Consider the following 267,088-nt stretch of genomic DNA (forward strand, 5'->3'; position numbering starts at 1 on the left):
AGACCAGGATGGTCTAAAGTCATAAGAAGGCTAAAGGAAGTGAGGATGAAGAGGGATCCCAGCCTGGTCCAGCAAATGCCAGGTACCATTGCCTGCGTGCAGAAGGAGGCGGGAGGACCTCGAGGTGGCACCAGAGAGGCAGGAAGCACCAGAGACAGGGAGAGAGAGAGAGAGAAAGGGAGGGAAGGAGGGAAGGAAGGACGGAGACGAGAGGGGGAAAGGCATTGATCTGCTTGGAAGACTTTCTCTCATCTTTGCAGAGTAGAAACAGCAGGGAAGAAAAGAAGGAGCAGTGAACCAAAGCTGGGAGCCAGCAGCCCTACGGTGCCATCCCAGCAAACAAGGTAGGTTGGATCCTTGCACAAGGCTTTGATGATGCTTGCTGTCCACAGTTCCAGGAGGGATCGTGGTCACATCAGGGACACAACCTTTGAACATCCGGAGTCTGGGCAGCAGCGCTCCAGATCCACACATTTCGCCCAAAGGCAAAAGCTCTCATGAGCTTATTATGTCTTTGGGTGAAATGTTTGGGTTGGGAATGTTGCTGCTAGACTCCTTCTGGTTGACTTCTATAACGTGACTCTTCTCCTACGATGTCTACGACTGTTGAAAAGAAGCCTCATATTCCTTAGAAGCAATTTGGTGACAATTCATTATTGACAGAGGGGAAGATTTGTGTTTGAGTGTGAGTGTGAGTGTGTGTGTGTGTGTAAGAGAGGAGAGAGAAACCACACAGGGTCAATTTAAAACCAGCAAGAACTCTAAATTGCAATAGGAACTGTCTACAACAGTGTTTCTCAACCTTGGCAACTTTAAGGCATGTGGACTTCAACTCCCAGAATTCCCCAGCCAGGCTTGCTGGCTGGGGAATTCTGGGAATTGAAGTCCACTTGCCTTAAAGTTGCCAAGGTTGAGAAACACTGGTCTAGAGGCTCAACCCCCACTGGTCCTGCCCCCAGGTTCATTCCCACAACCAGTGCCAAGGTTCTAAAAATGAGAGACACTGGAATAACATTTCAGCCTCAAGTCACTCCCTGCAACTGCATCAAGAACTTAGTAGTTAGGAGACAGGCTTTCTTTTGCCACCCACAGTTTGCACAGCCAAGTTCCAGAACTGAAAACAGGCTTAGGACTACGTGATGATGGATCTTGGGTCAAATCAAGCTTTGTGCATCATGAAATTAATATATATTGTTTGCAGGTGCTTGGTAGATCTCTGATATTTTTGGAGGAATAGATGTGTGCATTCTAAGATGTTTGGGGAAGAAATAGATGTCAGAAAATATTTTTTTTATCCTACCCTTTCTCCAAAGAGGAATCGAGTTTTGTGCATCATCAGATAAGTCTACATTTCCTGTTTTAGCCTCGCACTCGTCCAGTCTGGACTGAGTGTGACCAGTCCAAAGGCACCTGTAAAAAAACAGGAAAAAAATAAACCTTTCTGATGAAGCTCTATCCATATAAAAGAGATCAACAGCTGAGACTGCCAATGCCTCAATCTTAAACGCTGCCCATAGTTTATATTAGATGTTAAAACCGCAACCTTCTGAATTAACATCAACCTCTTTTCCAGACTGTTTTGATTTTAATTAGTGGGGAAATAGCTGACTTCCCCCATATTTTTTCTTTTGTCTCTTTTTGCTTTTAAGGGTTGAGTGTCTTTGCAGCACATCAGAAAAAGTTCAAAAGCAATTATAAAGTGAGTATAACTGGGTATAAATTGAGAAATGTGCTTCCTTCCTTCTTTGATGTGTTTCTCTTGACAGTCAATTGTGATTATAAAGCTACATATGCCCCTCTCCTGTAAAATAAAAGGCTAAAGGAATTTCTGCAGTTGAATGGTAGGATACACACAAAATAAACAGATTGAACTAATTTTGGACTGCAGTTTATCGCTGGAGTTGGACTTCTGCATTGTGATTGACATGGGGCCACCCTTGAAGCTGCCTAGCAGCTTCAGCTAATACAGAGATATAGAGACGTGAAGCCCACACCTGAAAAGGAGATATGGCATCTCGTAAATACAGAATTCTTGCACTGGATGCTTTATTCTGTCCAGCTCCAAACTGCTGGGTTGCAGCCTTTCATTGTGGTCCAACTTAGCATTTTCAAGATGCAGTGGAGTTTAGCTCCTGTAATTCTCAGCAACAGAAGACTGTTCTCCAAATCAGGAGTGGAGAACATGCAGCTCAGCAGATGAATCACAGCTCCCAGCAAACCCAGGGAGGATGGAGAGGATACTGGGAATTGTGATTTTACAAGGTCCAATGCCTGCCCCCTCCTCCCTACCCCTGCACCAGATTCTTTAATTAAAACCTTAGGCAGGGTGTTCACTTTTAAGATTTTGGTGTTAAAACTTGTTGCAGCTTTTTCATTTTAATTCTACTGTATCTACTTGTAGAAGTCTATCATGGGCATTTTAACAAGTGTGGGGGAGGAATTATTTCTTAATTAGCTGACAGCTTCTGTTATAATTCACAAAGGTCTACAGATCTTATTTCAGGTGGAAATTAAGGCCCCAAGGAAGTAGAATTGCAGTTCTTCTCCTGGGTCTAGGATGCTGCCATTTCCTTCTGAAACCCCTACCAGTGGCTCTACTTGAGAATAATGTGGGGTATTTTTTCTGCAGTGCATCTACCCACCCAGTTAGGGGGCAATACCTAGACAACCTTGTCTGATACTGAAGAAGCTAAGCAGAGCATGTTCAAAAATGTCAAGATGTTGACCATGATGGTGCAATTGAAACTCTGCCTGTTTTTCATGTGTGGCCCATAAAAACCAGGTGGAGCTTCAACTGCACCATCATGGCCACCACCTTGATGTTTTTGACCAGACCCTGGAAACAACCCTGCTAAGCAGAGTTTGACGTGGTTGGTTGTTGAGCAGGAGGCCACCAGGGAAATCCAGTTGTTTTGAGTCATCTGGGATGTAGAAAAAACACCACATATTGGAAGAAGCCAAGGCCAGACCACATCCAGAAAAGCACATGGCTAACTCACACAATCATAGCCAGTTACCGGATTCCAAGTTAGCCAGCCTGTTACATTATGCACTGCCATTCAGAGGCTGTAATGTGCTTCAAGTGATATGCTAGTCAAAACCACAGAGATAACACCATGACCTGATTCACATTTTGCACTAAGCCATGGTTTGCTTAATCACAATCTGATGAATAAATGAATTGGCTAGGTTTGTCAAACCATGGCTTTCGTTGGACCCACACAAGGGATTAAACCCAAGCCATACAAATTATATTACAAGCTTCCAATCTCTAGTTTCTAAATTGGGTCTTGTTAAAACTGTGTGCCCAGGGAAAGGTGCAGGGTTGTTGAGAGGGGGGAGAGAGGGTCAAAAAAGTCAAGATGGTAGCTATGACTGTTTCATTGAAGCCCCACCCCTTTTTATATGCCTTACAAAGCAGGTTAAAAAGAATGGGGCTTTAGTTGCACAGTCACTGCTCCCATCTTGACGTTTTGACCCCTTCCTTCCCTGCAGATACCCCTGGAAAGATGGAATTAAAACTCAACTCTGTGCAAATAGCATGACTGTTAATTTAGCAGAAGAGAATCCAAAGATACTTGTCGGAGGAAAGAGATGGGTGGGAGTTTAAGCCATATATTTCTCCAGTGCAATAAAACCAATGTTCTTGGCAAGTGTATTTATTTACCCCTTGACTCTTGAATAAAGAATGAGCGTGGCTTTGCTTCAGTGTAATCTATCATCCTTGGGGTCAACTGAGAGCAGAAAATGCCAGTATTAAAGCTACAGCAGCAGCTAAAGATGAAGTGGTAAAATAAAACTTTGGGATTCATTGTTGGGTTTTTCGCTCATGCATAAATCAGCATGGAATATTCTTTTTCCAGTGACCATATATGCAGATTAAAGACTTCTAAAAAGAGAGAGAGAGACCAGGATACTTTGATTGGCAGCAGATAATTGGACTTGGTTTTAAACCTTCAGTTCTCAAGGTGCTTGCTGGCAAAGCCAGCATTTACCAAGTCCAAATGGGGTTATTAACGCAGCCACCTTCTTGTCATGGCCTTAAGAAGCTGTAAATTTCACCCTGGATGAATTCCCAAGAGTATTTTTGAAGCTCCGTTTGTGATATGCCTTAATGAGAGAGCAGCAGAGTTTGCTCCTTTAAAGTGGAATTTAAAAACTTTTGGGATGTGCCATAGCTTTGGGGCATTAACTAGTGAAGATCAGGATCGTACCCTGAGCAGTCACTGACTGTACAGATCTACGGCAACCACAGCTTCACAATACTTAGAAACACAGAAGGTATCTTTGAAGTTGTCAAGCCTGTCCCCACAACAGATATATGTGATGTACAATGCACTACACAATCTTGAACCGAGATGCTGTCTAGGGAATGGTCGGATAAGAGATGGCACAGCCCACAGCTGCATAATGGGTGGAGAAAGAGGCTCAAAACAGACCCTCCCTAGCTTCCCAGGCTGTAAAGGAGACAGCGAGAGATTTGTACTTCCAGACTTGCAAGATGTGGCGGATTTCAGTAATGCTGCTGGTTCTCAGGAAGGAGGGAGCACATTCCAAGGAGGGGAGTGAGGTAAGAGAAAACACAGTCCAGGGTTGGAATGTGGGAAGACTAAGAGGTTCAGACTAGCCCCGCCCTAGAGCCTTCCCCAGTTATTTCCCTTTAGGTTAGGTAGAGTGGCTTCTGTCTGGCAAGATTCTGTCTATATGGTGTGAGCAAATAAAGAACTGAAGTTTGGCTGGATTGATTCTCTGAAGTTCTTGGGCTGGGCCTGACAAAGATTCTATTAATGTAGCCTTACTGTAAAGTAGAATGAGCTCATCTGGTCGTGATTCCTGTCTGGTCTGGTCCACCTGGGAAGGCTGACATCAATCTTCCAATCTGAAAGTACAATTTTCCCGCCATCTCCTTTACAGCCTGGGAAGCTAGGGCGGGTCCCTTCTGAGCCTTTTTCTCCTCCCATTATGCAGCTGTGAGCTATGCCATCTCTTATCTGACCATTCCCTAGGCAGCGTCTTTTCACCCTGTCTTTCAAGGACATACCATTACATATGGGCAGGTCCATCTGATACTCTGTGCAAGAAGCTTCTACACAGGCTTGGCTGCTCGTCAATGAGTACCAGCCATGTTCCACAGTCAGAGGCAGCAGCCACTGAAGGCTGGTTAGATAGGAGCAAACTGTAGAAGACCTGCTTGCCTTTATACACCCTGGAAGTCTCTGGCTGGTATCTAAGAAGAAGGAAGACTGTTCTGCTTGTGTATAAAGCTTAGAATCTGGGGTTTAGGGGGCTTTTAGATTATCTCATGATGGGCTCCTCAACCTCTCTTTTGTTCTTCTCCATCTGTTTGCCCACAGATTGTTTTTGTTCTTAAAACAATGTCTGAACAAGAAGAACTTGCCAGTTTGGCTGGACCCTGGAATTCTTCTGACCTTGGCCAGTTCAGCCCCACCAAGGTAGCCATTCCGGTGGTCTTCTCCCTCATTTTTCTGTTGGGTACAGTTGGGAACAGTCTGGTCTTGGCGGTGCTCCTGCAGAACAGCCAGATGGGCTGCAACAGCACCAACCTCTTCATCCTCAACCTCAGCTTGGCTGACCTGTCCTTTATCATCTTCTGCGTGCCATTCCAGGCCACCATCTACTCCACCGAGGGCTGGCTCTTTGGCTCGTTCATGTGCAAAGCTGTCCATTTCTTCATCTACCTCACTATGTATGCCAGCAGTCTCACACTGGCCGCTGTCTCCGTGGACAGGTAATCTGACCCTCTCCTCTATGACCCAGACCGGGTTCAGGCCCTACGGTGAGCACCAATGGGGCTGGGTGCTACGGAGAGCTTTGCACCCCATAATTTATGGCTTAGTCTATCTGGGAAAGTGGGTGCGGAGCCTGTAAAGTGGCTGTATTACTAGGGAAACTGAGTGCACTCTTCTGCAGATTGAGGTTTTTTTTAATGGTTTTCATTGTTTTTAAGTTTTTAAAATGATTTTCGTTATTATTGGTTATTTTGTTGTGTTTTTTGTTGTGTTTTTTAACTTTGTACGCCGCTCAGAGTCATGTACAGGTAGTCCTCGCTTAACAACCATTTGTTTAGCGACGGTTCAGACTTACAAAGGTGCTAAAACCTGACTTGCAACTGGTCCTCGTGCTTACGACCATTGCAGCATCCCTGCAATCATGTGATCACGATTCAGGTGCTTGGCAGCTGGTTCACATTTACAACCGTCACAGTGTCCCACAGTCATGTGATTGCCATTTTCGACCTTCCCAGCCGGCTTCTGGCAAGCAAAATCAGCGGGGAACCTCATGATTTGCTTAACGACCACGTGGGTCACTTAATGCCCACAGTGATTCACTTAACAACCACCTCAAAAACGGTTGTAAAATTGGGTCAGATTCACTAAATGACAACTTAATGTAGCAACCAAAATTCCAGTCCCAGTTGTGGTCGTTAAGTGAGGACTATGTGTATGTGAGATGAGCAGCTATAAAAATTTACCAAATAAATAAATAAAATCCATGAATCCAGCCATGATTTAGTCAGTAAATTGCAGTTAAATCAATTAAGGCAGGGATGTTTATTTATTTATTTATTTATTTATTATTTAAATTTTGTTGCTGCCCATCTTGCCCAAAAGAGGGACTCTGGGGGGTTGTATTGTAGTAGGGAAAAAAATGGGACATTTAGGTTTTGGTTGCTTTGTGTTACGTTCTGTTTCAAACCAAGCAAACAAAAATAACGAGCTGTCTTTCACTTAAGTAAATAAAAACATGTTGGATATCTTATTTATTAAAAATCTTTCTCTACCAATTATTGTTCCGAAGAATCTCTAATGCTCCCAGGCTACAAGCACATTTTGCTAGAAGGCTAAGAAGTTCCTAAGCAGAAGGGTATACTTCTATTTGCCTCTAAGGACCCTTACAGTGTTAAAAAAAATTAGTCACAAATTCTGCTGGAAGAATATTTTAGACAGTTCTATGCTCAGTTCTATGCTCCTAAGGGGACGCGGTGGCGCTGCGGGTTAAACCGCTGAGCTGTCGATCGGAAGGTCGGCGGTTCGAAACCGCGCGGCGGGGTGAGCTCCCGTTGCTAGTCCCAGCTCCTGCTCACCTAGCAGTTCGAAAACATGCAAATGTGAGTAGATCAATAGGTACCGCTTCGGCGGAAAGGTAACGGCGTTCCATGTCGTCATGCTGGCCACATGACCATGGAGGAAGTGTCTTTGGACAAACGCCGGCTCTTCGGCTTTGAAACGGAGATGAGCACCGCCCCCTAGAGTCGGACTCGACTGGACTTTACGTCAAGGGAAACCTTTACCTTTACTACCTATGCTCATGGCCTTTGCAGTGGGCAGAATGTTAGTAAGTGTGCTGGTGTGTGTGCATGTGTGGCAGCTTTCCAGTCTGCTTTCTAAAAATCTTAGAAAAGGTATACCACTGAAAGTAACATACCAACAGCACTGCTACCTTTCAAAAGAGGACTTACATCGGGGAAATTTGCGTTTTAAAAGTCTGCATGAAATGTACATGTAAAAGAGCAAAAGCCAAGCAATTCGTGTCTGTGTGTGTCTGTGTCTGTCTCTGTGTGTGTGTTTAAAAGGCTATTGGACAGCTAATTGATTATGTGCCATCATTAGGGAATTAGGGAAAGATGCATAGAATACATCGATGTATGCTAAGAGACTGTTGTGAACAAAGTTACCTTTCCTGTGTGTGGATTTAAAACCTATAGGAAAAGGAAAAAAAACTGGATTACTGTCCTATTAATGACAGGATTTTTAGCACCTTGCAAATTATCAGGTGAATCTCTGTCAAAAATAAATATTATTTTTCCATACAAACCAATCATTTTTCCTTGGAGTCCACGAGGCAGAAATTCTCCTTGGGAGTCTCTGAATCCCTGGAGTTTCTAGTGCAGTAGAATTCATGGCTGGAACATAAATTCATAATTTCAATCGCCCCAACAAACGCCATGCTTTCTGTTACCTTATTTTACTTCAGAATTAGAGCATCTTGCTTCATGGTATTAACATAATGCTCAAAGCACTTTATAATCAAAGATGCAGACGCCACCAACAGGCAGAGGGAATAAATTTCAATATTCACATTACCTCTTCATCTTAACACAATGGAAGGAACTGCAATGGCTAATCATGAAAAGGCCGCCAGATTTTACCAAGCTGCGTAGTCTCAAGGAAATAGAGCCCTATGCTTTTTAACAACCAGATTTATGCAAATATAAGCACCCATGCATATATATTAGAGGCTGTTTCATAATGAGAATGCCAAACCAGAAGCTCTTAATCATCGTTTGTTGAATAAGCCACAACCAGATGGCTTCACCTGTCACATTAAGCCCAAAGTAAGCAACCTTATAGCTTTGCAAGTTGTGTGAAAACAGCCTCTGCTGCTTATATTCAACAGCCTTATTCCATATCCTGAATTAATCCATGTTTTGGGTTTCCACAATACACAAGTTGAGCTTGTTCTACTTATACAGTCATTTGCTTTGTCATATTTTGCACGTCCCAACATCCAGCCTAGAAGTCCTCAGCCTATTTGCCCAACATCCCACATTGTCTGTGTTCCAACAACATGCTTAACTACATCACCCAAAAACCTAATGGCTATACTATATTAGCAAAATAGCCTAAGTTTTAAGCTTGCTTAGTTATTTTCTGGCTTAGTTAATCTATGACCCATTTTTGACTCAATACTCTAACCATATAGCGCAATGGGTGACCCCAGTCATGGTCTATGAAAACATGTTTTTTCATTCTAATTTGCTAAAGAAATCATAACCAACAAAGTTTGCGCTCTGTGTTGAGGTGTGCCCAGATCATGCTAAACTATAGTTTACTAAATGAAATCACAATGGCCTGGATTCACAGGACATACTAAACCAAAACCAAACCAAACCACATTGTGGTTTAGCATGATGGGTGAACCTAGTGACACGTAACAGTATGTGGGACAGACCTTGGGAGACAGGGCAAAGGGATTCTGCCTAGGGAATGGTCAGGTAAGAGAAGGCATAGCCCGCAGCTGCATAGTGGGTGGGGCAAGAGGCTTAGGAGGGTGCATAGTGCATAGTGAGGCAAGAGGCTCAGAAACCCTCCCTAGTTTCCTGGGCTATAAAGGAGACAGGGGGAGAATTGTACTTTCAGATTTGCAAGATTCTGTTAATATATTTTACAATAAAGTAGAATTAGCTCATCTGGTTGTGTTTCCTGTCTGGTCTACCTGGTAAGCCTGACGTCAATCTGGCAAGTCTGAAAGTACAATTCTCCCACCATCACCTTTACTGCCCGAGAAACTAGGGAGGGTCCCTTCTGAGCCGCTTTCTCCTCCCATTATGCAGCTGTGAGCCAAGCCGTCTCTTATCTGACCGTTCTCTAGGCAGCATCTCTTCACCCTGTCTCCCAAGGCCTTTCCCACATACCATTGCACACATTCAGGCAACAGGAATGTTACACTTTCACAAGAACACTCACTGTTTTCCTTTGCAAGAGATGGGAGGAACCATCATGGGGAAACATGATGTTTTGCAGTGTTTAATGTCTACTATTCTCACTGTCCCTTGCTTCTGATCATATACAACATATATATGTTTAGCGATTCCTGACGTAGCTGACTTTTCGATAGGTATTTGGCCATTCGCTATCCGTTGCACTCCCGGGAATTACGCACTCCCTACAGTGCGGTGGTGACAACGGTGATCATCTGGGGCGTCTCCATGATCTTTTCAGGGCCCTACCTGAGCTACTACGACTTGATTCAATGGGAGGACAGCTACATCTGCATGCCAGGGTGGGAGGAATGGAAGCGCAAGGTCATGGACACCAGCACCTTCATCTTTGGCTACATCATCCCAGCACTTATTGTCAGTCTCTCCTACACCAGGACAATTAAATATCTCTGGACGTCCGTGGATCCTTTGGCGGACGTGTTGGAGTCCAAGAAAGCTAAGCGGAAAGTGACTAAAATGATTATCATTGTTACCATCCTCTTCTGCTTGTGTTGGCTGCCCTACCATGTGGTTGTGCTCTATTACCTCTATGGAGACTTCCCATTCAACCAAACTACCTATGCTTTCCGCCTGCTGTCTCACTGTATGGCATATGCCAACTCTTGCCTCAACCCCATTGTCTATGCCTTGGTCTCCAAGCACTTCCGCAAGGGCTTTAAGAAGGTGTTTAAATGTCTGCTGAGGAAGAAACCATGGAACAAAGTCCATGCAGTCCATGCCACTCTCACTGTGCGTGGTACTCAGGTCGGCTCCACAAACATGTCCCGGGTGAATGAAGATAATGGACAACTGGATGTGTGTGAACTGGATCCAAGGTCCATCATGGTCCCATCATCCCCTGCATTTCATAAGCCAAATTGGAGTGGGACTTCAGAAAAGGGTGCCAAATGCTTCCATTAAGGTCATAATTCATGGTTTATTTTCTTTTTTCAGTGTACATCACAGTCATGCACAGCATGCAAGTGTATTCTCCCTTCTAGTGAGGACATAGAACTTACTGTATCTGTGGGGATTTGGGGAAAAGTCTCTATAAACTGTTCAAGGGCTAGGAGATGCACATTGCTTTCAAGAGGAGGCCTGTTCCCTACGGATCTCATCTCCTCTCTCTAGCCAAAAGCATATGACCAGTGCAGTGTTCATCCATGATGACATCAAAATGATGCCATCTGCATGTTGTACATGATGTAATTAGGACATCTGATGCAAGTATGTAAGTCATATCATTTCCATGATTGTATCATTACGTATGTGTCATCACACACAACCATAGCTAAACATTACCTAGTGGTTGCTTGAGTCACCAACAAAGACCTGGAAAATGATGGGGGTGATTTCCACTGATAGTGGCAGATAAGACAAGTTGGTTAACTAGGGCTGAGACTCAAATGCACTGTGCATTTCCCATCAGCTCTTATCAACCTGGCTAATGGAGCTGGTCAGCAACACTTAGAATGTCATGTGTTGCCCGCCGCTGTGCTTACCCCTCTGATGCAAATGTCTAAAACACAAGCAGGTGAGTATGCCAGGAAGCTTCCCTGGGCTTGGACATCTGCATTATCTATGATCCCCAACATGGACAGTTTCTAAGCCCATCCAGCTGGCTGTGCCTTCTGATCTCCATGCTAAATGTGAGTGACATGTCAAATTACCACAAAGTGGTATCCTATTCTGTTGTATTTTCTAAGGTGCTCCAGAGAACTGGGTTACAAAGAGGTCACATTAGAGGAAGGATTTCTTGTTCAATCCAAGTACTGCAAGAATACTTCCTTCCTAAATGGTTGGCATATAAATTAAGAAAAGATAAGGGAAAAAAACCCATTACCAAAATTCGAGAAAATGGGGAAGAATTAGTTGACAATGAAAAAATTAAGAAGGCATTTAATAAGTTTTTTACAAATTTATATAAGAAACAAGAAATATCAATTGACAAAATTGAAAACTATTTGCTAAAACACAATTTAAAGAAGCTAACTAAAAATCAAAAAGCAACAATTAACAACCCCATTACAACACAGGAAATTATAGATGCTATTAGAAAACTGAAAACGGGCAAAGCCCCAGGACCAGATGGTTTTTCTGCAGGATACTATAAATATTTCCAAGATCAAATACTACATGTCCTAACAGTCAGGAACCACGCTGAGACAAGGAATAGGTCTCTAGTGCTTTATTACTGCTGCATTAGACAGAAAATCCCAACAAACTGAAGAAGCGTGGGAAAAACCCAGACAGATAAACCCCAAAGGTTAAGGCGGGTCTGATCTGTGTCTCTTTGAATGGCTGCTCAACTCCTCAGTACTATGCATGCGTTTTCCCCCCTGGATAGGGGCCCCCTCCTGCTCACCATCAGTACTCATGACACTACTACCATTTAAGGATTTATTGAATATGATTGCATCAGGAAATCCAATACCTCAATCTTGGTCTGAGGCGAATATTATATTAATTCCGAAAGAGAAACAGGATCCGACACTATGTAGAAATTATAGGCCTATTTCGCTACTGAATAATGACTACAAAATATTTACATTAATTCTAACTGAAAGATTAAAAATTATATTACAAGAAATAATTGATCATGACCAAAGTGGATTCCTACCCCAAAGACACATAAAAGATAACATAAGGACTATCATAAATATAATAGAGTATGCCCAAATTCATAACGAAAAACAGATTATGCTACTCTTTTTAGACACAGAAAAAGCCTTTGACAATTTAAACTGGAATTTTATGCTTAAAACCTTGGAATTTATGGATTTGGGCAACACATTTATAAAGGCAGTCAAAGCAATCTATACATTCCAAAAAGCCAAAATTGTGATAAACGAAGATAAAACTCAAGAATGCGTAATAGAAAAAGGTACCAGGCAGGGTTGTCCACTCTCCCCCTTACTATTCATATTGGTTTTGGAAGTCTTAACAGAGAATATTAGAAAGGAAAATCAGATTGAGGGAATAAAGGTAAAACAAGAAATATATAAATTAAGAGTGTTCACAGATGATTTAGTTATTACCCTACAAAATCCACTAACATCTCTTGACTACTTATTAAAAATGCTACAAGAATATGGAGAATTAGCTGGTTTCAAAATAAATAAACAAAAACCAAAATGATAAACTTAAATACGTCACAAAATATTCAGAATATATTAGAAAATAAATCAGGATTCTCTAGTGTTAAAAAGTCAGATATTTAGGGGTAGAGATTACAGCTAAAACTAATGATCTATACCAAAACAACTATGCAAAAATATGGAAGGAAATTCAACAAGACTTAGGGAAGTGGGAAAAACTAAATTTATCACTTATGGGGCGAATCTCTGTAATCAAAATGAATATCTTGCCAAGGATGTTATTTTTATTTCAAAATATTCCATTATTAACTGACAAAACTTTTAAATTATGGCAAAAAGACCTATCAAGTTCATTTGGCAAAGGAAAAGACCAAGGATTAGACTTAAATTAATGCAGGATGCTAAAGAATGAGGAGGCTGGGGTCTTCCAGATTTTAAATTATATTATGAAGCATGTGGATTATTATGGGTAAAAGAGTGGAATACTTTACAAAATTATAGATTATTAAATCTAGAAGGCCACGACCTGAAATTTGGTTGGCATGGATTCTTATGGTATAACAAATTGAAAGTAAATGAAGTATTTAATAATCATTGTATTAGAAAGTCCCTTCTTAGAATTTGGGAAAAATATAAATCTACTCTAACACCCACTCTACCGTTATGGATTTCCCCACAAGAAGCGTATAGTAGGAGAGAAAAAACAGGGATTTGCAAATGGCTAAGATATTTGGACCTAATAAAATTTGAAGGGGCTATATATAAAATGAAAAGAAGAGATGAATTGGAAAATGAAGGACATCCATGCCAATGGCTTTTGTATTTTCAATTGAAGGAACAATTTAAAATTGATGCCCAAAGTTACAAATTCACAAAAGATTTAACCTGGTGGGATAAGTTAGTTTATGCCAACAATGACCACATGATTTCCAAAATATATAAAATGTTATTACAAATAAGAATGGCAAATGTACAAATTAAACAATGTATGATTAAATGGGAGAGAAACCTTGGACATCACATTGACTATGATGTTTGGGAAAGAATGTGGACCAAAGGGCTGAAATTTACTTTAAATTATAATTTAAAAGAAAATTTTTACAAAATGATGTTCATGTGGTACATTACTCCGGACAAAATATCCAAAATGTTTCAGAATACTTCAAATGTCTGCTGGAAGTGTAAAAAAGAAACAGGAACATTTTATCATATGTGGTGGACTTGTAAGAAGGCGAAAAAATTTTGGACATCTACACACAATATAATTTGTAAAATGTTGACTAAAGAAATTAATAGAACACCAGAACTCTATTTATTGGGCATCATGGACAAGGATTTGGAACATGAACATGGAAAACTTTTACGATATTTGATCACCGCAGCTAGAATTACGTATGCATCAAAGTGGAAGGAAGAACTGACCCCCTCAATGGAAGAACGGACATTTAAGTCCCTGGATCTGGCGCAGATGGCAAAACTTACGGACCAGCTAAATGATAAAAATGTGGAAGATTTTCAAAATGACTGGACCCCCTTCTTCAACTATGTAGAATCGACCCAAAAATTAACGTAAATGTGTAAAACCTATGAATATAATACAAGATGTAAATATTATGTATTTGACTTATATAATCTCAATAGAACTGTAGAATTATTGTAACCAAATTAGTGAATTGTGAAAAGAAATTATTTAGTTAAGGTATAAAATTGTATTACTTAGGGAGCTGGAAATCCAATTCCTTTCTTTTAAACCTCTTCTTCTCTTTCTTGTTTCTCCTTTCCTTTTTTCTTTCTCTTGTTTTTGCATTTTATGTTTATTGTTGATTTTGTCATTTTATGTTTGTATTATTTGTGTGAATAATTTAATAAAGACTATTTATTAAAAAAAAAGAATCCTTCCTTCCTTAAGAACAGAACAGGATAACAGCAAACTTTACTCTTTGGGATGGCAAATGGAGCGGGAGACATGTGGTGATGGTCAACGACATTACAGCCACCAGCCAGTAGAAGCCCATGACCGTCTTGAAGCTGCATTGGAAACAAAATTCAGAGGCCACTGAATGCACTAACTCCTTGTAGTAAGTGATTGAGCTATTGATCTATTCCAGTAATTTCTGGAAACCAATCTGAAACTGTTAACAGAGACAGTATCATTTCAATGATAGGTTTTCCCCAATGACAATAGCTCTGGACAAGATGTCATTTCTGCACTTCCTATCCCTCTGAGCATCTTGGCGGGCAGGCCTGCTTTTGATCATAATCTCTAGGGCAGTGTTTCTCAACCTTGGCCGCTTGAAGATGTGTGGACTTCAATGCCCAGAATTCCCCAGCATGGCTGGCTGGGGAATTCTGGGAGTTGAAGTCCACACTTCTTCAAGCAGCCAAGATTGAGAAACACTGCCCTAGGGCCACCATCTCTACCTAACATGAAAATGGAAAGCAAGCTTAGAGCCTGATAGATAAGAAAAGTGTGGATTGAAGACTTCAGTGGTCAGAAAAAGTTTCATAATAAAAGTTACATACATACATACATACATATTTCATTCATTCATTCATTCATTCATTCATTCATTCATTCATTCATTCAATTCATTCTTCCTCCTTCCTCCAGGTTTCTAATCCATCACTACTTAGGATGGCCATATGCTCTCCTTTATGGAGGGCAGTCCACTAGCTGAAGATGTGGTCTCTTTGATGAGTGGTCTAGTCCAAATCAGATGGAAAAATAAAGGCTTGAAGAATTTGATGGTGGCCTGGAGAAATTATAGTTGTAGGTCCCCATCGATGCTAGATGGCACACGGCACATAGAAGGACACAGATGACCTGGCTGGTCTTCTCCGTTTATACTGGGATGTATCATGCTTCTATTGCAATCATGGTTTCTAAAATAATATATATGTACATTTTTTTATCTGAAGCCACACATGAGTCCCATTTGTTCTTCTCTGCTTCTATGATATTTTGTCAACATCCTGTAACCTGACTTGAACAAGAGCTGTTTTCAATAAACCACAGCCAAGTGATAATTTACCTAACCTGCCTTGTTCATTTTCCTTATTGTCCCCTTGCACGTAGTTCTTGCCCAGGATGAGCGTTTTTTCACTGGGCCTTCTCTGTCTGACCCGACTTTCAAACTCTATCCATTGAACCTTTCTCCTACTGCAGAGCTGAAACCCAGACTGCAATTCAGTTTCAAGTAGACCTGGGAATAAAAAGGTTTTATGAAATTCTTTGTCCAATTTGGGGGCAGAGAAATGGAGTGGACAATTTCTCTGGATTTTCCCAAGGAAGGAGAAATTCTTCAGTCATTTCTAAAGGGCAGGACTTCCCTTTAGCCTTTAACAGTAGCATCCCAACTGAAAATTCCCACAGAAGGTCCCTCCTAGGGTCTTGTCTTAGACTGAATGGAAGGTGAGGAAGCCAGAAAGGCTGCAGATGCCTGGGGTGATGAGGAACCAGGGAAGCTGCTGGAGAGAGATGGCTGTCTGGTGCAAGACAGGACACCTCCATACAACCTCACCACTAGATACATGCCAGATGGCCATATTCTACCCAAGAGAATTTCTTACCATTTTTTCTTTGAAAGGATGCCTCAGGTGAATTCTCTTCCATCAAACTGTATGAGAAATGGTAGGGAGAAAAGGATCTTCAAAGATCCTGCCTGGATCAAGCAGGGTTTGTTAAGGAATAAGCTCCCTTTCTTCATCAAGGGAGATCCTTAAGTCAAACACATTTAAAGGTTCTGGTTCAGGGTATTGTGTGAACCTGGCCATTCTGGTTCACAAACCAAGCTTTAGGGCTTAGCATGCTGGGCAACTCTTGCTGACGGTGGTTTATTTATGGCGAAGCAGTCCATGGCTCAGGACAGTGTTTCTCAACCTTAGCAACTTTAAGATGGGTGGACTTCAACTCCCAGCATGCTAACTGGGGAATTCTGGGAGTTGTTGAATACATTCATTGAAAAGAAAGAGATTGCAAGAAAGTAAGCAAGTTCACCCATCTTAAAGTCACCAAGGTTGAGAAACACTGGCTTAGGGTATTGTAATGGTTGCCTAATCCCAAATACTCAGTCTCACAAGCCCGAGCTTAACGATAACTGATTCCTTGCTATGGGCGAACGTCTGTAGAGCGTTTTCCGCGCTGCCTGCCAACTGAATCCACCCATACAACGTTTTGGGATCATCCCGACACAAAGCCCACCTGAGGACTTCCGTCTCCAGTCCTTGTTTAAACATTTCCCCCAAAGTAGACTGGGACCAGTCCTCCACCTTTCCCGCTAGAGCTTTAAATTCCAAAGCGTAGTCTGCGACGGAGAGAGTTCCTTGATAAAGTTTTTTCAGGGCGCTTTTCGCTCTCTCTTGGACCAAGGGGTCTTCAAAGTGCTGTTTTAGTGCCCACAGAAACTCATCAAAGTCCTCTAACTCCGTGGCTTCTGCTTGGCATAACTGCACATACCAATCCGCTGCCCTCCCCTTCAACTTGTGGGCAAAAAAATTAATTTTGCCCTGCTCCGAACGAAAGCATCGTCCCCAATCATCCATATAATGTCTAGCATTGGTAATGAAAAAAGAGAGCGTGGTAGGGTCGCCATCAAACTTTACCCCAAACGGTGGAAAGGTTCTTATCGGCTCCGCCGGCTGCGATGGCTCCGCAAACATCAACGCACGTCGAGCCCCCAGTGGTGGCCGCTCCCTGGTTGTTCTCGACTCCCTTCCCCTCGATTGTCAGGAAGCCCGAGTCCTACTTCTTCCCCTGAGTGACGGGGACCTCTCTCTCGGGTAAGCCAGCTGGGAGGGGTCTTCTTCCCAATCTTCCTGTAGGGACCCCAACCCTCTGGGAATATCCTTCAGGAGGGCCACTATCATGTCCATTTTATCCTCTACTGCTTTCATGCGGGCTGAAGTGACAGGCTCTTCTACGGGTCTAGTTGTCACCACCACCCTCGGTGATAAGGGGATTTCATGTTCCCAGGATGGCTGTGGTGATTCCCTCCCCGTTCTTGCTTCCACCTCGGGTTGGAGTTCACCCCTTGTGGCACCCTGCACCGCCAACAATAGGTCATCCAATTGGGCATCCCGCTTCTCTCGACGTGCTGCCCTTTGGGCTCGCGAAGTCGGAGCTACCAGAGTCTTTGTCGAGTCCGGCTCCTCTTCGCTCCCATCACTCTCGCGTAGTTGAGGTTCTGTCATCGCTAGCGCTCCCCTTTACCCAAACTTTGGATGGGGCTAGCGGAAGATGATATCAATGATTCTCAGCTTTATGTAATGGTTGCCTAATCCCAAATACTCAGTCTCACAAGCCCGAGCTTAACGATAACTGATTTATTAAAGGAATAGTATGCAAATACAGAGAAAGCTGAGAATGAGCCAAAGCGCGCCAAATACAAACTTAAAAGCCTTGCTTCCAACCCAGTCCCGCCCCGAGCGCTCGTTAGCAACCACCCCCTCCCAGGTGCTAGCAACCGTTACATCTGCCTGGGAAAGCAACCTTGAACAGAGTTGCAAACCCAAACATACATTCCAAAGCAGCAAAATAAAGAGCACAGCAATAATGGAAAATACCAGCAAACGTTCAAGCATGTAAGACACGGAAGAACGGTTTGACATGTGAAACGTTACGATGTTAACAACACATTGAAATGGTGAACATGACAGGTATTATATAAGTTCTGCCCCAAAGTGGGGGTGGCAACAGGATACTGATGTCCCACCTCATCTCACAGGAATCTTCAAGGCACTCATGGCTACCGAGCACGCCTAGCCCTCACTGAATCTCTTGGGTCCTTTTTTTAACCTTCTGAGGGTTGTTCTTCAAACATTTCTGTTCAATTGTGAACTAAAGTCTCTCCTTCCCCCTCTGCTTCTTTTTTTGCTCCTTGGTTTTAGTGTCTGTTTTTCCTTCTTGATCTCCAATTCACCAAATTATCTCTTTCTCTTTCTCATTCTTCAGGTGGCCCATAACTCTTGGCTCCCACCCCATGAGTTCCCCTTAGCAGAGGTGAGGAACAGCACTTTTGTTAGGACTATTAGCAAGTCCCCTTGCTAATAAACAGAGATGAGAATTCCGCCCCGCCCCCCTTCACTGCATAAAGTCATGTTCTGCCCTGGGGTGTTAATATTCAGGTCTCTTACTGCGCCAACTGAACACAGGATAATTGGCAGGCAGCAGGGAGGGGAATCAATTGTGGGCGTTTTTGCAAAACGGAAACAGGGGATGGATTGCTCTGATTGCATTGTGAAATTGCGCCTACGCACAGGGTTTCAGCTGCCCTTCAGTAGGACTGGGAGCTACAGAAGAAGCATATCAGCTTTCCCTTGATTCCCAATATTTAGATTCTTGGTCCTGCAGCTCTTGTAGCCAAAAGAGTACCATTCATGCCCAGAGATCTCAAAAATCCCACCCTCCCGCTAAAACAGGGGAAAGCAACCTAAAAGCAGCTTAGTAGCCCTAAGCCATGATTTGTGGTTTAAGGACTAAACCATAGTTTGGTTCACAGAACAAGCTGTCAGGCTTATAAACCAAATTATGAGCTAACACACAGGGGCCCTGGAGCCCCTTCTGGCTATGATTGCTGGAAACTGCACAATTTCCAGTCATTTTCTAGTAAGGAAGAAGAAAACCACAACACAGCAAGCGGTAAAATGATGTAACAGAATCTATCTAAGTATAAAAGGTAAAAGTAAAGGTTTCCCTTGACATTAAGTCCAGTCATGTCCGACTCTAGGGGGCGGTGCTCATCTCCATTTCAAAGCCGAAGAGCCGGCGTTTGTCCGTAGACACTTCCGTGGTCATGTGGCCGGCATGACTACACGGAACGCCGTTACCTGCCCGCCGAAGCGGTACCTATTAATCTACTCACATTTACATGTATATCTATCTAACTATATACTACTAAAACTGTCTTATCTGTTTGATACTTTGTAACCTTTAACTGGGCAAAATGGTGCATCATAGGGCAACAATTTTTGAACCAAGGTACCTCAAACAGGCTAACTTACAGAATGCATCCCAAATCCAGGACCCAGGACTCCTGTGTGTTTCTGTTCATCTACGTGTCGACACTTAATTTAGAATTTGCAGGTCAGGTACCAAAGAAAGAGAACACCAAAGGAGACGCCAGGTTGGTGGTAAATCTTAAAAAAAGGTTTATTAAGAAATTGGCCCTAAATACTTACAGCATCAGGAGGATACGACCCCAAACAGCCAGGTGAGCCCAAATGGTGGGGAAGGTTCATGTTCTGGAACTTGACTCGCAAGGAAGCTGGAAAAAATGGATAGATCTTATAGCCCTTTTTCCCAATCCCCCACCCTTTGGAATCCTCACCCTGATCCTGGGATAACTAGCAAGGGGAAATTAATGTTTGTATTTACATTCATTGAAAAGGAAGAGATTACAAGAAAGTAAGCAAGTGCACAATGGGGAACACCCATTGAAAGAAATGCCTTGGCGCCAGCTGCTTGCTTAACATGCTGGTGGCTGCAAGCCAGGAGCCACTTAAGAAAGCCTTTTGTCCTATCTTGGAGTGAAGAACCATGCTGAGATGGTAGCTTATGTCTCTAGTGTTTATTGTCCTATTCTACTAGACAGAAAATCCTGCTAAACTGAAAGGCTGTGGGAAAACCCTCATGGATAAAATCCAGAAATCTAAGGCGGGTCTGCTCTGAGTTTCTTTGAAGGGAGATTCAAAGCTTCTAAACTACGCATGCATTTTTCCCCCTGGATAAGGGCCCCCTCCTGCTCACCATCAGTACTCATGACACCTTTACGGTGAAACTGATTAGGGTCTTTGTCAACTTCAGATAGCAGCACAAGCTGGCCAAGGGTGCTAATTAACCTGTGGCTGGCATCTGTTGTGGGGAAAACAGGAGGAGGAAGGCATATTAGGTATGTTCGCTGCCTTGAATTATTTATTAAAATAATAAAGGTGGGATACAAATAAATAAATAAATAGCTGCGCTGGAGAACAGCTCAGGAAGAAATAGCTTGTTTAGGCCATCTCTGCCTTCTGCAAGTGGGGAAATTCTGCAAAGGGGAAAAGTAAAAAATACAAAAAAAAAAAAATAGAACTTAGGCAGTCAGTACAGGACACCATGGAATAGAAATTTGGTAAATTTGATAAAATACTTTGTGACACTTTGTGATTACAAAACATTTGATGACATAATGCAAAATGTCACAAAGCACTTCCTGTGGTCAACTCCCGATGGGCTCTACAGTTCAGCATGGGCTACTTTCAAGGCAAGTCCATCTCTGAATGCCTCCCTGAATTTTTAAGAACTTTTCCAGTACATTAGAAGTTCTGCCATTGTTGAAGGCATTGAGGAATCTGGTAAGGAAATACCTCTGAAACGATGACCCAACAGGTCACGGGTTGTCTAGTTAAAAACAAAATAAGGTAAAGTCTTTTTTAAGTTGCGTGAAACTCCTGATGGTGGGCCATTTTATGACCATGTGCTTGAAGCCCTGCACCTTGTTTACAGGAATCCCCCATGGTTTCAGGCCCTCCTGAAAAGGTTGTAACACACAGAGTGTCTACTAATTTTCCAGGGGAAACCCCAGGTGTGTGGACCCCAGCCCAGTGGCACTCCATATCCTAACTCCCCCTCTGAAATTCTAATTAACTGCCAGACAACCATCTACTTGCAATGAATATTGCCGTCCTGTCTGTGGGGAAACTGATTAATTAACATAGGCCAATGCAAGGAAGACAAGTCTCCAAGCCAAAAATTCAATGACATTTACTTCTGCTTTGAAAAATATTTTGCAAAAAAATTCGGGTTCATCCTGCTGAATGAGAACTGACAGAAGAAAAATCAGAATTTATTTTTAATGGTGATTTTTTTTAAAAAATGGGTTGACTTTATACTTTGCATCATGTTGTTTGATCAGTTTTTGCTCCCTGTCTGGGTGGAACTCTGATAATTGGGGTTTATTAAAGAAGACATAGTCCCAGGGGCATCCAGAGGAATAAAAAAAGTCAGATGGCCACCATACCTGTGTAATGGATGCTCCACCCCTTTTTAACATACGTTGCACATGGAAAGGCCTTCCATTGCATGGTCTTGGCTGCCATCTTGATTTTTTTTGGAACTCCTTCCCGCTGGTGCCCTTGCGTGGTTAAGCCAAAAAAGTCTTAGAGAGGGGAATATGAACCCAAATATTGCATTTTTAATCCAGCGAACATCACAACCCCATCAGTTGCTCTGAGCATTCCAAGTTCCCCTCTCGGAGGTCAAAATCAGAGCTCATCAGCTGCAGCTCCTTTCAAAGAAGGGAGTCTTGCCCCCAAATGGAATAAGCCAAGCCAAAGGCACATAAGCCAGATGAAGATTTAAGAAGATGCTCTCCTCTTTCCTCTTTTGATGCATTCAAGCCATCATAACTGAAGAAGGGAGCTGCGCGTGTAGCAATTTCTTCAGTACATTGATTTCCCACTTGCAATGATCACATGGGACATGAGCCCTGTCTAGGTTACCATAACTCAATATAACTGACCATTCTTTCTCTCCTTTTTTTAAAAATAAAAATAAAAATACACCACTCCAGCTACACTATGTTTTCTGACCATCTCACTTCTAGCTGGTGGGATTCTATTTGCAAGAACCGCTATCAAACCCTACCGCAAGTATTAGTCTCATTACAAGTTAGGATAATTTTTAATTGTTATCGTGTCTTATAGAGCTTAGTATTTCGTATGCATTTGTCTATAGTTATCTAGCTTCATGACTTACAGCATTTAGGCCAGTGTTTCTCAACCTTGGTAACTTTAAGCTGTGTGGACTTCAACTCCCAGAATTCCCCAGCTGGTGGGAATTCTGGAAACTGAAGTCCACAGAGCTTAAAGTTGCCAAGGTTGAGAAACAGTGATTTAGACTATAGACCAGGGTTTCTCAACCAGGGTTCTGTGGCACCCTCAGGTTCCACGAGAGATCACTAGGGGTTCCCTGGGAGATCACGATTTATTTAAAAAAATTATTTCAAATTAGGGCAACTTCACATTAAAGAGGTAAATGTCATGCTTTATTTGTAGTTTAAGTGAATGCATATAGACAGGCCTACCCATGAAATGAATATAACAATTTTGTAAATTCTGGCCTATATTGGTGCCTGGATGTGCAGGGGTTCCCCAAGGCCTGAAAAATATTTCAAGGGTTCTTTCAGAGTCAAAAGGTTGAGAAAGGCTGCTCCAGATTGTGATTTTGTAGGTTTTTCCCTAGGTTTATATTTTGTACTTCTGTGCTAATAAATTTTTATTTCATTTTATTAATGCAATCTTTTCATCCTTCTAGTTTGGAATGATGTTCTTTGGTTTATGCTGGTCTATGACCAAAGTAAAAGCAAACTGTAAAGGATCAAATCTAAAAGAACAATGAAGAATTGCGCTCTCAAAGGTATCCCAAATATATAAAACCGTCCTACATGGCTAGTTATCAACCATCAAGGGCTCACTCAAAAAAAATCCTTCCCATCATCTTCAGCTTCTTTAAAGAAGAGAGATTCTCTCCAGCCTTCAAGATCAATGCAGAAGCAGATGCTGATTTGCATGTAGGAAATTAAAATACAGGTAGTCCTCAACCTACGACCATTCATTTAGCAACCATTCGAAGTTATGATGGTGCTGAAAAAAGTGACTTGCGACTGGTCCTCGCACTTATGACCGTCGCAGTGTCCCCCCCAGTCACATGATCAAAATTCAGGCGCTTGCCAAACAGCAAGTATTCACAACGGTTGCAGCGTCCCGGGGTCCCGTGATCACTATTTGCAACCTTCCCAGCTTCTGACAATGGGAGAAGCCAGATTTGCTTAACAACCACATTTCACTTAACGACCGTAGCAAAAATGGTCATAAAATTGGGCATATAAGTCCCCACCCCAGAATATTTGTATAGCTTTGCAAGAGAGCTGAAAACTGGCAGAAGAAAAGACCCAGAGAGATATATTTCCTCCCAAAGCTGGCTCGGCTCTTCCTGGTACCCAGATGTTGGGAGACAAAACATTTGCTCACTCTTCCAATGGGCTCATAAATTAACTTTTCATTACCGAGTAAGTTTGCAGTCAGTAGAAAGTGCTGCTTTTACTCCCTGGAGTCTCTTGTTAACTAGTTTTTCTCACAATGTTATTAGCTTTGCGGAAGACATTTCTAACATCGTTGCAGGTAGCAATTTAAGGGCATTTTTGATGATAGATGCCTTGTTAAGGCAGGAGTTACTGCATTTACACTATATTTGGGGGGTGGGATGAGAGAGGATCAAAATTGTTTCAGGGGAGGCCACAGAGGGGCAAAAAGGTCAAGATGGCAGCCGCAACCCTGTAATCAAAGCTCCCCCCCCACTTTTTTATGGGCATCATGTTTTTATGGACCTGCCTCTTTGACTTGGATCTTGGATGGACTTTCTATAGTAGGCATGAATAAAGTATGCATAAATTTAGGCTTTAGTCCAGTGAACAGCCTATCAATTTTGTGTAAAGGGGATGTTCTGCTGATCATCTAGGAGACCAAGAAGTCCAACGGTGTCCAGTTCCAGGGACCTCCCTTTTAAAGATTGCCAGAAAATGTGAACAGGTTCAAAAGAAGGTAACAACAATGGTCATGGGAGAAGATAACCAGTCTTTTGATGAGAACTTGAAAGAATTGGGATGGTTTTGGCCTGGGGGAAGAGAAGATCAAGGGCTGACACAAAAGCATTTTTCCATTCTTGGAAGACCCAGTCCTACCAGCATGATGGACTCTGTTGAAGCCACATCATCCTAATTACATGTTTGCCACATTATCCATCAAACAATTGGCATGAGCCCATGCTCATTCCAGACCTCCTTAGGCATTATTTTAATCTGCAGTGAGATCAGCACAACATCTTTCTTGGAAAATGAGTTAGAATTCTACTCAGTGAGTTAGATACTTTTGTCATTGGCCAATAAACTTGGAAGCAAGTCAATATGAAGTTCTTTCTTTCTTTCTTTCTTTCTTTCTTTCTTTCTTTCTTTCTTTCTTTCTTTCTTTCCCTTCCTTCCTTCCTTCCTTCCTTCCTTCCTTCCTTTTTCTTCCTCCCCCTCCCCTCCCCTCCCTCCCTCTAAGTAAATAGTTACTGACGCCTTTTGTAGGTATAGCATTATTAGTATAGTGTAGTATAGCCTATTGTACTGTATAGTAAGATGAAGCCTATTGAAGCCATTAAAAACACCAAACGGCCCCCCTCCCACTCCCACTGTTGGAAATCAAGCGAATATATTTCTGCCAAAGACTTCCAATGGCTGCAGGAGAGCAACGGAGGACTGGTCTGATGTCCACATCGTCAAGAACCTTCTTTAAAAGGTAATGGTTTGGGGGAATCAAGATCGATTTCTGGGGACTGAATGGACACATCCACACCGTTTCCATGACAGTGATAAGGAAATGATTTGCCAGTGCCCTCTTCCCACGTGGTTTTTAACCTCCCAGCAGCTCACGTTTCCTGGTGGTGTCCCACCCAAATATTAACTAGGCCCGACTCTGCTTTGTGTCCTGCTTTCATTTCAACTGAGGCCCCTCAGCCTGGAAAGGTTTCTCTCCCTTCTCAGCCAAAACAGGCGAGATGTGGAGAAATGTTCACATCACGGGCACAAGTGCCTTGCTTCCAATCCCCTTTAATACAGTTGGTCCATCTCCGGATTCATATTGCATGCAGTCTCTCTTCCTGACGCAAGATGGGAACCGATCTTGAACGAGATGCCTGTCTCCAGTTGCAGTCTGACAGCTGTGAAAAAGGAAAAGCCACGAAATTATAAATAGTCTGTCACATTATATTGTCTGCTGGCACAAAAGATGAGCCCAACTTGTTTGAAGGTACATTAATTTCCAAGGAGATCTAAAGCTTCAAGGTATCTCAAAGAGGCCAACATGTGACCCAGAACAGTGTGAAAAGAAAAGCTACAAGCCTTAATTATCACCAGGATTGTTATTTATGATCAAAATGCCTCTTTTAATGGCAGTTGGATACCTCTGGGTGCTTCGAGATTTGTGATGCTCAGGAACAAGAGCTCCTCAACCTTCTTGGGCAGTTGGACACAGGGATGTCTGCAGGTATGGTCAAAAAGTCAATGTGCAAAGCGCATAAAAATGGTAGGAGCTTCAACGACACTGTCCGGTCCACCATGTTGACAGCAGACATCAGTGGTTGAACACATCTGGAATATTGACAGGTAACCCATTTCACCATAGGTTCACTATGGAGAGCAAGTCTTATTTCTCCAAGTTGCCATATTTCAGAGGGGGAACTGTTGATGTTTGGAGAAAACGACCTTCACCAAGAACCTGAATACAGTTAGCAGAAGGTTGAGTTCAAACGCTAAGTCATGAATTTGCCCTGAGAAACTGCATCAAAAGTCCAGTTGACAGAAGGAAAACTAGTCATGCTCAGAGAAACAGGCTGGAAAACACACATATCACAAAACAGGGACATCTATAGGAGAGGGGGTGTCAAAAAAGTCAAGATGGTGGTCGTGGATCATGATCAAAGTCCTGTCCCCTTTTTACCTATTTGTGAAAAAGAAGCCAGGCTTTGATTGCACCACTGAGGTCACCATCTTGACTTTTTTGACCCCCTCCACCACAAACCTCCAAACAGGAAAAATGCCCACTCACCCAAAACAAACTTAGGAAACATAGTTGAACATTCTTTCTCACCTGCAACATACCAAGATATGTTGCCCTCTCTCCATACCTGGTCTTGAATCTCAATGCCTCCCTTTACAAACCAATTCTATTTCCCAGCAGAGCGTAGGCGTCAAAAGAAGAAAAAGTTTTGAAAAATTTCATGTTTGAAACTTGTGATACGGGTAACGTTGATCCATTTCTGAACTTGGACGCAGGGATTCCACCTAGATCTGGCCAAATCTGGATGCACAGCTAGACAACTGTCTGAATTGATGGGTCCCTGTCCATTCACCTCTTTTGAGCACCAAGCTGACAACTTTCAAATTATCCAGAACAGGGTTTCTCAACCAGGGTTCCGTGCAGCCCTCGGGTTCCGCAAGAACTCCCTAGGGGTTCCCTGGGAGAGCACGATTTATTTAAAAACCTATTTCAAATTCAGCAATTTCACATTAAAGAGGTAAGTTTCACTCTTTATTTTTGTTTAAGAACACTGTTAGTGCATCTATACAGGCTTACCCATGAAACGAATATAATGATTTTGCAACTTCTGGCCTCTATTTGAGCCTGAATGTGCAGGGGTTCCTTCCCCAAGGCCTGAAAAATATTTCAAGGGTTCCTCCAGGGTCAAAAGGTTGAGAAAGGCTGGTCCAGAATGATGAGGACTCACCCTGCATTTCTTTCTGTGCTCACATCAACCTATCCCTTTAGGAATCTGAGAAAGTTGCCGCAAAAAAAGGGGGGAAAAAGTCTCCCGTTATAGGGCTGTGATGTGACTGTCCAATCTTTCATTTTTTAACACCTTGTGATGAAAAAGCCCAGCATGATGTAACCGTAGATGGAAAGCAGCTTTAAGAGGAAAAACATTTCATCCTTACTCACGATCTAGCACCCTGTAATGCAAACTAAGTGGGTGGTTTTGGAGATTATTGCTTCCTGTGCAGCTGATAGCACAAATATATCCTCAATGCTTTGGAGAAGATATAAAGGATTGAGCTATAAGATGTTACATGACTTAGACCAATGCTCTTCAACTTTGGCAACTTTAAGATGTGTGGACTTCAACTCCCAGGATTCCCCAGCCAGCAAATTCCCTTGCTGGCTAGGGAATTCTGGGAGTTGAAGTCCACACATCTTAAAGTTGCCACGGTTGAAGAATATTGACTTACATCAAAGTTCTTACGGAACTGCTTATTTCTGGATGGCCTACACTGCACACTTTGGCCATCAACAGGACCTCTTTTTTTTATTAAAGTTAGGAGGGGGTTCTCCAGCTGTAAAGGAAGTAGGCAGCATTTCTGAACAGAGAAAGGATGTTTCAATTCTGGGGAGAAAATGTAAGAGAATACAAAGAACGTTTTTTTTTTTTCATATCCTTGCATTGGCTATTCTATAAAAAAACTGTTTTAACATTCATTGGTTGTTCTGTATTGCTGGAGGGCTTCATTTGGTTTTTAATTGGGATAAGAATTAGCCACTCTGAGAACAAGATATATTTTGGGTGCAAGTCAGGAATGAAGAAAAATAAATGAATGAGAGGAACTGGGGATCAGTGATTGTCAGCACCCTGTCTGTGCATGCAAGGCTCTTATAGGTAGTCCTCGACTTATGGCCATAACTCGGGCTGGAATTTCCATTGTAAGTCACTGCAGTCATAAGTTGAATCACCACATGACCAGACCCAATTTTACGACCATTTTTATGGCAGTCGTTAAGTGAATCTGGCTTCCCCAATGGGAGTTTTTTGCCAGAAAACGGCAAAAAATGTTGCAAAACGCGATCCTGTGACTGTGGGATGCTGCAACTGGTCATAAATGTGAGTGGCTGCCAAGCACCCAAAATGCCATCATGTGACCGTAGGAGGGTGGTGCGACATTTTGCAACGCTTGGAAGTGCTTTACAGGCTGTAAAGCACCCACTCCGAGGCCATTGTAACTTCAGACCGTCGTTAAACAAACGGTCATAAGATGAGGACAACCTGTATTTGCTCTTCTTCATAGCACAGTGAGAATTTCTGCTTCTGATGTGGCAAGATAATTGTATGCAAAAAGTTGGAAAAGCAATGACATGCCTGAAGTGGAAGACTGGAGTATAAAATTAATTGAACTTGCAGAAGTGGCGAAGCTGACCAGCTTGGTCAGAGAAAAAACAATAAAGACTTTTTAAAAAGACTGGAAACCTTATATGGAGTTTTTGCTGAAAGAAGAAAAAAATGATGTTTTTCAGATATGGGGATTAAAAAGGAGATGAGGAGGTTGGGGAAAAGTTTAAGATGATAACTACTTGATAGAAAGAAGGGAGGAAGGCACAACTGTATGGGTGTTTTCTTCTGTAATGTCTTGTCTCTCTCTCTCTCTCTTTTTCTATCTTCTTGTTTGCTTTGTATATTTTACTACGTGGAAATATATCAGTCGATATCATCTATCTATTTTCTGCTTCTGAGTTTTGTTGCCTTTCAATTATAGAGCCCAGGAGAACAGGAAAACGTTTGCCCGGGGTAGCAGTTCAGTGCAGAAGTAGGGAAGAAATGAATCAGGCTGAAATGAACTCAAAGAGGCCTGACTGGATACAAATTGGAATCTCATTCGTACCCATAGTGTCATTTTTTAAGACAGACTTGGGAAACTTGTCGCCTTAACTTCATTGCTAATTTTGGGGCACTTCAGGAGCTCCACCCCTACCCCCACCTCGCCTTTAATGAAAAAAATCAAATTCTGAAACTGTAATTTCAACCAGTTTCAGAGGCAGTTTGGGATAATGGTTAAAGGCACCAGACTGGAAACCGGAAGTCCTGAGTTCTAGTCCTGCCTTAGGCACAAAGCTGGCTGGGTGTCTTTGGGCTGGTCCTGCCCTGGGAAGAAGGTGGAGAGGGCAAACCCCTTCTGAAAAAGAAGTAACAGCGGGTACTTTGTAGATTTGGTTGATGTTGGATGCATCATTCCAGTGCACCAAATTGCTTTGTTCAAGGTGCAGAAGAGAGGAGGGATCACCGGGTGGCCTACTTTCCATCTCTATTCTGCTGCTGCTGTGTACAGAAAAGGGTTAAAGTCAGAATTACCAAAGGCCCCTCCCTTTGGGACGGTCCTTGCTAATTGCCCCCCCCCTTTGGTTTCCAGTGGCTTTGCTCTGTTGGTATAGAGATGATGCACATCCTTGCATGTTGTGTTTGTTTGTTTCCCTCTCTCTGCTTTTGCTGGCCTTTTATCCCATTTGGCCAGCTAACTGTTGGGGTTCGCTGAGGTTTAATAAATAAGCATCAAGCTGCACTTCTTGCTGGCTGGACTGAGTGGTGGATGTGCTCACCACCATCTGGATAGAGAGATCGACTGGGAGTGGGCTGGGTGCCCTGGGTAAACTGGAAGTGATCCCCAGGAATTTTCCAGCCATTGAGAGCGATGGCTCTGAAGTCAGTAGGGCTTCTTCACCAGTTAGAGCCTACAAAGTTCTCATCACAAAAGTAATAGTGTTGCAGCACAAACTCGACTAAGAATAGGGTGCAGAAATGAAATTTTAGGAACGGACACAACAAGGCATACGTGTTAACCCGAAGCAACTGTCCTGCCAGGATCATCTCCTCTGATCCAGAAAGAAGGGTCAGGAAGTACCGTGTCCCTACAGTGTGTGCCTACGCCTTGCAGTCTGCCCTATTAAACAAGCCATGGCTTGATGCATAAAAGAGGAGCCCTGCAGAGAATCTCTTTGCATGATAAATATTGCAACATCGCCATCTGCAGGACTCTCCAATAACCAGACCTACATTTTTCTTCCTCCTTCTCAATTATTTACTGCACTGGGAAGGCACCATAAACAAATTTCACAAGCATTTCAGTGTTTTGTTTTGTTTCAGTAGGAAAATGAGAACAAACTATTTGGAAATGCAAAACAGATGCATTTGCCAGGCAGGATTTGTTACAGCTCCAGGCTGGGATGAGCTAATGCATAACTTGTGAATGGAAGTTTAATTATTTCCTATAACAGCGTTTTTAAATGTGGCCACTTTAAGATACATGGACTTCAGCACCCAAAATTCCCCAGTCAACTTTAAGATGTGTGGATTTTAACTCCCAGAATTCCCCAGCCAGTTTAAGATGTGTGGACTTCAGTTCCCAGAATTCCCCAGCCAAGTTAGGATGTGTGGACTTCAACTCCCAGAATTCCTCAGTCAGTTTAAGATGTGTGGACTTCAACTCCCAAAATTCCTCAGCCAACTATAAGATGTGCGGACTTCAACTCTCGGAATTCCCCAGCCAGCATGGTGAGGAATTCCCCACCCTAAAGCAGAAACTAACAATCCACCTTTTAGCCTACTGTGTTGGGCATACCCAGCCTGTACAGCCGGGGGTTCAGTTTTGTTGTGCAAACCCAGAACAAGGACAATTTGAGTACATCAAGGGTACATTTTTGGAAGCTGGGGATACAGAAATACTGTTAACAAATATCTAACCAAAGTGGAGCATGGGTAAGCTAAGCCAGATCTGACCTGCTGAAATCCAGAGAATCCCTAGAGATAGGGAACATCTAAGCCAGTGTTTCTCAACCTGGGTGTCTTGAAGATGTGTGGACTTCAACTCCCAGAATTCCCCAGCCAGCATGTGCTGGCTGGGAAATTCTGGGAATTGAAATGCACACATCTTCAAGCCACCCAGGTTGAGAAACACTACTCTAAGCTCTTGGCTGCCATCTTCTGGTCATCCTTTGAAGCCCCACCCTGGTGGCCCTAAGGAAGACCATTGCCCCAGTCAAGCTGCTCTTCTTAGCTCTCACCTTGTGGCCTGCCTGTTTTTATTTCCTCTTTTCCTAGCAGCGGAGAAGAGGGTGTGTCCACCTTGGTCTGCGTTGTAAATCAACCTCTTGGTTAGGCAGAAACAGGAACAAGGAAGTGCAAAGCACCTGGCACCCTGGGCACCAGAGGAAGACAAAGAATCGAAGGAGGGGTTGCAGATGACCTTTCCCACCAAGGATTCCCAACACTTGAGGAGCGGTGGGTAGATGTGGATTCGTCCCTTTCTATCCTAGGTTGGTGAACGTCTTTGGTAAGGGATCCGACAAATTAAGCTGTGTCTTTTTAAAGTTTGCTTTCTCGACTTCCTCATTATTTTCTACGGACGCCTTCCCCTTCAGTCCTTTGGCCGCGGTTATTGCTTTTAAATCCTAGGAGACGAAGGTGAACCCAGGGCCACTGCTGGGGTCAAGGTAAAGACGGAGAGAACCTTGGAATTTAGATAGCACCCCCTTGAGAAATCCATCTGTGTTGTCCATTTTGAGGGTTTCTTTTTTAAAAAAGGAGGGATCTGCTGATTATGGGGGCTGCGAGGGGGACTGAAAACTTGGGGAAAAGCATGGGGGTGTGTGTATAAAACAAGCATGTTTTACTGGCAATTGATGCACAAATAACTGCAACTCCATTAACTTCTTCTACAAAAATGTATTTTTTGCATTTTTTTGTGCTACTTATTAACGCTGCCAGAATCACAGTCATGAGAACCAGACGCAACACGGCTGCTGTGGACACCCCAAAAATTCACTGGGGTCTAAAAAGTAATGCATTTTGCAAGGCCCTGAAGACGTAGCTTTGCCAACGGGCAGGGGGACCCAGGAACGTGGTGGAGTTGGTACAGTGGCTGTTCTGATTGTTTTGATCAGCCTTGCTCAAGCTTAGCCACCTCATGATCTGTGGACTTCAACTCCTTCAATTCCCCATGCTGACTAAGGTTGAGAAACACTGGTTTCGATGAGTGGGATTATGGGCTGTGAGTTGTATGTATTTTAGGATGGCCTTTTATATGCTTATATATGGTTCCCCCCCCTCGTTTTTACACTGTTGCATTGTTCTTTTTGTTGGTGTGTTTATAGTTAATTGTTTGTAAGCTGCCCAGACTGCTATAGATGAGATGGGCAGCTATATAAAATTGAATAATAAATAAATAAATAATAAAATCCAGCTGTTGCCCTGCTAGCCTTATCCATGCTGCACCTGTGATGGTCTGTGGGAAAGACCTTGGGAGACGGAGCGGAAGAGATGCTGCCTAGGAACAGTCAGATAAGAGACAGCACAGCCCGCAGCTCAACAGTGGGTGGAGCAAGAGGCTCAGGAGGGACCCTTCCTAGTTTCTTGGGCTGTAAAGGAGAGGACGGGAGGATTGTATTTTCAGCCTTGCAAGATTCTGTTAATGTAGCTTTCCAGTAAAGTAGAATTAGCTGATCCGGTGGTGTATCCTGTCTGGTCTACCTGGTAAGGCTGACATCAATCTTGCAATCTTGTTTTGAAATGAGCAATGAAATTCTGAAAGACTTGAGTGTGGTCCTCCAAGCTCCTCCAAAAGTTGGTGTCATGTGTTGTGGTTTAAGATAGAAGGAAAATTCAGGATATCAACTGTACCTGATACATTGGGAGTGATGAAGATACTTATTGAAACCAAATCAGGTCCAGAGTTCTGGGCCTGCTCACATTTCTCCTGAGTCTGCCCACTGTTTAGCTTCCAGCTTCTTAGACGTCAAGTGTGTTTCTTCACCCCAACAGGTTATATCAGTGTTTCTCAACCTTGGAACTTTAAGATGTGTGGACTTCAACTCCCAGAATTCCCCAGCCAGCATGGCTGGCTGGAGAATTCTGGGAGTTGAAGTCCACACATCTTAAAGTTCCAAGGTTGAGAAACACTGGATTATATACTCCTGGTTCTGTTCAAGTGGTTTTAAGAGGGGTTCCTAGAATGCAAAAGTAGAGAATCAGGTGCAGCCAACAGTTCTGCCTCTCCAATTTTTTGCATGTTGTGTAGTCCCTCCCAAAGATGACAGCCACACTTCCTTGCTGGAGGGGGGCCTTTACATAAGATCGCGGCATGCACAAACTCTTCCGCGTGAAGTTGGCTCTAGCCATTCAGACGTCACCTGACCCTGCTCTCCCCTTCCAGTTTCATAACGATCTTTCGTCACTGGAATGCTTTCCCACGTTTGGCAGAAGTGCGGCTGTGCTGATCTGTCTGTTTCCTCTCTTGGCAGCTAAACCAGAATTGCTGCAGGTGCGCTAAGGGGTGACATGGGGACTCCTGGGAAAAACGTTGCTGAAGAAATAAGCCAGCAGGTCAACGATGCTCTGAGTCGCCTGGAAAACAAGCAGCTGTTCCAGACTACCTGGGATATTGCAGCTTTTGCCATTTTCTTCACTTTCATCGGTACGTGAAGGGAGGAGAGGAAGCACTTGGGTGGCAAGCCACTCGGCTCCTGATGTTGCTATCTTGGGTGGGCCTGCACAGCTTGAAAGGGTTGAGTAACCCGAGTGCTCATAAAAATTCAGATGGCACCCTCCTAAATGGGTAAGAAGAGGATTAGGAAGAAACAAGAGCAACGTGGTCAGAAACCAGCTTGGTTGAGCTGGCACAAGGTGGGTCAACGCAGGAAGAAGACCTCATGGAAACCCAGGTCTTCTTGAAGCCCACACAAGGAAAGCTCATGAAGCAAACTGTTTGGCCTGCACCCTTCAGTAGTATCTCAGTATCTATAGCTTCTTTGTCTAGGAGTGTTTCTCAACCTTGGCAATTTTAAGATGTGTGGACTCCAACTCCCAGAATTCCCCCAGCCAGCAAGGCTTTGCAAGCCATCGTCTAGCCCACTGTTTCTCAATCTCAGCAACTTTAAGACGTGTGGCCTTCAACTCAACTCCATGGCTGGCTGGGGAATTCTGGGAGTTGTAGGCCACACATCTTAAAGTCGCCAAGGCTGAGAAAAGCCACCCTGGTTTCTGATTGGCCGTTAACTCAGGCACTGACCCAGCCATTTCTTTCCCCATACCAGGGATGGTTCTCCTGCTGGCGCTCCTTGCGCTGATCCGCTGTTGCTGCTGTGATTGCGATTCTCCTGTCTCGTACAAGAAGGTAAGCAGCTTCAACAGCCAAATGCCTGGCCTAAATGTGCACACTGGATGGTGGAGCAGATTCAGGCCTCCGGGATGTCTGTGTGGGTGTTACTCGTTCTGGTAAAGCAGGTGTGCTACACAGAGTCAGACCCCAGGTCTATCTAGCCCAGTACAGTCTGGAAAATTAGCTTTCTGGGTTTCAAGGAAGAAGCCTCTTGCATCTCTAAGTGGAGATGGCAGGAACTGAACTTGGGGCCTTCATGAAACAACACCTGTCTTCTGCAACAGTTTTGGCCCTTCCGTTCAGACCAAGAACCTTACTTCCATACAGATTCGACCACCTCTAATTTTACTGCGTGCAGAACTCTCCCCCGCTTTAAATCAAAAGGCTGATTCAGTTTACAATAAACTGAAAGGAAATGGAGTGATCGGGGTCTTTCACGTTTGCTGCAAAGAAAGTTGGTTTAAGGCTGACAACAATCTTACAAGTCTGAAAGGACAATTCTCCCCCCATCTCCTTTACAGACCGAGAAGTTAGGGAGGGTCCCTTCTGAGCCTCTTTCCCCGCCTACTCTCCAGCTGAGAGCTATGCAATCGCTTATCTGACCGTTCCCTTGGCAGCATCTCTTCGCCCCGTCTCCCAAGGTCTTTCCCACATACCATTATACTGTATCATCCCCTAAAGTGCATTACAAGTGCTATGAGTAGCCGTCTTTTCTCCACACAGAGGGGTAAACAAGTCAGAGAGAAGACTAGGGGAAGCACAGCTTCAACATCAACCCAGCAGTGACATTTAGAGGACCACAGGGAACAATATCTAGCTGTTGTTGGTCCAAACTCAGTTCCCCTTTCCTGTTCTAACCCGATTTTGCTAGATACCAATTCTGGAGTTGAATAGTGGGTCAGCCTAGGAGTGAATAAAGAGAATTCCCACTTGACGAATTTGCCATATTGTCATATAATGCTTTCTCTCCCTGAAACTCTAAACATTGCTTTCATGTCTACAGGTCAAGAAAAGAAAAGTTGGTATTGATAATATGGGCATGGAGCCTTAGGCTTGATATGACCGATCACCTGAGCAACCAGCTTTACTGATTTTTCTCTGCTGTGTTGAAGTGTATTATAAGAATCAGATCTCACCCTGGAGGAACTGCATGACAGGTGAGCCTCAAGAGGCTAGATGCTCAAATTATGTTTCTTAGTTCATGTCTGTTTGCAATAAGCTCAGGGAGAAGGATTCAGCAATTCTCACCATTACCGACTATCAGCTGCTTCTGATCACTAGTGACAAGGAGAGATCTAACTAGGTAATTAATCCGCAAGCAATGATAATTCTCCTTTGCAAAAACTTGTGAACCCTATCTTGCAATCTACCAGTTGGATCTATTAGTGTGTGCTTTAAGAATGGGGAGTGAATCTTACAAGGTGTCTGTTTTGGCCATCTCGTTCCCATCAAGAGCTGATAGCAAAAAAGAGACGTAACACGATAAATGCTGTTGAGCATGGGCTGTTTTTATTGCCCTAGATTTGATTTCAGCCCAGACCTTGTACCACCTTTGTTTGCCACTGTTGTCTGTGTAATGCTGAAAACATTTACCAATTCAGGGTGTTTTATAACCTCTTGTTTCTAGCACCCCAGGTTTGTTACTTTTCAAGATGCTGTGATCAATGTCCTAATTCCAATGTAAAACGTAACCTCAGATTGCTGTGAATCTGTTACTGTGTAGAGGCAGTTTCTAATTTATGTTGAATAAAGCTGGATGGCTGCAAAGTGGCTGAAGAAAAGGAACTTTTTTGATTTTTCAATCCATGTTTTAGTAGATCCAACGGAGGGCGGGGGGGGGGGAATCAGCTTTTTGCGCATGATAAAAACACCACGCGGCATGGATAAAGAGCCTGGATCCTTCCCCTTCTAGAAAATGAACTTCTGTGTCATTTTGGCCCAGGACTGAATTTAGCCATCCTGGAGCAAAGAGAAATTCATTCCAACTCCCCATCTCTTCCTCTCTCTCTCTCTCTCTCTGCGCATTCCACCACCACCCATTCCCCCGCCCAAAAAAGAAACCATGTCAAGGTTCTCCTCCGAAGACACAAAGCCATGAACCACAAAGAATCAGGGATTTTTATTCCACACAACACAGAGGTGCAAGGAATGATTCTTGTATGTTTAGCAGCAACCAGCCCCCTTTGTTACCAAGACCACCCTGGTATTTTCTACTGCTTGGTGGCCAGAAATGGTTATCCGGAAGGTCTAATGAATAAGCAGTGCAAACCAAGGGGTCCCTTAATGCTTCAAAGGCGATGCTGTGGAAATGAACAATCACCATGGTGCAAAAGACTAGAGGAACAACAGCCAGGAGTGATAACAAAACTCAAAATGTGTGACAAGGATTAGCCAAGGAAGGAGCAGTGAGTGTTCCACCCCTTAGCTGCTCTTTCTGGCCAGAGACAAACTCAACACAGGGTCAGCATAGCCTGCAATTCATTCCCACTCTTGTTGATGACCACCTTTTCCCCCTCCAACGGGGAGTCTGACAAGTGTTTATTGGCTCAGCCTAGCTTTGATTCCCGTGGAAAGAAATGTATGAACTTCTAAAGTGCTAATAAATAACGACATTCTGAATACCGAGATGCCGACACCAGGCACCACCTCCTGCCCATCAGCTACTGTGGCATGGTGGAATCTGGCTCGTCCTCACCGATATGGGTTAGCTCATGAGATCTTCGCAGGAAGGGAGTGGCTGGAACTGACCAGACCGCTCTTCGTGGGAGGGTCAGTAGAGTCGGTAGTTCCAGTAGCCGGAAAACACGGCGATCTGGGAAAAATAAGGACGCAAAAGGAGATCAGAAGCAGGCGGGTGGTGGGTGGCTAGCTTGAGTTCTTTAGCACAGTCGGATCTGCAGTGGGACACGTGTCTTCGGTTGACATTTCCAAAAAAGGAAGCCCTGCCTTGTTTTTAGGCAAAGGAACCAAAGGATGTTTTTTTTTGCTTATGGCCACACTCTGCCCCGGCATTTGGAGCAGAGGCAGCTCTGGGAAATGGCGCCACTTCTCCCAGCCCTCCAAGGAATCCTAACAGGGCACCCCAATGCTAGGGAGCAAGGGGGCCCCTAGCTACTTTGGACTAGACAAGGAAATGTTGGAATAAGGACCAAAAGGTTGGGGGGCTCAAAGCCTCTCCTCCAGGATCACTTCTCTTTCCCAGCACAGTTTTCATCTGTCTCTGCCCATTTTAATCAACAGTGCTGATGGAAGGTTCTGACAGCCAGAGAGCGGGATCTTGGATGGTTAAGACAAGATAACGGCCTCTTTCTTTCCGAGAGTTAATAAGTAATAAGTAAATGGCATTGCCTTACACCAGGGTGTCGGCAGGGTTTGGTTAACAGTCATGATGGTGGCTGCCATGTGCGATCAAAGCTCCGCCTCTTTTTTATGTGCACATGGGGGGGGCATCAATCACACAGTCACAGCCACCATCTGGACTTTTTTGACCATACCTTGCAGACGCCCCTTGTAATGGTATGTGGGAGAGACCTTGGGAGATAGGGCGAAGAGACCCTGCCAAGGGAATGGTCTGATAAGAGGCAGCATAGCCCTCAGCTGGATAGTGGGCAGGGCAAGAGGCTCAGAAGGGACCCTCCCTAGTTTCTCGGGATATAAAGGAGATGGGGTGGGGGGAGGATTGTAAGATCCTTGCAACATTCTGTTAATGTAGCTTTACAGTAAAGTAGAATGAGCTGATCTGGTGGTGTTTCCTGACTGGTCTACCTGGTAAGGCTGACATCAATCTTGCAAGTCTGAAAGTGCAATCCTCCCCCACTCCCCGTCTCCTTTACATCCCGAGAAACTAGGGAGGGTCCCTTCTGAGCCTCTTGCCCTGCCCACTACGCAGCTGCGGACTATGCCGTCTCTTATCTGACCGTTCCCTTGGCAGCATCTCTTTGCCCCGTCTCCCAAGGTCTTTCCCACATACCATTACACCTCTGCCTTATACCTAAGTATAACTTTCCCACTTTCTAGGGCAGCAATCAGAATCGGCATAAATGTTGATGTCTTTTTAAAATCCTGCGGATCAAATTTATGATGCTTTGCACACGTCATAGAGCGCTGACTCCCTGAGCTGTACACGTCCAACAGGTATTTAAGGGATATGTGCTAGGAAAGCAAGAAACCGCCTTCAACAATTCCTCCCCATTCACCTCACCTTATCCTTGAGCTGCTGGCAAAGCTGCAGGGAGACGGTGAAGAAAACGAGGGCATCGTTCAGCCAGGGCACCACGCACTCCACCTTGTGCACGTGGCTGACTTCGTATCTTTGGTTGCTGTACTCGCTGCAGAATGAGAAAGAGGCCACTGCTTTGGGGGAAGCGACATAGGAAAGACCAGCCTTTCTGCCATCAAGGCAAGCCCTCCAGCATGCTGCGACGGTACTTACAACATGGCTCCGGGGTTGTGCAGGATGGACCCTCCAGCTGGCCGGAAGTTCTAAAAAAAGGAGAACCATCAGTCCCAGAACCCGATTTCTATGGATTCGGTTTTGCAAGGGAACCCTGCCTAGGTTATGCTATTGTCAGCCCCACGAGGTGGACCAGACCAAGAAATCAACTCCACAGGAAGACTGAAACTTTTATTGTGACTGGCTATTAACAACAGAATCTTGCAAGTCTGACGGGGCAGCACCTTCACCTCCCCCTTATACTCCAGTGAATTAGGAAGGTGTCTCTCTGAGCCTCTTCCAAATCTTATCTGTCTGTTTTGGACTCAAAATAAGTTTCAGCCCCCATCTGCCAAGCAATGGATCTTGTGTATCTCCATCAGGGTCATCTTCTTTACTCCCTACAGCAGTGTTTCTCAACCTTGGCCACTTTAAGGTGTGTGGACTCCCAGCTCCCAGAATTCCCCAGCCAGCCATGCTCTATAACTATTGAAGTGATGCTACGAGAATAAGAGGTAACGTAAGAAGAATCAGGACATAGGTCAGGACAGGAGTTTGACTGACAGATTATGTGCCATCAAGTCCTTTTCGACTCCTGGTGACCACATGGATAGATGTTCTCCATGGTAGGACAGGAGAAGATCTATTCAAATCCGTGCCCCACACAGGACTGTAAATTCTTTCGTTCCCAGCTAGTATAGTCTCCATCAATTTCTTCTACTTCCTGTTGCTAAAATGAGAAGAGTGACTGCCTGGGAGCTGCCTCCCACCAGTTCTGCCTAATCAGCCAAACATGCTGCCTCTCAGCGAGAGCCAGAGTGATATAGCAGTGAGACGGGGTTGGTCCTGCATGAGGAGAGCCGGGTTCTAGTCCCTGCTCAACCAGAGAAAGCTCCCTGGGCCCTAACTCTCCCCCCTATTGGCTAGCCTCTCTATTCCACAAGACTGCTGTGGTTGGGAGGTGGAGAGGAATGGGAAGCCAAGAAATAGCAAAAACAATAGTGTGGGACCAAGCCCACGGTTTGCCCTGAGCAACACAGCAAAGGCAGAAACAGAAAACCAGATGTGCTATCTTAGTCAGTTTCATTCTGTAAGAGCCAGTGTGATGCAAAAGTGACCACGTTGGATTAGGAATGAGAAGACCTGGGTTCAGCCATGGAAGCTCGGCGGGTGTCTCTGAGCCAGTCACTCCCTCAGCCCAGCCTGTCTCCCAGGATTGCTGGGGGGGGGGGGGGACAGAAGGACGGAGCAGGCCGCCTTGAGTCCCTCAACCAAAAGTGGAGTGAAAAAAATGAAAAAGAGGGAGCTGTTCAGGCGTCAAGTCCCAAATCATTGTACAAAGAAGGGGAGGGTTGTCTGGCTACCCGTCACCTTCTGCTCACATCTGGGCGAGGACACACTGAAGCCCCAAGATAGCGGCCTGCGCAGGATCCTCTGAACCGTTCAGCCTTCCCCTGTGATGCAAGGCTTGACTACAGATAAGCTTCAAGAGCGTCTGACCGCAGTAAACAAGGACGGACGTGCAAGTCTGCCTAATCCAGAATTAGCCCCCGAAGACCAGCTACGGGCAGCCTCGGCTGAGATACGTTTGCAGGGACTCCAGGTTTAGTTTTGAGGAATCAGCCAACTGATGGGACACGGAATCCCAAGCCTTTGTTTTTCAGAGAGTAAGACTGTCTCCTCCAAAGCTTTGTAAAATCCCCCTCTTGTGGGCTGACTTAGCAATGAAAGTTTACCCTGACTTTACATTTTTAATTTAAAAAAACCCACCAAACTGTTTGAAATTTATTAACAACCCATTCTGGCAACACACCCATTCTATGCTAGTGAGTACGAAGAGTGTATTTACCGTCTTTTGGCAACTCAAGTCAGACCTAATCTGTGTCAGCGTTTCCTCTTTCTCAGAGGGCAAGTGACAGAGACAGCAAACTCCAGCTGGCTCAGCGGAGATCGGTTAAACGTCTTTCACAACATTCTGGAGTGCAGGGTTGACGCTGAATGCAAAACGTTCGTGCCGCTCCTTCTGGAAGTCATCCACCGCTTATGTCTGACCAAGGTTAACACCACTGAAAACCCACCAGCAATGGGCCCCTTCTGTAGAGGGCAGAGGGAATGGCCTTGAAGGACAGGAGAGAGAGCCGCTACCAAGGCAACGGTCAGATAAGAGGGGCCTGAGCCTGGGCCAAGGAAGTAACTTGAGAAAACGTCTCAGACAAGCCCCTCCCTAGTTCACACGAAGATGGAGGGAGGGAGGGGGAAGAACATTCAGACCTGCAAGATTCTGTTACTGCAGCTGTTACAATCAAAGAAGTCCTAACTTACATGGCACTGGTTTCTTAGTCTGGTCTACCTTGTAGGGCTGACCTCTTCATTAAAAACACACCACTTCCTTCAACCCAATAGGTGCTTTGGCAGCTCTCCCCAGAGTTTAGGTAGCGCAGAAGCACTGGTGGTGGGGGGGGGGGCAGTCTGTTGCTGGGCACCGGGACTGACACTGATCTCTCTGCTGGTGACAGAAGAGAGCTGCTGTGAGTTGAAAACCACAGCGAACAGTCTAGGAGTGACCTGTGGTTTTCCCCTGAGGCTTCCATACCTTTGTGGAACTGGGCTGCAAAGGGTGCAACTGATAGACAGTTAAGCAGAGCTTATTCAGGTTGATATAGAAATTGACCAGGATATCTGAAGGCAGAGCTGGAGTGAACATTTTCTGGAGAGAAAAGGAGAACAACACAGCGTATTAATATGGTCAGTCTGATTTAAGTAGAAGCTTTGTAAGCCATCTTCTAGCCCAGTGTTTCTCAATCTCAGCAACCTTAAGATGTACGGATGTGCAAGGACTGGTCGCGAGTCACTTTTTTCAGCGCCACTTTGAGTGGTCGCTAAACAAATGGGACTACCTGTAAGCTGTAGAAGAGATTTAACGTAAGCAAGTGGTGGCATCCAACTGGCCTTGGTTGCTTAAAAATACAGGTGAATAGGGTTAGGCCTGGTTAGGACTTGGATGGCAGCTAATAGCAAACACCAAGAATACAACATGGGCACCTCCATGGAGAAATCAACTTGAGTGAGATTTACCTCTACCTAATGTGAAAAGCAGAACTGAAACGAAACCAAACTTTCCATAGAAACTCAGCTACCTCTATCCCGCCCTGAAAATCCTGGTTACACGCCTCCTGTTAGCCCCTCTAGGTAGACCAGACCAGGAAATCAATTCCACAGGAAGACTAAAACTACTTTTATTGAAATTGGCTGTAACAACAGAACCTTGCATGCCTGGTTGTGCTGGACCTCCTCCCCGTTCTTATACTCCAGCGAATCGGGGAGGTGTCTGCCTGATCTGCTTCCAAATGTTATCTGGCTGTCCTGGACTTAAAAAATGCTCCGTTCCCTTTTGTTTGGGTAACAGGTCCTGCACATCTCCATCAAGGCCATCCTCCTGATCCTTTATACCTCCTTCAACTTTACTTTGACTCCCCCCCACCCCATATCAATTTTCTCACTATCCCCAATTTACCGTGAGTCCACTGGCGGCAACCTCTGGCAAGCTCAGAGTGGCGGGGGTGGTGAGTCGATTCCGGGCTCTGGTCAGCTGCAGCATCACAGCATCCATCAGCTGGGGCGGAGAAGAAACAGCACAGTCTTGTTTAGGTTGATCTGGAAATGTAGTTGCTGTCAGCCCTACAAGGTAGCCCAGACCAGAAAACGAACTCCACAAGGCAGCTAAAACTATTTTATTGAGACTGGACATAATCACAGATTCTCGCAGGTCTGAGTGTGCTGGACCTCCTCCTTATACTCCAGTGAATCAGAGAGGTGTCTGCCTGAGTCACTTCTGAATGTTATCTCATTTCTCTAGACTTAAAAAATGTTTCAGCCCCTTTTGGTTAGGCAACGGCCCCTGCATATCTCGTCAAGGTCACCCTCCTTACTCCGACAGTTGCAGAGATCCGGCCATACAAAGAGCAAAAGGGTTAAGAGCACACTGGCTCTCCAACTGCTTTGGAACTTTCAATTATTAACACATACACAATCTACTTCTTGCCTAATAGTCTAAAATATTTGATCTGAATCCTGGACAGAGGTTCTTCTTATAGTAGTTACTGCTACCTTGCTTCAGCAAAAACATCTGGACAAATTCTGTTTCTAGCTGTGGTCAGACGGATGTCTCTCAGGCCCTGTAATGGTATGTCGGAAAGACCTTGGGAGACTGGGCAAAGAGACGCTGCCAAGAGAATGGTCAGATAAGAGATTGTATAGCTCTCAGCTGGAGAGTAGGCGGGGAAAGAGGCTCAGAAGGGACCCTCCCTAGTTTCTCGGGCTGTAAAGGAGACGGGGTGTGGGGGGAGGATTGTACTTTCAGACTTGCAGGATTCTATCAATATAGCTTTATAATAAAGTAGAATTAGCTGGTCTGGTCAATATCCCTATCTGGTTTACCTGGCAAGGCCAACAGACCTTGGTGACAAAATGCAGAAAACTGTATTTGGGACATGGTATGTCATAACCTGGGTTTCAGAACAGTTAAAACATTCTCTCATCTGAAAGGTTGGGAAGATAACGGGCGCCAGTCCAATTCTGGATTGCACAGTGGGAAGCAGGACCCTTGGCTCACCTTGAGAACCTCGCATCCTGTCTTGAACTGGTAATTGGCGCTCCGGTTGGTAAGCAGGTAGACTGCTTGGTTGACGTGATTCCTGGCATCCTGAATCTGAAAAAGAAAAACCAAACGCACATACGCACGGACCTAATTAACCTAGTTCCATAACTTGTCCCCACCCAGGAAACCTACTCCTTATGTCAGTCTCCTCCTAGAAAGAGTACCGGCAGTCCTCAACTTACGACCACAGTTGGGAAAAGCTGAGAGCTGCCAAGGTTGAGAAATGCTGCTCTGGCATCTATTGTGTCCCCCAACCTTCTCCTCCGACCCCAACCCCTGCCCTTTCTTCAGAGCCTTTTTTAACAGAACTTTATTTATTTCCAAAGTATCACTGAAATACAAAATGTTGAAGATAGAAAAGATAGAAAAGAGAACTAAAGAAAAAAAGAGAACTATAAAAGTGCAGAATTAGAGAGAAGACAGAAAAAGAAAGCAAATTCTGACCTTCTCCGATACAGATATAAACACAGTTACAAATATAATCTTAGTCAAACCTTAGTCACATTATTTCTATCATGTCAAACCATTTAATCATCAAAACCCAGAATAAAAGCTTCATTTTTTTCTGACACAAGCAAATAGTCTTAAAAGTGCTTGCCAAATAGAGACAACTCCAGACACGATATTTGCTCTTACCAATGCTGTTAACCGGGCCATTTGGGCCAGTTCCATCAGTTTAATCATCCATTCCTCCACTGTAGGATCTCCAGAGTCATTTTTACGCTTCACAAGCGCTGGGTCTGCAGGCACTTAGAATCTGGAGCTGTGGCTTATTCACAAAAAGGCAGGTGTTTTCCCTTCACCACACACCGAGTCCCGAGGACTGAACAGTCATCTCTATTTCAGCTTTGAAAAAGCAAAGCTCTATTTGAAACCAAACAGGGCCCTAACCCAGTTGATGCCTTGCATTAAGTTTTACCCAATCCCCTTGTCAGTGAAATGGGCGCATGGATGATCTTAACAGCTCTGACATAGAAACACAGTGTGTCAACAATGGTAGGGCAAGCAGTTCAAGAAAAAACGCATCCCTTCTAGGCAGGAATGCCGCTGGAGCTTGCCAACAGTGGCAGAGATGAAAAATGCCTCCACCCATTGGCCAAAGGACGAAAGGGGAAGACAACTTCATCCATCAGTCAGAAAAAGAGGAACTGCCGAGATGTTTCTTTCTCCTTTGGAAAGTAAACTAAGTTCCTTTGGGAATGCCAGATGAAAGGGAACTTCAATGCCAGGGGACAATGAGGCACGGAGCATATGGGTCTGGCACGTGCTTTATTAAAATCTATTGACAAGGCATCCTGAAGCATGTCGGACTGAACAGCAAGGTTGTAAATAGAAGCTGTCTGTCTGTCTGTCCATCCTGCTACCTGGTTAAAAATGGTGCATGCATTTCCAATGAGCTGACTTGATACAATTCAAAGGGCAGTGCCACGCTTAGGATAGAGCCCGCTACAGATGTCCCCCCCGCATCCCCTCCAAAAAGACACGGGCATTTTCCTTAAAAGCACCAGATCTTTGTTCTCATCTTTCAGGATAGTGAAAAAGCAGGACTAGCAAATGTATTAAGCATGGAGGACTCCAAGCCCTTCTCTCTTGTATGGATTCTAAACTTAGCAACTCTGACATATGGCCTATCTATTCTCAAGGTCTAACACTGCATCCTTTTGACGGGGATAACTTTCTCCAAATCTTTCTCTAAAGCCTACGTGTTCCCAACTAACATAGGCAGTTTTATGAGGTTAGAGGTCACCGAAGCAGGATACAGCTGCCCTGCAGCTGATCTGGAAACAAATCAAAGTTATCTGTTATGTACAGGATAACAAACCAGGAGGTGTTGTGTCAACATTTCCCTTCGGGCTGAGGTCTCTGCAATTTGTTGACTGGACAATCTAAAACTCGGTGGTTCCTGAAACGCATAGGTCTAACTTTGATCTACTTTTCATTGATGTAGATATTTCAAACACAGAGCTCCAACTTCCCACATTTAAACAAAAAATGTATCACGGCACTCAGTTCTTGGAGTAGAGAGCTGAGAAAGCATTGGGGAGAGAGTCAGAGTAATTTGGAAAAAAAAACCCTGAAAGGTTTACATGTTCTCTTTTCTCTCATTTTTTATTCCCAAGAAATGACATCCCCCAATTCCTTCAGATGGGAAGAGGGATCCACCAAGTGCCAGGACATTAAACATACCTGCTGTAGTTTCCACTGTTTGTCATCCCGGAAGGCAAAGTGCACTAGCTGGTTATTTCTGGGCATTTTCAAGTTAATATCCTGTGAAAGGGAGAGAAGGGGAAAACATACAGATGCCTGTTAGCTCGCACAGTTTCCTTTTCAGAATTCAGATTCAGCCGAAATTCTCCCTCCCGTCTAATTTCTAATGGGGGAAATCAAATCCAAAGGCCTATGGCCCAAAAGCACCAGCTTAATTTCTAACATGGGTCAACAGAACACAGCAGAAAGATGTTTAACAGTCCAAAGCTGAAGGCAGGCCTCATGCTGGCTGGAGAATTCTGGGAGTTGAAGTCCACCCATCTTAAAGCTACCAAGGCTGAGAAACACCGATCTAGAGAAAAGGTGGGCTGTCCTTTGATGGATGTGCTCATGCCTAGGTTAGGGAGTCACCTGTCTGGGATGCCTTCACTGGAATTCCTGCACCCAGGAGGGGGCGAGACTAGATGACTTCACTGGTCCCTTCCAGCTAAACAGGCTTTTGCACACGCTAATCCTGGTCCGTTTGAACTGTTGCAACCTGTAATGGTATGCGGGAATGACCTTGGGAGACCGAGCGAAGGGATGCTGCCTAGGAAATGGTTAGAAAAGAGGGAGCATAGCCCACAGCTGCATAATGGGTGGGGCAAGAGGCTCAGGAGTGATCCTCCCTAAGTTATCGGGCTGTAAAGGAGACGGTGGGAGACTTGTACTTTCAGACTTGCAAGATTCTGTTAATGTAGCCTTACAATAAAGTAGACTTAACTTATCTGGCCATGTTTCCTGTCTGGTCTACCCAGTAAGGCTGACACACCAGATAACTAACACTCTTGAGAGAGCACAGTCCTTATAAGTCCCCTAGGATATTTAAAGTTACCCAATCCTTTAAGACTGCTTCTGTTTTGATACTGCCTGAGGCCCAAAGCAAGGAGGTTACCTATTCACCTGGGGAATGCAGACTTGAGCTCCATCGACTCTCCCCAACATCTGCAAAACCTGCTGTTCAGCACCAGGATTTTGCTGCTTGGCTGGCAGGAAAGGAAACCAAAGCCAAAAGCAACCGTGGTGCCTGGACGAATGAAAATTTGAGCCAGGCTCTTTCCTAGAAGGGCCACATGCTGGTTATCAAGCAAAGAACACCGGAAAACGTTTCCTGAGCTGCATCAGCAAGACAGGGCCTTCTGTTCCTTTGAAGAACAGGCTTAGGGTAAACAAAAGATGCCAGAGCGTTGTTTAGCTGATTGGCCTAAGCAAGCAAGGAACTGGGATCCCCAGAGAGATCTGCTGGCTGATCAAGAGGTAGGGAGGGAGACGAGAGATACAAGAGGTACCTGAAATGGTATGTGGGAATGACCCTGGGCGAAGAGATGCTGCCTGGGGAATGGTCAGATAAGAGAGGGCATAGCCTGCAACTGCATAATGGGTGGGGCAAGAGGCTCAGAAGGGGCCCTCCCTAGTTTCTTGGGCTGTAAAGACGACGGGGAGATTTGCACTTTCAGGCTTGCAAGATTCTGTTAATGTAGCCTTACAATGAAGTAGAATTAGCTCATCTGGTCACAATTCCTGTCTGGTCTACCCGGTAAGGCTGACAGGACCCCTCCCTCCCTCACTTCCCAGCACAGAAAGTTCGCACCAAACTCACCGCCTGGCACAGGGCATCGCCCTGGAGGGTTAGAACGCCCTTCACTTGGTCAGCACTGAAATAAAGACAGTGTATTAATGGGGCAGAACAATGCATCCCGTTTCTCAACCACCCCCCACCCCGCACGCAGGCCAAGGCAACAGATGGAAAATGTGCTTCAAAGCCCTCTGGAGAGATTGGGAGCTTCCGGTTTCAGCCAGCTTTGGGGGCACCACTGGCAGGTAAGACACAGACATGACTCTCGTCCCAGCAGGGCCAGTCTGTTTTCACAACAGGAAGGTGGCTCTAAAACAGGCCTGGTGAGGGACTGGACGATGATGAAATGCATGCTGGCTTAAATACATTAAAAAGAAAGAAAGGGCTGCAAGTCTTCTGTTGCAGTTTGTTGATCGCCGCCACTAGGTGGACCGGCTGAATGTTCTGCTTAACCAATCCCCAGGCCCAGGAAAGAGATGAAAGGCCTCCTCTCACCCAGGGAATTAATTTCCTTTCTTAGAGGAGAGTGCACCGAACCGGCAGCCCTGATCTTCTGCACGCACTCTCCAGCTGCCTGGGGGAGAATTGCGGCTCCCGACCCAGAGAACGCTGCCCACCCCGATTTTTGCAGAAGTGGAGGGTGGAGCAGGAAAAGGAACCGTTTGGAAGAGTCCCTGACCTTCCCTCCCTCCTGGCTGGCTGTTATTTGGCTCAGTCTGCTTCATCTCATCCTCTTGCCTGCTATGAAAAAGCCGGTCACCCACCAAGGCCCATACCTACTTGGAACTGCCCAGGATAAAGTTCTCCTGTTTGACAGGCCCCTCTGAGCTGCTTGCTGGCAAATTGAACCGATGAGAAGCCTCCTGGGTGAGAAAGGAAAGGAAGAGGATCGGTGCCAGAGGCGTCAGCAGCTCCCAATATTTCTTTTCCCCAAGTCAGAGTCTAAGAGAGCCAGTCTGGGGTAGTGGTGAAGGTGCTGGCCTAGAAACCAGGAGACCGTGAGTTCTAGTCCCGCCCTGGGCATGAAAGCCGGCTGGGTGACCTTCGGCCAGTCCCTCCCTCTCAGCCCAACCCACTTCACAGGGCTGTTGTTGTGGAGAAAATAGGAGGAGGAAGGAGTATTAAGTATGTTCCCCCCTTGAGTTATTTGTTAAAATAATAAGGGCGGGATAAAAAAAAAGCTGAAAGAGAGAGATCTTTTTGTTGTCTGCAAAAACAAAGCCAAGGATGCAGATCGGTTATTCCAGCCCCGCTTCCATTAGCAAGCAGCAGACGCTTCACAGCTTCCTGCTGCTGCAAGTTAAATTCAACGCACGAATTCAGGCATGTTCTAGGCCCACTAAAACAATATCATAAATAAACCATTAGTCCACTTAGAAATTCCACCCACGTAACTTCACCCACCCACACGGACACAACGCAGCAGGCAAAGAAAGGAGGGGAGGGGGTTCAGCTTCAAAGCAGGCAGAAGCAAAAGTACAGCCTCTGGAACTCTTTAAAGCAGCCGTGTCCTTCCCCAGGATGATGTGGCAGCTCTAAAGGGCGGTTGTGCCCTCCTAGGGAAAGATTTGTAAAGAGTAGCAGACAGGAGCCACATTTGTGAGCCCCAAAGCACCTTTTTCCTAATTTTTTTCAAGGTGCTGTACAGTCACATTTAGAGGAAAAGCTGTACAGGTAGTCCTCGACTTACGTCCATTCGTTTAGCGACAGTTTGAAGTTACAATGGCGCTGAAAAAAAGTGACTTATGACCTGTCCTTGCACTTACAACCATCGCAATGTCCCTGCAGTCACGTGATCAAAATTCAGGCACTTGGCAACCAGCATGTATTTTGAAAGTTGCAATGTCCCAAGGTCACGTGTTCGCCATCTGAGACCTTCCCAGCCAGCTTCCAACAAGCAGAGTCAATGGGGGAAACGGGATTTGCTTAACGACTGCAGCAAAAAAGGTCATAAAATCGGGCACAACTCACTTAACAACCACCTCATTTAATGACAGAATTTCCAGTCCCAATTATGATCATAAGTTGAGGACTACCTGTAGTTGCAATCTAGGGGTCCTTTTCCAGCAAGGCGGTCATGCCGGCCTAACCATGCTGGCTCTACACCAGTGAAATCTATACATAGCCCAAACCAGCAGCCATAATATTGATATCCTATTACAATGGAGGCAATTAGGGATGCAAAGCACCCTGGATCCAAGGCAGAAAACATCAAGGTCTTTTGAAGGAGGCGCAGGCATGCTCCCGACACCTGCCCTCAAAGGAGCTGTGCCTTTTCCTGGGGTTGCACAGGAGTTGCGCAGTCCCAGGAAAGAAGTGTTTTGAGCTGAGGAGCTGCTGAAGAGGCAGTCATCGGCTGTCACACCTTTCGGGCACCTCCTTTGCCCAAACACGTATTTTCCCGGGACCTTACGGCAACTGCGCAAGCCCAGGAAAAGGCACGGCTTCTTTAAAGGGACTGGCAGGCACTGCAAGCGCACCTGTGTCCCACTTCAGATCTAAATAGCTGCACACCATTTCAGCAGCGGCAACCAAAAAGCAGAGCCCTTAGCAAATCCGAAATCCTCCCAGGTGGAGGCCCTGGAAATGGCTGGAAAACCAAGAGCAACATCCCCAGAAGAACAGATTCTTCCTTTTTGTAAGCACCTTCAGGATCTCCTGCAGCTGACGAAGGACAGAATGAACTTCCTCTCGTAAAAGCCATTTAAACTCTTCTTCCTGGGTAGAGAGAGGGAAATCAAGATCAGCATTATTACTGCGCCTTCTTGCGAAGTGTATTAAAATTGGGAATCCACAGCACAATGGGCTGGAAGGTTTCGTAAGATGCCACTGAATATTTACGAGATTTTAAATTGCTCCAGAACCAAATTTAGCTGAGGGCCATGCACGTGCTGAAAATAAAAGGCATCTCATCTGGGTGAGATGTTAGATAAACTTAGCAAAAGCACATAATAACCCCCAAAGGTATTACATATATAGGGAGATATGAGACTCAGTGTAACGTGGTGGCAAAAGAGAGATCCAGGTTCAAGTCCCCACACAGTGTAATGGCATGTGGGAATGACCTCGGGAGACAGGGGGAAGCGCCTCTGCCAAGGGAATGGTCAGATAAGAGGCAGCTGAGCCCACAAAAGGAAAGGGGACGTGGCAAACATCTCAGAAGGGACCCTCCCCAGTTTCTTGGGCTGTGAAGGCGACGGGGCAGAAATGTACTTTCAGACTTGCAAGATGCTGTTAATGTAACCTTACAATAAAGATAGAGCTGGTACTTCTGGGCGTGCTTCTTGTCTGGACTACCTCGCAAGGTTGACATACAGCCACAGAAACTCCCTCTGGGCCAGTGACTCTCCCTCAGCCCAACCGACCTCACAGGGTTGTTGTTTGGGGAAAGATTAGATCTTATACTGTGCTTAGATATAATCACACACCAAACAAAAATAGTGAATATTAATACTAAATAAGAAACATACTGTAAAGGAATTTAGAGATGATCTTGGAAAAGATATGAAAGCGGGTGGGGGAAGGCAGGCAGGCAGGCTTAAGGAAGGATTTGGAGAAGAGATTACACAGCCCAGAAACAGAAGGAGGTGTGAGAAACGGACTCAAAATAACACCGCCTGGATTTGGTTCGGTGTAAGATGGGGCAGGGAGAAACTTGGACAGGCTTTTGAGGTTCTGTCGTTCTACCCCACAGCAATAAGCTAGCATTCCTAGAATCCCTGCGGTGTCTGTGCCTTGGCTTGGCCTACCTTGTAGGGCTGATACTTATGTTCCCTAAAACGTCTAGATATTTACCTAGCATCAAAAGGCAACAGTAATGATAATAATATGTGCCAAGTGGATTCCTTCTGGCAGGAGCTGTCTATTGGCAATCCATCTCATTTCATGGGACCAATCGGAGAAATGCCTCCTTCATCGGTGTGGGGTCCACGAGGATAAATGTGGCCAAAGCAGCCCTTTGAGTAAACAGACCCCAAGCCATTTAGGACTTTAAAGATAATCAGCCCTCTAAAAGGGCTGGCAGGCAGGGATGGCATCTCCCCTTGGTCCTCTACTCTTATTAAGAGAAAAAAAAGAGCTCAGGTGTGCCGCCAGGTTTTTGTGGTTTCAGATTTCATTTTTTGTTTGTATGGTGTGGTTGTGAGTTCGCCCCATGTTTTGGTTTTGAGATGGGTGGCCATACAAGGATTATAAATAAATAAATAAAAGCGGAGACATGAAATGAAAGATACTGATGTCATTGCCCCCAACAACCAGATACTTCTGTCTTTTGTTTTTTAAAATCAACATGGAGAACAGACACAAGGGCCTATGGTTTCAACATTATTGCCACGTTTTGCACCCTTTCCACCTAAACCCACAATCCTTCCATTCGCATCCTGGTGGAGGCAGAATTGATCAGACATCGGCTTTACCTGCTGGGCAACCACAGTGCCGCCTCTCCTCCAACTCCCCAGCATGGGAAAGGGGGCAAATCTCACATCGGAACACCCCCTTTATCTACAGACACCAGGTACAAAGTGGCTGTGCTTGCTGCCATCGCTTTCCTGCACCGCAACGTGACAAAAACAGAACAAAGCGCCACCGCTCCTAGTTTAGAATTTCCAACAGAGAAATCGGGCTGTTCCTATAAAAAACCTCCAGAAAGTGACCTGAAGTGACTTGAAAACAGGAGGAAAAAAACCTGCTGTCATTCAGGATTCTGGAGAGAGAATCTGTGATGTTTCCAATGATGGGGAAGGCTTCACTTTAACCCACCTCACCTCCCACTGACTCTTTTCTGTATGAACACCTCTCGTTTTACAGAATGTGCTCCAAGCTCTTCCAGGAGACACAGCTTTGCTCTAGCAAACGTAACACTGGTGGGAGGGGGGGTGGCAAAGTTCCCACCCACGGAAAAAGGTTGCATTTGGCCAAAAAGCGATGGCAGCAACTCGGAGCGGAAGTAAGAATCAAGTTATCTACCTAGGAATACAGCCACAAGCTACCAATGGCAGCTGGCTTAAGGACACTGAGAAGTCCCTAAAGGACAATGGAGTAATTTCGGCAAGGTTCCCTTCTAAGGGCACCTTGGCCATTCTTCAGCCGGTGAAGACAAACACTTTCCGGCAGAAGCCTGTGATCCCTGACAAGTTAAACATCACTTTAATCATTAACTTGTGCCTATATTCACAAGGCTGCCCTCTAATTTGAAGATGGATGACCCAGCGAAGGAACAAAATATTAACTTCAGCCATCCACTCGTCTCCCTCCATTGCTCTGGGCGTCCGTTTGGGACTACGCTGGACATTTAGTCACTTGCATCTTCCCACTTGAACGCCAGTGCCCAACTGCCTGTAATGGTTGCCTATTCTGACATAGCCTCACAAGTGGATTCTTAGTGAAAACTGATTTATTGAAAGAATAGTGTGCAGATACAAAGAAAGCTGAGAATGAGCAAAAGCGCGCCAAATACAAACTAAAACCCCTCGCTTCAAACCCGGTTCCGCCCCTCGCTGCCGCTTAGCAACCGCCCCCTCCCAGGTGTTAGCGACCGTTGCCCACATCGGCCTGAGAAAGTAACCTTGAACAGAGTCAATAACCCAAACATACATTCCACAGTTGCAGTAAGAAGATTATGGTCTGGCACGGCTGGAAAATTCCAACCCGCAAACACGGGTCAGAAAAGTGACATGCGAAACGTTACGATGTATGCAGAACATTGAAACGATGAACATGACACTGCCCGTATCTAGTCCGTTTCTGAACTAATCAGAATGTCACCAATGAGACATCTGGGATGTATTTCTCTGGGACAGAACCTGATTTTTAAAAAAAAAAAAAAATGAAGCAGGATCAGACCTGATTAACACCTGGATGGAAGACTTGCAGGAAATCCTAGGCTGTAGATCAGACGGAAAAGTAAAAAAATAAAAAAATCCCGGGATAAAAACAAAAAAGGAAGATGGGAACAACAAACCCATTTTGTACTGCCGCGGAGAAAAAATAATTTCCCCATTTTATTTTTATATATGGATGTATGTCTGTCTGTCTGTCTGTCTCCATCCATCCATCCTAACCCTTTATAGAATTCTCTCTCCATAAGAATTATTTCAGTAAGTTGCCTCTGCTGTTCCAAAGCCAATTTCAGCAACTCCTCTCCTTGCCTGTAGGAAACAAGGACTGTCTGTACAAGTAAGACAACGGCTACTGTACCTTCATTGTCTACTCTCAGACGGGAATGAGGTCAGTAATAGATAAGCGTGCACAGGACTTGCCAAGATCACCAAAAATGCACAAAGACCATCTGTTATAAGAGGCCTTGAGTGATTTCGGCAAGAACATCAAGTTATGCCACCCCAATTTAACATAATGAAAGACAGCCCCTAATTACATTTTACTGTATACTCCATAGCCTGCAAATAGAAGGCTATTTTCCATAGCCTTTGTCTTAGCTCTCCCCATGATTGTACAAGCCAGCTCAAACACCAAGGACGAGTTTGGATAAAATTATGGTCATGTCCTTTACCAAAGCTTCCTGCTGATTATAAAATACAGATAGGCCTCGCTTAACAACCATTCATTTAGTGACAGTCCGGACTTACAACAGTGCTGAAAAAAAAAGACATATGACCAGTCCTCACACTTACAACCGTCGCAGCACCCCTGCAATCACATGATCACAATTTGGGTACTTGGCAACCAGTTCACATATATGCATATATGACTGTCTCAGCATCTTGGGGTCATGTGATCACCATTTTCGACCTTCCCAGCTTCGTTCTGGCAAGCAAAATCAATGGGGAACCACATGATTCACTTAATGACCACGTGGTTTGTTTAACACCCATGGTGATTCGCTTAATGACCACTGCACAAAAGGTCATAAAATTGGGTCGGATTCACTTAATGACCATCTCAATTAGCACCCAAAATTCCAGTCCCAATTGTGGTCATTAAGCGAGGACCACCTGTAAGGAGCTTTTAAGCAACTCTGAAATGCTTAATGCAGGGTTTCTCAACCAGGGTTCCATGGCACCCTAGAGTTCCATGAGAGGTTACTAGGGGTTCCCTGTGACATCATGATTTATTTAAGAATTTATTTCAAATTCGAGCAACTTCACATTAAAGAGGTAAGTTTCACTCTTTTAGTTGAAAAACACTGTTAGTGCATACATACAGGCCTACCCATGAAACGAATGTAATAATTTTGCATCTTCTGGCCTCTATTTGAGCCTGAATGTTCAGGGGTTCCCCTAGGCCTGAAAAATATTTCAAGGGTTCCTCCAGGGTCAGAAGGTGGAGAAAGGCTGGGTTAATGGGTTGATTCCTACATGGGAGCTCCTACCTACAACCCCAGTGCACAGAGGTGAACTCCACCCGACAGTTTGGTCCAAGCGCACCAATCAGCATATTTTAACTTCCCAGCGTGAAACTATTATCACAAGAAGCAGTTCTGCTTTCTCTGGCCCCTGGGTCATAACTGACTGGAGTGTGACTGTTGTATCTTACGCACTGACCTCAACTGCTGTCACAACCCCTGAAACCACACACCAGGTCCCTTTCCCCTGCCATCCCCATCACAAGACACACACTGGATACAACAGCTTCTTATTCAAATCTTTCTGCAGAAGGAATGAGAAACAGGAAATGTTGTTTTCCTTGCTAAGCAAGGCTTAAAACATGAAGCAATGCTAAAGTATAAGCAGGAATGAAGCAGGTTCAAATCCACAGAGAACAGCCTCCCGAGGGGCATATATGGGGCCTCCACACTCAGTGGCAGTATACCTTAAATATAAGCGAGGGCGCAGGACTTTCGGCACCCTAGAGAAAAGAATTGCTTAATTCTAGCTTAATTCATTCCCACAGAGAAAGAAAGAAAAACTGTTTGAAGAGACCCATTCGGAAGCAGGAGAGAATACTGTCGAATGGACGGCATCGTTCCAGGCTAGCGCTGAGGAAGGAAAATGCTTCTGTGTGAAAAAGAAGAAAATGACTGCATAGGAGGGTCCAAGAGGCAGTGCGGTAAGAGATTCACCGGGTGCCTTGGGCCAGTCACTCTCAGTCCAACCCAATTCCCAGGGTGGTTGTTGTTGAGAGGAAAAGCAGACGGTGTTGCACATGTAGAGGTATACAGGTAGTCCTCACTTAACAACCATTTGTTTAGTTATGGTTCGGACTTACGACAGTGCTGAAAAAGCCAAGTTACGATCAGTCCTCACACTTACGACCATTGCAGCGGGCCCCCACAGTCACATGATTGCAACTTGGCAGCTAGGCAGCTGGTTTGCATTTATGACCGTCACAGCGTCACGTAGTCACATGATCGTCCTTTTCAACCTTCCCGTCTGGCTTCTGGCAAGCAAAATCTATGGGGAACCGCGTGATTTGCTTAATGCCCATGGCGATTCACTTAACAGCTGCCGCAAAAAAAAATTGTAAAATCAGGTTGGATTCACTTAGGGACCACTTCACTTAGCAACCAAAATTCCAGTCCCAACTGTTGTCATTAAGTGAGGACTACCTGTAAGGGAACCCCAAATAAAACCACAATGCATATACAGAATAGATGGCACTATAATTTACAACTTCAAGGTACTGTGGAAGCTGCAAATGATAAACTCGCGTGAATCACTGGAAGGAAAAAAAAAAGGGGAGGGAGATTAAGCTGTTGGAATTATCAGGGGTCAACTCAGCATTGTCTCATAAGCATAAGGGGGTCACTCTAGCAAATCGCATCTCTATTGTGCTTGTGGGATGTCACTGGGTCACCTGACTTCCACTCCTCTTTCTTCTTGGGCTTGGGGATCAACAGTCTCCATGACCTCATGGGCGGACGTGCAGGCAGGAGGTGCGGCAGGAATGCAGCCCTCCCGCAACCATCCCCTGCTACCAAGAACCAGTGATGATTAAGCGCTTTCTACTACGAACCTACCTGTATCCAGATCTACTGAATAAAGTTGAGCTGTCTCTATTTTTCTTCACCTAACTACGGTGTGAAGACTGAATTTATTTCTGAGCGTAACTAAGCTTAATGCGCAAGTTCCCTTTTTGGTTCACGCTGCTACTCTGCAAGACTGCTGCTCGCCGCCCGGAGTTCTTTTATTAACCTCTGAGAACTCCATCATAAACCACATTCCTTCCCACTCGCGCATCTACCGTTGGCCAGTTCAGAGGCCTCCATTCCTACCCACCCACCTCCACGGAGCCACCCCTTTCCCTTTCCAGACCCCCAGTGCATCTTCCCCGCATGTTGGGCAGCAGCAGATTCCACAGGGCGGCGCCCCCCCGCCCACGAGGAAGAACGGGGGCGCATCTACTTCCCCACCGCCCCTCCGCTTCACGCTGCTGCTGCTGCTGCTGCGGCGGGGGGCTGCGCGTGCTCGGCTCCGAAGGATGAAGAGCACCGCAGAGAGAAGGGTGGAGAAAAGGAAGCCGCCGTGCAGTATCCTTCTCCCGCTCCGCCTGCAGTGCCCTGGGGAGCGGCTGGATGCGCCTCCCGCCGCCGATGCGATGCTCCAGAGGGCTGACCGACGAGCCCGAAGGGAGCTACTTTAAGGTGGCGTTTCTCGACCCCAGAATTGAAGTTGCAAACGGGAGCGAGGTTTTCTTTCTTTCTCTCTCTCTCTCTCTCCCTTTCTTCCTTCCTTCCTTCCTTTCTTCCTTTTTTGCAAAGCCACCCCCAAAGCAACTCAGGTAAGAGCCAACCCGGGTTTCTCTCGCGCCCCAGCCGACCTCGCAGGGCTGTGCGGTGGACCCCAAGGACCGCAGGCCGTTCGTTGAAGCGCCGACGCCCCGCGGACCCCTCCCGCCCCGCAAGGCGAATCTACGCACGAAGCTTGGGGAAAGAAGCGGAAAGATCCCCAGCGGGGACACCCCCGGGCGGTGACGTCACGCGCCGGCCAATGACGTCACCCCCACGGCTGCCTCAATTGCGCGGCAGCCGCGCTCGGCCTTACCAAGACGGCCCGCTCGGCCTCGCTCGCCAGCGCAGCCATCCTCATCGCCGCCGCCGCCGCACAGCGAGAGCCGCCGCGCCGGGCAACGGAACGGGGCGGGGAGGCGTTGGCTCGCTGCCCACCCCCTCTCGCTCCTCATTGGGCGAGCGCGGCCAAGGCGGGCGCTCCCATTGGCCGGCCGTCGCGCCCGGGCCCGCCCCGCCGCCCCCGGGGCTCCTCCCACAGCCGCTCGGCGGTGCGGCGCAGGGGGAAGCCGGGCGGGGCCGGGGCTGGCGCGGGAGGCGTCTCGGGCGCCGGCGGAGCACGCGAGGCTTTTCCCAGCCCGGGAGGGAATCTCCGCCTGCGGGCCGACCGAGGGCGCCTCTGCGGCAGCCGGGGCGGAGGGGCTGGCCGGACCCTCCCCGGGTTTCTGCGGAAACGCCGCATCCGCGCCGCGCTTCGGGCCCTGCTCGCTTAAACGGCCGCCGTACAGCGAGGTCGATCCCGCTGGTTTAATTCGAGGAAAGGGTGTAAACCCGTGTCTCGACCTTGGCGGCTGGAAGCTGGGCGGACTTCAACTCCCAGAATTCCCCAGCCAGCTTTGCTGGCTGGGGAATTCTGGGAGTTGAAGTCCGCCCAGCTTCCAGCCGCCAAGGTCGAGACACACGGGTTTAAATCGCGGCTTCCCCTTTCGAAGCAGTCCCCGCTCCAACCAAGCACGGATAGAGTTTCCTGCACCAGCTTCTGCTTTACTGACACGACAGGCGAATCTTGAGCCAATGCGAATTTCTTTCAAATGCTTAGAACACGGCAGGGTAAGGATTGTGAAATACTCGATGTCTGGGAATACCTCCTATCTCCTTTCTGCGTTAATATTCAGTACGGTTTTGCTTTTCCTCCTTTGTACAGAGTATTATTCTGAAAAGAACTGAAATGTCTACAATGTCAGGCTTCCTTCTAATTTTTATTTTATTTTATATTAGTAGCACATTTATATATACATATGATTATCCTTTGGGTTCTATTTTAACAAGGTAGTCAATATTTTATCGTCTAAATGAGATTCACAAACAGAAAATATCCTCCTAGAACTATTTTTACCTTTTATCTATTTTCACCCTCTTAGTATCTTTTGTAGAGTATATGAAGTCAGTGTTTTCCTTCAGAGTTACTGAAAACATTACTCAACTTTAACAGCATACACATTTCCAAAACAAAGTCTTGATGATCATGAGCCAATCATAAACCAACTCCTGTATTCAAACCTCCACTTTTAATTCATGTTTTGAATTAAAAACAAATGACAAAATAGAGAAAAGCACTGTTATTAAACATAGCTAATTATTTAGTAAGCAAATGATTTCATTTTCTAATGCTTATAAATAAATATATAAATACTGGAGATTTTTCTCATTTTTGTTCTAATATAACCACTTAGACAAAAAACATTATCAACAGGTCAATTCTGTAACTGCGCCTTGTGAAAAAACAAACAAACAGTTCAAATCCTGTTTCCATCTCATTTCAAATGTTAAGTCCCCCCCCCCATTTTTTCCTAATATTTCAAACAATATTATTGAAATAAACCACAATTTTGTCATTGCATACCGAACTGTATGGTGTGGTAGAAACCCAGCTGTTGTGATTTGTAAACTATCGTTTATGACTGAGCATGATTTCTGTTTTACAAATCTCCTTACATGCTCGTCTCACCATCAAGAAATTTTAATTTTGAACTTTATTTTCTACCTTATTAATGGCATCCTTTCTATAGTTTCTCCATTCCCTAATCTTTGCACAAGAAATGTTAGCCCATCATGTTAAATTTATATCCTTGACTAATGCATCTACTGCCATTTTGATGTTTCAGGAGTGGGAGATTAATACAGTATTCTAATTTTCCCCCCAAAGTGTGCAGTTAGGAAAGAATACTTTAGAGCAACGAATAGCATTGTGTTACCAAGAAAGGTTTTATTTCCTTTTGCCAGTAGCTTTGTTAATTGCACAAGAAAAAAAAAATCATTTTGTCTGTGTTTGCCATTTAATCATCACCGCACATCCTATCTGAATGACAAAACATTAATTAAAAACAAGGCAAAAATAAAAAATTCACAACCTTAATTACCTATAGATGGTTCAACAAAGGAGAAGGAATTAAAAGAAACGGCTTTTTCTTACAAGCTCTCCACAAGCGTAACATCTTTTATCTTTAAAAAGAAGGGAACAAAAAAAAAAAGCAACTGCTAAAACAGAAATCCCATTAAAAAAGAAACTTTACAGTATTGTCAACAATATTAAGACAACAATGACTAAGCCAGTTCCATCATATTCTCTTGTAACAAACACTTCCCCTCCTGTGCCAGTTTGAATTTAAGGACACCCCGGCCAAGTATTTGATCAAAGCTGGCTCTCGGAGCAGAAAGGCTAAGTAGCAAAAACGCAGGAGTCCCATGGCACCTTAAAACCAGCAAATATATTGCAATATAAAACCTGTAGATCAACGGACGCTTCTGACCCATAAAATCGGATGCCACAAACCCATCTTGCACAAACTATTGTTTGGCTGCAAACAAAAGAAAACACAGGTGTCCTTCTAAAAAGGCACCTGAGAGGGGCCAGCAGTTCCACCCCCCCCCCCCTGCTCACATCTCGGGACTGTTGTCCCCCTTGGGGTATCAGCAATGATGCAGATTCCTTCAGGGGATCTTTCTTCTCCCTGACAGAGAAATCACAAGATGGAGAGACTGAATGGAAGACACTGCAGTTCTCTTATGCTGTAATCGCAGTTCCTGGTTCTGTTTGGATTTTTTGCTTGGAGACAAAATACAATATTCTGGGAACTATTTCTGTTCCTGCTTAAGTTCCCAAGATTCTCCCTCCCCCTTTCCCTGGCAATCTTTAGAACGTCTCACTGAGAGCAGCTTCCTGCTGTAAAATTTACTGCCTTAACAACCATCTCAAGTGAGATCATCTCCCCCAGATCCATCTGCGCTCTCTCTGAGAGAGACTGGTTGTCCTTAAAAGCTTCGCCTATCCAGACAAGAGTTAGTTCCCATTAACAAGATTCAGTCGGATGGCTCTGAAACATACAGGCAGGGACAAAAACTGGTGTCCTTTTTCGGGTGGATTGTCTATACCACAGAAGAAAAAAAATCTGCCTAAGGAGTATGTGCTGTAGCAAGAGCAGGGCAGGCTGGTGTACACAGATGCTCACTTTTAACACATCAACCAAAAACCTGAGCCTTCTGCCTGCGCTCAGAATGGGCCAGCGTATCCACGCTACTTGGCGATCAACCCGAGGTTCAAGAGTTGGATTTCACATTTGCGCTGCGAATGTTTACCTACCAGTTAGGCATGACTGGCAAGAGAGGTTCCTCACCCATCTGAAATGCACAATTATGCAGGCTGGGCACCTGTGTGCTGAATTCACGAGTTAGAGGCTGTTTTTGCAAATGTGAAAGCCTCTGTGTGAATAACAGAAGCGTTTCCAACCCTCTTTGATATTTGCGTTCCAAGCCTGGGCAAAGGGCTTTCTCTCAAGATTAATACTGACTTAGAGACTGAAAATGCATCCCAATTTTGAAGGGATATGGTTATGCACTACCTGCATCCTAGACTACCTTGTTACTTCAAAGAATTAGGCTATATCAGTTCACAGCTTGCTGGATCTTTCATTATACTGCTTGCAAGCAGGATTATTTCAAGTCAATGATATGCCTTGGCATATCTTCGGTTTTTCAGAAAGGAAAACGTGGAAGTCAAATTCTTTAGATCAAATTATCTTTTTCTCTGGATATTTGGCAACACTGGTCAAAACCAAATCATCCTTGCAAATATTACGAGCAAACATCCAGCAGGCAGATTCTCCAAGATGAACCTGAAGGAAGACTTCCAAGTTCTTCCTTCCTTCAAAAAAAAAAAAAAAGCCCACACAAACCCATTCTGCAAATCACAGGCAGGTAAAATGGTTTCACAGATGTGTTCAGAATGGATAAGCCATTTGGGAATTAGGAGTCTGCGCAGGCAGCCTGCATGTCAGAGGCTCATACTGAAACATCAGAGTTGGAATTAAGTAACAGAAGACAAGTTCTCTAACTCACACAGCTGTTTCCATGGGGAAGGTGTAAATCACCTTTTCTTCTATTGGGGAACTATTGCCATGTAGTATATTAATTTATCCCTAGCACCTTTTGATCTGATCGTTTTCTCCAAGGAAAAAGAATACAAGTGCCAGATTCCCATCCCAATTAAAGCACACCGGTAAAGGGATACCCATCTCTCAGCTGTCCTCACTGTGCAAGAGCCCAGAATATACATTACCCACGGCAAATAAGTGGAGCAGCAGCTGGAAACAAACAAAAATGCTCAGGGACACACACACACAAATGAGAACCAGGATTAAAGCCAAGCAGCATTACTGGGGGGCCAATGTCGCCTGCCACACGTTCCATTCTATGACTCCCGATGGGTGGTACAGTTCTGTTGTCAAGATGGCCAGGATCCAACCTCTTCTGCTGCTGCTGCAGCTGGCACAGGAAGGCATACTGTAGCAACTGTCCTTGTGGCAGATCTCAAAAGAGTTTTTGTATTAAAAAGGAAAAAGAAAAAAATGGGGGGCGGGAGTGAGGGAAGAGGAGAGGAGAGAGACAAAGATGGACTGGTCCAGAGTTAAAACCCAGTATTCATCATCATAATTAATCATAGTATTAACAATTAGAAGAGGGTAGCCTAGTGGATGTAGGCCCTGTACACAGCAGACATGTCATTGTCAGACTGGTCCAATGCTTTTGCCCGTTTGTAGACCTACGGGGGAGAACAGAGCAGAAGAGAGCAGTCAGCGCAGGAAGAGGAGGATTAGTGGCTTCCCACCGGCATATTAAACACCCCCAGCTGCACCTACTAACTTTCCTTCCAGCAACACCATGTGAACAAATTGAGAGCGCTCCAGAATCTTTTAAGGGACCCAAAGTTGGCAATTATGTAATGCCTGAACGAGAATCCATGAATTCTGTTATTTTATACCCTGCTCTGCGCAGAGGGCATTCGAGGTGGCGCTCACCGAAGTCCTTTATCTGTGACCCTTCTGAAGTTCAAATATCTACACTGAAAAAGACACCTAGATCCAGATCTTCAGATGCAGGTAATTTTCTAAAGCAGTGTTTCTCAACCTTGGCCGCTTGAAGAAGTGTGGACTTCAACTCCCAGAATTCCCCCGCCAGCCATACCTTCAGTCGGCCAAGGTTGAGAAACATTGTTCTAAAGGCTTGCAAAAAAGTATCCTTAAGACAGGACTGAACAGAAACAAGTTGGGGTGGGGGGGAGACATACCTCATTGGCTGCAGCTGCCATGGGAGTTGGATGATTAACAGAGTCGCCTAGTGCAATGGCTAATCTGAGATCCTTCTGGATGTATTTCAGGTAGAAATCAGGTTTGAAGTTTCCTTGCAGGATATCTAGAGAAGAAAAAGGCCAGGTGAATTTTCAGATTCTGCTTTCCCTGCTGCCAACCCTCTTCTTTTGTCCCTTAAGGTTTCCCCACTCCCACAGCAAACCTATTTAAACCTGCAAGGCCATGTCAGGTCAGAGTGATCTTTTCCCAGATTATCCATGCTAATGGACAGCTAACCCTCTAGCTTGCTTCAGACAACCTACAATGCAGCTTCAAGATTGGAGCTTCAGTACATAAACATGTTTACTTTCTGAGCTACAGTCCTTCTCTCATAATCTTCCTGTCATGCCATCTGTTTTTACTGCATACACACACACACACACCCCCACCACTTTCCTTGAGAACTCAAGGCGGCACCCCTGGAGAGAGATCTCCCTTATTTTATCCCAACTACAACCCTAAAGTGGGTGAACTTCACGACTGAGGGGATTTGAACCTGGGCCTCCATGGTCCTGTCCATCATTTTAACCAATCCACTGGCTTTATACCTGTCGCAGTTAGAAAGCATGCCTGGCCAGGAAGAACTAATGGGAAACATCCAGCAAGTTTGGCTATGGGAGGTATAGGAAACAGTCCTATACCATACAGGAAAGAGCTAGTTCACAATCAAAGTCAGACAACCTGCTGCCCTCTAGATGTTTAGGCCAGCAACTCCCATCAGGCCCCGCTGAGACAGCCCAAACCAAAAGACTATGAAAACTAGTCAGAACAACTCGAAGGCATTGGATTGTCTACACCTGATTTAGACCAACAGCCTTTTTACATCAAAAGAGGGGGGGGGGAATGAGAGAACTTTACTTTGGCACTTCTGATCCAGGAAGATACTGGCAAGCTGTCCCTGATTGAGGATGTCCAGAAGGGTCTGCTGGGACTGGCCAGTGACTTGAGCCAAAGTCAGTCCTTCTGCTATTGTGGCCATGAAGCTTCCTTGGACCATGTTCACGATCAGCATCATCTTGGCAGCATTGCCTACTTCTCCTATGGGAGAGAGAGATACATACATTCTCTGCAAGAAGATGGGAAAACAAAGGCCTGCTACCAGCCACCAGTATGTTAGACCTTCGTAAGACCCCTGATAACACCTACTAAGCTTGGTGGATTTCTCTACCTTTTAAACTCTTCTATCCCAACACTAAACTTCAGAGATAAGTTGAAAGCAGAGGAAATCTTTTCCAAACTTCTGTAGCTTCTCCAGTATTCTTCAGAATTCAGCTTCCTAATAATTTACCAGCCTTAAGAGCTAGTCCAAATCCTAAATTCTTTACACGGGTTGCCCTTTAGTTGATGCACCGCATGTAAAAGGATGCTATCAGGCAGCACAAGTCTTGGATGATGCTGGCATAAACAAGATATACTCCTAAAAACTTTTACTATAGATTAATTCCATTGTTTTCATGTAGAGATTTAGACATTTAGAACTAGTGGGTGTTTACACTAACAGCCATTTTTTAAAATTTTATTTATTATTCAAATTTAATTAAATACATTATTTAATTAAATACGTTTAATTATCAATGTCCACAAGGAACCCCAGTACTGGGACATACAATTCAATTAATCAATGACACCATGGATCAAAATATACCATGTGCCCAAGAGATCCACACAGTCAGACCCATATCAGTGCATGCTATGTGACCTGGGTGGGTGAGGGGGGGAGAGAACAACTGCGTTCTCTTCTAAAATGTAGGTCTGTAACATTAAGAATTGCACACATGAAAAAAAACTGGATCAGGCCTGATTTGTACTACCAACAGCCCCATGCAGTACAAATAGGTTTGAAAACAGCTGGATTTTATTTTGGGGAAAAAATGGGGAAACAATTATTATTTCTAGATACAGTTCCAGGTGGAGCTCAGGTAATTATTTGTACCTCCTCCCTCTTTATGACTTCAAAATAAAGACTGCCTCCCACCTCAACTCGTGTGAAATTATCGTAACCCAGCAGACTTTTGCTCATAGCTTTAAAACAGATTTTGGAACTGCTCCTCAGAGAACTTTCAAGATGGGAGTCAACACAGTAACTCTGTACGAGAAACTCATTAAGAACCCATGAATTATTCCTAAATGTATATTCCCACACTTCTACATTCCAGACAAGAGCCAGCATCCCGCATCAAACATGGTCTTGCGACTCCCCAGTTTTCTACGCATTTAGCCCACTGTCCCACTCAAACCTCCTGAACGGGGATACTTTCTGCCTGGCCTCATTTTGTGTTTTCAAGTGCCACAATCAACCTCTTACGATTCGTTCCAGGACTTAATTAAAGCTACTACCTAGGAAAAAAGAAGTTTTCCCCATTGCTTGAAAACAGCTACTGCAGTCCTCATATAAGCCTCTGTCTCCAGCCGCTAGTATCACCAGCATCCCATCATTGGATAGCTGTTGGTTCCCTGAGACTGGGGCTTCCAGGAAGCGACCACCTCTGGAGACAATCACCTGGAAGCAAGAGAAGGGGAGAAGACAAGTTGCACCAGCCAAAGACACTGGTGGTCCTGCTGAGCTCCCTGCCCGCCCCCTCCCAACTCAGAAAATGCAGTAACACATTACAGGTATTCCTCATTTAACAACCACTCATTCAGCAACAGTTCGAACTTATGACGGTGCTGAATGAGTGGTAGTTATGACTGGACCTCATACTTATGACATTGCAGCGTCCCAGTCACAAAATTGTGATTTGCAACCTTCCCTGCTGACTTCCCATGCGCAAAGTCAATCAGGAATCTGGCAGGAAGTCAGATATCCCAGTCACAGGAGGTCTTTGCTTACTGACCCACACGGTCCTCGTTTAACAGCAGCAACTGGAAGTGCCAAAACTGCGATCGCTAAACAACGTGGTCACATGAGTTTTCAACTTACGACCGTGTCGCTTAACAATAGATTTTCTGGTCCCAATTAGCACTGTTAAGCGAGGACTACCCAGTAGGCCTTTTTTTTGTAAGCAGCCCTCACTCTATGGAACTCTAATGCCCCGGAGCTACATATAATCTCCACCTTTTTAATAGTCTGCAAACAAACCAAGACGATATTTTCAGCAAGACTTTGGCCCTTCATGATTCTGAGCAGGGATGTTCATTCTCTGCATTTAATTTTGGTTTTTACATTGTACTGCTTATGCATTTTTATTTTGTCTATTGCTGTATGCTGTCAAGAATCTTCTGGAATTAGGGGAACTGTAAGTGTTGCAAATAAATAAATAAAATACACATACGCAAGCCTATATGCTTACATTCTGTTTGTAAGGAAGAGACTATCAGTAAAAAGAAAGAAAAAAACCCCGGAGAACTGGGAAAGGTGGCTAGGCCAGTTTTGCCTGTCATTTAAGGCAAAAAGGGTAGCATCTCCCTCAGTGAATAAGATCAGCACACCATTTTGTACGCGAGGTCAACTAGTTAAATGTTTCAGAAGCCGCTCAAACAAGCCATTACCTGAGCCAATTCTGTAACAGTGTCTGCGTCCACAGTGGACATGTCCACGTAGCACTTCCCTGGACGGATGCCCTGGAGCACTCCGCTGGGCCCAAGCACCAGCTGGGGGAAGAGAAGAGCGGTAAAGCAATAGGGTGTCTGCAAAGAAACCCCAACCCAGCCAATCCCAACGTGGCTTCTCCCAATCACCGCACAAGGGATAATTGGCTGAATCTTTCACAAGCCTCCAAACTAACTGCTGTAGAGGATGTGGCTTCTCCCCGAAGTTAACGGATAGCTCTAAAGATGCTGCGCCACACTTAGCTAAGGCAGGACTGGTGGAAACTCAGAACGCACTACCGTTTTCCAAACGGTGATAATATTGGGCTGCGCAGGAAAGCTAGCTTCTGGGAAGTCCTGTACTGGCCAACCAAGGGCTTCTAAGAACTTCCAGGTGTTCCACAGTGCTTGTGAACCCTCTCAACCATTCAGTTTGGAAGGATCCTTAGATTTATGCAGCCCATCAATAAAATCCTCCAGGTGGAACTTCCCCATCGATTCTCTTACGCTGCCTTTCCATGCGGTAAACAAACACGTCTTAGATGCATACATGCACAGAAAGAACAGGGACGGAATTCATTTGCAACGCTGTAATGGCTCTAGTTATCCCAGCAGACCAATTATATGAAGTATGAAATCCGGGTAGCTTAGAAAGATCAGTTCGCAGGAGGGAAGAGGCTTCTACCGCAGCTGTACTATAACTCACAGACTGATCTGGTGTAAAAAGAGTTTCTGCATGTCCAAAAGGAGATGAAGCCAGCGTTTCTCAACCTTGGGAACTTGAAGACGTGTGGACTTCAACTCCCACAATTCCCCAGCCAGCACGGCTGGCTGGGGAATTCTGGGAGTTGAAGTCCACACCTCTTCAAGTTCCCAAGGTCGAGAAACGCTGAGATAAGCACACCAGCTTCTGTGTTAACTTTGGTTCAAATTAACTCCACGGCTGTAGTGGAGTTACATAAAATCGGCCACTCACCTGGTTTTGTGGTAGACTTATTTTGCGTAATGTACTGTGCTTTGCTCGGGCTGGTTTTGAGCAAGGAATTCAGTGCCAGGAAGCCTAACTGCGCTGAAGAACGCGGCAAGATCACATTCAGCTCTGTCACGGCTCCTCTCCTGCTGCGGCACCCTGGGGGGCTCCTGAACCCTTGGCCACAGACTTCCAAGTCTGCTCTTGCAGCATCACGAGCTGCAAAAACCTCTAGATCCAGCATGCCCTACGTGGGATGGAGTCCCAGTGCTAGAAAACAGTGGAATTCTCAAAACTGGCCAATCAGTGCTTGCAGGTTGCTTTGCCCCAGCATTCCTGGCATGGCCCCAGATGCAACCTGGAGGCTCTCGTGACATTTAACAGAACTTACTGCTAAAGGCCGTGACTGAAAGCAGACTCAGAATTTCAGCGGAAGTCAGCTGTCAGGACTCTACCTATTACTTTGTATTTACTGTCCACGTTTCTACCCTGCCACAATCCAGACTGTCACAATGCTCCATGGAGCTTACTCGGGTGCAGAATTCTGAGGAAGTCATAAGCCTGAATCCTCCTTTGCAGTTAGCCAACAATACCATTACCATAACATACATTTCAGATTTTTTTTTAAAAAAACAGGGAACCATGGCTATCTTTGCCTTTCACGTTTTTAGAAACGTGAAATAACGCAAGGCATTTGCGGTTTGAAAACCTTCAAGTGATCTTGACCTACAAGAGTAAAATTCTGGTTCCAGTCCTTGATGGTTTCAGGCATGTTAACTGTCACAGCCTGGGTGCCCCAAATGTCAAACAGGAGTGAGCGAGCTCTCACAGGGCTGCTGTGAGAGAGAAAGACACAATATAATCCTGCAAAGCAAAACTCCACAGCAGTAGGAACTGCACCTGCATCAAGCTCTATACTTCCTCCACAGACTTGAAAACACTCCAGACCAACCACGTACTGGTGCCTTAATCCAGTCATTTGACAGTAAAGCTTTTCAAAGGCGATTAAACATTTGGCACAGTTACAAGTGGCAGAAGAGAGACCACCACACAACTGAAAACCCCACGTGGCCTTGTCCTAAATATCAAAACAGCATTTCATAAATATCTGAGAGTGTGCTTGTTTGTCTCCAGTTTAAGTAGGAGGAGAGCAGGCATCAACCATGAAACCCATTTTTCTCAATCATCCCAGAATAATGAACACATATCCTTTTACAAGGTACAAGCCGTAACTGTGAGAACGCTCGATTAACCCTGTTTTCAAGCCTCCTCCTCATCTTCTCCCTTCCTTTGTGGAGCGAATCAAGGTCTCCTGGACAATGAGGATGCTTCTGTGAGTTTCCAGCCTCTCTTAGCTGCCCTGTGATAAAAACTAGCGTGTCCTTATTATTCCAAAAAGGAGAAGTAATTATCTGCTTAAAAAAAGGGGGTTTGTGCACGCACAAGGAAATCAACAAAGTCCAGACCCTTCACTTCTGCTTAAAAAGCAAAATAGGCTTTCTGCATTTCTATTACCTACAAATTAAAGAACTTGTAAATCTAGTCATCAAGATTCATTCAAAGTAGTAGTACTTCTTCCATAAGTAGTTTGAGAAAGTTCTGGTCACAGCAAGTCAGCAATGATCACTCTGTGGCAAAGCGGGGGGCAGACAGTGGGGCTCGTGCAAGTAAAAAGAGGTAATCCTTACATCCTTGGCTGCCTTTGGATCAGATACGCAGGCAAAAGTGATATCGCAGGTCGAGACCACTTCAGCGGGGGTTCTTCCCAATCGTGCCCCCTCCTGGATGAACAAATCACACTGCAAAAGTCACAGACCCAAATGTAAGAAATAAAGTGAAGGCCAACCTGGGAACCCTGATATGCCCCAAATCAGCCACCACTGTGAATTCTGGGAGTTGAAGACCACCCAGTACATCCCCAGGAAGTATTAAGCTTAGGTCAGAATAAAGCTGAATTGATACGAACAAAAGCAGACAGAATTAGTAAGTTTGCCAGGATAACAAAGAAATCCCTTCTCCACTTTCTAGAGAAGTAATTACACCATATCATTGGCCCTGGGCCTACAGGCTGTTTTCCAAGGATACATAAAGCTTCACAGAAGCTTATCAAGGCCAGGGAAGCCTACGCTTATGGCCCCAGCTGCTGCAACAGCAAGATTACCTTTGTGTAACAGCAACTGAGAAATGGCTCTAAACTTTTGCTGATCCGAGAAGACAACTTTCCATTGTCTACTGGGAATGGAAGGGGGATCAGTTCTGACACATGGGGACTGAACCCTGGGTCCAATCCCAGCCACCAAAATTTTGGCTGCCAGATGGGGCTTGGATGTCTACTGGACTGGAACACGCCAAAGTAGTAACTGATGTGATCCACCACATCACTGATCTATCCCAAATGACACAGATTTTTCTTAAGCAGCTGCTGTTCTGCCACTACCTAGAAGACAGAGCGGGGTCTTCCTCAGTAGACCTCCTTATTATGAGTGCCTTATTATCTCATGAGAGATGCCAACTGCCTCACCCAGTCCACTACGTTCACAAAAACTGTAAGAGAATGATTTCTTAAAAATGTGGGGCTAAACTGATGAGGGCACAGCTGTTCCAGATATCCTAAGTCAGAGCCTCTGCTGTCAGCCACAAAAATAGCACAAATTGGGAGGGAAAAAAATGAAACAGAGGGAATGGAAACGTTACCATAGCTACAAGAATCTTGGTGATAATGTAAGCTGGCACTGTCAAACCAATTACTACATTCAGAAGCACATCTTAAAGCATTTCAAATGTGATGAGCCAGAAAGCATCCATTTTAGTTAAATAGCTTTTCTCTTTCTTGTGTGTGCCTTCAAGTCAGCGTTGACTCCAGGTGGCTGCCTGGACAAGTCCCTGCAGTTTTCTTGGCAAGGTTTTTCAAAAGTGGTTTGCCATTGCTTTTTCCCTAGGGCTGAGTGTGTGACTGGCCCAAGGTCACCCAGCTAGCTTCGTGCCCAAGGCGGGACTAGAACTCAGAATCTCCTGGTTTCTAGCCTGATGCCTTAACTACTACACCAAACAGCCTCTCTTCTCTTACTTCCCCGATAAAGCCAAAGCCACAGTTCAGTATGAAAAGTGTGTCACAGTACAGAAGAGAATGTTACTACGCATTTCTCACACTTGGTAAGCAGAGAAATTATCTTCATTGTTATTTTAGGTTTTGGGACAGTCGGCAATTCAAAAGCCATCACAATTCCTTGATTAGGTTTGTTGCCCTGTACCTTGATAGAAGGCTGTTCCTTTCCAGAAATGGAACTTACCTTCTCAGCAGTCCGATTCCAGACCGTAACAGTGTGACCCATTTTTATTAAGTTGGAAACAATCCCACTGCCCATCAGGCCAAGACCAAGGAATCCTATCCTGCATAGGAAAGAAGGTGGTGAGGGTTGCCCATCTGTGCAGGGAACATTTGCAGGACAGAGGTGCTTTCAAACCTCCCAAGTCAAGATACAGGGAAATAGATGAAGAGAGGCAGAGTATCAAAGCTGCATAATGCACAGGGATAAACTGTTTAGTGAGAGAAATCTAATACTCTCAGTCGCAAACTGATAATCTGGACTGCTCTATGCAACACTGATCAGTAAGCAACTGGCCATAAAGACATTTATTTCAGCCTCGGGGGGTGATCTGATGCCTCAGGTCACCCACAGCACTTCTGCAGGCCCTCAGATCAGCCTTTGGGCAAGAACTGTATGTTCTTTCTGCAGCCATTTCTTCCATAAACAAAAGAACAGGGAAAGGGATGCCGGAACAACAGACAGTGGGTGGCCTCACCTATTTTTGGCCCTAATTCTGCTCAAACGCTTGTTTCGGAAGTCAGTGTGTGGCATCCAGAAGACGACTGCTCCCAAGAGGCAGGAAGTTACCATCCCTGCCAATCCTCTCACAGGACCCCTTTCTAAAAGATCCAATGCTACAGAGGACTGCGCACACAAAGCAGCAGCATGAACAACACAGAAATGCTCTAGCATAGTGTAATGCGGGCCAGGATTATCCTGGTCTAAACCCAAATTATATATTTGCAAATCTTCATGCCACTGAACATAAAGTAATTTAGACACTTGTTTAAGCTTCAGTATCCCTATTACCAGCATTTCTGGGCTTATGATTAAGAAAGCCACTGCTAACAAGCGGAACTTCTTACCCAAGCATGGTGCGCTTGTGGTTAAGAATGTTCTGTGTGCATTTTCTAGTAAAACAGGAAGACTACCAGACTCCAGAATATCAGAATGGAACAAAGATTAAAAATACTCTAGAAAACCTGTAAAAAGCATGCAAATTTCCCGTCCTTGCTAACTGCCACCTCTCAAAGCTGATACGAGAAAAGCTCATTCCTAACCACGTTACGCCTTGCCTACGTCTGCCATCCCGTTCACCCTTGAGCGCTCTGCAAAGCTAAAGGAAAACAACATGAAAGAGTTGTGTCAAGACACACTTAAAAGGGCTTGACATCAAGGGCCCACCCACAACTGTGCTTCTGGAGAGCTGAAGAATTGCTGTGGGTTAAGGGTTTACCTGAAAACCTTCATTGTTAAAAGTTTGTTTCCCTTCAGCAAACCCAAAGAGCTGACATCCTGAGATGGCTGCAGCGACAAGCAGGCCACAGCCTGCTCTGTACAGAGCTGGAGGGAAATTGCTTCCGACAGCATGACAGGAAGTGCAACCGAGGCGCCTGTCACTCGAGGAGGAGAGGGGGAAGCGTAAGAAGGGCCTGGAGGCAGATGTGCCACAGAGGGCTGTTCCTGGAAGGTTCAAAAGTCCCGCCTCTTCCTCTCCTTCTGGTGGTTCAGGGTTAAGTCCTGTTGCCTGCAGAGCTGTTTGGAGGGGTGGACCTTCTCATGGACCTCGAAGACCATCCCCACCAGATCCTTGCAACAAAGCGTGCCATGAAAGGAGGATTCGTTGTTTACAAAGCACTTAGATCCAAAGGGAAACTCACTGGACTGTCAGGAAGCCTCTGGGCAATTTTATTTATCACTACTCTAGCAATTTTATCTATTGGCCGGGGGGAGAATTCATTCTCATTTTATGCACACAACTGCTTGGTAAGGTTCAGCCAGCTGGCATGAAAGCAATTTACCCAAAGTTGTAAGTTCAAAAAAAAAAAAAAAAAAAAGAGGCGGCCTCTTACTTCTTGTCTGTAGGAGTGATGCTGCCATTGATAGCTGTGCTATCTGCTGCCTGGATAGAAGTGGACCCAGTTTCCTGTGGGAAGAACACACCCCCGACAGAGATCAATTTCCCCATAGCAAAATGGGCAGGGTCTAATCAATAAGGGAAATCAAAAGCAAAGCCTTCTGTACCTCTTCACACACCTTCAGCTTCTTTGTGATGGCCTGATAGCAAACTGTTGGCTGTATGGAAAAGATAAAGCAGACTTTGTAGAAGACCTGCCAACCCTTTACTCAGCTGCAGGCTAAGGAGTCCTATTTACACCATCAAATTATCATGAACAAGCAAGGAACTCTCCCCACTAAGCACCTAGTTTTTTATATGAAAGAAATAATAGCTGATGAGGCCTCTTAAAAGTCACATCCTGAAATAGGGTGATGGCAGAGAGCATAGGACAGCAAATTCTGATTTAATAGGAGGGATGGAACAGAGGCCGTGGCTGCAGAATATAGATGCCCTTAGCTTCTCCTTAAAAAAATCCTTGTACTTTTTAGATTTAAATGTTCTCATTCAAGAGCTGAAGGTGACATACGCAACACTTCTACCAATTTTCCCCACAACAATCCTCTGTGACAGACTGAGCTAAAAGTATGTGCCTGGCCTCAAATCATCCACTGAATTTCTGTAGCTGAGAGGGAATGGAACCCGGGTCTCTCTGCTCCTAGCCCAACTCCATATCCTCTACACCAGTGTTTCTCAATCATGGCAACTTTAAGATGTCTGGACTTCACCTCCCAGAATTCCCCAGGCAGCATGGCTGGCTAGGGAATTCTGGGAGGTGAAGTCCAGACATCTTAAAGCTGCCATGATTGAGAAACACTGCTCTACACCATGCTGGCTTTTCCGACTTGACTGACCCATGGATATCCAAAACAGGGACAACCATTACGCTGACTGCCTGCCCTTCCCAGGCCACATGCATCAGCCTAATATGTACATTTCAGAGACTTTTTTTGGCTCACCTTTTCAGTTTGGCTAAGCAGGAAGTGATGGAAATGAGGGTCGCCATCTTTCACAGGCTGTAATGGCAAAAGAGCAAACTGAGAAACCAACACAATCAAATGTCAGGCCTCACAAAGCGTCTATACGCGGCATTAGGAATGGGTTCCAGATTCTGATGAGTCTTTGGTGATTTTTTGAAATCAAGAACAGTCGTGTTGACCTTCCTTGCTTAGTTCAAGACAAACAAATATCATGCATTTGATGGAGAGAACTACAGAAAGAGAGCCCGGTCACAGAATGTAATTAATTAAAAAAAATAGCAAGGGTTGGCTGAAAAGCATCCAGGTAGCTATACAGAAGAATGCATGAAAATGGGTCCTCTGTATAAACCTTTACTTCTCATACAGGCTAAGAAAATATTTCCTAGTTTGAAAGAGGACCAAATTTAATGTGTTGGTTTCTAAGCTGCTATCCCAAGCATTCTTAGGAAGCAGCAAGTGACAATGAACGAAGTGCAGGTACCACAAATGGACTTTAATATACATACACATACACATTTCAAAAGCCTTGCAGGACTAGGTTTTGTTCACCAAATGCACGGACTTGAATTATCTGCCCAGAATCATTCTGTTTCTGAATACGCATGGACTGTGGCTAATGAGTTTCAGGCTTCTCTGGATGTTTGCTCCTGGCACAAATCTTCCCAAAGTCTTCAGTACTGTAGGGCAGGGTTCCTCAACCTTGGCAACTCTTAAGTTGTGCGAACTTCAACTCCCAGAATTCCCCAGCCAGCTTTGCTGGCTAGGGAATTCTGGGAGTTGAAGTCCGCACAACTTAAGAGTTGCCAAGGTTGAGGAACCCTGCTGTAGGGAGTCTACCAGGAAGAGGACACGCCTGGTTCTGTTTAACTGGAACTACATGAAGTTTTTAAAGATATCTGAAGTGTGGCCGTGTTTATCAGTCACCTTCCTCTTCTCCAATCTTAACCTCTTTTCTCTAATTTCTCCAAATGTGGAGAAATGTATGGTTACAACAATCTATGGTTACCAAGTGACCAAAAAAAAAAAAAAGGCACCTCTTTTTTTGGATTGTAGTGACTCCTGGTCCATTCCCCCTCTCCCTCCAGTAATCCCAGAGGGACAGAAGCGAGCAAAGTACAGAAATAGGTACAGAAAGATATGAGCAAGAATCAGTTGCATGGAGAATACAAAGAACATGTGTTTGAAGCTGGCTCCAGAGGCAGTGATGAATGTAGTAAATCAAGCAAGGAGAAAGTGGAAAAGTAAGAAATTGGGGGGAAAGAGCTTGTCAGCCCCATTGGGTAGGCCACACCAGGAAAATCAACTCCACAGGAAGCCTAAAACTACCTTTATTGAGATCAACTATAATAACAGAAGCTTGCAAATCTGGTTCTGCTGCACCTCCTCCCCATTCTTATACTTCAGTGAATTAGAGAGGTGTCTATCTGAGCTGCTTCTGAATGCTATCTGTTATGGACTTAAGATATGTTTCACCCCTTGTCAGTTTGGTAACAGCGCTCGTGTATCTCCATCAAGGTCATTTTCCTTACATCCTACAAAAGCCCTTGCCCAGATCATCAAACAGTGTGTCAGCCAAGTCTACTGTGAACTCTAGCCCGAGCAGGATATACTATCACTGTCATCTACCCCTCACTAGACACCAAGAGCTAAGTTGTTGCTCCCTCTGAGAAATATGCAAAGAGTTAAATCACCTCGCTTACACTCTGTGGCCACTTAAAGCCAGCCACGGTGCCAGTCATCATTCTCTTCACTGTGCTTGACTCAGGAATTGTCAGGTCCTGTGGAGAAGAAAGACCAGTGGTGAGTACCATCGGTAGAACCCCAAATTCTGCACATACAAACCGTCTTGGGAAGCCTGAAGCAGTATGTTGGAAGAAAGTGATAGGTATTTCACAAAACAGACTCCTCCCCCCCTTTATAATACCCAAAGAGTCCTTAAAGAGACTGCTCTCCACATGAAATCATCTAGAGCAGCTTCCTCTTTCATGACAACTACTCAATACTCAAACATACGAGACTACAAGCCTCTTTATTTTCACCAAGAAGAAAGCCGGAGTGGTTGGCCTGCAACTATGCAGTAGAGCAAGAAGGTGGAAACAAAGAGAGAGAGAAATGAACGTCAAGAGAATAGCTGGGCTGATTAGGGCAGACAGTTTCCATCTCTCATCTAAACAAAAACAGGCACGGAGAGTAAGCATATGAGATACCAGAAAGGTATGGAGACATATCTTAAGTTGCTGCCCATGAATACACATGCAATGTTCTTCTTTCCCAAGTAATTTATTTAATGCAATTTAAATTTATTTTATGTCAATCCAAAACCAGCACTATTTAAATTGTATTTGCTGAAAACAGTGCAACATAAGCTATTATAGATTCAGGTTTTAACAGTACTAAGACATATGTAATGCTGATGATGTATTTTCTTAAACACTTTACTTTGATTTTATTTAATATCTATGTTGGACTTCACTTGAGCCCTTGGGATGGATGGCATTAACAAGAAACCCAGCTAAAACGAATCAACAAAAACTAAGCCACATTTGCTTTTGCAGCCTGAGGTAGCTTAATCAAGCAGTAAGCCATGAAGGAAGATACTTGCCATGTTTACGCAGAAGCAAGTCCCTTCTGCTTACTCCCAAATAAAGATGTTTAGGTCTGCCTTATGACCTAAACAAATGGCAACGACTTGATTACCTGTTGATCTGTCAATTTTATAAGTATGGGTGACAGCTGTTTCCATGAAGATAGCAGGAAATGGCTCCTGCATTTTATATAATTTCCCCTGCCCAGTTATCATGGATAAAAATACAATGGATATATTGGGAACACAAACAGACAAGCCTGAATATGTTCTACCCCATCTCCAGAATCACTCTTCTTCCCAACAGGACCCAATTATTATTTCTATAGTTTCCAGCTCACAAATCATCTGCTCATTGGAAGCCTTGGAACATGGGTCAAAGCTTTTGGCATCTAGGTTACTGAACATCTTCCCCCAGTAATTTTAATACCTTTTCCATTTTGCCAGGCATTTGCCTTAAATTGAATTGCCTGTTATTTTGGTTATGCTCTAATCGCTTTACTTGAAAAAATACGCTATGCCATGCAGACAGAATGATTTTAAGGACTGAAAAGCAAAATATTTTTCAATAAAATAAATTCCTTTTCAAAGTCTAGTGGGAGCTGCCTTTTATTCTCTGGCAGATTTCCCCAACCTGCCTGTCCTCCAGATTTGTGGCTTTCAACCCCTCAAATTCCCCAGCCACCCCAGCTAATGATGCGAATTCTGGGAGTTGAAGCCTGTACATTTGGCAGCATGAGTTGGGGAAGACTACTCTAGATTACTTCAGATTTTAGGAGGAATACACACAGAACATTCCTATCAGCTAGACAAAGAACTAAGCAACAACAGCAATCTAACAAATCCAGACATTTGGCCTCTGTGCTCTTAATCTAATATAGTTCTACTATATTACAAGTAAAAAGCTATTTTGTGTTGTAAGACTCTTATCCTCCATTACAGATCTCTCAATGACATATTTTCCACCAGCCTTCAAAACCCACTTCCATTATTATGCAACTCTAGAGATCCAACAATAACCAAGGCATTTCTTGTTACCAAGACAACTCAGGAACCAAAATCAGTTAACAGCCACTATCATCATCATCATCATCATCTAATTTTTTAATCCATTCCAGGCTTTTCTTCACTACAATCAGGATTCCTGTCAGGGTTCTCTTTCATACAATGAAGTTTGAAAATATCCTTCCACAAAGTCTCAAAGCAGGAAGTTATGCAGGAATGACAGCTGAATATGAGAAGAATCATCAAGAAAGCAGGTTACTAAAGCATCACAGGACAGACTAATGGAATCTAGGATATGCATGAGTGAATGCCTCATAAAAGAGGTCACAAGCTGGGCTGAAGAGAAAAGGCTGTTAGGCCAAGAGTGAAAGGGAGAAGATGCCATTTTAATAATTTCCCAGAGTGCTAAAGACTTCCAAGCTGGCCCATGTTTACCAGACAATTTCTCTGCCACCCTCTTCACCTTAGAAAGGAAACCCAGGCATAAGCCCTCAACATCATCTTGAAGGTAAGTTGGTCATCATACACGTGTAAAAAAAAAACAACACCCTTGCCACTAGTTATTCAATCTTTAGCAGGTTGCTGTTCTTCAAAATTAAAGTCTAAAATCTACATTCACAATTCCACAGCAAAGAATACCACTGATAAACCCCATGGTAATATACAAATGGGGTGTTAAAAGAAACCAGAGTGTATAACCAGAGTCCAAGTCCCGAGGAAGAAAGGTCCAGAACTCAAAACCTTATTGTAAGTAACTTAAGACAGGAAGCTGGTCTGGCACCAGCAAGATATCAGATTGCCTCTGAAAGCTGTCAGAGTTTAAACCCCAAATGAGAAGAAGTAGATTCACAACTGTGAATTGAAAAAGACAATGAAAGACAGCAGCAGTATAAAATTTGATTATGGATAAGTGGTATGAAATTCTAGTAAATCTTGGTTGTTCTGTAATCTTAATGTATTTTCATAATGACCTTCAGGTTCAGCGCCCAGTAAAGAAGGTATATTCTAGCATTATCCACTTTGTTGTTTACAACTGCAATGGGAAGATCACCAGCTAGAGAATGGAGGTTCCAAATCTTGAAGAGGAGAGAAGAGGCAATGTCCTACAAGTGAACTCTAAATGTCCAAGGATGAGTCAGACCACAACATGGGAGAGGAGAAAGCTCCGATATTGGCAAGAAAATATGAGGAACTGATGTCTTCTGGTGGAATCATCCACCTTTGGAGTATTTCTTCACCTGATCGTACTACAATTTAAGCAACTTGTCCTTATGCAGCTGGAGATGGATCAGACACACAAATGAGATGGAGATGTTAACAGAAGGTGCTTTAGGACTACTGAAGGTAGAACCGCGTTGCCATTTCCTCCGCTGGTACGCAGCAAGACGGAAGCACGATGTAACTTGTTGACTTCAACAAGTCAAAGAAAAGTTCAGGTTTAGTAATGCACAAGGGCCAGCTAATACAAACAATTATGACTCTGAACGGAATTAGACGGTAGATTCCCAAACGGTTAAGACATGCAATTTTCCAAATGGTCACAACAATGAAGTCATCTGGATGGCTGTTAGGGTTACATTCCATCTGGACAAGCTCAGGGAGCACGGGAAGGAATGCGCGGCAAAACACAAACCTTCTCGTCTTTGGGAGGGCGCCCTCGCTTCCGGGGGCTTTGCTTGTACATTCTCTTCAGAGGGGATTTCGATCCTCGCTCAGAGGAAACAGAAGATGCTCGCTTTTTCGGTTTCCCTTCTGACAACCCAGCTTTGTGTTTCTCCTCTCCCACTGACTGCTTCCCCCTCTCTTCACTGGAATTCCGCCGGTTCTTCTCTTCAGTGGAGTTATGAGAAGACGCCTGAGAGATTACAGAACAGAGGGATGAGGAAAAGAAGGGGCATAAGCTGGCAGCGATTTCATTTCCCCACACTCACCAAACCCGAGGGGTGTCCTGCCAGATGTCTGAAGTACGTCAAATACCCCAAGTTAAAGTTTTAATAGGTTCAAGCTACTGGACAAGAGAACAAGGAGAAGCTCAAAGTACAGCTACGTGCTCTACACAAGGAGCTACTTTCAAAGAAGAAAAACGTTCCAATTGCACAGTGCACAGCAGAGAGAACCTCACGCTCCAGGATCAACTGACCCTTTGGTCCTTCATCCAAATCAATCAAAGTCAGGACGGTCAACTGCGAAAATTAACAACCTTTCAAAGGCGGCAACTGTGATCCTAATTGGGGTTCCACAGCCATAATTCTAGAGACAAAGCATGCAATTCCTTTCTGAGAACGAAGCAAAACGGTAGCACAACAGTTTATCCCATCCCTTACTCCAAAGAACGGGATAAGGAGGCAAAACCCAGTGAGGGACCACCCACCTGGTCTTTGCCTTTGCCTTTCTTGAGGAATTCTTCCACAGCATCCACAGCTTGTTGGAACCTCTTGCCTTTGTTAATTTTGATCATTTCTTCTTTGTGGGCATGGTAAGGCTTCAGCTGCTCTACTTTAATCCAAGCACTAATGAGAAATAAAAATCAGAATTACATTGTTCATAGTCAAGAGAACAAAAGTATCACTTTCAGTTACAATGGCGTTTCCCTCAATCCAGCAGTCAGGGAAAAAAATCAACATGTTTCTGCCCCCTATCGAAACCACTACTCCTTTCTCCACAAGGGTCTTGAGAAGCACTAAGATACTGCCAAAGCTGACCCAAGCGTGTGGCACCCCTTACCTTAACTGACCACGCAGTGCTAGTAAGGCAATAAGCCTCATCCTCAGGAATCCTCTATCTGTCATGAGTCAGGATGGCCAGCAGGGGGCTCCCATCCCGACTGTCAAGCGCATGCGTAGCACTGAGGAATTGGGCAGCCATTCCAGGAGACACAGATCGGGACCGCCTTAACCCTTGGGGGTTATATGGCTGGGTTTTTCCCACGCTTCTTTAGGATTCCTGTTAAGTACTAGCAATAAATATTAGAGACCAGTTCATTGTCTCAGTGTGTTTCCTGGTTGTTAGGACACTATCTAGGGGCAAATAAAAATCTGATCATTGAAAAAAAACCCAACATGTTTTTATCCCTAATACTTTCTCAACTGTAGACCACTTTTTTGGCTTTCCTTTCAGGAGCAGACTTATGGATAATCCCTGTCCATTTCAGTTGAGGCTCTGCTTTCCTCCCTGTTCCTGCTTATTTTGTGGTGACCAATTTGAGCAATGGGTGGAGCTGTTCCAGATACTTCAGGTAATGGTACCTTGAAAAAAACATTAGTGAAGCAGTAAGATCGAGACTCACACAGGACTGAATATCCTCAGTCTAAGGACTATTGTATGCGTTGGACTCTCATCTTCCCTAACTAGATGTCTCTGGGTCTCCTAATAATGGTGTTGGATGCCAAGAGGAAACAGAGCCCAAATGGGCTCATCAAATAATAAAATCAAAGTATCAATCAGCTCAACAGAATTCTGAAGAACCAACAATTTTAAAATACATAACCAAGAAACAACCCCCCCCACACACAAAAATAAGCAAATGAGGACCGCATATGTACAGTAACTATGAAATGCTAGGTGTATATGGCAGAAGGTAGAAGACTGAATTATCCTTCACGAGTGCCTTGAAAAGAACATAGGTGGGAACTATGCTGAACACTCCTATCAGGAAGTGACACTCATCTAGGTTGAACATTTCATAACTGTATGCTGAATGAACTCTTCCGCTTTCACCCAACATCTTATTTTTATTTGGAAATAAAAAGCATTTATATTATTTGAAAATGACAGCAGAGATTGGGCTGTATTATATAACTCAACATTTATAATCTATACTGTACACTATATGTAGAGGGGATATATGAAACGTATGAGGGATCTATGGATGGACAGAAGACCTACATCCACACTGAGAAACAGCTAGTTACCCAACATTTCAACATAGTGAAGAGGAAGCTGCTCTCACAACTTGAGATAGACCAAATACACATTACATCCCAATATATTTATAGACAGACCAATCTGAGCACAGCCTGGATTGACTACAGAAAAGCCTACAACTCAATGCCACACATGGATCTGTGAATGCCTGGCACTATACAAAGTCAAGAGAACACAAAGGACCTTCCTCAAGAACTCAGTGGGACTGTGGAAGACAACACTGGAAGTCAACTCAAGACAGCACAAGTGGCCACCAAGTGCAGCATATACCAAAGGTGACACTGTCCCCACTGATGTTCTGCAGCCACCTCCTACACATGGATGACATCAAGCTGTATGCTAAGAATGAATGAGACATCGACTTCCTGATCCACCTGACATGGATCTACAGTGAGGACACTGGGATGTCATTTGGACTGGAGAAGTGTGGCCGGATGGTAGTAGAGAGAGGGAAAGTAGTTAAGACTGATGGGGTGGAACTGCCAGCAGCCACATAGCAGACATACAGACCAGCTACAAGTACCTCGGTATCACACAGTCACATGGGAACCTCAATACGGAGGCAAGGAAGACAGCAACAACCAAGTACCATCAAAGGGTAAGACAGGTCCTGAAAAACCAGCTCAATGGGAAGAACAAGATCCATGCCATCAACATGTATGTCCTACCAGTCATGAGATACCTGCCCAGATAGTGAGCTGGCCAAAGGAGGACATGGAAGCTCCTCACAATGTACGGAGGTTTCCACCTCAAGTCCAATACCCAGAGACTGTACACCAGCCAGAAAGAGGGAAGGTGGCATCTGGTGGGTGTCAAAGCCACTGTCCTGAACAAAATCCAGAGCATCCAGGAATACATCAGTAAGATAGCACCCAAAGATGAGCTGCTGAGAGAATGCCTGAGGTAGAAGCAGACATGGGAGGAAGATCAAGCAGAGAAAGTGCCATGGCAAGACAAGACCCTGCATGGGATGTACCATTGACAGATAGCTGAGGTGGCTGACCTTGGGAAATCCTACCAGTGGTTGGAAAGGACTGGACTAAAAGACAGCACTGAGGCACTGATCATAGCAGCACAAGAACAGGCACTCAGCACCAGATCCACAGAAGCAGCAGTCTACCACACTAGACAGGACCCGAGGTGCAGACTGTGCAGAGGCGCCTCAGAGACAGTCCAACACATCATGGCGAGTGTAAGATGCAGGCAGGAACAGCAGACACTGAACGGCACAACCAAGTAGCTGGCACTGTGTACAGGAACATCTGCACAGCGTATGGGCTAGACCCTCCCAAGTCCAGATGGGAGATTTCACAGAAGATCATGGAGAATAACAGGGCTAAGATCCTGTGGGACTTCTGGATCCAGACAGACAGGCAGGTACAGGTCAATCAACCAGACATCGTGGTAGTAGACAAAGACAGCAGTGGTGATACATGTAACAGTGCCAAGTGAGAGCAACATCAGGAAGAAGGAGTATGAGAAGCTGGAGAAGTATCGGGGCCTGAAGGAAGAACTAGAGAAGATGTGGAAAGTGAAGGCCAAAGTGGTCCCAGTGATGGTAGGAGGACTCAGGGCTGTTACTCCTAAGCTGGGAGAGTGGCTCCAGCAGACCCCAGGAACAACCTCAGAGCTCTCTGTCTGGAAGAGTGCAGTGCCAGGAACAGCTAAGAGCCTGCACAGAACCCTCACACTACCAGGCCTCTGGTAGAGGACCCGAGGTGGAGGAACACACAGACCACCCATAGGGGTGAGAAGGGAATTTATACACACACACGGGATGTTATTGTAACTGTGTTACATTAAGAACTCTCCCAAGGCTTATTGAGAAAAAAAAGAGGCAAATAATAATTGGCCCACCCTTTTTGGAAATGCAAAATCTGGTTACAAAAAGTCCAACTGTTTCCATTCTTCATGAGATGCTCAGGACTCACTGTTCATCATTATTATTCAAACTGACAAAATGTCAAATTACTAGTTAAAGTGAAAGGACTCACTTCACACAGTAGTAATTATGCAGCACTTCAAGGATCTTTGTATTTATCAGGCATGTCACCTTTATAGCCGATATAAGGCAGATGAAAAAGGAGTAATAGTTTTTGCCTAAAGTGGTGTCAGAAATAATATGTAGGGAAGATCTGAACATCCTGGCTCTCACTAATACAATACCACAGTTCTGTTCAACTGACAGAAGGCTTGATACTTTAGAATTTTAAATCACCACTTTTCCCAAGGAGCTTCAAGATTCTTCTAATATACAGGCCCCAAATATCACCACATTCTTCCCAGTCTTTTCAGAAAGACAATGCAGAATCTGATTGCCTGATCAAGATATAGTAAGAACTGATCAGAGCATTACACAAAGAAAGCTGCCTTATTCTTTTTGATGACATCCAGTACTTCCAATAGTCTTTGCACAGTCAGTGTTACTAATTTGGTAGTGAAATCAAAGGAACAGTATTCACTAACAGAATTTTTTATATCAGAAATTCATTGACAGAGAAGTTAAAAACAAACATTTCTTCTACAACTTAATGATTGCTCAGCACTCCCTGAAAACTTTTCCATCTTAACTGTCAGTTTATGTATCTAGGTAACAATTAATGTGATACCATCTGAAGCTTCAACACTGATTCAGAATATGCAGCAATGGTTGTATTACTGTAATAACACAACTCATAACATTCATTTACTCTTATTTGGGGCCACACGTGGGAACAGAGACCTCATGATGGCACTGAAGAACCATTAACAAGGATAGGATTATTTAGCAGAAGGATAAATGAAGCCTGAGCTGACATACCTCTTTTCAAACCCTACGGTATTCACAAACAAAAAAAGGAGGACGACCTTTTCAGTAATGTTTAGGTGGCCCAAAATATAGTACGTGTGGGGAGGGGATCAAAATTACTCTAGGTAGATAAGCAGATGTGATTTCCTAGAAGCCCCCTAGGAATGGTATCATATCCTTAATGGGTTGAGGGCATTTCAGGAAACTGCCCAGATGAAATGTAGCCCACGGGGCAGTTTATAGCATTAATTAAAACTAAGCTGCAGGCCATTATAAAGACTATCCTCATCCCAACCTTTCCTCTGCTTAACTTCCAACCAAAAACTACCCATAGGCTGTTTGGCACCTTCTTATGATACAAGTTTGTTTCCACACTATACATGTACCATGCACACAAGAGAGGGGAAGGCCAAGGGAAACTATCTAGCCAGCTATCTAGCCCAGTGTTTCTCAACCATGGAGAACTTTAAGATGTGTGGCTGGGGAATTCTGGGAGAAGATGTCTGCCATGCTGGCTGGGGAATTCTGGGAGTTGAAGTCCACACATCTTAAAGTTGCCAAGGTTGAGAAACATGATCTAGCAGATACAGTACATGAGAAAGACTGGAAGGGCATGTGCTGGCTCCATTAACAACGTTGCAGTGCGGAAATGGAGACTAGTGGGAATTAAAGAGGGCTGACTTCCTTAGGGAAGGAAGAGGTCTACTGTGCATCTTCCTGGCGTTATCAGATGCTGCCAACCCTCCTGCCTTCACAGTTTCAGGGAAGCAACAAAGATATCATCTGGTCTTGTTAATCTGCTAAAGGTGGCTACTGGGCCAGCATTTCTACATGCTAGTTTTCCAATAATATAAGCAGAGGAAGGCTTTTTTTCCCTTACAGGCAGACTTTTATGCCAACAGTATCTCAGATTTCACTTCCAGATTATTTGAAAATATCAGTTTTCCATTTAGAAGACAAAAACCTATGTACAAAACAGAGAGCAGCAGTTATTTTGACCATGATAACTACCCCGCCACTCTAGTGGGTGTGCAGTTGTGGAGCTCCAGAGAAGAGGACTTTCATCACAGTTGTGTAACACAGCTAAGAGGAAGATTCCTATTCCAGCTTCACAACAGAAGAGAATGGAGTCTGATACTGGCTTCCTGGCACAGCGAAGGAAGATGGAGCTAAGGGCCTCAGCAACTACTGCCAATTTTGCTCCACTTGAATAGAGACCTTCCTGGCTTCTGAAATTTCAGCAGACATCACATATATGCCATGGAAGCTAGAAATCCGTTTTTTTTTTTCTCTTCTTGAATTTTAAATCCCATTTGCCACATTTATGCCCACTAAAATAGCAGGGCACATACAGTTCCTCTTAAAGCAGGATGCAATTCATTGATTTCCCAAAACTCTGCATTTCAGTCGACCTCCTACAGCAAGGGATAGGATTTTTCCAAGTCTGAATTCTAAGCAACCCCCCGTTTACTTGGAAAGACTGACCTTTTCAGCTGCAACCTGTTCACTAACCTGTGCTGGTACTGAACAGCATTTCATACACAGCCCACATTTTGAGGCAAAAGCAAGCTAAACTTTCAATTTAAAACGTGTGCTGAACTGTCTTTCAATGGTGTGACCAATGGTGTTAAAACGAAGCCACCTTATAGCACCAGACTGACTAATCTGGCTCACTGGAAATAATATTTAACACTGCAATATTCCAAGGACTGTACCCACTTATCACGCTGTAATCCAAACCCGAATCCTTACAGTAACCTTATATGGTGGAGCAATACTAACCCACACACTGGAAATGAGTTACTAAGGCTGAAAGATGGTGGTCAAAGAGCAGATTGTAATAATCAAAATTTGAATCGCAGACTAATGCATCACCCTACTTTTCATCCACTATACCGCATTGATTTTTTTCTATTTTACAGACTTTAAAGTGACTTCAGATTTGGAAACCCACAGAAGAATTCCCCCTCATTGTTTTCACTGTCAGTTTCACTGAACAAACCTGTGTCGACAAACAGGATATCATATTTTCCCAGATTATAGCCCTTCTAAATTAAGCTTTCGTCAATTCTCTCAATACCATCTTTCAAAATCCCCAGCCCTCCAGAAGGCAAGTTCTCTAATTGCTTATTAGATCTTTGGCTGGTGCTGGGATGTCCCTTCCAAGATGGAACAGACAGACCTCAGCAAGTTATTCCAAATATACCAATGAAATCAATTTACCTCAAGGTCTTATGATACTGTTGTACTTGTTTTCAATGCGACACAGGCAAAAGATGCCCCACTCTAGCTTAAGGGACCGGATGCCCCGCCTTCTCCGTCTGATCATTCCTCCCAACTGCTTTTCGAATTCTCTTCAAGGCGCCATATCCCGTGAGAAAGGAGGGGCTGGGAATGACCACACCTCTCCTCCCTCTGTGTCAAGTAACGGATTGTCTTCCTCCATATAGAAGAGCACTCCCTGATTCTAACTTCATCAAAGGGAAGCCCAAGCCCAATCTCCTACCCCAGTGTTTCTCAACCATGGCAACTTTAAGATGAGTGGACTTCAACTCCCAGAATGCCCCATGGCTGGCTGGGGAATTCTGGGAGTTGAAGTCCACTCATCTTAAAGTTGCCATGGTTGAGAAACACTGTCCTAGCCCGTGGGGCAGGAATCCAATCAGATTCAGCTACTCATCTTTAACACAGGCTCCAAAGCATCTTTTTTCTACTGGCTGAGGAATGAAGACTACTTACGGAAAGATGTGAGATTCTAGTATGCTAGCAAGGGCTCCTCTACAAAGGCTCCAAAGCTTTAAAGCAGTTTTTTTCCCCCCTTCCAGACAAAAAGAAAAAAAAAAAGTGGCCACATACTGGTCTTCAGTTCCGAAAAACTTCACGAAGAAGCACTTCTTCCCACGTGGTTTCTTCAGGTCCTTAGGTGGGTTAACAATCTGAGGGGGTGGGGAGAAAAGCAGCAACAGTTAAGAGAGATGAACGCTGAATTTTCTCAGTGTTTACCCGGCACGCCCTCCAGAATTGTTGCGCCTTGACAGACACCGTTCTGAGATGAGGTTAGACCGCTGAGGAAGTTAAAGATGTATTTGCGTTAGTGCTGCATAGCGACAACAGTACGAAACGTGGTGGGGAAAGACTTCTTGCTCATGGTAACCTCTAGGTAAATGTAAAGGTTTCCCTTGACATTAAGTCCAGTCGTGTCCGACTCTAGAGGGCGGTGCTCATCTCCGTTTCAAAGCCGAAGAGCCGGTGTTTGTCCGAAGACACTTTCTCTGTGGTCATGTGGCCGGCTTGACTGCACGGAACGCCGTTACCTGCCCGCTGAAGCGGTACCTATTAATCTACTCACACTGGCATGTTTTTGAACTGCTAGGTTGGCAGGAGCTGGGACTAGCAACGGGAGCTCACCCCGTCACGCGGATTCGAACCACCGACCTTCCGATCAGCAAGCTCAGCGGTTTAACCCGCAGCGCCACCGCGTCCCTATTGGCAACCTCTACCCAACTGTTTTCTGGTTTATTCTTCTTGGTCTGAGCACGGGCTTGTTTTAAGACTCACGTTTAAGTTTTTTGAGAGCCAGTTTGGTGTCACGGTTAAGGCACCGGGCGACCGGGAGTTCTAGTCCCAGCTTACGCCCAAAGCTGGCTGGGTGACCCTGGGCCAGTCACTCTCTCTCAGCTCTGGGAAGGAGGCGGCAGTGGCAAACCACTTCCAAAGACCCTTGCCAAGAAAACTGCAGGGACTAGTCCAGGCAGTGCCAGAAGTAAAAAACTGACTCGAAGGCACAAGCACACCTTAAGATTTTCACAAGCCAGGTACACCTTTCTCAGACTCTTCTAATGAACCTTGTGTCCTGGAGTGCTGGTGCAGCAGATTCTAGGGCTCCAGTAGAGATGTATGTTAACAACCTTCACTATCCATGGTAACAGAAAGCAAGCCTTTAGTATTTCTGCACATAACAGGATTTATGTATCATGCAGTCATGCTCAGCAATTATGCCAGTTACTCTGGCATAGATTAAAGATGGCCGGCAATTCCACGGCTGGGCTTACAAAATACTTGGTTTAGCTGAACACAACTGTTGTATTCCCCATAACGCACTATGCCTAAGTAAATGAAGTATACTGTGGCTTCAGATCAGGTCAGAGTTCATATATCCAGCTAGGATAACTGGATTTCTCACAACACACTGTGACAATAATTACCACAGTTTAGCAAAAGTCTGGATACAGGTAGTCCTCGCTTACCATCCGCAATTGGGACCAGCAACTCATTCACTAAACAATCCAATTGTAAAATGAAACATCACATGACCATGCCCAACTTACTATGTCAGTTCCAGCTGCAGCCATGAAGCAAATCACCCATGGTCGTTAAGCATGACGTCAAGTGACTGACTCATGACTTCCTGCCAGCTTCCCCATTGACTTTGCTTGTCAGAAGCCAGCTGTGAAGCTCACAAATGGTGATCATGTGACTGTGGGATGTCGCAACTGTTGTAAATGTGCACCAGTTGCCAAGCGCCCAAATTGCGATCACAAGACTGCGAGAATGCTGCAACAGCTCAAGGACCAGTTGTAAATCTCCTTTTTCAGTGCCATCATAACTTCAAATGGTCGCTGAACAAGCAGTCAGTAAGCAAGGGCTACCTATATACCTTAGGCATGAAAACCAGCTGGGCCAGTCGCTCTTTCTCAGCCCAACCCACCTCACAGGGTTGTTGTGGGGAAAATAGGAGGAGGAAGGAGTATTAGGTATGTTCCCCACCTTGAGTTATTTATAAAAATAATAAAGGAGGGATGAAAATTAAATAAAATATTGTTTGATTAAGTACTGTCTAAGCAACATTAGGAGAGATTATGATTATTTTAAGGTAGCATCTTTATTCCAATATAAAATATGCAATGGACTAGCCTATCAAGCAGTTAATCCAACCATTGGTCATAGCTACTGCATATTGCTTTGATTTTTCTAAGAGAAGGGAAAAAACATTACTCAGAGGTCATGCTATAGCAACAAAGGAAACAATGGAAAAATGTACAAAGAGATTAAGTGCGGAGAGCACAAGTTCCCACTCAATACCTGTATGCTAGAGCCATAACCATGGTTACACTAATCATTTTTATCTCAATTTTTAAAATACCACCATGCTGGAACTGGCCAGAGATGGAAGGAAGGATTTACAGCAGCACAGTAGGAGAGCTGAAGCTAAATAATGAGTTAGGGTGCACAGCATGCCTTTTAGCACTCGAGCTAGCAATTACATGATCAGGAAGCATAACAGGAAAGCTGCACACCTTGAAACACTGTTTTGTAAGCTCCTCCTTCTAAATAACTCAGGTGAACAATTCACCGCTAACTTAGCGTCCCTGCTCTCTCCGACAGCATTCCTCGGAACTACTTTGGTTTGCAACTCCTAGCAGTTCTAAATTATCCCAAAGTAAAATTATGGCTCTTCTAGTGGACGTAACTCAGATCTAAACTTCCTGTTTGAAAAACAGACGTACAGTTATAATAAATTATATTATGCACTTATTAAGGTTCCTGTGTATTCAAGGAATTTACTTTCTTCTGTTACTTTGAAGTCAGCTCTTTATTAAACAAAGCGTTTAATAAGTGCCCTTAAAAAAAAAAAGTAGGGGAAAACTCGTTCAGCAGAAACTAAGATAAAAACTAAGTGGCTGCACCTAATCCATTTTGAAGCCTACCAAAATGCTTACACTGAAGCAAAAAGCAATTTGAGACTATTTGTACATGCAAGAGAATCAGAAGATAATAAGTAACAGATTAGAATCTAGGTTTGAAGACTTACCTTTCCTGGCCAAGGAGGATATCGGCCCAGCTTCCCCCTATAGAAAAACCAGAAGTCAGTCAAATGCTATCAAAAACAGCAGCAACCCTCCAATATCCTTCCCCTGTACAGTACTATTAGAAAAGAAATCAAAGCGCCATTTAGTGAAAGAAAGTGTGGCTGTGAGAGAATATTCCTTCATGAAAATTACAAAATGAACATTACTCTGAAGTCCAAGTAGACCCTACCTAACAACTTCTTAGGTGCAAAATGTTCTCCCAAATGACAAAAAAGGCTTATAAATATTCATACTGCCTGTCGACTCATCTTACATGGGTCTTCACTGTTAAAAACAAAGATCAGCTTCTGCAAAGAACTATCAACCTTTGCAATGCTTCCAGCTGATTCTAATAGTCAATAGAGGCAAACTAGGAACTAGTGTTACTGCTGGCATCCCAGATTTGCATAAAACAAATAATCTAGCAACCTGGAAAACTCTCAGCTTTGCAAGCCTCAACGATCCTTAATTTCTTTCACAAACCTTGTATTTAAAATTACTACAGTCTTCTTCAGAATCCCACAGATTTGAGTGCAGTAACTGTATTGCTTGTGGATTCCTAGAACTGAGAGTGGCTTGTCTTTAAGCACACTACCTCAGATTAAAATAGTATCGTCTGGGAAAACCAACAGTCCACTAGAGCTCCTACCAGTACTGGTTCAGATTTAACAGTTTTCCTTTAAAAAGCTACTCTACAAATATAGCAAGCATACATTGCCTAAACATCAGGCAATTAATTAATTAATCTATCTATCTATCCATCAAATTTGTCACCCCCCATCTCCGACCGGAGGGACTCTTGGACTCAACAATTGGAAATCACATTACAGGATAGCATCCAAATGTACAAAGACATGGAAAAGAGGACAAGCTATGATTTTTAAAAATACAGGACACAACTTCGCAACCAAGCTGTGCCTAAAAATTACAAAGGATCGCTGATGCTATAACTTTTGGCACTGCCAAGCCACCAAATCACTTCCAAACACAGGAAAGGAAAAGACGTCACAGGCATCCCAAAAAACACCCACTAGATCCTTTGCTTAAGCTATGTCGTCAGAATACATAAGAGCAGAATTTCTTCAGCCACTAGCTTTATAAAGTTCAATAGCTTGAAGCTATTTTTTTTAAACCTTTTTGAGGCCCCAAAGGATTCAAAATGACTAGGTGAGGTCCATAAGGTATTGAAATATTTACCACAGATAAAAAGCAGCACACCCTTCTCAGATTTGCACAGGAGCCCAGGCTACTTTAGTGTAGAGAGAAAGGTGCTGTGTAGAGAAAAGACACTATCTACATTTATTGGTGACTGGAAGCCTCTTATGGATTTTTTTTGCATAAACATTTAAAAAATGAAGCTGTGATTTATGGTTTTGATGATTAGACAGGACAGATTATAGAAAGAAGACTAATATGATGTATTGTTAGAGAGGTTAAAATGTACTGTACTTATAAATGCTGTGAAGAATATAAGCTACTTCCTTATATATTTCTGTTCTATTTTTCTTTAACCTTTTTTCTTTTCTTGCACTTTCTGCTTTTTCTTTGATTTCCTTTTCCTCTTTTTTTTTTCTTATTTTATATTAGTTTGTATTAGTGCCTGCACAAGAGGCAAAGCACTTCTTCCAAACCATTTCTGAAATATACAGCCCTAAGACACATCACTAAGCATAATCAAGAAGCACAATACATCAGTCCTATTTATACCAAAAAATACAATAGTTTAATATGGCCTTATATCGGGGGTTTTCAAAGTATGTGCCAAGGAATACTATGGCTCCATGAAAACTTGATGAGGTTACTTGAAAGACTAGGGGCAAAAAAACCCCAAACCACTCAATAACTGCCAATTCTTTATCACCAGAGCTCTGCCTCTTAATCAAGGGTTCTGTAGCCTCAAAAAAGTTTGAAAACCCCTGCCTGAGGTCATACATAGAAATATCACCACCATATACTAATAACAGTCACAAGGCGAACTAAGCTCCACTCATGGGAACACTGCTCTGATCTATACTGCAGCAAACACTAAAATAATAAAAAACAGCCTACAACATAATTTGTGGATGTATGCTAGCCCAATTATTGCTCAACTTCTTTGCTTAGACTTCAATTTCTCTCAATCCACTTGGAAAGCAGGAACACTGAAGTTATCAAGTCCTCCATGAAATCATCACTGCTTACAGAAACACAACGGATGGTTGTTGCTCATTTCTACATGCCTACGTTGATTCTCAGCTTTGGTTTCCAAGCTTGTTTAGTACCGAACATCTTGGCTCTTGGTATGTTACCAAGCATATAAATGGCATGAAACAATATGGAAGCATTTTTTTCCCTATGTCTTACCTACAGGATATGGGCTTTTGAGGGCTCTCTTCCAGGTAAAAGAGCTGTCTTCTCCCTTTCAGTTTTCTGATGAAACTTGTCCCATCTGCATCAGCAATAGCTTAGCAGGAGAAGGCAGATTAACCTGCGTAGGCTTGAAGCCAAGCTTTCAAAAATGCATCCGTAAGATTTTGATGGCAACTATGAATTTATTCTTATCAACCCATGCAACATCAAACTACGAAACCACTTTTCCTGCATAACAGCTTTTGGAAGTGGCTTTGCTTCAAGATGAGCAGAAATGGATCCTTGCCTTCTCTCAAGTTTTTCAGCATATACACAGAACATTTCTCACTTTGTATTAAGCTTTAGAAACCCGGATATAGCAAGAAATCTTCAAGCTGTATGTAAGCATGAAGATACAGTACTAGGAACAGTTTAAAGTGCTTTTATTTTCCCCTGCCTTTCAGTATCTTCAGATTGCTGCACAATTTTCCCTTCCCCAGAATCTTATCTACCGTATACCTTAAAAGGACCATAAGCAACAACCAGCTACCAAAAATGGCTTCATATGCAATGACATCCTTATAATATGGTGGAGACATTATGGGCCTGCAAATTCAGGCCTGCTATATGACTTAACCGGTTTAACCTAGAATCTTTGCTGGAATTTTTCACTTGCCTGCTTGATATTAATGGATGCTAGCAGGGCCGGGAGAGTTATTACAAACAGAGTTCATTACAGAGTTCAGAATTATCACATCAAAGGAAACTGAGTAAAAGGTGCCAACTCTGTTGCCTCCCCTTTTGGAACCATTAACAAGTTCAGTCAATATTGTCAATATTTAGGAGAGATATTACTCAACAATCCAGCAAGCCAGTCCTAAGATATGAGTAGTGAAGCATGCTTAGTTTTACAGTAATTTGGTGTACTTAGCTTATCTTCTAATAGTAATGATCAATTGTTACTTCTACCAAGAGTCACATGACTGAGGTACAAAAAAAATAACTATTTTTAAGCACAGAGTTTTTGTACCTTTCATGAAAATTCAAACTTACCAAGAGCTTTCACCAGATCAATTTCCAAGAGAAAAAAAAAAAACAGCAGCTGAATTTCTTCATGAATTTGATGGGGGCTGTGACATAGACACTTTCATCAAATGAAGTCTCATGAATAACATTTAAGGTTGCACTTTTGAACTCCCTAAACCTACTCCATTCAGTTAATAATTGGCTTTTTGCTCAATATCATAGATAGGTATTACCATTAAGTTGTAAAAGTCCAGCCCCTCATTACTAAAAGCATTACACAATTAAACTACTTGGTAATTTACTCAGCAACATACAGCACACCTCAATTCATTGATGCAGGATCACTGCAAACCTATTGATGGTATGCATCTAAAGATAGATTTTACAAGTTCTAAAAATTCTCAAGTGGTACATAATGATCGATCAGCTAGTAGCTGTCAAGCAATCTGACAGAAGACACCCATCCCTTACACAGCTCTTAACCAAAAATAAGATATCTTGCAATCGTGGACAATCAAGCAAAAATATAAACCATGTATCCAATTAAGGGATATTATTAATTTCAAGGGGAACTTTCAGTCTAACCTTGTAATTCGTAACAAGCCCATTTACCAGAAAAATAAAAGTGTATCTCTCAGAGTTGTTGCATTAGTGACCTACATCACAAGGCTGCTAGTAAAGAAGAACAAGCCTGTGAGGTTGATTGGCCCATGGAAACAATCCTATGCCATTTTACATGGAAGCAAGTCCCATTCAACTTGTGGGAGTCACTTGAAAATGTTTTAAAAGCATTGTACTACAATACTGAATCACAGCGCAGAACCAGTTTGGCTGTGAACTTAGTAGCGTGAAGACAGTAAGACAGCAAATGATAGCTCCGAAGCTTCTCTCAACAAGTCAGTCACAATAAATAAAAGATCCCCTGATTGAGCCACTTAGGTACCTGTCTAGAATCTTATGCAGGAAACAGCAGTATACCTTCAGACCAGCCCTTGCTGACCTTGTTGCACTTCAAATGAGAGGGATCAACTCCCAGAACCCCTCTTAGCCAAACCACAGCAAAGGAATCTGGGCACTGAAATCCACACAGCAGATATGCTGGTTGGGAAAAACTGCTACCAGGCATTAACCCATTTTGTTGGGGATTACCAATGACCCTCAGCTGTCCCCACCAAGGGTTCTGCAGGAGTCTTCTCCCAATCCTCCTTGGGAAATGGCCAGAAATTAAAGATGGAGCCTTTGCATGCACAGCATGTTCTACTGCACTGAGCCACAGCCCTCCACCTTTGGCTTCAACACCAAGTATCTGTACCACATAATTATAGGGATCGCTAGAGTACGCTGCCCGCATTCTTTCTCCACAGAGCCAATCAGTATTATTACTATTATCGTTATTTTTATCCCTGCACTTTTCCTGCATAACAGCTTTTGGAAGTGGCCCCCATCTAAGTTGAACTTGCTCGCTCGCAGCCTGCTCTTCCTTTACGTTTCCAACGCAGGGACTCAAGGCAAGCACCGCCGGATTCGGTGCGACTTAATTTTAGGTCAATTTGAAAGACTGGACTGCAAGGTCGGAAGACGCGGACCCCCTTCCACCGCGGCGGGGCCTCCCCTCAATCGGGCTCCCCCGCGAAGGGCCACGCCGCCCGGAGCAGCTGCTGCCTATGCGGCTCCCACGCTTCCCCTGGGCCGGGCGTCGCGCTTCCCCGCGGCTGACGGCACCCCGGTTCCCCGAAGGGACCCCCGTCTCTGGGGCCGCCCTGAGCGGACGCTCCCCCCAGGCGGCCTCGCCCCGACTCGGCAGGAGAAAGGCGAGCCGGGGGCCCGGGGTCCGGGCGAAGGCCTTCCTCGCGGGGCTAAAGGGGGGCGACTCGGGGGACGGGGCCGGAACCGCTCGCAACGCCCCCCTCCCCCGAGGGAGCCCCTCCCGCCGAGGCTCACCGCCCGTCTCCCGGAAGGCAGCGCAGCAGGGAGCCGCCGGCCGGTCGTCCGCCCGCCGTGCCACTCCTGGGAGTGGGAGGCCGCCGCGCAATCCGCCCTCCCGCCGCTCCGCCGGCGGCGGCCCCTTTTGAAGGGCTCTGCCCGCCCCTCCCTTCTTCCGCCCCTCATCAGGCCCGGCGGCCCCGCCCTTCCCAGCCCGCGTCCGGCTCCGGCGGCGCCCCTCCGCCGCGCACTCACCACACCAAGTCTCCCAGCCGCAGGTTCACAGGCGGCGCCGCCGTCGCCGCTGCCGCCGCCGCCGCCATCTTCCCGACCCAGCCGGCACCGTCGCTGCGCCTCGGCCGCCACACCCTCCTCGCGCCGCCCGCCCCCTGGCGACCCCCGGCCGCTCGCACTGCCGCCGCCGCCGCTTCCCTTCTCCGCTTCCCTTCTCCGCGGCAGGCTCGCGCACCGCCCGCTCCTCCTTCTCCCTCAGGCAGGACGGCTCGGAAGAGGAGCGAGGGGAGGCAGAGGGGAGCCCCGATAGGCTGGGCCCCTGCACGTGACGCGGGGCACGGCGTCCGCAGGGCGCCCCCACGTGACCCGCCGCGTCGCGCCTCCTTTCCTCTTCCCTCCCCGGCGCGTGGAAGGCGTCGTCGGCGTCACGTGACGCCCTCCCTCCCGCGCGCGTGTGGCTGTTTCTTTCCACCCCCTGCACGTGACGCGGGAGCGACAGGGAGAGCAGGCATCTTGGCGGGGAGGGGGGGGCCGACTGGGCGCCCTGGTGGGAATAGCGACGGCGGGCAGCCGCGGGACGAGGCGAGGGCGCCCGGCAGCACGGGCCGGTGAGCGCAGCTTGGGGCTCGGGAGGGGTACAGGCCGGGAGAAGGGACAAACCTCCCGGCGAGCGAGAGCGCCTCCCTCGTAACCAGGGGCAACGGGGCCTTGCTCTCCGCCTCGCCGGCTGGGGAGAAACGGCACCCGTCGCCCCTCTTGGCGCCTTCCCTTCGTCCCGGCTTCGAGCAGCCTCCGCGGGGTTGGCCTCTCCTCGCCCTCGGGGCCCGCCAGCCGCTCGCAGGGGCCGGGGGTACGACGGGTCGGCCCCAGACCGGGTGGGGACGGGCGGCGGCCTGGCTGACCTGCCCTACCTGCCCCCCGAGACGGCCCACCCTGGCGAGTCCGAAGTTCCCTCCGAGGAGCCCTTTGCTTTCCCCGGACGAGCCAACCGCCCAGCCCCGGCCTTCCAGATGGAAGGGACTCCAGGTCCCATTCCCAGCCCGGGGGGGAGGGGGGCTTCTGCCGGTCACTGCTGATAAATAACCCCTAAGCAGGAGACCCCGGTGCCGGGAGGGCGGGGCTGGCCGGATTGGGCCCTGCCTGGCCGGCAGCTGCTGGCCCGGCGGAGTTGGAGCGGCAGCCCTGGGTCGGCCCCCCCCTGAAAGCTCTTGTCGTGTTGCTGCAGGTGGAGGGGGGCCTTCGGAGCAGGACTGAGCGGCAGGACTTCTCCACCCGAAGCCGGGAAGACGAGCTTCTTGCAGACCAGCCGGAGAGGAAGAAGGCCCTCTTCCCCTTCCTTGGGAAGAATCCGAGCCACCCCGGAGGATGGACGTCTTTCAAATTCAGGAAGGTCATTATTCTCTTCTTCCTTTCTTTGTCGGGGGCAGTTGGGTCAGGCTTTCCAAGAATTGCAAGCAAGCGCCTCGTTTCGGCGGTCTATCCTTCCAGGCCAGCGTTCCTTAAACTCTTTGCTCTGAGGTCCCCTTCCCTCTTTGAAAAACTGGGCAGCCCCCCAAAAGAACTTCCGTTTGTGCGGGTTGTAAGTCGTCGATATTTGCCGTATGACAAATTAAAATGGATGCACTGGCTGCCGCTTCTCACGACCGTTTGGTGGGATTTTAATGTGCTGTTATTTTTCAACACAGGCTGGACGATAATTTGGGTTTCACGGACCCCTAGGACCACACTTGAAGAAACGCTGTTCTAGACCTATCATGTAAGTTATCGTCTTTTTGTTGTATTGTGGACTTTGAGGCCCTTGTTGCATTTGTTTTGAAAAACGTTCAGGGAGGGCAGCAAGGGATGTGGTTGGTGATATGATATCTCTAATTTGTGTGCGTGCAGGGTTTCATAATGTTAATTGTTTTTGCAAAAAACAAAGCACTGTGCTGCAGAAGATTAGCAGTTTGGGTTCCAGTATCAGCAGTGCTACATTCAGCATTTTGAAAGCTGGAATTAGGGCTCTTTGTGGTCTGCAAACTCGAGTTTATTAATGACAAGGAATTTGAAATAGGGAGAGGGCAACTCAGTATTCTGATAGTACCCCACAATACAACTTCGAAACAACAAGGAGGTGTGAAGAAAAATGGACTTGCTGTTACCATTGATAAGGGATTCGGTTACCTTTCTGCAAGCTGAAGTAATGCTGAAGAAAATAGAATAAGGTAGTTTGGTTTTGTTTGTCTTAGTATTTTGAAATATTAGTGCTGGTAAGTTTTTTATTGTTAAGGCTAGTGTTGAGCAGTTGCACCAATTTGTTTTGATTTTTGTTTTCTGGTGTAACTCTAGAGAACAGAGTCTGGTAATGGTCCATGTGCAACTCCATAAAATAGAATTGGAACTAATATAAGCTAGCAGTCAAAGCATAGGACAGATTGGACAGTTCTAAAATTAAGTCCACCCCCTGGCATAGCAGCTTTCTGGTGCCAAGGCAGCCATCCTCTCTCTCCAATCAACCTCATGGGATTGCTGTTGTAGGGAATAAGTTGGAGGAGGAAGACCTATCTGTGCCAACAGAGTGGAAACACAGATTATTGTTAGATATCTAATTAAAGAGTGTGCTTTCTGGGGCTTAAGATCTGGAAATGAAAAAAGAAAAAAGTGAAGTGAAAAAACAAGTGGAAGAGGAGATGTAAGGAAGAGGAAATATGGAAAGAATGTTCATGTTTAAAGGTTACACCTCTGCCGTTCTTCTGCAGAATTTATGAACGGACAAGCAGTACCTATGTTTTCTCTTAAGGATATAACATTACATTAGCAGAGAAATAAAAGCATTTTGGAATCCAAGAATTAAATGGAGATAAAGGACCTTAAATGAAACAATGGAAGTCCCGAAATGGGAGAGGTGATATAGACTATCAACTAACTTTTTTGCTAGACAGCAAGAGCTGTATTCTTGCAAATTTGTAAAGCGGCCTTCACCAAGATGCTGCCCTTCGGATACATTGGGATGTAAAACTCTCCAGCCAGCACTGAATCCAAAACACTTGAAGGGTGCCAAATGTTGTCAGGTGATTTACCAATGGCTTCAGTGTAGAGGGCTAAGATAAAGGAGGTCCAGGAAAGAGCCATGATATGGACAATGACCAAGGAGATTTTGAGAGGAAAGAGAAGAATTTGAGATGATGATAAAGTACTTTATTCATGACGGTTCAGATTCTTCCCAAGGAATGTAGAGAGGGCCTTCTTCCTCTCCAGCTGGTCCGCAAGAACCTCTTCTGCTGCTGCAGCCTGGCTTTGGGTGGAGAAGCGCATGTGTCAGAGATATAATTAATACATCCAGGGTTGGATGTAGGGAAATCATTCTAGTATATAATAGGCTATTGCTAACAGTTATGACAGAGTTCAGTAATCTTTTCAGGAGCCATCTCAGACATAGCACACCTCTCTCATTGGCTGTCCAGAGTTTCAGAGAGGAGTATTTGTTAGATCCGCCCTGGAGATTCCACTTGCAGGAATCAAAGAACAAGCCTGAAGTCATTCCGTGAACATAGCTGAGCTGTGTGATGTTTTGTTATATCACACTGGCTCTTTAACAAGGCTTAAGCTTTGTCCTTAGAGAGTTACTGTTTTGAAGCAAGTGCCCCCAAGGATGTGATTGGAATTAGTGTATCTTCCCCGGCTTGTTTGTGCATATGCGTCTCCTTTGGTGGGTCTTGAAAAAAGAAAACGTGGTGTTGCTCAGAGGAAATGGTTCCATTTGCAAATATTTTTTTGCACTCCATTTCTCAGCTGAGTCATCACAGTTAATCTGACTTGTCAAAGGATTGGAAGTCTTTTGACTCTGACAGTTTTCTCTTCAGCAAAAATTAGATGTTCCTTTCACTAATTATACTGGCATGAGGCACTCTTTCGGTGCTAAAATTAAAATTCTTTAAGCATCTGTCAGAGGCCAATTCAGAATTTTGTACTGTGCTCATGGTGTTGGTTCCTGTGGCTTAGGTCACCCTTCTTACCTCACTTCTGGCTTCTCAAAATTACCAACATCCACTGGCGAATTTACTGGTTTTCAGGGTATGATTTTGGGTTTCATCTAAACACGGGTGGAAAAGAAAGTGGGAGGTCTCTGGAAGGCAAAGTAGACCCATTTTTATCCCTGAATCACCCCCAGTGCTTACAAACCAACCCAAGGGTATGCCAACAAATTTGACTGGTTTGGCACCTAATTTTATCTGCACAAGTTGTGACCGTTGGTGGATAATTGCCTTCATCCATGGAAGTTCTGTAGGGGACTTTGGGTCAGTCGTGCTTTCTGAGTCCAGTCTTCTTTACAAGGTTCTTGTTTTGGGGGGGAAATGGAAGAAGGAGTGCTGTGTGCATCATCTTGAGCTCTTGGGGAAAAGGGATATCAGTTGAAGATGATGATGATGATAGTTGTTTCTCAGAAGCTTCATGTTTTTATTTAAAAATAAAGTGAAAAAGACAAAAAAGATGGTGTTGCTCCCACCTGTGATGTTACTCTCTCTCCTGTGATATCATCTGCGGCCCTGCATTTGGTCACTAGTGTTGTACCCTCAATGGTGCAGAAAGTTTCCCAATTCTGCTCTAAGATACAGGTTGTTAAATATGCTGTAAAGGCCAGGTTTATCCATTATGTTAAATCATGATGTAATGGCACACTAAGCCAAAATACAACAAGCTACATTGTGGCTTCATGCAGCATGTAAATCTGCCCTGTTATACTGATGTAGCGATTAGTCATTGGTCACTGCTGACCACATAGATACCTAGGAATCATTGTGCTAGGTCACCTGAACCTTTTTCAGCCCAAGGAGCTCCTCCATTGTGATTAGCATTCTGGTATCTCAGTAATGAGTAGATAGCAGTGGTGGCTGTAACCAGCTGTTAAATCTCCTGGAACTTTGCAAGCTGGTTGAGAGCGGAGCTGCGCTGTGCTGCGCTGCCTAGCATGCCAATCCACTGTTCTCAACTGGTGGCGCAGTGGTGGCAATGGAGCTGGTTCTTAAACATTTACCAACACACAACTAGTAGACACACATCCCAGACTGGAAGAGCTACAGATAAAATGGGCTGGTTGCCCATCTCTCCCCTCCATGCGTAGGTTTCTGTGTGTGTGTCTATGAACTAATGGATAAAGTCATTTGTTGTTTTTATGCATCCATCCATCCTGTCACATCTACTGCTATACAAAAAGGTTTCACCTGTACAGCAATTAATTTTGCAAAGTGCTGGGTTAGTATCATTGTGTTGTGAATTATTTTACTGAGCTTCCTCAGTCCTCTCCCATTGTGCAATTTCTGTTTGTTATAGCCTCACTCAAGCTGAAATGTGTTGGTCCGTGAAGGCAGGTGGATCCATTGCCCATGCAACCCAAGCTCGTGCATTGCTTGGGTAAGCAACCATGCTGGATTTTGTGCTGAAACTTGCTATTTTTTTCCCCCCGCTAGTGGAAGTAGAAAGAAACCTGCGTGGAAGGAAGTTCTCAGGAGCACTGCCTACCTGCCATTGGACTGGATTAATTTGCATCTGAAGAACAGCAGCCTGAATTTTGGTTTGGCTGCACACTGGAGCTCATGTGTTCAGTGTTCTTTGCATTATGTTAGCCCACTGTGTGGGAAATACTCTAATGCACAGTAAGATAACGCAGGCTGACTTTCGTAGCCAAAGTCACATTGTGGGAAATTCTATAAAAGTTGCTCCATTCAGAAAACTGTTTCTGTCTTTTTTCCTTCACTTTCTGCTTGAAACAGAGTTGGACTGTGTAGTGACCATAACTTTAAGGGCTACGAGTTAACCCCAAAAGGTGTGGCTATGGGATGATTCTTCATTTCTGATAAAAACAGAGACTCTTAGGTTACTTTTAAAGTTGGAATCTAAGATCAGCATTGACTTCAGTATTCAGGAATCACCTTTGAGAGAGTGCTAACCGTGAATGCTCCCATACGTACGCCTGTGCAGCCTTTGGCCTCAAGTGATGGAAGCCATGCCTTGAGAGTAGCTGCAGCGGAAGTAGAGCCATGACGGAACCCCACCGGGTCCAGCTCACCTCTTTATCAGGCCCGCTGAGTACCACTTTACTGAAAAAGCCTCGGTGGGAGGATGTCACGAATCCAGAGCATCCTCAAGAGTCTGAACCTGCAGCTGCAGCAGTGCGCATCGCCCTCTCCCTTTTTGAGCCAGATCATAAGCGCTGCCCAGAATTCTTTTACCCAGAGCTGCTGAAGATGACGCGAGGGAAGGGGAAAAGCAGTTCTGCAGGAGAAAAGGTAAGCAGGCATTTCTTTTTGTTTTGTGATGCGCACTCTTCATCTTAGCAGATAACAACAACAACAATAAACATGCATGCTGCCCAACTCTCAACAGCTCTGTGTGGCTCACAACAATTAAAGAAATTACAGTAAAAGATAAACAGTGGCAAGCACAATGAAGCGAGGGTCTCCAAAAGCCTGGGTGAAAATCCATGAGAAATTCAACAAACTGATTATATTATGTTATTTGGAACTGTGGAGGTGAGAGGGGTAGGGGGTTGGGTTACTCTCCAAAAAAGTTTCTACTTTGTCATTAATTTGTTTTACATCTCTAGACACTTGTTTTACAGAGCTTTCCACCTTCTTAACTTCTTTCATCTCCTCTTTCATCTTTACAAATCTTTCGTCCATTCTTTTTTTCCCAAAAGCTGTCAATTTAGTACCAAGTGATTCAGCTAACTTACTGGCCAGTTGCCCAGACATTTTCTGAAGCAAATCTGGTGTGATTCCTCTCTCTGCAGGATGTCCTAGTGATCTCCTCCTCCCCTCCATTCTTGCCGCTTTCCTGGTGGTTGCCATTATGATACTATAATCTAAAAATGAACGTGTCTCAAGAAAAAGAAAAGGCAAGCCCCCCCCGCTCTTTTTTTTCTCTCTTGTCTTCCTGTGCCCTTAATACTTCCATCTCAAGTGTCACTCCGTAGTTACAGTCAGCATCACAGTCTGGCTTGTGTTGCCTTTATCTTTTGTTCTGTGAAATCCACCAATTGTCTACACTCTTCAATAGTAAACGAAAAAACATTCCCAGAAAGGTCTAGTTCGTTTGTCTAATTTAATTCCAATTTGTTTAAAAGCACTTTCACCAAAAAATAATCTTTCAAAATAACTCCCCTTTATCCGTTTTAAACCTTCTTATGTCGACTTCTTGTTAAGCTTTTTGCCTAAAAGTTTTAAGTCTTTAAAACCTTTTTTTTCTTTATTCCTTTGTAATCCAAAAATAATAATAATAATAATCCACCAAATGGAATTTTTATCCTGCCAATCAGAAAATCTCTCTTTAGCTGTAAATTAGTTACATCCGAAAGTGGTTAAGAAAGTGAGGCTTATGCAAACCTTGTGTCCGTATAGGCTACGTTAGGGCTGTGAGCTTGGTTGAAATCCCTCAACTCCCAGCTGCTCAACTCATAAGCCACAAAAACCTCAGTTCCTGCAGTCTACTCACAAGGAGCAGCTGTCCAGAGCACAAGCGGGTGATCTCACTGTCTCCTTTTTCCAGAGAGACTTCACTGGCCAGAATTTGCTGCCTGGCTGCCGATCTGGCCGCAGCGCCATTCCCGCTCCTTCAGGGACTTCTAGTTCACCATGAATCCTCACCAGAAGCCCAAAAAGACAGAGCCTCGATGATGCCCAATATCATTTGAGCCAGGAAGAGAATCTGGGCCCTCTGGCCTTTGGGATCCATGCATGTTGCTCAACAGTAGTCAACATTTATTTACAGTTATAATTTATACTCTTTTTAGAGCACTTGCATCAACTCAATTTTGCACATGAAAGAAATGTACAGATGCCACTCTTGTGGTGCCGGGCTGAAATAGAAAGCAAATACCAGGATAGGGCCTTTCTCCTTGGATTGTTCAAAAATCTGTAGTCCTTTGACCAGAACCAGAATAATTTCTGCCTTTGCTTCCCAGCTATGAGACAACTGATATTTGGTGATCCTTTTTTAAGTGAGGGACAAGAATCGAATTGCTCTGCTAGTATTTTTGCCGGTATGGAAAGGTGTATGGTGAGTCCTCTGCTAATTACAAGGTGCAGTTTTCCTCTTTACATAGAATAAACGTAAGAGCCTAGTCCTGACATCCACCGAAGGAGGTATTAATGAACAAAGAGGTCAACTCAGAGGAATCCTTGCATTGTTTGGATCAGGCCAGTAGCATCAGTTAGATAACCAACATGCAGGGGCAAGAAAAATGCAAATTGCTTCTGTTGCTAGACTAATATAAAAGGCGAAAGGGCAAAATCTCTCTCTCTCTCTCTCTCGGCTCACGGCATGAGTGACTTCCCTGTGAAGCCACGTGACATACTCTCGTTCTCCTTTTTTACACTCTCCTTTTCCTACAGAAAAAAGACTTTGCTGATCCCTTCAACGATGAAGAAAAGGAGAAGCACAAAGCAGAAGCCCTTACCAGGAAGTTTGAAGAGAAATATGTACGCTTCTCTGTCCCGTCTACGTTCCAGTTAAATCTCGGTTCTAGTATTCTTCATAAAAGTTCTGTCAAAAATACAGCTACGTTTCATTCCAGGCTTCCTGTATTGGGAGTGTAAACTGAGTGGACCATGGTAGGTCCACTCTGTTTAACAATTTACTTTTGGGGACAGATTTCCAGTCCGGAATATTTTCCTGTCAATAGTTATTTAGAATCCGTAGAGAAAATTGACAGCTTGCACCAGTGGGCAACCTGAAGCTCCATTTTCTAAAATACTAAGGGGGCCTTTGCAAGCATTTCCTTAATTTTTATAAAACCCGCTGTGACTGTCAGGCTTCCAATCAGGCTCATCAATAAAACTTCATGCTCTCACATTCAGTACCTAGTTAACAGCTGAAGCTTCAGAGGGACAGAACGGTTTAAATAATGCTTTTCTGCAAACAAGTATGCTTTTGGTGCTCTCTCTCGTGCACACCTACAGACGAAGAAGGTCCACTTACTGTAGAACATGGGAATCAAGCTACAAGTCCCTTGGTTTAAATCCAGATTTTAATTCTCTTTCAAATTAGCTGACTTTTGCCTGTTCTTTTCCTGGCCTTGAGTGCCAAAGGTATCATTCCCTGTTGGTTCTGTTTGGCCTGAGAACTGTGGGTTCCTACCTTCCCAACTTCAACCCTTGCCGTGTTGTGTGGTCCATGGTAATTCCAGAACATGCCAGAAAAGATGCTGCTTCTGTGCAAGGAGCCCTGTAAGTGGGCTTGTTTTTTTAGAAGCTAAGGAGAAGTACAAGATACCCTTTAGCCACCTCATATTTTAGAAAGTAAGCACAACTCTCATCTTCCATCTCCATGGGTTTTTTCTGTGGTGGACTAATGTTAGCAAAGGTAAAGGTTTCCCTTGACATGAAGTCCAGTCGTGTCCGACTCTAGGGGGCGGTGCTCATCTCCGTCTCAAAGCCGAAGAGCTGGCGTTTGTCCAAAGACACTTCCATGGTCATGAGTAAATGGAACACTATTACCTGCCCGCCGAAGCGGTGCCTATTGATCGACTCACATTGGCATGTTTTCGAACTGCTAGGTTGGCAGGAGCTGGGACTAGCAACGGGAGCTCGCCCCGTCACGCGGATTCGAACCGCCGACTTTCCGACCTTCCGATCAGCAAGTTCAGCAGCTCAGCGGTTTAACCCGCAGCGCCACCGCGTCCCCTATCTGGACTAACGTTAGCTGATGTTTATTTTTGCTAGAGTGTAAGATTAGTAATGACGGTGTTGCTGTGGAATCAGTTCCACAGGTCTGGTCTAAGCATCAGCAAGAAACTCGGGTGCTGTGTCTGGGGAGGAATTATAATCTTCCTTTTAAGTAATTCTGGATCAACATCCGTCTTTCTCTCTTCAGGGTGGAAAGAAGCGCAGGAAAGACCGTTTTCAGGATTTGATTGACATGGGACAAGGATATGATGAATCAGATTCTTTTATTGATAATTCTGAAGCAGTAAGTAGTAAACGCAAGTCTTTTTTTCCTCAACTGTAAAGTTACAGGACAGGTAACAGAAACATCTAGCATGGAAACAGTGGGTATTCTAGATAGTGCTTATAGTTTAAAGCTGCAGTTTTCCCAATACAGAGGGTGTAGTAATGGTTCAAGGATCGCAGCTAGGTTACTTCGTTAGGTTGCACAAAAAACAGCAGAAGGCATTTGGGTTCATCCCTCATCACGTAACACTTCTTTACTTTTAGTGCTGCACTTATCCAAACAACTGCTTGTTTCCTGCCACAGATTAGAGAAGGCTTTTTATTCTGTTTCTTTATTAGAATGTCAGGAGCTGGTAATTGGAGCCATTGGAGCAGAATTGTGGCTTAGGCACAGACTAAAATTTGAAATTAAAGAACAAAATGCCTTTATTCTTTGAGCATTTGTTCAAAACGTGGGGCCGTAGCAGGATAGAATTTGCTGGTCTTTTACAACAAATCCAGATCTGGCTGTCCTCCAAGGTGTTTTCATTTCAGCAGCCTGAATAAGAAAGTTATAATTTTGCTTCAGCTGATAAACAAGTTGGGCTTAGAATCTTTTCCTGATCTACAACAGATCTCTCGGATTCATTGGTAGAGGTGATGATAAGACCCAAGGATCTACGTTAAGAGAACCTGCATGCGTGTTTACAGTGTCTTCCTTGGTTTCCTTTCCAGTATTGACTGGCAAATTAGATTATATTACTGAATAAAACACGTTGGGTACAAAAAGATATTGCAGCTGAAGCAAAACTGGGTAGGTAGAAAAAAATCTGGATTCTAAGACACCGCTGATAGGATTCCAGTGACATTCTAGTTAGGAAAACATAGAGGTGAGGAAGGAAAACCTCAGTTTTGTTGAAGATATTGATGGTCAGATGCATATACAAGACTGATGTTCCTTTATGCCTGTGTGGTCAAGTCTGTTCATGGGAAATCTGTCCATGGATCTCTGCTGGGATTGCATACACCAGTTTTGTAAGAAAAGTACAGCAAGGTTGTTGACTGATCTGTCTCTGTGTACTCTTTCCAGTATGATGAGCTTGTCCCAGCATCACTAACAACCAAGTATGGAGGCTTCTACATCAACTCTGGAACTCTGCAGTTCCGACAGGCTTCAGAGTCCGAGGATGACTTTATCAAAGAGAAGAAGAAGAAGTCTCCCAAGGTCTGTGATCAACATGCTCTGGGTTTTATGAATGACCTTTAGTGTGATGGTGTTCCTGACTCAGAGAAAGCAACGGATCACTTTTCTCATCTTGTCTTAATTGAAAAACTCAGAGGGCATTATCCTAAGTTAACTTACATTGCAGTAGTTCCAGCTGAACTTCGTGGGCCTTACTGTCCCATAAATAAGCTCTCTGCTGTTGGATCTAAGATTCCATAAAATCAGTTTCTGAAGGAGATTTGAACTTTTAGATTTGCCAAAGAAATCGAGAAATGATGTTTCAAATGTGTATCCCAGGCCACTTCTAAGACATTTTCCCATACTACTTCAACAGCTGCTGTGAATCAGGCCCAGTCTACTGTGGCTTTGCATCAGAGAAGAAATGCGAGGGCCGGAGTAAGGTAGATTAAGTTGTTGGATTAAGAGCCGGGACAACCAGGTTCTTTCCATTCTTAGCCATGGCAGCTCACTAGATGACTGGCTTAGTCCATGTCTGTCAGTCCAACCTGCCTCATGGGGTTGTTCTAGGAAAAAATAGGATGGAGCACTACATAATGCCACCTTCAGCTCCTGAATTAAAGGTGCAATTTAAACCTAATAAGATGATGATGATGATCGTGATTGTGGCTAAATATAAACTCCTAAGAATGTTACGTGTGGAAAAAGAAGCCTATCTTTCAAGGGTCATTTGTCTGGAAGGAAGTCCAGGGATGGTGAGTGAAATTCCCAAGGATGCAGAAAGATGATTGTGCCCGTAGTCCAGATTGTGAGAGGCCTGCTCAAGGTTGACCTGTAAAACTGGCAGGCACTATGCCACTATCAGTGAAAAAGGCGAAAATAAACAGAGGCAGAGTACAGCATAGAGGTCCAAAAGTTCATTCAGACTCTGAACAAACAAGAAGCCAATAGGTTGCAGCAATTTCTGCATATAGTTGCTCATAATCTAAACGCACTCTTGACTGGAAGACTATAGCGGCTGAGATCACGTCAGCTCTCAGCTGGCTGACAGGTTTTTCTTCTCCTTAAAGGACAAGGTGTATCCTGTTTCTGGCCGTTTATCCATTTGGTATATTAGATTTGGATGCTGGAAGAGATGGGATTCTTTCTTTTCTTGTCATCTGCATTTTCTGCCATGACTTTCGGGTATTGCTTGGAGGCAAGATCCTTGGGAAACTGGTTTTCACAATCCTGCTGGGGGTTGAGGTGATCCTTAGATTCATATCCCCAGTGCTCCACATCAGCCTTTCCTCCATTGGTGCTTCCTGCATATTTTGAACTCCTCCCACGCACACTGACCATTGGCCAGGTGGGTTGAAACCAATGAAGCCGTGGTCCGAGCATAGACGGAGGAAGTCTGATGTAAACGAATGGCCTTGTGTGCTGTCTTTCTTAGAGTTCCATAAGCCTCCAGTCACAGACCCATTTCTCTGCAAGAAAACAGTTTGTTTGTTTGTTTGTTTGTTTATTTAATTCACAGAAGCGGAAATTGAAAGAGGGAGGTGAGAAGGTGAAGAAGAAGAAGAAAGATGACAATTATGAGAAAGAGAAGAAATCTAAAAAATCTAAATTTCCTAAAACTGGGTAAGTACCTCTGTTCGATATTAATGTGGTTTTTGGACTTCACATGATCGTCTTGACCATCTCACTGCAAAGGACTCAACTTCTTTGGAAGAACATTCACATTTAAGAGAGATCAGTTTTTCAAGCTGAATTGTGGGATCTCCGTTCCAAGCTGCCTTCTGCTCACCCATTCCTGACAATAGAACCAATCCACTCTACAATGGTCAGTTCTTTTCCTCCTAGGAAAGTTGGGAGAGTGAGCAAAAGAAGGGCGATGTGTTGTTCTACCTGATTCCTGTCTTGTGAGTGAGAGGGCTTCAAAATGCACAGGCATGTCATGCATAGGTAGCACAGCTCTTTTCTCTCTAATCTCAGTTTCTGCCTATCTATGGGTGATGATGGGAGTTGCGTTCTAGCCCAACTAGAGAGCATCAGGCTGCTATTCGTGTTCAAATGATTGGTGCCTTTGCCTATGCTGTATACCCTTTTCTCTGTGGTGTGTGCATCACCATGCCTCTCTCAACAGTTTCACAGCCTTGAATGCCAGCAAAGAGAAGAAGAAGAAGAAATACTCAGGGGCCCTGAGTGTCAAGGAGATGCTGAAGAAATTTCAGAAGGAAAAGGATGCTAAGAAGCAGAGGGACGATGAACCCAAGCTTAGCATTCCCTCTTTGGCTGAAACCCCAGCTCAGCGGGAAGCAGAGACCGTGCCCGATCCTCTCCTCTCTCTCTTTGGCCACGCTAGTGACAATGAACTGCTTCAGGCAGCCACAGCCATGGACTCCCTGACTGATCTTGACCTGGAACAGCTTCTGAGCGAATCTCCAGAGGAAAGCCCTTTCCTTGAGATGGAGAATGGGAGTGATCCCCTAGGGGCAGGCCTGGAACCAGACCTCAAGCAGCCTCTGTCCCTTCCTGATGGACTTCCAGAACCACTGATGAAGCGCGTTGAGGAGCTCACTCAGGTATTGCATGTCCAGTTGCACATATATCAAGGCATAGGTGCCATAAGAATGTCAGGGATCCTCCTGAATAGGCAATGGGCATATATTGGTGGTATATCTAACTCAATTGGTCTGTAGAGGTTGACAACAGCTTTCTAGTTTCAGATAGGAATCTTTTCCACTGTTCCTTGGAGATGCCCATGGTAGAAACTGGGGCCCAATCATTGAATTCCTGGCCTCTCCAAGCTAGTGACAAATCAGACACACGATGGCTCTCTTTTTTGAAGTGGTTCTTGGGCGGTAAGCCATCGTGGAGGGATTGTTTGTGGAAATAGGCCATAATGATAAAATACGGCCAAGCATCACATTGTCTCAAATGGTGTTGGAGCCATCTTGAGCTCTTTGTCTGGATTTCCCTAAGATTCCAAGGTGCCTAGGAGATTGAAATGAAGAGTATATGAATAAAAATGAATATTTTAATTTTTTTAATAATATCCTTCTTTTAATAATTATTTTTGTCCTTTTATAATGATTGTTCTTCACTTCTTCACTGTTTTTATTTAAGAGTTACCTTGTGTGAGATGGGCAGCCATATAAATGTGAGCAATAAATAAATAAGGGTGTATTGAAAGATACGCTCTTTCCCCACCTGATACTTTTGGGGAGTCATACAGTTCAGTGTGGAAGTGCTCCTATGGTTTTTCAAATGGGGTGGTGTTTAAACATGGGAGTGTAAGGGGCTTCAAGTTTACCAGGTTTTAACACTGGTTATCTCAGCATTCCCCAACCTGATGTTTGCTGATTGACCATTATAAGATGGTCAGCCCAGAATGTATGGAAGCCTTGGGTTGCAGTCAGATTTATCGATTTACTTGCTGACACTGAATGAGCAACGGATGCTGGTTTTAAGAGCGCTTGATAAATACAGCCCACGGGAATCACTTTGGGGTTCTTAGCAGTTGACCTTCCTGTAAGATTGCCAGTATTGTTCATAAGGTACCACCTGCTTATAAGGATTTTAATAAGCAAGGCCAATGCTGCTTTCCTGCTCTTGAATGTTTCTGTGTTGCTTAACTAGGTTAGTAAATAAAGTAGTTGAAAATGTGTTAGCATAAGGCTAAGTCTCCTCCTGATCCCAGGGTCAGCTGTCCTGCATGAGTTCCACCTTCACTGTAGCCTTATTCCCTTGATCATATCAGAGTGGGCAGAGTGTTATCGCTTGGTTTGCATGTGGGACTGGGGAAATGGGTACCCCCACTGTTCATGTATCACAGTTCCTATAGTCCAGGCCCACGTGCTAGGAACTGTATTTTAGTAACATCTGAATGGTTATAGCTGTCCCATGTGAATAGTTCACCGATGTTTGCAGCTGTTTTTGCTCTGTTTCCTTAGCACAGACTTTACCTGTCTCACCGTTTCCCACTACAGAGGAATCAAGGCACCTTTTAACAATTGCTGTTCCGCATTTACTTAAAACGAAAGGACTCTTAACGGTGACAAAATGTCAGTGTTCATACTTGAGGACAGAAGGTCGTTAGCATCTGTAGGGAAGTTGTGCGATAAATGAATAGCAGCTGTCAAGCTGGTAGTTCTAGAGTCAGCTGAGCTGGGCGCTCAGGGGGTCTCAGGTATGTTTTCACACCCTGTGGTTGGACTTAATTATTGCAAGACAATATAGACACTGCGTTATTAATAGCATTCCTGCTGGACATGTGGCATCTAGGGTGCCATTTTGAATGAGAAGGAGCAGAATTATTTGCAGTGTGGTTCCAGAGAAGAAGACGAAAACAAGAAATTGTGTGTTACAAAGCCGCAGTAGAACCAATTGGCAGTACTTCCTGAACATATTTAAATCAGAGGAAATGTGTTACTAGTCGATTTAACTGGCACTCATGTAGAGGGCCTTCAAGTTTCCTGGATATCTGGATCATGATAATAAATAGGAATTCGGTGTGCAAAATCCAGTATTCCTCATGATAATGTGTGTGGGAGAGGGAAATCTTTTGCCTAGCTTGCTGGCTTCACTTGAATAATTCTAGTGGCTGTTCTTGGAAACGGGGCATTGGATCAGAATAGCTTTTTCCTGAGCCAGTGCTTTCCATGTATGCTGATTTAGGATTCACACCATCCTGGATTTGTGAGAATTTTGGTCTGATCCAACACAGATCTGTTTTATTGTTGCTGTGGTCTTTCTACCTTCCAATCCATGTTTTTTTTTTTTACCTTTGTCCTTTTTCCTTCTTTTTTTTTTAATAACCCAGCTCCTCTCCCCTCCTCCCCCCCGCCCCCCACTATTGCTTTTGGCTTCTAATAATTCTGTATTGTCTGTTTCTGAATCAGGCTGCAAGAGCTGCAGAGAGAGAAGGCAAACACAAGTTCTTCAACCAGGACATGAATAGCATCTTACTGGAGTAAGCCCCTTTCCTGGTTGTAGGTGCCAGGCCTTGTAAGCCTCAAGAAGAGCAAGAGAGAAGAGGCTCCCTAGGGATAGTGTCTTAGAGATGTTCTCCACAACGTGCAGATCAGTTTGGTACTGTATGTACCCACAACAAGCTGCAGTGTGGTGAATAAACACCACCCCATCACAATTGATTTTTAGGGTCTGGTGTCTGAGTGAAACAGGCCAGGAGGTCCAGGGAGGAGAGGAATGGAGACTTCATGCTGACTCGAAGTACATAGCATTCCCCAAAATGAAACCGGGCAGGAATACAGCAAATGCTTATCGCTGACCAGCGACCGGCTATTCTGACTGCCATTTCTCACATTGGGTGCCAAGGCGTACCAGTCCGTCAGCAGGCAGGCAGGAGTATGCTTGCCACATTTACGCTGCTATTTTGGATCGGCCGTTAGTCTGAGAATGATTCCTGCAATTGCCATCAAGTATGTGGCAGGGGGCATCGCCTAAAAGGAAAAAAAAAAGGAAGGATCTATGGGTCATTGCTGACAGGGTGATCCTAGAAGCAAATTTGGGGACCTTTAACAACCGCATTGGAAGATGGAATACAAGGGAGGGGACACTTCCAGTGGCACTATTTGGGCAATCTTTTAGTTGCGGGGAAGATTACATTTTATTTTGAGTGTAACGGTGAAGTGTCCTTAAATATTTATTTATTTATTTATTAGATTTAGCCACCACCCATCTCCCCCCAAAGGGGGACTCTGGGCGGTTTACAACAAAAATGTTATTTGGGAGAGGCGTAAGGGCCTTGCTCCGTGGGTTTCAGAGTTCAGCTGGCACTGTGCTAATGAGGCGGCATGTGCATGTCTGAGTTGGTAATTTGGGAGGCATGGCTGAACCAGAGCTAAGTTGTTCTTCCTGTTCTGTCCTCAGTATAGAGCTGCAAACCCGGGAGCTGAACAGCCACATGCGATCGGGGGTCTATGCGTATCTGGCCTCCTTCTTGCCTTGCAACAAAGACACGCTCGTCAAGCGGGCCCGTCGACTTTACCTCTATGAGCAGGTGAGTGATGGGCGGGGCAGAAGCCCTGGCAAATGAGCCATTGCACAGGGGATGAGCCACCTGCAGCCATTGCTTTGCAGTTGGTCACGTCGCACTTCTGGCAGGAGCAGTCTGGCCTCTCCCTTACAGTCTGCTGGGTGAGGAAGCAGAGAGGAAAGCGCCTTTAGGAAAAGAGTGAAAATGCGGTCCCGTTACGTAGATGTAGCCCCAAAGGAGCTCGAGACCAGCCCAGCCTCCTTTTCCTTGACCTTGGGGGAGGTATTTCTGGCGGAGGGAAGGAAGCTGCACTTATTTGCAGCACTTTTATGCCACTTTTTCAGCTAGGCTGAGATAATTCATCCCTCAGAAGGGAAAGAATCTTAAAAACATGCAGGCCAATGCCACCACATAAAAGCGTTCCAGATTATAAGGGATGGGGGGAGACTAAGGTGAATTTAGTAGCTGCAGGAAGAGTAACAGCCTTTTACTGCCACTCCAGAAATGCCATGAAGAGAAAGCTAGGCCTTTAGGAAGAGGGTCCCATGATATTTGAGCAACATATAGACACAGCCAGTTCCTTGACTCCTAAGAAAGATGCCTGGTTCTCATTTAACGAGGCTGTTATGTGCCTGATAGCCCTTTTGAGCGTACAAAATTGTGATTTCCCCCATCTTTAAATAAAATCACTGCCCGACTGTGGGTACAGCTGAACAGGACAAACACAAGACAGATCCTTAACTCTTTGTGCCTTCTTAGGGGGGTCGGCTGAAGGAGCCACTTCAGAAGCTGAAGGAGGCCATTGGCAGAGCAATGCCTGAGCAGATGGCCAAATACCAGGAAGAATGCCAAGCACACACCCAGGCCAAGTTTGCCAAGTATGTGTTCCGTTTGTTTTCGTTATCTCTGTAGTCACCCTTCTCTGCAGTTTTCCACCAATACTCCAGGCTTGGCAAGCCCTTGACTTGACAAGCACGACTAATGAGAACACTCTGCTCACTTGCCGCTCTTGGGATGTATTCTTGTAGGCTGATCATAGGCAGGCAGAATATTTTGAAAGAGTTGCAATTTTCCTTCTCTCAGGATGCTGGAAGAGGAAAAGGATAAGGAGCAAAGAGATCGGATTTGTTCAGAGGATGAGGAAGATGATGATAAAGGAGGGAAGAGGATTATGGGACCCCGGAAGAAGTTTCAGTGGAATGATGAAATCAGGTTTGCTGAAAAACAGACTGGATTTTAGAACCCTCTTCTGGGTTTGGGGGAACACAGTCATCCTCCCCCTGGGAATGTGTGTGCCTTTGCTTTCCTGGACATCACCATTCTCACAGTCGGAAGTCTGGTTTAAAGGTCTCTTGGTCAGGTCATTTGGTGCAGTGATCTTTAATAGGTCCAATTTCAAAGCAAGAGACTTACTAGGATATTTATTACTGAAGATGGTGTACAGTATCATTTTTAACTGGTTTCTGCTAAGCGTCAGAAAAACAAGCCTGCTAATGTATGTAATATTGTATTTAGTTAACTTGTAATCTAGTTGTGGCTTGCATAGAAGAATATATAGCATATAAGCAACTCCTGAAAAACCACATTTTGGGGAAACATTCAATAGGAAATCAAACAGGCGATGATGATGTGGCCAGGCAGAACCTGGCTAACACACTGAGAAAGGGAAAAAGCAAATACACCTCATCAACAGTCGTAGAAGTCTGGCCAAATACTTGGAACCTATTAAAGAACCAGACCTCTGTCAGGCATTACAAGCCACTGAGCAGTGAAGTCTGGGAGCTTATCCCATAGAGTTGATGTCACTGCTGCTTGGGTTGAGGTGGAATTTGAGGTCCTAGGTGAGAACATTCTAGATTTGAAAGCTGGACTGACAGGTTGAGATCCTGTTTGAAATACCATTTCAAGCTCAGTTAAATGACACTGTTCGTAGGGTGGGGAGGCGGGTTTGGAAAAGCTAGTAATGTTTTCCCTCTTTTAGGGATTTGCTCTGCCAAGGTGTGAAGATCAAACTGGATGGGTATGATCTGGAGAAGAACAAAGCTCAGTCAATGGAAGATTACGTAAAAATGTTCCTAGATGCTGAAGTCAAACCTCTTTGGCCAAAAGGCTGGATGCAGGCCAGGTAAGGGAGATGAGAAGTCTTGGAAACCTCCTTTCCCATCTAATTTGGTCTAGTGGTTAAGGCAACAGGCTAGAAACTAGGAGACTGAGAGTTCTAGTCCCTCCTGAAGCATGAGAGCCTGCTGGGTGACCCTGGGCCAGTAACTCTCTCTCAGCCCAACCCACCTCACAGGGTGGTGGTTGTGGGGAAAATAGGAGGAGGAAGGAGTAATAGGTATGTTCCCCGCCTTAAGTTATTTATAAAAATAATAAAGGCAAGATAGAAAATAAAATAATCAGTCCACAAGGACTTTAGATGTAGTGGAGATTGGTCCAACAATGAGTCATGCTGAGATTAGAGATTGGAGGAATGAAAAGCAAATAATTTTGCAAGCATTCATAATGAGTATCAAATCTATGATTTGGCTTGCAGTGAAGATTCTGGTGCTATGTTTACACTATAAAGATGCTGTAGATGGCTATCGAAGAAGGGAAGCTTCTGCGTAAACAAATGAAGCACAAATAAATGTGAATGAAAGACCCACGCAAGTCTTGTTTGCTTTGAGAGGAACGGTAGAAATGAACTTCTGAAGAAGTGGCTCTTTGCACTGTTTGTGTGAATTGGGAGGGAGTAGAAGTAAGGGCCTGCAAGTGCCAGGAAACCTTGACTTGATCAAGTAGTTTGGTTTAGCGGGGAAGTTGCCCAAAGTTGAAATAATTTTTTAGATAAATAATTATCTCCCAGAGAACCCCTAGGGACCTCTCATGGAACCCTGGTTGAGAAACCCTGAGCTAGATAAAACAGGATTGGAGGGACAAATCACTCTTCAGAATGACCCAATAACCTACAAGAGATGCTTTCTGTCCTTTCTCATGGCTTGTTTTACAACTGCAAGCTTCAGACACTTGACCAGCTTTTGAAACATAAATGTGATTCCCATGTTTTGTTACAGTGGTTCAGCTCTTGTCCTTGAAAGCCTTATTCCTCTTATTTTCAATCCCCCCATTCCTTTTTTGACAACCAGTCCTAGCTGCGTTTCTCCCTCCTTCCCTTCTTTTTAGGACGTTGTTCAAAGAGAGCCGAAGAGTGCACAGTCATCTCACTTCAGTCCCGTGAGTATTTCTTGCCACTGCCGGTATAGAAAATGGGGTCCCCTCGCTCTTGACCGAGTTTAATTGCTGCTTGAGGTAATTCAAAATGCAGCAGTCTGGCATGCAATTGCTGAAAATTCTGGGAGGCCTGTGTTTTTGTGCTGACTTTAGAAAGACTTCAGAATTAAAACTGTATTACAGGTAAGATAATGTTGCAAACATATTACAAGTGTATTGGGGGATATGCTTGCACTATTAAGCAGCCAAAGAACCTGCGTGCCACACAGTGGGGCCAAAAGGGACTTGTTGACATCATTCATGGTCATGTAGAGTCAGACTCAACCCCCTCCTGTTATCTAAGAACTCGTAGGTACAGATTTTTTCCCCGCTCTTTTACGCAATATGCTTTTACCTGGAGGTGCAAACAACTTTAATTTGGGATCTTCGGCAGGGACACGTCCCATTTTATATGTGCAACATTCTTCAAAGAAGGTTGCTTAGTGTTTGGATTTGTGTTCTGGTTTGAGCAGCTTATGGCCTGCCCTAAGCACAAGGAGGTCCTCTAGTTAGGATCCCTGGCAAGCTTTGTTACCCTGAATTTCATTCTCCTGGAAATAAAATGAACCTCTCTCTGACTGTGTCTCCCTCAGAACGAAGAAAAAAGTGATGGCACCCCCAAAGGTGAAGGGAAAGGTAAGTGGTTTGGTCCAGACTTCCAGATGGCATTCAATCCCGAGAACATCACAGAAGGATGCGACAACGACAACACCGTGACTGGGTTTGCATTAAAAGGGTCTTCAGACTAGTTTCTGTTACTTGTGACCTTCCTAGTTTTGCTTTCCAGAGTCGTATGAGGCGTGCCCCAGGGGCCTTGCAGCCTAGTGACTGCCAAGGCAGCAGTGGTGGGTGTGGAGATAACAAAGGAGAATGAAGCTGAATGATGTCAAATGTACTGAGTATTTCTAGAATGTCTTTCCAAAATCTATCAGAGCAGTAAACAGATCTCCAAAAAAGGGTAGCATAAAACGGTTTGACAGGTGGATTAACCTCTGAAAGGACGTTTCTCACAGAGCTGTTGTACTTTTTCAGGAGCCTTTGGGTAAGCCGGAGAAGAAGATTCCCCTCCCTGCCCCACTGATCCACTCGAGCGGTGCAGTTTCTCTTTCTCCAGAGCCACAGGGAGTGGTCGTCGGCCTCAGCCCTCAAACTAGGGAACTTCTGGCTATGAGTGCAGCTCCCATCCCCAGCAGTGTGGCTGCTCCTCCTTTCAGCATGGATGATTCTCTGGACGAGGACCTGATCCATCACACCACTTCATCTCTGGAGGCTGTCTCCAAGGAACTGGCTGCACTAAACAGCCGAACGGGGGGAAGCCCTGACTTCACCCTCTCTCCGGCTCTGAAGCCACCTCTGGAGAAGCCCTCAACTCAGACGACGTTGGAAGAGAAGAGGATCTTCCCCAAATCAACTCCCCCACCTGCTCATTCAGCTGCTGGAGGCTCTCTGCAGTCTCCGCTCAACTTCTTGGCTGAACAGGCTTTGGCCCTCGGCCAGTCTGCTCAAGACAAAAAAGTTGAGGGCTCCAGTTACAAAGAGCTCTCCTGCCAGACTCCCCCTTCCAAGCACCTGGATGCCCACCAGGCCAAGCCGAAGCATCCCAGCCTGCCACGTGCCCTGCAGGGTCCTCAGACCTCAACCCCAGTGCAGACTCCCCAGGTAAAAGTGTTTCCTCTGGTTGCTCAGCAGCAGAAAAGCTTCCCCCCTTCCCCTCCCTTTGTCAAGTTACAGAATCCCAAGCTCGTCTCCCCGCTGCCTCAGCGCCCTCTCCTCCAGCAGCAAGTCAAGACCCCTGCCAAGGCGCCCAGCTTCCACTCTTCCTCTTCTACCATCTCTCCCAAGACCCCCAATTCTTCTGTGTCTCTGAGTTACACTGGGAAGCATCCAAGCAGCTCTAGCTCCTCAGGGCAGTCTTTCAAGTCGCCCTTTGTGGCCCTGTCCAGGCACGTGGCTTCTACCGGAAGTGTGTCATCCAGCATTTCCTCCAATCAGAGTTCCTCTTCAAGCAACGTACTGCCAGGTGCCCCTGTTCCTTCTCCTGGGCAGGCTCCCAGTCGCTCATCACCCAGTTCCATGGTGAAGAAGACTCTTGTCCCTCAAAAGCTGACTCTGGTAGCCCCGCCAGGGGGTCCAAACGTCAGCTCGAGTGGAGGAACACAAGGAGTGGCCAAGTTGCTGACATCTTCCCTGAAGCCTGCCATGGTTAGCAGCTCCACATCCTCTACCTCTGGGCCGGTAAGTGGCTTCTAAGAACGGCCAGGAGTTGGATCAAGGACTTTCAGAGTACAAAGTGTGTGCTCTGCCATCCAGACTAGGTGCAGCCATTTCAGTTTGCAGATACCATTGTGCACTTTTGGTCTACCTACCTCTTCCTTTTTTTTTTACGCTACCTAAATCTGGCAAGATAGAGTGGGTGAGTTTTATCCAAATCTCCTTGAATTCAGAAAGCTTATGAGACCTCCTGCTGGAATGCTGAAACCGAGCGAGGCTTTGTGGCTTTGCAAATTTCTGGCCAGTTGTTTTTTTAAAACACTTCCCCCCTCCCCTATTTTATTTTTTTGGGGGGTAGTTCATGGACAATACGTTGATTCTTGTATTAAGGGATAATCCCCCCTCCCTGCCTGTCAGTGCTGTCTATAAATGGCAGATCCACATATTCATGGTGACACTGATTGCATGCATTAAAAATTGAAGATAGCCCTCCATTTGTTGAGTTACCGTATCTCTTAGTTTGGTGGCTCTTTCAAAGAGGTGGCCTCCTGCCTCTTTTATCTCCAACTCATGCCATTTTGTGCTTGTCTCCATTCCTTCTGAACTTGTGGAGCCCCAAGCTAAGTCAGCGTGAATGGATTGGATGCAGGAAATCAGCTTTGAGCAAATTCAGTGTCCTCAGTATGTTCTGAGAAGCAAATTTTTAGCCCTGACAGTTGCAGAGATACAAGATCCTTCATGGGAAACACAAATTCGTGGGGGTAGTGGTAGAATCTAGAACTTGAGGCCTTGCAAGCACTTTACTTTATTCCTGTGATGAGCAGATCCAGACTAAAGCATGCAGAATAAGGTGTATATGCACACAGGTATGTGAACAGGACGACTGACAGGAAGCTCTGGCATGGGCTGGTCCATGACGTCCCGAAGAGTCGGAAGCGGCTGAACGAGTAAACAACAACGTGCGAACAGCACTTAGTTGACACAATTTAAATAAGTTGCAAAGCTGAGGGGGGGGTTTTGCCCTTAAAAAAAAACTGTTATCACAAGCCTTCTATACAGAGATTGTTTTGAATGCCTCAAAGGATACCCATGCAGGTAATCTAGGGATTAGCAACTCTAAGCCAAGTACTTCTGTTAGTATAAGAAATCTTTTTGCAAGTGCCCAAGTTTATTTTAACTAGGGATTGCCAACTGCTCCATAATTTTTGGCAGTGGGAAAAGGCAAAGACTTCTTGGTGAGATGATAGGCCCGCTGGTCTACACGGTGGGGCTGACATTTGAGAAAGTGGGCCGTTGCTCTTCTGCTCTGACTGGTGTTCTTCCCACCCACCTGTCCCCCCACTCCCATCTATCCCATCTCCCAGAAAGGAACCGGTGGAGCAGTGCTGCTGACCAGTTCGTCTTCCTTGAACGTGCTGTCTCCGTCCTACAAGTCCAACAACCCAAAGCTGCCTGCTGCACTAAGCTCTACTCCGCTGGGGATTATATCACCGATCCATTCCTTCCCTCTTCACGTGATTTCCTACAGCTCTGAATCTTCCTCCAAGGCTGGGGTGTCAAAGGACGTGATAGTCACAGGACCAGCCCCAGGAACGTTCCATCATGGCGTTGGCCATAGTAAGTGCTGGTTGGGGAAGGGGGCTTGTATGCTGGGGGCCGGCCTGTAAGCACTGCTGCGGATAACTGTTCCCCGTGCTGTGACATGCACGTCTGTCCTTGCCCAAAGGGATCTTAAGAACTCATCTTGATGAACGAGTCCTAGAATGAGTTGTGAAGATCTCTTCCTGTCTCCCTCATATATGTCTGCCATTGCCACGCTTCTTGCTCTGCTTTTGCATTTCAGAAATTCTGGGCCTGGGTCCCATCCTCTTTAAAAGCTGCCCTTCAGTTGGGACAATCAGCTTTGGAACCCCTCTCACATCCACGATGTCCTTGGTGTCCTTTTCCCTTCCTTTCATCCATTTACACAGCATGGAAAGGGTCTGAGATCAAGGGAGAGCCTTGCATGGCACATCCCCTGACACAGGGTGCATAACAGGGTCTACCCCCATTACTCACCTTTGGGTTAGGTGACTGCAAAGTGCTTTTCCCAGATGTGCCTCAAAAACTTCCGAGGGGTAGAGTCATGATGCTTTCTAACTGACGCAAGTTAGCACCAGATCTATTTTGCCTGTGCTTGAAGAGCTCCACTGGCCACTTGGCTGGGTCTTGGCCAACTCAGAAGAGCTCTCTTTGACCAGCAACCACCACCGCCCCCCCATGTTTCTGGAAGGGTAACCTCCCCCTATGAACGTAACCGTGTCCTTGAGGTATTTGTTGGTGATCCACATTCCTAAAATTCCTAGATGCAGATCACCAGGGATAAAATAGTTCCCAAATTGGAGAGACACTGCTGAAACTCCCCCCTTCTTTTCTGCGCTGTTATTGCTGGCTTGATGGGCTTTCCGTGTGCAGTAGAAACCACTGTTTTCTCTGTTCAGGCATTACATGACCTTGAACATCATCTGTTCTGTTACTTGGTTGCTGTTACTCTCTTCTGGCTGTGCTTTTGTCCTGTTGTATTGCAATAGTTCTGTTTGCTGTACTTTATTGATGCTGGGTGCTATAGTTGAAATGTGTAGTGGTATAAGCATTTGAAGTAAAGATGTCAGACGGGAGCAGAGAATTAATGTTTTGGCTCTGGCAGGGAGACAGTTCAAGCTGCCCCTGCTAGCTCATTCCTTGAGAACTGCACTTTCAAGTGATGACGTGGCCTGTGTGAAGGGAGCCGTTGCTGGGATTTTGCCCCATCAAATGCCCTGCGCTCCTTCAGGTACGTCGCTTTTCAGGGCACCTGGTTTATGCGGCCAGCCCCGGCCAGCCTCGTTCATGGCGGGTCAGCCACACGTTTTGCAGCTTTACCAGTGAACTTGCTTCGAAGCCTGTCAGGCATGAGATGAAGGATTTTGCTGGAGAGTTTGTGGCAAAAGTTGGAGTGGGGAGGGCGGGGGTCATTTTTCATCTGAATCCATCTGTAGACCATCTTCTGCTCATTTGTCTTCAATGTACATTTGTTTCTCCTCCCTCCTCCTCCTCCTCCTCCTCCTCTGTTCCCCTCTCCTTTCTAGGTCTTCTGGCTGGATTGTCCTCCAGCCTCCATCAGGCAGCGCCTCTCCCACACCCTGCGCCGCCTGCCCATTTATCCCACAATTTGCCAGGTAACTCCTCCGTTGCTCTTGTTTGCTTTGTATGCTTCTTAGTCACTCGATGGGCACCTCCTGCCAGCGGGACAGCTGCCAGCTTTGCCATGCACTTTACGATTTATAAAGCCTTCAAACCCAGGGTAGATTTCCCCTCCAGCAGCCGGCCTGGATCCCATCAGTATCATCTATTTCTCTTTGAAGCTGAGCTGCTCCATACAAATCCCACATTATCACATCCCGATACTGGGTCTCTTTCTCTCTCTGTGACACAAGAGGGTGGATTAATTAACATAATTAAAGTCCTTACTTGATTATTGCCTCTGTGGCATATGCTCAGGGCTAGTTACCACAGGTCAGCTGTCCTGCTTTGGGTTTGAAAGAAACCAGGGTGCTCCCAGCCAGACAGGTGGTTTCTTCCAAGCAAGGATTCTGCGATCACTTTAAGCATCAATGGCAGAAATTATCTGGGCGTCCATGTATTTTGGGATTTTATATATCTTGAGAAAGTCTCATGCTACCACGGCAACTTGATCGCTTTTATTGCTCTTAGTTTATGTATTATTTTAGCTTTTATTGCTTTTTTATTATTGTGTGCTTGCTGTAACAGCTGTAACAGTTTGCTGCGGCTGCAGATTTAGTTACTGGTGTTGATTTGTTTCTGTTATTATATGTAAAGTTGTGGTTTATGCTTGTAGCTATTTGGATTACTTTCGACTGTCTTAGAAGCATAAAGAGCTATTTTATAGCAGGTCAGTCAGTTGGTTTTGTTTAGCTCAGTATTGTCTGCAAGGACTGACATCTGTCTTGCAAGATTTCAGGCAGGGATTGAATCTGGGAATGTCTCCATGTTTAGCGACTGTTGTACCACTGATCTGTAGTGGTTTCAGGTGTCTCGTTTAGGAAGACAGAGTAGACATGTCATAAATAAAAACACAGCATGTAAAATACTGTTTAAAAGGAGTCTAAAGAGGGCAATTCATGTTGCCGTTATTCGAACATAGCCTAAGATCAAAACAATCCTTGTGTTGATGAATCCCAGTAATGTCTTTAAAGACCACTTCGTTCCCTGAGTCCTGCTCTGTATTTTATGATTTTATCCAGCTGTCATTGAAATGAATGAGAAGCTGTGGGGGCTAAGGTAGGGAGGATATTCATTGCACTGCTGCCTAGTAGCAAGAGAAATACATCTTCTGATATTTGAGCTGTGCAAGTCTCCGGAATGCTTGCTTTTGTTAGATTTCCCTTGCAAAACATGAAGTGGCAATTAGGGCTGGTTGTGTTAGTTTTTTATTTGTGGTAAATTCTGTCGCTGTTGTACAGGAAAGAACCATAGGCTTTGGGTTAAGGGGTTGGTTGGGCCCCTTTGGAGTTTGATGTGCTGTGATCAGTTATATTATCCTTTGGACGTTGGTTGCTTTTATATAAAGTAGTTTCTTTTAACTTGCGAAGCCACCCAGAATTGTTCTGGAGTTGGACAGCTTAGAAATGTATTTATTCAGCCAACCAACCAATCAGCCAGTCAGCTCTTCTGCCTGAACTTCCCCATGTAGTCTGTTCTGCCACAATGTGGGAGATAGAGTTAATTCATCTCTCTCTTACTGCCCTCCTGCCTCTAGTTTGGTACTAACCACATGCTCAAATGTGCTTTTCAATCTAATAACATAGTAGGGGACATCTAGGCTAAGAAAAAACCATTCATACATCTTGATTCTGTTCATAGGCGTTATTTTTTCCCTGTTGCAGAATTTTTTGGCTTGGTATAACAACTCCTCCTTGCCCTGTGAATCTTTGACTTCAAAAGAAGTTGAAGCAGTGATTGAATATCTTTAAAAATTAAGACTTTGGAGCTTCACTGCTTTGCATATTAATGACCCTTCATTTTGTGTCTCTTTCAGATAGTTCTCAGCTACATGGCAAAGGGTCCAGTGTGCAGCCACGGAAATTGTGACAGTTCTGAAAAAGAACACAACCAACCCTGGAAAAAGCCTGCAGAATTAAGCAGTGGAGCCCTCCCATTGCTTACGTGCTATCCTTCTTCAGTGGAATTGATCTGTAGGTTTCCCCCCCCGTTTGGACCAGATTCTTTCCATGGGGCTCTGAGCCTTATGCTGAGAGAAGCAGCACTTAGCAGGCCCAACTCTAGCAGCTGCTCTCACTTCAGTTCCTCCAGGGTCCACATCAGGGGAAGGAGAGATGCTTACAGATCTCTAGAAGCCAAGTCCTTGTGTTCCTGCCAGGTGCCTCCTTAATTCTGCAGTGGATTCTGTAAAGGCACATGTTTCTGCTTATGGATGGACTGGCGAATTTTCAGCTCAGCCAAGAGTGAATCTGTGGGGTGTGTTTCTCCTCCCTGACGGCACCTTTAATAAAGCTTTGCTGATCCTTCCCCAGAAGATCTTTCTTTCTCTGTGGCAGCTCAGTGGTCCTCTCGGAAGGAAAGTCAAGACTTGAGAGGCCTCCAGATGCACTCGGGAACCTTGAATGCAATTTGGGCTTTTTGTTCTGTTTCCCTGCCTCTTTCTTTCCTCGATATGCTTTCCTTCTCTCCACTGTACCACCGAACACGTTGGACTGGACTAAGCCCTTTTTTCCACCTGTGATTGTGTATAACGAAGCTGTAATTTCAGTGCCTTTTTATGGTGGAGCAAGAATGCAAACTATTCCAAGCTCTTTTCGGTGTGAGCTCTCCGGAGCTTTTTAATGTTCTCCTTTTTAAAACATCCTTATCTGTTATTTAAGATGCATTGGGATTTATTTAATGAAACTTTGTCTGGGGATGGGGAGAGGTTGCACATCATTGTCCCTGTTTAACAGCGCTTGCTGGTGAATGCCACACTGGTACCAGTGATGGGCATTTCCCTGAAAGCTGTCGGCTCTCTGCCAGAGTTCTCGAAGTGTTTTGCAACCAGAGTCAAGGAGGGAGCTTCCTCCTTTGCTGTGTTGGCAGAAGGAGCATCACACGTTTCGTGCACCCGGTGACCTGACGTGGGGCACATTTTCTCACCTGGAGTTGCCTATTCGTGCCTGGAGCAGCTAGAAGACCCTTTCTTATGCTCTGAATGAAAGGGAGATGTCAAGCCTCCGTTTTACTTCAGGACTTAAGTAATTGTCTGACTAGGTTCTTTCCCTTCTTTCTTAAACTGCCTAGTTGCAGCCCCCTCTTGCCTGGCTGGGGACCCTTTGAAAGCCAACCCGGGCCACCAGTTGCTCTGGATTGGTTATGCTTTGGTGCTGTCCTAAAGATTTGGGGCAGATCCTCCTTATTTGGATGCAGCAACTGGTCTGGGGGTTAATTTGGAGTAAAGCTGATGACCCAAATTCTTGGCTTAGCTTGCTGCTGTTCGACACTCCAATGTGCTGCATGTTCTGGGGAAAAAAAATGCCTTGCAAGAGGAGAGGAGTAAGTTGACAGCTTGGGCATCAGTTATCCCATATTTCTGGAGCAAAAAGCTGCTTAGTGCTCAGTACAAGGCACCGCAAACCAAGAGGGCTGTTAGTTGCTATTCTTCAACCTGAGTTGCAGTCTTTTCTTGCAAACCCCAAAACTAAACTGAAAGCTTGTCAGCCCAAACTGAGGTCCTTTTGTGGCCAAAAGAAACTATTCCTCACAGCCTCTTCCATCTTTTAACCCAATTTGCTGATTCTTCCACTGAAACAGAGAAAGCACTTGACTAGTTGAACCCTTTTAAAAAGTCAGTGAGTTCTGTTTAGTTTGAGGCCCCCGCAGCTTAGAAAACCAGTTCTTTTCTTTGACCGAATTATTTTAGGATTCTAGGTTAACCTGTGCAAAATTGTTTTAAGTCTTTTGCAATTTTTTTTTTTTTGGCAAAAGATAATTTTGGCCTTGTTTGCCACAATCATTTCTTTTTTAAAAAGTTGCAGCAGAAGAGCCAAAGACTGCATTATAAGGTTGCCAGTTTTGAAGCACAGACATTTTTGAGTATATGGAATTTGGGGGCTTTTTTCTGTTTTGTCAGAGCTCAGTCCTACTATACGTTAGTTACCTCTCAAGAGCTGCTTCATCAGTCATAGGAACGAGTGTTTGGCACTTGGCATAATTTGGGCCTTGCATGAGCCATTTATTCTTCCCTCTTTGCTCTGTTCCCAAAAGCTTTAGTTGCTATGTATATTGGTGCCTGCCATAGCTGGGGCAGAACCCCTTTGTCTATTTAAAAAAAAAAAAAAAACCCTTCACAAAGCCTCTTGCCTCAGGGAAATGTTATGTGGTGGAAACTCTGCCCAATTTCTTCCCCTCCCACTTCCCCCCTCCCCTTTTCCTTTGTGTTTTAAGAAGTAGAACCTAAAAGCAAGCCATGGCAGGGCAAGGGAAAAAAGGGGGCGGGCGGGCGGTGAGAGGTTGCAACTTGAGAGCTGCTCACCGGGGGTGTGTCTACCTTGGCTTTGACTATTGGGGGAGATTTTGTTTACGGTGGGCACGGGCACCACCAGATGGCACTTAAATTTTAAAAAGCAGCCTCTTTGTGTGCAGAAAGAGCTGCAATTTATTTTTGTGTGTTTGGGAGAAGGGGGGCGGGGCTGGGGAAAAGGCAGCCTTTCTAGGAAATACGGAGGGTGGAGGTGACATTGAAAATGATTAATCTTGTATACTGCAACTGAATAAAATTGTTTTTTTTTTTTTTTCCAGAACACTGTTTTCATTTACTCCAAAGGGAGGGTTGGGGAGGGGGGTCTTCTTAGTGGTAGAGCCCCCTGAATTAGATGCAGAACTCCTTGGCATCTTCGTTGAAAGAAAGAAGGATAGTCCAAGAGCAGCTTCCAGTTGCAGTGTTTTCTCTTATCAATGCTGTCAGCTTAGCCGTTTGCGCCAATTCCATCAACTTAATCATCCAGTCCTCCACTGAGGGAATTTGTGCATCCTTCCATCTTCAAGCATATATCTGATAGCTTTTTTGCTTATCCCTGCACCGTTTTAGCCTTTCCTGTTTCTTTTTTAGACTTGTATTCTGTCGGTCTTATATTCTGCATTATGTGTCTTAATTATATCTTGAACAATTAATAACAAAAAGGAGAATTAAAAATAAGCAAGTAAGAAGGATGAGGTGTGAAGCCTAAGATCCTGGAAGCTGCTGTCTGCAGGGAACAAGTTCTAATCGCCCTCCTGGACCTAGGCCCCCTCCAGATGGAAGGAACTCAACTCCCAGAATGTCCCAGCTAGCAAGGCCTTTGCTGAGAATTCTGGGAGTTAGTGGTCTGCAGATTGGGCAGGAGCCATGGTTGGAAAAGGCAGCTCTACATCTGTGGAGTTTAGCTCCCAGCCTAGCAATTCTTAAGAATTCTGCATGCCCAAGTTTTCTGCAGAAGGATATGGAAAAGGCAGGATGACGGGTTTGAAAATTTGTGGAGAGCTGGAGAGGGTGACCGAGGAATATTCCCAAATTGCCAGCTACACCGAAGACCAGGATTAGGGATGGCGATGCCAAAACACATTTGGAATCTGCAGCCTGCACCTTTTGTGCCTATTAGTACATATTTTGTAAAATGGCACTGAGGGCCAAATTACAGGGCCCTGAAGTTTCACTCCCTGTCCTAGTGTGTCTCGAATCTGGTTTTGGAATTACAGTAGTCAATGACACCTCCAACCCCAGAAACAAATCAGCTTATAATGAAAGCTGATGTTCCCAGACGGTTATATTTCTGCATCTGCCTGGCGCTGTGTGAGCCGTTTCTTCAGAGTTTCCATGAAAATATCAAAAGAATGCCTTCTGTATCTTTTTGTACGGAACGGTGTACGAATTCAGTTCCTGAGATTTTCATTTACCCGTAGAAAGGCAAAAGATAAAGAATCATTAGCTTAGATCACTTATTTATTATAACTGAGGGGTGTAAACAACATTTCCCATTTCCCTTCTCCAACAAATACTTGAATACATATAGTCAAATATAAGTAAGCAAAACACCAGTGCATGCGTCTTACAAGTGAGACTTTGGGAAAAAAGGCACTTGGAATTGATAATGGTTCTCTGCTAATCTCCCCTTTTTAAGGATTAGAGCCAATCTATATAATATGGCCTGCAAGACAAAGCCACCTTCAAGCAGGCATATACATACATACATCTTTACTGCCTTAAAATCTGACAACTTCCATACAATGTAGTTAAAGACCTTCTGATAAACTCAAGATCCAGTGTCTGACAAAATGCTAGTTGGATCCTGGTGTGATTATATCGTTCTTGTAACCATCTCATACTGCATTTTAGTGCCAGTCCGTTACTTTAAATCACCTTTCACTTGCACATTTCAATGATGGATTATTAAGCATCTGCTGCAGACCTAACACCAACCTGATCTTCCTTGGGTAACTTCCTAACCTTTAAATACTATCCAGAAGAAAACAAACCAGTTTATGCAGTTATAATAATGTTTGGATAATGCTTTAAAGTGCTCAGGATTTTCCATACACTGCATTAACTTGAAAATAACTTTGTAAGGTAAGATAGCATTCTCCCCATGCTGCAGTAAGGAAAAAAGCATTTACTCAAGGCCATCTAATTCTGAATTTGTGGCAATGGGGTTTTCCCAGATTTCAGTTCGACTCTCAGCCATTTCACAGGATATTACAGCTGCGGGAAGGAGAATTTGAGATGCCAAACTGAAAATACGTGCATCGATAACCCAGACTGGATAATGTTGGGTATGTGCCCCGCTGCCAGGAAGGGACATCGTCATCATTTGGACAAGAGCAACTTGCAATCTTAACAAAACGCAGGTGCAGAATCTTTTGATCTTTGGCAAGATTTCTGTGTGACATAAAGCTTAAGAGTGCCCAAATGTTGAGAAAGATGCACTAGGTTTTGGCATATAGACTGAGGGAAGCATTAAATAGTAAACATCTGGATTTGTAACAATACAGCTCAAGGCCAGCTTAAAAATAGTTTTGCTATGTTGAGGGTGAAGAGGTCATTTTTGTCCAGATACCAAAACAGCCAACTCCTGAATCGACATCTCCTTGTTGAGGTAACGGTCATATTGAGCCATAGTTAATCTTCCACTCTTCAAGGCATCTTCAACAGAGAACTTCCTCCCTGATTTCCTATCCAAAATGATAGAAGATTCAGAATTGGGCCCTTTCACTGTGATCTCTTCCCAGTCACATTCTTGGCTTTTCAACTTGACAAAGAGGCCCCATTCGATAAGCCCGTATCTATGGGCTTCTTCTGGGGACATCTCTTTCCCCGTGTCAGGGTCAATGACGACAATAGAGCGCCTCAGATGATTTTCTCTCTGCTCCCGCTTGATAGCGACTGTCTGGAGACGGTTCTGAAGCTGTTCAATCTCACCGTCTTTTTCTCGGGATAATATTTTCAGATCTTCCAGTTCTTTCTCCAAAGACTGGAACCTGGAATCTAGATTTATACCTCTCTCAATCTGAGTCATGTGCTTTAAATCCTGGGCTTCCATCACCGTGAGCTGAATTTCAGACTGCAACCTCCTCATCTCCAGAAGAAGGTTCTGCTTTTCCATGTGAAGCTTGTGATTTTCCTCTCTCAAAAAGTCCAACTCCTTGGAAGATTTGGAATTGTTAAATTCCATTTCAGATAGTTTGGCCTCCAACCTATAAATATCAGCATCCAGTTCCATTTTCTGTCGGCTTTCGTCTTCTAGATTGTTCTTCAGCTTCTGAATTTCATACTCAGTATCTCCCTTCTCCACTTGGACACTCTCTGAAAATACCACTTTCTTCTTGACCTCCATCTTCTCCAGCGTCTGCAGTTTCTTCTTCAGGGCTTCCAGTTCAGCTTGCAGGACTTGTTTCTTATGTTTTTCCTCTTCCAGCTCCATCTTAAGTAGAGCGTGGTCTTTCTCCTGCTGTGGATCTTGTTGAAGGATCACCTTTTGCTTCACGGTTACTCTTTCGGCTGTGTCCTTCTCCTGCTGCTCCAGCTCACTCAGTCTCATCTTCAGCCTTTGCACCTCCAGTTCTGCCTCCCTACGGGCCTGCCTTTCTTTCTCCAGTTCCCCCAGCTGGCGCTCCAGTTCTGACCTTCTCCGTTGCAGCTTGCGCATCTCGTTCCGGAGCGAGTCTATTTGCTGCAGTTCATTTTCTATGCTCTGTGAGAAGGAGTTGACCTCAGCTTTTAAGGTAGGGTCTTGTTCCAGCTTCACCACCTCTTGCTTCACCACTTTTTCCCTCACCTGTGAGAGCTCTTCCTCCTTCTGCCTGATGATCTCCTCCTGTTTCTTCTTCTCCCTCTCCAAGTCCATCTGCTTCTTCTGCTCTTCAACCAACTGAGCTCGGAGGGACTCCACTTCTTCTCTTGTCTGGCAGTCTTCCCGGTACTGCAATTTCTCTTGCAGGACCTCCTTCATTTGGACCTGAGGCTTGGTATCCTTCAGGGTCTGGATTTCTTGCTTCAACTTATAAATCTCCAGATCGGCTCTCTCAATTGCTCTGGTCCGCTCCACAATCTCATCCCTGAGATGCTGCAGCTCCATTTCAGTTTCTGGGTCTGTCTTGTACTTAATAACTTCCTTGATGATCTCTTGCACTTCCACCTGAGGCCCTCTGTTCTTCAGGGCAGTCAGCTCTTTCCGGCAGGCCTGGAGCTGCTCTTCCCCACCCTGGTATCGCCTCTCCTGCTCCACCAGTTCTAGGCGGAGGTTGGCCACTTCGTTTTCAGCCTGGGGATCTGGGCGAACAATCTCCCGCACTTTCTCCTGGATGACCACTTTGGCATTCTCCTCCTCCAGAGCCTGAATCTTCTTAAGCAGTTCAGCCTTCTCTCTCTCATTCAAGCGGGTCTTGGCCTTCTGTTCTTCATATAGGCGCCGTAGTTCATTCACTTTCCTTTCAGTTGCCAGATCCTTCTCCACTTTCAGCACCTCCTTCACAGTGATCTTTCCCTCTGCCATTGCCCGCTCTTTCTCCAGCTGCTTCAGCTTGGCTTGGAGGAAACGCAGTTCTTCCTCTTGCTGCTGCCTCAGCATGCTCTCCCTCTGCTTACTCTCCTGCAGCTGCTTATACTCCATCTCCAGCTGGGGATCATTTTGCATCTTCAGCACCTCCTTTTCAGTCACTTTTTCCTGCTCCTTGCTCTTCTCATTGGAAAGAGCTGCAATCTGGTGACGCAGAAGGACTATCTCATTCTGCCGGCTTCCTTCCTGTCTCTTGAGCTCCTCAAGTTGTTCTTTCAGCTTCAGGAATTCCTCCGCCTGGGCTTTGTCTGGTTCAATACGCAGGACTTCCTTGACCACATACTCCTGTCCACCTTCTATTTTCTCACGCTCTAGAGCTTGAAGCTTGAGCTTCAGGACCTGCAGTTCCTCCTGAAGCCCCTGGTTCTTGCGCTGCTCTTCTGCCAGGTTCTGCTGCATCTTGTGGAAGCTCTCATCCAGCTGTGGATCAGGCTTTTTCTTGACCACATCCTTCCTGAACACAATCTCCTGCGGCTTCTGGTTCTGCAGCTGGAGGATGTTCTGCTGGATGACTTTGATCTCTTCCTCCAGATGCTGCCGACACTGGATCTCATCATCCAGTTCCTTCTTTAACTTCCAGATTTCTTCTAACGGCTTTGTAGGCTTGCTGGTCTGAATCAATTCCTCCACTAAGTGGACATCGGGTTGCTGTCATTGAGTGGAAAACAAGGAGTCAGTTCGATAATCTCAACTGAGTCACTATAACAAGAGTGTGCTTCCTCAAGCTGGTGCCCTCCAGAAAACTCCCAGAATATGCAGTCATCCTGGTTAAATGCTCTGCTGGTTGGACATCCTGGCAATTGGCTTCTCTGGAGGGCATCAGGCTTGGGCAGGCTAAACGATAGGGTAAATTCTCTTCCCCCACTTTAATGCAGATCAAATCTTGCCTGATGTCCAGTTGGTACTGTTTTATGCATAGTCACTCAGTTGAGTAGATGCTAATTAGTTAGTAAATATACTTAGGATTGCAGCATTATACTGTCACACACATACTCTTTTTAAAACTGCCTTGCTGCCATATTCTCTTTCCCATCACTTCCCCAGATCTGACTTCCTAATTGAGAAGAACTATTGAAGGCTTGGGAGACTTTGCACAAAGTGAAGTTTTTCTTAAATTGTTTAATTCCATCTGAGTATCCTGGTACTTCATTGTCAAAGTATTATCTCAGACATATTGTACCCCTAGCTTGTTGATGCTTATTCTCCCACTGAAATTGCTGGCTGGAACGCAACGTTTGGCCGTTGTACATTTTTCCTAACTGCCTAGCATTTCACCACCATCTTTTTCCGAGGAGCAGTATGAAGTCCTCAGAAACCATTTACCTGTGGCACGTTAGCATTTGCTTGTTCCTGGAAAAAAAGGAAGATTTGTTGTGTCCCTGCAGGGCTGTGCTAAACCTTTAAAAGAGGTGCTTTGGCACATACAGAAGCACCTAAATTGTGAAAAACGCCTTATCTTTTTTTTTTCCCCCACCAGCTTGCATCGCTGTTTCAGAACCTACCCAGCTACCTTGTTTCACTGGGAAAAACCTGGAGTGAATCAGTTACGACACACACACATGCAGAAACAGTTTCCGAAATAGCCATGTGAACCGCCCAGAGTCCCTCTTGTGGTAGGGAGATGGGCGGTGGCAAAATTTGAGGAAAAAAAAAAACCTGGAGAAGACGAGGCTGCTTTAATTATTTGGAAAAGAGGACACTGTAGGTCCTCTGAAGCTTTTGAAGCCCTTCCTTGAAAGGATTTGCAGAGCTGTAATCCCAGTTTTTGCCCTAGGACCGTAAATTACAAATCTCCTTAGCCTTTTGTTTTCAGTAAATGGAAGTGTAATGAAAGGGTGCTTAGGCAGGCTGTCAAAATTAATAGCCTTATAATTAGGAGCTGCAACAAAGTGCATACAGGGTAGGAAAGGCCTATTTAATGTTCTAGGCTGCTCTGCCCAAATTACTAGTATATTTCTCTTCTTCTCCAAAGGGTCGAGAGCAGGATACAAAACCAACAATCAATAGTAAAACTACCTCCCCTAATAGTAGAATTAAAACAGCATCACTTGGGGGCTGCCACTGAGAAGGCCACTCCGTTCCGGAAACCTGCACTTGTGAATTTGTGTCCATCATGTTTTTATCTCCCTAGCTTTTCTCCTTAAAGATTTTTGGCACATGACAGTTTCATTCCCCACAATTCCCCAATGATGATTACAAAAGCAAATCAATAGGGTGGGTGAATTTCCATTTTCTGGCCAACCTAAAACTTCTGCCATTGAAGAACCTGCAATGTCACTGTTTGTCAGGGTAAACAGAATTTCCTTGGATGACTCCTATAGAGCCCAGGAGTATTATTATGAATTCCCTAGTAGTCTGCAGTTTTATTACAAATTGATCTGTAGGTAGCCACCCATTAACTACCTGTAGAGGTTGGGATTTATCCATAAAGGTTGGGGCATTTTTCTCAGCAAGTGCTAGTAGACAACAGTTTCTTCGACTTACCTGTTTTAACAGGGACTGAGCAAACTCCAGGTTCTGCAGCTTTTGCCTATTGATGGCATTTATCTCGGTGAATCTGGCAGCCAGGAGAGCTTCCTGCAAATGGGACAGGGATTCATTTAGAGGGGGGTAGGATCAACTGGAAGAATACATTATGTTGTTGTTGTTGTTGTTGTTGTTGTTGTTATAAAGAAAGGTCCCTGAGTCATTTTCTGACTTTTGTGGGGAGGCTGCTCCACTCTCACAGGATAACAGCTAGAAATGAACAAACCAGCTCTGCTTTTGCAGGCCTTTATCCATATACTTGGTTTGACCATTTTTATGCCCATCTGGCTGATGTTCAAAAAATGCACAGAAATTTGCATGTGATTGTATTTTAAACACACACATTTTTTTTTAATCTGTTCAATCATGTCCGATTCTCAGAGACTGCCTGGACAAGCCCCTGCAGTTTTCTTGGCGAGGTTTTTCAGAAGAGGTTTGCCATAGCCTCCTTCCAAGGGCTGAGAGAGAGGGACTGGCCCACGGTCACCCAGCTGTCGTCGTAGCTAAGGTGGGACTAGAACTCACGGTCTCCCAGTTTCTAGCCTGGTGCCTTAACCACGACACCAAACTGGCTGAACACATATTTACCCACCAGTATTATTTCTAAATGTGCATCTAATTTTTTTTTTCACATGCTTTTCTTCTGAGACAGAATTGAGGAGGAGGAGGAGTGGTGGGGAGAGGAGGAACGTCTTGTTCAAAAACTTCCCCATCGTAGACTTCACACACTGCCTAGAGGCCCCTGGTCCTACGCCAAGAATAGCTTGCTGTGAATCTTTTGGAACGACCCCGCAAAACATACCTCTTCTTTCACTTTAGCAGCTGGAGACTGGCGTCTTGGTCTCTTGCTCATGAAACCATTGCGGCCATTTTCCAGGTCCAGGATGGATCTCAGCTTTTCTGCTTCTAGTTCGTAGTCCTGGGGAGAGGAGAGAGGGTGTAACACCTAAAAAAAATGCTGGAGGCACCTATACAGTGCAATTCTGAAACGGGGTGCAATTTTTCCGGTCCTTCCTCTACGCCACTCCTTACCTTCACTGCCTGTTGATACTGTTGAGCTTCTGCAGCGACTCTTTGAACTTCTTTCTCTTTGCTTGCAATTTCTCCCAAAAGGGACTGTAAAGCAAGTGAAGGTGACAGCCTTTAAAGAGCAGGGGACAGATGGCACGGTCGTACTTTGAACAGGGGCGGGGAAGGGATCCTCTGTATATAACTCTCCCTATAGAGGGACGTTAATGGCAGGCTGGAACAGCTAATGGTGGATGGAGCCATACCCCATAGTGGGGGGAGTTTGTAACCCTCCATCTTTCATCTTCCCAGCTGTGCGGGCACAAGATTCCTTAGCTTTAGAAAAACGCTGCTAACCCAGCCAAGTTTTAAAAACTTGCTATACAGATATATAAGAAAGAGAAGAAGAGGACAACCAACAGCAGTGATGGGTTCACCACTGAAAGACCAGGTTAGGAACAGATTCTCCTGGAGAAAATCTGTTGGTCACCAAGGGTCGACACCAACTTGACTACACATAGTCCGTCAATATATGAACACGCTTGCCCTTCCTTTCTACAGTTGTCGCTTAAGCAACCTTTAGGACCCGTATCTCGCTTGGGGCCATCATCCAACAGAAGAACATGTGGCTTGGCTGCCGAAGGGCCAGAATTCAATTCCTGGCCTCTCCAGGAAGTGTTTGGAAAACTCTGGACTGAAAAACCTGGAAATGGTGTCTAAACTTTGGTGGCAGTGCTCAGCTAGAACCCAAGATCTAGTTTTCTTTTTTTTTTAAAAAAAGCAATAGACTGCACAAGTGGTGCTGTACAGTCGTTGCAGTTCCCCCCAGCGGTCTGATTACCTGTTGCTTCTTCAACTTGGCTTCCACATTAGAGAGGTGGTCAGTTTCTTGAGGCTCATTGTTGGGGATGTTTTCAAAAAAACGGCTCAGTCCTTCATAACCAGTGCGGTAGTTGGAATAGGCAGATTTTGCTTTCTGCAGGACCTGGGATCTAGAGAGGGAGGTGGTATGCAACTGGCTTGGAAGAGCTGGTGTTGCAGCTTCACCTTCATTCTTTGAAACTCAACAGCCTCAGTGATTTCCTCCAATGAATTTTTAGTTAACGTTGTTTCATAAAGATGAGTACCCAAACATCCTCCAGCAAAGTTCTAGATCAGTGTTTCTCAACCTTGGCGACTTGAAGATAGGTGGACTTCAACTCCCAGAATTCCCCAGCCAGCATCTTCATGTTGTCAAGGTTGAGAAACACTGTTCTAGATCCTAGAAAAATGCAGGTTCAGCTTACAACTATACCAAAACTTTCTCCTGCCTTTTTTACCCCCAGCTGTTCTACAACTGCATCCCCCACACCCTGCAGAAAATTTCTGTGACATTCTTAATATGGGTGTGGAGAGCTGGTATTTGTCTGTGTTACGAAATGGGCTTAGGAATAAATGTCTTGTCTTTCACTGCATAATAATCTCTCCAGCAGCCTGCAGTCTCCCTAGCTTCCTGCAATTCCATGAAATCCTGGGGAGCTCATGGGCCATGAAATCCAGAAGGAACTCATGGGCCTTTTCAAAGCCAGGAAGCGAAGCAGCTAAGCAGGCATTAAAGGGAGAGTTGCACACAAGGAACAGGAAACATACTGTGAATGCTAATACAGGTAGTCCTCAATTTACGACCACAATTGGGACTGGAACTTCCATTGTTAAGCAAAGCAGTCAAGTGAGTCACTGTAATGATTCACGCCCAATTTTACAACATTTTTCTCCGTGGTCAAGTGAACCTCATGGTCATTAAGCAAATCCAGCTTCCCCCATTGACTTTGCTTGTTGGAAGCTGGCTGGGAAGGTTGCAAATGGTGGTCACTTGACTTTAGGATGCTGCAACCATCATAAATACATGCCAGTTGCCAAGCTCCTGAATTTTGATCACGTGACTGCAAGGATGCTGCAACGGTCGTAAATGCAAGGACTGGTCGCAAGTCACTTTTTTCAGCACCATCGTAACTTGAACAGTCGCTGAATGAACGGTTGTAAGTCGGGGACTGCCTGTAACACACTTCACTACCTTGTGACAACAGAGGACATGATATTCATGAGATTCTAAAGCACCTTAAGAATAAGGCAGAACAACAAAGAAGTTATTTTGCAGGAGAAGAAAATGTTTTGGAAACAGGAGGACAAATGTTGGGGTCTTATTAAATGGGCGCTTCTCCTCCTCCTGCCAATTTCTTAGCCCATCCTCTCATTTCCCCCAGTTCCCTCTTGATCACCCCCTGACTTCACCCCACCCTCATCCTCACCTGTAGCCGAACTGCTTGCCGAGGCTGCCAAACCGCTGGTTGAGCTTATGGAGCTCGTTTTCTTGGCGCTCAATATCCGGGCAGTGTTCTTGGAACTGGCTCGCCAAGGTGCTGGAACATCTCCTGACCTTCTCCAAGTCTCGCTGGGCCTCATTGAGCAGCGGCTGCTGGACCTGCAGCTCTGAACCCAGGGCCTGGGAGGAAGAGGAGGGTAGCCCTTAGCAAGCTCCTGGGCAGAAAATTCCTACAATCTTTTCTCCTGGGGTGCCCCAACCTGTCTCGGCCAAGGGCTTTCTCTCTTCCGTGGCGTGTTGAAAACTGCTCTCCAAATGGGGAAGACAAAAAGGGAATGCCACTGCCAAGAAAAATACCACGGTGCACCTAATTGCCATGACGGTATGGAAGCCTCAGCTGACTGGGACTTCAACTCAATTCAACGGTGAGAAACGCATGAGCGCTTGTGGATGTTTGCTCAGACATCAGCCTGTCCCAGAGAGCCTTACAAGACTTCACAAAAGTTAGACTCTGCCTTTCCAAGAAAAGGTTAGGCAGAAATGTATCCAAGAATGAATTAAGATACAGATGTAGGAGTCACACAAAGCTGGGAAAATTAAAACACCTTCTGGTACAGGGATATTCTTTTGTTCCAGATTTTCATGATGCCCAGGGGAGCATCAGAAGCTGTATACCGACTGATACAGGAGATTCATTTGTAGGGTCTTTGCAATGTATAGACTGTATACGTTCATGTACAAAGATGCACAACCGGGCAAGCCTGCTCAATCTCGCAGCCTTCCAACTGTGTTGGGCTGCAACTCCTCAAAAGGCCATGAGGTCTTTGGAGTTGGAGGACACTGGCCTGAAGAAGGCTTCGGTCCACTTTCGGCTCCTGTAGGTTTCTGAGAAAGAGAGCTAAGCCGCCCAGCATCGACGGACTTCCCCCATCAATACAGATGATGCAACCCTTCGAAACGAACCTTCCTCTCCCAGGTACAGCCACTCACCAGCAATTCTTCCCTCTTGCGCTCCAGGGCATCAACATCCTCTGGAATGGTGTCTTCAACGGCCAGCTTGTTCTCATAGCGAGAAAGCAGATCTCTCCCTTTCTGCAGGATCTTCTCAAGGTGATTGGCAACTTCAACCCTGTAAGGACAGATGGACAGAACTGGCCATTCTTCTTCTCATCCCACCTCCTTCAGCTAGAAGTCCCAGCTAAGATGGTGTGCACATGTAGAAATGTCCATCCCATCTAGAGTTTACTACAGGTAGCCGTGGCTTAACGACCGTTCGTTTAACGACAGTCCGAAGCTATGACAGTCTCAGGAAAAGGGCTTTACGACCTGTACTCACACTTACGACTGTCACAAAACATCACCCCCACAGTCACGTGATTGCAGTTCGGACACTTGGCAGCCGGCTCACATTTACACCAGTTGCAGCATCGCGTGGTCACATCGTCACAAATTGCGAACTTTTTTTGCCAGTTTCCAGCAAAAAACATCCATTGGGGAAGCCGGATTCACATAATGACTGCTGTAAAAATGGTTGTAAAATTGGGTCCGGTCCAGTGGTGACTCACTTAATGACTGCACTGCTTAACCAGTTTTCTGGTCCCTATTGGGGTCGTTAAGTGAGGATTACCTGTGTTTTATTCTAACGAGCAGGTTGAGTACCTGCAACTCTCACCAGTAATGGAAGCTTGTGTAGAGGAATGCAGAGATAATTTTGGTAAAAGTGTGCAGGAGCCATTAAGGAAAAATAAAAGGCATCTCAGCCCTGAGAAAGGGCGAGGCACGAGAAACAAACTCAACCCCATTTTGATTTTGTTTAGGGTAAGAGGGGACAGAGGAAACCTCTGGCAGACATTTAGGATTCTGTTACAATATCCCACAACAATAAAGTAACATTCCTGTAATCCAGTGTTTCCAACCTTGGCCACATATCTGAGAAAAAAGCAGCCTCTTTATGGTTACACTGTAAGACTGTGAGCAATCCCCAGCCTAACATATACAGGCATATTTGGGTCCAAAAGGGTCCACTTGCAGGAATTCCTATAACATTCCTCCATTCATTGTAGAGATGCTCATGAAAACTTGGAGAGATCCATGATCAGGAAGAAGGTTTACTTTCAGTTCAGGCAGTGGCCTCGGGCTCAATTTCCAGCAGAGGAAGAACAGGGTTTACAGGGGCAGCCCACCACCCCATATCTTCCCCTTTAAGAGCTTGTCTTTCCAGCTTGCTCATTTTCCACTCGGACCAGCTCCAGCATCACTAGCATCTAACTCAGTTCTGCTGCGTCCCAGGTCTGAGAGCTCAGCTGTTCTTCCGCAGATTAACCTAATTCAGCAGCAATTACATAAAAGGTATTAAATGTTATTAAAGGAAATCTGATTCAACCAACAAGCTTCAGGGTTATGGCTGGGCTTTTGCAAGAATAGGCAAGGCTGCTTTTGCCATTAGTTCAGGGTTGTTGATCTTGGGATCGTCCACTGCAAACTATGAGATCCTTTCCATTGGAGAGATGGGACTGATCAAGGTCCTGCATGGCTGAGGGTCAAGCAATGAAATGTGTGTCTCAACTTGCATCATTGCAGTGAAGCAGGACTGGGGAGCATCATGACCTCACTGCTTGTTTCATCGTTCAAGGGGTGTGGCTACCCAATGACCCTTTCTGCATGCGGAGCAGATGGATTACTGCTGAGCTATGGTCCTGACTCTGCATTGCCCACCTTATAGGGCCCAGTTTTTCATAATCACAGGAGCCTTCTTCTACGGAGTCTAACGACTGGTCTATCTAGTTTGGTGTTAAGTCCACTGATTAAAACTGCTCTTCCAGATTTGCAGTCAGGAGTTCCCACACATGTTCAGACCCAGGGAAAGTTGTGGATGACCTGATCACTCATGTAGCACCATCTTCTATGACCTTCTTGCCAAAGGAGAGTTAGATTCTGCCCTTCTTTTTTTTTTCTTTCTTGACAAACAAAATGGGGTTGGGGGGGACATGGTGGCCCAGGTAGGTGTCCTCATGATCCAGTGGGGTCTTGCTATTCCTTTCTGCCCCTTTCCTATCCTCCATGTTGCTCTGGGGGGATGAAATGGAAAAATAATGGAATTCCTAGACCAATCATCGTTTTGGGCCCTCTCTAGGACTTTGCCTCTGTCTTGAAAGCTGACATAGAAGGTTGATGCTCTGTTAAGCCTCTTAGCCTTGTTCACACACATCTAATGAGAGAATGTTCCAAAAGCTCACCCCCATCATGTCAGTGCTGGCTAGGTTAGAATGTTCACATGACACATTAATCTCCCACCTTGGTCCAGTTAAGCACATCGTACAAATTGGGCCACTCTGTTTGCAAATCAGGTGCGCTATGAAGCTCTCTCCCAAGCATATGAAGCCAGCTAGCACCTCATCTTGTTCATTACAGCCTCCACTAGCCTTTCTCAACCCTTCCTCTCTAGATGCATTGGAGTCCAGCTCCTGAGTAGGAATGATAATTGGCCACTACTGGAATCTGCCAGGTTGGAAAAGGTTGGTCCCTACATGCTACAGCAGAAGCAGTTCTGCTGAAGCTTTTCCCACCCCACCCCAAGATGTGGCATCTTCTCCCCAAAGCACACATGCCATCCAGAAGAGCTTGCAAAGTCCTCAGAGATAGCAGGCCAATATGCCAGGAAGACATGGAGTGGGAAAGACCTGGACTGTGAGGCACCAGGTGAATTCTTGTCTTGGAGAAACTGCAGGAAAGGACAGGCACTTACTTCTCTTGAGCAGCACTGAGAAGTTGGACAACCCTGTTGTACTTGTTGTTTGTCTCCTCCACTTTGTTCTTCAGCAGGGTGGTGCTGCTGGGATCAGATATCGACTTGATGAAGGCTTCACATTCCTCCATCTTGTGGGTTTTCTCCGGCTCAATGCGACGGATCACGTTGGTAACGTTCTGCAGAGGTGTTTTGGAGGGGGGAAAGTGAGATATTGTCAGGGTAATTGGTAAAGAAAGCACGCTGAGTTGGAATTGCAACTCTAGTGCACTTTATTGTTTCTACCATACACAGAATCTTGCCAGACTAAAGGTTCCTTAACTGAGCTAAAGGGAAAAATACGCTTGGGAATCTAGGGCGGTGCCAGTCTAACTTTCTTCCTCGGCCCCTTCACACTCTCCAAGCTGTGCAAGCTGTGAGAACACTTATCTGCCTGGAATGCGCTCTCTACTCCCTCAGCTCCGAGCTCCATCACAGATATGTGGAAGAATAGTGATCACAGCAGCATCCCTGAAATGTTCTAGCCAGCTGGGGAACGTCTCCATGGTACTGTCCTACTCAAGTTTGTAACTGAACAAACGATTAATGCTTCTGTCCTGCTAATCCCAGTTTCTGTCCTACCCAGGCTTAGACCAAGCCTAATTGCCATTTTTTGGATTCTTTCCTTTCTTTCAGCCACACAGCCCACCTCTCAGCTGTCTTCTACTACTGTCTTGGCAGCTCTGCTCCAAAAAGTATAATTCTTATCATATCCAACGTACCAAAGCATTTGCAAATGTTGGTAAGCTCTTGTCAACCCCAAGGTGGGGGTCTGTGCAGACCTTTCCCTGACCCCAGCTCCCTTTACCTTAAGGTCCTTGGCACGCTCCGCACTATCCTGAACTGCCCTGCTTTGCTCTAGAGGAGGACGAAGGTTGGCGGTGATGGCCTTCTCCTGCTTATCTAGGTCAGTGTTCACTTTCTCCAGCTCCGCCAGCAGTTGCCGTCCCTGTACGGATGCAGCATCTGGAACAGAAAGAGGAATTTTGGGTGTAAAATCATTTTGGTTAGCAATGAGTTTCTAGAAGGGGCCGAGAATGGCCCACATTCCCCTTTCCCAATCCTCAAGGCCTGTTGGCATGACACAATGTCATAGGTTTGGTTCATCATATTTTACTTCTGTGTAATCAGCTGGGGGAAGAGGAAGATGGGTTTGGCACAGGAAATGCCAACAGTTGACTCCCCCCACCCCGCCATCCAGCCTCAGTTTAGGCCCAGAAGAGGAATAGATCTGAACAAAAAAACAGGAAGAGGACATAAAAGGAGACAGGGAAGGGGGTGGAAAGATCCCTTCTGCTCAAGTTGGACCTTTTTTCTAAGTTTTCTAGCCATGAAAATGGCAAAACTTTCATTCCAAGAATGTTAGGACAGTATGGTTGGGCCACCTCACTTGGGGTGGGAGAGGGAATAGTCAATCATAGGGGGCGTTGGCACCTTGATGGGGCCAGTGATGACACCGTTATTCACCATCTTGGACTGTATATTTTATATCTTGCATTTTTATATTTATGTATTTATATTAATATTGTATTTATTTTAATGATATTTTAATCTTTGATTTTTAACTGTTTGTAAACTGCCCAGAATCATTGTAATATGAGATGGGTGGGGAAGAAATATAACTAACTAACTAACTAACTAACTAACTAACTAACTGGTCAAAGTTCTTCCTCCCCAAGCACTGCATCCCTCTGAAGGATCTGTCCCTTCCCTACTTCATTCTCTGCAATTACCAAAAAAGAAAACCTAACTACATACTTTGCATTAAGTGTAATGTGTTGTTTGGACCTGAGCATGTACTTTCACCCTTGATAACTTAGAGCTATCACAGAACTGAAGTTGGAGGTGTCAGAACTGTTGGGTTTTCCACCAAGGAACTTGACCATGTGCCAGAGGAACCCTAAGTTGTCTTTCAGTTGGTTGTGCCCAAACTCTTAGAAAGAATTACAGAAGAATTACAGAAGAACTGAGCGCACGGTTCCATTCTGAGTGGGACCCATCTCTCCCTAGATGTCTTGTGGTGTACCCACCTCCAATGCTCTCTGCCTTCAGGCTATTGTAGCGCTCCTGCAGAAGATTCTTTGTGCCAGCAGTCTTCTGCTTCACACACTGATATTGGCTAACAATGCTGTAGAATGAGAGGACATAGAACCAGTTGGGCAAAGAAAAATCATGGGCTTGCAAAGAACATGAGAATTTGACAGAAGGAAGACAGGCCTTTGCCTGAACCATCATGCAAGCCATCCACACTCTTCATCTCTGGCGTGTGTGGATGCAAACTAGGTCAAGAAATTCTTACTTGTCAGTAAAGGTGAGTGATTCAGGATCAGTGGGAGAAATCATGAAACAGACCGCAGGGGCACTGAATGCATTTCCTCCACTGTCGGTGACTTCCCAGAGCTCTCCGTTGTTCTTTTGAAGAGTGTATTGGGCACCACGTAAGATCTGGCACTGAGACAGAAAGGCTTTTGAGTAAGTCTGTTGTCTGTTCCAAACCTCTGTCCCCGATCCTTGCAGCCCCTTGGGATGCGGACAGAACTCAGCTCATGTTTGTGTAGAAAACAGCTCATATCCAGTCCTGGTTTTTTTGTAACAAGGAAGGAGAAAGGCTTGTGCTTGTTATCCTCAATCATGCAAAATTCCAGCAAAAGTGAGCTGGTATAGAGTACAGAGACAGCCTTGAAGAAGATATGGGGAAGCTGTTAGGAAAACATGAACTTGGCCCAGAAAGACAGGAAAGGGTGAGGAAGAAACTCAAGGTTGCAGCACATTGACTCTCTGTGGTAGGGTTTCTCAACCAGCGTTCCGTAGGACTCTAGGGTTCCGCGAGAGGTCACTAGGGGTTCCCTTGGAGATCACAATTTATTCAAAAAATGATTTCAAATTTGGGCAACTTTACATTAAAGAAATAAGTTTCATCCTTTATTTACAGTTTAAGAACACAGTTAATGCATATCTACAGGCCTACCCATGAAACGAATAGAATAATTTTGGAACTTCTGGCCTGTATTTGAGCATGAATGTGCAGGGGTTCCCCAAGGCCTGGAAAATATTTCAAGGTTCCTCCAGGGCCAAAAGGTTGAGAAAGGCTGCTCTGTGGTATAACAGGGAGGGAAAGAGAGATGCTCTAGGCTTTCAAGATTGATGTCAGCCCATTGAGGTAACCAGGTAGGAAACAGACACCACAAGAAACACTAGAGTTCTACTTTTTTTGATATAGGCTATAATAACTGAATCTTGAAAGCCATCAGGGCTACCTTTGTACTCCTCTACAGTCTGGGAATCTGCATCCAGCACTGTAAAAATACAGTCTATCAATCAAATAATGCACAAACAACCCATCTGCAAAGCAGATGAGTTTAGTGGGCAGGGCAGTGTTTCTATTCACATTATGCAGGGGTTTTAAGTAAACAAAAATATACATGATTTAAGGAATATATGGCAAAAATAATGAAAAGAAGAACCCTAAAGAATGTAGGGTCCATTGGTGGTCCCTCAGATGTGATAGACCACAATTCCCATCTCCCTTAATCAGCATTAGTTAGGTGCCAAGTTAATGTAGCATCCCACAACGTAACTGGTTGTGTGAGCATGCCACCCCATCTGTGGAAACTCCTCAGCTGTAGCTGTTTGGCAGTGTCTGTGATGCCACCAGCTGTCAGACCCAGCCCAAGAACGGCAAAGAATCAATCCAGCCAAACTTCAGTTCTTTATTTGCTCACGCTGTATAGATCTTGCCAGACTCAAGCTACTCTACCTAACCTAAGGGGAAATAACCCGGGAGGCTCTAGGGTGGGCTATTCTGATCATCTTAGTCTTCCCATGTTCCATCCCTGGATTGTGTTTTCTCTTATCTCGCCCCCCTCCTTGGAATGTGCTCCCACTTTCCTGAGAACCAGCAGCATTACTGAAGTCCATCATACCAGCAGCAGTCAGTCTCCAATGCCAATCGTTGATGTGGATGCATGTGCAAGGCATGTCCCACTGCAGGGGTGTGTGTGTGTGTGGGTGTGCAGGGCCAGGGGACCAAAGTCTCTTACCTGCTCATTTTCATAGTCGCAGAGAGCCTCCACAGGGATGGGCTTAAGGGGGGCTTCTCGTCGAAACCTCAGCGGAAGAACCTGCTGGCTGCGCTTTTGTAAGGAGCAAATCACATCCTCGTACTTATCCAAGGCCTTATCCTGGTCCTGAAGGAGAAGAAAGCAAAGATTCTACACACACCAGGGAAGGGGAGATTGAGATAGAACAGTCAAAGGAACGCAGAGATGCTTATACCCAAATTTGGCTTGACCCAAAGCCAACCTGTATGTGAGCCTTTGTCCCCAGGAGTGGGCAGATGTCAAGGCTGCACAATCTACTGGGCTATTCAGTCCCAAGGTCCATCAGAGAAGTTGGTGCAAATGATTTGTCTTAGAATTAAATCATTCCCAACCCAGGGACTTCAGAACTGGAACCGAAGGAGTTCCGTAGTAGAATCCATGCCTGGCTACTCCAACGTTCTTCCTATAATTTAGGACAGGAGGAGCACCAGGGCCAGACTGGTTGACCCAGCATGCTAAGCTATAATTAATTATGATATCCATTATTCTAATTTGTGGTTGGTCTGGGATAATCTGATTCCTTTCCTCTCCACTTCCCTGGTGGTGATTCCCATCCATTAGGACCAAGCATTGTGTGGGAGCTAAGTCATTGCATCTCCCTCAAGCATATTACAGCTCAGGGCATTGGGAGAGCCCCACTGTCTGATATTTTGCATAGCAGACAGATCACTCAGTAGATCCCAATTTCCCTAATTTCTGCTGCCAAACAAGGTGGGAAGAAGAGAATTATTCCCCGCACTTGTTACTGTGATTGATAGGAAGTTGGCGGGAGGCAACATGAGCTAATTAAAGCTGTATCCACTTGCCACACCTGTTGTGAACAAAGTACATGTGTTTGTATGCTAAGTATCTCCAGAATGGGTCCACGGGGGGAGGAGAGAAACAGTTTGTGTGATTAACCTCGGGAAATCTCTCTCTCTCTCATTTCTAGGCCACCCAAGTCCAGCAACTCTGGGCAGCTCAGCACATATGAACCATAAAATCAGAACTAATGAATGAATTTAATTCATTAAGAATAATTGTTAAAGAATTAAAAATCAAAATTAATACTAGATCCAAGCTAGATCTGCCCTAGAGATCCCAGGATCCTAGAATTGGAAGGGACCATGCAGCTCATCCTCCTGCTGAATGCAGGAATCTAAAGCAAAGCATCTCCAACTAATGGATTTCCACCTTCTGCTTGAATAGTCCCAGGGGAAGTTGTGTCATCTTGCTGGGAAAACAATTCCACTGTCCAACTGCTCTTCCTGTTAGGCAGATCTAACATATAGTCAGACTCTGCGCTCTTGTAACTTTCATCCACTGTTTTCTGTCCTGTGCTCTGGAGCAAAGGAAGAATCTGTTTTGACCATCTTCTGTGTGATGCATTGAGCCCATCACACCTCAGTCCAGCATGGACAATTCCCACATTGGTCAAGGATGAGAGTGTTGTAGTGCTACACTTGGAGAGGACAATAACTTGGAGACAGTGACTGTAGACTCATTTTCAGAGAAGAGGGCACATGCCATTTCTCTTAAGCAGGGTGGAGAGCAAATTCTCTTTGGCCTAGCTGCTGGAGGGACAAACTGAATGGAGTGATATCTTGACCCCTGCATTGCTTGGCATAGGAAGATTTAAACCTTCCAGGATAGAAAAAGAATGTGTTCAAAAAGGGGCTGCACAGTAGACAAATCATAGCTCAGTGTAACATGTAGATTCTTGGTGGCTTGGAGCCCATGGATCAGATCCACGTCCCCCAAACTGCCGCTATCTCACTCCACTTTTTCCAAATGGATTCTGCTCCACACATACCCAAGCCAGAAGCAGGACTCACTGGGGGAATGCATAGTTCTTTGCCTGCTACGGCAGCAGATTTCTGGTCCTCCTGCCCCAACACAAGGGTTTGGCACCCTCCGTGAGGATGGCATGTGCAATCAAGATGTTCTCCTTCCTCCCACTGACCTCCATCTCCCAAGCTTGTCCAAGTAACAGCTCTCAGTTCTCCTCCTAAATACTTGCCTCCAGCTCATGCAACAAAGATTCAATCTGGTACCGGTCTTTGAAATCTGGGCTATATTTCTGGTCCAGATCTGTATCTACTTTTCTGAGAAGGTTCTGTGCATCCTTTGCATCTTTTTGGAACTGCAGAGAGAGAGAAGAAAAAGTCAAATCCCCCCTCCCTTTTATAACAGGTCATCCTTGAGAGGGAAGAGGTGAAAGGGTGGCATCACTGAAAATCTGCGAATGGCTGATAAACATGGGGGAGAAGGGAAGGGAAGGGAAGGGAAGGGAAGGGAACATCCTATAGTTGAAGGGCTGTCCTGTCCAAACCTGCATGAAGAACAAGGTGGCCCAGCTACAGTTATCAGGATTGGAAACATCAATAAAGCAGGGATATGGCCATCTTGGACCTTGTTACAGTGCACCGTTGGGTATTGTCAGGATGTGTGCATGCACCCACCATCTTCCAACCTAGCCTATCTCACAGGGTTGTGGTGAGGCTAAAACAAGCAAAGACTGGAATGAAAAGAAAACAAGGGGATTCCAGGCCAATATGTCAAGATTCCATAGCTCTGGACTCTGGACTCCCATGGAAGCCGAGTGGTTTTTAAGCAGTCCCCTGAAGCCAAAAGGTCTCAGGTTCACCTTTCCCCAGCTTGGAGATATCCAAATACTGATTTTACTGGGAGTGGTTTTAGTACTTTACTTGGGTCATGGAAGCTGACATTACGATCCCCTTTTTGGTTTCTTTCAATGTGGATCTTTGAAGAGGGGGCATATTTTAATTCTAAAAATGCTTTGAGGACTTTTCTTTTCATGGGGAGGAAGCTGGGGCCTCCACAGGGGGTGTCAAGGAAGTCAAGATGGTGGGCACAGTGGCATAATTAAAACCTTGCCCCTTGGCAGAATTTTGCTCACTTGGTCATGACCACCATCTTTATTGACACACCCTGTGGATGCTCCTGGGACCTACATTCCTCCCTCCCTCCCTCCCCTCCCCCACCCCACCCCCTCTCTCCCATCCCTCCCTTCACCCTCCCCCTGGAGCCCTTGGCTTTGAATACAATTCAATTACATTAAATTGGTATGTGCCGCTATTCCTTTTCCCCCTCCATTGGTGCGAAAAGCTCCCCCATCTCAATTCTGTGCAAGTCTTAAACGCCTTGCCATTCCATTCATGGGGTTAACCTTGGGGCACAGCCACACCCTTGCACATTAAAACATGACTTGGAAGCGATCCCCATGGTTGCAGGCAAGCTGTTTGCATTAGGGAAAGCAAAGGAATCTTGCTCTGGCTAAGGAGAGAAACAAAGCTCAGGGCTGGCTAAACAGTGGGAACTTCAGCACTGAACGAACAGGGCAAGACAGACCGAATGAACCCTTTAGACTAGGCAGAAGGTGTCTATCGACCAGGAAGGTCTTCTGCCTAAGAAGCTTTGGTTGGCTAGCCCACCTCCAAAAAGCAGAGACTTGCTTCACCTGTTACTTCGGGCAGTACAGGAAAGGTTTTGGAGAAGAACCTGTCCAACAAGACTGTTTTCCCACCAGCTCTTTCAGCTGCTTCCTATGCCAACAGTCAAGCTGCACCACCTGACCTGCCTGTACAACCTTCACACAAAGCTGCACTAGACACACTGTTGGTCAGGTTTTTTTGCTGGCTGGATCCAAGGGTGGCCTCCTCCTGGTTCCTCCCTTGCAAATGAGACAGGGAAGATTTCCTTTTGCCAAGAACAATATCCCCAAAGCGATGGCGCACCTGGAAATTCTCTCCCACTTCCTGCCCATACCCATGGACCCAAATGCCCTTCTATGATGGAAGAGCATGACTTGAGGCCTCAGGGCCACATGGAGACCCTAAAACCTTGATCTTCCAAAAGTCGTCACCCAACTGTAACTTTAACTGATTGGAGAGGGGAACCATATGATCGATGTTACATGAAATCAAATTTAGTTTCTATCCTTGCCCCCATCCATTATTTCTTGAAGAGCAGCCCCCGATCTGCTGTTCAGGTCAAGTGCAACCCTTAGCTTGAAAAAGTTGAAACTCCTGCTTGCAATATGAGTACAGAATAAATTCACTGAAATCAAGTACAGAAAGAACAGTGGTGGACTTAATCAATGATCATGGGACATTATGGTCCCTCTCTGCCCCCTTTTTTGGTTGGATTTAGTCATGATACTGTAACACAGGATTCAGTACTATTGACACCAACAAGCAGCTTTGTAGCATTACAAGGAGGTGTTTTTCCCACCCTGCTTCGAGATGCTACAGATCAAGTGCAATATCCTTAGCATGCAAACCAAGGGTTCTCCTACTGAGCAACAGGGCCACATATCATGGAGCACGTATCTCCAGTAGCAAGATGATGCAGAACAGGAAGTGTTGGCCAAGTCTCAGGAGCCAACGTCATCTGCTATGTGCTTCCTAAAACTAACTTCCTATCCTCCGGAGACTTAGAAGATACTGTCTTGTCAAGATTCAACTCTCTGCCTGGTCAGTTTTCGTAGAACTCCCAGGAGAAAGGTACCATCTTGCTGTAGATTTCACTGACTAGTCCTTGGCTTCAAAGTAGTACCTGATGATAGTCCTCCATGAACTTCAGGTGGCTCTCCTCACAAATGAGCAGATTGAGATATTCCTTCCAGTCAGCGTGGACAGCCTCAATGTGAGCCTGCAAATGAGTGGAGAGTGGACCTCAGGACAATACTAGTTGATGCCCCAAATAAGAGATGAACTGGGAGTTGGTGAGAATGATCTCCCACATTGGGACAACTTTTCTAACGTGGCCATCTTCAAACCAAACTTACCTCAATGGGGATCTTCCCAGGATGATTTTCAGACAAGAGCTTACTACCATCTTCATGCAGTTTGTTGATGGCTGCCTCTTTCTCTTCCAATTTCCTATTTATGAAATTCTAAGGAAAGAGGAAGGAATGAGGAAACAGAGAAACAATATGGAATCACTCCAGTTGCATGTGGTTTGGTCTAGTTACAAATCGAATTCAAGCATGGGAACCCCAAATGAAAGATCATTTACACAGGTTCAAAAAGAATTTCCTATATGATAGAATAGCCACTGTTCCCTTTGTGACATCCATAATTGAAGAAAAGCCATCTAAATCAACTTGAATCCCCATATTTCTAGAAGGCTGCTTAAAGGAGGTGCTATTTCCAATAGAAGGTTCACACTGAAGATGTTGCCTAGTCGGGCAATGAAACGTCTGCAAGAAAACAACAAGGCTCAGAGAGCACTAAGTGCTATTTGCCCAGTGTTTTGAAAACTGCCCAACAGAAGCTCCTGTAAGCATGATCCAACATTGAATTCCACCTGCACAAGAGTATATTTGGAAAGGTAAAATTGATATTAAAATCGCTGGGCTAGAAACCAGGAGACCGTGAGTTCTAGTCCTGCCTTAGGCATGAAAGCTGGCTGGGTGACCTTCGACCACTCACTCTCTCTCAGCCCAAACCACCTCACAGGGTTGCTGTTGTGGGGAAAACAGGAGGAGGAAGGAGTATTTGGTATGTTCGCCGCCTTGAGTTATTTATAAAAATAATAAAGGCGGGATAGGGAATTAAATAAATAAATAAATAAATAAATAAAGCAGGCAAATGCAAAGAAAAGGGTCCAATGCAGCCTGAGAGACCTTCCCCCCAGCCCACAGGGCTTCCTAATATCATCCAGCCTAGTGGGTTTGTATGTGCTGCGGGTGGAAGAATCTGAGTTGGTTAGACTGAGTTTCTCAACTCTTGGGTTTAACAGAAGAGTATTGCAATATTTTAGTTCTTCAACAGCAATGGTGTTTACTCAATGACCGTATCCATCACAATCCTAAACTAGGGTTCAGTGATAGATGAGTGAGCCTTAGCCCTCTCTTGACCTTAGGAACACCATCTCATCCTCTCTTCCCATGCAGCTGAGAGCAGAAGTTTGAAATCTTTCACTTCGGCTTTTAGTTAATTAGAGTGTCCAATTTTATCAGAACCAGAACTGTAAGTTAAAGAAGGTAACTCTTGATACCACAGAATAAAGTTGACTTGTTTTAAGATAGCCAGAGTTCTTATTAATCTCAGAAGGTGGCGGAATCTGGTTGATCTCCTCCGGGATTGAAAGCTAAGCAAGGTTGGGCTTGGACAGTACTTGAATAGCAAAGGTTGACAACGTGAGGAAACCGTAGGAAACCAACTACAGAAATACCAGGTTACAAACTCTCCTGGTAGGTGGTGGGACTGGAATTTCAGTTGCTAAGCAAAGCAGTCATTAAGCGAATCCGACCTGATTTTGCAACCGTTTTTGTGGCAGTTGTTAAGGGAATACTGCAGACGTTAAGCAAACCATGTGATCATTAAGCAAATCATATGGTTCCCCACTGATTTTGCTTGCAGAAGCCAGCCAGGAAGATAAAAAATGGCGATCACATGACCATGGGACACTGCGACGGCCATAAATGTCAACTTGTTGCCTAGTGCCCAAATGGTGATCATGTGACCACAGGGATTCTATGATGGCCCTAAGCGTGAGAACTGGTTGTAAGTCGTTTCTTTCAGCACCGTCATAAGTCTGAACCGTCACTACACAAATGGTTGTTAAGTGTCTCAGAGTCCCTCTTTTGGGGGAGATGGGCGGTGACGAAATTTGATAAATAAATAAATAAATAAGCGAGGACTACCTGTATAACATCTGGAAGAAAAAACCCCATGTACCTCTTTTAATATTCAACTTCAGCTCCAATGCTGGACCTAGCTAAAATTTGCAGGCCAAAAGTTATTCTGTGCAGACTCTGGTGTTCAGTATCTAACTGTCTTCCTGTGCTTTTTTAGTGGAAAGAGATTGTCAAGCGAAAGACTCACTTCATACTGGCGATGGCGGCTCGGATAGTCGAGGTTCTGGTCGCTCCAGTCAAACTGCAGCCTGTCCTTAGCCTGCTGATCTAACCAGTAGAGCTTATTGGTGCAGCGCTGCATGAAGTCCTGCAGTAAGTTCAGGTTCTCCTGCCTTCTCTGGGATTCCGACTGCAGGCGGAAAGAGCGTTTGGCCAAGGGTCAGGTTTGAGAGATGCAGAAGGAGACCGCTCCAGAAGAAATAACAACAACAGTTTTCCAGCCATCCCTTTCTCCAGACGGCAAAACCCAGGAGACTTAGAGGAGATTGCCTGTTGATGGGTCCAGCTTGGGCAACCCCCCTCTGCCCCAGCTGAGGTCAAATTAGAAACTGCAAGATAAAATTTCCAGCTAGCACCACAAAATAAAACAGTTCCGTTGACCCCAATAAGTGAATGGTTCCCTTAGCTTCCTAAAATGGCTTTGGGCCAGGTTTCTTGGCTAATCCTAATTGGATATACCCTATATTCAATGAAGTCTGAATTATTTTCAGCATGCACTTGAAGCAATGTCTCTCAACCTCAGCAACTTCAAGATGTATGGACTTCAACTCCCAGAATTCCCCAGCCAGCATGGCTGGCTGGGGAATTCTGGGAGTTGAAGTCCACCCATCTTGAAGTTGCCAAGGTTGAGAAACACTGCTTTAAAGTCTTTTCTCCTTGCACTGCTACCTTTTCCTTTATGGTAGTTCCCCACACCCTGGAGTCCCACCAGATTGGATGTGATAGACTTGAAATTTCAGCATTCTGGGAACTATAATCCAACACCAGTTGCAGAAAGCTGTTTTATGGCCTCTCCTTGCCATTCTTCCCATCTACTCCATTCCCCAGGAGAACACAAGAATTTGAACTACAAATATCCCATGATCAACACTGAAAGTTTTATTTTTGATATTCCAGATGTGATATTGATCCAACTTCCAGAAAGCCTGGTCCTTCTCCCTGTCCTAAGAATTTTATTCCTGGGGAATTCTGTCTTCTTGAAACTGAACAAAGCAACTTCTTCCATGTGCCCTCTGCCCTAGGAATGTTTTCTCATTTCATCTTTGATTTGTTTAGATGTGCCATAATTACACACATCTGTTTAGGGGGGAATAAAGTCTCACCAGCAGTTTCTGATATTTCATCTGAAGTTCACTTGTGTGCTCCTGGAAAGAAAAAAGACACATCTCAAAAGAAAACCCAGCAGGACCATAGTTTTATAGTAAATGCATCACAGTTAAGGATCTGGCCACTTCTCTGAAGCCTCCATAGATGGGTGCCCAGTTGATGGAATAACTCCTAGCTAAAGTGCACAGGAATTCTGGGAATTTTAACTCTAACATACCTGGAGGGCACCAGGTAGATGAACATACTTGACTGCCAGCCCCTCTAGGTGGACCAGACCAGGAAATCAACTCCACAGAAAGAGGAGAACTACTTTAATTAAGATTTGCCAGATTTGCTAATCTGATTGTCCTATACCTCCTCTTCCCTCTTATACTCCAGTGAATTAGGGAGGTGTCTGTCTGCCTGAGCTACTTCCAGATGTTATCTTGCTGTTCAGGACTTGAAAAATGTTTCAGCCCCTTTCACCTAGGTAATGATTCCTGCCTATCTCCATCAAGGCCATGCTCCTTACTCTCGACACTGAGCATTCACCCTTCCCAGTGTGGCATATTATGGAATATCTGAGAACAACCACATGTTTAAAAAATGGAGTAATAATGAGTTACACTTTGATCCATCTATTTACATGCTCCTCTCACAACAACCCTGCAAGATTTTCCACAGCTACCTGGGTATTCAAAGCTCTATGGGCATTGCGAATCTTTGCTCTTAATATGTTTGTGCCCTCTGTTGCAGAAGACAGCAATTCAACAAGCAGCAGAGGACAAAGCAAGCTTGTGTTCCCCAGGTCTTTTGGACTACAATTCCCCCAAACCTTGGCTGAAGCTGATGGGAATAAAAGCCCAAAGGCCCAGAAAGTACCAGGTTGCCAACTCCTATATGGAGGAGGAGAGGATTTGAGGTTGAGAAGACAAAAAATAACTTCTGGAATCTTTATTCAAACTCATCATTTGTACAGCCACCCAGAGTCATTTACTGAGATGGCCAGCCATACAAACATACAAATGGGAGGGAGGGAGGGAGGAAGACACGCGCACACACACACACACACAATCACAGAAACTAGATAAGCCTGAAAAGTTTGTTTAAATCACTCTTCGGGAAAATCATTGCTTGCAGAGGTTCCTGGGCCTTCAGATGATGCACGACAGGCAAAAACTCAACAGGCACAGCTTCCCCATCATGGGAGAAAGTTGCACATGCTGGATTTCTCCTGCAGCATATAAAGACCGCTGTTGCTTCTCCTCCCCTCCTCCAACTCATCAAAGACAGAAGAAACAGGAGGGATACCTTGTCACCTGCTTTGTTGATATGTGGTCCAATAGCCATCACCTCATTGTGGAAGATGTTGTGTTCCTCCACCTGACTGTTGACTGATGGCAGGTCTGTGCCAAAGCCTCTGCTGTTCAAGATTTCCTTGGGAAAGAGGGCAAAGGAAAGGTGGTAAGGGCATCATTTCCCGTGGCCCCAGGAGCCCAGGCACACTAAGAACCCAGGCACTAAGATGGTGCCTCACAGCAAGTCAGACCAGTGGCACCTCATGCTCAGTAGAACCTTCCGAGCATGGTTGGATCTACTGATTGTGATTTCTTTAGATTTAGATTGTTTTTATTAAAGTAAATAAATAAATGGGAAGCTTTGGGGGAAAGGCATTCACGGTTTTTTAAGGGGCAAACAGAATGTGGCCCTCAGTGGTCCGCACAAAGCCTGCTGCAGTTCCAGAAGTGACAGAAGGAGTTTCCCCCTGCTCCACAACTCTTGCACCTTCCTTGTGGTGAGTACTGAAAAGTGGAAAGGAGTCAAGGCTATTTGCCACTAACTTTCAGAAGACCATTCAAGGAGCTGCACCATTAGATTTGGTGGCCCACATGTCTAAGGGCTGCAGGTTGCTCATCGCCAGCCTAAAGTGAGGCTCCTGCTTCTGATCAAATTATGATGGTGACCATACCATCTAGAGAAGAAAGTGGTTCTGTGTAGAAGAACGCCAGCACAAAAATCTAGAAGTAGGATTGTGGACTATGCCTCTGTAGGCTGCTGAGTACAGTTGTAATGTTTCCTGATTTACAAATAAGAAAAGGCCAAGTCAGCTGCAGGGCTAACCTGCGTGAATGCGATGGGCATGCATTGGGATTGCAAACAGTCGGTAGGTGTCTTTTCCAACAAGACTAACATCGTGGTGAAGGGAAATTTTCAAGGATAACATGGCAAGGAAGATGGAAGAAGGCTAAATATTCCATGTACCTCTCATCCTGATCCTACTTCTAAGCTCTCCCATGACCTCTTCTTGCATAGCCATTAAAACAAAGGGAGGGGGGCATTTGAACAATTGAACCTTGTCATTCCCAAACTGGTGTCCTCCAGATTAATTCAACTCCTGTCATTCCTGGCCAGGGACTGGGCTTCAATGCATCTGAAAGGCGCCAGGTCAGGGAAAACTGATTGAATTTTTCAAAAAAAGTCTCCCTTTAAGCAGAGTTTAGGGAACACAGTCCAGCCCAGCTCAGTTCCTCCTGGACTACATTTCTAACTGAAGGGAGTTAGGCAACAGGGGTCCATCCAGAGCCAGAAGGGCCCCCCACCAGCCCATGTCTCAGAATGAAGGAGGCCACCCAAAGAAAAGCACATCAGTGTTTCCTGATTTGGAGATGGCCTACCTGCTTCTCTTCAATTGTCGAGGACCAATTGACCTGAGGTTCAATTTCCTTTGGGGTGAAATTGTAAATCTGGTCATGCTTCCGTCTCAGGTTGTTGATTCTTTCCTTTAATTGCCGGATACTGAAGAAAAGGAAGAAAAGAAAACTGAAAGTTCTTGCCTGTTTTTTTACATGACACTTCGGCAAAAGAGTTTCAACCTTCTTACACCCACTCCATTATAAGACTTGATTTCACCCAGACTGGCGACGTCTGCCTCACTTGCCCCATTCTGAAGCTACGATTTCCATGAGCCTTGATGGAAGGGGGCCCTCAACGCAAATAGCAGCTTCAGAAGAGAACCCTGTTAGATCAGGACTGCAATCCTAATAATTGCATAGAAGGAAAAGGGGGGAAATCATCAGCTGCTATTTTCATTTTCCTTCTTAAAAATGGGCATAATATATAGAAAAGGAAAAAAAAAGTATTGAATGTAATGTGTAGCCTGGCCCTCAGAGAACCTGACAGTGGGATAAGACAACTACAGGTAGTCCTCACTTAACGACCACAATTGGGACTGGAATTTCAGTTGCTAAGTGAAGCAGTCATTAAGTGAATCTGACCCAATTTTACAACCTTTTTTGCAGTGGTTGTTAAGTGAATCGTTGTCAGTGTTAAGCAAACCACATGGTCATTAAGCAAATCATGCAGTTCCCCATTGATTTTGCTTGCCAGAAGCTAGCCGGGAAGGTCAAAAATGGCAATCACATGACCATGGGATGCTGCAATGGTCATAAATGTGAACTGGTTGCCAAGCACCCAAATCGTGATCATGTGACTGTGGGGATGCTGTGATGGTTGTAAGTGTGAGGACTGGTTGTAAGTTGGTTTCCCAGCACCATCGTAAGTCTGAACCATCACTAAACGAATGGTTGTTAAGCGAGGACTACCTGTACAGCTCTTTCCTATTGATTGTTTCCTGCATCTGAATGTGCAGAGGTAGCACGCAGGTTTCCCTTGGCCAAGGTCTCATATCTACAGATCAAAGAACTTGCCCACCTAGATGGCAGCATCTAGTTGACCTTGAATGATCTCAAAAAGCTAAGTGGGGTCAGAAGTGCTTAAACGGAAGACCAAGGCAATGGGTTAGACCACAGTACAATAAAAACAAATCCCATAAGAAAACAGTGGCAAATTATTCCATATAATTGTTGAGAAAACAATAAGGATGTTTCCATGAAGTCATCAGGAATTGGGTTCAACACAAATGAAACTCCATAAAAGAGCTCAACCAGTCTTTGGAGTCCCCCAGAGTTTCAGCACAACCCTCGTTTGAGAATAATATCAATGTGCTTTTCGAATTCAGTATTTTCTAAAAAGCTGCATTTGACTTCAATAATTTGCATGCATTGTTTTGAAACTGGAGAGGAATGCAGAAACATGTGATGAAAAGTAACCCAGGTATCAGGTCAATGTGACCCTGGTGCTAACATCCCCAGACTCACTCTTCCGTGATCATGTCGCCCTGGGGGTGTTTCATGTGGCGAGCGATGGCTGCGTCCCCATCCAGGACATAGAGGAGTTTGTCAGATTCAATCAACTTATCTGCGGTGAAGTCCTGGTATTGGGTGGGCTGCCCAGCCTTAAGTTTGTGCAGGTCCTAGAAACCACCATGTTGTTAGAGATGCAGTGAGAATAATGCTTCATCAAAACATATCTTTTTGCAATGTCCTACCATTATCAAGTGCTCGGAAGAAGGAATTGCATAATTGATTTGACTCAGAGACAAAGTTTAATAATTTCAGAAGTCATAGTCTTTTGAACTATATACCCATGACATGGACATTGACAGCTAGGCTGCAGAAATGAATCTGCATGCTGTTCTTATTGCTAAGAGACTAGTCCTTCAACACTGGAAAGGCAAATGTTTAATTTTTATGCTGCCCAGATATGCTGTTGAGTTGGGTAACCTTAGAAACGTAAAATTATAAATCAATACATGGCCCCAATTACTCCGTGGATTGAGGGTCTGATGTTACTTGTGACTCATGAAAGACTTGTTTATGGACAGTTGCAATGAAATTAAATGTGTTATGCAAGTGTGTGTGTGTGTGTGTGTGTGTGTGTGAAGTCTTTATATGTATAATTGTGTTGCTGTTGTTGCATTTCTTTCTCCCCTCCCTTTTTTTTTTTCTTGTGCAGGTCCTGTAATGCATGAGAAATGGGGGAAGAGCTTACAAAATGGCACAATAAAACTGCATAAAATTATCTCCTGCACTTTCTTCCCAGCTCCCAAACTGCCATGGTAAAAAAAACTGATGCTGGAAACTCTTTTATAAATCCGGTACACTTCTGTTCTCTTGTCCTCAGTGCGAGATTTTTTTTAAAGTCAACATAAACCAGAGCCTTTGAAGCAGAAGCTCTGCTAACAAAAGGGTTGCAATCTCCAGAAGAGACATCAGGAATTTCTGTAAGAATTGTGTCACTAAACATTTACAGGATTGTAATTGTTTATGTTTTATTTTAAATGAATATTTATGGATAGAAAGGTCAGGGGTGTGAAATCAAAATAATATAGAAAGAATAAAGGAGAAGGAGAAGGAGGAGGAGGAGGAGGAGGAGAAGGAGGAGGAGGAGGAGGAGGAGGAGGAGGAGGAGGAGGAGGAGGAGGAGAAGGAGAAGGAGAAATTGTGATGATGGTGGTGCTGGTGGTGAAATGGGGTGGTGGAGGAGGAGGAGGAGGAAGTGTCATGAGTACATATGGTGAGCAGGAGGGGGCCCCTATCCAGGGGGGAAAACACATGCGTAGTTTAGAGGCTTTGAACGTCCCTTCGAAGAAACCCAGAACAGACCCGCCTTGAGTTTTGCGGTTTATCTGTCTGGGTTTTCCCACGCTCCTTCAGTTTGGTAGGATTTTTGTCTACTAGAGCAGTTAATAAACACTAGAGACTAATTCCTTGTCTCAGCATGGTTTTTTGCTTAAGTTATGACAGAAGGAGAAGGAGGAGAACCAACATCTAGAACACAACATGCCAAATATCACAGCGGTAGCAGAAAAGCAACTTTTACTCATAGATGTGATACACCTAATGACAGTAGAATAGCTCAAAAGGAACTGGAAAAAATGGTAAAATATTGGGACATAACAACTGAAATATAAAGATTATGGAATAAAACAGCAAAGGTTTTGCCCACAGTTACTGGAGCATTAAGAGCTCTAACAACAGAATTGTCAAAACAGCTGAAAAAATTAGAATTATTCGACCTTAAGACATTCATCTTCCAAAAAACAGCTTTGCTTGAAACTACCTTCATATTACAGAGATATTTGGACAATTCTTAGGTTTTGGGGTAAAACTTGAATTGATCCTAAATCTCTGAGCATTCTTCAGAAGAGAACCCATCATCATCATCATCTCCAAACTCCAACCGTAGTACAGATTCAGAGATTGCCCTTTCTTTTTTGTAACCCTCCCATTTCCTGGTTGCTTTTTAGAATTCTTACTGGGGAAATCCTTCAAGAGGAAAAAGGCAGAATGGCTTTCCACCTCTGTATCAGTTCCGGTCCATCTAGAACCATTCTAAGCTGCTCAGCCTGTTTTTCTATCCCATGCCTATGTCAGCTTTTAAAGAATCACAATTTCTCCCACACCCTGGGAGACACCGGATGGGACATCGGTTTTGCGAACACCCTCTACAAGAGAAGTTCGGAATTGCAGAGGGATCAGAGCTAAGCCATCCTGAGTGCTAAGGCCTTGGCCGAATCCTCCCCAAACCATTTCCTTTAACAAGATTTATTGGAGAGAAGAGGAACCTGTGATAGAAATCTCAGCAATGGATAGCTTTCACTTTTAGAACCCAATTTATCCCTCTGCAAATCAAGGTGGACGCCCTGCCAGGCTTTTGATAAAAGCTTCTGTTGACCCGGAGAGGCAGTTCTCAGTTCTGTCCTCTTCAGAAAGGAAGGGCTTTCTTCATGGCCAGGAGGTGTAGTCTATGTGTGACTCTCTCTCTGGTTCTGAACATCTCATGACATTCACTGCGCCAGGCATAGACATGATGTTCCAAGTTTATCTACAGGACCTCAGTGAGAGCAAATAAAAACTTCCCCCTGGTGATAGACTAGATGCACCCCTGCTTAGCCTGAGCAAGCATCAGATGCTGCAGGATCACAAATATCAACTGTGGACAGAAGACAAACTGGCAGAGTTCACATAGCACACTAAACCGTAGCTTCTTTAACCATGGCTTGTGGATTAAATCACAGAGAGCTCACTTGATTCAGTGGACATGTCTGCATGGCATACTTATGCATGGTTATCTTAATGATGGCTTGCTCAGTTAACCCAAGGTTTTATTTTATTTATTTATTTTTATTTGTTTATTTATTTTTTATCCCACCTTTATTATTTTTATAAATAACTCAAGGCGGCGAACATACCTAATACTCCCTCCTCCTCCTATTTTCCCCACAACAACAACCCTGTGAGGTGGGTTGGGCTTAGAGAGAGGGACTGGCCCAAGGTCACCCAGCCGGCTTTCATGCCTCAGGCAGGACTAAAGCTCTCAGTCTCCTGGTTTCTAGCCCAGCACCTTAACCACTAGACCAAACTGGCTCTTATTCAAATTTTGCTACCGCCCATCTCCCCCAAAAGAGGGACTCTGGGCGGTTCCTGGGTTCACACAACACACTGAATCCCGACCTAACCACGTTGGGCTAGAGTGGCAATATGCTGAAGTCAATGGGTTTTAGCTAGTTAGGGTTCAGTGAGTCACATAGATGCAATCAATAAGCCATTAAAAATATTTACAAATCACTGCATACAGATAAACGTTAGGCTATGGGGAGAAGAGTTTTTTTTTATTTGTAGCTTTAAAAGAGGGTGAAAAGTTAGTATACTAGCTTATGCTCAGTGTGATGAAGGTTGGAAGCCATTTCTTCATTATTGTCTTTGTAGCCTTTTTCTTTCTCTTTTCTCTTCTGCCTTTTCCTTTTGTCTTTTTTCTGCATGCTTCTTTTCTTTTTTCTGCTCGTTTAGTTTATATTAGTGTTTACTATGTTTATTAAAAACTGCAATAAAATTATTAACAAAAAAGTTTACAAATCACAACAGGTGCATGTACTTATCACCCTAAGCCACAATCAAACAACCCAGGATGGCTTAGCAAGATACATGAACCCAGCCTCTCTCTTTCACTCTCCCCTCACAGGATTGTTGTGAGGATGATACGGCTGAGGGAGGGAAAAGGCCATAGACATCATCCCAAACTTGAAAGACCAGAGTTTTTTCTTTACATCCTCCATTCCCCCTAGAAATTGTAGATTGGGATCATCCCTAACATACATGAGGAAAAGAACAGAAATGCCACGGAGCCTGAATAGACACAGATCTGCACTGAGGGAAAAATAACCTTTTGTCACACTGTGAGGGTTCCCGCTGACTCAAATCTTAACGTATTTGTTTTAAGCAAGTTCAATTAACCATTCAATAACTCACAACGCAGGGCACGGCAGCAACTTACACTTTGCATTTTTGAGTCCGTTTCCACAATGTTCTTTTCCACTTTATCAGCATTTTTCTGCAACTTTTCAATCAGTTCTGACAGTTCCTTGTTGGAAATGCTGTGAAGGGAGAAGCAGGAAAGTTGTGGTTGTTGTTAGTGTGTGTCACAGGGAGGGGAGCACAGCTCCATCTAACCTGATCCAGACTTGGCTCTAGAAATTAAAGATTTTAAAAAAAATGTCCACTACCATAATCAATATATGCAAAGTGTCTTTGTTTCGCATGTTTTAGGCTTAAGAGAAAGAAGAGTTTCTAGACAGCCTTTGAATGACCCTCAGTACTTTACAGATTGAACATCAGAAAAATGTTGTGGGTAATTTTACTGTCCTCAATTCACCTGGCCTATGAAATAGCAATAATTGTGGTTGATCTGCTGAGGAAACCAAACATTTTAGAATTATTTTTTGCTGTAGGTCTGCTTTTAGTTTACAAAATGGTTTTGCAACTTGCATATTCCTCAAACCACCACACATTATTGTTTGGGAAATATAAACTGGAACACTTTGTCTTGCCCTTGGCAAAAGGCAGAACCCATGGTACAGCTGCCAAGACCTTTTATAGCTGGCCCTGCCTGCATCTTCAATCAGTTACACAAATGAAACTTGGTCTGACTTGATGCTAGCTAAATCAGAGTGTTTTTCTTCTCTATTCTTCATGTCAGGCTGCTGCTAAAGGTACAGGAACTTCCAGGAGTGGGAACGTTTGGCAAGGATGTTTCTGTATAAAGCTCTAGGCAAAGTTGGAAGCGTTGAGCAAGTTCAGGGGGCGTTCGGCAACCAAGCAGGTTGTGGCAGTTGTTCTACCTGGGATGGTTCCTAGCACTTGGGAGAGAGACTACTGTCTATCTAGAGCCTGTCTGCCTCAACGGTGCTCCATCAGGTTAGCAAACTCAATTATGCAGCTTTGACCAGTAGAATAGGGACAACCTCTCTTGGCCAGAAACCAATGGCAAGAGAGGGAGGTGAAGTTTCCAGCCAAGATGAAATTTTGCTACTAAAATGTTACTGTTGTTTTCAAGGTGGAGAAGAAGCTAATCTAGACCCTGCACCTTTGGCGGGATCCACCGTGTGTCACCATAGCTGATTCCAAAGCAGGTAAGCAGGGTCATACGTGGTTAATTCCTAGATGAGAATTCAGGAATCCCAGGACTGTAGGCTAGACTAGGAAGTCCAAAACACATCTCAAAGGAAGACAAGGGCAAACCACTTCCATATTGTTGCCAAGAAAACAACATGGATGTGTCTGTGAAGTCACCAGCAATTGAGATGGCCTCTAAGAAGTCTTTCAGAGGTGTCCACAGGCAGTGGGGTGGGGGCGCAGGAGGCAGCAGCAAAGGATTAAAGAAGCATCACTCCATCACAACACACGGTCCCCCTCTTTTGATGTGGCAGCCCACACAGAAAGAGGCAGAGCTTCCATCACAACAGTGCAATGCTGCTTTCGTCATTTTGACAAAGGCCTTTGGTCCTGCAGATGCCTCTGGAGCCTTGTTGTTGTACCTTCAGTGCAAGGAGATGGACTGTACATTTAGCTGGCTTCACCCAACCATCCAAACTAGCCAACAATACTTTAGCCTATTGCATGATACAGACTCTCTCTCTCTCCCTTTAAGTTTCATTATTATAACCTTGATGAGGACAACAAATTATGCAGCCAAATGAATTATTTGATTCTTCAAATCAATTATTTTTCAAATCAGTTCATCAAATGAATTATTTGATTCTTTTTTGGCTTTGCAGCCAAAGTGAGGTAACCTTAGTTATAAGCGATAGAATGACAACAAAGAACTTCCTTGTCGTTTTAACTGACTGGGTGTTTGTGGGTTAGCAAGTTGAGGAAAACGTTGATCTAATTTCAGTTTTATTCTGATCTGTTATCAAATGTTTGGTATTCAGAGCCTGAACATTTAAACAATGAGAATTAAAGATTGATGTTGGTGGGAAGGCTAGACTTAGAAAGAAGCATTATATTTTAGAACCACCAGCTGATACAGACTTCAGAGCAGGCTATGGCTTTGAATGGGATGAGTCCCCATTTGGGGTCATGATCCCTTTCAGCAGGGGTCCACAACCAAAGGATGTGATCTCTCACCTCTTTTGTCTTGGCCTGTGCAACCTCCTCCATCACCACTGAAAATCAGTGGCATCCTTTACCTTCCCACCACGTTCAGATTGGAAACACACAAAGATGAGTGGCTGTTTGAGGCTGGAGAAACTTTCTGATCTAATCCCATCCAACAGTACCAAGGAAAATGGAAAATCACTCCCCCCCCCCCCATCTGTTGGCAATGCTCCCCTTACTTTGCATCATCGTCTCAACCCACTTGGTCCTATCAGGTCCCCAAAACCACTGAGCGGTCCCCTGAGTCCCAAAGGACAGCCTCCTCCTCTCGTAAGGACAGCCTTTTTGGCATCTGCCTCAAATGGGAAGTGATTCTTTTCCAAGTTCAATTCTCACATAATTCTCTTTAGCCAGATTTATTGAGAAGAGAGGGATGAAGTTACAAGAATTCCAGCTGTAGCCCATCTAGAGCCAATACATCCCTAAGGACATTGAGGTAGAGATCTCTGTAGTTTTTTTTTTTTTTTTTAAACTGGTTTTCTACAAATCAGCAGGTCATTCCACTGATAACAAAGGAGCTTGTAGGTGTCTGTTGATAATGTTGTCTCCTGCATCCTCATTAGCCTGGGAACCACCATGACATTTTCCATGCCAGATAGATGTTCCTACAAGAAGGAGGCAGTCTGGGGAAACTTTATCTTCCTTCAAGCCGCATGTAAGTCAAGAGATGTATCTTTTTTCCCTTCTGGGGGTTCTTTAATCCTCCTTTCCCCCCACATTTAAACCAGCCCCTCTTTATAGCACTACGTCCCTCCATCTGCATAACTGCATTCTGGTTCCTATTCCTGAGTATTCTTAATGAACTCCATCCCCATCTTTCTAAAGCTAGGATACTTCCTTCCCCCTCCTGTACACTCTTATACCCCATAAGGTTCACAGAATGTAAAAATGCAAATTCTTCTCTGCATGAGTCCCTGATCTGAGCATGCAGAGTGGTAACAGTCAGCCTCCTCTAGAGCTGGCAAGCAATTCGGGCACACCAAGTCTCGGATTATTGGATTTTCAAGGGCAGACTAGCCATAATTCCGAGGCACGCAGTGTATTTATTTGGGATAATTATATGGGAAACCAGCATGCAGGTTGCCCATAAGATATTGAAACCTTGGGATGCAACAACTTTCTTACATAAATTGCCTCCTGCTTTTGCCTCCCAACCAGGCTGCAGAGAATAAGGCACAGCGACTGTTAGTTTCAGACAGGAGACAAAAAGATTGCTTGGCATCTGGACAGGAATCTGAACAACACAGGGTGTAATGTAATCCTTTGGCCTGACAGGGGACCAGAACAATACAAGCCCTTTCTTGTCTGTATAAACTTTTATTAAGAGTTTTAAATAGAAGATAAAAACTAACAAGAAACAATATAAAGTACAGGTAGTCCTCGACTTATGACCACAATCCCACAATCGGAACTGGAACTTTTATTGCTAAGTGAGGCTGTCATTAAGTGAGTCACACCCAATTTTACAACCTTTTTGCCATGGTCGTTAAGTGAATCACATGGTCATTAAGCAAACTCAGCTTCCCCTGTTGACTTGGCTTGTTGGAAGCTGGCTGGGAAGGTCACAAATGGCGATCACATGACCTTGGGATGCTGCAACTGTCATAAATATATGCCGGTTGCCAAGCATTTGAATTTTGATCAGTTGACAGCAGGGAATGCTGCAACAGTCATAAGTGTGAGGACTGGTTGCCAGTCACTATTTCAGTGCCATCGTAACTTCAAACGGTCATTAAACAAATGATCATAAGTCAAGGATTACCTGGAGAAAGAGAGAGAGAGAGAGAAAGAAAGAAAAAGACAAAAAGTGCAAATAGAAAAAAATGAAAAGAAATTGAAAGAAGTAGCAAATTCTACTTTTCAGCACATTTTCTTTGCAGCCAATATAAGCACAATTACGAAATTACCTTTTACACTATGGGTACAAAAAGAAAGGCTCTCTCTTTTCTATTAGCTATTTTTTTTTTAATCATCAAAGCCAGAAATCATAAGATCATTTTTTTTTCTGTTTCATGCAGAAAGTCCATCAGGGGTTTCCAGTCAAACACAAGCGCTTTCTGAGGTTTATGAAACCTGTACCTTTCACATTCCCCAAACTTTCTGGCCTCGGTTCATTTCCATAAAGCAGAGAACCATTACTCAAGACCTCAAGAGCCAAGCACGACCCCTGCAAATCGCTGCCTCTCCCAGCAATCCCAAAGCTGTTATCAAATAGGCATTTTTAAATGTAGCATTCTGCATCGAATGGGGAATTCAATTCCCAGATTCCTGGTTACCTGGCAATTACAGCAGCTGCAAAACCCATCAAAAGGTTCCAGGTTGGGGAAGGACTGTCGAATAGGCTGATGGGGGGGGGGGGGGGACTTAAAGTTTAGCCTTATTTGTATCTGCATTTTTTGTTTTATTGATTGTACTGTAATTTCTTTGATTGTTGTGAGCCACTCAGAGTTGTTGTGTTGGGTGGTGTACACGTTTAATAATAATAATAATAATAATAAATGTGGCGCTGTGGGTTAAACCACTGAGCTGTCGATCGGAAGGTCGGCGGTTCGAAACCGCGCGGCGGGGTGAGCTCCCGTTGCTAGTCCCAGCTCCTGCCAACCTAGCAGTTCGAAAACATGCAAATGTGAGTAGATCAATAGGTACCGCTTCGGCGGGAAGGTAACGGCGTTCCGAGTCGTCATGCTGGCCACATGACCCGGAAGTGTCTATGACAACGCCGGCTCCAAGGCTTAGAAACGGAGATGAGCACCGCCCCCTAGAGTCGGATTCGACTGGACTTAACGTCAAGGGAAACCTTTACCTTTACCTTAGCATTATATACAGATGGGTTATAATATTAACTATAAAATTTTGAAATCAAAGAAAAGATAGCTTTTGGTCCTGACCTTACTCTCATTGTTTTGGAGTGCAGCCCCCAGAACTTCAAAAGCCAGGTTTAAGTCCTAGATAAGAAGACATTATTCACACCTTTCCTGACAGATGCCAAATAAGTCTGTCCAGCCCATAGATGGGCAACCTGTGGCCCCTGAATCCTATTTATCCTGCAAGAATGGTATTATTATTGTTGAGCTCCATACTGCTGGGCAAGACCAAGGAAGCAAGAACTATACAGGTAGTCCTCAACTTACGACCTTTCATTTAACGACAGTCCAAAGTTACGACGGCCTTCTGAGCATTGCAAAAGTCGCGTCACCACCCCACAGTCACATTGTAGCATTTTGGGTGCTTGGCAACCAGCTCGCATTTACAACTGGTTGCAGTGTCCCATAGTCATACAAAAAACACCCATTGGGATTCACTTAACAACCAGGTGATTCATTTTAACTACTGGTGATTCGCTTAACAACCATGGTGATACACTTAACAGCCGCTGTAAAAAAAATGGTCATAAAATCAGGTCCAGTCATGTGATGACTTGACTTACGACCGCTACAACTTACAATGGAAATTCCGGTCCCAATTGTGGGCGTAAAGTCGAGGACTACCTGAACATGCTTCTATAAGGAATCTCTGTAAAGAATCTTTAATGCTAGTTTGGGGGTAAATGCCAAGATTTTGTAAGAGCAATTTCCTAGCTTCCTTTTAGGGGATTCAGTAAGGCCGAGTCTTCTTGAATGATTTGAAACACTTCTTCCCAAGTTTCTTGCTACTTGGGCTGAGTTGCCATTTATAAGATGATCCGCCAAAGGAATCATCTTCTGTGACGCAATTGTATACGATCATGGAATCTCTCTTCCATTCCTTCCTCAGCCTCCCCAAAATCTTGTGTCATGACCCACATGGATTCCTGCAGAAACACCGAACAAGTGGGGGCCTTCACATCTGAAGAGCTTCAACTCTGATGGGCCTGAGCCAGCATGGCCAGTGAAAAAGAACGATGGGAGAGTGTTTCCATCTTCAGAACTTCTGGAGAAGTGATTTTTGGATTTGGGGATTAAAAAGGCTTAAAGAGGAAGGGGAAAGAACAAGACGGCAGTTACTCGACAGAAAGAAGAACGGAAGTCATAATTCTATGCCTTCTTATTTTTCTCACTTCTTTCTTTTTTTCTATTTTCTTTTCTTTTCTTTTTTATACTTCTATGGTCTTGAATTTTTTTTAATAAAAAATGTATTATAATAATACTGATGATAAAAAAAAGGGCTTCTGGAGAACATCAGACTGATCATTTCTGCCAGAGAGCGGCAAAAGTGAATGGGACCTGAAATACGGACTACAGAAATCAACGCACACAATTCTTTTACTACTTCGTGCAGGTGCTTTCTTTTCCCCCCTCCCCAGGATTCCCCAACTGCTCTACCATCATTCTGGTTGGCTGAACTGAAAAGCCTGGCGTCACACACTGCGGGTCTGCTTCATTGATAAGAGACAGTTGCCCCACCAAAACTTTTAGATCAGCAGCAAATGAATAGCATTGTTGAAGAGACAATTCCCATTCACAGCTTGCTTTTCAGACCTTGCCAGACCAGTGAAATGCAGCTGCCAGAACCTAAGAGGCAGAAGGCTGGAAAACAAAATGTCCCAAAGCTTTGCTGAAAAGCACCACATGCCAGATGGATTTATGCAACAGAGACCAGCAACACAATATTGCTGCGTGATGGGGACAACCTTTTTGGTGCCAAATTCCATGCTTCCAAGTGCCACGCTCCAGCAAGACCCAGGCAAGCTGTGAAGTTGGTTTTGTTTGAAATGGACCATGCCTTTAATGTCATTGGTCTTAGAGTAAATCAGATGAATCTCTTGCCAGTTAAGATAAATCTGATGGTTGGGTTGATGTGAAGATAAATCCATTTGATTTATTTTGAATGAACTATAATGAGTATGATTATTCCCATGCATGTCCTCCTTCTGCCCCATGAAAATTCACAATTCAGGGATAATTTTTCAAGGCCTGTTGTGCTGCAGATAAAATTTTGGAGGGGAAGGCAGATGGCCTCTATGTAAAACGATCCCTTTAGTAGGCCAGCAAACCAGCCTCGATCCACCTCTCCCCAGTTTTCTGCTTCTTCCACTCCCCGCTGCCCCAGAACAGGGACTCCACCTTGAAAAAAATTTAACACTGGGGAAAACCAGTGGTTCCAGCCAGACCCAGGGCTTCCACCCACTGCTATTTTCAATTTTTAAAAAGTAAATGAGAGAAGTTGGGTGGTTCCAGATGGAGCATTTATTATGCAACTGCTCAGTTTCATTCCAAGGGGAAGCTTAAGACAGACAGCCACCCCACACTGCATTCACACAACTTGTTAAACAACTAGGGCTGGCTAGTTTATGGTTCAGTGCATTGCCTACAACCAGCCATTCTCTCATTTGTGACCCCCAGCCCATTATTTTCCTGTTCTTCCATCTCCCATCAGAGCAAAAGGGATCTGTGAAGCAGAGAAAGCTGAAGAGGGTCCTCTGCTCAGAACTTCCCCCTACTCATGGCAGGCATATCTTAGTTGTGCCCGTGTAACGCTAAAACATAAACTATGGCTAACAGAGCCAGGCATGTTCGTTTAATATGCTACGCCAAAACAAGTAAGACCACATAAAGGCTTAGCACAAAAGCTTAATTCATACCATACACGACCACGCCTTGAACTGGTCTGGCTTTGGCTTAGCCATTGTGTTTTCAAACCATGGGTGAGGGTGGAGGTGTTACGCGAACGCATCCCCCATGTGGAAATGGGACAGTCCTACCAAACATGCATGGTAAATAATTTTGCATTTACCAAATTGAGGAAAGAATAATTTGGGACTGAGTTTTCTTTTCTTTTCTTTTTTTTCCCTCCCTACATGATTCCCACCCAGCTACGCTGCCAGATCTCCAGAATTTACCAGTTTTGCTAGGTGTATCAAACTCCTGGACACTTCTGAGTAGATTACTGTCCCCACAAGGGTCTGTTTGCAAGCCAGAATAATAAAACCAATGTACGGCTGTAGAGGACAAACTGCAACAGGAACCCGCATGCTTTTCTTGAGGACCTCTATGATGAATGAATGAATGAATGAATGAATGAATGAATGAATGAATGAATGAATGTGTGTTTGTGGGCATGGGTGTACACACACACACAAAGACATACTGTATATACATACACACCCCACCTCCTAGCAAGTAGGTCATTTTAATTTTGGTATTTCCATTTTCTGAGCCTAAACTGTCCCTCCCAAATGCATCACTGTTTACACCCATTAAAAATATGAATTGGTGGAGCCATCTCCAAAACTGCTGTTTTCATGCTAGCAACCACCAGATAACTATTGTAACTATTTTTTTTTTTACTGCATTTCGCTGTGACCTCGTTCAGATGAACTGAGTCTATTGACAAGGCAGAGGTAATCCAACTGAAATTTGGAACAGCGGTGTGGGCACCAGCACAAAATGGCGGCCAAAGTCAGTATAACCAAGTGTAAGACGCACATTTACAATATGTCAAATATTGTCAAATATCGCTTCCAGTTACTCTTTCAAGTCCCTTATCACCTATTCTTCCTTTTGTATCTTCCCCCCCCCCCAAGTAGGCAAGCACACTCCAAAAACACTTTGCAAAGCCATCCACTGCTTTTATTTTCCAGAAATGCCTATGGGACCGATCTAGAGACATAGAGACCTTGATGATGATGCTAAAGGTGACACTTGCTTTACAGCTTGCCATCTTTCCTTTCCTTTTTTTTTTTTTTTAAAAAAAGGAAGAATATGTAAGAAAAATGAAAATGAGTTGAAGCAGGAAGCTTGGTCACAGTCACCATGACGGCTTCCGCTAAACCTAACTGCTACCAGATTCTAGCATGAATGCAAACCTTGGTTAGATCCGTTATTTATGAGTTCCCTGGTTTTATCAGGGCCTGACCAGCACTTTTGTGAGCCAGTCCAAGATTACACAAAGCCCTGGTTTGCTTATCTGTGGTTTGCTGAATAGGTTCAACGAACGGATTCAGACGCAGTGGTTCGCTGTCAATCATGGCTTACGTGCGGCCACCACTGGGTTCATGCATAAGCTAAGCCAAAACCTCACCAGAGCATGCAGCATGATGGCTCAATTCCACCACTGCTTGGGTCTTTCTTTGCTATTTCTCCCAGCCCTGTTTTCAGCTATTTGCTGTTTTTTCCTTACCACCTTCTCAGTTTTTAAAGATTTGATGCAGTCTGTTATCTTGACTCCCCTTGAGACAGGAGAAAGCAGTATCTTTTCTTCTCTTTTCTTTCTTTCTTTCTTTCTTTCTTTCTTTCTTTCTTTCTTTCTTTCTTTCTTTCTTTCTTTCTTTCTTTCTTTCTTATCAAATTTGTCACTGCCCATCTCCTCCCACTGGAGGGACTCTGGGCAGTTTACAACAGAATACTCAGTAAAACAACAAATATATAAAATGCATTATAAAATTACATATCATTAGTAATATAAGTAAAGTCCAGATTGCTGTATCTCATTCAGTCTTCACGTGGAAGGGGTACTTCAAGGCAGTAGCCAACCCCAGGCATGACTCTTCTCCTCCCCACCCCAGGCCAGGTGGCAGAGCCAGGTCTTCAAGTTTCTCTGAAAGGCCAGGAGCGATGGAGCTAGCCTCGCCTCCAGGGGCAAGATGTTCCAAAGGGCGGGCACCACTGAAGAGAAGGCCCGCCTCCTGGACCCCGCCAGACAGAATTCTCTTACCAACGGGGTCCATAGCATGCCCTCTCTGCACAATCGGGTGGGCCGGGTTGATGTAACAGGGAAGAGGCGGTCCCTCAGGTAACCTGGCCCCACACCATGTAGGGCTTTAGAGGTGATAACCTTGAATTGGACCCAGAAGCAAACTGGTACCCAGTGCAGCTCGCGTAGCAAAGGTGTTATATGCACCCTTCTGGGGGCGCCACAAATAGCCCGCGCGGCTGCATTCTGGACCAGCTGAAGCTTCCGGTAATTTATTTATTGAATAAATTATTTGATCCATTTGTATAGCAGCCCATCTGAACAAGTGACTCTGGGCGGTGAACAATATTAAATAAAAATCAAAACCATTACAGCCATAAATACAAAAATTAAAATGTACAGCAGCCAAGGAAAATATTGCAGTCAACAAGGCCAGGAGTCAGGTCCCTTAACACACTCAGGCCCGGGCATTTTCAAATAAGATACTATATATTAACATACTACAGTGGTTAAAATACTGGGCTCTGAGTGGAAAAATTCAAGTTAAAGTCCGCATTCAGCCATGAAGTTCCCCAGGGACTAAGCACACCCCTCTTTCTCGGCCAGTCTACCTCACTGGGTTGTTGTGGTGGGGATAAGGTTATTTTAGGAGCAGCTTTCCACATAGAAAGGCATCTTCCCTGAACACAACATCTGTGGGGAGTTGCCCAGTCCACAAATAAACTTAGCACTGCCCCAGGATAACAGAGCTTACGAATTGGATCTCTCTGTTGCAATATTATTATTACCAACAATTATAACAGGACAGTCAGGTTCAGCCCATTGCTTTGCTGACAGACCAGACAAGGCTGTTTCCTGTTTTCTTCCCCACTGCAAAACCTTCCAGCAAGTCCACCAGAACTGGAGAATGGGGCATGAAGATCCAGGCTCCTGCGGGGATTTAAATCTTTAGACAGCCCATCAACTAATGAGCTCACACAATTCTCTTTCCCGCAATTAGCTCTGGAAGCCACACAACTGATTGCCCTCTGGGCTTGAAACCCTCTTTCCAGCTGGACAAAAGTGCCTGCAGAACGTTGGCCAGCAATCAGATCTGAGCAAGGATGCAAACTATTAACAAAACAGAGATGTAACCTAGGACTATCCAGGACAGTGTTGCTCAACCTTGGCATCACTGGCTAGGGAATTTTGGGAGTTGAAGTCCTCACATCTTAAAGTGGCCAAGGTTGAGACACACTGATCCAGGAGAATAAACAGTGCCAGGATCTGTTTGGCTAGATAACTTTTCCTTTTGGACAAGCTGTTGCTGAAAAGAGATCCTGGACGTTTGCATTTCATGCCAGAGCAAAGGGTGGAGGCGTTTGCAGATCATCTGCCAAGAAATGCTGGCTGTAATTCAAGACAATTATTAAGCCAGGTCCACTCAAAGTGGCCTTCTTGCACACATTGCCTGCAGCCTTGGCGGGAGTATTTTATGAAGTCTTTCTCCCCATTCAAGAATCCAGAGAGGAGTGGGTGACAATCACAGCAGCAACCCATTTTACAGAGCCCAAAGGATTTCAGAAAAAGGCCACACAGATGTTTACTCAGAATTAAAATCTGGCATTACACAACACGACATGCGAGGGGAAAAGTCATGCAAGAACCACAGAGGCATCTTCTGCCAGCAGTTATTCCATGATTTGTTTTAGCGATGGTCTGTTGAACAAGTCATCATGCTCTGCCCACACACACCACTGGCATTATCCATAGGCAGGCAATCAGGGTTGGGGGTTTATTTACCCCACTTTCCATGTCTATAGGGATGTGGTTAGACATCCATCTGGAGTGATCAGGGCTGAAATGTTCAACTCTTTTACAAGTGGTTTGTGGCTCGTTAAGAAGGTGAATCTTCTGAAGGAGGAGGAGGAGGAGGAGGAGGAGGAGGAGATGGAGATGAAGATGAAGATGAAGATGAAGATGAAGATGAAGATGAAGATGAAACAACCACCTGGAATGCCCAAGGGTCTTTATCTCAGTGCCTGGCTTCATACATTATATTAAGACAGGCTTGTTCTATTGTCTGATTTACTCAGGAAACTTGACAGAACCCCTTCATTGTGGGTAAGGTGGGCTCACTGAATGTCATCACTTTAATTGTCATCTTCTTTCCATAACACTGACTTTCTTTCAGAGCTTACTCTCAACCTTTGCATAAATGGTGTCTGGCCAAATTCTTTCATACCTTAGTCAACATACCTGCCCCAGGAATTTTTATATCTGCCAAACTAGTTAATCACTGACTACTTCCCCCAATATCTCAGTCTTGGTTAAGAACAAAAATGTGAAAACAAAAGATGTGAGTGTCAAAGATTGGGCTTATCAGCATCTTCAGTGTCAGCTAATATATACCACGATTAACACTAAAGAGGTAGAAAAGAGTGAGTGGGTTCTTACCGTGCTAAGCCATGACCTGTCTGATTTCAGTTCAACGTACTGTGTTGAACCAGTCATTGTGGTTTGTGAGCCATAATCTATGGCTTAGTGTTTTGTTCAAACTCAGCTGATTATATTTATTATGGTAAGCCAAACCACGGCTGTAATATGTGAAGGCAGGTGACAGCCCAACACAATTATACAGGTAGCAACCTAGTAAATGCATTCACTTATTATTATTATTATTATTATTATTATTATTTAGATTCATACAGCAGAGTAGAAGGACATCTAGTCCAACTACTGCTCAGTGTAGGATCCATCGGAGCATCTCTGACAGATGACTGTCAAACCCCCTGAACTTACTGTAGTTATCATTAATATTGATTAAGAGGGTTTGGTTAGGGTATGAATCAAATCCATTTGGTGATTTGTGGTTCAGGGTATTGTGCTAATCAGAAAATAGATTAATTCAATAACAAGAGGAAGCACCTTGTGTGAATGCAGCTGCTGAGTGTTTTATTCCTTAGCAGCTGAACAAGGAGAGGTGAGGAAGCAAAAAGAATTGTTGCAATGCATGGCATTTCTCAGGACTTTTCTAAACAACATCCTTCTTTTGCCTTTTGGTCCTTGAGGACTCCCCACCCACGCCTTCCTGTTCACAAGTGAGCAGATTAAAAAATGCAAAGTCCTGGCAGGTATGTCTTTAGCACCTGCCATCAGGTATGAATGGCATCTAAGAGCAAAAGGCACCCAACGCTGTCAACTTGGCCACATTCCGGACCTTGCAAATTGTTGGGCCGCAGGCATCTGTCCACCAAAGCACAAACACACACAAACACAAACACACCCAGACACCTTGAACCAAAACAAATGTGCAGACATCTGGGGAAAGAGTTACTGGCCAAATTACAGAGAGGGGCCCAGCTAAAACCCATATCAGTGGCTCAAAAGCCAGACCAGTCAGGTAATAGAGCTTTGGAGAGAGAGGCTGTGCTAGTGAGCCAGTGACTGTTTTCTCACAACATGCTAAGCCTTGCTTTAATGAACAATGGTTTCTTGGGAAAACCATGATTGGCTGGGGTCCCATACCACACCACACTCCAAACAAACCATATTTTGCTTAACATCTTGTATGAACCCAGTCTTAGGATAGAGGTTCCTCTGGGATTGCTCTGGTGCAGGGGAGCAAATATTCAAGAATACATCTTAGGAGAAAGATCAGTATTTACACTTGGCTGGGCCTCTGAACCATTTTGGTCCAACTCTGGGCAGAAACCAAACTTTTCTAAGCGATCTTCATGTTTAAATGGCCTTTGGAAGAGTTGCAATTGTGATCTTTCCCAGTTTTTATTTTAATGAAAGATGTTCTGTTTCTGCTTTCTTAGTCCCATTGTTGTTTGACCATCATTCAATTGACACAAATGATGCTATGATGTGTATGTAACTGGAGCAAAGCTAGGGCTATCCAAAGTGGGGACTTCACTCAAATGAAACGTTAAGCTTGTCTAAATGTAAGGGCCAAGAAACGAAGCTCTAGAACAGTGTTTCTCAACCTTGGCAACTTTAAGGTGCGTGGACTTCCACTCCCAGAATTCCCCAGCCAGCACTTTCTAGAAATTCTGGGAATTCTGGGAGTTGAAGTCCATGCACCTTAAAGTTGCCAAGATTGAGAAACACTGCTCTAGAAAATCCTTATTAAAACATCACCTCTGCCAAGAACCTATAGGTGACCCTAGGGTAGCAATATATGGTTGATCCCAACCTCCATCTGCACTATGTGGATAACTACATTGACCTTCCTTCCAAAGCTGTGGTAAAGGTTTCTAAGGTGGTGTCTTTGAAGAACACTACCTCTACAAAGCATGGTTTCACACAAGGTGTGGGAGCCGCCTAAAAGAACAACATTGGATGATGGATCTAGTCTTAGGGCAACATGCTAATTTAGGCCAGCTTGTTTCCTTTCTCACAACGGGGTGGCGCTGCGGGTTAAACCGCTGAGCTGCCGATCGGAAGGTCGGTGGTTCGAAACCGCGCGGCGGGGTGAGCTCCCGTTGCTCGTCCCAGCTCCTGCTCACCTAGCAGTTCGAAAACATGCAAATGTGAGTAGATTAATTGGTACCGCTTCGGCGGGAAGGTAACGGCGTTCCGAGTCGTCATGCTGGCCACATGACCCGGAAGTGTCTATGACAATGCCGGCTCTAAGGCTTAGAAACGGAGATGAGCACCGCCCCCTAGAGTCGGACACGACTGGACTTTACGTCGAGGGAAACCTTTACCTTTACCTTTACCTGTTTCCTTTACAATTTAGATGGCTGTAGGTAGGAAAGAGCCAGGAAGAGGGGATGGAAGGGGGAAGCTATTAAGGGGGGATTCACAGAAAAGATTATACAGTCCCGAAACCAGGGAAGTATGCGAAGAAAACCTCAAAATAACCTTGCTTTGAATTTCTTTTAGTATAAGATGATTTTAGATGGTTTAGCCCACAATGCGAAGATTGGGCTTGCCAAGTAAATATGCATAACAGTTGTTTAGACAAGACATACTTCTACCACAGACGGCCCAAAGAAAATACAGAAGCCCAAAGTGATTGAATGGCCAACCCAGTTTAGGTACCCACCCTTTTCTATTGTCTACTTCGTTCTCAATCATTTTGAAGGCTATTACCTAGCAGGTTCAGTGATTCCTCCATTAAAATGTTCTGGCATCATCTTTTCCCCGAATGCTTTGCCTCTGGACCCAAGCCAACAGACATATGGATTTCCACCAACCACATAGTTGCATTAGGCTGAAATGTGATGTCCATCTCCACAATGGAACAGGTAAGACTCACATGACAGCACCTTGAATTTCAACTGTTATAGTTGGCAGAACACCAAATGAACCGGCGAACAGATCATCTGCTGCTTCAGATGGGAAAGTTCCAGCAAGAACCCAGCCATTCCCAGCCATGATCTTCCTTCAGATCATCAGACCTGAGTGGTCAGCTCAGCGGTCCCACCCATTCCTCTGCGTTGTTGTCTCCCTGAGCTTAGATCTCATTGCAAGAAATTTGAGGTGCGGAAGCCACTGTCAGGCAGTTGCAGCAAGAGTGACGCGACAGGTGGTTCTTCAGAGACATGCAGATTAACCACAGATGGTGCCAAAAGACATGTTGCATTTGCTAGTCAGCTAAGAAGCTCGTCCCTGATGAAAAATGCGGTAAGGTGGAAATAATGTTGTTGCCTTGAAGCTTAGAACAACACATGCACCTACCTCACAGCACTCTTGTGGGGCTTGGCAAGGGAAGGTAACTGATTGACTGGGCCTCACACCAATCCCACAGGACTCATCCAGGGAAAAGATTAAAAACATTAAGCAATATAACCAATAACCAAACAATAGCAAAAGCTTGCAAAAATGGCAAAGGCCATCAGAATCAATCTCCTCCAAGCACAATGCCAGAGAAAGCTTGAATCTGTAGGCCCTGTAGATGACTATCCTTAAGAGAAGGGACCATGAACAAGCCTAGCGTACTTGATCTTGTTGCATAGGCAGAAGCTGATGGGAACAGATTGTCCAGTAGATAGCCTATGTAGTGACAACCAGCATCTTGAATTAGACTGGGATCCACATGGTCACCAATGAAGCTCTCAAAGGAGAGGTGTTACATAGGTAAACCAACCCATGCCCAAAAGTTCTCAAGTTGCTGCAGTCTAGATAATCTGAAGCTTCTGGATGGTCTTCAAGGGCAGCCCTCTGTAGACCTCATGTGATGATATGTGGGAAAAACCTTGGAAGACAGGGCAAAGAGATGCTGCCGAGGGAATGGTCAGATAAGAGGCAGCATAGCCCACAGCTGGATTGTGGATGGGGCAAGAGACTCAGAAGGGACCCTCCCTAGTTTCTCGGGCTGTAAAAGAGATGGGGAAAGGATTGTACTTTCAGACTTGCAAGATTGATGTCAGCCTTACCAGGTAGACCAGACAGGAAACACAACCAGATAGGCTAATTCTACTCTACTGTAAAGCTACATTGACAAAATCTTGCAAGTCTGAAAGTACAATCCTCCCCCCCCGCCCCCATTTCCTTTACAGGCCGAGAAACTAGGGAGGGTCCCTTCTGAGCCTCTTGTCCCGCCTACTCTCCAGCGGTGGGCTATGCTCCCTCTTATCTGACCGTTCCCTTGGCAGCCTCTCTTTGCCCCGTCTCCAAGGTCTTCCCCACATACCATCACAGCTCAGGACCCATACGTAGCTCAGTGGAAGCAGCCTCACCCACACTTTGCTCCACCTGTCCATTTCTCTGTTTTTTAAACAGCTCCCCTGGCCCTCCTGCTAGAACATTGCTCAGGCAAATTCAGCTTTGACTCCCTGGTGGTTCATTTGCCATCTTCTATCTTTAGATTGGCCAGCTGGGGATTCGTGGATCCAAAACAGAGATGGCCTTGTTAGGAAGCTTGCCGGAAAATTTCAAACTACCAAATGACAAATGATGAGCCATCAGGTGTTCAAAGCCAAATTTCCCTGGATGTTATAAATCCTGGTGTTGCTTTTAAAGGTTGGGGAGGATTTTGAAATGAAAACAAATGTTGTGTGCTTGTGAGTCCTTTGTCATAATTCCATTAGGTACTTAGAATTCATATCAGGAGGTTTAAGACAAACACACACTAGGGCATGAGCTGTCGTGTTATCCAGCCTGTAATTAATCTTTGTGGACACAGATTACAAACACACTCAATATAAGCTCATCTGTTCCATATTTCCAGCTCATCTTTCAGCAAATCTAAGGCACTCTTAGATACAACTGAGATAGTTTCATCCCTATGAAGATGAATGAGCTAAGAATTAAGTTTATTTGCTAAGATATGAAGAGAGATTCTAACTAATTAAGACACAACTGATATCAGCCCTTCAAGGTAAAATATGGTGGGAAACAGACTCTAGAAGGCTGATACAAGTTACAGTATGCTGGTCTATGACTCTAATAAAGATTTCATAGATAGATAGATAGATAATGATAGATAGATAGATAGATAGATAGATAGATAGATAGATAGATAGATAGATAGATAGATGATAGATAGATAGATAATGATAGATGATACATAGATAGATAGATAGATAGATAGATAGATAGATAGATAGATAGATAGATAGATAGATAGATAGATAGATAGATAGAATGTCATGAACACTGATGGTGAGCAGGAGGGGGCCCCTATCCAGGGGGGAAAACGCATGCATAGTACTGAGGAGTTGAGCAGCCATTCAAAGAGACACAGATCAGACCCGCCTTAACCTTTGGGGTTTATCTGTCTGGGCTTTTCCCACGCTTCTTCAGTTTGTTAGGATTTCTGTCTAATGTAGCAGTAATAAAGTACTAGAGACCTATTCCTTGTCTCAGCGTTAGGACATAGATAGATAGATAGATAGATAGATAGATAGATAGATAGATAGATAGATAGATAGATAGATAGAGATAATGGTAGGTAGGTAGACAGACAGACAGACAGATAGATATATTACAGAATCTTGAAAATCTGTGTTTTCCCTTCCCTCCCTCTTATACCTCAGTATAAGTTTCTTTCTAATACTTTCTTTATTACTCAGGCTCAAAACATGCTTTTATAACCATCACCATATTGTTTTGCCAAGGTCATTTCATAGCTCTCCACAACTAAAAAAAACAAAGATGCTAAGAATTTAAACAACCACCTCATACATTCAGCCATCTCAAACCTCCATCAGGGATTCTCCAGGAACACATCACTCAAACCTAGAATATGACTATGGCATATCAGGGATTGATCAAATTTCTAGACCTCACGAGATTAAACACATTGCAGAGAGTTGGGACAACCACAAATAAAAACAAAGAGTTGCAGAAAACAGCTGGGCTGTTCTGCTCTATTTTCTTGCTCTTTCACTGATTTCCTAAATCTGCTTGGCCCAAAACAGAACTTTTTGTTCACTGGAAATAGGGTTGGGCAAGAAATAAACACACACACCCTAACTTTGAATACTTACATTTTAATCTAGGGAGAATCTCAAATTTTCTGGCACTGCAACCACCTGCAGGAGGCAATGATTTTGATCTCTCTCTAGCTAGGCCTACATAAGCCTGATCATTTTTAATTGGGACCCCCCACCCCAAATTTGTCATGATCCCCTTGGGAAGTTGAAGTCCACACACCTTAAAGTTGCCAAGGTTAAGAAACATTGTTCCAGAGCATCACAGAAAAAAAGAATACTTAGAGAAATTGAAGGGCCTCAAGTCAAGCTTGACTCCTGGCAGACACATGGATGCTTCATGTTTGTTTGCTTTTTTTGCTACATCTAAGGAAGTCAGTTTTCCACTGTCTCCTTCCAGGATGTTCTTCCCAGGCTTTTCCCCTACTTCTCCATCCAGTCTAAAGTTCTGGATCTTCTTAGTAGTTCCTCATCCACATACTATCCAAGTCCATCCTTGCTTACCTTTTTTCAAGATCAGCCAAGACCGGTGCTCTCACCGGCTATGACATAGGCAGAACCATGTCTCAAAGACTGACCACAACAGAACTTCTGGGAAGCCTACAGACTGCTTGTTAAGGCTCTGAAACCTGGTGAAGTTCGCATCTGCAGCAATTTCCACACGAAGACAACAGATGTCCTCATCCTAGAGTGGTGTTATGAAGTCTCTTTGGTCTTCTTTCACTGTTATTTCTATGTTATCTTATGTTTTATATTGTGTTACTGTATTTTATTCGATTTCACTCTATTCTGGTCTTTAGATCTAATTTTTTAAAGTTTTCTATGACTTATACAGTCTTGGTCATTGCTTCTGAGTTATTCTCTTTGTATGCTATTCTTTATTATTCTCTTTTGTATTCAAAAGTTATTCTCTTTTGTATTCAAAACCATGAATTGAACTGATACCCAGTATCTCCTACCTAGAGATATGCCAGCAATAAATATGGGTGCTCCGCTTCGTTGCAGCCTTCTGTCTCTTCTCAATAATTCTGCTTTGTCCTTCCAAAGCTAGATGGTTCCACTCTTAGTAAAGGTAAAGGTTTCCCTTGACGTAAAGTCCAGTCGTGTCCGACTCTAGGGGGCGGTGCTCATCTCCGTTCCAAAGCCTTGGAGCCGGCGTTGTCCATAGGACACTTCCGGGTCATGTGGCCAGCATGACTCACGGAACGCCGTTACCTTCCCGCCGAAGCGGTACCAATTAATCTACTCACATTTGCATGTTTTCGAACTGCTTGGTGTGCAGGAGCTGGGACGAGCAACGGGAGCTCACCCCGCCGCGCGGTTTCGAACCGCCGACCTTCCGATCGACAGCTCAGCGGTTTAACCCGCAGCGCCACCGCGTCCCTCTGGGTTCCACTCTTACTTGCAAGAAAGTCCTATATAAAGGAATGTAGAACCCACCTTGGGGAAGGGATGAGAGAGTCATGGGGCACCAGTGGGGAGAAGAAAGCCAAGAAGGGGTTTGGAGAAGAGATTACAGAACCCAGAAATAGAAGAAAGCGTGAGAAAGTCCATCAAAATAACTCCACTTTGATTTTGCTTAGTATAAGTTGGGACATAAGACAGGCTTTCAAGATTCTGTTATTATACCCTATAACAATAAAGTAGCATTCCTAGAATCCCTGCAACTTGTCCTGGCCTATTTCAGATGATTGACAGTCCCCCAGCCTTAGTTCACACATTGCACGAAGCAATGCTTTGTCAAACCATGATCTCTTGGCTGAACCACACCTGGCTGGGTTCACAACTGACTTTACCAACCATCTTGTGGTTGCGTCTTGAGGTAGGCAGCCTATGGTAATCCATCTGTTGTTAAACTACAACTCCCATCAGCCTAATTGGGAGTTGTAGTTCAGCAACAGCTGGATTATCCCAGGTTGAACACGACAGGCAAATCCTCATTGTGTTCAAAAAGTCTCCTTTACTGCATAGGTAGATGCACACCACGTCACACATTGCGCCCCAAAACTACATCCTGGCCCCACCCTATTCTTCCTCCACGGTGTGCTAGGCAAAATAATTATCATCTTGGAAGCTTTCCATGGATTATGCCTGCAGCCATGGTTGAGAAATTAAACTTGGCACCCCCCCCCAATTATCTTGGGCAGGTTTCCCTTCATTTTTCTACTCCGAATACCCAGCTTTGGAATAATCAGCTCCTCATGTATTCAGCAACGTAAGGCGCTGAATGCTCAGCCCAATTCAATTACACCTTTCTTGCAATAAGATTATTTACAACTTGAGTTTTGAAAATACAGGGTGGATTCCTGCACTTCCTGCCAGTGTGTCCTGGATCAGGGAGAGGCCAAAGCTTGGTAAATGACATAGGCCATTACCTCAGACATCCTCCTGCTAAGATTTTGGTCAGTTTTTTAAAAAATTGCCAGTTGCTAGAGGCAAAGCCAGCTATGAAGTTTCAGAAATGAAGTTAAGTCCCAACAGCATATTATTGGAAAGGACACACCATCTTTCGGTGATGGAGAACTCACATTTTGCTCCTGAATTCAATTCATTTTTGGTATTTCCGATGCAAAGGACAGAAAAACTCCTATTGTAAATAAGTGCAGGAAGACAGTTGCTAGCTGAGTTAAGGAAGGTGGGAAGATTGGGGCAGATAAGTGAGGAGTATAAAAAACTCCTTAAAAATCCAGCCTCTCCCACCAAGCCCCCTCCCCACCAGGAAAACCTGTTAGGTAGTCCTCGACTTACAATCACAATCAGGACCAGAATTTCGATTGTAAGTCATTGCGGTCATAAGTCAAGTCAGCACATGACCAGACCCGGTTTTACGACAATTTTCACGGTGGCCGTTAAGCAAATCATGAATTGTTAAGTCGTTAAGTGAATCCAGCTTCCCCAATGGGTGTTTTTTGCCAGAAAACAGCAAAAAAGTCGCAAAACATGATCACGTGAGTGCAGGACACTGCAACCAGTTGCAAATGCAAGCCAAGTGCCCAAAATGTGATCATGTGATCACGGGGGGGTGCGCGCGATATTTTGTGATGCCCAGAAGTGCTTTACAGGCTGTAAAACACCTATTCCAAGGCGGTTGTAACTTAAGACCATCATTAAACGAATGGTTGTTAAGTCGAGGGCTACCTGTACGTTTAAAGGGGGGGAAGCAAATTAGAAAAAAAAAAAGCAATGACATACAAGGGTACCATCAGGGCCCTGTGAATGATTCCGTCAGTTACATGAATGAATGAATGAATCAATCAATGAACTGACTGCCTATTCCTGGCCTAACACGGGAACTAGTTTTATTACCAATCCTCTATCCACACAGCAACTGCAGTGGCTCCGCAAAACTCTGTCCCTGTACACCACTTAACCAAACTTCCCAAAACATTCTGCAGAGTAGATTAGGCTGGTAGCAAAAAGATGCCTGCAACAAGGTCACCCAGCGGCTGGTCACCTATGACATGCTGAGCCACAAATGAGCCAGTCTCATCTTAGCCTGGAGTGCAGGGCAAATTCAGATCCTGTGGTTACTTTCTAGCTCAACAGATCATGCTGACCCAGAAAATCAGGTTACTTTGATAAAGGATGATTTAGTTGACTGTCGGTCACTGGGTCTTAGAAGCACAGCCAGCGTACAAGTAAGGACCCAAACTTCGTCTTCTGCTCAGGCTGGATACACACACGTTAAGCACTACCTTGCCATGTACAGACTTGATTCACCTAGTAAGGAAAACCATGTGGGGTGTTCAGCTTTGGCACACATTTTGGGTAAACTCTCCCACCGTGGTTTGTAAAGCATGGTTAACAGAAGGTGTGTGGGGGGTATGATCTCACTCAATTGTGGTTTAGTCAGGAGATCACTTTTAAGAAACCTGGCATAGAAGGCATGAACCCAGTCGTTTTTCCCAAATTCACAAGGGGGGGGGGAAATGCAACTTTTTAAGAACAGCAAAACTGGTTTGTAGCAACTGCTGTTAGGATATTTCCAACTGCCTTCTGTTGCCAAGTCCAGTTCACAGCCAACAAATAAACCCAATTTTACTATCAGAAGACAGTTACGGGCAGGATGGGACTAATTAATGCCTATCTTGTCCTAAAGAGTCCAATCATCTGCAAAGCATTTTTCGCATTAAAAAGGGAGAATTTAAAACACTGCTGTTCAATGAATAAATAAACAAGCCGTGTGTGTGTGTGTGTGTTTCAAAAGGCCAAGTGCCTACATGAAGCATGGAAGCAGTATATTCCCAACCTGATACAGCCCATTACAGCTCCTATCATTGGATTTTCCAGAAACGTGGCTGATTTTTGTCCCGGACATTCAAACTGCAAAGCCAGGAGAAAGGCACACTCACTCCTCTAGCACGAGAATCGTCTGCCAGTTCTCTCTCAGTTTAGGAAGAACAATTTGCTTATAAGAAAATACGCTGTTTTCAGATTAAGAAACCATCTCCCACATGCGGGGGAGTGTTTACCACTTTCTGAGTGAATACTAGACTTACAAAGTGCTCCACAACACTTTTCAAAAAACATCAGTTGGCTGTCCTTCCATCATCTGTTTTGTCTTGAAGAAATGCAAATATCATAATATACCTGCCAGGTGAGAGTCACTGATCGTTCGCCCACTGGCATCATATGGAACCGAGTGTGGGGTAGCCACAAAGGATATAGAGAGCCACCTCCATGTTATGGAAATGCGTATGCTCTGTTGGAGTTAAAGCAATGGTGTTCCCCGTAGTAACATATGGCTGCGAGAGCTGGACCATAAGGAAGGCTGAGCGAAGGAAGATCGATGCTTTGGAACTGTGGTGTTGGAGGAAAATTCTGAGAGTGCCTTGGACTGCAAGACGATCAAACCAGTCCATACTCCAGGAAATAAAGCCAGACTGCTCACTTGAGGGAATGATATTAAAGGCAAAACTGAAATACTTTGGCCACATAATGAGAAGACAGGACACCCTGGAGAAGGTGCTGATGCTAGGGAGGGTGGAGGGCAAAAGGAAGAGGGGCCGGCCAAGGGCAAGGTGGATGGATGATATTCTAGAGGGGACGGACTCGTCCCTGGGGGAGCTGGGGGTGTTGACGACTGACAGGAAGCTCTGGCGTGGGCTGGTCCATGAAGTCGCGAAGAGTCGGAAGCGACTGAACAAATAAACAACAAATGCTCTGTTGGATATCGGGCATCTCCCTGCTCGATCACTTCACAAATGATGCCATCTGACAACAATTAGGCGTGCCATTAATTACGGAGAAGATGAGAGAAAGCCGGCTTCGTTGGTATGGACAGGTTCTTAGAGCGGAACCTTCCACTGTTGCCAAAATAGTTTACCATCTTAAAACTGATGGCCGGCGGCCACGTGGGCGACCAAAACAGAGATGGCGAGACACCATCAATAAGGACATGCAAACTGAGGGTCTGCGCCCTGAGGATGCGGACAATTGGGCAAAGTGGCGTTTCAGGATCCAAAAAGCAGACCCCACGATAGCAGGAAAATGCCAGGAAGAAGAAGAATGAGAGTCACCAAATCATTCTGGTGAGCGGTGCGCTGTATACCAGCTCTGCATTTCATTTTATGAAGCAGCCAAATCCTTGTGCAAACTATTTTCCAAAGCCCAGTTCATCCAACATGCTAAAGAGTTGATGCAAATTCTTCTGGATTCATGTAATACGCTAAACTCGTGCTTATACGTCACAATAACCGGCTTCATGCAAGGTTCTGCAGCAAAACTAAAGAGTCTGCATCGCAGCTTATGGCAACGTGTGAACTCAGCCTGAGACTTCTCAGCTTGGTTTTGCCCTCTTGCTCCCATCATCCACAACCTCTGTTACTTTTTAAATCCCATCTTCTGCTGCATCAGTGGTTGCGTTTGGAAGGTTTAGGAAAATCAGCCCAGGGGAGCTGCATCTGGGCTGCAAAAATCTCAGTGACCACCCAATGGCACCAAAGAGGCATTTCGATATCTCTTTTTTGCAATCTAGTGATCTTCCAAAATCTTGCAGCCCAAGCGTAGATCGCCCCATCCCTGGCCCTAATGTGCAAAGGCCGACTGCAGATTGGAAACCTGAACGAGTTCCAGTTTCCCTTTCTTGCTACTATGAGTCATTCTGCAAAATAAAAGGCACAGCAGTTCTTCCCAAGTTTATCTGTCTTTTCCATCACTAGCAGTGTTTTGGATGGACCCTTTTCCCAACGCCCCTGCCTTGCCCCACCAGTTCTGACCTATTTATCCATGCAAACCACCACAGGATTCCCAGATCACCTAAGAGGCCTTTAAAAAAAATACTTACAAAGAAAAAAAGCCCTGCAATAGCCCCAAATGCAGGTTCGGTTCACACAATATATTAAGCCCTGATTTATTTAATCTGTTTACTGAATAAAGTGCTATGAGGCTGGGTTTTCTCACATAAGCCAAACCTATCAATATGATGAATACAGATGAATCTACATGGTTTCTCAACCTTGGCCACTTGAAGGTGGGTGGACTTCAACTCCCAGAATTCCCCAGCCAGCCATGCTGGCTGGGGAATTCTGGGAGTTGAAGTCCACCCACCTTCAAGTAGCCAAGGTTGAGAAACACTGATCTAGACATAGATAGATCAGGCTCAGTATGTGGAGGGAAATTGAACCAAAAGTTTTCCCAATCAACCAATCTATCTCAATCAACATTTATTTATGGTCCAAGACCAAACATGGAGCAGTGCTTTTCTTGCCAGCTTGCCAGAGTGTCCCCAGAGATGGTGGCCATGGTGTTGCAATTGATGCTCCGCCTGCTTTTGACATGTGGAGCATCAATCTCACCATCAGGGTTTCCATCTTGACCATACCCTGTGGACATGCCCCCTCCACATCCTGCACTGTCTCTTCTCTCCTTCAGAGCTGCTCCTCATAAATCTGCAGACTAGGAGTCCGCCCTCCAGCCAACTTACAAGACATCAACACATCCTGGTTTTGAAGCTTGGCTGAGTATGGACCTTCGAAGGCAGAAGGAAATCTAGCCAGTGGCCACTCAAAGTCCGGAATCACAGGAAGAACAAAGAATGTCGCTGTAAGGCAGTTCAGCAAGAGTTCTTGGTTGCTCGTTCATTGTGGTGCACAACAGCACAGAGACCCATGGTCCCAGAGTCCAAAGGTGATCCTAACTGAACAACACATTAAAACACACACACACACACACAACAGGAGAGCCTACATAAGGGCCTTCTGGAGATTTCATTTACATACATACAGCATTGATAGGTCTCTCTATTCCCAGTGGTAGAGCACCCAAGAATGTGTGGGTCCCCTAGATGGCAACTTGCCAAAGCTTGCTCAAATTGGCAACACCCTCCTCCTTTTGAAAGAGGCCCAAAGTCTCCTTGCAGAAGACCAGGTCTGAATCTCTATCCTTCTGCTAGCCACACCTTGAGTACCAAACAACCTGTTCAAAATCAAATCTGTGCATCTTGGTGGATCGGACCTGGATTCTTCCATTAATGGGAGTAGGATGGAAACCCATCACATGCCAAGGAAAGCCACCGATTCTTGTCTTGGGTATTAAAAGCTTCCAAGGAAAGCCACTGGAAAAACTGAGCCCAACTTCTTAAAGGTTCCCCCAGAGATTGGTTAGAACTGAAGCCTTCTTATCCCCTGCTTATATGGAAATTTGGAACCGCATCCAGAGTAGAAGTCAAGCAAAAGTGGATTGTGTAAACGGAGCTTAAAGCTGCAAGACTTGGGCTCTGATACGCATCTTGGAGGGTTCGCCTGTTGGCGTGAAAAGCATCAGGCTAGCGGAGGGGGATGTTGGTGTGCACTCAAGAACTGTCTGAAAGATTCCTTCTTTTACATACAGCTGTGCAGATCTCCTTCTGCCGCTGGCTCCTAAACTGGAGGGCAAAGTCATCACTGTGAAGTTATTTGGAACAGCACACAACAGGCTGAAATTCAACTGGCACAGGGTCAACGAGCAAGGAGAGCAAGGAGATTGGGAAAGCTTCGCCTGTTGAACTTCAGGCTCCTGCTTGAATCCCTTGGGGGTCTTGGGGGAAGAAAAGCTGAGTTCCAATAAAGCACTTACAGTTGGTTACTCTGTAAGGAGGAAAAGTACTTTATTCATGCTCAGAGGCTCACTGCTTCCGCATTTCACGGCCAGTGAGGGTGCACTCCAAGGAGCAGAGCACCTTGACATCTCACTTCAGATTAAACTGAGCAAATGTCTCCAACGTGGGAGCTGCAGTTTAATTTCACATTGGCCTTCTAGGGCTACACACAGGAAAGCAAGTTTGGTGATTATTCAGGCATAAATTATTCCTTTTTTTTCTTCTTCTTAACACACCCATTCTGCAATTTAGCAGATAAATGTTGTAAGAAAGGCAAAGAATTGCTTAGGGTGCAAAGAAGCCGAGGGAATGGAATCCACAGGTTCAGGCCTGCAACTAGGGTCTGGGTCACCTGGGGCAAACATGGATTCCAGGCCCATTTTGGCACACCCCAGCACTCATTTTGGTGCCCCACCAGCGCGGCACTCAGGGTACATGCCCCGCTTGCCCCCCCAACTGCTGCCCTGCACAGGTTGTCCTTCATGAGTTAAACGGAGCAACTTGTCAAGTCCCTAAACCAGTGTTTCTCAACCTTGGCCACTTTAAGATGTGTGGACTTCAACTCCCAGAATTCCCCAGCCATGGCTGGCTGGCTGGGGAATTCTGGGAGTTGAAGTCCACACATCTTAAAGTGGCCAAGGTTGAGAAACACTGCCCTAAACAGTCATTAAGAAAACTAGTTTCTCAGAAAGATTTGTTAGTTGGGTTTTTTGCAAGGAAAAAGGGCTTAAGTGCAAAATCTTGGAAATTGAATACATGCGCACTTTAGCTTCCTTTTATCAGGGAATACATGAATGCAGGTCTTCCTGGATGACTTTCATCTTCTTTCTAACCCTTTTCCTTTCAGTGGGAGGTGGCCCCACATTTAGGAGATATGGATGGAATATCCATCTACCCTGGTTTTGGCCCAATTTTGCAAATATCCATTCTAGTTCCCAGGCTCAGAGGATTTCATTACACAACTGATGGGACCATCCTCCTTCAGCAGAGAGCTGGTGCTGGAGTGGCTAATGCTGGATGAGATAGTATCTTGCTCTTCATGGGGATGAGCACCACGTGGCCCTTCAGATTTCACTTAGTCCAAGTCCCAGCAGACCCAGGCTACAAAGTCAACAGTGAGGCCTGCAGGAAGCTGTCTTCAGCATCATCTGGAAAGCCACAGGTTGCTCACTTCTGAAACCGAGGATGATCCTCAGGAAACAGGCTGGGAGTCCTTCCTCAGAGGCCCACTGCTGGTTGGTATAAGAAAAGGCCTTTAGAAAATCGTCATCTTCATCCTACTGGGTTGTGGGACTGCCCACCTAGGCACCCCTTTCTTAGTCTCTGTTTTGGAAATACATTCCCAAGGTTTCCCAGCTTCCCATCTGGTCCAGACTCGGAGAACATGGACCAGTCTGCATCCACTGGTACTCTCCAATGCCCTGAACTTCAGCACCCACCATCCCTAGCCAGTGGCCTCAGGGAAGATGGGGCAGATCAATCGCCTGACTTGGGTGAAGGCACCTTACTGATTCCACCCAGGTTCCCAAGTCGAGATGGGCTGGTGTTTTTTTTAATTAGGGCACATTGAGACACGTCCCTTGGTTGGAGAAGGAGCCCCAGGAGAAGATCAGGGGTAATGCCAAAGCAGAGAGAAACGAGGACGAGAAAGAGGGAAGGAGGGAGGGTGATGGAACCACACCCAGAGAGATTAAATTCTGGAATGTGCCAACTGCAGACCGAAGGGAACTATGCAGCCAAGGAAAATTAAAGCTTGAAATCTGATGCATGTTTCCCTGGTGGCTACCCCAGAGTGCACCAAAGGGCTCAATTCTGCGTAAACATTCAAAAACTCAGGCAGGCCCAAAAGAGAAATCCAAAGTTTTCCAAGGACCAAGATTTCACCGGCAGGGGCTCAGCTTTGGTACATCCAAAACAGCGATCAGAATAAACTTTGACAGCATAAAGCCTAGGCTTTTTCATTCCGTAAGCCATGGCTTGTTTAATCGTAGTTTCTTGAATAAGACACAATTTGCAGCTTTCACACACAGCACTAAGCCATAAACTGCAATGTCCAAGCCCCGCAAACAATAGTATAGATGCAACTGATGGCTGGGTGGTTAAACCATGGTTGGTTTAACTATAGTTTATTGATAAGCCCAACTAGCTGGGTTCACCTTGCACCTGAAGTCAGAAATCCCACTTACACGTGACAATGGCTACATTCAGACAGCACAGCACCCAAAATATTTAGCATCACAGGTAAATCCAGGCATTTGAATGTCACTGGCATGTAAGCGGGTCACTAGAAGCAATCACAGTTAGGATCTGGGGGCAATTTCAACACAATGAGGTGATCATCCTTCTTTAACTGTCTCTGTCCCACATTTGTACAAGATTAGCCTTTCACACACTTAAACCAGAGAGAAATAGAGCTGTCTTTAGCCAAAATGCCCTTTACGAAATGCCTGCAGCTAAAAACACAGATCTGGGGCAAGGAAAATGCTCCTCTCAACCATAACTTCATTCCAAGGGCATCAGCAGCCATAACAACCAAGCACAATAGAGCATGTGCAGAGGGCTTTTTAGTTATCATATCTTCGCTTCGTCCCATACCGGCAGAGAAGGCATTTCTAGAGCAGCGATAAAGTGGCTGTAGGTTTGATCCCAACCCGGACGCATTTAAAACGGGGGGGGGGCAAAAAGAATTGGGGGGGCGGCTCTTTGAGGCTGAAAGAAGAGTTAAAGAGCGCCTTTGCTGGCCTCCCGAGCCAGCAGGGATCCCCAACTCCACGGCCATCCCGGGACTCCGCGCATCTCCCACGCCCCCGCGCCCCCCCCCCGCCCCCGCTCACCTCTTCTTCTGCACGGTGGGGCTGTATTTCCCCCGGTTCCTCTTCTTGAAAAGCGAATGCATCGCAGCGGCCGGGCGAACGGGCGGCGAGGCTCGCCCCGCGGAAGACTTCTGCGGCTCTCTCGCAGCCCCCGCAGCCCGCCGGGCGGGGATCGGGGCTCCGCGGCGGTGCCTCTGCGGCCGAGTCCCGCCGGGCGACGGCTGGCGAAGGGAGGAGCGGGGCGGCGGCGGGCGCGCGAGAGACCTGCCTTGCCTGGCACTGCGCGAGCGACGGAGGTGCGCTGCGCCCAGGCCAAGCCGCTTCGAGGACCCACCCCGAGGAGGTGGCGCCTACCTAGTTTCCGTCTCCAAGGGACAGGCGGGGACGGGCGCTCTCGCCGGGCTGGCTTCGCGGGGAGCAGCGGCGGGTTGCCACGGGGTAGCCGCTCCGCTGCTGCCAAGGCTGTCCACGCCCGGTGCCACCCAGGCGCGCGGGCAGGAGAGGGGCGAGGGGCACGTGGGGGGGCAGTGGCCAACTTTGGGGTGCCCTGCCAAGGCGGCCTTTGCCTCTGAGCCCCCCACTGATTTATTTTTCAGAACTTCCCTTTTCTCCTTTCTTGGGGTCACTTCGCTTTTCCCCTACCAATGGAACCCCCCCGATGCACAGTCTTTCGCATTCAGGTGAAAAACACGGACGCGGAATCGTCCTCGTTAAATACATTTGCATAGACATGTTGATTGTCGATGTTTTATCAGTATACGCGGTTGTGTAAAGGTTTCTCTCGGTTTGGCTCTTGAAAAGCCGAGTTACAAACATAAACAATTTTTTTTTTTTAATCCTTAATGAACCTCTTTCAGATTTGCCCCTTTTTCAGGTTTGTCCTTTATTTTTTCCAAGAAAATATGGTCAAGGTATCCTTTTACACACCCAAGAACTAAACTTTAATCCTCTGCGCCATGTTGAAACAAACAAACAAACCAAACTGGCAGGGTTGATGGGCCCTTGCCCTAAGCTGCTAAGTGGTTTGGGAAGAAGCCACAGACAGCTGAGCTGGCCACTTCGTGCCATGTGTGAGCCCTGCCTTCGTCATATCTCTCCGAGCTGGTGGGGTAGCACAGCTTAACTATACAGCCCACCTTCCATTTAGGAGCTCAAGGCAGCAGACAACACAACAACCCTGCGAGGTTCTTGTTGTTTATTCGTTCAGTCGCTTCCGACTCTTCGTGACTTCATGGACCAGCCCACGCCAGAGCTTCCTGTCAGTCGTCAACACCCCCAGCTCCCCCAGGGACGAGTCCATCACCTCTAGAATGTCATCCATCCACCTTGCCCTTGGTCGGCCCCTCTTCCTTTTGCCCTCCACTCTCCCTAGCATCAGCATCTTCTCCAGGGTGTCCTGTCTTCTCATTATGTGGCCAAACTATTTCAGTTTTGCCTTTAATATCATTCCCTCAAGTGAGCAGTCTGGCTTTATTTCCTGGAGGATGGACTGGTTGGATCTTCTTGCAGTCCAAGGCACTCTCAGAATTTTCCTCCAACACCACAGTTCCAAAGCATCGATCTTCCTTCGCTCAGCCTTCCTTATGGTCCAGCTCTCGCAGCCATATGTCACTACGGGGAACACCATTGCTTTAACTATGCGGGCCTTTGTTGTCAGTGTGATGTCTCTGCTCTTAACTATTTTATCGAGATTTGTCATTGCTCTTCTCCCAAGGATTAAGCGTCTTCTGATTTCCTGACTGCAGTCAGCATCTGCAGTAATCTTTGCACCTAGGAATACAAAGTCTTTCACTGCTTCTACATTTTCTCCCTCTGTTTGCCAGTTATCAATCAAGCTGGTTGCCATAATCTTGGTTTTTTTGAGGTTTAGCTGCAAGCCAGCTTTTGCACTTTCTTCTTTCACCTTCATCATAAGGCTCCTCAGTTCCTCTTCGCTTTCAGCCATCAAAGTGGTATCTTCTGCATATCTGAGATTGTTAATGTTTCTTCCAGCAATTTTAACTCCAGCCTTGGATTCCTCAAGCCCAGCTTGTTGCATGATGTGTTCTGCGTACAAGTTGAATAGGTAGGGTGAGAGTATACAGCCCTGCCATACTTCTTTCCCAATCTTAAACCAGTCCGTTGTTCTGTGGTCTGTTCTTACTGTTGCTACTTGGTCGTTATACAGATTCTTCAGGAGGCAGACAAGATGACTTGGTATCCCCATACCACTAAGAACTTGCCACAATTTGTTATGGTCCACACAGTCGAAGGCTTTAGAATAGTCAATAAAACAGAAAGAGATGTTTTTCTGAAACTCCCTGGCTTTTTCCATTATCCAGCGGATATTGGCAATTTGGTCTCTAGTTCCTCTGCCTTTTCTAATCCCAGCTTGTACATCTGGCAATTCTCGCTCCATGAACTGCTGAAGTCTACCTTGCAGGATCTTGAGCATTACCTTACTGGCATGTGAAATAAGTGCCACTGTTCGATAGTTTGAACATTCTTTAGTGTTCCCCTTTTTTGGTATGGGGATATAAGTTGATTTTTTCCAATTTCCAAATTTGCTGGCATATAGCATGCATTACCTTGACAGCATCATCTTGCAAGATTTTGAACAGTTCAGCTGGGATGCCGTCATCTCCTGCTGCCTTGTTATTAGCAATGCTTCTTAAGGCCCACTCAACCTCACTCTTCAGGATGTCTGGCTCTAGCTCACTGACCACACCGTCAAAGCTATCCCCGATATTGTTATCCTTCCTATACAGGTCTTCTGTATATTCTTGCCACCTTTTCTTGATCTCTTCTTCTTCTGTAAGGTCCTTGCCATCTTTGTTTTTGATCATACCCATTTTTGCCTGGAATTTACCTCCGATGTTTCTAATTTTCTGGAAGAGGTCTCTTGTCCTTCCTATTCTATTGTCTTCTTCCACTTCCGCGCATTGCTTGTTTAAAAATAATTCCTTATCTCTTCTGGCTAACCTCTGGAATTTTGCATTTAATTGGGCATATCTCCCCCTATCACTGTTGCCTTTTGCTTTCCTTCTTTCTTGGGCTACTTCTAGTGTCTCAGCAGACAGCCATTTTGCCTTCTTGGTTTTCTCTTTCTTTGGGATGTATTTTGTTGCCGCCTCCTGAACAATGCTGCCAACTTCTGTCCAGAGTTCTTCCGGGACCCTATCTACTAAGTCCAGTCCCTTAAATCGATTCTTCACCTCCACTGCATATTCCTTAGGAATATTAGTGAGCTCATATCTAGCTGATCTGTGGGTCAATCTGTGGGTCTTCCCTAATCTCTTTAGTCTGATCCTAAATTGTGCAAGAAGAAGTTCATGATCTGAACTACAGTCAGCTCCAGGCCTTGTTTTTACCGACTGTACAGATGTCCGCCACCTTTGGCTGCAAAGGATGTAGTCAATCTGATTTCGGTGTTGTCCATCTGGTGAAGTCCATGTATAAAGCCGTCTCTTAGGTTGTTGGAACCCTGCGAGGTAGGTTGGGCTGAAAGGTAGGGACCGGACCCAAGTCTTGCAAGAGGTTCTGTGGTTGATGGGGGACTTGAACTGGGGTCTTCCCACTTCTAGCCCAGCACCTTCACCACACTCTTTCTGCCTTTCTTTGGGGGGATGTGAAGGGATCCCGACATCAGATCAAGGGAAGGCTTCATATAATAGTAATAATATTTTATTGCATTTATGTGTCACCCAACTACCAGTGACTTCATTTGTTTTCTAACTGAGATCCCTGCAATATTTTTATTCCCCATCTCTGCTTATCACCAACAAACCAGCAGGTGTGAATTTGGAAGCTGCAGCTGAATAAACTGGTTTGGGGAGGGTGTTCCTTGACTTATGGGGTGTAACGCCAGCCTCATGGAGTAGCAGTGCATCTCTCTGCCCCATAAGTCTTGCCTGTAGAGGGGAAGCAGTAATGGGGACAGGAAATGACCAATATTTGACTTTTTCAGAGGTAGAAAAGGAAAGGCTCCAGGTGGCTCAAGTTATGACATGAAACTATGACAAGGAAGGAAGTCAAACCTTGTAAGCTGGGCCATAAATAGGTGTGCATGCTTTTGAACCAGATCTTCAGGATATACACACACAAATACCACACTCTGAAATGGTCAAACTTGAACATTGCCATGTGCTTTCCCTTCCTAAATTCCTCCCCAGTAGTCAAAATGGATCATTTGTTTAATGTACCTTATTTTGGCTATTTTTTTTTTGAGAGAGAGAGAGAGGCAGGTGTGAGTCTGGAAGCTGCAGCTGAATAAGGATTCTGATAACAGGTTGACCCAAGGCCTGACCGATGCCAAGTTTTCTTAAACCTGAAATGCATATTTTGTACTTTATAAGCCTCTCATCTGACAGAATGTTGAGGGAGAAGAGGAAGAATGAATGGAATTGCCTGGTTCACACGTTTTAATTAAAAATGCTTTTATTTAATTAAACAGAAGGAGAAAAAATAGAGAAAGGAAAAAAGAAAGAATGGGGACAGTGGATCAAAACAACATCAATTATATATAAGAAGGCTTCTCCGACATGTATATATGTATATAAAAATTTATACAACATCAATAATGGATGACCATATTTCACTGTAATCATCCATACATAATCTACATCTGTAGGCAACTGGTTCCTAAATCACACGTAACATCAGGTCTTCAATCCACTGAGTATTTGGGGCCATAAATTGGTTTTTCCACTGTTGATGGGTTAGTCTCTTAGTAATAAGAGGGGCATGAATTATCCAGCCATCAAGTTCCATGGAAAAGATATGTAGTTGGGAAAAAAAGATCTATGGGAACCTATTAAACATATTGAAGTCAAATTAATATATGTAATTACTTCTATCCCAAACAGAATAATTTTAGGACATTACACAAACGGTTCTAAGGAAGCATTATTCTCCTTGCATTAAATCCACATTTAATGGGATTGGGCCTTCTAATTATAAATGGCATTGTAGGAGGCAGTGCTGACTCAAACTTGGCTGGTCTTTATAAAAAATAAGAGGTGGATGGGAGACCACCAAGTTGCGTATGACTCTTTACCACATTTGCAGCCTCCCAACATGCTGGTGACTGGGCCACAATTATCCTGTGCCAGCTTCATAGCTGAGTGGGTATTTGAATCCAAGCCTCCCAGGGCTAGCCTGACATTCTACCTCTGTTTTCCTTACATAAACCAGCACTGGATTGCCCCATAATCCTCAGTCTGCCCTCTGGTTCTGGTTCCTTTCCTTGTAAAAACCAGGTTCTATTTTTTGAAGTTGCTTTACTCGTCCAGGAAAGATGCTTCTTGTTGATAATGATTAGTGGCAATTTGTATACATTATTTATCTACCGCCTTCCATTCAACTAGGATTCCAACACAGGGCGCAACTGAATGCATGCCATCAAGTGTTTTTAGGCAACAGTGCAAGAGGAATTAGAACAATGGTTTAAAAAAAGGATAGCACGTGACACCCTGACACATGTTGGATCAGGAATAGGCCACCTGAAGTTTTCTTTGACACCTAATTTGCCTAAGGCTGGCCCTGTTGTTTGCCATTTTGAATGGGAAATATAAGAAACCTGTAGCAAATGCTCTAAGGCAGTGTGTCTCAACCTTTGCCACTTTCAAATGTGTGGGCCTCAACTCCCAGAATTCCCCAGCCAGCATGAACTTGCCAGATTCTATTACTGTAACCTTATAATAAAAGTAGTATCAGCATTCATAACTTTGGTTTCCTGGTCTGGTTTTACTATGTAAAACAGAGGTGTAGAAATATCACAGAAGAACTTTGGCATTACATTTGATAGTGATCAAAGCATGGAGACCTTTTGGGAAAGGACGCTTAAAACCTGAAGGACGTGGCAGGCTGTAGACCTGTTCCTTGTTCTCGATGGGCACGGGAATCCTCGGGAAAATCCAGTAGTGACTCTTCATTTGCTAGCAGGTGCTCAAACTGGAATAGATTGAAAATGGCATGTAAAAAGGTTCCTTGAATGAAAGATGGAATGACAAAGCCGTTGGATGTTAACAGAATTAGGAAGGACAAGCAAAGTTGTACAAGGAATAAAGAAACAGTATTTTCTTTGTTATTGTTCAGTTTTGGAATAATAAACTGCTGGGCAATAATAAACTTTGGGATTTCTCATACAAGTGCAAATTTATGCAGCTGCATACATAATAATCAAATGTAATTGATGGTCATACCAATGACTGCACAAAATATGTACAGTATAAATATGCATAAAATCACACTTGGTTGTACGTATATATGCATAAATATGTATAAAATCACATCTTTAATGGCCTAGAAGCCCTTCCCCACCCTTGTTAGGACATTAAAAATACTCTGTTCCATCTCAGCTGCCCAGTGTTTTTGCTTTAAAAACCTGTCTCTCCTTATGACTGATGCCAGCCCAGGATTTTCATCTGGAGAGTGTTTACCAGTGTTTGCCCAGCCGGCTGCCTGCCAAAAGGACAGGCATTCTTAGGAACATTCCTGCCTCCCTCTTTGGAGAGGGAAAAAAAAACTATTTTAGACCCAGCTCTGATTTGTTGACTGGGACCTCACTCCAAGGCTGTCAAGGGAGACCTGGACATTTTTTGCACAAGGAGGTCAAGGTAAACCAGACTAGGAAACCAATGCCATGTAATTTTATTGTAAAGCTAGAGTAACAGAGAGTCAGTTTGGTGTGGAGGTTAAGGCACCAGGCTAGAAACTGGGGGGCTGTGAGTTTAATCCTCATTAGGCATGAAGCCAACTGGGCGACCTTGGGCCAGTCCCCCTCACTCAGTTCTAGGAAGAAGAAGGTAAGGCCAAACAACTTCCAAAAATCTTGCCAAGAAAACTTCAGGGACAAGTCCAGGCAGTCGCCAGGAGTCAACACTGACTTGAAGGTACCAAACAAACGAACAAACAGAAAAAACAATAGAATCTTGCAAGTCTGAATGTGCTCCCCCTCCCTCACTTTATCTTCATGTGAACTAGGGAGGGGCTTGTTTGAGACTTTCACTCAGATTACTTTCTTGGCCCAGGCTCAGGCCCCTCTTATCTGACTTGCTACCAGCTCTTTCTCCTATCCTTCAAGGCCATTCCCTCTGCCCTCTACAGCAAGAGACATCACAAAGCCCAGGGGTGTCTGCAGGGTATGGTCAAAAAAATCAAGATGAGGTCCACAACAGTGTAATCGAAGCTCCACCCATTTTTATGCGCAAATGCTCTGTGGACACCCCTTATCATCTTCATGACATCCTCATGGGTTGTAGCAGACACCTAGGAAGTTTGTTTGTTTGTTTATCAAATTTCATTGCTGCCCAACTTGTATACGACGTTGTACCAAATAAGAACATAAGCTGTGCCCTGATGGATCAGACCCCTTGCCCATGTAGTCCAGCAGTCTGTTCTTGCGGTGGACAACCAACTGCACAAGGAAGCCCACTTGTCTCCCAACAGATGGCCTTCAAAGGAAGTCACACTGCCATCAAGGCTGATAGCCACTGATTCCACATTTTCTTTGCTGGTCATTGGGATCAATTAATCATGGGCATCCATGGGGGGAGAAGAGGACAGATTAGGATGCACATGATGACATAATCACCCAAATGCAACCACTTACGCATTTGCATTAGCACATAAGCACAGCGTCTGCATGAGGATGTTATCACGGGCACGTTGGCATTTGGGCCTCATTGCAGCTTGCTGCAGATGCTGCTGTAAGTAACCATTTTGAAACCATCTTGGCCCCACTCCCCAAACTGGCCTTTCATCCTTTTTCATGCTGTAATTCTGCATGCAATTTCATGATGCAGATGGATGAATCAGTGGGCCACCATCCATTCCCAGTTGGTCTTCAAGGCGCCTTAATGAGACTGAAATCAATCCATTGTGCTAAGCCATGGTTAGTCTCAAGGTGAATAAATCAAAATGGGCTGAGTTTAGGCTAAGTCATAAACTAACCAACTACAGTGGCTGAGTTCACACAACATGCTAAGCTAAGATAAGAAATCCTGCCAAGGTTTAGCATACTGTAAACCTGTAGGCACTTTTACATGTTAATCAGTCTGCCTCTTGTGTAGAATTTTTTGATGGGAAGGGAAATCCAAAAATCATCATCTTTCATTTTTATGTCTCCCATGTTTTCCTGCCAATTCTATTTTTATATTCTTTGGAAAACAATCTTTTAGGAAACAAAAGACAGAATAATTGCACTATACGTTACGGCTGGTCATGTCAGGATGAGACCAGCTGCAAGAATCATTTGGTTAGGTTCATACAACCTACTCAAACCATAATGTGGGTTGTTTGGTTTTGGCTTAGCAATTAGCAAACCCCAACATTGCAGTTTGTAAACTGTGTTCTAAGGTGGAACGTTATGTGCCAACCCAGCCAACTGTGGCTTATTCAATAAGCCATGGTTAAAATACATAGTAGCCTATGAGACAGCTTGTGAACGCTGCCTTGGTTAACATACATTAAGAAGCATGTGTGTACCACCATTTTATACTCCTGCCCCATGGACACCGTGCTTTGCTTTTTAACCATGATTGGAGGCTGATTGTACTGCTTCACTCTGAAAGGGATGCTATTTCGGGGTGGGGCAAACCAGATGTAGTAAACCAAGGCATGTTGTTTGTGCAGCTAAAGATGACCATGATCTGGAGAACAGCCTGAGAAGCGGGTGAGTGAATGGTTTGTCTTCTATTCCTTCTGACTTTCTTCAGAGTCTTCCGCAATTTTGCAAAGCTGGAGGACCAACAGTGTTCGAGCCCATGGCTGGAACATTGTGTATTTGCCACAAATTGTTCTAGGCAAGAGGTGCGGGAAAAATCTCTGCCATGGACTCCAAATTGAGTTGGTTGAAGGTTTTGCTGCTCTCTTTTATTAGAGGACTCCTGATTGTGTAACTGGATAGAATGCAGTTGCAGTCCACAGCACACAGTTGAAAGGGTGATGTCTTGCAGCTGGCAAACAGAGCTGGAAAGCAAGGGAGAGGCACGCAGAAGGCACCATATTTGCAGAAAATGAGAAATGTGTTGCCCTCCTCCTGGTAGCCAGTTCTCCCAAGCTTTGATGTCATTTGGCATCTCCCTTTGAGCAGGGGAAGCAGAGGCGCCAAGCAGACACTCCCTACATCGCTGGACAGGTGAAGCGTTTTGTGGTTAAAAAGGAAGCTGAAATTAGGAGCTCAACCCACTTTGTTCATTTTTCAACTTCTCTTTCAAGAGAAGAACGATAAATGATAAATGTTCCTTTTGTTTGCACTCGTTCTGCTCTGGATCCCCAGAAAGTAAAAACTCCTATCCGCTCCCACCAAAATCCATGGCCCTGCCATACAAGCCAACACCACCCCCAGTTTTGATGGAGCGGTTCCCACAGCCCAGCGAGAACCAAAGAGGGAAGCTTAGCGGAGAAGCTCAGAATCCTTAACCATGCTGCATCCACTGGACTTAGTTCAAACACCTCCTAAAGTTGTTCTCTGCAGCTTTTAAAGAGGCGTGTTGGAAATCAGTGAGCTGCATCATTTGCAAAGAAAAACAAACTTGACTTCAGATTGGACAAGGGAGGTGGGTAGGAGGGGGAGAGGAATGAGACAGAACAAGCCTAAAAGAGAACAGGATAAAAAAAAATGGAGGATAAAGTAACAGAGCTGAGATTTCCTGGGGCTTCCAGTTCTAAGGGTGAATTGTTGGGACCTGTCAGCTTTCACACTTCAAATGCACTGCCCTGATTTCTCTATCATGCTTAGAAACTTGTTTGTCTGTATACAGGCAGGCATGTAGTATCCATGTATTTATTTTACAGCTGCTTTATGTTGAGCTGAATCAGCAATCGAGCCTGGGCCAACAATATACAGATCAGAAACAGTGTAGTACTTTTTCTGGAGTCAGCAGAATGACCGGATACGTTCACACTGCACTTTTACACTAGCAATGACTTTCCAGTTTTCATAGGAGTTTTTTTTTTTCCCTTCCACCCACACCACCTTTCCTGAAAAACTGGGCATTGAACTGGGAGCCTTCTGCTGTCCTCCTGACCTACAGATCTTTCTCAGATGGGGATGAACCTCCTCTGCAAACCTTCTCTGGGTATAATGGGGAAACAATTACACGCTGTTGGTTAGAAATTTCTGGTAAGGTAAGTAGGAGATTTGCAGCAATATCCCTCTCTAAAGGCTGTGCATATAAGTAACCCTTAAGAGAGAGATTGTCTCAGATTTGGGGGAAAAAGTTTAAAAATGACTGGAAGGGAAATTTAAACTGCTGTGAATCTGTAGTAGATTGGATCAGTGGAATAGACAGACAAATTTATGCATTGTACTTCTAGTGTATCTAATATCCATAGTTAGGCGTGAGATCTGGGAGGCATACAGTGGATTCAGATATTGCGTATGCAATCACACACATATGCATACATGCATATGTTTTAAAACATAGAGTAATTAAGATAAAAACCATTAGTAATCTAATAACCATGGCAATAAATAATGCAGAATGAGATCAGTTTGCATGCAAACGTGAACTAAATGAATTTCTTACCCATCCCTACCATCCCTAATGGTAAAGTGAAAAAAAGCAACATTCTTAAAAACATTAAAATGTTTTTCCAAATGTCTGGAAAAATCAACAGATCTTAAACTGGTACTAAATGGACTGCAATGAAGGGGCCTGAAGAGCCTCCCCAGGGAATGTATTTTTTGGACAGGGCACCACCATGGACCCAGCAAGCTTCCAAACTCAAAATGACATTCAAGAAAGACAATATTTGGAGAACACTTGCTGGAATTCTTCTTATTGGGATTTTTAAAAATTGTATTTAAGGAATGCAAAGGCTTTCTAGATCTCAGTGTAGAATACGTTTTACTAGTTCCGTTTAGACCAGTGTTTCTCAACTTCGTCAACTTCATGATGTGGGGACTTCAACTCCCAGAATTCCACAGCCAACATCTTAAAGTTGTCAAGGTGAAGAAACACTGGTCTAGCCAGCAGCTGTAACTTGATGAAGAATTTTCTTGCAGATTCTTTGAGAATGACTGGCTTGCAAGCTCTGTAAGTGTTTTTCTAGTAGCCTTGTGGGAGGGGAAGGGAAGAACCAGAGTAAACAAACATCGTATATATTGGTTTTTCTTTGGCATCCTCCCTTTCTTTTGAAAGACATCTCATCCACCCTGAATGCTCCTCTGCTGCATTACTGTCTGGTGATGCTGCTTAACAGAGATATCCTCCAGAATGGAGTAGGTGAATGTTTCCTTTGGCGCATGGGTTTCATAGGTGTTTCAAAGGGAGGCACCATCTCAGGGTGCAGGGATGGGTAAGAAATTCATTTAGTTCCCATTTGCATGCAAACTGGTCTCATTTCCCATTTTCAAAACAATCCTCCACCTGAACACCGACAGTCAACTTTTTTAAACCTGTTCATTGACTCTTGCAATATACAGTATATACATTGCAGAAAAGACATTTCATGTAAGCCTTCATGAAGATCATGGTGGAAAATGCAGAAAAGTAGGGGAAAGTGTCTGAAAAGAACAGTCTAGGTTAGACACAATTACAAACAAGGATGCATATGATGTGTTTGGAGAAATGGGTACCAAAGGATATACAAGTTTTAGCGGACGGCTTATTTTGCATTTGCTTTTATTAAGATTGGAGGAAATGAAAAGGTGATCTTCTAGAAGGGAGGATGTGGAACCTGGAGTGAACGCATATTTTGGCAAATTGGATTTTAGCTGTTTGCACCTTACATTTATTTAATATCCACGAAAGGGGGTGGTTTAGAAGCGGTGCCTACCTCTGGGCTTTGTTTTGTTGGTGTTTTGCTGTAGTCCCAGTAACCATTTACAAACCTGGCTATCTACCTCCATAATCTAACTGCCTACACTACACCAGAAGGAATAGCACGGCGAACACATTCCAGAGTTGCTTCAGCCTCTCAGCATTTCAGGAGCAGACAAATACAGGAGCTGACTGATCCAGGCTGCCTGGCGGTGTGAGAGGAAGCAATGAATAAGTGAGGGGTCATTTATGGGTAATTTGGTCCATCAAGCCCAAAGTGCTGTCAGGCAGCCGTTGACAAGTGGCAAGTGTTTCTTGCATCGTTCCCAACTACACAGAAGGGCCTGCCTAACAGGAGAAGCAGCTGCTTCCTGAGGTTCAGTTGCACCTTGATTGTTGGTCACCAGGAGAAGAAGAAGTAGGAGGGGAGGGAATAGGACCGAGTCACGTCAAAAGCAGCAAGTTCATCTTGCTCCAGACCAAGACTCATGTTTGTTTATTTATTCAGTTATTCATTAATTCCTTATACAGGGGTGAATTTGTCCCTTATTGGCAGAGCAACTAATATGTCCATGCAGAAAATCTCCAGATTGTACAGGTAGTCCTCGCTTAATAACCAGAATTGGGACCAGAATTTTGGTTGTTAAGCAAAGCAGTCATTAAGTGAATCCAACCTGGCTGTATGACCTTTTTTGCGGCAACTGTTAAGTGAATCACCGTGGTCATTAAGCGAGCCACATGGTCGTTAAGTGAATCACATGGTTCCCAGTTAATTTCGCTTGCCGGAAGTTGGCTGGGAAGGTTGAAAATGGCGATCACATGACCGCAGGGTGCTGCAACAGTCATAAATATGAACCAGTTGCCAAGCGCCCAAATCGTGATCATGTGATCACATGAACGCTCCGACAGTTGTAAGTGCAAGGACTGGCTGCAGGTTGTTTTCCCAGCACTGTCATAAGTCCGAACCATCACTAAATGAATGGTTGTTAAGTAAGGACTACCTGTAAATCAAATCGAATCAAATCATTGCCTCATTGTCTTCCTCTCTCCATTTCTCGTTTCTGTACGTCTACTCACATGAGTTTTTCTAGGTTTCTCCTTTTATCTTGCCTCAAGTTCAGTTCCTTGAATCTGACACACACAACTTTCACTTGAAAGCTTATCTCTTCCGCTTCTATCTTCTTGCATCTGGCCAGCCAACTCTGGAAACAGAATGCAGGACTTGGTATTTATTTATCTATCAAATTTCGCCACCGCCCCTCTCCCCTCAAAAGACCCTTGGGGTCAAATCTGGCCACTCTGTGTGTGCAATTTTAAGTGGGGAAATGAAATGAGTGGGGAGGGTTAAGTGCCCCCCTCCCCAGAAGTGCAGTTCCCATCTGAATCTCACAGGCAGACAGACACCAGCCACAATCATTTTGAAAAATCCAGATCTGATATAGCACATCTCTTCTTCCTCCCTCATCCGTCTGGCATTTTAAAAGGGAAGCTGCTGAAGGCATCAACACCATTTAATGGCCTGCTACCGACCCATTCCTGCCACCCTTTCAAATCAGATTCTGGCACCAAGATGCTAAATCTCTTTGTTCCGGATTGTTCACATAACGCAGGTGCCCGATTGGTGATTCATCCCGCTCAGAGGGATGGGTGAGACAAGAATGCTGTGCGTACTTGTGTCACGTGAGGCAGGCACACCCTGAGTGAACAAGAAAGAAGGGGATGGCCTGTGTGTGTGTGTGTGTGTGTGTGTGTGTGCAGCCAGAGAGAAGTGTGTGCAGAGAAGATGCTTTTTGGCTTACAATGGGGAAGGCAGAAAGCACGCAAAAGCAGAGCTAACAGGGAAGAAGCATTTGTTCCGTGTCTGCTATTGCATCAAGTCTTGCCACAGTTGCAATCCTAAACAAACAAACAAACAAACAAACCCTCTACTGATACTGTTATTTGCACTGGGAAAACTCTCTCCCCCAACCCCATCAACACAATTTTTTTTAGAATTTTTCAGAACAGTAACAGCATGCAAAATTAAAAGAAGACGAAGAAAAAAAGTATAGAAAAGAAGAAAAAGAAGAAATGGAATGAAAAAAGGAAGGAAGGAAGGAAGGAAGGAAGGAAGGAAGGAAGGAAGGAAGGAAGGAAGGAAGGAAGGAAGGAAGGAAAACAGAACTATGACTTCTGCCCTTCTTTCTATCAAATAACTGACACCTTATTCTTTCTCCTTCCTCTTTCTCCTTTTTAATCCCCAAATCCATCAATCATCAGTTCAGTCTTTACTTCTTTCAGCAAAAAGGCCATATAAGCCTTTCGGTCTTTTAAAAAAGCCTTTATTGTTTTTTCTCCAACCAAACTGGTCAGTTTCACCATTTCCACAAGTTCCATTAACTTTATAACTCCATCTTCCACTGTGGATGTTTCATTGTTCTTCCAATTTTGTGCATACAATAATCTTGCCCCAATTGCCACATACAATATTAGTTTCCAATATTTCTTTTCCAGTTCAGCATCCATAAAACCCAATAGAAATAATTCTGGTTTCACTGTAATATTAGTCTGTAATACCCCATCAGCACAATTTTTCATAGGGGAGAAAGTTTACATCCACTGTATGACCTGGGCTTTTTAAAAAAGCTGAGGTTAATGTGAAGAAGATCAGTCTGTCTGATAACTTCAGATAATCACTGAACTCTGGATGGTGGTCCTTCTGTACAAAGCCAGTACAACTGTCCCTTCCCAAACGGAGCTGAGATCGTTCATATATATGTATGTATGGATATACATATATATACATACATATGCTAGTAGAAACTAATATAGAGTGAAAAAAAGAAAAAAAAGATCAAAGAAAGAGCTAAAAGTGCAAGAAAGGAAAAAAAGTAAAATAGAAAAATAGAAAAGAACAAAAAAGATACAAAGAAGGAGCTTCCAACCTTTTTTACTACAGTTATAAGTACAATCATAAGTTTGCCTCTTGCTCTTTGGCAGTGTTTCTCAACCTCAGCAGCTTTAAGATCTGTGGACTTCAACTCCCAGAATTCCCCAGCCAGCATGCTGGCTGGGGAATTCTGGGAGTTGAAGTCCACATGTCTTAAAGCTGCTGAGGTTGAGAAACACTGCTCTATGGTTGCAACATACCTCTCTTCTTTCTGTAATCTATCCTGTCTAATTATCAAACCCATGAATCGGAAGTTCGTTTTTTTCTGTTTTGTGCAAAAAGTCCGTAAGGGGTTTCCAGTCAGCAACAAACCAAGATATTGTCTTTTCTCTGATCAAAGAAGTCATTTTGGCTATCGCAGCGAGTACTATCATCTTCACCAACCATTCCTCCATTGTGGGTAATGCCAAATCCTTCCATATTTGTGCATATAATAATCTCTCTGCAGTTATCACATACAAAAACAAAATTCCATCACTTTTTTCCATCTGTCCATCAGTCCCAAAAGAAAAGCCTTCAGTTTCAACTGTATATTAATCTTTAAGATCTGCTTTCAGCTGCTAATTGGCAATTGCGGGCAGAAAACAAGTCATGGGCTGGCCAGCCTGTTTTTTGCTGGCAAGTGAGGAACAAAATGTGCTTTGTAGCATCTGAACATGTGCAGGGACACCACCCCGCAGCAGCATCACAATGCAGGCACATAAAGGAGAGCAGGGGTGGAGGGGGGTGGCCATCCCTGCCAGGTGAGCCCAATGGAAAGAGCAAGTAAGGGCCCCAGCAAGCTTCAAGGCTGAGCAAGGATTTGAACTCAAGATCTGAGGGACAAGCCGTGTGGCCTAACTTGAAAAGAATCTCAAATTCCACTCTCTTGGGGAAGCTCTGCTGAAAGGGCAGGATGGTCTACCTGCCTTGGAAGTTCACACACCTGAAACTGCCATCCACCTTACAAGGCAAGCCTGGCAGATGCTCTCCCTTGCCAAACCAGCTCCGGGGTTTCAGAAACAGGTTTGGCCTGCAGTGCTGGGCTGTCCACCCTCCTTCATTCCATCTTCAAAGAAAATCAAGGGTTACACCCTCTTCCCTACCTCTTTTTTTCTCTTGCTATTGTCACAAGTCAGGCAGTTGGAATTCACAGCCCTTCCCTGGCTGCAGAGATGGGGGTGGGTGGGTCAGCCCAAAAGCATCCTGTGGAATGTGGTTCTTGCCCCCTGAAGCCCATGGAAGGCATGTTTTGATGTTCCTGGAGGCTTGCAAGATCAAGGTGTGCAAAGGAGTCCCAACGGGTTCACACATCCCACAGATGCTTTCTAAATTGTGGCTTGCTGAATGACTCGCAACTGGCTGGCTGCTTATAGTAGGCAAAGCCATAAGCCGTGGTTTTCAATATCATGCTAAGCCCAGTGCAAAAGAACGATGCCGGTTGCTTAGTGTGATGCGCAAGCCTTTCTATGTTGTTAGGCGTAATGGTATGTGGGAAAGATGTTGGGAGATGGGGCCAAAAGATACAGCCAAGGAACGGTCAGATAAGAGGCAGCTGAGCCCACAACTGGATAGTGGGTAGAGCAAGAGGCTCAGAAGGGACCCTCCCCAGTTTCTCAGGCTGTGAAGGGGACGGTGGGAGAATTGTACTTTCAGACTTGCAAGATTCTGTTAATGTAGCCTTACAATAAAGTAGAATTAGCTCATCTGGTTGTGTTTCCTGTCTGGTCTACCTAGCAAGGTACCTAGCAAGGCTGACATCAAGCGACCAGATTCCTCCAGGTGTTTTGGACTTCAGTTCCACCCCCGGCCTGCTTAGCCACTGGCAAGGACTGTGGGAGTTGTCACCGAGGGCACCTGTTTCCTGTTCCAGCTCCATTTGACCCTTGTCCAATCTTAAGTCTGTTCAACCTTCTAGCACTTGCAAACGTCATATCTGGCGTGGTTCTGTCCACCACTTTTAAAAACCCCTCCTGATGCTCCAAGAAGCTACTTAGTGGACAGTTTTAATAACCCTTAAATCACGGTTGCCTGAGAAGCCAAAAGGGGCACCTGTATTTGTAGCTTCCACCCTCCTGTTTTTTTTCCTGTTGGGGATAAAAGTACCGGTTTGACCGATCTTCTGTCTTACTGATGGATTTATGGGCTTAAGCAATTTCTCAAGCAACATTCTTGGCAGGGAAAAGACAACTGCTGGAAAGCAAGGAGGCGAATCGGTTGTTTCGGTTACAACTAGATCCGCAACAACACCTGAAGCCACAGTGAGTGGTACAGGAAGAACAGGCCAAACGCCTTGAACCCGGGGCCACCTAAGGTCCCAGCTGGGCAGTTTCAACAAAAAGTTTGCATTTCTTCTCTGCTGAAGGAAGCAGCAAGTTCCTCTTCACCACCCCATTGCTCCACCTGCCTGGTGTGGAAGGAATTTCCCTGCATTGAACCCTTCTCAAAACGGCATATAGCACAGGGAAGTTTGCAGACAGAGTGAGTTGCCACCCCCCACCAAGCTATTCTGCAGGGATCTGACTTTGCTTCACCATTCCTGTTTGTATCTTTCACTCACAATCAGCCTACAATCTTTACAGGTGCTTGGGATGAACTTTAATGATAGCAACCATAGAAACAGCAGCAGGAGAAGAACGGTGCTCAAAACAATATCCTGCTGGACAAGGCCAGAATCCCAGGGCTGTCCGTAGGGCATAGTCAGTTGATGATGCAATCGAAGTTCCTCCGGTTTTTTATTTGCAGATAATGTGCACTGTGCATATAAAACAGGTGGAGCTTCAATTGCACCATCGCGGCCTCCATCATGACTTTTTGGACCACGTCCTGAGGAGTCCCCTGCATCTTCCCATATTAGCTTCAGGGAAAAGGAGGAAGAGGAAATGGAGAAGATCATTCTGGCATCCTCCAAAATCAGCAGACCTGCGGGACGTTCTATCATGCACGGAGGACTTGTGAAAAAGCAAAGAAATTCTGGGTGCAAATTCTGGGTGATGTAAAAGATATTGCAGATTAACCAGAATTGTTCCTGTTGGGTCTTCTGGACCCCGAACTAGAAAAGAAATATGGGAAATTAATATTGCATGTGGTAACTGCGGCAAGATTACTGTATGCACGAAGATGGAAGAATAACGAAATACCCCCAGTGGAAGATTGGATTATAAAATTGATGGAGCTCGGAGAAATGGCGAAGCTGACCAGTCTGGTCAGGGGAAAAACAAAGATTTTTTTAAAAGACTGGAGCCTTATGTGGATTTTTTGCTGAAAGAAGAAAAGACAGAACTGATGATTGATGGATTTGGGGATTAAAAAGGGGAAACAGGAAGGGGAAAGAATAAGATGACAATTACTTGATGGAAAGAAGGGTGGAAGTCATCATTCTATATTCTCTTTTCTTTTCTTTTCTTTTCTTTTCTTTTCTTTTCTTTTCTTTTCTTTTCTGGACATTTACTGAAAGAAGAAAAGACAGAACCAATGATTTATGGATTTGGGGATCAGAAAGGGTTAAAAGGAAAGGAGAAGGGAACGATAAAGTCAGAGGAAACAGAAAAGGGGAAAGGGGAAAGAATAAGATGATACTGGAACAGATCACAGTTTGCTGCCAAGCTGGGGTTTCGCTTCAGCCACTAGGGGGAGCCCTAGGCCTACAGTTCCTTGGGAATAAATGTGACCCAGCCAGAAAAAAAACACGGTTCCTTGGGAAGTGGTTGGATTTCTTGCTTGCTTTAGAAGGAGTATGTAATGGGAGTACAGTATGAAGGCAGGAGTGGGTGGGTATGGCTCTCCAGGAAAAAAAAAAGTCTGTAACTTTCCAGGTTGCACAGAATTATTTTTCTCAAGTTGAACAGGTTGTCATAATTTAGAAGTGGGAGCATGAATCTAGCTGCTCCGGATGTCTCCAACGATTGCTGTATTGGGGGCAGAATTACACAGATTGGTTAACACGATCTTAAATTGATAATTCGGAGGTCAGATTTACACTAGAGTTGCAGAACTGGGTTGCTGATATATTTGGCTGTCAGTATTTAAGTTGCTGGAGATTGATCTGGGGAAGAGGAAGAGGAAGACTTTCAAGCCATTTGGTCACATTTTTGGAAGTTGTTCTGTGCATGAAATAAATTTCATAAATCTCCCTTCTCCTTCACTTCCCTCGCCGCGGTGTCTTCATCCTGTTTCCATGCTAAAAAAAACCTCAACTCTTCTTGATCTGCTCAGGAGCAAAGGAGATTTCCTCAACTGTGTGGGAGAAAGAGGAGATTTACCAGTAGCCTCTCCAAAAATCAGGGGGCCAGAAAATGCCCCAACCCCAGTCCACCATGCATCGCCTGCCCCCCTTGCCTCCAGACTCCTTCTTCCAAGGGATTGTGCTGCTCTCTGCATTTCCCGACAAAGCTGCTGCAGTCATGCACCGCTGCCTGTGGCCATCTCTGGTTTTTGGTGCTCTGGAGACGCAGGTGGTCCCTGTGAACCTTGCTGCCCCAGCGCTTCAGCTTCCACCCCTCCGTTGCTCTATCCAGACCCAGCGCTAAACCCTTGGCAGCCCTTGGGATGACGCTGCCCTCCACGGAATGGCTCTTCGGGATTAACGAAAGAGCTGCAACATCTGTTCCTCGCACACTGCATTCCAAAGGCGGCCGGAGCAAAACCATCAATCCACTTTTGTTAGCAGGCACGTGTTGGGAGAGGCAGACGAAGGCAGGGTTGAAAACAATCCGTTCTCGGCAAAGAGCTCTTTCAAGGTCAGAAGAGTCCCATCGATCCTATTTCTTTGAGGTTGAGGGCTCCCCAATCCTGGCAAAAAACCCCATGTAGATGGTTTGGGTCACCTGGAAGAAGGCAGACAACTGTTGTTCCAGCCGCACTGGGGGGTTACAGATGGCTTTGCAGTGGAGAGAGTGGATCGGCTGCACCGTCTCAGACCATTGCTGGAAAGAATAAAGAGAATTTAAGATTTCCAGTCCAGGACAGAATGTCCTATCTCAAGCCAGGGGGAACAGCACTCGAACGATTTGATGGACTTTCCCTCATTTATTGGTGAGATGGGAAGCAGTGGGCCTAGGGGAGGATGGGCGTGTGGGTCTTTCTTAAGAAATGCCTTGTGTTGTGTTGTTGTGTTGTGTTATTTTTATCTTTGCAGAATCAGTGAGTGATGGTTGAGGACATTTGCTGGAGAGTAAAGGGGTTACATTTACAAGGTGGTGTGACAAGCCCCAGGACAGTTTGGCAGGGCTAAGTTAAAGTTTGCAGTAGCTTTTCCAAAGTGGCTGTGCCCTAAAGTGCTGTGATACATGCATTGGGTTGGAATTAAACCCACATTTTGAAAGCTTTGAAGGAGCTTCAAAGATGGGCTTTCCCCAGAGATAAGATGGATCCTCAGGAAAGGGTTTAAGAGAGTTGTAAACAGATAGCGAAGGAGCAGAGAACAAGGAGGATCTATGGTACAGAAGAAATGAGTATTTAGCTATCACCAAAACGAACCTGCTGATCCAGAAAACTACAAGAACAGGGGAATTTCTGAGCACGTCAATATCTCCCCTTTTTAACATTCCTGAATAGCTTTAAGAGGATGGCTGAGAATCCTTCTGCTAAAGCCCTCCCAATGCCAAAGTTGCTTTAGTTTCTCAATTCACGGACCTTGACAGAATTCTCATGTCTCTGGTTGTACACAAAGATTCTGCTAATTTCTGTTAGCTGATGAGATGTCTGTTAGAAGCTTGGAGAAGACATGGAAAGTACGTTAGGGCTAGAGGGACATCCCTGTTAAAGAAGGAAGAAAAGTGTGGAGAATGCTGTTTCTGGAGGAAAATAAATAACTTCTGGATTTCAGGGCAAGCATGTGTTTTGGCCAAACGATAGGCGTAGGAATGGCATTCTGAAAGTTATTGCTTTCAGGCTAACAGCATAGATTCCATCCAACATCTGTCATCCATGTTCAGCCACCTGTAGTGTTGGGGTTGTTTCTCTGCATTTATGTCAGGGAGGAGCAACTTCCACTTCGTGACCGTCACAGATTTCTTGGACGCCTCTTTTAGTTGGTCACCAAAATGGCTTGAGTACAATTTGCTACTGAAAGTAGCAGCACATCATAGCATTGCATTTTGGTAGTGAACATTTTGAAACAGTTTCTAGCTTCTAGATCCCTGAAATCATTAGGGGTTGGGCTAGAAACACCCAGCAGACTTTATCTATCTGCCTCCTTACAGATGTATATTGGAATATACGTATTTTAAGATCTCTTTCCATAAAGGTCAGATGGATATTGAAATTGATCTCTTTATATTTTAAATTATACTTTCTTGTATCTCTTTTCAAAGGCCAGAAGGGATTAGTACAGGCAATGGCAAACCACCCTGCTCTATAGTCTGCCAAGGAAGCGTCACGAAAGCGGCGTCCCCCCAAAGGGTCAGACATGACTCGTTGCTGGCACAGGGGACCTTCCACCTTTCACATGTACTATTATGTGTCTGTTTAATATTTATAACTGTCTTTAATTTGAAGAGAAACTAATTATTGGACAAGGGTGGCAAAGGTATATATCAGTGTTTCTCAACCTTGGCAACTTGAAGATATGTGGACTTCAACAAAATTTGAAATAGGATTTTGGAATTAATTATAAAGAATCCTTCCCATGGGAAAATGCTTTGGTTTTGAATTCTTTCTTTTTAAAAATAGGATAAGACTTTAAAAACTGGACACTAGAGGGAACTAGAAGGAACTAAAGATTATAATTAAAGGAGAAGAACACTCAAACCCAACTTACTAATACAAAATGAAGCAAAATGTTTTAACATTGGACATATTAAAGGATATTTTTGAACAATGGACCCAGAAGTTCATTTTAAGAGTGTCTGCCTTTATAGATAGACTGTATTTAAAAGATGATATGGAAGAGGAACAAGTATTACCTGACATGATTGAGGCTGATTTGAAAGTGGATTTAAAAATGACAGGCTACAAGAATGACACGGAAAAAAATGTTACGTTGGACATACAAAAGAAGCTGGTTGATGTCTTAATAATTAAAAGGGATATACAAATAACAAACCAAGAGAGATACTGGGATAATTCTCCTATATTGGATTTACAAAAGATGCTTGTTAAAGCTTTGAAGAATTTTATGAGACCCTGGGAGACAGGGGGAAGAGCCACAGCCTAGGCTATGGTCTGATAAATGAAATTTGAGTCCTAAGGAGGGATGGGGTGGCAAAGGCATCTCTGAAGGGACTGTCTCTAGTTTTCAGGAGAGTTAAAGTGAGGGATAGGGGGAAGTGCCTTCAGACTTGCAAGATTCTGTTAATGTAACCTTACAATAAAGATGGTAAGGCTATACAACAATGGTACTCATTGTTGTGCTTCTTGTCTGGATGACCTCACAAGGCTGACATCAATCTTGCAAGTCAGCTGGTTCTGGGGACTAATCCAAGGTGCCCTGCATGTGAAAAAGGAACGGTTGGGTAGCCGGAGGTGCAGTGATCTTTACACTTTGATTAGGACTGTGTCCAACAAGCCAGCTTGGGAGATCAGCAAGCAGATGGCCTAGGGGATAATATTCTCCCCACCACTTTGACAAATACGGTCTAGCATAGTGATTGATTTAAAGATTAATTTGTTAGTCACTTTGAGGGGGGTGTTAAAGGGAAAGGCTGCAGAGGGAGGAGAAATAGAATCTGGCCAAAAAGAAAAAGAGAGAGAGAGAGAGAGAGACAGAAAAGTGTGGAAATCTAGATTCCTACCCACATTTACCCCAAGAATTAAAGATCTGTATTCTGTATCCTCCAAGCCGGGACATCCATGGGGGTGGGATGTCAAAATAATCAATATGGTGGTCTCAACCATGCAAGCAAAGTCTCGCTCCCTTTCTACATGCAGCTGCCCTCTTGACCTTTTTGCCACCCCCCCATGCCCCTCCTCCCAGCATAGGTAGTCCAGGGTGGTTATTTCTGTGTGTTTTAGTCAGAGCAGAGCTGATTTCTTCAGCATTTTATTAGAGCATTCCCATTTGGTTAGATCAATGTTTCTCAACCTTGGAAATTTTAAGAGGTGTGGACTTTGACTCCCAGAATTCCCCAGCCAGAATCCAGTTGCAGGATTCTTAAGCTTAGCTGGGTTATGAGTTAGATAAAAGTTCTGTCTTCCATTGATTGGGCCTGTGTGTGTGTGTGTGTTTTCAAATTCTGGGCAGCAAGGAAGGCTGCTCTGTAATGAAGAGATATAGAGCAGACCATCTACTGCTTCAGAATGGAGTTCAGATCAAGAATAGCACCAAAATACTGAAAATCACCCTTGAAAAGAGGCAGGAGGATGGAGGTTAGCTTCATTTCACAGGGGAAGAGAACATTTGGGAGTCTGTAGCCAGATGGCATTCCAGGATAGCATCCTGTGTCACGAAGCACATAAAAACCATGCAGAACTCCGATTGCATCATCCTGGCAACCATCTTGACTTTTTAAACCACCCGTGGACACCCCTGGATGGGGAAAAGAATGTCTCAAGCAACCTGAGATGCTGCAAAACAAGCCCTTTTTCTTGGGAAGAAAACAGACATAGGGAGGCAGTTTTCAGCCTCACAGTATTGCCATGGCATAGTGGCTTCAATTAATTTACTTTGGGAGCATTTGGCTTCCCTGAACCTCTGCAGCGGCTACATGTTCACCTCATCTAAGAGGATAACTGTGGATCTAAAGCCTTTTTAATCTTCCCAATATGTTAGCACATTGAGGTTTGACGAAGTCCAATCAGACATGAAACTGCAAAGCTTTTACAGCTTCTCCAGAAAAAGGCCTGTGCTGTAACACTAACTTTGTCACTAAACCTGTAATGGTAAATTGGGAATGATCTTGAGAGATGGGGTGAAGAGATGCTGCCTAGGGAATGGTCAGATAAGGGATGGCTTAGCCTGCAGGTGGATAGTGGGTGGGGCAAGAGGCTCAGAAAGGACCCTTCCTAGTTTCTCAGTCTGTAAAGTAGATGGCAGGAGATAACTGCATGACAGATAAACTAATTCTACTTTATTGTAAAGCTACATTGACAGAATCTTGCAAGTCTGAAAGTTCAATTCTCCTGCCATCACCTTTACAGCCCAAGAAACTAGGGAGGGTCTCTTCTGAGCCTGTTGCCCTACCGACTATGCAGCTGCGGGCTATGCCCTCTCTTATCTGATCAGTCCTTAGGCAGCATCTCTTCCCCTGTCTCCCAAGGTCATTCCCACATACCATTAAACTACCTACTTGTATTCTGGGAGACATCTTGGCTTTAAATTTGCAGAGGTTGGCAGAGAATTTTCCCAGCTTTGCAACTGGTCTCAGAAACAGAAGCCTGCCATCTGGCTTCAGAAGCTCTGATTCTGAGATATCTCCCAATAGTTACAATAAGTTTTGAAATCTGACCATGTAGTAACAGACTTGGAGCTCTTCTTGCATCCATGGCCATCTCTCTCTTTCTTTGTCACGAACACTCTCAGACACAAGAATGCATGCATACAAATATGCGATCCTTTATCAATATTCCAGTTTAATTGATTCAGATAGGAGGATATTGGCTGGCCCAGCACTTTGGGAGGGTAGTAGGCCATCATTGTCCCTGGGAATGCTGGGATATCCACTAAACCAGAAGGAAAAATAAGTCCAGGTGGGATTGTGGATGAAATGAGGCAGCCAGGAGCTAGTCAATTATACCTTGGGTCACTTCATGTGAAGTGGGCTATTCAGCTTCTTGGCCATCCTGCTGTTTTGGGTGCCTTCAGGTCTTCACAAAGAGGACAGGAGAAAGGGCATCGCCCAAGAGAATGGTGCCCCTACAACCTAGCTGTGTACCTGTGGGAGTATTGACTTTGTAGGAGACCTGTATTTCATCTTCCATGAGGTCACTATTCCCATAATTGAACCAGAAAAAAAAAAAGGAGAAGGAGAAATATGTTGTGCCAGTGAGCTGTCCAGTTCCTCCAGCAGTTGCAGCAAAGTGGCCATTGTGGTGCAACATCCAGCAGTCGGATGGGAGGGGTAGTCCTTCAGTGGGCCAACTGGAAGCCATGAGATTTCTGACTTCCAAAATCTCTCTTCTGTGTAACCTAGAATGTCTGAATTGGAAGTCTTCAGCCACAATAACTGAAATAACAATACTTCCATGTGGGAGCTCCTTGGATGGGCCTTCCTTCTTTGGGGATTTAATGGAAGGGTATGAAACGAGAAGTCTGAAGTTCAATGGAGCGCTGGTGATTGTACATTGAAATACACAGCCTCTCACACTTCTTGGCCACCACATAACTAATAAATGCAAGAGCATAATACTCCATCTGAAGAACGTTGGAATACTCACTTTCGAAGATATTTGGAATGTAAGTTCTCCTTCATCGAACTGTTGAGAACTGTAATTCCACACACACACACACCCCGCAACTGTTGCTTGTTTTGTCCACAAAATGTCACCTACTATGTATCTGTGATGGTTGCTTTTGGTCTTGTTGGGCTGGGCCCACCTCTTAGCTGTGCCCTTTCTCTCCGTTGCTATGGCTACAGCCATTTTGCATCATCCGGCTCTCTAATCATCCTATTCCAGCACCCCCTGGGCTGTTAATCAGATTAAGTGGTAGACTGGCCAGAGAGAGAAACTGGATGATATGATACTGGTGTTTGGCAGCTGGAGTTTTAACTGTCTGTCGGAAAGGGATGGGGAGGAATGCCAGGGGAATATGGTGGGGGAAGGAAGAATGGAAGGCCTTGCATGGACTTCGTACCCATGTCTTGCATGGACCTCTTACAAAGGTCCATGCCTAATATGTGAAGGGACACCAGTTCCCCACTCCTGAGTGACAGCCGCTTAGGACTCTGCCCTCTACCTACCCAGATAGATGGCAGTACCTGGCTGATGTTGACTGACCTGGCAAAGCTAAGTAGCACTGGACCTAGTTAGTACTTTGATGGGAGACTCTAAATCAATACCCAACCTTGGGTCAAAGACTCTCCCAAAGAAGGCAGTGACAGATCTCTTTTCTCCTGTTGCCAAGAAAATGACATGAATATGATCACGAAGTCACTAGGAGTCTAGCTCAGCATCTTTACCTTCTTTAGACAACTAGTTTTTGTCTAGTCTGCTCTTCCTGATGGCTCTATACAGTTTTACTACCTGAATGAAGATAGCGTGATTCTCAGTTTTAGTTGCTGGAGGATGAAACGGATGGAAATGAACTACTCTGGGAGAGAACTCAGCCATCCTGGCTAGTAATACTTCCCTTCCATTTTAGTTCTTACTGGGAATTTTTTCTTTGTTTCTGCTCTACATCATCTTCACCATCATTGTCAGACTTCACACTAGGCACAGCAACAAATCGCTACTCAGCAAGGCTAGAGAAGTTGTTTTGTTGCAGAGGTATCTGCTGAGAAGACAGAAATCCAGATCAATCTTAGGACTGAGAGAAGAACAGCCCATCCTTGGCCTTTTGCGCCTTCCTTTTAGAGGTAACGCGGTGGCGCTGCGGGTTAAACCGCTGAGCTGTTGATCGGAAGGTCGGCGGTTCGAAACTGCGCGGCGGGGTGAGCTCCCGTTGTTAATCCCAGCTCCTGCTCACCTAGCAGTTCGAAAACATGCAAATGTGAGTAGATCAATAGGTACCGCTTCGGCGGGAAGGTAACGGCGTTCCGAGTCGTCATGCTGGCCACATGACCCGGAAGTGTCCTATGGACAACGCCGGCTCCAAGGCTTAGAAACGGAGATGAGCACCGCCCCCTAGAGTCGGACACGACTGGACTTTACGTCAAGGGAAACCTTTACCCTTACCTTTAGAGGTAACAGATTTGGGGCTGTTCTCTTCACAGCCTTGAGATTCAGAGGCATCTGTTTGATGTTCACAGAAGAGGTTCTGTGTGACCTGAGATTTATTGCTTCCGATCTCACTGGCTTCAACTCTTCCACCCACCCACATCCTTTCCCCCCCCCCATTCAATTGTGTCCAACTTTCAGAGACTGCCTGGACAAGTCCTTGCAGTTTCCTTGACAAGGTTTTTCAGAAGGGGTTTGCCATTGCCTCCTTCTTAGGGCTGAGAGAGTGACTGGCCCAAGGTCACCCAGCTGGCTTTGAGCCTAAGGTGAGACTAGAACTCACAGTCTCCTAGTTTCTAGCTTGGTGCCTTAACCACTACACCAAACTGGTTCTCTTTTCCACATCCTTACCCTCACCTGAATGAAAGCCATCCTGAATTGAAGAGGATCAGTCCCCCTAAGTTGAAGGGGAAAAAAAACCCCTTGTGTGGTCCCCTTTCCATGTTCTTAGCAAATCTGAGAACAGCCTCCCCTTTTAAAAAAATCACTGACATTGGGAAAGGATTAATCTTCGTATCAAGAAAACATGGTATTCTACTGAAGTTTCTGGTACCTCTGTAGATCTGCTAAACTGGCTGATACCTGCCCAGTGGATTGTGGCCACATTCTGCTTTGTCCATCTTGGACAAAATTCCATCTATTGGAATTTTCCTGTTTGTTTATTGTTTTTTGATTATTCCGCTGTAAATCGCTCAGAGTCCCTCTGGTGGGAGGAGATGGGCAGTGACAAATTTGATGAATGAATAAATAAATAAATAAACTCCCTGAATCCCCCAGCCAATGGCCAACGGCTAGGAATTCTGGGAGTTGAAGTCCACACATCTTAAAATTGTCAAGTTTGTAAAACACTGGGGTAGAGAAATTGATTTAAGAACTTCCAGGAGGTGTGAAAATTGAAGTATTGTTGCCTTTTACCCTATTTGCAAGTGTTGCTGATTTCCTTAATAGCGATTAATAGATATTACTTTCCCACCACCAAACGGAGCCTCCTAACCGATATGGAATCTATTGGTAATTTATTTTGCATCTGCTGAACTTTGACTTGTTGTGAACGATTGTCTTCTGCTAAAGGCATGAAAATAACATTTCAAACTTTGATAAGCCTCGACCTCAATCACATCTTGATTTATAGTAATTTGCCTAATCCTAGGCTTTTTAGAAGTGTGTGTGTGTGTGTAGGAGGGGTTTGAAATCAAAATGTGATTTCTTTAACTACCCGAATTCACACAGCAAAAAATGAAAAGGGAAATTAAATCCCACACTTGCTGTGGCATGGAGTTTGTTGAATTCAACATGGAAGCTTCGGATGCCAAAGAGAAATGATTGGTTCATCAGCTGATGAAAGTTTACAGGGAGTTCTATGTTTATATGAGGTCTTCTTCAGCTGAGTATTCATGATCCTCTTTTTGGTGTGCTCTTTCAGGACACTAATGGGGCCCCATGGAATGGATCGCCACATGCATTGCTTTGACTTCTACGACTGTGCCAACGGGTTGGGTGAGTGCACTGGCTTTGAAAACCGAGCCGTAGAATTTCGATTCATTTTTTTTCCCAAGGAACCATCACTCTTCAGATCTTCCAGCTATCACAGCTGGGCCTTTTTGCTTTCCCTCTTTCCCTTTCTTCTCTTTCTCTCTTCTTCTGTCAAAGTACATCTGCTGCAATTTCAGGCACTGAAGGTAACAGCCGTTCCTCACATCAGTCTTTGTGGAAAATGTCTAAGAGGTTTCATCCTTAAAACGTGATTTGCTCACATTTAGGAACCCTAAACACAAACACAGTTGTCATATGCAGCGGTTCATCCAGTGATATGAATAGCCTTGTGGATTTCAGAGCAATATGTGGCAATAGTAGGAGGAGTCTAAACCATATAAGTTAAGGTTCCGATTTCTGAGCTGCATCTCCAACAGCATGACAGCGTTGTAGGAAGTGTTTGCAGCAGCCTTCCTCAACTTTTTGACCCTGGAGGAGCCCTTGAAATATTTTTCAAGCCTTGGGGAACCCCTGCACATCCAGGCACCAACATAGGCCAGAATTTACAAAATTATTTGTTTCATGGGTAGGCCTGTGTATACACATTAAGTGCTCTTAAATTAAAAATGAAGAATGAAACGTACATTTTTCATGTGAAGTTGCCCAAATTTGAAATATTTTTTAAAACAAATTGTGATCTCCCAGGGAACCCCTAGTGACCTCTCACAGAACCTGAGGGTTCCATGGAACCCTGGTTGAGAAACCCTGGTTTAAAGTATTCCATTCTGGGGAAAACCCTTGTTTGATTAATGATTTGTCTGAGTAATGCTTTAATGCAATGAATAATGACGAGTCTCAGCATTTATCTCAGACATGTGCACAGTTTAGTGTGTGTTGAGGTAGAAGGGAGATATATAAAAAAGTTGCATTCTTGCTTATCCCACTTAGACGCTTATTGCTCAATAAGGTGCTTATTATTGTATTTATTTCTAGAGCTGTACAAAATGTTCAAAAGGGTTGTTTTGTCAAGTGTGTTCTGCAGGCAGTTACATTCTCAGGAAAGCTTGGCACAGGGCTCTGAAGGCTGTCTCTGCCTGCCTGCACATGTTTCGCCATGCGCAAAGAACAATCCTGCTGGATTTCCAAAGCTGAAGGTTCTTCTTTTGCATGTAGAGACAAACAAGTTTCTTTTGAAGCTGCCATGCTGAGCCAACTGAAAAATGCAAGTCTTTAATGCTTCAAAAAGTGGCCTTTGTTTGTACTATTTATTTGCAAAGCATTCCTTTCAAATGCATTGAAAGCCGTGAATGTCATTTGCTTACTGTTACAAAAAGTCCTCTGGTTCCCTGTTTGCTTATCTGACCCCTGGCATGAAGGAGCTGAAGATCTTGCTGGGTGCAGATTCTCCTGCATTTCTCCCCCAGTTCTCCTTCAATCTGATGAAAATAAATTTCCTTCTGAAATTTTGTTCAAAAGAGGAAGAGAATTTTGGAAAAAATTCTCCTGGACAAAGGACACTCTTCTTGCATTGATATATTGATAATTAGCCAATAATCTTGTCTCCGCTGCTCAATATTCTTTCCCACCCTTCCATTCCATCAGAAAATGGTTTTGTTCCAGTTGAAGCACTAATATCCCTGCAAAGAAGTACTCCTGCTTTTGAGAGACAGTTGGATAATTTATCCTTCCCTTAGAGAAATCATCCAGCCAGTTTCTGTCACAAATGGGGTAGAAAATTGCAAAGGGCCATTTGCATCAGCTGTAGTAATTACCCACAATTCCCCTTCCTGCTGCCATGTCAGAAGCATGGTGGGAAACTCAAGCAGCAGTCAGAAACCTCTGCAGAGTGTTTGATTGAACGTGAGCTAAGTATGGGCTCTCCCTATTTTCTGAATAGGCTGTGCCCCAATGGAATTTCCTATCACCAGATATACTGTAAATGCAGCACCCTCATTCCTGACTTTTTAGGGAATGATTTAAAATGTGGCTTATTCTAAGAGTGTTGGGACTGGAGAAAGAAGATTGCAGGAGGTGGATGGAGGTGCAGAGAGGAAGTAATAAATCAGAAGATATCTGGTAGCACCTTTTCCAACCAACAACAGTCCTTTTTTTCTTGCCATGCAATGACCTGGTTACAGATGTGGGAGCTCATATGTAAGATGCTCAGGTGTAAAAAGTAGTATCTGAAATAGTGGCAAGGAGGGGAAAAAATCCTCCTTTTTTTCCCCTCTACCAATTCTCATTCAGTCTGACGACAGAGAATTTGCTTTAGCAATTCTTTCAAAGGAGAAGAGAATTTTGGTGAATGTTTGTGGTTGGACTGGGGTGTTCTTGCAGTTACTTGGAAACAAGGAGGCCAAGGGGTGGTTGTGAATGTCCATTCTGGGCCATGCAATTCCTGTCTGAAGATTACTTGGCCACATTCCCGGGTCTTCAGGCCAGTTGGCAAAACCATTATCTTCAGCGCCTTGAGAAAAGCCAGCAGGGTTGGGGCCAATCTGATCTCCAGGGGGATGATGTTCCACAGAGTGGGCTCCATGGCAGAAAAGGCTCTCTTCCTGGGTCCTGCCAGATGACACTCCCTGGGTGGTGGGACTCGCAACATGCCCCTCCTGCTGGACCTGATGGGACAGGTAGATATAACTGGGGAGAGGTGGTCCCTCAAATAACTAGTAGCACAATAATCTTTGCCACCTCCAAGGATAAAGTCAGTCCAAAGACTACCAAGAAACTTGAAAAAACAAGTCCCAAACACTCTGAGAAAAAGGTCGATAACAGAAGGTGTGGGGTGGGGAGGAGAAATCAGAGAAGTGGCAGGACAGATTTCAGCTGAGCATTAATTTGGACCAAACTGGGTGTTGGAGTTGAGTGGAGTGGCACAGATTTCTCTTGGCAAAAGTAACATGGGTAACTGGAACCCCCTGATAGACTTTTTGCATGAAACAGAAGAAAATGCACTTATGATTTGTGGTTTTGACGATTAGGAAAAAAAATGGATAATAGAAAAAAGTTAGCTTTTTTTGTAATCATAGAGTAAGAGGTAATTTGGCAATTGCACTTACATTTGCTGCAAAGGAAATCAGAAGCTTCTTCTTTCTATTTCTTTTTATTCTTTCTTTCTGCTCCCTCCCTCCTCTTTCTTTCTTTCTTTCTTTCTTTCTTTCTTTCTTTCTTTCTTTCTTTCTTTCTTTCTTTCTCTGTTTATTAGTTTGTGTTAGTTTTTATGCTCTTTGTAAAACATTTAATAGAATGTGTGTGTGTGTGTGTGTGTGTGTGTGTGTGTAAATAAAGTAACATGGGCATCACAACTCTGGACTTGTCTCTTCATGGGAAAGTGACTCATTAGCGACCCCTTGTTCCCTTTCCCGTTTCCCTCTGGTAGACCCTGTTGGCTCCCAGATCTCAGTGCTGCATTGCAATGGCTGAAGGTCAGAACAAGGAGACGTGGGCCTAATTTTAGCCACGTGGAGGTTGGGAAGGGCTTGGCTTGGCCATTAATAGCTCCTATAGTAGGATCCAATTCCATCCTTCTGCTTTTAGTCTCACAGAATAACGCATCAGCTCATGTTTTCTTCATTGCTTGTTGATCTGTGGGATATTTTGCCCGAGCTTTCTCTGATAAGAGGCTAGCCCTGAGCAAGTGATATTAAGCGGATATGAATGAATTATGGTGGGTGGATCATCATGTTCCTGTGCAGTCCAGCAGCTGGGCACTGAGTCTTTCTAATACCAGTCCTCCACCATACATCTAATGCCTCTGAATGCACAGCTCACGAGAAAAGCTTTATTTCACAGCTTCCAATGAAGACGAACCTATGTGTTGATCCAATATTCCCTCCACTTTGACTGTAATGCATTTAGGAGAGCAAAATTATTGGATCTACGATGCTAGACAGCCATTCAACCATCCCTTTTTCATATATACAGTATATATATATAAGGGGAAGGAGCAATTGCGTTAGTGATTTGTATATGTGCTTATGGAAGGATTTATAGAAATAATGTGATCTTGGATTGATACAGAGTAAGGGATTGATTGTGGAAATCCCTGTATATTCTTACTGTTCAAAGTCGGAAGTCACCTCTGTATGTAATCTTTACAATTCTTTTTTCTTGTGTTTCACACCTTTTTAGTTTTCTTTTTTTTTTTTGGTAGTTTTTTGCTTTTTTCTGGTTTTTAATCTTTGTTTCAAACTTAATAAAATTCTTATTAAAATATTTCCCTTTTTTCCAGCACACTTTTTTTCCCTTTCCGCCATAAACAAAGAGAATTCCTTGTCAAGTTCTCACCTTTAGGGCCCAAAGAACAAAATGGAACCCAAATGGAAACACCAAAATAAAGGAAAGCTTTCATTTATGTTCTATTCATTTCTGTAGATGATTGTTCGGAGGGCTATGAAATGAACTGCCTATAAAGGGAGTATGATGCAAATATAGCTATGAAACTTTTAGAAGCAGGTGAGTTTAAAAGGGGACAACCCTAAGGTAAACAACAACAACAAAAGTCTAAAGCTGATACTTGTTAGTACCTTAAATGCATCAAAGGGAGTTGCAAAATTTAAGCTTTGGATTTGTCCTGTGTTTGTAATTTAAAAGGGAAGGTTTAGGGAGGAGCCACTCAAATCTGGAATTTGGGTCTGGTTTTGCTTTTTGCTTTCTCCCAAAGCACCACTGATATTTTTGAAAAGCATCCAGTGTAAAAGAAGCCCAAATAAAATAGAATAAATGCTGAGATTAGAAATCAGCAGCTGGAGGAAAGATCACCATCATCAATAATGCATTTATCCTGAAACGTAGTCCTTATTTTTCCATATCAACCCCAGAGAGCACTGTAGGAAAGATGCTTGACCAATTCTTTGTATGGAAAACTGTCCTTTTATGATATATAGGCCAAGCAATCACATTCTCTTTTGTGTTTGTCCGCATGAGGATCTGTGTTTACTGGTAAGATATGGCCACCTGCCGCACATTCTAATAGAATTATGTAAATAAAGAGGCAAAAGTACCAGAGATTTCTCTCACTTTGGAGAACCCTATAAGCTTTTGCTATTTTCTCACTAAAGCTGCAATTAAAAATAGCTTTCCCTTTTGGGATTATGGGGTGAACAAGAGGTGACAGCTTTTTAGTGAATTCATTTCAAACTTTGAGTTAACTCAGTCCACCAAGATCCTCCTGGACAAGAATAGATATAAAAGAAGTTGCTTGCTCAGAAGAAAGGTAGTTTAGAGTTCTGATGTAACTGCAATTTGCTTGTTCCCTGAGTACCAATGGCAAATTCAGTTTCTTTCCATTTCCCTATTCTTTAATCTTAAAATCAGTGTGTATGAGTTCAGTATTATTCTGAACAAGTCTTAAAAAATAGAAAGGGCATGAAAATTCATTGGTAATTTTGTGGGGTGGTTTTCTCCTAGCATCTGTATTTTTCTTATGTTGATAGTTACTGTACGTTTTTGTACATTTATTTTCACTGCCATATGCATTATGGGCTGACTTTTTCCTAATAAGTGTAACAGTCATGGGGAATCGCATTGCAAAGTTCAAAGAAAGGTAAATTTCAAAGGATGATTGGAACATTAATAGCAGAGTTTCCATTATGAATCTTCCAAGTAAAAAAGGTGAAAGCAAAAATACCTTCTTTGGGACCAGCCATTCTTTTTAAGTCACTGTTAAAAAAAAAAGAGTTGCAAGCTCCATTAGTAAAAGAAAAAGGGAAAAGGGAAAAGGAAGGAAGACCTGGGGGGAATTTTAGTCATTATATTAGCTACATACTTAACTCCAGCAAAGGAGAACCTAAAGAATTCACTTCACATGAATCTGGTCAGTGCAAGTGCTAAATTCTATTTGATTGATTATGTGCCCTCAAGTCATTTTTGACTCCAAGTGACCACTGAGCTAGACTTTCTCCATGACGATCTATCCCTGGTTGGAAAGTTCTTTCAAGCCTTCCAACAGTGCATTCATCGTCAGTGTAACTGAGTCCATCCACATCCTTGTCTTCCTCTTCTTCTCTTACCTTCCACCTTTCCCAGCATCAGAGCCTTCTCCAGAGAGCTGGGTCTTCGCATAAGGTGTCCAAAGTAGGATAATCTGAGCCTGGTCCTTTGTGCCTTGAGTGAGAACTCTGAGCTGATCCGTTTGATGATTGACTGGTTTGTTTTCTTGGCTGTCCATGGTGTTCCCAGGAGTCTTCTCCAACACCAATGTTCAAAGGCATCAATACGCTTCCTATCCTGCTTCTTCAAAGTCCAACTTGCACTTCCATAGAGTGACACAGGGAGTACCATGGCTTGCATGATTCTGATCTTTGTTAAGTATAGACACATCACAGCATCTGAATATCTTTTCCAAGGCCTTCTTGGCTGCCCTACCAAGTGCGAGTCTGCATCATATTTCTTGACTGCTTGTTCCTTTACTGTTGATGGTTGACCCTGAAAGGCAGAAGCTCTCCACCACTTCAGTTTTCTTTCATGGGCAATTCTAAGGCTGGTTGTTCTGCCTGTTGTCATTAGTTTGGTCTTCTTTATATTTAATTTTAGTCCCTTTTTTTTTTTACCATGCTCTTTGACTTTTAGTATATGGGACACAGTGGCGCTGCGGGTTAAACCGCTGAGCTGCCGATCGGAAGGTCGGCGGTTCGAATCCGCGCAACGGGGTGAGCTCCCGTTGCTAGTCCCAGCTCCTGCTCACCTATCAGTTCAAAAACATGCAAATGTGAGTAGATCAATAGGTACCGCTTCAGCGGGCAGGTAACGGCGTTCCGTGTCGTCATGCCAGCCACATGACCACGGAGGAAGTGTCTACGGACAAACGCCGACTCTTCGGCTTTGAAACGGTGATGAGCACCGCCCCCTAGAGTCGGACACGACTGGACTTTACATCAAGGGAAACCTTTACCTTTACCTTTACCTTGACTTTTAGTACTAGGGTTTGAAGATCCTTTGCATTTTTGGTTATCAGGGTTAAGTTCTATAATAGATGTAGATATAGATTCTACTGTACATTCCATCTGCTGGGATAATTCTCTCTTTGCCAATTCCCAGGCTCAGTACAACCACAGTTCTTCATAAGATACCAAATTCCTTACTTTGGGAGTGTTGTTCAGCATCACATGGACATTGCTAACAACTATGTTTCCCCCCAATGTCATATCAACATATGTAATGATGTGAAATCAAAAAGGATCCCCAAAGGAACATGGCCAAATCATATGAAAGAAGTTGCATCAATAAACATGGAGCTAATTTTCTGTTTCTGAGATAAATAGAGATGCCCTGAATGCATTCTACTGTGCTTAGTGATTCTCAATGGGATAAATGCATATTTATTTGAATGTATTTTCACTCACTCTGGTGCCCTCACTAACTTATAGGTCCCCTGATTCAGTGAAGGAGAAATTTTGATTTTCAGACCCGTACATAGACTTGCCTGGTGAACTAGGGGGGTGCCATCTGTGACATCACTGTGTTTCTTTTTCATTGGTAGGTATTAAAGTGATTGGTGGCATTAAAGAATTCACTGGAGAGGAATATGGAGTTTATGTCAAGAGAATCCTACCGGGGGGAGTTGCTTACATTGATGGTGAGTTTTTATCACTTACATCTGTGGCTTGAAGTCTCCCAGTTAGAGATACTATTTTGTGTTGAGTGCTTGAAAGGTCTCTAGATCACGATCATTAAAACAATTGTGAAATGGATGAGCGGGAACTGGAATCTAGGAAGCTTCCCTGGAGCATCCTCTTCGTCTGCAAAGGATGCGGTAAAAATTAACCCAATACATTGGGCATATCTGAAAAGTGCATTTTGGGTGCCTGGTCAGTGTCATATTGACAAAATGGAGCAGATGTGTCCAGCTAGTATAATGTGTTGTCAGGACCAAGGACAGCTCCTCATAGAGTTTATTGGGAGGCAATAAAAGGGGTCCAAAACATTGCTTCTGATATAGCCTTGAGTAAAGGTGCTCTGAAATTAATCAGAGTTGGTTCTTTTGAAACACTTTCTGAGAATATCCCTCCTCTGAAAAATGAACAAGAATCATTTGCCCAAAATGCTTCACCAGGTTAAATTTGGACTTCTCCTATTTGGATGTTTTTCTCCCCCTCCCAAACTGGTATCTTAGAATAACTCTAGTTTCATATCCTGATCTATAGAAAGGCTGAAGTTGATTTAGTCAAAATTAAAATATTAAAAGACAAAAAATACAAGAACAAAAAAACTGTTTGTGGAAGGAAGATCTGGAAATCAAAGGTTCTGTTTTGTAACTGTTGAGCAATAAAGAGATCCTTACGAGGGTGAATCACTACCTGTTCTGGACATTGCTGGTGAAGGAGAGGGGGGCCCTCTCCAGGGGGAAAAATGCATGCGCAGTACTGTGAGGGTCTTGATTTTAAGGCCTAGTTTTAGAAACTCACAGCACAAGCCACAATGGATATGCGAAGTTCTTTATTAGGTCTTTATCTCAGACTGTCAAAGCCACAACTGGCTCCACTTCCTCCCGCCTCCCTCCTTAAGCATCCCACCTTTTCTTTGTTCCGCCCCTTCCTCTGCGTTGACAGCTTGCATGATGGTGGCCTCTCAGTCTCTCAGTTGTGAATGGGTTGCTGCCATCTGCTCTCTTCTTAACCCTTGCCCCTTCATTGCTTGTAGTCTCTCCTCTATCCTTCCTTCCCTTTGAAGTGTAAGGTTGGAGCACCCAGGTGCAATAGGCTACTGCTTCTGGGTTCTCCATCCTTACAAGCACTGATTCTCTTCACCTCCCTATCAAGAAATCCAGAAGAGAACCGCCTTAGCTTTCTGAGCTTTTCTGGTAGGAATTGCTGGCACCTTCTCAGTGTAGCGGGATTCTGTATGGTAGAACACAGCAATAAACACTACAGCTAAAACTTCTGATCTCAGTGTGGTTCTTCTGTCTATACCCCGACACTCCCCCTCTTTCTGCTTGTATCTGTAGCATCCAGAAATGAACCTGTTGCACATGGATTTAATTATTCCTAATATATTGTATTGCTTTCCCCTTTGCTCAGATTAAAAATTGACCAGAATTAGTGGCAACCTTCAGAGACGTTTGGGTAGCTCACACTTAAATCCTTCAGGGGTTCCAGACTGTACACCCCTAAAATTGATTACACTTGGTCCATCATCTTCATTGTCAGCAGGGTAGTCTTATAGGTCCAAAATATTCACAGTGAATGCTCATGCATCATATGTGCACACGATACCACTACTTCTATGTGACACTTTTCTTTTCCTTTCTCCTCCTTCTTCTGTCTAGGCCGCCTGCAACCAGGAGATCAGATCTTAGAAGTGAATGGGGAAAGCCTGATTGGCGTCACAAATGAGAGGTACAGCATCTGAATAAAGCCTCTGAAGGTGTTTCAGGGCTCAGGTTTAATGCTTGCAGATCATGGTTGGCAATGCTATGGAAGATCCATCAATCAATCGATTTTATTTCGGTCATAGACCAGTATACAGCCATGGAAGATAATTTCAAAAGCTCAGTCTACTTCCAGAATTCCAAGTTAGCATAACCCATCTATACATAAACCTGGCCTGACTTTATTTATTGATAAAATAATGCTGAATTGTTCTTTTGACTTTTCTCACTTGTTCTCATGGCAGTCCCTTGGTCATTTCTTCCCATGCTAAGCAACTGCTCACCTTCAGGCAACTCAGCACTAAGCAGATCTGCTGTCCCTCATAAATAAGCTAACTAAAGTGCATCCAACATTTTCCCATTATCTAAGGCAGGGTTTCTCAACCAGGGTTCTGTGGCACCCTAGGGTCCTGCAAGAGGTCACTAGGGGTTCCCTGGGAGATCACGATTTATTTAAAAAATTATTTCAAATTTGGGCAACATCACAATAAAAAGGTAGGTTTCCTTCTTTATTTTTAGTTGAAGAACACTGTTAATGCATATATACAGGCTTTCCCATGAAATGAATATAATAATTTTGCAACTTCTGGCCTCTATTTGAGTCTGAATGTGCAGGGGTTCCTCAAGGCCTGAAAAATATTTCAAGGGTTCCTTCAGGGTCAAAAGGTGGAGAAAGGCTGATCTAAGGAACAGTCTCTCCCAAGCATGGTTTGATTTCTGGTGGCTACACAAACATGTAGGGCAGAAGTATCAAATTGATTTGCTTGTGCCTTTTTCTGGGATGTTTTTTCATCCTCCAAATCTGGCCTACAGCCCTGGGGTCTCCTAGTAGTTTCCTATCCAAGTATAAGTCAGGTCTGTCCTTCTTAAACAGGTGCTTCTAAGTACCAATAATAGTAATGAAAAATAGGTATGGATAATTGACACTGCAGTAGTTGGAGATGGAAATGGAAATGAAAAAGAAGTAGGCAAAATAGGGAAATGTAAAGATCTTCAAATGGAGGTCAAGCAAATGTGGAAAAAGAAAGCCGTAGGGGTGCCGATAGCGGTTGGTGCTGTATCAAAAGATCTGGAAAAGCACTTGGACACAATCGGAATGGAGAGCATCTCAAGTCATCAATTATAAAAAACTGCATTACTTGAACAGCTCATACATATATTATGATAGCATCTTTAACTCTCCCAAATACCTTGGGAAGGGTCAGATAGGCAAAAGGACCAAATCAAGTTAGAACTATCCAGTAGACTTCTGGGATGTTTTTTCATCTTCCAAATCTGGCCTACAGCCCTGGGGTCTCCTAGTAGATGATGGTGATGGTGATGGTGATGGTGATGGTGATGGTGATGGTGATGGTGATGATGGTGATGATGGTGATGGTGATGGTGATGGTGATGGTGATGGTGATGGTGCTGGTGCTGGTGATGATGGTGATGTGTCATGAGCACCGTTGAGCTGAATGCATCAGCACAACGGCACACATAACAATACCACGGAAACAAGAGCAAGGGATTAAAAGATAAGCAAAGCGACGCACAACAACGGACACAGACCCCGAGGAGAAGGGAACGACCCCGGCCGGAAAATCCAGTCAAGAGAACACAAAGGGGGAAGAAAGAGCGACAAAGACTGGGCAGATCATGAGGCACACCTGGAGCTGTCAGCAGGAACGCAAAGGATATCGCCCAGCTGACAGCAATCACCGGCCGGAGGAAGAAAACAATTACGAGAGGAGCCCGGGGCACCAGCAGGGGCCCCGCGGCCCCTCACCTACCGGCAACGAAGCATACAGGACTTGGGGGGATGACACAACCCAAGGTGGGGGGGGGCGCTGACCGGCGTGGGCTATTTAAACCCCGCACCGGCGCGCTCCCTTCACTCTCAGCTTTTTCCAGCTATGCACTATGCTGAAATAAACCAGAACCTGATCTTCCCTGAATCAGTGTCTGTGTTTTACTCAGTAGTAGGCAGCGCATGACATGATGATGGTGATGATGGTGATGACGACGACATTGTTTAGGTAGAAGCTGATCAGATATTTTTTGATGAGCATCCACTGTGGGCCCTAGTTCATTTCCTTTTCTTAATTTTCAACAGAGCTGTGGACATCCTCAGGACAGCCTCTGGCACCAGCTACATGCGCCTTCTTGTCACCCGAGATGACGATGCTCGGTAGGTCTTTGTTTTATTTGGAGTGGACAATGGATCTGTCTGGAAGCACTTCTTTATCACACTCATTCTGTATAAGAAAGACACCCCGGTTATGACAAGTGACCAAATGCGTTTTCACCAACAGGAGGTATTGATTTTGTGGCTGTTGTACACCCCCTTAAAAAAGTTTTTTCTAACTTATTCACCAGGAGTCTGTCTCAGGTTTGCCATCTGAAGAGCTCCAAAACAATGAACATTGCAAGACTATCAAAATAAGATAAATATATCACAACATGAGCAATTCTTAATTCAATTATACGTAATGCATTACATTTATTTAGCTCCTTTATTTACGTATTGTCTTTCCAAGCATGTCGCACTCGGGTTGTGTTAGTCCTAACTCCATCCCTTTGAAATTAACACAGCCAAAGTTGATTGTGATGACTGTCCCTTTAATTTCAACAGTGCATCTCTTGAATAATTTGTTTGGAAGGCTGATAGCTAAAATAATAGTGACCCACCAAAGGTTTTGCAATTGGCATTAAAAGAACAAAGCCAGGCTGGAAAGCAATCAAATCTCAAATACGGTACACACAGTCTTCACTTAACAACCATAATAGGGACTGGGAAATTGGTTGTTAAGCACTGTAGTCATTAAGTGAGGCATCACATGACCGGATCCAATTTTACAACCATTTTTACAATGGCCGTTAAGCAAACCCAGCTTCCCCAATGGACTTTTTTGCCAGAAACCAGCAGAAAAGTTCCCAAATTGCAATTACATTACCACAGGATGCTGAAACTGGTTGTAAATGTGAGCCAGCTGCCAAGTGCTCAAATTGCAGTCGTGTGACCATGGGGGTGGTGTGATGGTTTGCGACAGTCATAAGTGCGTGTATAGATCATAAAGCTTTTCCCGAGGCCATCGTAACTTCAGACCACCATTAAATGAATGGTGGTTAAGCAGGGACTACCTGTATACTGATGGCCAGTGAAAATGAAGGCTGCTTTTGCAACTGTGGTCCATATCTCCCAATCCCAGAAGGAGAAGGAGAAGGAGAAGGAGAAGGAGAAGGAGAAGACCATGTTTCTTTTGGGGGAGATGGGCAGTGATGAAATTTGATAAATGAATAAATAATAAATAAATGTTTCTTATTAGCAATTCTGGATTTGGACCTTAAATGAGGAACAGTTCCTTGAGATACAGAACAAACAGCATCAAAATGCCAGATGTTGGAATAAAGGATGGAGCTATTACTCTCTGTTTCCTTGGGGATTGTATGGAGGTATCTGACTGCCTCTAATTTTCTTGACAGCCAGTTTGGTGTAGTGGTTAAAAGCAGTGGGCTAGAACTCAGGAGACCCTGAGTTCTAGTCCTGCCTTAGACACAAAGCCCACTGGGTGACTTGGGGCCAGTCCCTCTTTCTAAAGGTAAAACACTTTTGAAAAGGCCAAGGAAACTGCAGGGACTTGTCCAAATAGTTGCCAGGGTTCAACACTGACTTGAAAGCATTGAGCGTAATTCTTTTCCCAGGGAGAGCCTGGAGGGTCTGGTTCAGAAGGGCTTTTGAAGCCCTTTATCATAATAAAAATGAAACACTCCAAGAGTGAGGGAGAAAGAATTGAACATTTTAAAAAACCTACAAGTAGCCAATGTCTGCATCTGAGGCTCCCTTTCAGCTTGTAGCTGAGACCAAATGGCTCTTCGGACCCCCTTTCTAACAGGTTGGACTGATCCAGTTTACAAGCGTGGGAAGCTGAGCTGAGAATATAATGAGAAACTGAGAAAAATAAAATGGACAGATCTATATTCCACATCCTGCAGCCAGGCAGGGTAGGACATGATGGACTTCGGAGTAGCAGAAATAGCCCATCCTTCAGCCCTTTTTATCTTCACATCCATCATCCCTGTGAAGTGATGGAATCAGGAAAAAACTGACCACCCGAGAGGTCTAATTTTAGATGCTAGTGAATTTATACTGGATATAGAATAGCAGAATGCAAACTACTGAATTTGCTAACTTAATATTGCTGCCTTTGAAATGTGCTGGCAAATGTGAGTTCCTGAGAAAAGCTAATTTTAGAATCAAAACAAATACAGGTAGTCCTCACTTAACAACCATTTGTTTAGTGATGGTTCGGACTTATGACGGTGCTGAAAAAAATGAATTATGACTGGTCCTCACACTTACAACTGTCGCAGCATCCCTGCAGTCACATGAACACGATTTGGGCACTTGGCAACCAGTTCACATTTATGACCGTCGCAGCATCCCACAGTCATGTGATCGCCATTTTTAACCTTCCTGGCCAGCTTCTGGCAAACAAAATCAATGGGGGACCAATAATTCGCTTAATGACCATGTGGTTCACTTAACACCCACAGTGTTTCCCATAATGACCGCCATAAAAAAGGTTGTAAAATCAGGTTGGATTCACTTAACAACTGCTTCATTTAGCAATCAAAATTCTGGTCCCAATTGTGGTTGTTACGCCAGGACTACCTGTAGTTTCAAATATATCCAGACTGATGTGATTTTTTTTTTTTTTTTAAAAGACCAACGTAGCTCTCCTAAATAATATTTTGTTTCTTGATCAGCAAGGAATTCTCTGAACTGCTGGAAAAATTTGGATCTCATAGCAGCATAGGTTCTGCTCACAGTTCACCTATTTCCCATGGAGGCGGTGAGTATTTATGATACTGAACTGGCAAATGGGTTGGGGGGAAGTCACCAAAAAATGAAGCAGCATCTCAGTAGCTCATCTGTGCCAAGAGAAGGTGTCCAGAATCCCCATGGGGAGAGGATTGGATTGCTTAAATCAAGTCTGAGCCTTAGGCAGTCATCAGTGTGTAGGGAGTAAGGACAATTACCTCGACAGATATATGCGGGAACTGTTGCTTAGACAAGAGGTGCTGAAACATTTTTTAAGCCCAGAACAGCAAGATAACATTCGGAAGTGGCTCAGGCAGACACCTTCCTAATTCACTGGAGTATAAGAAGGGGGAGGAAGTGCAGCACAATCAGACTGGCCAGATTCTATTATTATGTTCTTGGTGCTCTCTGAGCTTGGCCGTTGGTGTGCAGACATCTCATTAACCAAGGAGGCAACACCATCAGTGCGAGGGAGTGTGGGGTTGGCTCCTGTTGTATGCAGTAGCTTCCCCTGCCAGTGTTGGTGGGGGTGTGGTTTTCTCCTTGGTAGTTCCTTGTTTGGGGTATTGTTTTCTGCTTGATTGTTTGTCTGGTGTTAATCCCTGCTTATCTGGGTGTTGGCTGCTGGGGAGGACGTGTCCTGGTCTTTTGGTTTCCTTCTTAGCTTTTTTTAAATTGTCTCTTTTGGATGGCGTGTAAATGTGGTTTATCTATATGTCGATGACTGATTTGTCTGAATGCCAAGCCTCCAGGAATTCCTTAGAGTTTTTGGATTTAGCTTGGTCTAGGATGCTCACAGTTTCCCAGTTGATTCTAGGGTTGAGTCTGTCCATGTGTTGTGAGATTAAGGAGTTTTCATCGTGTCTTCTAATGGCTAGTTTCCTGATTGACAGTGTGTACTAGGACAAGGCAGGGGTGTCTGGAGGTGGTGGGTGGGCAATTTATATTTAACAGCAAACATGACCATGGAATTGATGCACATAAAAAAGATTGGGGCTTCCATCACCTGATTACAGCTGCCATCTCGACTTTTTGATGCCTCCTTATGGAAGCCTTTGAATGAAGCAGTAAATATTCAGCAGGAGTACTTGATTGCTACGCAAATGGCTTCTGCAGCACTGCTAGGCATCTGTCTTCCTCTGACCCAAAATCCCCACACAACCTCTTTTTTTTATGAGACGGGCATCTAGAAAATTGGGTTGTGGGGTGGGCTTTTGTTTTTTGTTTTGCTTTTATTAATTGAACATTGAACATATAAAAAATAAAAACCATTAAAATGGTTTGGGAAAACTAGCAAGGAACTGGAGTGCTCTTGTACAATCATTTGATACCAATCCTCATATCACTCTTTGAGATGAGTCTGTAATGGTATGTGGGAATGATCTTGGGAGACGGGGTGAAGAGATGCTGCCAAGGGGACTCTCAGATAAGAGATGGCACAGCCTGCAGCTGGATAGTGGGTGGGGCAAGAGGCTCAGAAGGGACCCTCCCTAAATTCTCAGGCTGTAAAGGAGATGGCAGGAGAATGTGGTGACGGCTCAGTAAAAACCCTAAGCCAGATGTTGTTATATTGTTCCCTATATAAGGATTCTAGACAGATCCTAATATATCCATTATTGAAGAAATTTCCAGGCAGGGAGAGTGACTTCTATCTAATGTTACTTCTTTCAGTAAAGGACCCAAAAATACCCTCCCAGGTTGCTCAGTTTTGTGCTACCATCTGCACAATACGCCGCACCATCACTTAGATATTGAATTTCTTAACATAGTATTTTATGTCAATTCATATTAGTATTTTCATTCTTAATTAATTTTGGATTGTAGTATATTAATTGCTTTTGTTTATATGTATGTATATATGTATTAATGTAAGATTGTTACTATTGTATAGTGTTATTGTGTCTGGCCTTAAGGCTGTAATAAATGTGATTTGAATTGATACTTTCAGATGTGCAAGACTCTGTCAATGTGGCCTTACAGTAAAGTAGAATTAGCTCATCTGGTTGTGTTTCCTCTCTGGTCTACCTGGGAAGGCTGACAGAGTCTCAAGCTAGGAATCAGAGTTGTACAGGATATTGGAAGATCTAGATGCTAATAAAGGCTATCCTTGTCCAGGCAAAATGACCATATCAAGCCTACAGCTAGGATAATAAATATTGGAGTCATTCCAATATCTGGTACCCATGGACCCTCTGGTGGATCAGAAGTGCTCTGTGGTCATAGTGCTTATTTCACAGGGCAGCTGTGCACAGATCTATGGGTTCCTGGCATGAAGATCCAAACCACAAGTAAGGATCTGAGAATGAAATGGAAAAACCACTATACGAACTCTGGTTCAAATTGCTCCCTGATTCAGTACCACTCGCTCCCCAAAAGCTTTGTCCATCTTATAGTGCTGTCCTTGACTCTGTTCTTCAGGCAGCTCCTTGGGAAGCACGTCCTCAGGGTCCTCATCTTGTTCCCAGAGTCCTCTGTTGCTGAGCCCAGCACATTCCCATGGGGTGCTTTTTGGAAATGCAGGACACCCCTGCCACTCAATCTCACAGTATGTATTGAATTGGTGGGAAGATACATGAACAGCTCATGGATCTGCTTGGGCTGATCCTTATGGCCTTTCACGTTCAGTGTACCCTGAATGGTGGAAGTTCATGTTTGTGTATTGGGGGTACATTTTCCAAGATGTCCTCATTAAGCAGGAATACATGTATTTAATTTCTTTTTGAGTGCTCTCCTAACTCGCTACCTTCTTTATGTATAGTTGTTCCATTGGATCTGGGATCCAGAGCATCTCCATAGGAAAGTTTTCCAACTTGGGGTTAACCATTGGTGGAGGAACCAACCGATCAGATGGACCAATGATTTACATCCAAGACCTACAACCAGAAGGGGATTGCAATACGGTATGCCAAATACCTGAATGACTTCAGTTACCTATGTTGCTATTTCCATCTTAAAGCAAAGCCAGAGAGTTTCCTTCAGGGTGTTCTGGTTGGAATGAAGAACTTTGTAGGAAGGAGAAATGAAGAAGCAAAACAGCCTTTATCTTTCCTGGCCCATAAAGCTTGATTTTCCACTGTTGTTCTTCTCCCTACACTCTTCCAGGATGGGCGCCTGCAAGTAGGAGACCAACTAATTGCCATCAATAAAGACTCACTGGTGGGTGTCACACATGAGGAGGCTAAAAGAGTCATTGCAAAGACTTTGTTCAGGTAAACTGCTGCTTTGGGGCGCATGGGCATCGGGAGATATTCCAGGGAACATCTGGAATTGAATTGGAATAGACATCTCTAAAGGAATTTAGAGCCGATCTTGGGGAAAGAAGGAGCGAGCCATTAAGGAGGGGCTTGGATGCAGAGATTGCACAGTCCAGAGATAGAAGGAAGCGTGAGAAGGAACATTAAAATAAAACCCATCCTGGATTAAACCCATCCTGATTCCATGATACAATTTCACCATTCATGTAAATGTAATGCAGTGATCAGATGTACTAACACATCTTATTTCCTTAGCTTTCTACCCAGAAATAGTGAACATTTGGCTAAAGCCAGGTGGCATAATAATTTAATAAATTATTATTAATAATATTAATATTAATATTGCTATTCAGCAGTCTGACATGGAAATTTAATTTCATGATCCTGGGGTGCCTGTGTGGATAATGCAACCCCCCCCCCCCGAAAAAACATGATGACACATACATCCCAGGGACCACATTACCCAGTCCTGCTTTGTCCTATATTTAAGGCCAACTGTACAGCAGTTTATTCAGGTTCAGACACAATAAAAAAACACTGGTTAGTTGAAAACACAACAGAAGTTTCCATAATCCTTCTCAAAGAACTGTCAGAGAAGGAGAGGAATTGATGAGTCTAAGGCTCAGCCGCAGAACTATGTAGCCACCTTCTCCAGCTCAGTACCTTCCTTTGCAATTACAGGTCAAGACATTTGGAGGACCAGTCTGAGCAACTGATGGCAACCTGTCTATTTAGCACGACATGTGAACTCATTCCCTCTGAACCTATTTACTTCTGTGTTTACTAACAGCCTTCTTTTTTAAAGCATCCCTTCCTCTCTGGTCTTTTTATAAGCAAGTTGCTCTTTTGTTTTTCAAGACATGAAGGAAACACAGAAGTGGCCTTCATTCCAGGAAGAGGAGAACTGCATCCAGGACACTGTGCAAACAACAGTGCCCATTCATTGCCCATAAGACTGGGGGACAACAGCTTGGCCTCTTGCAGGTGGAAAGTCCACGTGAGGTCCCCTGAGGTAAGATTTCCAGTCCTGATGAGCCAGCTGTGATTATCATTCACCCAGTGAAGTTGTTCACTTTCAGAACTTGGACCATCTTCTTCCTGGCAAAGTGGTGGCCATGGTCTCATTTGGACCTGCTTGGTCCTCTCTCCCTCTCCATTGGTGGAAGGCAGATGCTTTTCTGAAATGCCAGCTGCAAGATGGCATTAGTAAAGGGGAAGAAAGCACTCCAGGTGGTTTAGATATGAACATGTTCATCAGACAATTATTCAAGATAGGAGGCAGAGCTCAGCAAAGCCTGGGAGGCTCAAGATCTAAGCAATTCATCCAGAGTGGGAAGTTTTTCCCTCTCTTTCAGGCGAGCTTTTACAAGGGAAGGGGCAGTTCCACTTAGCCTTTGTTCTCTCCAGTTGGCTTCTGCCAAGCAAGTAAGAAATGTCCCAATCTTGGGATTAGGGCTACTGAATCAGAAGAAAAAGCCATATAGGGGAATATGGAGCTAGATGTGAATTAGGTTCTTCTTTATTTTAAAAAAATATGGATTGAAAAAAAATATGAAGATGTTTGTTTCTTTGCACCCTGGTCCTGTTTCGTACTCCCTGTACTGAATGTGTGTTTATTAGATAGATAAAATTAATTTTGGTCAGTGACCAGATAAAACAGAACATACACAGTATAAACCAGTGTTTCTCAACCTTGGCAACTTTAAGATGGGTGGACTTCAGCTCCCAGAATTCTCCAGTTGTTTGTGCACATTCACAGTGGCTATTCAGAACTTTGCTACGTACTTTATGCGTGATAACATTTTTCTTGTCTGGTAAGAGGACACTGACATAAAGTTCCCCAGGATAATTTGGTGCATGTAGCAAGGGAGAGAAGATGAGTCTTCTTTGATCATTGTAGAAGGACCAGTCCAGCAGCTTGTGGAGAATAGATTCAATCGAACCATCACCGCAAGGGCAGGTTCAGCTAATCCTAGGGCTTTAATTAAATCTCCCATATAAGAGTGCTGTGTTTTTATTTGTACCTGTAAGACAACTGTGGGACTCACAAGATTTTCCATGATGTTTCTCCCATTATCTTCAATTCTCAGTTCGCTCCTTAACCCTATTCTCTGCAAGAAAACACGTTTTCCCCCCTTCTGCAATCCATAGACTCATTCTGGCAGGGAATTTAGCCTATCACGCAAGCTGGTGACTCTGTGAGCTATCAAACTGAGAGCAGGGAGGCAGTGACACGCACCTCCTTCTAGTAAAGATTTATTCTCTGCAAAGTGGGGGTGTCAGCAACCACCATCACAGATCCCTCCTGCCTGTTTGCAAATGCATTGCTCAATTACAGTTACGTAACAGTTGTAATAGGCTTATCTTATGCTATGCCAGCAGCCTTAATAGATCATTTTCCTGTTCTTTCTGTAACCAGGATGCTACTATGAAAAGAGCCAATCGACCCAAAGACTGCTGGATTCTTAATCAGACCCTTTCCTTTGGGGGCCAAAGTTCTGCAAGGAGAACATGCTTATTTATTTAATCATAGCAATCCTATATAGCCTTTGAGCCAATCTAATTCCAGAGCAAGACAGAAGGGATGAAAGGATTATTCACCCAGAATATATAATAATAATAATAATAATAATAATAATAATAATAATAATAATAATAATAAATCTTCATAGCAGATTAACAGACTGGAGTGTTGCAAAGCCAAACCAACCTAAGAGAGATATAAGAGGTGAAAGACTAACCTTAATCAAACTCTAACTGAGGATGCTTTGGAGAAAGGCTACATTTCCAATTATGTTTTAGGAAAACTACTTTTCCCCTGAATCTTGGGGGATATCAGGCTGCACCTCAGCATCTAGCCCATTCTGGTGGACTTCAGAAAGGTTGAGCAGGTTTGAACCAGATTAATATTTGTGGAGTCCTTGGTGCTCTCTGAGTTTGGTTGCTTGCTTGCAGACGTTTCATGACCCAACTAGGTAGTATCATCAGTGTGAGGGAATGTGCAGTTTGCTGCCTGTGCCTACCCCACACTCCCTTGCACTGAAGATGTTACCTAGTTGGGTCATGAAACGTCTGCAAGCAAACAACCAAACTCAGAGAGCACCAAGGACTCCACAGTTCAACCCTGAGCTACAGATATATTCTCTATTATTGGAGATAAGAATGTGGATAGGGCCATTGGCTAAGCTTGTAAGTTACCAAAAAGCATCCTAGGATAAGGCAACAGCAAGTCATTTCTCTATCGTTGCTGAGCAAACTACATGGGGAAAGACTTTATTTTTACCTCAGGACTGGTTTCATTTTGAAGGAAACTCCATTTCTCAGGATGCTTTGAGGAAAGCTAGGACAGTTAAATCAGATTAAGAATGCAGTGTAGATATATGCAGGACCGCCATCTCAAGGGTTAGGGTTCTGAAGTGGTAGAACCACAATTCTCTTCTTTTTATTTTCTGTTCTTTCCTCCAATTAAATGTCACATAATTGTGGTGATATTTGACTGTTGGAGAAAAAGTTTGAAAGTATCTTTGTTTTCCTCAAAACACACTGACCTGACTGGTCGATTGACTGAGTTCTATATGCCTGGATCATCTAGGACTCTAAGCAATGTACAACATCGCAACATTACTTTTACTAGAGGGAAGTAAAGTCCAGTTCCTTGTGACCCAAAGGGAGGCTCTTTACTCTTCTTTGTTTTCCATACTCTTATAACTTTCCTGGGTAAATTTCTCCTACTGCATTTTTCTTCTTTTCCAGAGCAGACGCAACAGCCACTTCCCTGTGCCTTCTCCATCCCCAGATATCTGCCCACCAGAGTGCATCATTTCTGGTAAGGAGACTTTGCAGTGGAACTAAAGGGGAGAAGGGATTATTATGGGATATGGGAACTTCTTGGATGCCAGCTCATGAGACCATTGACAGGAAAGAGCAACTGTGATCCACAAGCTTAAAGACCCACTGTGGTGTAATAGTGAAGGAGCTGGACCAGGAATGGGGAGATCCACGTTCAAGTCCCTCCTCAACCATGGAAATTCACTGGGTGTCTTTGGGGCAGATACTCTTTCCTAGCCCAACCTGCCTTCCAGGGTTGTGTGGGGAAAAAGTTTGGGATTCTATAGATTGCATATCTGGAGGCCCTCTTCTAAAGCTTTTCCTGCAGCCCAGTCTGCCTTCAACTGCTGCCGAATACCGTAATATTAAGAATTGCATCTTCTGGGAGAGATGGGATGAGAAAAAAAAAAGAAAACAGTTGTTGATGAAATGTTTTTTTTATTTTAAACACATCCATTGTTCTACCTTGGGCACACCCATTTTCTGGGTCTACCCATCATTTGCTCCCAATACTTTTCCAGAGTGCTTGTAATGACCAGGATGCTTGAGCATTCACTCAATGACAGTCCATAAGCCTCTGCTTATTTAACTGTTTAATGAAGCGTAGCATTTGATACAGGGTAAAAGTTGCGAGTGGCATTTCCTGCGTGTTCTACAGTTTAAAATCACAAAAGCCTCAAATTCCCCACCACCACCCCCAGAGGTATGTGCCCCCCTTTCCGTGCCAGCAGATGGCTTGAATGGTATTTGGCCTGTTGACCTTGGGCAAAGAGCTTCTAGCCCAAACAAAATGATTCACACTCCAGTCCAACTCCCCCTCCCTGCTGGCGACTCGCAGTCTGCTGACCCGGGTTTCTTGAAGATGGATGCGAGTCCGATAAGATGTTCTGGGAACATTTGATCAGGGAGTCTGACCGTGCTACTGGTGGGACCCGACAGAAGAAAAGTTGGCTGTCCCTGACCATTCTTTCTTTCCTTACAGCTCCTGCTTCTCCTTCAAACCAGGTATCGTCTTCGGCCCCCAAGCCTAAAGTACCCCTGGACCCTCACTTGCGCCTCAAGGATGGCAAACTTGAATTGGTGAGCCCAACTCAACAGGCCATTCCAGGCAAATCAGAGGATTGGGTCTAGGATGTTCTCACACCTGGTGTAGGCTCCTTGGTCATAACTAACTTAAACTGCATTGGAATCAAGGGCTGGGTTTTTATAGCTGGGACACCAAGCTAAAATGGGATTGTGTAATTTGCATTAGGGCAGCCCTGTCATTTTCTAAGTACATTGTATGCACCTGAAAGAATTCTTTGGATTATATTTGAATGGATTAATTTCATGGCTTTGAATGAAAAAAAATCAGAGCATACAGGTGGTCTTCTCTTAACAACCATTTGTTTAGTGACGGTTTGGACTTGCGATGGTGCTGAAAAAACCGACTTACGACCAGTCCTCACACTTACAACTGTTGTAGCATCCCCATGGTCATGTGATCACAATTTGGGCACATGACAGTTTGCATTTATGACCATCGCAGCATCCCGTGGTCATGTGATCACCATTTTGACCTTCCCAGCTGTCTTCTGGCAAGCAAAATCAATGGGGAACTGCATGATTCATTCAACAACCATGTGGTTCACCTAACGCCTGCAGTGATTTGCTTAACGACTGCTGCAGAAAAGATCATAAAATCGGGCCAGAGTCAATCACTGCTTTGCTTAGCAACCAAAATTCTGGTCCCAATTGTGGTCATGAAGGGAGGACTACCTGTATGCTGATTCCAGATCATGACCCATACTCTGGAGACCTCCACCCATTGCTTTTTCCAAAAGGCTCTGCAATAGGGTTGGGTCCACCGTTAAGAAGGTCTTCCATATCTGACCAGGCTTGATGTAGAGCTGATTTCTCAAAAAGGCATTTGCTTTCCATCTTACTTTGGATGGAAGAGAACAGCCTTACATAACCTGAGTGCCTTCAGTGGTGTAGCTCTCAGCTCCCATAACTCCCCAGAGTGCCTGTCCATACCTGAAAAGCCCGGGATCTGCAACCTTCTGGAGGCTGTCTAGAATGTGGACGGACCTACTAGGAGAGCAAAGCCACATTTCTTAATGGATCTCAGCATTTCTTCCATATTTTCTCCCCACCTTTTTGTTGGCTTGGTGTCATTCTTCTCACTGCCTGCTTCTTGGCTTCAAGATGCTACAGTACTTAAACCTAGATGTGAGTGAAGAGAAGAAAAGGCAGCTATGGCAGAGACTGGCAACCGACTCCCAGGGCACGGTGGCCTATGGAGGTACGAAAAAAAAAAGTAAGGGAGGGTAGAGGTACTTTCAGGCTTGCAAGGTTCTGTTAATGTAGCCTTACAATAAAGATAGAGCTAGTGTTCACTGTTGTGCTTCTTGTCTTGACTACCCAGAAGAGCTACCATCAATCTTGCAAGTCTGAAAGTACCCCTCTCATCCCTCACTTTTACTCTCCCCAAAACTAGGGAGGGTCCCTTCTGAGATGCTTTCTCCACCCTGACTCCTCCTTCATGCTCAGATTTTATTTATCAGACCCATTGTTTAGGCTGTGCCTCTTCCTCCTGTCTCCCAAGGTCATTCCCACATACCCTTACAGAAAGATGGTGCCCCAGTAGGTAGACCAGAACAGGAAATCAACTCCACAGGAAGGCTGAAACTACTTCTATTGGCTATCTGATTGGCTATCAGAATAGAATCTTGCAAGTCTGATTGTGCTGCGTCTCCCCCACCTCTTATACCACAGTGAATGAGGGAAGTGTCTGAGCCTTTTCTGGAGATACTTCAGCCCCCTTTGCTAGATAGCAGCTCTTGCATACTTCTACCAAGGTCCTCTTCCTTACTCTCTACAGGTATTGCACGGAGGCCCTTTGGGCTGCGTCCAATCTCTTTTGCCATCTCTCTGTAGACCATTGTTTCTCGACCTTGGCAGCTTGAAGATGTGTGGACTTCAACTCCCAGAATTCCCCAGCCAGCACTTGCTGGCTGGGGAATTCTGGGAGCTGAAGTCCACACATCTTCAAGCTGCCAAGGTTGAGAAGCACTGCTCTAGACCTTCTGTTCTTTCTTTGTGTTTTATTAGTGGATTTATTTTTACCTCTCTTGCAGCCTTCCTTAAATGAACCCCACAGACCTAATGGGCTTTGGCTATCTTAATCCCCAGCTAGAATAAACAATAGCTGTGCCAGATGGTTGGGGTATAGCTAGGTGAGTGGGAAAGCTGAATGCTGTGCTGGGAAAGGCTAGCTGGTTGAAAGCCATTTCAGGACAGATTTCTGTGATTAGAAGGGTGGATGCAATTTTGGGAGAGCTCCTCCCGGTTCCTGGGCCAGCTTTAGGAGGCAAAAGAAGAGTCCACTGCAGAACTGCCTTGCTCAGCATTGACTGAGAAGTAGAGAAATGCTTCCCTCCCATGGCTACTTGGGGAGATAATTGCCCTGAATACTGCACTTTCAGGAGCAGAGAGATGATGATGTTTCCAGACTTCCTGCTCCATTAAGACCATGTCACCGGTCTTTCTGGTTTGCCTGTGTCCCTCCTTTCTTCCTGAACCCCAGACTTCCTCCAAGTTCTCAAGGACTTGCTGCCAGAAGATGACACAGGTCTCCATTCAAATTCTGCGCTCTTCACTCCGCACGAAGTGGCTACTTTGCTGGATGTGTCAGCTTTCCATTCTCCGGTCAGTATGGAAGTGCCCAAAGCTTTTGGCCCCTTTCCCTGTTTACTTTGTAATGATGGGAGACTTTTTTCAGAAAGGTGCCGTATTTACTCAAAAGGAAGACCAACATGAATTCAATTCAGCTAAAGTCAGTCCCAGGTTATCTGACTGGGTGGGGAACTTTGGGGGAGAGGGTGGGCACACCCACACACATGTATACAGTTATATTATGACTTGTGTATATATGCATACATGTACAGCTAGTCCTCGCTTAACAACCACAACTGGGACTGGAATTTCAGTTGCTAAGCAGAGCAGTCGTTAAGCAAATCCGACCTGATTTTGTGACCCTTTTTGCGGTGGCCATTAAGTGAATCCCTGTGGTCATTAAGCAAATCATGAGGTTCCCCATTGATTTTGCTTGCCGGAAGCTGGCTGGGAAGGTTGAAAATGGTGATTATGTGGCTGTGGGACTCTGTGGCAGCTGTAAATCAAACCGATCACCAAGCACCTAAATCGTGATCATGTGACTGGGGGAATGCTGTGACAGTCGTAAGTGTGAGGATTGGTCACAAGTCAGTTTTCCCAGCACCGTTGTAAGACTGAATTTATGAGTGGGGATTTATATCAGCTAGAGATAGTGAGGTTGGGGTTTATAAAGCCATGAACTGTACGCCAAACCACCACTGCCACTTTGAAAGCAGGGAATTCATATCAGCACACCTCTCTCTCACACACACTCATAATTTCAGGGTCTCTCCTGGACTGAAAAATCTTCTAGCTAGCTTAGTGCTTAACCATGTGATCACGATTTATGTTCGTACAGTCACTGTGGTTGATCTATGCTCTGAGCATACCAAATTTTATTTTATTTTATAAATTTATTCACCGCCCATCTCCCCCTCATGGAGGGACTCTGGGAGGTTACCATGCCCAGCAGAAGCTTAAAAAGTTGAAATAATAATCGGGGATATTGAAAAGCAAGATGTAATTAAGGCAACTGAGGATTGTACACAATGAAAAATAGATTTATGGGCCTCACAGATAAGTATGGCTCACTCACCAGCATTCTTGGCCGGACCAACTTCTCTTTACAGATGCCTGATTCTCTAAGCTGCAATGAGAATGAGAAGCTGGACCACCTACAGCTGGAAATGGGGGGGCTACAGCAGGAGATCCAGAGGTTAAAGGTAAGGCTGTCAACCAGAAAAATTAATTTCATGTACGTTGATGACATTCCTTGGCCGACATTGCATAAACCAACCGACCCATGGCGATTTGGCCCTTGCGGACAGATGGACGGATATCTGTATTACGGCCAAAAGCAGCAGCTTACAATGCCCAGCGGAAGCTTTAAAAGTTGCAATAATAATCAGGGATATTAAAAAGCAAGATGTAGTTAAGGCGACTGAAGGCTGTACACAATGGAAGGGAAAGAACTGGATTTTCCTGCCAGATCCTTGTTATCTGCTAGATGTACCATTGTGTAAATTTAGCTACACTCTGTGTAGCTGCAAGTAGGAAGAGAGCTGTGTCTGCCAAAATCAGGAGTCTGGTAGCACCTTTTCTGACTAACAATTTATTAAAAGGTATAAGATCAGAAATTCATTGTCAGTCCTGCAAGGTAGACCAGCCTAAGAAACCAATGCCATATAGGTCAGAACTACTTTGATTATAACAGTTATACTCAGAGAATCCTGCAAGCCTGAATGTGCTGTCTCCCGTCCCGCCACCCCCACCCCCCGCCTTTATCTTCTTGTGAACTAAGGAGGGTCTTGTCTGAGATGTTTTCTCAAGTTGCTTCCTTGGCCCAGGCTCAGGCCCCTCTTATCTGACCGCTGCCGTGGTAGCAGCTCTCTCTCCTGTCCTTCAAGGCCATTCCCTCTGCCCTCCACCTTCATCCAGATGACCTGGGAAGTTTATTTAAAAGGGTGGAATAAGCTTTCCATGTAGTGCACTACTGAGGTCAGAGTACAGCGAGGCATGACCCATTGTTTCAACGGCCCCCAAGGTATGGGCAGGTGTGTTCCTCATCAAGGATGCTAATAATTCCGCCTTCCACAGAGCAGATTGGAGGCTGGGAAAACAGCCCGAGAAAGAACTCTGTGATGGTTGGGCAGTGCCAAGGTGCGATGGTTTTTGGGAGCAGCCCAGAATCAGTTCTGCAGCCTCGTCTCCTGCTGGTGGGAACTACAATCCTAAGGGGATTCTTGGCTCCACCAGCAATCTACCTGTGCCTCAGTAAGGAAGGGCAGGTCCATAAACTTTGCATTTCTCCTTTTACTGAGCAAAACTCCACATTGCTCCAGTGCTGTGTACACAGCTTCATTCATGGTTCTCCCCACAGATACATTTCCAAATTTGCTTTTCTTAGTTTCTGCAAGGCAAGCACTTTCCCCCCAAATTAACATTTCTGGGCAAATCTGCCCTAATAGACATGCTCACATTTATATGCATTTTGTTGCAAAGCATCTTGCAAACTCCTAAAAAGGGCAGAGGTCAGGACACCAGTGTATATTTTGACCCTCACCTCCCAAAAATAGATTTGAGAGAAGTGAGTGAGTTGAACAGATTTGTGAAAAATTTGCACTGGAAAGGATTCCCATCTATTCCTGGATCCTTCTATCTTTCTCATTTTCCACATGCCTTTGGGGTGCAGATAAGTTTCTATACAGTACATTAAGTCAGACTACGTAGGTGTCAATATGTTCAATAAGCAGTATCTGCTGTGAGTTTTTGTTGCTGTTACTGCTCTAGCAGTAATTGTGGTTGTTGTTTTATTCTTCTTAAAGAGCCAGTGTAGGGTGTGAGATTTAAACTGGAGAGACTCAGAATAAGTCAACTAGATTACTACTACAGGTAGTCCTCACTTAACAACCATTCGTTTAGTGACAATTCAGACTTACAACCATGCTGAAAAAACCAACCTGTGACCGGGCCTCGCACTTATGACCGTCACAGCATTCCCCCGTCACATGATCATGAATTGGGTGCTTGGCAGCTAATTCGCATTAATGAACATTGCAGCCTCCCATGGTCATGTGATTGCCATTTTTGACCTTCCTGGATGGCTTCTGGCAAGCAAAATCAATGGGAAACTGTGATTTGCTTAACAACCACATGTTTTGCTTAATGTCCATGGCGATTCACTTAACAACCACCGCAAAAAGGGAGTAAAATCGGGTTGGATTCACTTAATGACCGCTTCCCTTAGCAACCGCAATTCTGGTCCCAGTTGTGGTAGTTAAGCGAGAACTACCTGTACTACTACTACTTACCACTTCTACTTGGAGATGGCAGGGATCTTTTGTTAAGACAGGGATAAGCAGAAGACCACGATAATTTGTCTTCAGTTCAGACCAATACTCCAGGCTTCCTGATTGGTTTTTCCTAATGTGTGCGCATCAGTCTCCTGACTTTTATAAAAACGATGACAATGAGGCCGTTCTCCATTGAAAGCCATGATAAGATAAGCTGGTTTGCTGACAGCTACAGGACACTGTGACAAAGGTTACCGAACTTGGGGGATGTTTGAGGAAGGCAAAGTCACGGGTCCACCTGGAAGGAGGGTTATTATATTTTAAAGAACTGATGACCCTTTCCCCCTCCTCCCCAGTCTCTCCTGAAGGAGGTGGAAAGTGACAAGAAGTCTAAGGAAGATGAGCTTCAGAGATTGAATCAGGTCAGTGATGGGGACTTGTTGCACACTTCTGCTTCGTTGACCCGGAGTTGCCCATAATTAAGGGGTGTAACCGTGACAAAAGCTCTCAGGGCTCGAATTCCAGGTACCTCTGACAGATGCAGCTAGAGTCATAATCAAAGTCAGGCCCTGCAAAATCGACTGGAGATAGGGATTTTTACAAGCCCTAAACACTTTCCTTTCTTCGACCAAGTTCAAGTCATGGCTTCTAGCACACCTGCCTACATCCCTTTCTATCATCCCCAAACATTAATCCTGCTCATCACCCCTCCGAAGACCCATCCTCTCCCTAATCCTTCTCCCTCTTTTAATAGCAGAGATTGGGAAGGAAAGTGTCATAGCACTATGGAACTGAAAAGGACCATGAGGATTATCTGGCCCAACCTTCTGCAATGTGCAGGAAAACCAATTTCACCATCCATGAGAGGTGACTGTTGAGTCTCTTCTTAAAAACCTTCAGAGATGGAGAGCCCACAAAGAAAAGAAGAACAAAGGAACTTCATTTTTTCCACCAAGATGGATGTAGCAGAAGCAACAATAAACGGTTCCGCTCTTGTACAGATCTTACTATTGGAAAGCTTTGCCTTATATTTAAATGAAATCTAGGAAGCTGCAGCTTATGTCCGTTATTTCTAGTGCTAGTTTCTGGGGTCATGGGGAATAGTTCATGACCATCTTCTCTGTAGCTTCTCGAGTCCTTGTACCATCCTTATTGCCATCCTCTGAACCTTCTCTAACTCACAGCACCAGGTGACGTGAAAAGGAAAATATTATAAAGGAATGTAGAGCTGACCTTGGGGAAGGTATTGAAGCCAATTGAGTGGCCTGCTAGAACCACTGAAATGGAGCAGAGCTTATAACCCAGCTGAGAAGCTGGCACAGAAAAAGGATATTATCTTAGATAGCTTCAATGAGCATGCCAGAGAAACACGGGTTATGGATCTTACACACTCAGCCTTCCCAAGCATAAAGAATCACACACTTAGACACATTAAGTTGAGATAAGTAAAAGAATTTCTTACTAGCTTTATTGTTGCTTCTGTTACATCCATCTTGGTGGAAAAGATGAAGTTCCTTTGTTCTTCTTTCCTTTCTAAATACTTAGTTTTGCCCTAAACTCCCAGCCCTACAGCTGCCAAGAGCTGTGTGGAAGAAAGGGGAATTCCGGGCCCACCACATGGTGCCCAGAATGGAGGAGAGCAGCACACATCTGTGTGCTTGCTTCTGGTGGAGAAGAAGGAAGAGAGAAAGAGGAAGTGGGAGTGGCAACAAACAGCTTCCTCAGAGTTGCATCATGGGACAACTCAATTTACATGTTAATTCACATGCAAATGAGGCATGCTGGATTTGCCAGAACTTCCAACAGGTATGAGAGAGCCTTGAGGTTAGGAGGGACTTGGAGCAGAAATTTCACAGTCCTAGAATAGAAGGAAGTATGAGGAAGAAACTCAAAATAACTTTGTCTTGGTTTTGCTGAGTGTAAGATGGGACAGAGAAACTTGGACAAGCTTTCAAGATTCTATTACTATACCTTACAACAACAAAATAGCATTCCTGGAATCCTTGTGGTGTCAGTTCCTTGACGTGGCCTACCTCAAAGGGGTGACGTCAGTCTTGAGAGTCTCTCAAAGTTCTTCTCTGGCCCATCTTATACTAAAAACAGCTAAGGCAGGTTTATTTTGAATTTCTTTCCCACGTTTCAATCTTCTCCAAGTCTTCCTCTTTTATGGCTGTCTCATGCCTTCCCCAAGGTCAACTCTAAATTCCTTTACCAGCATGATGGATACAGGCCCGTGGGAACTGGGGTTGTATTATGAGCACTCTTAGTATTACAATCGCTTCCTTCTCCCCTAAGCCAGTTGAACAAAGGGAAGCAGGCAATGATTTCAAAGGGTGGGACCTGGCAAAGCGGTTTGCTCTAAATTGCAAACCTCAATCAAATGATGTTTTATGATACGGCAATGTCAGCCCTTTGAGGCACTTCAGACAAGAAGCACAACCCATGAGGACTAATACTACCTTTATTGTAAGGTTACAGTAAGAGAATCTTGCAAGTTGTTTCACTTTTATAATTGGAATGTCCTGCCTGTAACTTGCTCATCTGTCAGAATTTTTGTTGCTGCAACAAGATACCTCTGGCTCAGGTTTCCATTGTGTTTGGTGCTTTAAACAGAATTCACAAAAGCTATGTTATGCCAGCACGTAGGGCCCTGAATAATTTTTCTGTAATTTGTAATGTGACAGATGTGGGAAACCATTAAACATATTGCTGAAGGAAGAAAAAAAAAAAAATCTTGCATGTCTGAAAGGCCTTCTCCCCTCCTTTATTTTTACTTTTCAGTAAACCAGGGAGGGTTCCTTCTGAGACATTTGCCATGGCCCCATTCCTTCTGCTGGCTCAGCTGCCTCTGATCTGATCATTGGCCAGTCTGCAGCTTTTCCTCCTGTCTCCCAAGGTCATTTCCACATACCATTGCATCTAGTGATATCTCTTTTTCTCTTCTTCCCCCACCCCACAAATCTTAGAAGGCACAGGGCTTCCTTCAAGAGAACCAATGTCTACAGAACAAGGTGCAAGCTGCTGAAGTGCTCCAGTGGCAAGCCCAGACCGCGGAGCAAGATTACAAAGAAGTTATCCATTTGCTGGAAGCTGAGATTATGGAGCTGAAAACCCAGCTGATGGGGAAGAAAGACAAGCAGCTTTTGGAAGCAGAGGTCAGGCTGAAGCAAGAGGAAGTGTCCAGCTTCCTTCATTGCATTGTGGTTTGCTTGACTAATGATGTGTTGAATAAGCCGCAATTGAGTTTACTCAAAACACTAACGTCTAAATCACGCCTTCCAAGTCACAGTAGCTGTGAGCCCAAATCTGTAAATCGTATCATGGCTCATCAAGATTTGTGCACTCAATTTATCCCTAGGTTTTCCTCCTCAAATTGCTTAGAACTACAATCCCATTATTCCTACCCAATGGGATGGGAGGTCTTCCCTAGCATATTTGGAGTGCAAAGCCTTGGGGAGAATGGGACTCAAATATTGCTTGATGAGGGGGTGTTGGAGGAAGATCTCCCCCCTCAATCAGCCTATGACATCCTCCCCTATGAAGGTTAACTGCTTACTTTTGCTGATTTTTTTTAACATAATGAAATCGTTCCAAAATTATTCCTCTGGCAAGCTTTCCAGTAGCTGCAACCTGGCATGCAAAAATCTAGATTTCTGAATAAAGGCATGTACAGACGTCCCTTTCTTTAAGAAAAAAAGAAAAAAGCACCATGAATCAGTGCTGAGTAAAACCCAGTTGGTTTGCAGAAAATCAGAGGAAGAAATGTTGACAACTGCTAAGGTAAAAATAATGCTCAGATAAAGTTCAGTTTAACGGGCACTGCGAGGACTCAGCATTTTCTTGCATTTCTTAAACTGCCTTTCTTAAATTAAACACCAGAGCTCTAAGGTGCTTTCAGGGCTAAGGTGAGTTGGTGTAATTAACTACATGTCAGATACTGCTGTCTTGGCTGGCCCAGCAAAATACAGTTTGCAGCTTGATATGGAATCCAGACAAAACTCCACCAAGTGCCCGCCAATCCTCGCCAGCTAGAAACAATATTTAGTAACAGCTGCTCTATTACCTGTCTCCCCACCTGTCTGGCTCATGGTGCCCAGCTGTATTCTGAGTCTGATCTAGCAGGAATGTTTGTATGCGTAGCTGACAATCAAAAAACAAGTATGGGAGCAGTACTGAAAGAGATGGAAAAATTTCAGCTCATTCTGAAAAGTTAGTGGGAAAGGTAGTACCTTAAATAACGCAAGTACCTCCACTTTCATTCTTCTTCTTCTTCTTCTTCTTCTTCTTCTTCTTCTTCTTATTATTATTATTATTATTATTATTATTATTATTATTATTATTATTATTCCCTTTTCCTCCTGAAGGAATTCAGAACAATGAACAACAGTGAAAACAGTGTATAATAAAACCAGCAGAAACAACATAAGCATAGCATTTTGCTTTATGGCAATTCTCGACTCTAATAAAACACTTGTCCATCTCACCATCACGTATTTACTAACAATTTGGTTCTGGAGCATAAGCTTACTTTGTAAACACCCAGGTGAACAAACATGTTTCAAGTTGCTATCTAAAACTAATCATCTTCTCTTCCAACCCTTTCCTCCACCTTTTCCTTTCCATCTCTCTATTCTCCCCAAAACCAGAGTGATGCCTTAGTAATGAAGCAACACCTATCCTTGGTGAATGAGCAGTTACAGAAGTCTGAAGTTGCCCAGAAACACCTGGAAATTTACAACAGGAAACTTCTTTTGTTCGTTCAGGTGATATGTTCAGATTAGATCAGCCAGCTTGAACTCAGCATGTAGACCAGTGTTTCTCAACCTTGGCGACTTTAAGATGTGTGGACTTCAACTCCCATGGCTGGCTGGGGAATTCTGGAGTTGAAGTCCACACATCTTAAAGTCGCCAAGGCTGAGAAACACTGGTCTAGACCATCACATTTATTTCAAGAAGAATGGATAGATCCTGAAGGTTGTTGGTAGAGAAAAATCTGTGCTGGAAGTTATTGTTATTATTAGAGTAGATTTGTGACATCTTCCAAAAGAGACTTGTTCCCAAACCATCATGGATGGCAGCATTGAATAAACTATCATAGTTTCCTTCTTTCTCTGGTTAAAAGTCCACATGAATGGATCCATTTGTTTGTAAGAGATGTGGCTGAAAAAGAATGTATGTTGAGCAGATTGATGCAAGAAAAAACGGATGTAGAAGTTTGCATTGGGGAAATTGGGGTTTAAAAAGGAGACACAGGGATTTAGGTTGAAAAGCTTGCATTGGGGAAATTGGAAGAAATGACATCAGGACAACAAATGTTGCAATGGACTTAAATTCACTGCTATATGTTGGGGAAATTGCATGGAAGGGCTTCCTATCTTAGGGAAGGATAGATGTAGACTAAAATTAAACAAACAATGGTTTGGGAATATTGTCCTTTAATTTTGACAATAGCAACATGCATGTCCTTATTTTTGTGGCGGGATCTCCACTCTTTGCACTAAAAGCTTACTTGCTGTGTATCTTGATGATGAAAAGATTGGAAGTCAGATACCTCTCTCTTTTAATTTTTGCAGCTGAGCTTCAGCACTAGGATTAGTGAACTTGGTTTTAATTTTTGTTTTTTCTCTCAGTGGACATGATTCTTCCTTGGAATGACTCATAAAAATTCAGCAAAGAAAAAAGACGTTCCCTAGGGCTGATGAGATCTCATTTCTGTAATGCTGACACCCTTTTTTGTTCTTTGTTCTTAACCAGCATGCCCACCAATTCCTGAACACGTCCTGCTTGTTTCCTGAGAAGAGGTGAGAACTTCCTTGAGCTTCATTCTTTCCATGTGTGCAGCATGTCCAAGATACCTTCTGTGGATGTTCTGAGTAATCATTACAATGGACTTGTAAGATAGACTATTGTCTCTCCACCTCTCATAATGCAGGTAGCAAAGTTGAACTGTTTTGGCTTTCTTCAAGGTCTCCCTGAGTGTCAACCCTTTGAGGTAGTCCAGACAAGAAACCAAAACCATGAGTACTAACACTACCTTTATTATAATAGTAATAGAAACTTGCAAGTCTGAAAGCACATCTTTCCCTCCTCGCCTTTACTTTCCAGAGAACGAGGGAGGGTCCCTTCTGAGATGCTTTCTCCACCCCTATTCCTTCTCTGGGCTCAGATATCTTTTATCTGACCATTGTCTAGGCTGTGGATCCTCCTCCTGTCTCTCAAGGTTATTCTCACAGCCCATTACACCAAGAGACTGCAAAATTGGAAATCACTAACAATTACATTTTCCCTCCTAAGGACTGACAGCCAAGAGGATGAGGACAAGACAGCAGAAATCTCAGAAACGACCCTTCTTTCTTCAGATCTTGCCAGATTGTTGATAACAGAAGGCAATGAACTGTTGGAGCCCAGCTCCTTGTCAAATGCTACAAGAGATGGTAAGTTCCTCTTATAGACAATGTTGCTGGAGATTTTTGACAAATGGGCTGCCCCACGACATAAGCAGTTGTGCTACACAGGAAACACAGAGACCCATTTCTTTTCTGCTATTACTGCATGGGTGGCAGGTGGGTGAGTGGATGGATTGCTGAACTTGAAAGCCAGAGAAGTCTCTTCCTGGCCTTACTCAAACGATCCCTGTCCAGGGTGCTGAAGCACTGATTATCGCTTGCCTTGACCATCACCGGGTACTTGACTTTGCTTGGCCATGAGCGGACTTGATCTGAGCTGAAACGAAGGTCCTTCAGTGTGATATTGAGTACAACCTAAGCAAAGCGTGAACATCATATGGAGCAAGCCAGTTTGGGAGACCATTTGCCCATGCCAAATAATTACCAAACATCTATTCCTCATTTATTTATTTATCTATCAAACTTTATCACCGCCCATCTCCCTCCCAAGGAGGGACTCTGGGCAGTTTACAATTTAAAAAAAAAATCCCAAGAAGAGGTGGTAACCTCACCCACTACAGTGTTATACCATCTTTGTTCTTAAAAAGAAAATGCAATAACATCCACGAACAAGGGAAACTTTGTCTGACTACTGGTGAAAATAGAAACAGTCTCCTGTGTGGTTTTGAGCTGTCCTTTCTACATGGCATGGTGAGCCAGTCTAATGACCTCTTAATCTATTCCTACACCAGCTCCAAGGAAGAGGACTGTCCCGTCAGCTAACAGCTCCCGAGAGATCTCTAGAAGAATCACTAAATTTGTTGCAAGACACCTGTTTGGCATTCTTGATAATTCAATATTCACTATGTATCATCATCACCATCATGTTCATTACAGCCCTAAGGCCAGACACAATAAAACTATACAATAGCAACAATCTTACATTAATACATACATACATACATACATATATAAAACAAAAGCAATTAGCATACTATGATCCAAAATTAATTAAGAATGAAAATACTAAAATAAATTGAAATAAAATACTATGTTGCTATACTATGCATTCTTCATAATTCAATATTCACTATGTACATTTCTGTCTTCTGGTTACCTTCGATTGTGGGGTTTTTTTTTTCCTTTCATGGTATGTCTGTTTTATTTTTTGACCACAATATACTTAGATAAACAAAGTAATTGGAGGAATCAGCCATTCTTTAACTATTAGACCTTCTCTACAAGTTACAGCTTGTACATTTTGAAAGTCCCCTATGTCTGTTCGGAACTGTAGAATTCATTATTTGGGGACATAAAGGCCACCAACATGGATGAATACAGAAGGGATTAAACAAATATTTCAAGGTTAAGGTTATCAAAGGCTTCACTCTGGACATGGCAATAAGTCTCTCCCTAGGAATGCAAAAATACACTTGTGAGCTTAGCAGTAGAAGATTCCAGGATGAGACTCAGAGAGATACATTACTCTTATTGCAGATGTGAATGAAGGTATTATGATTATGAGGATCAACTACTGCAAAATCTAGGAATCTCATCTAATTTATACATCAGTTTCAGGGTTTAAACAATGCATCTCTTTCTTCTGTCCTTATGTAATGATGGACTTTTGCCACTTGTATGTTAGCCTTTGATGTTAAGGGCACCTACAGAGTGTCATCTCTGGTTTCTATTTATTTATTTTACTATTTATTTATTTATTTATTTATTTATTTATTTATTTATTTATCACTGCCCATCTCCCCCCAAAGGAGGGACTCTTTAATTTTATCCTTGCCAGCTTCAGCCCTCACACTACAGGTTGTCCTCGCTTAACAGCCACAACTGTGACCTGAATTTTCGGTTGCTAAGCAAAGCGGTCATTAAGTGAATCCGACCCAATTTCATGACCTTTTTTGCGGCGGTCATTACTGCAGGTGTTACGTGAACCATGTGCTCATTCAGCGAATCATGTGGTTCTCCATTGTTTTCGCTTGCCAGAAGCTGTCTGGGAAGGTCAAAAATGGCTATCCCATGACCACGTGACACTGCGATGGCCAAAAATGCAAACTGGTCACCAAGTGCCCAAATCGCGGTCATGTGACTGCAGGGATGCTGCGACGGTCGTAAGTGTGAGGACGGTTCGTAAGTCGGTTTTTCCAGCACCGTCATAAGTCCAAACTGTCACTTAATGAATAGTTGTTAGGTGAAGACTACCTTTGGTTACAACTCCCAACATGTCCTTCTCACAGATTTCTCCTTTGGGTCTCATTGGTCACTCTGGAACAGAAAACTGAGCTAATTGGGCTGGTGCTCTGATCGTGCACCATTTTAAAATGGCTGCATTTATTTATATATGAATTCGTGTATGTTTATGAAGGGTTTTACACACAGCCCAATAACCAAACATTTCTGCATTTAGGAGATGTTGGAACTTTGGTCTGAAATCGCATGAGACTCGGCTCTTGTTTTAACTTTAAAAAATAGTGGGAGAGGGTGGTCCAAGGATGCCGCCTGGGAGCATTGTATTCTTTATTATATAAACTTTATTAAAAGATTTAAAGACCATATAAAAACTAGCACAAACTAATGCAGAACACAGAAAAGAAAAAAAGAGAAAGAAAAGACAAGAAAAGACAAAAGACAAAAGTGCAGAAAGAAAAGGTAAAAAGAAAGAGGAGGAAGAAGCTTCCGATTAGTAATTCCAAGTAAATTACAAAGTTACCTCTTTGTGAAAAAAAAGAAAGAAAAAAGCTCCCTTTTTTTCTATTAGCCAATCCCAAGAGCGTTGTAGATGTTACGGGGCTTACAGATGTCTTTTCTTCAGCCCTGAGCCCTGAGCTGAGGTATCACAAGAATGGGGCTTTGAATGCTACGATGAGACTATTTAGCGCTGCTAGCAGTTTTTTCCTAATTCTTGTACAATTAGATGTTGGAATTTTATCATCCCTGGAACGATAACTGCGCGTTGCTTTCTGCATGTATAGTTTTGTAAGCACTCCGGGCTCTTTTAGGAGGAAACAAAAAAGAATCTGTAAATAAATAAAACAATTTCTTCCTCCTCCTCCATGCAGGTTCCCATTTAGTTGGGTTTTTTTTTTTTAATATTCTTTTAAGGGAAGAACTTGGGGCCAGGAATGAACTCTCGGTGAATACCAGGTTGCTGCTTCCTGCTCTTGTTGAATACTCCAATAAGCAAGCTGTGTAACCAAAATAAGTAAACGGATAACTAACGAACTAAATGAATAAATGGTTCTGTTCAGACTAAAGATGGATAATTGCTATATCCTACAAGTTCCTATTAAACTGGCTTGCAGTTGGATGTACTATAGAGGATTCCTTGCCTGTCTCTAGTAGATGTGGTTTAGATTATTGTGAAGAATTTATTTGAAAAAAGCTCCAGGATAAGTGGGGTATGGATCTTCAGTTTCATAAAAGCATGGAGTTGGAAGGAGACCATCAAGTCCAAGAGAAGCTAAATTAGAACCTAGTGAGTTCTAGTTTCTCCTGGATGGGCTTCAGAAACTGTGGCCAACCGCTGCTTCACCTAGTAAGAGAAGCTGGAGTTACACCTCTGCATTACTCTGAGTAGCTGGCACAGGTAGTTATCACCTGTGAAACCTATTTCCCAGAGTCCCTGGGATGGAGAATGATGGTGTCGTGCCTTCTTCTTCCCCTTGTGTCCTGTTATAGAAGCAGAGTGGGAGTAACAGCAGGAAGGCAAACTGACGAATGGGGGAAGTGGTTGGAGACCCAGACTTATGGGTTAAAAGGAGTTAGAGTCAGTGTGTGAGAGAGTGTGTAGTTGAATTCTTAGGCTTAGATTAAAATTCAATATTAAAAAAAAATTCAGAGTGGTGAGTGGGGGCTTGCCTTGTGCCAGCTGCTGACATTTCTATTCTGAGCTAAGGTAAGAAGCTTGATGGCATCTCTAGATTAGATGCTGATTGGAGAACTGATGACAGGGTGTTTGATGGGGACCTGGTGATGCTTTCTGATGTTCTACTCTATTGCTTCCTTTGACAGCTCTGCTGCAAGACTGGGACAGCTGCCAAGCTGATGAGAGAACCCCCAGCTACGAATACTGAGGACCTCGGCACCATTTCCTCCAGAAGTTAGACATGGGCCATTTCTGGTCCACAGTACTCCTCCAAAATGGTCTTTCAGTTACTCTCCACTGCTTGTTCATGGTCTGAAAGAAAATGGCAGCCAGAATCTCTGAGAGTGGAAAGTCCCTTCTGGAGGGCAACTGAGAATCAGAGATTCCTAGAGTTGAAACATACTCTGGAGATCTCCAAGTCCAACCCCCTCCTCAGGGCAAGAATCCTCAGACCATCCCAGACAAATGGCTGTCCAATCATTGTTGAAACCCTCCAGTGATGGAGCCCCCATGACTTCAGGAGGCAAGCTGTTCCACTCACCGTCCGTTGGGATCTGTCTCTATAAAGCTTTATTTATGTTTCTTCATCTAAGCATTTGCTGGGTAAAATAACCACAGGATTGTCACTGAAGCCATTGTGACTTTTAAATGGGATTTTGGAAAAGAGAACTTGTAACATTTTCACTTAGTTTTTACACTGTGTGTGTGTGTGTATTAATGCTGTTTTCTGCACCATTCTGGGCTCCCCTTAGATGAAATATATTGTTACCCAAAATCAGGAATCTGGCAGCACCTTTTCCAACTAACAAATTTAATTAAAAAGCTCAAGAAAGCATTTGCCTTTTAATTAAATTTGTTCACCTGAAAAGGGGGTACCAGAGTCCATTTGATTTTGGGGTGGAAGAGTTATAAAGAAATAATAGATAGAAAAATAAAATTGATCATAATCATGGTCATCATCTGTATGCACCTGATCCTCAACAGACATTCATTCAATGCTGAACATGATTTGCAGTAGGATCAGCTTTACCCCCGTTTCTCACCTCCCTCTCAGGGTTGTCTGAATTATTCAAGATTCTTTGAAAAAGTGACTGGAAATCCATTGGTAGTTTATTACAGGTCAATGCCTCTTTCTCATTTCTGCTGTCAGATGGACCACCCCCGATTTCTATAACACAGTGTTTCTCAGCCTTGGCAATTTTCTCAGCCTTGGCTGGCTGGGGAATTCTGGGAGTTGAAGTCCACACATCTCATAATAGCCAAGGTTGAGAAACGCTGCTATAACAGAATGTCTTCATCTTTAAGCCCTTCCTGAAACTTTGATCAAAGTCCTGCAAATGTTTAGCTCTCAGTATCTTTCCATTGTGAAGGGGTATAAGCTGGCTTGAGGCTACTGCAGTGAATCAGAATCCCTGCACAATTCCAGCTCCATGTTTTTTAGGATGGAGGAATGTGTGGTGTGGTGTCTTGAGAATGCTGCTTCTGGTTGCCTTCTGCCCTTGGGTTCTAGCCAGACAACATCCAGAGCAGTGGAAAGCACGCTATGTTGTCTCAACTCTTTCTCACAGTATGCCCTTGGGGGTGGCAGGCAGACAGACTATGATGGGTACTGGGTCTAGGGAATGCTGTGAGCCCAGTAGGGGTTCAACAGTTGGCATCGCATGAACGACCTAGAACAATGCATCATGCTCCCCACTGGGAGATGTTGTGTTTGAGTTTATGTAGAATCCCCAACTGTGAATTTCCTGTCATCAAAGTGATTGCTGGATTTATTTCCAAGCCGACATACTTGTGTGTGATTTCCACTTTCCATCAGGTTCCCACCTCCCTTTAAAAAGCAGAACCACCTTTATTGGGTCAGACCAAAAGTCTTGACTTACTGGAGCATTTTGTTTTCACCATGAACTTCCAGATGTCTCCAGATGACAAGCAGGACCTGAACACACTAGCACCTCCCACTGATGTTCTGCATTGGATGGTGTGTCTTAATTGGCAACTGGCATTGAATCATCCTGATTAGCAGCCACTGATAGCTTTGTGCATCATGCATATGTTTAATTCTTATATAAAGCCAACCAAGTTGGCAGGGATTGCCTGCATTTTCTGGAAGCAAATTCGGTAGTTTAATTAAGTCTCTTGTAACTGGTTTTTGGCATTAATAGTGAAGGAGGAAAACTTCCTTCCTTCCTTCCTTCCTTCCTTCCTTCCTTCCTTCCTTCCTTCCTTCCTTCCTTCCTTCCTTCCTTCCCTCCTTCCCTCCCTCCCTCCCTCCCTCCCTTATGGTCAAGATGCTCTTTTCTTTCTAGTTACCCAGACAAATGCTAGCCAAGATCTGCCTTGCAATTTCTTAAAACATTTGTTCCTCTGCAAAAAAAAAAAAAAAGGCTTGGTTTCATTATTCTCAGGGTGCTTGAGAATCTTTCAATTGGTTCTTGGGAGTGCTTTTGAGTTTCATTGTTGGAAACCGGTAGAAAAGTTTAGGGCTGGTTGTGTTGTTCTGTGTTAGACATTTTTCTATCACTCTGCCGTGTTGTGGGCAGTTCTACTTCTCCATTAGGGAAATGATTCAGAACAGGGGGCATCTTCCTTGAGACTGAATGGAAATGGGAGAAGCCGAGGAGCAGAAAGCATATAGTTCATTAAAAGCCAGGAAATCTCTTGACCGACTTGGAACTAAGTAAGTGCTGAAGGGGTCCACACCGCTCATGAGAATTTCACTGGAATTCTTTTCTTTTGAAGGTAATTTTGAAAGCAAATTCTCTTTCATCAGATTGAACAGGAGCTGGTAGGGAGAATATACAGAATTTTTCTGCATAGTACTAACCCATTCAGAGCCCAAACTATCGCAGAAGTTCTGTCCAGAAGCATCTGAGGATACTGCATACAAAATCATTATCATCTTCTCCTTCCCCTCCTCCTAATGTTGACTAATAAATTCAGGGGAATACCTTTCGGACTGGATGCCTTGTGGGCCAAGGTATCTGAGTCCAGCTCCGACCTAGCAGACTGACATAAATCGGATAGAAATATCCCCAGTTCCACAACTCTTTCTTCATAGTACCCAAGAAATTCTAGGATTTTGGTCCTGAAATCTGGCAGGAAACGTCCTAACTGTAAAAACATGAATATTCTGTTTTTGCATTTCAAATCAAAGAAAATGGGGTATAAGGTATGGATTGGCCTTAAAATAATACTATTTTTCAATTAAAACATTATCCAGATCGACTGCAAGTGTTGCCCACTTGCTTCTGGGATGACATAACATCACCTTGGAGACCAAAAATATATTTTTTTAAAAAATGCAGCTCCTGACTGCCAAAGGTTGATTGTTTCCAGCTCATTTGATGGGACATTCTTCCTTTCCACCATGATCTGGGATCCTCAGAGTATTAAAATTGATTTTGTTATCACTGTGCTTTAATTATATACGGTAGTTTAAAAAAACCAGGGTCTATGATAGGGTCCAAACCTCTTGTTTGAAATAAACTTAGTAGGAGACTAATAGAATTGTACAAGTGCAATAGGAATAACAGATTTTCCTGCTACAATTCCCCCTTTCTTTGAAAATCCTGACTTCTGTCTTAGAAACCTCATGACAGATATTTCTCCCTGCTTTGCATCATCCCTAATGCTGCCTATTTCATGTCTTCATCTGTTGCCAGGAGTTGGGTGGTGTAAAAATGTAATAAAAGAAAGAAACCTACTGGACTGATGCCTGCTTTACATTTTTAGCCAGCTTTAACAGAGGTCAACAAGGTTCCCTCCTCTGGGCTGGGCCTGTCCTTAGGCATCTTCAAGAATCCTTTTGAGAGAGCCAGTTTGGTCTAGTGGTTAAGGTGCTGGGCTAGAAACCAGGAGATGGTGAGTTCTAGTCCCGCCTTAGGCATGAAAGCTGGCTGGGTGACCTTGGGCCAGTCCCTCCCTCTCAGCCCAAGAGCCAATCAGGTGTGGTATGAGAGTTCTAGTCCCGCCTTAGGCATGAAAGCCGGCTGGGTGACCTTGGGCCAGACCCTTTCTCTCAGCCCAACCTACCTCACAGGGTTGTTGTTGTGGGAAAAAGAGGAGCAGGAAAGAGTATTAGGTATGTTCCCCGCCTTGAGTTATTTATAAAGATAACAAAGGTGCAATAAAAAAAACTTTAAAAAAACCTCCAGCCTCAAAGAGACTCCTATTTGTAATTTTGGATACTTGGCATGGAGCTTCTTCTTTGGAGGTGGATACCTGATGGGGAGCTAGACTTGAAGCACCTCATGTGTTTCTTTCTGCAAAGATCAGTCCAGCCGCAAACTTGCCCTATAGACATTTAGCTCTGAGTTGCTGGAGTCAAGCTTTCACAGTTTCAGGGGGATGAAAAGGTTTGGAGAAAACATTACACCTGGACTTCCCACTCAGAGGTTATTTGAGCTGGAGAAGGACATGAACCCTGTAGAAGATCCTTTGCATTCTTTGAACGATCCTTTGGATCCCTTGGAAAGCCTGTGGGTTGCTGTAATTCAGTCCTCCTTAGCTCTCTGTTCGTCTTTGCATCATCTCTCTTTCCATCTGTCTTTTGATTACGCAAGGACAAATTGGAACTACACCTTTGAATCCTATCAGATCACATGGCAAATATCCTGATAATTACAGACGGGTGTAAAGGACCGTAATATGGATTGCCGAATGCTGCTAGGAAGCATGTTCTGGAGGTCTCAACCGAAGAGGAACTCAGTGGTTTCCTAATGATGTGAATTAGTTACTGACTGTTATGGGATTGGCAGGTATTATCATCAAGGCCTGATGTGGGCCTCCAGTTCCAGGGAATAAGTGGAGACACATCCTGACCCCACTGGTCCTCCAAGCATGTATCCTGTTTCTGGGCTGCACTGTGAATGAAGGGAGCCCTCCCAGGGCAGTGCTTTTAAAGAGCGCCATTTGTAAGACTTGGTGTGCAGTTTTTAAAACACAAACGTTGGCCAGGCTGTGAGAATTCAGCATCTACAATGCCAACTTTTGCTGTGGCAGTGATTGTACATTTCAGGGTTTTGAAAAAGTGCTCTGAGACTTCGTCACCAAAGTGGTATCATTGCTTGCCTCAACCAGCAAGGTTTGATGAAAAAAGTTCTACTTTCTCTCTCCCATAGTTTAGAGCAGTGTTTCTCAACCTTGGCAACTTTAAGATGTGTGGACTTCAACTCCCAGAATTCCCCAGCCAGCACGGAATCTTTAAAAGCACGGCTGGCTGGGGAATTCTGGGAGTTGAAGTCCACGCATCTTAAAGTTGCCAAGGTTGAGAAACCTGATTTATATGATCCTGTGAGGTCTTCAAAACGGTTCTCCAAGAGATCTGGTTTCTGGTTCACCATGAAGAACAATTAGGTTAGTGAGCACCCTGGACAGGGCCCTTCAACATTGGAACGATTCTGTTCCACCCCTCTTCGGCAATTTTAAAGCATCTGAAAAATATTTCTTATTCCACCCATACTATTATTGTTGGCCACTGTTTGTTTTGCCTGTTTTAATCTGAAACTGCCTCATTGTTAACATTCTTAACTTTAACATTTACCCTCTGGGTTCTACAAATGCAGAGTAAAATCAATGAAGGAATACCTTAATACATTCAAATAAATAATATGGCCCCCCACACCAATCCCCCCCCCCAACCAACCACTCTCAAAATCATGCTGCTGAAATTTGGTCATCAAATAATTGCAACCTTCTGAGATCCAGAATAAGCTTATCTACAGGGCTGTTTGATGCTTCAAAAGCCACCTGTATAATAATATAATTCATAGAAGCATGCATGTATTTTATGCAGAAACATGTATATTATACTCCTATAATTCATTATGGGCCACACAGAAACAGGGACCACGTGGAGGAGGATCTGCCAGTGCTCCTAGGCATTTGGCCAAGTTTTAGGCCTGGCGGGATGTTATTTGTAGAATTTATTACCTCTATAATTGCAGAAAAGCATTCAAGATTGTCATCGTTTTATTTGAATTTTATTAACTATGTTTCAACATTTGAATCTGCATTATGTTAGCTTGTGCTTATCATAATAAACTTATTCCCTTACCTCTTACACAAACTACTGTATAAGCTCTGTATCCAAATATGTAAGTGGGCGTATAGCAAGGCCTGCTTTGTCTCCTGAATTTTATTGCCACCTCTCTGCAATTTCCCACTCAGCAATACCTCAGTGGTCAGCCCCTGCCTCCTTCCCAGATCTTTTTCCCATTCCCCGCCCTAGCCTGACATTTCCTGGTGGTCTCCCATCCAAATCCTCACCCAAACTGCCTCTGCCCAGCGATCTCAAGATCGGCCAAGGTCACCTGCCGGGGCAGACCGGCAAACAGACCGACCTCGCTGCAAAGGTGTTGCGGAGCGCACCTGCCTCCCCCTCCTGCCTGCCGGGGGGCGTGCTCTCGCCGTGGGCGGGGCGTCAGACCCCACCTTCGCCGCAGCGGTGAGGGGGCGTGGCCAGGAAGGTGCACAGAAGGGGCCGGGGGCGCTGGCTGGCGCGGCGCTGATTGGCCAGGGCGCGCCGGCCGGGGGCGGGCCTTTCCCTCCCCGGTTGCGCTGGGATCGGCTTCTGTCCCGCTGCCTGTCGCGGAGGGGACCCGTCGCGCGGCGGAGGAGCTCCGCACGGCTGCAGCCGCGGCCGCTGCCGGGAGCAAGGCGCGGAGGCGGAGGAGGATGTCGGCGGAGGCGGCCGGGCTGGCGCTGTCCGGCGAGTGACCGGTGGGTGCCTCAAGGCGGAGGAAGGGCGTCCGGCCCGGATCCCCTTCGCTCGCTGCCGCGTGGGGTGGGGTGGGGTGGGGTGGGGGGTCCGGGTCTACCTGCGCCTCCGGGTAGAAGCGCCCCGGTCCCCCCCCCCCCGCGGAAGAAGCCCGTCTAGTTTTAAAGAGCGATTATGCGTTATATCTGTATTAGTCATGTGTATCGTGATGTGTGGAAGTGTGTGTGCAAACACACGCCCATATATATACATACATACATACATACATACGCGCACATGCTCATGCACACACGCATCCACTCGTGCATAATACTTGTACAGCGACGGGTATGTTAGATACCGCGCGTGAAGACTTCTATCGGCCCGCTGTTTCTGCACGTGCAGAATATACCTCAAAGCAGGGGCAGCAGCCAGGCTCCTGGGCTGATCTTGGACCGGCAGAGCAGGGCTGGACCTGTGGAGCATTGGGAAGGGGAGCCCCCAGCCCCCCAGGCAGGATGGAGGCTCACCTGAGAGCCCAAGGGGCATCCTAGGGGGGAAAAAAGGGAACTTGCTTTGGGGGGCCTTCTGTCATGAACCAGCGGTCAAGTGTTTTTCTTTGGAGGGAGGGCTGAGACATTTTAGATGCCTTCTGCAGCTTCACATTCACCTCTTTCCTAAAGAAAGCCCCCTTTTTTTTTTTACTGAGGCGACCTTCAAAGCTGGTCAGACTAATCCAAACAACCAGCTGTTTCCCTACCTGGCATTCTTCTGATGGGTTGGACTACAGTGCCCATGGTCCAAGGCCACAAGGACTAAGGTGATGGGAGATTGCAGCCCAGGGCGTGCGAAGGGCAGCCTGCTGGAGAAGCATGAATTATTTAAATGTGGACATTTAAATTAAATGCTTGACATTAATATTTAATGTTTTAAGGTTGGATCGTGAAATATTTGTTTAAAGCAGTGGCTGGCCTTTGGGGTGTCTCTGGAGCAGGGCCTAAGATGAGTTTGGTGGGTGGGTGTCGGTACCTCTCTGCCTGCGATGGTGTTTGAACAATGTGCTTAAGGAAGGGTGGTGGGGGGAGAGCCAGCAGCTGCATTTGTATAACTTGCAAAAATGTAGTTCTCATTAATCCTGGCTAGCTCTTTGGTGGCCCTGCTTATTTTAGGAACCCACCCCGGTTTGGTGAATGGATTAATTTGAGGCATTGTGCAAACCCGGAGCATGATTACGTTCCATAACTAGGGGAAACATATTTGACACACATAGTCATACACATCAAAGCTAAAAGTGTAACAAGATAGAGACAGCACTAAAATATTCCTTCAAACCATATTTTCATCAAAGGCCTGGTAAAATAGAGTCTTTTGCTTTTGCTGCACGCTTGCTCTGAATGGGGTGTCCATCCCACCCATGTAATCCTGTTCTGCTTTCCACCTTACTTCCACCAGTAAAGGGGTTTGTTATTTTTTGCACAGACAGCTCTTGATGCTAACTTTGCTAACCCCATCTTAAAAAAAAAAGGATTTGTGTTCCTTAGCAGCAGGCAATGGAGAAAATCCCTTTTTTCTCTATGTCTCCCTGTTTTTGAAGGAGACAACATTAAGGAGAATCAAAATATATCTCTGGAGGCCAATAACGAGCTTGGTATAGCAAGGGCTGGTGATGTAGGGAGAGCCTGCTTCGTATCTGCAAGCCTACAAAGAATCCCACCATCTCCTGAGAAGGTGTGGTTTTACCAAGGATGAATTTGATTTTTTTTTTAAATAAAAAATTGGAAAGCTGCTCCACCTGGCTACACAGTCCTGGAATAAAGAGTCTCACAAGCTAAAGCAAATGTCATGATGGACAATTTCTACCATGTTTTTTTCTGGCCCTGTTCAGCTTCTTTCTTTCCATGCAATCAGAATCCACAGCTCTTTTCCTAGTCCAGAATCTCTCCCCAAGAAAACTTACTTGCAGGGGACGTTGGGCATGGGACTGCAAAACGAGCAAGTTTCGTTCCTCTTTGTCATCTTTTGACTTGTAGCATCTTCCCTTGGGATTTCCAATTTCCGTACGCATCTTTAAATCAGTGTGAGCGGTGACCCCAAAAGAAGATGGGCTCTGCTTCATTGAATGCCTTCAGACAGAGGCTTGAATTCATGCACTGAGCAGGAGTTGGCTTGATGGTCTCCTTCCAACTCCATGCTTTTATGAAACGGAAGACCTGTACCCCACTTACCCTGGAGCTTTTTTCAAATAAATTCTTCACTTGTGGATCTGGCGTGCTTTCGTAACATACTGACTGGGTGGATACATTATTCTAGGCTGTGGTTTACTTAACTGGGATTCATGAAGATACCACGGTTGGCTGGATTCACAATATCATGTAGAGGCTTAAATCCTGATTTATAAATTACAGAAGCATAGGATGGAAAGTTTGAACAGGACTGGGGAGATGGTCTATTCCAGTGTTTCTCAGCCTTGTCAACTTTAACTGTGTGGACGTCAACTCCCAGAATTCCACAGCCAGCATGGGGAATTCTGGGAGTTGAAGTCCACACAGCTTAAAGTTGCCAAGGTTGAGAAACACTGGTCTGTTCCAACCTCCTGCCCAGTGCATGAATAAACTCCTAAAACAACCCTGGCAGATGGTCATCCAGCCTTTCTTCAGATACCACAGGAGAACGAGATTCCACCACCACCTCCACATGAGGATATTTGTCTTGATGTCCAACCCAAATCCACTTCCTTGTAATTTAAGCTTACGGTTTCTTCTCCTGCTTTGGAACAACTTGGAACATTTATGCCTCATCTTCTACATGATGCCCCTTCAGATACTTGAAGGCAGCTGTCACATCTTTCTCCAACCTTCTCTTCTTCAGGCTAAATATATCCAATGCCTCCAAGCATTCTTTGTAAGATTTTCCTTCCATGCTCTTTATTTTGTTTGCTTTTCTCTGGACATACTGCAGTTCATTAATAATCTTCCTAAAATAGGGTTCCCAGAACTAAACACTGTATGATCGGTGTGCTTGGACCATTACTGATATGGATGAATAATGAGAGAAATTATCCACTCATTTTTCTCAACAGGCTGAACTACAAATTGCAAGGCTTATGGTGATGTATGAACACAAGCCCCGTGTCCCAATTGCTTTTTTAAAAATTATTTTCAACTGAAGATAGGTTTGAAAAATATTAAAAGGATGGAAAAGGGTGATTTGCCTTATTTACTTTTTGAAGATCCGTTAGGGTAAAATGGGGCCTGTTGGAGAACATGATGCGGTCTAAATGCATTCTGGTGTTGCAAAGTGCAAAACACTGCCTGCAACTTGCTTTAGGTTAATACAGTCTGTGGTCAAAAAAGTCAAGATGGTGGCCACAATGATATGATGGAAGATAATGCCTGTTTTTTATATGTGGTGCATCTGCATCTGGGTTTATAATGTAGGATTATAGCAAGGAAGCTCCTGCAAGGCATTTTTCAGCAGTCTCCTACGGAGCTTCATCTCTGTTGATCATTTACATGTATGAAATTTGTTGCATTCCGGAATTTGCGACTATAAGTTCATTACACATTGTTGGAAACCAATAGTGAAATGGACCCAGAACCTCCAGACAAGGCTTGTGCACTTCCCAAATGCATCCAGATGGCCACTGGTTGATGAAGAATATTTGTAATGGTCTGTGAGACCTTGGGAGAAAGAAGGAAGAACCACAGCCTAGATAACTGTCATGCAAAACGTATCAGCCCACAGAAGGAAAAGGGATGTGGGAAGCATCTCAGAAGGGACCCTCCCTAGTTTTCTGGAGAGTAAAAATAAGAGAGGGCAGGAGTGCTTTCAGACTTGCAAGATTCTGTTACTGCAGCCTTACAGTAAAGGTATAGGTAGATCTTGTTTGCTGACTGCCTTGTTCAGCAACTGTTCAAAGTTACAGTAGTGCTGAAAAAATAACTTAACAACCAATGACCTCATTTAGAACTTTTGCAACATCCCTCAGTCCCGTGAGCGCCATTACAGTCAGTACACATTGTCCTGTGCCTGACCTGTTGTTTTTCCTCCCCCCCCCCCCGTTGCAGAGCAGAGAGATTGGAGAGGAAGGGATTACGAGAGAGTAAGTAGGCACACAATGGGAAATACACATAGAAAACAATGGGCTGTTACCGGCAGCTGCGAGCGTGCTACACAAACAGCCCAGTGTATTCCCCATTGTGTGCCTGCTTACTCTCTCGTAATCCCTTCCTCTCCAATCTCTCCGCTCTGCAAGGAGGGAGGAGGAAAAAAAAGCAATTTCTGTAGGCACTCTTGCCTGTGCCTGACCCATTCCCCTCCACCCCAGAGCAGAGAGATTGGAGGGGGATTACAAGAGAGTAAGCAGGCACACAATGGGGAATACACTGGGCTGTTTGCATAGTGCACTCATGGCTGCCAGCGCATTGCTTCTGATGTGTATTCCCCATTGTGTGCTTGCTTACTTCCTTGTAATTCCTTCCTCTCCAATAAATGTAAATACAAATATTAATACCCTTCTTGCTAATTATCCCAGCACCGGGGTGAGAATTCCAAAGTGGGGGAGTAGGAAAAGGAAAGCCCACTTGGGGTCACACGATTTCCCACAGCTACCGCTTTGCTTAGCGACGGAAGAGCCTGTCCCAACTGTGGTTGCTAAATGAGGTCTACCTGTAGTATGAGTACTCATGGTTGGTGCTTCTTGTCTGGACCACCTTGAAGGGCTGACAGTGCTGTACCAGATGAGTTCGTAGCCTGATCCAGCAGGTTCTTGGTATTCTTCCATTATATGAAATACACCAACTGCATTTGGAAATATGCCCTCTCAAGAAGCAGATAAAGTAGTTTCTTTAAATCTTTCTCTTTCCAGACATTTGGAGAGGAAGATCAAGGCATAGAAGTAGAAATGGTGAACACAGATAACAGAGAAAACAAGATTCAGGAATACAGAGTGTACTGTTTCGGAATGCAGTTCGGACACGTATCTGTGACTGTGTCCCCATTAGAGGCCTACAGATTCTTTTCTCAATGGATGCTTCAGTTGCGCTGAATACAGCAGGATGACAGTAACCCATTTTCGCTTCCAGTGCTATCTGGATGCGAATGTGCACAATTGGTTGATGACCAAGCATTTCTCAAAGTTAAATATGGTTGTGAACTTGGCTCCATACCCAGATTTACACTCATGCTTTACTTGGAGCTGCTAATTATATAACTTTTCTGGGCCTGTTTCAGCAATAGGGTTTTTTTTTCTCCTTTGCTGCTGCTGAATCCCTATTTCTGAGCCCAAGCAGTGCAATTTTTGTTGTGTCTTCTATTCATATTTTTTTCCCCCTGTGAAGAGGGATCAAATGCGTCAGGAAGTGTCTCCTTTCTAATCTGGTTACTGGAATAGCAACTGATTTGCCTCTTTAGCTTATAAACATGTGAAATGGTACGATCAATGTGGTAGGAAGCCAGGTTACTTATGAATGCAGCAACTGTGGTTTAGTTTCACTAATTAAGTACTGTATGCATCTTCATTTCCTCTGTTTGAATGTTTTCTTGGAAATTTGGGAGCGCCCAGAGAGGTTGTTGTGTTGTTTATGTTAATGGTTTTCCTACTAACAGATTAAGGTGCTATTGTCTCTAATCATTTTGGCCGGGTGCAGAGGTTGAATTCAACTGCCCCCTTTTCGAATGTTAATTATTGCACCTGCGGGGAGGAACCTGCCCGGACTTGTTTCAGTTCCTCTTTCTCTTCTGTGCAGGCATGTAGCAAGCCAGGTAGCTCTCAATGAGAGCTAAGTCCTTTAAATATGTTTTGCTTTTGTTTTGCTTTCTGTAAAT

At 44.4% G+C, this 267,088-nt stretch overlaps 7 protein-coding genes across 17 annotated transcripts; 4 read left to right on the forward strand and 3 right to left on the reverse strand.

The window, feature by feature from the left end:
• Positions 1-5,375: 5,375 nt before the first annotated feature.
• Positions 5,376-10,423, forward strand: LOC134505408 (galanin receptor 2b-like). Its single transcript, XM_063315092.1, has 2 exons — positions 5,376-5,749; positions 9,640-10,423. The coding sequence occupies exons 1-2, from the start codon at positions 5,376-5,378 to the stop codon at positions 10,421-10,423; spliced, it is 1,158 nt and encodes a 385-aa protein (XP_063171162.1).
• A 22,808-nt stretch (positions 10,424-33,231) lies between these two features.
• Positions 33,232-35,400, forward strand: SMIM22 (small integral membrane protein 22). The gene is made up of 3 exons (XM_063315250.1): positions 33,232-33,404; positions 34,024-34,103; positions 35,092-35,400. The coding sequence occupies exons 1-3, from the start codon at positions 33,269-33,271 to the stop codon at positions 35,137-35,139; spliced, it is 264 nt and encodes an 87-aa protein (XP_063171320.1). The 5' UTR covers positions 33,232-33,268; the 3' UTR covers positions 35,140-35,400.
• A 792-nt stretch (positions 35,401-36,192) lies between these two features.
• ROGDI (rogdi atypical leucine zipper) lies at positions 36,193-57,019 on the reverse strand. Its single transcript, XM_063314679.1, has 11 exons — positions 56,939-57,019; positions 49,647-49,718; positions 47,781-47,863; positions 47,025-47,079; positions 45,365-45,445; positions 43,133-43,228; positions 42,035-42,133; positions 41,114-41,227; positions 38,521-38,570; positions 38,290-38,416; positions 36,193-36,900 (listed from the first exon to the last, which is right to left on the reverse strand). Exons 1-11 carry the CDS (start codon positions 56,981-56,983, stop codon positions 36,859-36,861), a joined length of 864 nt encoding a protein of 287 aa, XP_063170749.1. The 5' UTR covers positions 56,984-57,019; the 3' UTR covers positions 36,193-36,858.
• Positions 57,020-58,863: 1,844 nt separating this feature from the next.
• GLYR1 (glyoxylate reductase 1 homolog) lies at positions 58,864-95,044 on the reverse strand. 8 transcript variants are annotated; one of them, XM_063314901.1, is made up of 16 exons: positions 94,672-95,044; positions 89,103-89,139; positions 86,147-86,226; positions 78,950-79,088; positions 78,212-78,433; positions 74,690-74,767; positions 72,969-73,025; positions 72,138-72,188; positions 71,966-72,039; positions 70,095-70,194; positions 68,493-68,603; positions 65,796-65,897; positions 64,644-64,806; positions 63,165-63,344; positions 62,246-62,370; positions 58,864-61,720 (listed from the first exon to the last, which is right to left on the reverse strand). In XM_063314901.1, exons 1-16 carry the CDS (start codon positions 94,737-94,739, stop codon positions 61,646-61,648), a joined length of 1,662 nt encoding a protein of 553 aa, XP_063170971.1. In that variant the 5' UTR covers positions 94,740-95,044; the 3' UTR covers positions 58,864-61,645. The 8 variants fall into 8 exon arrangements, with proteins under 8 accessions (XP_063170971.1, XP_063170972.1, XP_063170973.1 ...); XM_063314902.1 differs by having other exon boundaries at positions 72,150-72,188; positions 74,681-74,767; XM_063314903.1 differs by having other exon boundaries at positions 68,493-68,585; positions 74,681-74,767.
• Positions 95,045-95,887: 843 nt separating this feature from the next.
• On the forward strand, positions 95,888-125,002 carry UBN1 (ubinuclein 1). 4 transcript variants are annotated; one of them, XM_063314815.1, is made up of 20 exons: positions 95,888-96,040; positions 96,336-96,406; positions 100,098-100,916; positions 103,020-103,106; positions 104,500-104,595; positions 105,646-105,780; positions 107,258-107,361; positions 107,867-108,305; positions 110,625-110,695; positions 111,616-111,745; positions 112,481-112,599; positions 112,805-112,933; positions 113,703-113,846; positions 114,887-114,937; positions 115,567-115,609; positions 116,006-117,208; positions 118,549-118,801; positions 119,871-119,996; positions 120,292-120,381; positions 122,262-125,002. In XM_063314815.1, exons 3-20 carry the CDS (start codon positions 100,668-100,670, stop codon positions 122,312-122,314), a joined length of 3,522 nt encoding a protein of 1,173 aa, XP_063170885.1. In that variant the 5' UTR covers positions 95,888-96,040; positions 96,336-96,406; positions 100,098-100,667; the 3' UTR covers positions 122,315-125,002. The 4 variants fall into 4 exon arrangements, with proteins under 4 accessions (XP_063170885.1, XP_063170887.1, XP_063170886.1 ...); XM_063314817.1 differs by lacking the exon at positions 119,871-119,996; XM_063314816.1 differs by lacking the exon at positions 96,336-96,406.
• A 1,171-nt stretch (positions 125,003-126,173) lies between these two features.
• Positions 126,174-188,286, reverse strand: PPL (periplakin). The gene is made up of 22 exons (XM_063314820.1): positions 188,197-188,286; positions 159,147-159,246; positions 155,129-155,283; positions 153,647-153,767; positions 152,283-152,408; positions 150,989-151,051; positions 149,854-150,015; positions 147,810-147,917; positions 147,578-147,673; positions 145,020-145,142; positions 142,961-143,107; positions 141,220-141,371; positions 140,951-141,048; positions 139,729-139,886; positions 138,882-139,060; positions 136,127-136,265; positions 135,123-135,316; positions 133,676-133,826; positions 132,859-132,942; positions 132,629-132,745; positions 131,785-131,877; positions 126,174-129,948 (listed from the first exon to the last, which is right to left on the reverse strand). Exons 1-22 carry the CDS (start codon positions 188,256-188,258, stop codon positions 127,285-127,287), a joined length of 5,292 nt encoding a protein of 1,763 aa, XP_063170890.1. The 5' UTR covers positions 188,259-188,286; the 3' UTR covers positions 126,174-127,284.
• A 19,092-nt stretch (positions 188,287-207,378) lies between these two features.
• Positions 207,379-254,773, forward strand: LOC134505409 (syntaxin-binding protein 4-like). Its single transcript, XM_063315093.1, has 21 exons — positions 207,379-207,569; positions 216,068-216,141; positions 223,601-223,696; positions 225,386-225,455; positions 227,583-227,657; positions 230,237-230,322; positions 232,710-232,836; positions 233,050-233,191; positions 233,394-233,500; positions 234,404-234,557; positions 237,299-237,371; positions 238,356-238,453; positions 239,561-239,657; positions 240,942-241,063; positions 242,140-242,232; positions 244,659-244,724; positions 247,269-247,457; positions 248,949-249,065; positions 250,057-250,103; positions 250,597-250,736; positions 254,712-254,773. Exons 1-21 carry the CDS (start codon positions 207,379-207,381, stop codon positions 254,771-254,773), a joined length of 2,226 nt encoding a protein of 741 aa, XP_063171163.1.
• The last annotated feature ends 12,315 nt before the right edge of the window (positions 254,774-267,088 follow it).

The sequence above is a fragment of the Candoia aspera genome, chromosome 14 (genome assembly GCF_035149785.1).
Source record: "Candoia aspera isolate rCanAsp1 chromosome 14, rCanAsp1.hap2, whole genome shotgun sequence".
Lineage (NCBI taxonomy): Eukaryota > Metazoa > Chordata > Lepidosauria > Squamata > Boidae > Candoia > Candoia aspera.

What these genes read in the sequence shown, in the direction of transcription:
- LOC134505408 (XM_063315092.1), top strand. Translation starts at nt 5,376, where the DNA reads ATGTCTGAACAAGAAGAACTTGCCAGTTTGGCTGGACCCTGGAATTCT. An exon ending in GCCGCTGTCTCCGTGGACAG is followed by an intron (nt 5,750 to 9,639) that starts GTAATCTGACCC and finishes ACTTTTCGATAG; the next exon opens with GTATTTGGCCATTCGCTATC.
- SMIM22 (XM_063315250.1), top strand. Translation starts at nt 33,269, where the DNA reads ATGGGGACTCCTGGGAAAAACGTTGCTGAAGAAATAAGCCAGCAGGTC. An exon ending in CATTTTCTTCACTTTCATCG is followed by an intron (nt 33,405 to 34,023) that starts GTACGTGAAGGG and finishes TCCCCATACCAG; the next exon opens with GGATGGTTCTCCTGCTGGCG. An exon ending in CTCCTGTCTCGTACAAGAAG is followed by an intron (nt 34,104 to 35,091) that starts GTAAGCAGCTTC and finishes TCATGTCTACAG; the next exon opens with GTCAAGAAAAGAAAAGTTGG.
- ROGDI (XM_063314679.1), bottom strand. Translation starts at nt 56,983, where the DNA reads ATGAGGATGGCTGCGCTGGCGAGCGAGGCCGAGCGGGCCGTCTTG. An exon ending in TTTATCCTGGGCAGTTCCAA is followed by an intron (nt 47,080 to 47,780) that starts GTAGGTATGGGC and finishes TCTTTATTTCAG; the next exon opens with TGCTGACCAAGTGAAGGGCG. An exon ending in CACAACCCCGGAGCCATGTT is followed by an intron (nt 38,417 to 38,520) that starts GTAAGTACCGTC and finishes CTCATTCTGCAG; the next exon opens with CGAGTACAGCAACCAAAGAT.
- GLYR1 (XM_063314899.1), bottom strand. Translation starts at nt 94,739, where the DNA reads ATGGCGGCGGCGGCGGCAGCGGCGACGGCGGCGCCGCCTGTGAACCTG. An exon ending in GCCCTCCCAAAGACGAGAAG is followed by an intron (nt 74,768 to 78,211) that starts GTTTGTGTTTTG and finishes TCTTCTCCACAG; the next exon opens with GACCTGACAATTCCTGAGTC. An exon ending in TGCTTAGCCAAACTGAAAAG is followed by an intron (nt 72,189 to 72,968) that starts GTGAGCCAAAAA and finishes TTTTCCATACAG; the next exon opens with CCAACAGTTTGCTATCAGGC.
- UBN1 (XM_063314815.1), top strand. Translation starts at nt 100,668, where the DNA reads ATGACGGAACCCCACCGGGTCCAGCTCACCTCTTTATCAGGCCCGCTG. An exon ending in AAAGGCTGGATGCAGGCCAG is followed by an intron (nt 113,847 to 114,886) that starts GTAAGGGAGATG and finishes CCTTCTTTTTAG; the next exon opens with GACGTTGTTCAAAGAGAGCC. An exon ending in AATGCCCTGCGCTCCTTCAG is followed by an intron (nt 119,997 to 120,291) that starts GTACGTCGCTTT and finishes TCTCCTTTCTAG; the next exon opens with GTCTTCTGGCTGGATTGTCC.
- PPL (XM_063314820.1), bottom strand. Translation starts at nt 188,258, where the DNA reads ATGCATTCGCTTTTCAAGAAGAGGAACCGGGGGAAATACAGCCCCACC. An exon ending in TCATGGAGGACTATCATCAG is followed by an intron (nt 145,143 to 147,577) that starts GTACTACTTTGA and finishes CTCTCTCTGCAG; the next exon opens with TTCCAAAAAGATGCAAAGGA. An exon ending in AGTATCAACAGGCAGTGAAG is followed by an intron (nt 132,746 to 132,858) that starts GTAAGGAGTGGC and finishes TCCTCTCCCCAG; the next exon opens with GACTACGAACTAGAAGCAGA.
- LOC134505409 (XM_063315093.1), top strand. Translation starts at nt 207,379, where the DNA reads ATGACGCTGCCCTCCACGGAATGGCTCTTCGGGATTAACGAAAGAGCT. An exon ending in ATTGCAAAGACTTTGTTCAG is followed by an intron (nt 233,501 to 234,403) that starts GTAAACTGCTGC and finishes TTGTTTTTCAAG; the next exon opens with ACATGAAGGAAACACAGAAG. An exon ending in AGCAGCTTTTGGAAGCAGAG is followed by an intron (nt 247,458 to 248,948) that starts GTCAGGCTGAAG and finishes CCCCAAAACCAG; the next exon opens with AGTGATGCCTTAGTAATGAA.